The sequence below is a fragment of the Pungitius pungitius genome, chromosome 14, assembly GCF_949316345.1.
Source record: "Pungitius pungitius chromosome 14, fPunPun2.1, whole genome shotgun sequence".
Lineage (NCBI taxonomy): Eukaryota > Metazoa > Chordata > Actinopteri > Perciformes > Gasterosteidae > Pungitius > Pungitius pungitius.
This window is the reverse complement of record NC_084913.1, coordinates 9,667,717-9,889,150: the sequence shown is the minus strand read 5'-3', so window position 1 is coordinate 9,889,150 and position 221,434 is coordinate 9,667,717. Positions and strand designations below refer to the sequence as shown.

At 43.5% G+C, this 221,434-nt stretch overlaps 9 protein-coding genes and 1 non-coding gene across 27 annotated transcripts; 7 read left to right on the top strand and 3 right to left on the bottom strand.

The window, feature by feature from the left end:
• Nucleotides 1-6,678: 6,678 nt before the first annotated feature.
• Nucleotides 6,679-38,272, bottom strand: myo10l1 (myosin X, like 1). Its single transcript, XM_037486431.2, has 43 exons — nt 37,922-38,272; nt 32,044-32,142; nt 24,364-24,522; nt 22,962-23,149; nt 22,131-22,265; nt 21,632-21,756; nt 21,518-21,531; nt 21,315-21,399; nt 20,948-21,054; nt 20,181-20,310; nt 19,981-20,099; nt 19,758-19,904; nt 19,556-19,656; nt 19,181-19,247; nt 18,869-18,961; nt 18,704-18,772; nt 18,537-18,619; nt 18,202-18,304; nt 17,805-17,885; nt 17,584-17,708; nt 17,350-17,473; nt 17,141-17,247; nt 16,733-17,033; nt 15,742-16,602; nt 15,449-15,572; nt 15,195-15,336; nt 14,417-14,521; nt 14,245-14,340; nt 14,055-14,148; nt 13,672-13,727; nt 13,221-13,363; nt 12,649-12,843; nt 12,360-12,517; nt 12,147-12,267; nt 11,670-11,818; nt 11,269-11,417; nt 10,982-11,189; nt 10,719-10,855; nt 10,466-10,589; nt 9,686-10,036; nt 9,224-9,400; nt 8,922-9,113; nt 6,679-8,502 (listed from the first exon to the last, which is right to left on the bottom strand). Exons 1-43 carry the CDS (start codon nt 37,940-37,942, stop codon nt 8,398-8,400), a joined length of 6,270 nt encoding a protein of 2,089 aa, XP_037342328.2. The 5' UTR covers nt 37,943-38,272; the 3' UTR covers nt 6,679-8,397.
• Nucleotides 38,273-44,414: 6,142 nt separating this feature from the next.
• Nucleotides 44,415-54,250, top strand: atg9a (ATG9 autophagy related 9 homolog A (S. cerevisiae)). The gene is made up of 20 exons (XM_037486711.2): nt 44,415-44,603; nt 44,856-44,911; nt 45,771-45,922; nt 46,039-46,082; nt 46,237-46,301; nt 46,399-46,548; nt 46,736-46,877; nt 46,961-47,101; nt 47,230-47,350; nt 47,913-48,088; nt 48,181-48,303; nt 48,536-48,723; nt 49,675-49,828; nt 50,424-50,603; nt 50,741-50,953; nt 51,052-51,278; nt 51,492-51,609; nt 51,731-52,001; nt 52,440-52,573; nt 52,668-54,250. Exons 3-20 carry the CDS (start codon nt 45,820-45,822, stop codon nt 52,674-52,676), a joined length of 2,559 nt encoding a protein of 852 aa, XP_037342608.2. The 5' UTR covers nt 44,415-44,603; nt 44,856-44,911; nt 45,771-45,819; the 3' UTR covers nt 52,677-54,250.
• Nucleotides 54,251-54,489: 239 nt separating this feature from the next.
• On the top strand, nt 54,490-54,562 carry trnak-uuu (transfer RNA lysine (anticodon UUU)). The gene has a single exon. It is a non-coding gene; the product is annotated as a tRNA-Lys (tRNA).
• Nucleotides 54,563-57,121: 2,559 nt separating this feature from the next.
• Nucleotides 57,122-89,761, top strand: pcnt (pericentrin). Of its 12 annotated transcripts, none has more exons than XM_062557131.1 (61): nt 57,122-57,312; nt 58,089-58,118; nt 60,223-60,399; nt 60,790-60,906; nt 61,581-61,730; nt 61,810-62,702; nt 62,783-63,136; nt 63,404-63,803; nt 64,036-64,452; nt 64,545-64,763; nt 65,076-65,171; nt 65,323-65,466; nt 65,702-65,930; nt 66,073-66,152; nt 66,250-66,535; nt 66,803-66,903; nt 67,590-67,707; nt 67,962-68,088; nt 68,349-68,468; nt 68,793-68,883; nt 69,012-69,116; nt 69,366-69,477; nt 69,559-69,599; nt 69,685-69,819; nt 69,934-70,177; nt 70,257-70,407; nt 70,703-71,156; nt 71,329-71,526; nt 71,616-71,687; nt 72,080-72,172; nt 72,515-72,667; nt 73,230-73,376; nt 74,676-74,836; nt 75,152-75,324; nt 75,441-75,622; nt 75,712-75,874; nt 76,202-76,444; nt 76,938-77,170; nt 77,268-77,375; nt 77,589-77,609; nt 77,954-78,190; nt 78,267-78,440; nt 78,684-78,836; nt 78,997-79,176; nt 79,277-80,305; nt 81,202-81,372; nt 81,544-81,727; nt 81,971-82,305; nt 82,411-82,513; nt 82,707-82,879; nt 82,976-83,230; nt 83,318-83,475; nt 83,779-83,908; nt 84,258-85,049; nt 85,146-85,346; nt 85,507-85,725; nt 85,984-86,207; nt 86,276-86,355; nt 86,455-86,596; nt 86,699-86,851; nt 88,989-89,761. In XM_062557131.1, exons 1-60 carry the CDS (start codon nt 57,265-57,267, stop codon nt 86,838-86,840), a joined length of 12,468 nt encoding a protein of 4,155 aa, XP_062413115.1. In that variant the 5' UTR covers nt 57,122-57,264; the 3' UTR covers nt 86,841-86,851; nt 88,989-89,761. The 12 variants fall into 12 exon arrangements, with proteins under 12 accessions (XP_062413115.1, XP_062413117.1, XP_062413110.1 ...); XM_062557133.1 differs by having other exon boundaries at nt 61,584-61,667; nt 86,699-86,826; nt 88,989-89,760; XM_062557126.1 differs by having other exon boundaries at nt 61,584-61,730; nt 86,699-86,826; nt 88,989-89,760.
• A 466-nt stretch (nt 89,762-90,227) lies between these two features.
• On the top strand, nt 90,228-97,038 carry senp2 (SUMO specific peptidase 2). Its single transcript, XM_037486262.2, has 17 exons — nt 90,228-90,721; nt 91,722-91,771; nt 91,862-91,974; nt 92,393-92,459; nt 92,598-92,679; nt 92,815-92,965; nt 93,562-93,668; nt 93,743-93,825; nt 93,981-94,029; nt 94,112-94,184; nt 94,299-94,445; nt 94,535-94,666; nt 95,122-95,340; nt 95,537-95,616; nt 95,703-95,787; nt 95,882-95,977; nt 96,067-97,038. The coding sequence occupies exons 1-17, from the start codon at nt 90,570-90,572 to the stop codon at nt 96,127-96,129; spliced, it is 1,749 nt and encodes a 582-aa protein (XP_037342159.2). The 5' UTR covers nt 90,228-90,569; the 3' UTR covers nt 96,130-97,038.
• A 640-nt stretch (nt 97,039-97,678) lies between these two features.
• Nucleotides 97,679-102,038, top strand: LOC119227468 (transformer-2 protein homolog alpha-like). Of its 3 annotated transcripts, XM_062557197.1 has the most exons (9): nt 97,683-98,034; nt 98,586-98,627; nt 99,200-99,333; nt 99,449-99,608; nt 99,940-100,128; nt 100,414-100,529; nt 100,635-100,808; nt 101,085-101,155; nt 101,326-102,038. In XM_062557197.1, the coding sequence occupies exons 1-9, from the start codon at nt 98,002-98,004 to the stop codon at nt 101,334-101,336; spliced, it is 930 nt and encodes a 309-aa protein (XP_062413181.1). In that variant the 5' UTR covers nt 97,683-98,001; the 3' UTR covers nt 101,337-102,038. The 3 variants fall into 3 exon arrangements, with proteins under 3 accessions (XP_062413180.1, XP_062413181.1, XP_037342162.1); XM_062557196.1 differs by having other exon boundaries at nt 97,679-98,627; XM_037486265.2 differs by lacking the exon at nt 98,586-98,627 and having other exon boundaries at nt 97,690-98,034.
• Nucleotides 102,039-102,794: 756 nt separating this feature from the next.
• Nucleotides 102,795-108,129, top strand: ola1 (Obg-like ATPase 1). The gene is made up of 11 exons (XM_037487211.2): nt 102,795-102,938; nt 103,308-103,405; nt 103,510-103,653; nt 103,745-103,872; nt 104,526-104,701; nt 104,819-104,899; nt 105,318-105,415; nt 105,512-105,652; nt 105,894-105,990; nt 106,508-106,630; nt 106,734-108,129. Exons 2-11 carry the CDS (start codon nt 103,308-103,310, stop codon nt 106,836-106,838), a joined length of 1,191 nt encoding a protein of 396 aa, XP_037343108.2. The 5' UTR covers nt 102,795-102,938; the 3' UTR covers nt 106,839-108,129.
• A 696-nt stretch (nt 108,130-108,825) lies between these two features.
• sp3b (Sp3b transcription factor) lies at nt 108,826-115,430 on the top strand. 4 transcript variants are annotated; one of them, XM_037487206.2, is made up of 9 exons: nt 108,826-109,139; nt 109,465-109,562; nt 110,207-110,437; nt 110,527-111,108; nt 112,157-112,348; nt 112,468-112,672; nt 112,790-112,979; nt 113,455-113,651; nt 115,103-115,430. In XM_037487206.2, exons 1-9 carry the CDS (start codon nt 109,133-109,135, stop codon nt 115,351-115,353), a joined length of 1,953 nt encoding a protein of 650 aa, XP_037343103.2. In that variant the 5' UTR covers nt 108,826-109,132; the 3' UTR covers nt 115,354-115,430. The 4 variants fall into 4 exon arrangements, with proteins under 4 accessions (XP_037343103.2, XP_037343104.2, XP_037343106.2 ...); XM_037487207.2 differs by having other exon boundaries at nt 108,827-109,179; XM_037487209.2 differs by lacking the exon at nt 109,465-109,562 and having other exon boundaries at nt 108,828-109,139.
• A 1,929-nt stretch (nt 115,431-117,359) lies between these two features.
• On the bottom strand, nt 117,360-140,469 carry uggt1 (UDP-glucose glycoprotein glucosyltransferase 1). 2 transcript variants are annotated; one of them, XM_037487204.2, is made up of 41 exons: nt 140,398-140,469; nt 139,368-139,506; nt 139,126-139,205; nt 138,712-138,842; nt 138,519-138,631; nt 138,259-138,433; nt 136,649-136,745; nt 136,478-136,556; nt 136,138-136,238; nt 133,977-134,076; nt 133,819-133,879; nt 132,321-132,412; nt 131,680-131,830; nt 130,781-130,900; nt 130,603-130,688; nt 130,110-130,245; nt 129,804-129,935; nt 129,267-129,431; nt 128,463-128,583; nt 127,881-127,979; nt 127,712-127,735; nt 127,105-127,199; nt 125,615-125,821; nt 125,364-125,495; nt 125,083-125,213; nt 124,886-124,981; nt 124,607-124,709; nt 124,412-124,491; nt 123,415-123,604; nt 122,940-123,098; nt 122,707-122,792; nt 122,546-122,630; nt 121,890-121,978; nt 121,624-121,728; nt 121,415-121,499; nt 120,123-120,305; nt 119,598-119,758; nt 119,121-119,235; nt 118,507-118,623; nt 118,227-118,371; nt 117,360-118,129 (listed from the first exon to the last, which is right to left on the bottom strand). In XM_037487204.2, exons 1-41 carry the CDS (start codon nt 140,426-140,428, stop codon nt 118,110-118,112), a joined length of 4,617 nt encoding a protein of 1,538 aa, XP_037343101.2. In that variant the 5' UTR covers nt 140,429-140,469; the 3' UTR covers nt 117,360-118,109. The 2 variants fall into 2 exon arrangements, with proteins under 2 accessions (XP_037343101.2, XP_037343102.2); XM_037487205.2 differs by lacking the exon at nt 127,712-127,735.
• A 4,007-nt stretch (nt 140,470-144,476) lies between these two features.
• hs6st1a (heparan sulfate 6-O-sulfotransferase 1a) lies at nt 144,477-193,199 on the bottom strand. The gene is made up of 4 exons (XM_037485799.2): nt 192,273-193,199; nt 152,229-152,451; nt 150,324-150,572; nt 144,477-148,928 (listed from the first exon to the last, which is right to left on the bottom strand). The coding sequence occupies exons 1-4, from the start codon at nt 192,770-192,772 to the stop codon at nt 148,611-148,613; spliced, it is 1,290 nt and encodes a 429-aa protein (XP_037341696.1). The 5' UTR covers nt 192,773-193,199; the 3' UTR covers nt 144,477-148,610.
• Between the last annotated feature and the right edge of the window lie 28,235 nt (nt 193,200-221,434).

Below are 221,434 nucleotides of genomic sequence, written 5' to 3'. Positions count from 1 at the left end.
TGTACCACCGTGCGCTCACCCAAGCCTCGCCACAGCCACAGGATTTGTTTATACCATTGCCTTGTCTCGGAATGATTACCCCTTTTGTTTTTTCCTCTGAGTAAGAGTGACCTTTTGTTTGAGCTTCTTAGATTTAGTTTTAGCGCGCTTTCGAAGCCGTTCGTTTTCCTCGTTTAAGAGAGATTTTAGTTTGTTAACTTTCGTCGGAAACGCTGATAGCTCATAGCCGTTTGTTTGTTTTTTCACGACGCGAATAAAGACGCCAAACCCTCTGCATCTGAGTCCTCATTTTAATCTGGTCCTGACAGAACACTCAGGCCAGTATGGACTCAGCAGAGGCAGAACAGATGGCGGCAGCCCTGGGTGCCCAAGATGCCCGTCTTTCCCGTCAGGAGGAATTCCAGACGTCACTGGCTTCCCACATAAGCCTACTCTCATCCCAAATTCAGGGTCTGCGTGACCTTTTCGTCCAGGACACCACAGCCCCCAGGGCCTTGACAGTAGACGCTGCTCCTCCCCCAACAGCGGTTGTCCATGGGTCTGGAGGAAGGTTAGCCCCCCCTGAGAAATTTGCGGGGGAGCAGGGACTATGCAAAACCTTTCTCATTGACTGTTCCATTCATTTTGAACTGACTCCTCATGCTTTCCCCACCGAAAGATCCAAGGTAGCATTTATGATGACACACCTGACCGGCAGGGCCAAAGCATGGGCCTCGGCAGAGTGGGCTCGTGACTCCCCACTCTGCTTTTCCCTCACCGACTTTAAAGCAGCCTTACAGAGGGTTTTTGACCCAGTGTCGACCGACCGCGAAAAGGCTCAGGAGCTGAGCAGGTTGAGGCAAGGCGACAGCTCTGTTTGTGACTACGTCATAAACTTCCGCACCTTGGCTGCAGAGAGCGGGTGGAACTCCACCGCCTTGTACGATGTGTTCCTGAAGGGGCTGGCTGCCCCTGTTCAAGACCTCCTGGTGCCTTTGGATCTACCCCCAGATTTAGACTCTCTAATCGCACTTGCCATCCGGACGGATAACCGGCTCCGCCAACTCAGACGAGAGCGGAGCAACAGCTCTGCTACGGCTGAGGGATACCCACGCACCCGTGCACCAGGCGGGCCAGACCCCCAACGCGCTCCGCCCGACCAACCGGGGCCTTTCACCACAGAAGAAGGGGGGGAACCTATGCAGCTGGGGAGGGCCCGGCTGACCACGGGAGAGCGACTGCGACGACAGCAAGAAGGGCGGTGCTTTTATTGCGGGGATTTGGGCCATCTTGTTGCGGGCTGTCCAGCCAGGAGACCCACAGTGGTGAGACAACTCGCTGCTCCAGGCTCTGCTTCCCGAACCCTCACAGCAGTCAAGGTAATGCACCACACCACCACAGAACTTGAGGCGCTATTAGACTCGGGAGCTGACGCGAGCTTGTTGGACTGGGGACTAGCGGAGAGACTCGGTATCAAGTCCGAACTCTTGGTAAAGCCTATCCAAGCCAAGGCCCTCAACGGAGCAGAACTGTTCACCATCACCCACACCTCCGAACCTCTCGAAATGCACATAAAGAACCATAAAGAGATCATTCGTTTTTATTTATTTCAATCCCCTTCTCAGGCACTGGTCTTGGGACAGCCATGGCTGTTTCGCCACAACCCCCATGTGAACTGGAGAACGGGAGAAATTATAGGGTGGGGGGAGGACTGTGTTGGGAACTGCCTCGACGTTTTTAGTCCGGCAGAGGATATTCCAGTGCTTAACCTTGCTTCCGTTAAATCTACCACAGACTCAGAGTACCCGGACCTGAACACTGTGCCCTCCTGCTATCGCCACCTTCGTGAGGTTTTTAACAAGACTAAAGCCATGTCTCTTCCCCCACATCGGACATATGACTGCGCTATAGATCTGCTTCCGGGCTCTGTCGTTCCCAAGGGCCGCCTGTACTCTGTTTCGGGGCCGGAGAAGGAGGCCATGCGGGAGTACATCCAGACTTCACTCAAAGCGGGGTTGATCCGCCCCTCGTCATCCCCAGCAGGCGCCGGCTTCTTCTTTGTGGCAAAGAAGGACGGGTCCCTGAGGCCCTGTATAGACTACAGCCCTCTAAACGACATCACAATAAAGAACCGTTACCCTCTACCCCTCATGTCCTCTAGCCTGCTGAAGCTGATCGAACACAAAGTCTTTACTAAGCTAGACCTTCGCAGTGCCTACCATCTAATCAGAATAAGAGAGGGTGACGAGTGGAAGACAGGGTTTAATACCCCAAGGGGACATTACGAATACCTGGTCATGCCGTTTGGGCTAACAAACGCGCCCGCAGTGTTCCAAGCCATGATTAATGATGTCCTAAGGGACTTTATAGACCATTTCGTGTATGTGTACCTGGATGATATCCTCATTTACTCACCTGACCTTGACACCCATAGAGAGCACGTAACCAGAGTACTTCAAAGACTGTTGGAGAACAGACTCTACGTCAAAGCAGAAAAAAGTGTATTTCATGCCGACACCATCTCCTTCCTGGGCTTCATTGTAGCCCCTGGAAGGGTGCAGATGGATCCGGCAAAAATTAGCGCTGTGGCAGAATGGCCCACACCTGATAGCCGTAAAAGGGTTCAGCAATTCCTCGGCTTTGCTAACTTTTACAGACGGTTCATCAGAGGCTTTAGCGCAATAGCTGCCCCTCTCCATGCTCTTACCTCCTCAAAGGTGCAGTTCCAATGGTCTCCACAGGCGGAGACCGCCTTCCAGAACCTCAAGCGTCTTTTCACCTCGGCCCCCATTCTCACCATGCCAGACCCCCGGCGACAGTTTGTGGTCGAGGTAGACGCCTCCAATGAAGGGATCGGGGCAGTCCTCTCACAGCGGTCGGAGCAGGATGGTAAAATGCATCCCTGCGCCTTCCTGTCACAGCGGCTGTCCAAAGCAGAACGCAATTATGATGTTGGTAACCGGGAACTGCTGGCGGTCAAGGTGGCCCTGGAGGAGTGGCGACACTGGCTTGAGGGGGCTAACCACCCATTCATTGTCTGGACTGATCACAAGAACCTTGAATACATTAAAAAAGCCAAAAGACTGAATTCTCGCCAGGCCAGGTGGGCGCTTTTCTTTAACCGGTTTTCTTTTTCCCTTTCCTACAGGCCGGGGTCCCGCAACGTCAAGCCCGACGCCTTGTCTCGACTCTTCGACCCCGAGCCTGTTGCCAAAGAACCAGAAACCATCCTTCCACTAACCTGTGTGGTTGGAGCAGTGACTTGGCAGATAGAAAATGAGGTAAAGCAGGCTAATGGTGAGACCCCACCACCTAGTGGGTGCCCCGCAACTCGGTTGTTTGTTCCGGTTGAGTTACGCCCACAGGTGATCCACTGGGCCCACACCTCACTGCTTTCTTGCCATCCGGGAGTTCGGAGGACGATGTTCGTCATCTCCCGGAGATTCTGGTGGCCAGCCATGGAGCCGGAGGTCCGGGAGTACGTTGAGGCATGTTCGGTCTGCGCCCGAAACAAGACTTCTTCTACGTCACGCATGGGACTCTTACAGCCACTACCCATCCCCTCCAGACCGTGGTCAGACATCTCTATGGACTTTGTCACGGGGCTCCCGGTTTCACAAGGTAACACCACTGTCCTCACAGTTGTGGATAGATTTTCTAAGATGGCTAGATTCATTGCTCTGCCAAAACTACCCTCCGCCAAGAAAACGGCGGAGGTAATGATGAACAATGTTTTTAAGATCCACGGCTTCCCCAAGGACATAGTTTCGGACCGGGGGCCCCAATTTGTTTCCCGGTTCTGGAGGGCCTTTTGTCGGCTCATCGGAGCGAAGGCCAGCCTGACCTCGGGATATCACCCAGAGGCCAACGGCCAGACCGAACGCCTCAACCAGCAACTGGAAACCAGCCTCCGGTGTCTGGTGGCCCAGGATCCCTCAACATGGAGCAAGAACCTGGTCTGGGCCGAGTATGCCCACAATTCATTGCCTACCTCAGCCACTAATTTCCCACCATTTCAATGTGTGTTTGGTTACCTGCCCCCCGTGTTTGCAGACAATGAACCGGAGGTGTCTGTGCCCTCCGCCCTTGCAATGATTCGTCGCTGCCGTCGCATCTGGGCAGCCGCCCGGCAGGTGCTGATTCGCCAAAGGGACAGAGTAAAGAAGGCTGCAGACCGCAAGAGACGACCCGCCCCTGCCTACCAGCAAGGTCAGAAAGTGTGGTTGTCAGCTAAGAACCTCAACCTCAAGGTGCCTTCAAGGAAGCTGGCGCCACGGTTCGTGGGCCCGTTCCCCATCACTAAGACCATTGGACCTGTGGCGGTCCGTCTTCGCCTGCCTCAATCCCTTCGTGCTCACCCCACCTTCCACGTCAGCCAGGTCAAGCCTGCGAAAGAGAGCCCGATGGTCCCTGCTGCTGCACCCCCGCCACAACCAGAAGTTATAGACGGCGGTCCGGTGTATAAGGTCAAGCAGTTGTTGGCGGTACGCACTCGGGGCCGGGGTAGACAGTACCTAGTAGACTGGGAAGGATATGGACCGGAGGCGAGACAGTGGATCCCATCGCGTTTCATTATAGACCCTAACCTCATAAAGGATTTTCATAGGGACCACCCTGAACAGCCTGGGCCGTCAGGAGTCGGCCCTAGAAGGGGGGGTACTGTCACAGGGTGAGGTCAAGTTGGGTTTTTGTCGGCATGTTTTGGTCTTGTCATTTCCGTTTTATTTTGAAAGTAGTAACCTTCCTCTCGTTTCAGGTCACTTGCCCTTCCTCATGTCACCAGTCCAATCGTCTCCCCTGATTCCTGATTGTGTCCACCTGTTTCCCATTACCCTCATGTGTCTTATAGTCTGCGTCTCCCTTTGTCTTGTGCCTGAGTGTACCACCGTGCGTTCACCCAAGCCTCGCCACAGCCACAGGATTTGTTTATACCATTGCCTTGTCTCGGAATGATTACCCCTTTTGTTTTTTCCTCTGAGTAAGAGTGACCTTTTGTTTGAGCTTCTTAGATTTAGTTTTAGCGCGCTTTCGAAGCCGTTCGTTTTCCTCGTTTAAGAGAGATTTTAGTTTGTTAACTTTCGTCGGAAACGCTGATAGCTCATAGCCGTTTGTTTGTTTTTTCACGACGCGAATAAAGACGCCAAACCCTCTGCATCTGAGTCCTCATTTTAATCTGGTCCTGACATTAATCCTCTCTCTGCCAGAAAGCAAATGGGCCACTTGCACTTCCTGAAATGTCAAACTCTTCCTTTAATATGTAAAGTAGTAATTTTTGAAACATTCAATGCAATGCTGCCCCCATGGAAGGCAGTGAAAGTATGAAGTAGCATATAGCGAACGTACATGGCCTAAATGAATTGTTACTTCAACCACACAAAATAAATCCCCAAAGACAACATGAAGTAGAGGATCAAGGACAATAATTCCAATAATTTATTAAAGCATACTTTTGTAAAGCCAGTTACAAATAAAAAAGAACAACATACATATCTCTCTCTTTCTCATTATTTTTTTTCTTCTTAACGAGCACAATGTTAACTATGTTAATGACGATAATAAGCATATATAACATAAGATAAGAATGGGCCCCACTCTGGCCGCCTGCGGCTGATAACAGGACCCGTGTTGATGAAGTTGCCCTTGGAAACAGATTTGCAATCAGAAATCTCATTTCCATTGTTGATTGTTGTCTCTGCTCACGTTTCAGCAACGGGCAACTTCTTCCTACTCAGTGTAATATCAGTGACAGACATAACCGTAGATGTAGAATGATCAGAACAGACAGGTGCTCCTTAATTATGGCTTACGGGTTCTCTGGTTCGCTCATTTCAACCCAAACTAAAATATCCTAAACTTCAAACAGGAGCCTGCCAGTCTGTTCTGCTTATTCTAAGCCTCTAGGCTGGTTCCCAGTGGGCTGCATGTATGCAACTAGAACCAAAGCTACCGTTGAGGAAACTGAGGTCATGTCCTGGGTATTTTTTCTAGAAATTCTGGGAATTTGAGCAAAAGTGGTTTAAGTCCTAAAATATAAAATGTACATCAGGAGACTAATACCCAATCTGCTATTTCCTCAACAAATGGTATTTCATGGGCTCTGAAACAGCATGAGAACCACATTTATAACTAAACTTAGAACTTCAAAAACAAAATAACCCTTATCATAATATCATTTTGGTGTGTTATATATCCTTTTGTAAAGGGCAGGGGTGAGTTCGGGGGTTGAAAGTCTTGACCTCATGACCTCAGTATTTCTAAAATCCAGGCTTTGGCTCCAAAAGTGGCCCTCCAGATAGACAGCAGACAATTCCCCCATAAGAAGTTCAACCTCATTTAAGTATCTGCTGTTGAATAGTTTGATAGTTTATGAAACACAAAGATGTGCTATAGGGTTGCTGCAGTCTCTCTGCAGGGCCACAGATTTAGGTGAAAGAACAGTGACTCCACTTTCATCCATAAACATACACAGACACACACATACAGAATCAGTGATGACTGTCAGCATTCCCAGTGCACAATAAAACCATCTCTGAGCCCATATCCTCACAGTGTCTTTTCTGCTCCGCCTTAACTCAAACAGAAAATATCCAAAACATTTTGTTACACATTATCCTCCCAAACACACCTTGCAATACATACAGTTCAATAAGAATTAATTAACCCCTAGCCCTAATTACTCCATGCTTTTCCATTTCACAACACCATTCTTCGATAAAAGTTAGTCATGTAAATACGTCTTATTTCCAAGGAATACACTCATTATAAACACTTCTCATTTCCCTTTTCTTTTCCAAATGTTAAACCATAAATACACACACACACACACACACACACACACACACACACACAGCATCATTCCAGACACAGCACTTCAGGGTGGTTAAGATAGCACAGGGCAAACAGTACAGTAATACTAGTTGTATCATTATTAAAAGTTACATGTTAATAAATAGGTTGGAAACAGAGACAAACTGGGGCTCTTATGCATTTTAAGTTACTGAACTTAAAAAATAAAGTGAGAATAGCATGAGCAGATAAGAGTACACAATATTCTATGGCTCCAAATGATGCTGCAGTCTCGCAGGAAACGACAACGATAAAACCATGAAAACACTGTGGAAACACCACCACCACAGCAGCCTGTCTCATTGGAGTGTTTTTGCTATAAATTCATCTTCCACTCACATTAATGGCACAGCCAGTGAATGATGTACAGTGTTGGCATCATATCCAGAAATACAGTGGTCATTATTCACGCCATTCACTTGCATGTATTTAACACAAGGGTGTCACATTGCATTTGGTATGGCATTTACATACTGTACAGTGCAGCGTCCACTGAAATATTCAATATTAACTCTTATAATGTGTGATATACAGTACAAAACAATACATGTTGGTTTAGTTTAAGTGTACATGTATGTGAATATACAATAGATATTTGCATTGTGTGTTAAATGTAGACATAGATAGGAAAATCTTTTGACTCATACTATTCTTGATGATATTGCCACTTGTAGAGTGAGGGTGTTAACCATGCAGTGACTCTCCATGTCAAGTTAAACATGACCAGAGAGCCTCCAAAGGAAAACCTCTATTCTTTTTATTTGCAAGAAAATCTATTTGATATTATTCAGAAAGATGTTTTTCTTCTTGTGGCCACACGGTGGCACTGACGAGTGAGCGAGTGAACACTATGTCGGGCAAGGGAGCTCATTTTCCCATTTAGCAGCCGGAAGAAGAATCCTCATGGAGTCCTTTTTTCTCAGTCATAAACAGATGTGACACTGCTGATGTGTTGAGTAAACGACAGAGACAAAAGCAAGCAGGAAATTGGCGTAATAACTCAATACCGAGAGCAGACAAAGATGCAACAGGAACGAAGACACGTGAAGAGAGAGAGAGAGTCTTGAAGTTTTGAGGAGGGAGAAAGAAAACGATTCAGCTGAGAAAGAGTGGCTGTCTTCTGTCTGGCAGTGCACTGGGGATTGGGGAGGGAGGGACACGGACTGGGACTGGACGGCGGAGTTGTGCTTGTTGTTACTGAGTTAATTCGGAAGAGGGAAGTGGGGAACAGTTTGGAGTGTGCTCGAACATCTACATGCAGGACTGCACTGGATTATGTATTTTGTACACGCCGTCCCGAAAATCCATGTTGTTTTCTTGGTCATGAACATGTCTGAATAGATCCCTTATCTCCCTTTATCCTTTATAAGTGAGAGCCAGGACAGTAGAGTGTGCGTTTGGCTTCTGTGTCCACCTTTGTCTGGCTTTCCCCTCTCGTTCATCCACTGCTCTTCTTTGAGGAATAGCTATCTGGTGCGACTGCCTCCATTAATAAAACAACCAACCGATGCATGCGGCTCCAAGCATCTGTCGTCATTGGATGAAGCGAGGGCTCTGACTGCTTTGTGGCAATCACCTGACCCAGGAACTAGTGATGCTGGTCACTGACATGATGCTGCAACGTTTCTTCACCACCATGTTAATATAGGCCCTCATGATTTTGGTGATCTCCCCTACCTGGAGAGAGAGAAGAATGTGATGTGTCCTCGACAGGATTTTATCAAATGATAATCGTTTGGTGAAATGAAAGGTATACAGAAATTTGGCAAGCATTTCTGTAAAGATAAGGGATTCACAAGAATGAAAAAAAAAGCAGCAGAAGCAGAGACAAAATAAGAAGAAGTGGATCAATCAGGGAAACATTAAGTCCCGACCGACAACAACAACAATGGCTGCTCACAATTTCAATGAAAAAAGGAATGCCGGAAAAGAACCAGCAACTTAATGATTTCTCTTGCTTACCCAGTCGAATCATCAAGTCAAAAGTCACCATGTTACCCAAAATTTATGGACCAAACAATTGATCAGTGATAAACAATAACCCTGTGTTGTAAGAAGGAAGAAAAGGAAGAAATACAATATGGATAATGACTCACCAGTGGCGTCTCAAAGAACATCTCTCTCTCGTCCACGATGACCTTGTAGGTACACGGCTGCGAAGCCCCAAAGAAGGTGATGTGTTCGTACTGGAAGGTCTCCAGTGGCTTTGGCTCACCGCGTTTATACACTGACACGTTGTCCGCGCTCACACTCAGCCACAGATCATGAGGGAAACCTCCTTCTTTGCACTGGAAACGCAGCGGAAACACAGGAGAAGAAAAAAATAAGTTTCTTGTCAAGTTTTTTTTTTTTTTTTACAAATCTCTGTGATCCATAATTTCCTCTGTTGTTTCCTCACCTCCACATCAAACAGAGTAGACCCATATCCAGGCCACTCTTTGATAATGCCCATGTATTTTAGCATGGCCTGATGCTGAGGCATGCCCTGCAACCGGGTCCACTTCTCCAGAACACTCGTCCGCGTGGCCGACGTCTCCTCCTTCACCCACATCTCCAGCATCTGCTCCTCCTCCACCTGCAACAACACGGGTCAGCCAATCTATGAAGAACACGCTGTCAAACTCAGTTTCTTTAAAGGTCCTACATTTAGTAAACAAGGCATATTTGATGAGCAAATGAGAAATGCATTTATCCACCAGGACATGCCACACTCTGGAAATTAACTGAAAATTACTTGAAAAATGTGTGTTCTTAGCATTCAAACTCTTTTATTATAGGTTATTTGAGACTTTCATCGATTATGTATTCCTTGTGTAGTTTTCTGCACCAAATGGGCTGCAGCTTAACTTCCACCACTGACCTTCTGCTTCTTCAGTGACCCAGTCTTGAAGCTTCTCCTCAGGGTGCCGTCCAGGAAGCTTGGTGTCCTTCGTTTCTCTGCCCCTCCCCCGACACCTCCCTGTCCTCCTATTGTTCCTTTCCCATCTCCTGGTCCTCCTCCAGCTACTCCGGCCCCACCTGCCGCACCGACGCCCGGCTTGGTGGAGTGAATGATGCGATTGCGTAGACGTCCGATTGGATAAACGTTTCCCAAGCTCCACCCGGCCCGCCCTGCCCCGTCGCCATGGAGATACTGGAGACGTAAAGCGGCCAGGTGCTGCAAAGTCTCCTCCGAGGCCGGGAAGTGACCGCTTATCAAAGACTCGTGAGCCTAAGAGCCAAAAAACAAAATGATAATACAAGATGTTCATTTGTTGTAGTGTTGATAAGAATGAATAACATGCTGATTGAGCAATATCCCTTTCACTGATGTCGATTTGTGCTTTTTACAATATATAATACTAAATAATTCCCCTCTAAAGCAAACTTATATATATTTAAATATATTTAAATCATTTCAAATTTAAAGGAACAATAATAATATCATTCTGAAGTTATAAATCTGTCCACCCAGGTCAAAATGATTTTGTCTTGACAAAAGCCCCAATACATTCTTGGTAAAAAAAATATATATAAATGTATGAAATTAATTGAATTGATCACTTGTGCTATTAATGTTTGAGAAATACTCAAATATATTAGGAGAAAGTAATAGGAATAGGAAATGAATAACTCAAAATTGCACTAGTGAGAAGCTCACCTGCTCAAACATGAACGCAAACTCCACTCCTTCTTTTGGCATGCTCTCTACATCCAAGAAGCAGTAGAGCTTGAAGTAGAGTTTCCATTCTCCTTCCTCCTCCTCTTCTTCGCTGCCTGCCAACCTTGAAAAAATACAGACACGGGTCAAGTTCTTGTAGATTTTGTAGAGATTTATACAATGCAGTAGCTCGTTGGAAGTCCCTCCGAAGCAGCATTTGGACTACAGGACACCTGACGGCGATATAGCCTACCGCTCAAACTTGGCTAGAACATCGGCCACAATCACTCTGCTCTCCAAGGCTCGGTCTGTGCAGGTGTTGTGCTCAAACAGAGAAAACAGGTTTTTGCTCTCCTCCATGGCCAAACCTCTGATCAGCTTCTCCACGACCTGCGAGACAGGCAACACCAAGCAGTTTGTAACAGCAAACTACAATTCAAGCACCAGCTCTCGCACTGTGTCTCTAAACCAGCAGAAGGAGGATGTGTCCGTGCATGGGCGTGTTTGTATGTGTACCTCTCCAGCTGTGGTGTGTGAGTTGATGGAGATCTTGCAGGAGCCTCCTCCGTGGCAATAGACGGTGGTGCTCATCTCCTGTCTCACCAGCAGGGCAGCGATCTCCTCCTGAGAGGGAACAAACTCACGGGCCTTGGTCTTCTTCAGGGATTCCCCGACGAAGCTGGTGTAACGCTCGATCTCTGTGCCAGGGTAACGCTCTCGCACCCTGAGTGTGATCACATTTATTACACATGTAACCTATGCGTGACTGGTTAAAAAGAAAAAAGCCCAATGCAGACACACACCTCTTGAGGTGAAAGCGAAGGTATCTGAGGATGACTCGACTGGGCAGGAAGGTGCAGCTCATGCAGGTGAGAAGATGCCAGTGGGCCCGATTGGCTGGGCTGTTAGGCTGAGGCACGTGATTTGTCTGCTTGATCACCTGACAATATACCTGAAACACAGCAATGTGGAGGTGGTTTAGAGATAGAGAGAGAATTTCTGTTTCATCAACATTCAATAACAAACAGGTCAGACTTCTGTCAGACTTGTATATATTATATCAAGTTACTATAAAGATAACATAACAAACCCTTGTATTTGTATCTGTTCAACATTTGTTTGAACGTTTGTCACTTAACAATTAACAAAAGCACTTTGCTGTTGAAATGTATGGAGAAATGAGAGGGGACGGTAAATGAAGTACCTCGTCCCTAAGAGGGCGCAGGTCCTGGCAGGTCTGCAGGATGCCCTGGATGATGGGCACCGTGTCGGCCAGCGTTTCCATCTCCTGCAGTGAGTTGAAAACTCGCACAGCCTCATCCTGCAGACTGGCATAGCCCTGCTGCCTTTGAACTGCACGCAGCCAGAGACAAGAATCAAAAAGTGAAGAAGGACGGCGAAGAAGAAAGAATCGCCATGAAGCGTGGGACATATACGGGGACTGATATTCAGCAAATCATTCAGCAAATTGTTCTGTATCTTTGTGCAGGTATGAGCAAAATATATCTTTTCATTTGTGCATTTGGTTCAATTGAAATGTTTTGCTTTGACCTGCAGAGGGCAGTGCGACATTCGGGAGCTTTAATGCACACAAAATGTGAAAGGAAGAAGACAAGGACAAGGAATGAACAACAGAAGAACAGTTGCTCTGTAGAGTTTGAGGTTGCTGAGTTTTACTTACGGCTGGTGACCTCTCCGTAAGGGAGCGGCAGCAGAGGGGCGTGCAGAGGATGCTGAGTGTATCTGAGGATAGGATTCCTCCTGTACATCAGCTCCACGATGTCCGGGTTCACACTGTTCTCCTGAGAGGACAAGAAGAGGTCAAATCCCACTTTGGAGTAAGTGTGTGGAGATTAGTTTTAAAATGCTCGCTTAATAGGTATGCACGTTCTACCTTGATGTCTCTGATGAGCTGCAGAGTCGGGGTCTCTATGGGGGTCTTACTGTCTATGACTCCCTGTACGGCAGCAGTCCATCTCATGGCCTCATTCAGCACCTTGGTGTAGAGGCGGTAGGAGTGCTTCCTCCCATACACAATGACGTTCCAGTAACCTGTTAAATGAGGAGGCAGACAGCAATGTAAAAGCAGTATTATCTAACATGTAGACTCAAACCTCCTATGTCTAATCCCCGATTAAACCTGACCCTTTTTTTTAATTTTCCGTTCACTTGTCTTCCCCCACCTGTCTCCCTGTGCACTCGCTCATCGGGCTGAATGACAGAGCAGAGGGAGTTAAGGACCAGAGTTCCCATCTTGGAGGAGGTTCGCTCTGAGCTCTTGTAGTAATCCAGGGAGTTGTGGGTCAAAACAAACCAACGCTTCTTCAGCTTCAGGGAGGTGCTTTTAGAATTTGTCTTCATCTCCTTTTGAAGCCAGCCTGAGAGGAAACAAATCGTGGAGGAGAGCAGGGGAGGGAAAGTGGAGAAAAAATGTAATGTATCTGTACAGAAACAGCAGTCATGCAATTATTCAATGTCAGCATAAATCCCCAAAGCTATTTAAATTGTGACAATATCTCATTTGAGATACTGGAAGGAGAATATCTACCCAAGGTGCTTGAAAATGTTTGTTTATGCCTATGAAAAAGCTTCCGTAAACAGTGTCACCTTCGTAACATTGCTCCCATTGATCTTCGCATTGCTTTCTCTTCCACAGCCCCGATAAACACATTCAAACATCTATACCTGACACTGTATTACATGGTTTATAAAAAGTCAACATTTGATTATTAAAAGTGCTGGAATGAGTCTGGACCTCTGACGAGGAACTCCTGTCCGTCTATCCTGGCGTCTCCTTTGGGTTTCTGCAGCAGACTGATCCAGTGATGCATCTCCTCCGGCGTGTCGCTATTGCAGTGGATCACACGGTTGGCCGTAATGATGACGAAAGAGTTGGGCCTGCGAAGGTCAAATTAAACACCGTAATATTCTTCAGGACACTGAATTTATTTGAGTGGTAATGATGGCATATTGGTTTTTTAGTTCAGTAGGTGTAAAGCGGTCAAATTCATTTACCTAAAAGTTTAATTTTTAAATGCAAGCTTAAGTCCCATTGCATCATGGTCTACTGAACTACACCCAGAGGCTGAATACATCATTGAAATCAACCAACAATCAGAACCACTGTTATAGGGAACTTTTCACCTACTCTTCCTAAAAAAAGGAATATAAGGGTGAATCAGCGGTTCATTATCGATCCAACTTACCGATCAGGGTTGTCTGATGCACAAACAGAGTCTATCAGCCCTACATCAAGAGTTCCCTTCAGGACAAAAGGAGGACAAGAACAATTTAAATGTAAATTATTGGCGCACTATTCTTCTACAGTGACATGTAAGAAATGATTAAGTCATAAAACTCAGCACAAACGTCTCTTATCTTTTGAGACCTTTTTCTTTAACTTTTGTGTTTCATTTAAAAAAAACGTTGCTTTTCTGTCCCCTATGGAAAAAATGAATGAATTCATATATTAAAATTGTATACTGCTGTATGTACAGAAACCTCTGTTTCGTAACGCTTTGTACACTGTGACAGAATATTAAGTTTAAAACATAGAGTTGCTTGCAGGTAGTTTTTTGGGGGGACTGACCACAGCGTTCTTTGGGTTGGCCTGTTCATGGGACATCTCCATCAGCTGCTCTGGAGTGCACACGCGCACTTTACTGAGCACATTAAACCATCCGCTGCACAGAAAGACACAGAAGTCATTACGAGTTTGAATACATGAATCTACTAAGAAAGCAAAGCATCTCCAGAAAGGACTCAAGCCTCCAGCACACCTTGCATCCTCTGGTGACTCAGCAAACACCTGATAGGTCCTCTCATCTGTCACAAGGTTCAGAGCGTTCTCCTTTTCATGATTATTCACTATCTCCCTGTAAAAACGCAAAAGCGCATCTCAGACATGCAAATGTAGTATAGAAACACAGCGTGTGTTTGTGTTTATCTTACTTGGCAGCTCGGATGTCGATGGTTCCCTTCAGCTTCTCTTCGCTGTCGTTCTCGTAGTACATCAGTTTGCTGTCCCTCAGCACAAACCAGCGCATCTTCCAGTTTCTGAGGTAGAACACACAATTAAAACACAGTCCAAGACATCCGAAAACAGATGTGTCATAGGTCCATCTGGTTTTATAACAGATACATGCACATTTCACTTAATGTCCATCTAAAATACAAAGTAAATAGGCTGTTCACATGTATAGACGGCTAAAGGCAACTATCAACTGGATCTAAAGCTTTTTTTCTTTCACTTTAGGATTGTACAGTTATAGTAATTACAAGAAGTAGGAATTCTTAATGTTAAAAAAACATACATTGATACAGAATAACTAACTCAAATATTGTTTTATTTTTTGTTTCATATTTTATTCATATTTTTATGCATGTCCAGGCTCCCTCGTTATATGTTTTTGTTCATAATATTTGCAGTTTTATCAGAGTCGTTTTTATGACAGAATACAATTAAATCAAGCATGGATTATCCCCTTTTTTGAAAATATATCTATTTTTTTCTTTTTCTTTCTTTTTTGAGAGAGAGAGAGAGAGAGAAATCTCACTAAAGTCAAAGCACATCAGCTTGACAGGGGGATTGAAGTCATCCAGCACTGCAGAAGACTAAAAGGGTTAAACAAAAATGTGATCCCAAACACCTCAACACAAGACAGATGGTCATTCACGTCAATATTGTACTGAAAAAAGCATGCAGGCTGCACTCAGTAACAACTACAACAACCTCCGTGAGAGAGTGGAGAGGCCTCCTCCCTTCTTGTAGAGCCAGCCGGACTTCAGAGACTCTTGTTTGGACCGGAACCACATGAAGGTTTCATCCTTCAGCACACACCAACGCCTCCTCCATGGGATCATCAGACCAGCTGAAGGAGAAGAGAATTGAATTACTCACATGAAAACACATTTTAAAACTCAAACGTTGGAGGTGAATTAGATCTTTGAAGTGTTTAAAGTGTAGGGGAAAAAAAGGCCCACCCTTCATGTATAGGTAGCCGTGGAAATATGGTGGTCCATTTCCATTGAGCAGGGTCACTCTGCCATTAGTCACTTCTTCATCGGTGTCCATCATGCCGTCATGCTCATCGTCACTGTCTGCGTACTGCGACACCAACACGATGACACCGATTGTTAATCAAACCAAATTTCTTAGAAAAGAAGTGCATGGCATTGTGAGATTTTGTTTGAAATGTTTAAAATGTCTGCTGCAGAGCTGCTCATACATATCTGCGTGCACGCGTGTGAGGATGCGTGTGAGTGTGTGTCCTCACGGAGTCGGAGCTGCCTCTGTAGGACTCGACGCTGGCGTTGGTGCAGGTCGACTTCCTCGGGTGCTCCTCGTCTGTCACCGCGGTGCTCCCGCGGTTGCTCCCGGATACGGAGCTGTCGTCTCCGGCGGTGACGGACCCCTCCTCCTCCTCCTGGTCGTAGTCTGACTCGGTGTCGGCCGGCATGCTGTAGATGGGCTCCTCCCCGTCCCCCAGGCTTTCCACCATGCTCACCTTTCTCTCCGCGGCTGCCTCGGCTCCATCTGGGTTCTCTCCCCCTCCTTGGGGAGGTGGCGCCGGTGGTGGAGGATGAGGGACGGGAGAGCCGTCCCCGGGCGGGGCGAGAGGAGGAGGGGGAGGAATTCCAGCACCAGGCGTGCCGTCTGTGAGCAGGGGAGGCGGAGGAGCTGCGACGGTGGGCACTGTGCCCTCCGCGAAAGCAGGTGGAGGAGGAGGGAGGTGAGCGAATATGTCCTGATCGATAGGCGCGTCCGTCTCGGCGGGAGGTGGAAAGTCGGGGAGAGGGATGCACTCCTCCTCGGCGTGGAAGCCCTCGTCCACCTCCTCCTCTTTTGACGCCCCCCGGGTGGCGCTCGGAGTTTTCTGAACTTTTGCCTCGGCGGCGGGCTTGGCCGCGGCTGCTCCGAGCAGAGGGTCCACGCCTCCGAAGTTCAGGAGGTCGATGAGCTCCGTGGCCTTGCGCGACGCCTCCTTCTTCATCCGCTTGAGCTCGGCGTCTCGGCGCAGTTGAAGCTCCTGTTTGGAGGACTCGCACAGCTGGGACACCTCGTCCTCTCTCTTCTTCTGCAAGCGCTCGATCTCTCGCTCCAACTGCAGGATGTCTTCCATCTGCCGGGCCTCATCCTAGACAGGAGGAGGGAAGAGAGAGGCCAGGGTGAGCACCAACATTTGATTCATTGAATAGATCAATGGGAGAAGGATAAGATGCAAACTGAAGTGTATAAGTGTTTGATAGTTAAGGGAGAAAACACACTGAAGAACCAGCGCTGTCCTCTGACGACTTAGCCCTTTCCGCTCCTTCACTCGCTGCCTCCGGCTCCCCGTCGCCCGCCGCCCTCTTCTTCTCCTCCTCCTCTCTCTTCTTCTCTTTCTCCTCGCTCTTCTGCTTCTCCTCTCTGAGCTTTCGAACTCGCGTACGCGCCACCTGACCTCGCCTGTGCTTCTGCAGCACCAGCGCGGCCTTCCGCTGCTTCACGAAGCGTCTGCGTTGGATGTGCTTCCTGAAGTGCTTCTGAAGGGTGACGACGCTGGCGCGTACACGCTTGAAGTGCTTCCTGTGGAACGCAAACAGGGGGAAAACATACATCGTAGCGAGTAAGCACCGGCACACAACATGGTACAGGAATGCCAACAGGTTTAGCTCCTATTAGGAGCGTCTTACTTGGCAGAGAAAGTGAGGAGGTGGGCTCGGATAACCATGGCAGCTTTACGTCTGACTTCATCTCTGTCTTTCTCTAAACGCTGCTCAAGAGACTCTTTCAAAAACACCTACAGAACAAAAGTTACATATTAAGATGTATTGTTTCCTTCCAAACTCCTGTACTTAGCTTTATGTCTGAACAGGTGTTGCCAAAGATCCCTAAATCTTACCTTGGTCTTCCCCAACTGCCACTCTTTCTTGGTCTTGTCATATTTAAAGAGAAGGTCTGTGCTTCTCTTCTTATCATCTCCTGCTGATACTGCTGTTGATTTCTCTTTCTGAATGGTTTTATACCTGGCAGGCAGAAAGGAAAGAGGACATATTGTGATCTCAGCAAAGAAAATGGGACAAACACACACACATGAGATAAAAGATAAGATGAAGGCAGATTTAGAGACGCTTACCGAGAGAAGAAATCCTTAAAAGTTCTGCGGACGGGGAAACCAGCCCGACGGATCTTTACAGTCTCCAACATGCCAGAATACCTCAGCTGGTTCAGGACAACTGCCGGGTTAAACACACTTGGATTCTACAAGGAAAATAATCCAGATTATTTAACTTTGAACTTCATTGGGTGAGGTATCTGCATTAATGTGAATTGGAGAAGTGATAAAAAGAGACTGACCTTTTCCATGTTGGGCTTGATGCAACGAATGAAGAAAGGGTTGGATACGCTCAGAGTGGCCATGAGGGCATGAAGGGAATCCTGAGACAGAGGGGAGAAGACAATAAAACGTGCGTTTCTCTCCAATGGCCTTGAACAAAATGAGCATTGCAACTCCTTTAATGATCATTATGTGAGAGAGAAACACGCTTTTATGTCTCAAGAAGACAACAACTTGTTAATATATCAATTGAGTGACAATATAATGCGTTATATATCAAAGGGAAATGCATAAATTCAGAGTGCATTTTCAGAAACGTTGACACTTTTAAGTCAAAGCACTCATGTTATATGTAACCTTTTTTAGTTCCTTTGTTATGAGCTGATTGAATCATCTTTCAGTGCTTGCATCACTCACCCTGAACTGGGAGCTCACGGTGGGTTTGCGTCTGGCCGTTCCCATCTTTTCTTCATTGTTCCTGCTGCCAACCTTCTCAAACAAGTCGTAGATGAAGTCCAGTCTGAGATGCAACACAAACATGGTCAATTACATACACAAACAAACATCAGGTCAAATATTTATGATGAAAAAAAAGCTAATCAATTAAAAGTATTATTGGTTGCAGGTGAAAGCGTAACATTATAAACTATAGGTTTAACAAATCAAAACAAATTTGCATCAAAGATTCTTATTAGTGTATTTATTAAAACGGTTCCCATAAAGTATTCATTAAATGAACATCAATGTCCTGCCTGCTGTCCTTGAGCATGTTCAGGATGTCATCTCTGAAGGTATCTCTGTTCTTCTCCAGGATCCCTTTGACATCATACAGGACCTGCAAAACACACACAGGTTCATCATGGATCTCAGAGACTACAATTAAAAATACTACATGAAGGAAAAGTTTTACATCACTCACCTCTCCGGCATAATGTTTAATTCCAAACTGATGGTCAGCAAGTCTGGGCTTGACGTAGTAAGGGTTTGTCTGAATAAAAACAGGAAAACAGCACAAAAAATGAAATACAGTGTGACGTTTAGTATCAACGGCAGCTCAACATTTTCTTTTTAACTGAACACCCACTGAATGTCTGCTGTGCAACTTCTCCAGCAGAGTGAAGTCTGTTCCTTTGGGAAATCGACTCTCTTCATTCACCAGTGCCAACAAGCCCAGTTTCTAAAAGAGAGGGTAAAGTAAAACACATCAATGCATCAGCACCACTTTCTAAGACATTAGTCCCATATGATTGGTTAAGCTTCCGGGAAGCATGCGAGGCGTCCCGCTCAGCCTTCATTTTAACTGACTTCCACCAAACTCAGATTGAGAGGATGCTGCTTCAAGGATTTTGAAACATTCAATGCTCTAACTGTCATTATCACATCTGCCACCAACTACCTTCTCTATGAGGTCGAGACACTCTGCATTGTCCATCCAGTCTATGGCGTCCCACTGGACACCTTCCCTGTGGAGTAGGAAGTAAACCCAAACAGTGTACACGACGAATATTTGATATTTAATTAAATTAATAGAAATTTAGACATTTAAAAAAAGCTACTCTGTAGGATCTTTTCTAACCACTTCTTAAAACCTTCATCACTTTCATTTATAAGCCTACTTAACCTTCTCTTTTGGTTTTAATTTTCAATATAATTCTTCTATTATATTCTTTGCATCACACTTAAATTCGTCTGGTAATATAATTTGCAACTGAGTAAAGAAACTGATGAAGTTGCAAGTTTGCAGAGAGATACACTGTATGCAGCAGATCACCTGTTGTACTCCAGCTGCTCCAGGGAGAAGATATGCTTGTTGAAGTACTCCTGCAGTTTCTCGTTGGCATAATTGATGTTAAACTGCTCAAACCGATTCACCTGTAAGCCAAGACACATATCTCAAACAGATCTGCATGTGTGGAAGAGAATGAGTGTGACTTTGAAAACAGCTTCAATACGAAACAGTTCAAGGTTCTGACCTCAAAGTTCTCAAAGCCAAAGATGTCAAGGATGCCGATGGATTTAAAGTTTTCCTTCCCTTTGATCTTCTGATTAATCTTCAGGATGATCCAGGAGAAACACTGGGAATATAATGCCATGGCAACAGAATCCCGGGAATCCACGGCCTGTAGGGATCAGAGAGCATGAGTGTGTCGGGAAGTGCCAGGGGGAGAATAACTTCACATGTATGTGTATGCTGACCTGCTCTATAGTGAGCGGAGAGCAGATTTCCTCTCCTCTGAGGATTATGGAGCGCTGAGTCATGACTTCAGACAGCTGGAAGGCATCTAGGCCCAGCAGCTCACTGGCGTTAGTGACCACTGAAAGATGGACAATGATGCGTTTCACTAATGCAACATATTTTGCATAGTTTTCCTTTCCCTCACTTACTTTACACTGACCTTGCTTGGTGGTGATCTGGGCTCCTCCTGCAGTCATGAACTCAACATTTCCCAGCTGTAAGACTCCTGACAGGAGCTTAAACATGTCTCTGATCTCTTCGTCAGTGAATTGTAGCACCTTCAGCGCCTCCTACACATAGACATGAGGGGGCTTTTAACAGTGATTGCAAAGTTTATATTATGGACACTGTATAAATAGACTAACTTAGAGAGGTTTGATGAATGGAGTTCAAGACATAAATCATTATTACCTCAAGATACAACGCATGGACATCCTGTTTATGTTACAAGATACACTTCAACAGCTAAGAAGGGTTGCAGACTTTGGGACATTCTAATAACATCTTGTCCATCAGTTGTATATTGTAAATTTATATTGTGCTATTTGCAGGGTGGAAACATCCTCCTGGGGTTTGGAATTAAAGCACGTATCTATATGCCTTCAGATCACAATGAAACTAATTGTTATTTAATATGGTTTATTATTTCGTATTTACTGGGTTTCTTTTAATAACATGAAGACATTTTAATCAAAAGAAAAATAGCTTGGTTTGTGCAAAAATGTAATAATAGAAAGTAATTATCTAAGGGTTTAACTAAGGTACTTAGACAGCTATTGGCTAGTGGAAACCTAGAAAGTCAGTCTAGATTTCAAAGATTATTTATATGGATAGTTTTTAGTCTAATCATTTCTGACTCAAGAACAGCTTTTGTCCCAGTGGAAACGTTTGTAAAAAGTCTACTTGACGAAGAAAGGACCCACTGACCATAACACTATTATACAGTTCTTTGTCATTCAGGCTCTTGTCCTTCAGACATCCTGATTGGCTGAGGTAGTGGAAAGATTCGGGAGGGTCCTCCAGGAAGTAGAGGCCTTATGGAAAAAATATAATATAACGTCAGTAGGGTGACAGATACACATAGAGATATTTAACTGTACATACACTATATAGATGTTACCTGGAGAGATTGCAGAGAAGTTATAGAAACATGCTTAACTGATTATAAAAGTGTAAAAACAGATCTTTCGGTATCACCAGTCTTTTAGGATGTGAAACAGTATTTATACTGTATAAATACTGTTTCACATCAAAGGCGCTGGTGATATTTGAACGTTTGTATTTGTTTCATTACCTTTATGTTCTTTGTTAGCTCCTGCCAGCAGAGCGTAGAAGATGTGGTAGTTTCGTTCTCCGGGGTTCTGTCGCACAACTCGGTTCTACAGGAAAATCATTGCAGCAAAGCCACCATTAAGGTTTCCTTATGATTCACAAAGCAACACTGACCCATCACTCTATAATTTAAACTTGATATGAGCCAGCTGCAGACGTGCTTACCTTTTCCAGTAAATCTAAAGGGTAAAGAGTCAAGGAAACAACATATACTCCTTTATTATGAATTATGAATATTTGATTCAAATATACATATTGTGTACATAAATATGAGGATACAGTCAATGACGCAGCCTCCCTGGATGTTGCCGCCCTCAGAGAAGTGAAGTTGGATGAATTTCCCAAAGCGACTGGAGTTGTTGTTGTAAACAGTTTTAGCATTACCAAATGCTTCCATGATCGGACTGCACAGAGAGAAGAAAGCTGCAGTTAGTGCAATAAATGTTGTGCTGTATGCAGCTGTATAGAATACGTTCCTTCATTACATGTTCCTCCTAAAGCAAAAGTATTCTCTAACTTATCTATGAGAACTGCCGGAAGAAGCTTGGCTTCATATTAATATAATCGCACACTGATAGTAGCGCCAAATATAAATACTTATACAAATAAAAACTTCTCAGTCCTTGATACTTTTTTTTACAAAACATGACATTGTCCTGTATGTCTTGTGAATTACTTTAGACTCCACAGGGACTTGTTCCAAAATACTTTTAAACAGTTCTTTCAGCAACGGAAAAGGAACGATAAAGTGTTTATTGTTAATTTTGCTCCTCTGTACCTGCTCTGTACAATGGCCTGCTCCACTCGTGTGCTTTTCTCCGATGGAGGAGTCCCGGCTGAGTTCTGACTCATCACCGACAGGAACTGAAGCAACAGTTTGGTGCTCTCTGTTTTTCCTGCCCCTGATTCACCACTGGGGTATACACACAAACACACACATAATTAAATGAAATACACCGTGACCTTCCCTGACATTCCCATATCTCAACTGGTCTGGCTGTCTAAGTGATATAAAGGTCTGATAGCTTCAGGGATATTGCATTAACTCCTAGTCCATCAATCAGGATATCAAAATAAACAAAGTCTGAATGTAGTTAGAATCTTGATGAGATGTGTGCCCCTGTTATCAGATTAGCCAAGCAGGCCAGGAACCAGTGGAATTTCCAGTTCACTACCAAGGCACATTCAACCTCTGTTACATCCTCCAGATTATCTTCATAAGCATTCAACTTGTTATTTAAGAAACTGTCCCGAAACTTGGAAATGCTCCCCTTCTTCCTTAATTGTTAATGCTAAGCTATGGTAAGGAAATAAGGCAGGTGCAAAGTACCAGTCAAAAGTTTGGACACACCTTCTAAGTGTACTGTAGTGCACAAAGCCATTTAAAACATGCACACACAATAAGTAAGCAGGACGGTAGGAATTGTGAGATTTTCTAAATACTTTGGCTAAATGGATGTTTGAGCAGGCTCCAGTCCCCTGTGGAACAGAATGTAATAAATGGTTTGACTGATGGCTTGGGAGACGGTCACGGATGGACAGAGTATGAATTGGAGTTAGAGCTGAAGGTTTAATCATCAAAATGCACTCCTCCCTGCTTGAAACTCACCTGATGAGGACACATTGACTGTCGTGGCGTTTCCAGATGCAGCGGTAGCATTCGTTGGCCACAGCAAAGATGTGCGGTGGGAGCTCCCCTATGTGGTGCTTAGAGTACAGGTCCACCCTCTCTGGGTCGTACAGACCTGCGATCTGCTTGTAGGGGTTGACAGCTGCCAGGATACTGCCGATATTAGTCTGAAAAGAGTAAAGAAGCAACAATTTAGCTTCTGTATTTTCTGTTCAATGGTTTATTTTCTTGTCAGTTTTTTCTCACTTCACTCTGTTTCAAATGTACAAATATAACATGCACCCACAAAGTTACAGTTAAAGCACTAAGACATCCGCAAACAACAAGCTCTCGGGACAGCCGCAGTCAGAAATTGGTAAAACAATGTACTTCAAGCAGCCTTGTGTTGATATTAATCTGGATTAGAGGATAAGGGAACAGAGCAGGGGGAGATCAGATAATGGGGGAGACGAGTGACAAATTACCAGATTTTTATTAGAAAGCTGAGCTCAAATCAGTGAGATGAAATAAGGGTGGCTGTATTTCTATGTTGAATTATTTGTGCTTCAAACAGTCACTCGCTTTGTATCCCTCTGGACCAAAAATCAAAAAAACTTCAAGTCAGCAGGCTTTCATGTCATGTTACCCTGTCTGAGCATTGTGTGTACGTTCCTATAAAAGTGTGCCAAAGCACACATATACGCATTAATACACATGAGTACACAGCAACACAGAATGCTGACCCACCCACACGGGGTAAGTTCTTATGATCAGCTTAAGGGAAATCCATGCATGGACAATATTTCATCATCTAGATTAGGTCACACGAGGGCAGCCTGTTATTGGTCTGTTGTCTGGTAATCTTTTATGGTTTGAGGGCTTCCAGATGTCTGACTTTCAACATACTATGAACGATATCAAAATGAACATATTTAAATTTACTTCAATATCCATCTTGTGACCACAACCAGGTATTAATGTTTTTTCATGTCATCAAAATAAATTCCTCGTGGCAAGCTAAGGGAGTTTTCTAATGCTTATATTCATTACAGACATGAACACAAAAGCAAATAACCAAAGCAAATCATTTATATTGGGATTATTGAGTTGCTGGATCTGAGAAAGACAATGAAACATTTTATGCAACACTGTTTATGTACAAAATCAACTAGAATCATGCGTGTGTTGGTTACCGTTTGGTTTCTGTCTATTATGCAAAAATGTGTATTAAGAGTGTCATTATTTCTCATCTAGGGGTTAAAATAAGAATTACAACTTTAAAGAAGTAGAGTTTAGTTTTTTGTTTCTTTTAACAATGACTCAATACGCTTCCCTCTTCTTCTATTTCACTCAGAGTAAATGTGTCTGATCGATGATGAGTGTTTCCCTTCTGCAAGCTTACATAGATGTTGTCCTTCTGGTAGCGCTGGTACAGGTTGTGCATGATGGCGGCCTCGTGCAGCTCAGCGAGTGCTGACATATCCTCCACCCCGTCGATGCTGGACTGGTGCATGGCGCACACCCTCTCCCTGGTGACCTCCGCCTGCTGCAGGTACAGAACCTGGGACACAACAAGATGCACAGACTGTCGCTCATCTATACATTTGGTGAATAGATTTTTTTTCATGTGCGTACATGTCTTCACCCCAGCCTCACATCTGCCCCACTTTAGGTACACACATGGATCCGGCAACGTTAGCCTATTGCTGGTGTTCTGTTTGACCGCTTCCTGTCAATACTTATCTCAACTTTTTCGTAAAGATATGTGTGAATGGAGAAGGTAGATATAATGTAGTCAATAAGTAAGTGCTGGTTAGCAGTTTTTTTAGCTTTGGACAAAGCCAGGCTGACCCTTCTAACCAGACCCCTATCTCATCTGTGTCCCTCATCGCTATGGCAACAGGAGAGCAGGGGAAAAGGCAGGTTGCGAAAAAGAAGAAAAGAGAGGGTAACAGATCTGATCCGGCAGGACATGACAGGTAAATTGCAGCTTGGTGTGTGTATTTATGTCCACCACACACACACACACACACATAATCAAAGCCATTCTACCAGCAAAATCCACTGGAGTAAGAATAGAAACGACGGTCTTACAGAACTGGGATGTTAATGTCAGCTCAGTCTTGCAGCTAGCCTCCACTGTGTGTGTGTGTGTGTGTATACGGTTTGTGTGTGTGGGGTTCATGTGTGTTAAAGCAACAGATGTGTTGGGTTAGGGTAGAGGCACGCTGTAGGCGTTCGGACATCTTGTTCTTAAATACGTTTATTTAAATAGGTCATGTTCCACTGCACAGTCTGCATGTAAAGAAAAAAATGTTTGGGTCCGACGAAATAACGGTGTGTGCTCCTAATCTTCTCTCTCTTTTAGGAGTAAATGCATTTTTGGTAGCTATTGAAAAAGGTCTAACCCATACCGTCATCAACCTTTCCCCACTCACTCAGCTGTGATGAAATGACCCAATTACCCCTCGTCCTCCATTAGAGACAGCATAACTCATGCAGCTGACTATCTTCACCACAACCCCGTCCACTTGACTCAATGCGTCTTCACCTTTTTAAAAGCGTGGTACTTAACAAAGGCACTGACGTGTGGCTACCCCTGAAAAATTGCTTACTTACATGAGTGCTACAGCTGTGGGTCAATATAAGTGGGTAGAACTGGAAAAGTAGCCTGTAATTTATTCTTAATTTCGGTTTAGTTCAAGCCATTGTTTGTAATAATTCACTTTCACACATTTATCCTTCCTGCTACTCTTCCTGCTACAGTTACATTCAAGGCTTTTCTCTTCATTTCTTCTCTCTCTGCCACTCTCGCTCTCTGCAATTCTTTCATGTCTCAGACATCCCTTCTCTGTCTCTATCGTCTCACTTTCCCTTTGAATGTTGCTCCTCTTGTATCCCTTCCCCCGCTCTCTCATCTCTCTCTGTTCTCTCAATCTCTTCCATCCTCACACCACCCCGCCCTTCATTAATTTACCCCTCTCTCTTCTGTCCGCCCCGCGCTCATTCTCCCGCATTTCAACTCACACAACTCCTTTTTCTTCAGCCGATAAGGCTTCACACACACACAATATACATCAGCACATGTGTTCCAGGGAAAGAGGACACTTGGATAACTGAAATGGGAACTTTGGTCTTGGTTTTCAAAATGCACCTTCACATTTATTTCAATAATCTAAAACTTTTAATGCTTGGTCTCAGAGGATAATCTTCATCAAGGTTATTTTCTCATCACTCATGATGAGTCAAATTCATTTGAATTTTAAAAATCTCTTTTATGAACGATATTTCTTAAATGGTGATCTCGTTATGTAAAGAAACTGGACATTAAACTATAAGATCAAAGCAAATAAATGTCTTTGCTGCAGTTCAGGTTATTACAATCACTTATCATGCCAAAACTGCTTTCAAATACGAAGGCATTTTACAGCAAATGAGCAGGCGTTCTACTCACAAACCATTGGGGACAACCCCGATTTAGATCATTCACACAGAGGAGGGATGCTACGAAGTGATAAAGTATGTCAGTGGCTAAAAAGCTTTTGCTAACATCTTTTCCTCTTTCATTGCCCTCTGGTGGGTCTTAAAAGACATTCTATGCTTCTTGGTGCACATTAACACATACACAGATGTGAAGACACACACATAAGTTTTACCCAGAGAGTCCAAGATGGGATACCTCATAATAGTCAATAATTCATTATGGGAGATAGGAACAGCGTAAAGACAAGGAATTGGTGAGAGAATTATTGACAAGAGCCTGAAAGGAAGTGCGAGAGAATGAGAGAACACAGATGTAGAGCATGATTAACCAACTCTGATTCGTTTTCAGTAAAAACTGTCAGGGTCATTGGGGACAATTATCAGCTGTGGATTAATTCATGCTTCATACACTAACAAGTAGTTACAGCAGGAGAATATAGTATTCATTTAAAATAAACAATACTAATGTTCAAATATTGTTTGATTGTTTCATTCTATTCATTCTTTCTTTCTAAATGTTCCCGATAATATCATTATCAGAAAATCTTTGGCCACTATAATCGTGTTTTTTTCAAAATCTGATACTTTGATAGCCCTCAACTCGCTCTAAACATTTCTGGTCGTTTCTCTCTCATTGAGAAATGACTGCAGTCCGAACCAGGTTTGCTCGTGTGAATATACTTTCACACACAGTACATAGTCTTCCTGTAAAGCCCTCTGATGTCTGAAACTGCTTTGCATGATTCAGGAGGAGAGCCAGGGGAGACAAGCCTCTTCATCTGACTTCACATATTAGCAGCAGCCAAAGTGAGAGGCGAGAAGAGATAAAGATAGAGCATGGAGAGAGAAAGAGAGCTGTGGGCACAGTGACCTATATACTGTGCAGACCTTATATTCAGTGCAAGCAAGTGTCACACAGCAGCCCACTATAGGCACCTGCAGCTCTCCTCACTGACCTTGGAAAAGATCTGGTTGACCTGCGCTGCTCATTTTAGGATTGGGGAACATGGAGGAGGGATTTCTTATGATTGGACGCCTCAGATCAACGCAACAAAAGGAGCCGCTGCAGTGACAAATGCTGGGAAAGTCCCTTTATCTTATGTGTTATAGTGGGCTCTTTTGGACTTGCTACAGGAGCTGGAACTGATTACTGCATTGGACCTTTGTAAATGGCAAATATTGCATACTGTCAAACAAAGAATGAACACTGAATTTGTGATTAGGAGCATTAATATAGACACAAACAACTATTTGTTAAGTAAAAATAGAATTGAGTAACGTCCTGTACCTGAGCACAGAAGGAAGTCCCACCTTCTTAGTGAGTGTTGATTATGCAGATGAGCAGGGTAGAGGTGTAGCTAATTGATAACACTCGTCAGTACTCTCATACGGCAGTAACCGCTGACAACGCGCCCTGATAGCATCACCATAGAAGCATAACATCCATTCCCCGGTTCCCCATCTGCTAAACACGGTTCCCTGGTTCCCTGGTTCCCTATCTGCTGTTCGCACCGTTTGAGGAATTTCAGAATATCAAACTAAGCACGTCTAAGTCAAGTTCTCTCAAATCCTTTACTCATCAATTCATATTTCTCAACAGCACGAGCTTGGTTTCAACAAAAGCCTTTCAAAATATATTGTTTTCTCGCAATTCTCTCAATAATAAACATTAACTCCTAATTCAGCATTTACGCTGATTCTTTAGGAGATGCTGTTGTATTGAACTAACAGTCCCCTCTCCATGTCTTCACACACACCTCCAGTACACCCATAGCTGCTAGTGCTTCCAGGATACGGAATGCTTTACTTAACGGCAGGAAAGATATTTGTGATATCTGTGTATCCTGCGATTTTTGCACGATTGTGTGATAATATGAGAATCCAGCTGGCAAGTATTGTAACCTCATTTCCATTGTTGTCTCTTTTGTATCTTTTTCTGATCAGGTACATATGATTTGGAAGAAGAGGTTGAAAACAAGCTTAAAGCCCCGTTTAAGCCGTCTTTGCCCACAGCATAGATTCAGCACCTTCCATATATCATCCATATATCATCATCCATCCCTGCTTCCTTTTCCACAGATAAGGGACACTACAGAGAGGCTGGGATAGTGCAACTTGTTTATGTGCCAAATCAGACAAATCCAGTCATTTCTGCACTTTTGATTTGACAGCATGTCCGAGCCTGTTGTCATTTTGTGTGTGAACGAGGAGTAAGGCGTCCCTGCAGCATTTTCTGCGCTTGCATGAGCTTACGCTGCTGCTTTCACGCTAGCTACTGAAAACCAGGTCACATAACACACACGGTCCATGACTCATAAAGTAATGTGTGTGTACATGCATGTTCATGTGAGTGCGTGGACTGTTTGTGTGTGGATGCAGGTGTGTGTTACTTGTTGACTTCTGTCTGTACCAACATATTTCCCCATGTCCAGTTCATTCTTGTGTGGGTTAAAACAGACATAGATTGAGACATATAATACAATATATGCTACACCTCATATAAGGATGAGACTCATGCTAACGCTGTCCTGTATCCATGGCAACAACACCAGGAAGGTTCTGGCAGGCAAAGAATTTTCAAAAAACTACTGGTAATTAAGCGTGAAGATATCTTGGAGCCTAGGTATGTACTACAAGGTAACGCAGTAAAACAACCAAATTTGAGAAGGTGGGAGCATTTTATAGTTTAATGACATGATTAAAAAAACCTTTACCAATCAATTCCCTGTCAATCAATCAACCAATCATGTTTTTTCCGCTTTACTTTCATTTATAAACATAACATTTTATTTGCTGCCCTGTTTCATTATCATCTCTAGTTTTTCAATCATAAATATGTTCATACCTTATATCGTAATACCGTGTATGTGCTCTATATTTATCTATATCCACTTATTTGCTGACCCAGTTTTACAGGTCCATTCACATTTTTTCTAATCTGATGTAATCTAGTCATATTTTATATGCAGTAAACTGCACAAACTTAAAAGGGTGTCTGGATGACGTGTTTGTGTCTCAAGGTTTTTACATATTTTGATTTATCGGAAGAGAACAGAAAGAACGATGCAAATAAAGGCAAAGGAAATAAGCTTCGTACACAGCAGTATAAAGATTTAAAGCATTTCAAAGCTTGTCCACCTGAAAGAACTGTCAAGTTACATTTTCAACTATAATATGTTTAGCACACTACCAAATCTTGGTCATATTACTTTAATGACCAGTTTTAGTTTAGGAGATAGAAGACATGGCTGGGGGAGGATGTGGCTATTTGCTGCCCCAGGTAACAAAAAAGGATGAATTAATGTATGTAGTGATCTCATTTTTCAATAGAAAAGAAGTGTGGCTGTGTTTTGAGTCCCTGTGCTGTTGAAGCATTGCAAGTACTCACTCAAATTGGAAGTGAAGTATCAAAAGACGAGACTCGACATGACATACAGTATATCCCAGCAATTGAGCCACACACGTCTAACCTTAATGAAACGGAAGAGGCTGACATTTTGCAGCTTTTTTCTTTTTTTTTACAATGTAGAAACGATAATCACATCTTTTTATTTTGAAAAATAGAGGGGCTTAAAAGGAGGATGATTGTGAACCACGCAATCAATGAGATCACTATAAAAACATCTGTTAGTACAACTTAAGGAGGAAGACGACGGCTCCACAGCCGCTGAGAGTTGTGGGAGAGTTGTGTCCAGTGCACGGTTCTTCTCCATGTGGAGGGAACTGCACTGAAGCCAGTGAGACCAACGGACTTCACAAATTGGAATGAAACATTACGGTATGGTAAAGGCGGTGGAGAGGAGGACACTTGGGAAATGCTCAACCATATTGGATGTCGGACTATTGTTTAGTAATCTATGATCTATGGGTCTAACCACATATTGCATTAGAAGAAATCCTCAAAGAAATTACTCAGAGATCATTAAATCAATTTGGTTTGCAGGATATTATTTGATTAATGAAAACTGACTCATAGAAATAAATATGAATGATGTAATGGCTTGCACATCCACCCCTGGTAGTTGTGCTAATTTAATTTGAAGGCTTGCAGTTTTGCGGCCACAGCATTTGTGACCCACAATTGTTAACATGGTGAACTGGGTCAGGCTCTCCAGACTACAGAACCAGAGAGGCATGGCAGCTGGGAGCAAAACATAAAAGAAAGTAAATCTTAAACAATCTCCAAAAAATATTCAAATGCATTTACATTTACATTGCGTTTCTTTTCCTACCAGCCCCTTTTACAGCGTCTATTAAACTGCCTCAAGGGTTTAGGGGGCTTCTTAAATTTTGGAATCAAAACCTCTGTATATCATCATGGGAGCCAGGGGCAGAGCAACAGGGGGTGCTGAGGAGCCTGCCTCTGTTTGCAAGGGTCAGATCCTGTTGTAACAGTGTAAAGGACCCATCCTGCTGGTTCTCTATCAAATATTGACCACCTCCTGCAGAGCTAACAGTTAAACGCCAACTGCTTGGAAATAGGGAGGGTAGAGGGAGGCAGGGAGGGCTGGATGGGGCTGGGGAGGTTAAAGACATGCCTGCTCCTATAAACATATCCTATCACATTTTGCAAAAGTCCATTTCCCGCTGAATCCTCGATCATAAATGGCAAAATATCTAAATCATCGAGCCGTTTGTGTTTTAAAGGCCAATCCTGAATCCATTGTACATCTGTGAACGAGAGCCTTGATGTGGAATTTCTTTGGGGGTAAAAAGGGAGGATTGAGACTCTTGAATTTGGGCCAAAGAACCAAGTCTATTATTAGCTTCATCCAAACGCTGCCAACTGGAGCGCATGTTATTGTGTGTGTGCCAAACACGTCGGCCATCAAAAAAAACATTAAATCCAACGTGAGCTTGGATACAGATTAGTTGAGCACACGCACGCACACATACACACTCGTGAAGAGATTTAAACATTCAATTACATTATTTTGGACGGAGGTTGGCTGACGGAGGGCCGGGGCCCGGAGCAGTCGCCTGGCTCTTTCATTTAGAACTTGTGCAAGCTCTCTGGACATCTGACATCCTGCAATGTGCATTTTTGCTTCCATAATGCTCTCCGTTTGTTCTAGCTCTCCTCCTGAGGCTGAATGTGTGCCAGAGATGAATTTTGCATACATAGTATGAGGAGGCGGGTGAAGGAAGTGGGGCAGGAAAGTAGAGCACCATGAACGGGAGATTCCACACAGGAGAGGATGGACCTGCACAGCTGCTTCACCTTCCCTCTGACCAGTCAACATGACGTATTACGAGTAAATCCAGCGGTTTTCCCTCCGATTTAATCTCATGCTGACAGTGTTTACTTCTCGTCCACAGTTTAATGGTTTTTGCAATTTGCTTTTGCTTATACTGTTAACTAAAAAAAACAGTGCCCTATACATAAATAATTAAACATGTTTTATTTTTATAGGAACAACCTGTATAAGTGCAACCTGTTCCTGTTTGTTGATCCCTGCGCTGCAGAACCGGGGCGCAGTGTTGGTAAAACTATGATTAAAACGCATACTTTTTATTTCTGCTCTTTCGAAACGGGACATTTTCACAACACAGATAATGGTAAGACGGTCCTTAAAACGCCAAAGGTCTGGTTTCTTACCTCTCCATAGTCAGTTGTGACGACAAGCGTTCCATCTCCACAGGAGTTGACGGTGGCAGGAACCAGCTGCTCCTTCTCCTTGACCCAAACACGGGCCCCCTGGATCACACACACACACACATACTGAAGTTAAGCAACCAGCAAGAAAAAGTGTATTTGGTTATGCAATGTGGTGGAGTTGGAGTTACAGTTAAAGTAGATGTAGTGTGCAGAGCCACCTTGGTCCGTTGTCCATAGTTGACTGTCGCTAGACTAAAATATGTCCTCAGCAATAATCCCACATTAAAGCTGGGCTTGAACTTGTCTCTGTAGCTCTCTGTTTTATTTTTTTGTGCCACACTTTGTTACTTTAGATGGAGAGACTGTCTGGGAATGTGCACACGTCTCCTTGTTCTCTTTCAGGTACAGCCAGCTTTTTGGAACTACAAACCCTTTTGATTTCCAATATGTTGGTAAAACATATACAAACTTCTTCTCATTGAGCATAACCTGACCCTTGACCCTCACTTGTACGTATGAATGTATGAAGAGTGTTCATGGGTAAACAGACAGATGTCACAGATGTGTTTAATGGGGGACAAAGACTGTAACATCTGGACTTTCCACTTAGGTGAATCAACAATGCTTGGCATCTGTGTGTGTGTGTGTGTGTGTGTGTGTGTGTGTGTGTGTGTGTGTGTGTGTGTGTGTGTGTGTGTGTGTGTGTTGGGAGGATGGGGGGGGGGGACTCAGGGTTAGAGGAAGCGTGCTCCTCTTAGACCTTTACACACAGACAAAGCCCCCTTTCACAAAGTCACTGACCTCTGACCCTCCTACCTTAAAAAGGGGCACAGCATAATGGAGGATGGAAGGAGAACAGAAAAGGAAACAAGAAGAGGAGAAAGACCTACTGACCTACGGTAAAGACAGGAAATGGGCCGTGTGTCCTCGTATAAACTTGTTTAATTGACTGTAGAGCACCAATACAGCTTTCTAACTCTTTATACCTAGAGTTTATACACACTCCAGCTTGTCTGTCTGTGATGTTCCAGCACACACAGCCATACAGAGGTGGTGGTGCTGTGACTTGACCCAATGACCACCTCGCACTAAGGCTCATGCTCTCGGTTATAAAGCACTTGACTAAATCCTGTATTTATTGAAAAAAGACCCAACAAAACCCCTTGTTTAACTAGAAGCGCATATACACTTTCTCTCCCTTGTTGTTTCTGATGCTTTCCTTAATAATATTACAATGCACGTTTTTGCTTTCTGACTGACTCGCCATCTTTCTCCTCCTCCTGATCAATTTTCCTGAGCCCCTCCCCCTCCCCCCCCAGCTACACCTCTGGGGAATATGCAGCAAAGAAGACTCAGAGGGTTATAAACGACCTGCCAGCATTACAAACTACACCCAGCAACACCGTTGTCACTTTTTATTTACAGCCTATGGATAAAACCTGCAAAACCCATAACGTTCCTTATAGTGCTTCCTCCATTTACAAAATTAGGAAAGGGTTAATCATATGTTGAATACACCAAAAAGAGAAATGGAAGAGCTGAGAAAAATCCAGAGCATCTACTAATCTTTCATTACTAAGCATACAAAAGAGAGTTTCCCTAAATATTTCAGCCTGGACACATTGATCAGCTCGATGTTTGTGCGTGCGTGTGTGTGATGAAGGCCTTGTTTCTTCTCAGGCGATCACATTGACGCTTTTTTTTTCATCTGGTTGAGGCATTGCCCAGAAGACAGCCTTTAATTAAGAACCTCGTCCTTCTGAGAGACCCTCACGCCCCAACAATCCCTAAACACAGGATTAACGTAACTTCAAACTGTCTGTTCTACAGCCACTCACTGGGGAACCATTCATTGGAAAAACACCTCACTGGGGCAAACAGTTTGTAAAATGAAGAGGAACACATGATAACCCATTTAAACAAAGACGCATGTTGTGAAGGTCAAGAGTGTCAGTGGCCGTGAAGGTCTGTGACGAAGGGAATCTCTGAGATGAAGCTCCCTGAGCCATCTCCTCTAGTGCAGCCCTTCAGGGACCGAAACTGTGTCAGTAACATTCCATTAAAGGTGGTAATACAATCAGGCCAGCGAGGTTTTCAGCAGATTATGGCGGCTGGAAGGAGAGCAACAACATGTGTTTATGTGTGCGGGTGGGTGTCACCTGTCCGATGAGTCACATCTGTCAATGCGAGGGATTACAGATGAAACAGGGTAAAAAATAACATCTGGGGGAATGCAGATACAATTCTTTTTAATGATATTTGTGTCCATCTAATTCCCTTTAAATCATAGGTCATATGGGATCCAACAATGATTTGAAGATAAATTGATCAGAAAAAAAGAGAATAAGAAAAAGAGTGAGCCTCAAGTTCCCTGTTTGGGTGCTTTATTATTATTCTGGAATACATAAAAGCTTAAGATAATATTTTGACCTGTCCTCATTTCCAGAAAAAACACATGAATGATTTATCCAAAGTAAACCCGATCAGAGCATACTGCTAAATTGCGAAGAGGGATAAAGTGTTAATGTGTGTGTGTGTGTGTGTGTGTGTGTGTGTGTGTGTGTGTGTGTGTGTGTGTAAATCCTCTTTTAGAGGCCAGTTTTGAGCAATCTGCTAATTATCCTATTCTCTCTGATCTTGGATTAAACTACAGTCACACACCCCCACACTGGCAACAAGACTCCACGGCAACAGTGTGGAAACAGGGCACCATGGAAACAGCCTCTCTCCTCTGGGAAAGTGTTTAGTTGCAGGGGATTGTGGGATATGCTGTCATGTGTTATTTGGTTTCATATTTAGATGTTTTCTGTTTCATCTCATTTCGAAATGTATTAGGGATTTTTGGTCCCATGCATTTGTGGAAAGAGATGGGTTTTTTTTTAAATAAATTAAAAGACGGTGATGCATGTTTATGACATTATGTCTCTCAAACTAATCCAAGTAACGTTATATTGTAATAAAATTTTAAAAACACATTTTTAACAAAGTATTAATACATTTCAGAATATCTCAAATATAACAATTTTGTCAATAAATAGTAAAGGTCATTTCTTTCAAACTAAAGGGCAAAAAATGTAACGGTTATAACTTTTCAATCGTCACCATTCATAGGCCATTCAATCTGATCATTTTTGGTTTTTGTCTGTTGGTTTAACCAACAGGGGAAATTGATTGAACTGATTAATAGAGGAACTAATCAACAGATTAATCAATAAGGAAAGTAAATCACAGTAAGTTTAATCAATCAAACTAAACAGTCTAACATTTAAGTGGTTATGTTACTCCAGGTCTCCAAATTCTAAGAAATCCTTGACTAGAAAATAAATACCCATTCTAACATAGCTGTTTTGAAGGTTTTACAGCAATTTATTATGACAAAAATAATTTGTCCACAGCCCTTTTAAAAGAATGCTGTTTGACTGAAGCAGAGCTATAGTCTCCCCTACACAAGCCAAAGAACGAGACAGGAGGGGGAGCAGGAAGGAGGGAGACTGGCACAGCAGCTTCGAAAGAGGATGGTTGACTGAGAAGCACCAAGTGAGTGGCCACAGGGATAGAGAGAGAGAGAGAGAGAGAGAGAGAGAGAGAGAGAGAGCATCAGAGGGAAGGGAAAAGAGAAAGAGTGAGAAGTAAAGCTGATGCAGCTCCTGAGCAGAACAAATGTGTTTGGAGCTGCTGAATATAGGTCACACATCTCCAGTTTTACATTACACTTTGCATTGCACAAAGTAAAGGACAGAATTGATTTACTGCCATTAGATGACACCATCCGCAGTTCATACATGCTCTTTGCATGATGAAAGTCAACGCAGTGAGTTTTTATTGCTCTACCACGTTGGTACTTAGTGGACACTCAACAAATTGCCTTATTTTTTTTACAGCCCGTTCAGTTACACAGACCAGGACAAACCAGAGCAAAGAGGGGGAGGAGGAGAGGACTGTTTACTGGGTGAAGAAAGGATAGAAAATGAAGCTATAAAACGATCAGATGTAATAACAGCACGACAGCATGATGTACAGACCTATCACACACACATAAAAAACACTGACACAAAATGCCACTCGTGTTGCTCACACACCATGATAAAAGCTTCAGGACATAACAAAGAATTTATAAAGAATTTATCCCTTAATGCATAACTTTGAATGTCCCCAGTTGCATCCTCTTTTTTCACATTTATCAAAATGTGTCTTGTATTTAGGGCACATAATCTCACTGCAACTATATTCCAAATCACCAAACTATTTTGAATATGAGGGGAGTATACAGTAGACCACCGCCACCTGACATTTCATGCTTGGCTGGTCGGCCAGCCATCATGTTTTCTGCCTTAATTGAGAGAAATATGTCAGCTGTTCACTCTTTTTTTTTTTAAAAGGACAGATATAAGTGGAGTAACAAAGCGCTAAAAGACATAGATCTCGGAGGAATGGATGCTGGACACTTCATGAGAGAATTGCTTACTCAGCACCCCACTGAATGAAGTCAGGTTTCTGGATATCAGATATGCAGTTTATGCAGGACTGCAGGCCTCAACATAATAACTCAATAAGTCACTCCATTTTCAGGTCTAGCATGGGCTTTCAGAGTCCGTGCCTGTTTGGGGAGCAGGGTTGGGAATCAATGCTATAGGATCAATATATTACACACATACTAATGGTAAATGGAGCAGGAAACATGGTTGTTGCACTCAGTTGTTGCTGCATGATCATTCAAACAGTTTTCATAACCTCTTTTTAACCTCTAAAAATTGACATTATTAGGATTCAACAGCTCACACCTCTGCATTTTAGGCCAGCAACAGCCAAATCCAGGACCTCAGACACTAGTACCCACTCAGATACCCGCACAACCACTCACACACACACACACACACACTGATAAATAGCATGGCATCACTGCCAATGTGAGAGACATTTAAACCCATATCCGATTAACTTAAGAGGGGGGACGATAAGTAGCTTGGAGAGGAGGGATATTGGCATCAAAGTCACAGGACAAGACAGCGTTGCGTGAGATTGCGTGGATGCATTTGAATGTGTGTAGAGCAAAATACAAAAAAATGAAAGGATGAAGGGAGACACGAGGGACGAAGGAAAGTAAATACTGAACTATATCGAAATGTATTGAACACCGGTCGGGCTGGATGAATTCCCCCGTAGAGTGAGTGGAGGATTGCAATTAGCTTTATTAATAACCACTGATTTATATTCAGGACCGGTTGTTAACCATTTGTCTCAGCTACAGCTTCCCTCGATGTACACACACACACACACACACGAATACCCCTCCTCCTCCTCCTCCTTCATCCCCTCCTCAATCCTCGCAGGACCCGGTACCCACCCAAAGATCCCTGCTCCATCCCATTGACGGCGCACTAAAAACCTGCAGCATGGTTCCAGAGGGCTGTGGCTGTGGGTCAACGCGGTCTAGCCACCGTTAACAGATTGGGTTTAATCCTAGAGACAGCTTTATGAATGCAAAAGCCCGTGTCTGCTCGCCTTTGGCCAATTTATCTGCAGCTCTGCTCGGAATGAATTCCGCTGTAGCCGGCAGCCGGCGCTCTGGTGCTCTGCAGTGACAATAAAACGAATAGTGTTTATTTTGAATCGACACATAAGCATGCGGTTAAGACACGGGCCCATTCCTCGTGGGATGTGTAAGCAACTGCGAGGAATGGCGCCAGTCGACGGAAGCAAAGCAACACCTGCCGTCACCAAAAAATTGAAAAGAAAACGATGGAAATCAAAAGAAAAAAAAACCGGCAAACGCATCTTACTCGACGGGCCATGTGTGGGTGCAAGTGTCGTGGCTTCATCACGCCGTGAGACGCTTTATCTGTCATCACCGGTGAACTCCACATCCTCCATGGCTTACCTCTGTGAAAAAAGCCTCCATCCTCCTTCGTCCTACTCCTCCCAGACGACGCGCGCCCGGCCCCGCGGAGCGCAGACACCGGCTCCTCCGCTCTCGGCTGCGCAAACCTCGCCAACGGAGGGCTGCGCGTGCTCGTCGGAACGGGTGTGAGGTAGCGGTGCCTCCGCGTGTGCGTTTCCCATTCACCGAGCCTTGGTCTTCATCTCCGCAAGTGGCTCGGTTGCTCAAACACAACTCGGCAGCGTCCCGGGCTCTATGCGCAAAAAAAGCCACATGAGAAAGAAGAAAAAAAAGAAAACGAAAAATGTCCGCACCGGGGATCCGTCGGAGGAGCACTAATTGAAGAGCCGTGGGTTTTTCCAGGCCCGCCTTGCTTTAGTGCTCGTGTTTGGGTGCGCGTGTTCGTGTGTGCGTGTGCGAGGCTGTGGGTGGGCTGTGCGTACCGGTTGAGTGCGAGGGCACAGGGAGCCTCGAGGCTGCACAACTCAATTTCTCAAAGTATTAACTGTGGTTTAATAAAAAGAAAAATCTGCAGTATCCAGTGTAACCAGTAACCAGTCAGCCATTTGTTCAATCTAAAGTTCTGTTGGACCTCTGGTCTTCTGGAAAAGAGTTTTTGAGCACCTGAACCAAACTTCATATGTATGTGAATATGTAGCAACACAAATAAATAACCTCCACCACATACTGAAATAACACCTAAAACTGTGAGGTAAGAGCTGTCAGTAGTTATCAAAATGAGAGAAGGAGTGAGAGGAGAGTGAATCTTTCTGTGTGATCTTATGTAAAAAGCCAATGTTGGAGACGTGAACCCCCCTCTGTATAGGTTAAAACATGATATCATAACGCCAAAAAACACACAGGAGAACATAACTCACATTGTCCCCAAAGAAACCAGTTTGTATACATTAGGTAGAAATGGACTACAGCTGGTTCATGTCATGTGGATCATGGATGGTTTTATTCTCCTCTTCAGAAGGCCATGCATGCTAAAGGGGGCCAGGTGCAGCCATCAGTAGCCCAGTGGGGTGAGGCCTCTCTGGGGTAAAGCATTGTGAAGCACTCTGTATTCCCACAAACCCTGGGGGCAGTGAGGGGGCTTCTGTATGTCTGAAAGTGGTATTTAATGTGCCCCCCACCCTCATCAGAGAGACATTTCAAAAGCTTCAGCCTCACCAACGCTGTCTGTTGGCGTAAACGCACACACAATCACTCAGGAAATGAAACCCGATCTTTATAATCTTTAATATGAAGTGGCTCTAAAGTTTGAAAGACTGTCTTGAACGGGAGGAGTGGTACATAAACATAAACCAGAAACCCTGTGTCCTGTTGGTCACCAAACCCTCCATTTACCGACCACCAGATCTACAAAAAATCAGTCGACATTCTAAAAGTGGCAATGTAAATAAACTGGTTCAGTTCATACAACCCCTTATGGATGCAGACCTATACAGTGTGTTATGTTTAATGATCTGTTACAGTACTGTTTACTGAATGTATAATATATAGCACAAGCCTTGTAAGATATTCTGATGTTACATTGAAAGAGAATTGTTAGAGACCAAAGTTACTGTAAATGTTTAGTAAAATTCACAAAAAACAAATACCATTGCCGTTTGGTGCATTAAGGCACCACAACAAGGTTGTTAACTCACGACTAATAAAGATTATAGCATTAGCATTTCGATTCGGTGGCCTGCAGCAGCACACACAAATTCACACGTTTCTTTATATTTAGCTGCTATACTACTGCTCTGAATCTCTTACAGTTGCACTCTTAATAAAGATAAGTTCACTATAAACGTACCTTTTCATGTTGTCCGCACTAAACCCCACCCGGCTGGGACTCCAGGATGTACACGACAAATGCACTATATCAAAGTCAATAGCTGCCAAATTCAACAGACACATATTTGCAAGTGGAAGGCAGAAGAAGCTGTGATGACAAAAGGCCTAAAAGCCATTCGATCCCACTCATCTAACAATCATATACACAGTGTATCGGAAAAACACACACACGCATATGCATTGAAACAAACATTTAAATACACCGACATCTGAAAGTCAGAGCTGTTCAATTCTCGTTACTATGACAACAGCAGGACTGTGTGACCCACAGCAGTGAATTGTGGGGTAGATTTTGTTCCCCACGATTCAAAAGGCCAAAAGCGGAAACTCTGCTTACTCATCTGACCACACCTCTCTGTCCCTCTCTCTCACCCTCCTTTGACGCCTCCTTCTCCTCTGACTGTTACACCCAATATGCGCGAAGTGTGCGTCGTGGACAAATCATCAATACATATACAGCTGCTCTCGTTCTCCGAGTGAAACGCGAGAGGATTATTGAAGAGCTGGCTGCTGAGTACGTTCACATCTATGGAAATGATAAACAACGCTTACATACAAAAGCGTGACATTCAGCACGTGTATGTGGTAACTGGTGCAGGAGCAATATGCATCACTCACAGTCACAGCCAAGTTATAAATCCACAGCATCCATAAATCTTTCCTCACTTATTAACCTATGCCACTTTCAGTCCCCCCCTCCTCTGTCACTGGACGCCCTCCCTGCAGACACATCTGTTTATGGCGGTCTGAGAGGACACGCTGAATCAAAGGCATGCAGAGAAACTGTGAGAAACGCGTTGATCTTCAACCAAGGCCCGGAGGCTATATTTCAACAAGCTCTCTTTCGAACGGTCCCAGAGATACAAAGATGCCTTGTTTGGCTTTATATACTTATACTTGTTTTATGTAATAACGTGCCCTATATTTAATTAAATATACATCGAAGATTGTATCTTAAACATGATCAAATATTGCAATCTATTATACAACAAGAAATAGAACAACAAAAACTCCAGCAGCTTTATGAAACCTTTTTTTCATTTATCTACATGAAGGTTTGTGACGTGGTGCTCAGTGACACACAGAGACACATCAACTCTCACATTAAAACTCCTGAGGAAATGTTATATGAAGCAGATGAGGTTACTTAGTCTCTAATTGAATTGAATATGAGTTACTCAATCGTAAACTTATGCCAGCGGGGGCCAAACACTTCTGTTTGCAACAGTACGTTTATTCATTAGTCACTAATTTCCTCAACCCACTGAATTAAAAAATTAAAGCCCCAACACTTTTATATTACATTTAAAGAAAGCTTACCCAGTAGTCCAGTTATGGATGCAGTATCAAACCCTGCGTTGGTTGTCAGAGAACAGATTATGTTCCAAAAAGAAAAAAAGAGTTAGACGAGAAGAGCAATAACACACAATGTTTTTTGCAGTGAATATGAAGATGGTTAGCTTAGCACAGCATGAAAATGAGAGAGGGTCAATCTCCTCGTCTAACTCTCCACAAGAAAACCGACAGTGGTGGCTGGTCAGTAGAGGGCAATGAGGCGTCGGCCTACTCGGAGCGCTCCCAAAAAAAGATAACAAAAGAGAATATTAAATTACAATTTTTTTTTATCTGAACAAAATGGACTCAGCGAACTAAAAAGAAACCAATAGTTGACTTTTCACAAACTGTAGAGTTGGACTGTACACAAAAGGAGTGAGAAACGAGAATCCTTTCCCACACAGCATCTTCCGCTTACTAGCACTCACCAACGGGAGCATAGAGCAAACATTGCAAGGTCAATTTACAATCCTTAGTATTTGTGCTGTTTTTTTCCCTATCCGGAACCAAACCCATGACCTTGAACCTATGTCTCAAGTGCGCATGCGTAATGAGGCCACGGAGCAGGCAGCCGCCAAACACCTGAGAAGAAGGGTCGTACGATACATCACTGTATTTTACAGTCCAAATTCCTTATGACAGAAAGTCTCACAGAGAGAGACATATTGTGTTCAGGGTCTTCTGGAAATAAACACAAATAAATAAACAAATAAACAAACAATAAATGTGCTGTTTAATGATTTTACACCTGTATCTCCCACAATTATTTTTACTGACAGTAAGACGAGGCAAGAAGGTAACTTTACATCTACATCTGCAGCTGTACACTAGAGGGCGTCCTGGAGCACTGGTTTCTAATTGACAACAGAGAAACCACTTTAAAGACTTCACAACAGCTTTGATAAACACTTTTCGGGAATATTTTAAGATGCAGATACAGGTATAGAATACACGGGTTACAGCAAACTGGCTGAACTGTAAATGATTTATGATCTTTAGCTGGTTGGAAAAAAGAAATAAAAGAGAATTTTTACTCGCAGCTCTGCCCTGGTTGCTTTGAGGTAGAGATGCTCAACATCGGCCTCTCCAGCTCCTCATCTTCATCCCTCTCTGTGATGTAAACAGATGCCAATGAGAACATCATCAAATGAACACCTTCTGGAATGATAAAGTGCATCTCCTATGATAGTGTGTACCCTGTCAGACTTTCAGCAGGAGCAGAGGAGGTCTGTGTGGTCAGCCAGGCGCCAGAGGGAGGAGGAAGATACACCTGGAGTTTGTGCATCTTTGTACCTGGAGCACAGCTCTTCTTCAGGATGAAGGGGGCAGAGCCGCCGTGCCAGCTGTCCCAGATCTCTCGCCATGGAAGCAGGACAAGTGTATGGAAGTCTGAAGTGACTTCCCAGGAAAAGCCTCTTCATTTTATAAGTAGAAGTCTTGCATTCAAATGACTTATTTAAACAAAGTCTATTGAAAAGCATCAATATAAACTTTAAGGACCAAAAGTCACGACTAAAAGTAGTGTTCAAGCTATAATTCGTGGAGTATGTATTGTTGCTTCTTTCATAGACAGAGGGATACATATGGCAAAATACATATGGCTATCAATCCTTCCATGTGTATCAACATTTGCAGGTGGCATATTTCAGAGACCCATATTGCTAGTATGTTATATAAAATAAGGGGTTTTAGGAGACTCCACGTTTAGTAGTAGCACTTAAGACTAAAGGGCATTTTTTTAGGCTGTTTGATCAGTGTCCAGTATTTCAACCTGTGTAAATTGTTTGTTCATTTGTTTGTATAGATCCCATTCCTGCTGAGTTACGTTAGCATGGGTGCAAACCTAGGAAGGAGCTTGATCTGATTATATAGAGAGATGACCTCATGCTTATTCCCTTTTCCCTGCTCCCCTCCCCAGCACCCCCTTCTGCCACACCCCAGCCCTTGCTATCGCAGCACATCCCATGGCAGCATGACAGCATGTCCAAATTAGCTGTCAATGCAACCCTGTAATTCCCAAAAGACTATGCGGTAATTTAATCAGATGGCTATAGCCTATGGCAGAGCACTATCATGCTCACACACACATACAAACACAATGGAACAGAATCACATCATACAACACAAATTATTCATAGTTAGTGACACAACCAAGAATTAAACAGTAAATTTAGATTCAACATTAAAACAAAAGAAACAGAGAAATGAACTCTAACTCTATTTTTAGATCTTAAAATTCCCAACTATCCTATTTTGAAATGTTCTATAATATGTCAATGTACTCGATTGCGTTTATTTTTTGTCTAACAGAGGCGAGAAATTCATTATTATTTTTACATTTCAGTTACTGTTTGTGCTTTATCAGTTGTGACATACTTTTCAACTGGATTAAACTGAATGAAGCCTAATCCCACTCAGAACAGATTAAATTATCCAGATCTCTATAATTACTGGATTACACAGACTCCCCCCTGCCTTTAGATACCCCTGGCTCCTTTTTAAATAATCTTACCCCACACACACACACACACACACACAAGACAAACAGACAGAAACACTATCAGAACTAGTTACATGATGGAGAAAAAATAAAGGAGAGAGGAGGAATGAGAAAGAAACTGAAAAATGTATTGTAGCGGTGAAAAAAGAGACATCGCCGAAAGAGCTGACAACTTGTCTTATTGGCAACATGAATGACTTTGTGTGCAATGCTTATTTGTTTGTGTGTTTGTCTGTCGTCCTGTTTTTGTCTATTGTGGCATATGTGTGTGAAAACCACACTTCTGTCTGGGGAGACTGAAGAATTAAATTGTCATTAACCTAATTAAATGCAAAGGTCCACACACACACATACACAGTGATATGTAGAAGTGAGACTAACACATTTAACAAAATATTCATCGCAGCAGAGAAAATTTTCAAAACTGTTTAATCAAGCAGTGAAATTGAAACTAGCACACATATTATCCAGCTTTTTGGATGCATTTTTTAAATGTTGAAAAGTTAAAACTATGTAATAACCGGATATGTCCCACTTGTTTTTAATGTAAATAGAATGCTTATACAGCAGCATTTCCAAGAGTGCACTTGCAGTATGAGAGTACCTCTGACCCTACTGTAGTACCACCTAAAATGACCAGGCGGTGGTAGTAAACACCGATTTAATTAAACAGTAACTAGGGAGCTCGTCGTGGAGGCTCCTCTTTGTATAATAAGGCGTGTCGGTCCTACGGAACCCAACAGCCCGCCTCTTACCACCTCTGATTGGCTGTTTCTCTTCAATCCTTTTTCTGATTGGATAACGTCACTGTCCGTCATCGTTGACAGACGACACGGCTAGCTGTTTCAAAAATGAAACTGGCTCGTGTGTGACTCCTATATTTCAAAGGCAACCGAGAGGAAAACGAAAGCAAGACGGGTGTTAACTTGTTAAAACAATACAATTAATTCCCGCGTTTGACTGTTAGGTCTGACACAGCGGAGGTGGAGGAATCCAGCGGTACGTACTCGGTGACATATCTGTGTGAGAGGGTGGCAGGCCTTTGCTGTCAAACCACCACAACAACAACACCTGAATCGGTTCTCATTCTTCGTACTTTAACGTGTCTCGTATTTCCTGTTGTAAAAACAACCACACGACGGTCTTTTTGTTTATCTCGTTAGGATTTATCCTCGCGCTGGACTCTAGTGCTTCGTACGTTATGGTGCCAGAGAAGACTAAAGAACATGTCTCTGTGTTTTTTTTTCACAGCTAGTTATGTTGAGTAAATACCAGATGTGGACGGGACGTACTGTACTGCAATGGAGGTAGGCTAATTCCTGAAACTTTACATACGTTACATACACCACAGCTCTGTTTTGAAACCGTGTATGTAGGTTAGAAGTGATCTGTGTGTGTTTCCACCTACAGTAACGAATCAGTAAGTGTGTAATGATGGTCCCTGATTAGTGGAGTAGTCAATGGGTTTAAGGACAGTCATCACACCTAAAGATGTCTTGGGTCGATTCAATCTTGATCAGTGTCTTTGGGAGCTTTTGTGGTATTGATATCCACCTGGATGCTTTTAGATCTATTTTGGTTGGTTAAAACTTCCCTTAAATAGTTGAGTTTAAATGAGGAGGGTAGCTGCAACACAAAGCATCTATAACAAGTTTGAGAAACACACAAGATGCTCATTTTAATTATACCAAAGAGAATGTTCTTGGACCATTGCCATTGACTTTCTAAGAACATCAGTCACAAAGAACTTTCTATGCCTATAGGGCACATTTTTATATATCTACCCCCTCCAAATCTAGTCTTGTGTGAATATGGTTCAGTTGCATTTGTAAGAGGAGCCTACCCTTCATCAAGAAGCCCTTTGTCCACACGAATTGTGCTGAAGGGTTGCTGCTCTGTAACTGATCCTCACCTCTGATCTGCCCTCTGACGGATCAGGTGTATTTTTTTTCCTTAAAGGATTACCATTCAGTCGTGAATAAATCAATCGAAATAACAAGGCCTCAAAAGAGGCTGTGGTCTGTAATACAAGCTTTCCGTAATATAGAGAGTAAGTGTCAAATGAGTTAATTGTAAACATATTTTAAGATGATTAAACCTTAATAACGTCTATTTCACTCCTTTCTGCCCTTTCCTCATTCCTCCCTGCCATTTTCTACACTGTAGTCTGTAGCAGTGGGCTCAGCTACTTGGTGAGACTGAAGCAACTGTGACTATGGCGCACTTTGACACAGAGTACCAGCGCCTGGAAGCGTCCTACAGCGACTCTCCCCCTGGAGAAGAGAACCCGCTGATGCATGTACCAGAGGGAGCCAAATGTATGAGACAAATCCTGCAATTATCACACTGAGAACCCCCCCCCCCTCTTTTTTTTTACACTGACGATGATGATTAACAACAACACTGATCCTAACTTTTAATACATTTTTTGCAGCCCAATGGCACCATATAGAAAACCTGGACCTGTTTTTCCAGAGAATATCCTTCAACATGGATTTGGCATGTATTCCTTATGTTTGGTCTCCTGAACAAACATGACGCATGAATTGTGCTTCTTTGATTCTGCATGGGAACATTTTTAACACAAACAGGGCCGATTTGTACATTTATAATATTCCTTAACATCAGTTACGTTTATAATCTGCACCAGAAGAATGGATTCACCTGTATGCTGCTGGGGGAGATCTTTGAGCTTGTGTATGTACCCTTCCCATCAAGAACTGTGTTTGTAAGGAGTTTGTATATGACAGAGCTTGATGTTGTATGTTCTCTCCTTCTCCCTTTCTTCATGCAGTCAACTGCTGTTTGTGGTTGGCTTCACGGTGTTCCTAGCTAACTGTGTGGACTATGACATACTCTTTGCCAACAAGTTTGTAAACCACACTGATTCATCTAAAGTCACGTTGCCTGATGCCTTCCTCCCAGTGGATGTGTGCAGTGCCCGGTGAGTGTGACACCCTCATTTGTTCGGATGGTTTCTTCTGCAAAGCAGCAGTGGTAGTAGTTTTATAGTTAGTGTGTAGTTGAGGATAGGGGGGATGATTGTGTTGGTGAAATAAGAACAATCAGACATTCTTGGTATTTTGATGTATACGTTTTTGAATTATAAAAGTTAATATCTTCTTCCACAGTATCCGAGATAATGCGTTTGTGATCTTCGTGTTAATCATCTCTGGGGTGTTTTGGCTACATCGCCTAATCAAATTCCTTTACAACGTCTGCTGCTACTGGGAGATACGAGCCTTCTACATTAATGCACTCAAGATGACCATGGTGAGACAGACTCAAACATTTGTTTTAAAAGAGATATTGAGTATTTAAATCCAATGTACCAACTGGCGCTTCTTTCTTTTCAGTCAGAGCTTCCCTATGCAACATGGCAGGAGGTTCAGGCCAGGATAGTGGAGATCCAGAAGGAGCACCAGATCTGTATCCATAAAAAGGAGCTGACGGAGCTCGACATTTACCACCGCATCCTCCGCTTTAAAAACTACATGGTTCGTCCCCTTTTGATGACAAGTTAACACGATGTTTGGATTCTGAACTATTTGTCTGATTCAGCTACCTGCACACAACGCAAAAGAGTGTGACCTCAAACCAAAACGTTCTTGTTTTACTTCTCAAGGTTGCCATGGTGAATAAATCACTCCTTCCTGTGCGATTTCGACTTCCTGGACTTGAGGAGTCTGTGTTCTACACCCGCGGTCTCAAATACAACTTTGAGCTCATCTTCTTTTGGGGGCCAGGTGCGTTCATGTTGGTGATGTGATTCATTTTATTTCTACATAAGGTTTTTGTCTTTCTATTGTATTGATAGTTGATTATTGACTTCAGAAGAAAGCAGACTTGTCCAGTCAAATAAATGTCTTGAAGTCTATCTGGACAGTAAATCGAACCGAAACACTGATGTTTATTTAAAAAGTCTCCGTCCAGACTTCATGTTTTCCAACAGGAGATCTTTGCTCATGTCCCCTTCTACAGGTGGGGGGTCTACTGAACCACTCACGGGGTCCTTACAGGAGATCTTTTATTCCAGCTGCAGTTAGATTTATTTTAATGAACACTCTAGATGTAGTTTTTAGGTTTGATGTCGTTCAATCATGGTTCATTTGGCACTGTGGACTGTTGATTATTGTCTCTATGAGTGGTTTGTTTTTTTGGTCGCAAACGAATTTCCCCACCGGGGATTAATAACGTTTTTTCAATATCATCAGGTCAAAGGAACCATTTGCATGCCCACACTGAGATATTTGCCTATTTGTCAAGGTTTCCAATTACAAAGGAACATCCTTTTGATTTGCTCTGTAGGCTCTCTGTTTGAGAACGAGTGGAGCCTTAAACCTGAGTACAAGAGAGGAGGTAACAGGCTTGAGCTGGCAAACAGGCTGGCCTCCCGTATCCTCTGGATTGGGATCGCCAACCTGCTGCTGTGTCCCGTCATTCTGGTGTGGCAGATCCTTTACGCCTTCTTTAGTTATACAGAGGTAAGCGCTTCACATCGACACATAAACCACATCCCTTATCTTTTCTCATTTACTGCTCTCTAGACAATAGTTTCTTGTGCCTTTGGACCTAGGTTATCAAGCGAGAACCTGGTTCTCTGGGAGCGAGATGCTGGTCTCTGTATGGTCGATGTTACCTGCGGCACTTTAATGAGCTGGATCATGAGCTCATGTCACGCCTCAGCAAAGGATACAAGGTCAGATAAGATGGTTGCTCATCTCCTGTGAACATTCAATGCTCCTTAGCTGCTTGTCCTGCGATGGTTTATTTTTGTATTTGTTTTTATGAATTAAAATGCATGTCAACAATATTATAGTTTAGTGTGAATATCATACTCCTATTACTTATACTGGTGCTTCTCATCAACTGCTTGTAAAGTTATTATTCATTTCCTCCGTTTTCTGTTCCTCTTCCTTCGTTTCCATCAGCCGGCATCCAAGTATATGAACTGTTTCCTCTCACCACTGCTGACGGTGGTTGCCAAAAATGTAGCGTTTTTTGCCGGGTCCCTTCTGGCTGTCCTCATCGCCCTGACCATCTATGATGAGGATGTTCTCTCAGTGGAACATGTTCTCTCATCGATCACACTGCTTGGAGTGTGTATCACAGTCTGCAGGTAGTGGATCAATGTCACCCAGTCAGTCTGTTGGCTTTTTTGATTCAACCCCAAAAAAACTACTCCAGAATTGATTGAATTCTTTTATTTAACCAAAGCAATTTATTTAACAGCCAAATTAATAATTTGATGATTTGTTGATGTAATCGAACAACAATTGTGGTTCAATGTGGAGGGGAAGTAGGGGGAAGAGATGGCAACTACAATAGTTAAAACATATTATAACATTCCTTGCCTTTGGGTATTTCCAAAGTCACTCTACAACTGATATGATATGGGAAACATATGAATTGGAATAATAGACAGAAATCTTCAACCATGTGGGAGATCAGGGTTGTTATCCATGATCCATTTCTTTATTGCCCTTTTAAAGCTACCTAGACATGTAATCCCTGTAATGCTCACATGCAGCTTATTCTTCTTTATAACAGCTGAGTATAAGAGGGTTTCCTTCAGTAAGCAGCCTCAACTAGTAGAAGTCTTTAATAGCTCTTGATCAGATACTAGTAAATAGTGTGTGTATGTATGTATGTATGTATGTATGTATGTATGTATGTATGTATGTATGTATGTATGTATGTATGTATGTATGTATGTATGTATGTATGTATGTATGTATGTATGTATGTATGTATGTATGTATGTATGTATGTATGTATGTATGTATGTATGTATGTATGTATGTATGTATGTATGTATGTATGTATGTATGTATGTATATATATATATATTAGTATAGTGTGTGTGTGTATACACATATACTTTTATTTATCTATTAAACAATTCAAGATATTCAAGAACCCATCACGCATTTCAAAGGTAGATTCTGAACTTTAGGATTATATATCAAGCACTTTGGCAGAAAATATCACAATATTTTTATTGTTTTTTACCATCTTAAGTTGTGAAACTTACATTATTTTCCACCAACTCTGTGTTTTGTCTTTTCAGATCCTTTATCCCTGATAAGCACATGGTTTTTTGCCCTGAGCAGCTGCTGAGGGTGATCCTGGCTCATATCCACTACATGCCTGACCACTGGCAGGGCAATGCACATAGATATGAGACTCGTGACCAGTTCTCGCAGCTCTTCCAGTACAAAGCAGTGAGTATGGATACTGAACTGTGAATAAATATCAAGAGCAAAGGGGAAGAAACTTAGCAAAACTGTGTTATTTACATGGTAACATTTAATAACATGATATTAGGTGTCATTGATCCACATAATGGATAGATGTAGTCCGATTATATACCGGTTTACGTTCCCCTGCTAGTGTGTAAAGTGGCTGTCTGGGAGAGTTATAAGTGCATTCAAGCCATCATTAATGTTATTACTAACATATGTACTGCTTCTACTTTGACACTCAAAAGGCCAATGCTTATTCTGTTGATATTGTCGATATATTTTCATAACCACTATTTATCTGGCGCTTCCTTGGGAGCTTCTAGTGAGTAGAACTAAAGATTTCTGCTTCACAAGAAGATGCAGCACAGCTTCTGTGGATCATAGTACACTTCCTGATTGTCAATCTTAAATGATGGGGTCAGTTCCTCAAGATTTTAATCAACACAAACGTGTCATTTTACATAGCACACTCAACCTATGAATTAGATGGTCAGCACTACTTTGATGTGGTTGATAATCCAAAAACGACAACCACAGTGTACAGCGTCAATTTTTTTCCTCTTTTTTCCTCAAGGTGTTCATTCTAGAGGAGCTGATAAGTCCAGTGGTGACTCCCATCATCCTGATCTTCTGCCTGAGGAGGAAGTCCCTGGAGATCATTGATTTCTTCAGGAACTTCACTGTGGAGGTAGTCGGGGTAGGAGACACATGTTCGTTTGCCCAGATGGACATCAGGCAGCATGGACACCCTGCGGTAAGGGACGGACACGTTAAGGGAAGCCACACAGATATACTGAAAGATACTAATGAAGACAAACTTGAAAATACTAAAATGACTTGTCTTTCAACTGTGGTATACGTGTTGCCTTACCCCTTCTCCTCCCTCTGCAGTGGATGTCTGCGGGGAAGACAGAGGCGTCTATCTATCAACAGGCAGAGGACGGGAAGACAGAATTGTCTCTGATGCACTTTGCCATCACCAACCCCCAGTGGCAGCCTCCACAGGAGACCACACACTTCATCAGCCAATTGAAGGAGCGAGTGCACAGAGAGGCCACAGGGGCCTCTTCTGACACACATCCACTCTCCCTGTCCGAGTCTGAGGTAAAGTGAGAAACCAAGATCCGTGCTTCAGTATCACAGTTGTCTGATGCAAGAATTTGAGTTACTCTCTTGTCTCTTGCCCTTTCTCTCTCTTGCAGCCAAGGAGCCTCGTTGCAAATCTTTTGGTGGGTCCCTCCACACTGACGTCCATTCATTTTGGGCACGATAGCTCTCTGACCAATCAAGCAGGCCTGAGTGATGGGGCATCTGCCTTACGCTCCCTCTCCCCAAATAGCGGTAGTCTTCACCTGAGAGGCAGCTTAAATGCAGCTCACAGGGCTTCGGGGAACACGTCAACAATGAGCAAAGCAATGGCAGGCTCTGGGTAAGTACATTCTCCTTCTTAATCATGCCCCAAATCCATTACATCTTGGGGCTACATCTGTCTGTACAACAATCTTAAAAGGGATTCGTTGTTTTAACCTTGTTCCAAGCTTAATTTATGATCAATACTCACTGTATGTTCTATCATCTTGTCATCCCTATCCCTGCCCTTCATAGCCACATTTTCTCATTTTTTTGCATTCTCTTTCCATAGAACGGATGCCCGGACCGTGAGCTCAGGCAGCAGTGCATGGGAGGGTCAACTCACCAGTTTGGTCCTGTCCGAGTACGCCTCCACTGAGATGAGCATCCATGCTCTTTACATGCATGAGGTAATTGTTATTGAAAAGAGAGCGTGTGTGGGGACCCAGTAGAGGACATCTGAATCATGAACAAAACTAAATTACATTTCTATTGCCACATTCATCCTTGTATGTCTTATCTTCCCTGTAGCTACACAAGCAGCAGTCCCATGGCGAGCTATCCCGTCACACATGGCACAGACAGGACAGTGACGAAAGCAGTGACAGCATCCCTGACGAAGTGAGGAGCGTACCCAACCCTCAACACAGACAATTACCCCGCTCGCACACCTTTCCTACCACAGTACCAAGTCCCAGTGCCATTCCCACGTCAGCCTCGTGCATCAGCAGTACCGCACTGGGCCAAGAGGGGGCATCATCACACAGCATAGGCCAGCAGCGTTTTGCTGACTCCACCAAGGGTAACTATGTTTTTGATTATCTCTCACTTTTGTGCCACTCAAAAAGACCATCATCCAAACATTCTTCTTAAGAGATTAAATTAATCCCATAATAAGAATACTGACCTTACTTTTCTGATATGGCCACAACAGTTCTTATTTCACTAACAGTAGTTTTATGAATGAAAACAAGTGAATACAGCAAATATGTCTTAAAAATATAGTACATTTAAGACATAGACATGAGATGACCAGAGGACCAGATTTAGCAAAGTATTGCAGTATGTAAGAAACAGAGTTTATTTATCTGAATACTTGCTAACATCCATCCACTATCAGAGGAATTCATGATTTGTTTAAATCAACTGAGGACAGTTGACAGCACAGTAGCCAATGTGGTGTCATTCATCTCTGGTGATTTTCAACTCTACTGTCTGTGTCCTGCGGTTTTCGGTGCAGGGGGGAAAGTAGTGAGGTCGGCCCGCGGTGTGCCCATGGGAGGGTGGGCAGAGGAGGGTCAGGCTGCACGACGACACCATGAGACACTACCAGAGGAGAGCTCAGAGGACGACATGCCACCGCACATACACAAGGTGAATGCCGTTTGTGTGTGATTGGAAGGGCGATGTTATTTTCCGTGATGACAATACAAATGAATAGTATATTTTTTCCCTCCTCTCACTTTAGATTACATAACCAAGTTATGCGAATGAGCATCAGCGTCCCCCACCACAGATATCCAGGCACACGTCCTCCACAAAAACGTTCAGGCCTTACCATCTGATCGGACACGTGTGGAGCTGAACGTATGCAAGAGCAGTGTGCCATGAAACCTACAAACACGTAACCGGAGAAATCCCCAATGAGACCCCCTTCTAAGATACTATATAACAGACTGCATGCCTAAATAGGCAAACAGGGTAAATATCTAAATTGTGACCTGAAGAGGACCTACAAGATCCAGTTGTTATATTATAGCCGGGCTATGCTCTTTTATAATGTCAGAAGATTACATGATGAAAGTGCATGTATTACTGGGATGTAAATTAACATGTGAACACTTCATCCTTTGCACTATTTCACTGTCGAAAACCCACAATGTAATCATAACAATCCAAATTGTTCTGTCTGTAAATTTCACTCTTACAAGTCAGATGGCTTTAGTACACAAGTAAAATTTGAAGAATGTGTGGTATATCTCTGACAATAACAGCATTCACCAAGATGTGTTGATAATGATGCTGGTACCAAGTTGACTTTTATTTTTTTGAATCTGTTATTGTACCTGTTGCGGGACCTGTGCTCTGTCTTTCAGCTGGCATTCCGCCTCTTTGCAAAACATATGAAGGCATCTAATAGTAACAAAACATTGACATTTTTGTAATAAGATTTTAACTGTGAGCGACTTGTTTCTTTCTTTCGACATGAATTGCATAACACAATTCATGTGAAGTCTGGCTCAGTTTGCACAGATTCTTGTTCAAAACATAATTGTACGGCGCAGCCTGCTTGTCATACATACTGTGCACTGTAGATAAATATCATCAGGTGACTTCACACAACAATCATTCAGCATATTTAATTGATCAAATGTACACAATTAAAAGGCCAACATGTTGCAATGTGTATGTATCCATACGTGTTTTATGAAAAACAAACTAATTGGTTGCTACAACAGATCTTACCAGACAGACACGATGCTATTTTTTACCATTCATTATTTTTCAACAGACTTGCGAAAGGGCGCAGCAGAAAGACAAGGCTACTTTGAGCATGTATATTGACTTCTGTCCCATACAAAATGCCCTCTAGCACAAGTGCATGACCACCATAACCACATTCTTCTAAAAAGTTATTATTCATCCCCAAGAAGAATGACCATCCTCCACTTCCTGTTGATCAACAGCACGACTTTCTCCCATTCTCCTGTCATTAGGCCACAATTAGTCAAAAGAAGAATTATGCAGGTTAATCATCTATTAATGGAGAGGGTGTCGCTTAACTAGGATTATTTGTTTTTTGGATGTTTTCGTATGTATGTACAGTATATTTTAATTATTTTATTTATCAAAGGGATGTGCCATGATGATTGACCGTTGTCAATAAAGGTTTGGTTTTGTGGTTGGGTATAAAGATGTATGTTAATATGGTAAAGTATCCATTGCTTCAGTGCACTAATGTTTGATTGACGTGATATATATTTTTTTATACATATTTCCGAATACAATTTTGTAGATCTGTAAATTCCTCCATTAAAGACAAGGTAATGATGCAATGCTACATTATTTTGTGTGTAGGAGCAACTACCAAGACAAACTAACACGGATAGAAACTTTATTGAGGTGCCTGTGACATAGGACTTCCATGGTTCATGTCGGAAGTAAATAGCTGAGTTAAGGAAATGATCCCCTCCTCTTGACCACAAATGGTCCCGTGAAGATATGTGTGTATGAATGTCATGGTGTGAATCTTACATTTAAAATTGGGTATGGTCCTAACAGATCTCGAAGCCCGGATAGCTCAGTCGGTAGAGCATCAGACTTTTAATCTGAGGGTCCAGGGTTCAAGTCCCTGTTCGGGCGGAACTTTTCCTCTGGGTATTTTAGGATATTTCCGTACGTAGGTAATGCATCCATTGAATTATACATTTATTTCTTTGGTCAAGGCTTTGTATTGCTTTCTGCACCATTACTTTAATAACAACAATAATGCCCGAGTCAGGGTTAATTAAGATGTGTTCTCCAGGAAAGACACTTTTTGAATTGCAATGTGCAGCTGTTTGACTTTTTTTGGTCGTTTTAGTACTCATCGACCAGTCAAATCCTGGTCCGAAGGACTTCACTTCCAGGTGTCTTCCCAGTAATTTTGATATAGGGAAACACCTCAATCCTGTAAAGACCTACACATTAAAATATGTTTGTCTCTAAAAATCAAAATATATTATGTATATATATACTAGACGCAAAATACAATGCTCTCAGTGAACCCAACGCAACGAGTACTGGGAGTGTTTATTGGTGTACAGATGTCCTTGATCTATCTAATTCAATTCAATTCAATTCATTTTATTTTGTATAGCCCAAAATCGCAAATTACAAATTTGCCTCAGAGGGCTTTACAGTCTGTACACATGCAACATCCTCTGTCCCGAAACCCTCACATCGGCACAGGAAAAACTCCCCAAAATATGAAAAAAAACCTTCAATGGGGAAAAAAGGGAAGAAACCTTAGGGAGAACGTCAGAGGAGGGATCCCTCTCCCGGGATGGACAGACTGCAATGGATGTCATGTGTACAGAATCAACAATGTAAAAGATGTACAATACATTCAATTTCTCTAACTGAAATGATACAAGTAATTGCAAGTAGCAGAAGAGGTGTACGGCAGGACCACTGCAGGGACAACCTCCATCAGATCGAACCACCATCCACAGAGGCTTCTGTGGGGAGGGAGAGCAGAAAGATGTTGGTTTTTGATGACAGTAATATGAATCATATTTAAAGTAATGATGATGGCAGTAGCAGGTGTCAGCAGAGCCATGAGCCAGGAGTCAGAACCGGGGTCCGCACGAAACTATGATCCACGGAGACCTGCTAGGCGAGAAAGCACAAAAAACTCCCGGAAAGAAGCTTAATTAGTGATGTACATTAATAAAGCATGGATGATTGTGGGAGGAGAGAGTGAGAGTGAGATAGGGGCTCGGTGTGTCCTAAGAAGTCCCCCGGCAGTCTAAGCCTAGAGCAGCTTAACTAAGGGCTGGTCCAGGCTAACCTGAGCCAGCCCTAACTATAAGCAATATCAAAGAGGAACGTTTTAAGCTTTATCTTAAATGAACTGACCGAGTCTGCCCCCCGGACTGAAAGTGGAAGCTGGTTCCACAAAAGAGGAGCTTGATAACTGAAGGCTCTGGCCCCCATCCTACTTTTTAAAACTCTAGGAACCACAAGTAGCCCAGCATCTATGGAGCGTAGATGCCTTGTAGGACAATACGGTGTAACAAGCTCTTTAAGATAAGACGGTGCCTCACCAGCAAGTGCCTTGTAGGTGAGGAGAAGTACCTTAAATTCTATTCTTGATTTAACAGGAAGCCAGTGCAGAGAAGTTAATACAGGAGTTATATGATCCCATTTCTTAGTTCTTGTTAATACACGTGCTGCAGCATTCTGAATCAGCTGGAGAGGTTTAAGCGATTTACAAGAGCAGCCTGATAACAAAGAATTACAGTAATCCAGTCTAGAAGTAACAAATGCATGAACTAGTTTTTCTGCATCACTTTGAGACAGGAAGTTCCTGATTTTTGATATATTCCGTAGATGAAAAAAGGCAGTCCAAGTCCAAGTCCAAGTTGTATCTATTACAATAAAGTAAATTAAATATCACTATATCTTCTCATTTGATCAATAGAAGTGCAATTCTTAAAGATTAGACAAGTATTATTGCAATATTGTATAGATTGCACGAATTACAATTACAAGTAGAAGGTTTCAAAGTCTCAAGTACTTGAAATCTTAGCATAAAAGACTATGCATAGAAAGAAAGACAACTGTGATTTTCAAGATCAAATATCTGCAGTATTAGTTCAAATCCCATTTTTTGTTTTAAGACTAGCGTATGGAAATAAAGTAAAGCCGAACACTGTATATTATGATATATTCTTAGTTGTGCCTTGTTTCGATTTGGATAATCCAGAGGTATTTATCAAAAGTGACCGATACATGAAACATTACTATTGTCATGGTTTGATTAAGTCAAACGTGAATGGTGGTAACTTTCCAACACAGTTTTCAGACGTATTTATTCGCAACCATATCTAGTCATCTAGCCATTATTTGCGCCAAACGTCATGTAAACTCATCGGCCCATAGAAAACGTCGGGAAAATCCATTTCAAAACAAGGAAATGGATGGACGTATAGTTTGCAAATACATGTTTTTATTGGCCAAAAGATCCGTCAATCTTGACACAATGATTTTATTGGTCAACTTGATTCTACTTTTTGAATGATGTTCAAGACGTTTGAATACATTTCAGCAAAGCCCCTACCATTGGCTGAATATGTAAAATGTAGTAATTTGATTGGCCCGTCTGTTCAGAGCACCTCGATAAGGGCGGAGTTACGACAACTTGGCGGCCATGTTGAATATTATCTGTTGACAGTTGAGTCTAAAGAAAGCTCTAAGATTTTGTTTTAGCCAACTTATGCCACAGGTAACGGTTTGTTGTGCTTTTAAATTTAATCAGGCTTTATGTCCTGAACTTTTAATGGTTTGATTCAAGTCAAGAGATGGATGACGATGAACGGCAGAGGAAACTAGAAGCTGGAAGAGCGAAGGTTTGTTGCTACCGTTTAACGCACGCTAAGGCTGATGCTAGCAGTTGACGATAGCCAACTCTTTTGTCATACCTTAACGTTTGTCCACTCTGTTAACTAACGGCACACTCCCCTGCAAAGGAATTATAATTTGCTTTGGCCGTCGCTTAGATTCCATCTAATTAACGTTGAATGCCACTACTCTTAACGGTATTCGTTTGCCGCGCATATTCCGTCAGTTGATCATTAGCTGAGGTTTCGCACGGCAAACGATAACAATAATATGTATGCAGTAGTGAGGGTAACCGACTAATAAGTTGAATCGCCTTTTAGTTCAAATAAGTTACACTCGGAGTCCAGCGGACACGGCAAGTGTCTGCAAGGACGAAGGGAATGTGTTTCATACGTGTTAAAGTTTCCATTTCAGCTTTGGAAACAATCAAATTACAATTCACAATCCCAAAGTTGCTAACGTTGCATGTTAACCTTTAACGTTATTTTCTTCTAAACTTCCCACTGCTTTTAAAAAGATAACATTGCCTTATAATGTCACATTTGCAGCGTTGCTACTTTGCTGTTATTAAAGAAAGTAAACATTTAGCAGCGGGTTTTCCTTCGGTTTCAAACCATATTAGCAATAGGTCAATAATTAAGAATGGCCTCCAAGCCACGTCCTCTAAGAACTAGGTTCCCTTTCAGCTTATTGTAGAAGTCCTTCATAATGCATATGTAACATCAATACGATGCATAATACTTTGGAAGTAACTGAACTGAACCACTGATATTCCTTATGACAGAAATCCTCCAATATTTCCAGAACGCAGTCGGTAAGTATAGAATCGGGTGACTGACAGAGCTATTTGACTTTGTCATGGGGTTATGGGTTAATGGAGATTATTTCTTTGATTTAGGACTTCTTTCATTTATTTTTTGGGGGGGCAATCAGTGCTTTTCTTCTTCCTCTACACGCCATGACCCAAATGCTGTCCGCTTTTAAGATTTTGATCTACAAATCAAGATTGCGACCCTGAAAGGAAATCATGTTAAGCATTTACAATTAAACTGATTTAGTCTTTGTTGTTCACGTTGCATTAACTGTTATGCTAGCTGCAGGCCATCAGGTGGTGCAGTGAGCCCATGAGATTTGGCAAGATTCAACATGTGCTTGCATCTCACATGAATGGTGTTGCTATGGTAATGCAGGGCTGTCAATTGCCTTTACTGCATTGGGTGCACCACATAGCTCAGATTTATATTTCACTCTGCAAGCAAGTCATATATGTATACTTAATTCTACAGACATACAAAAAATACATACATAAAATACTGTGAGAAAAAGCATTCACCAGTGCAGTAACATCTGATGTGGCCACAATAAGATCCATCCAGCTGGTTAGTCAGACTCTGGGTAGTGCAGAAGCGGCCTTGGGCTAAACAATGCTCATCTGGATAATGTGTCTTCCTGACATGTGACGTGTGTTGTTGCTGGCAGAGGCGGTGAGCAGGGTGATGGTAGGACTTGAAGGCTGGGGTTTGAAGTGATAGTGGACACAAAAGCAGAGGCGGGAAGAGATTTAAGTGTGGGAAGGATTGTTTTAAGCAAAGCTTTTGTTTTTTTTCCCCAAGTCAAAAGAAGATGGTATAGTGGTGGACGCATTGTGTAGCGCTAAATCCCAATTTATTTTTTTATAACCATGCATATAATATGTCAACGGTATAAACATTGGCCCCCGTCCACGCAGCGGTGTCATGCACATGCATGTGACTCATCACATAAAGAAACGAATAGCAAATGTGTCACATATCATCTCTATTTGATTTGAGCATACACACACCGATCCTGCTCGCCACACACAACGCCCTGTCTCCTCCTCTACATGTGAATGCATCTCGCAGTCTCCACCCACTTCCATGAGCCTAGACACATGCCAGCCCCTGTCCAGAGTTGGTGGATCCCTCTGCACTGGACGTGGCTGTGGCAGGGAGTTTTACAATGAGAAGATCGTACACTGGGTGGTGTTACCTACATATGGCAAGATCTGCATCTGGACAGTAGAACAACTGCCCCAATGAGGAGGAATTGACAGGTCTGACCACCGGCAAGAAGATTGATTATCCGTTATTGATGCAGGGATTCAGGAGGGTCTGTCACAATGTGGACTGCTGTAATCTGATTTAAGCTGCTTAAAGAAGAGAGGTCTGCTGAGAGGGCGAGAGAGCGAGAGAGCGACACAGAGACACACACATGGATAAAAAGAGGAATTTGTTGCAAAGAGATACTGTCTTGGATGGATTTGTGTCGCGACATCTTTGGAAATGTTTTTCACAGTGAATTAACTGTCAATTAAGATTTTTTTTTTTCTCCTGGCATGTTTTCCGAAAGGACCTTCAAAAAAAAACTCTGGTGAACTTGTTTCCACGTCTCTTCCTTTTGAGTTTTCTACTTTGCCAGAAAATGAAAAGACCGTAATGGATGCGTACTTAAAAAAAATATATATATATCTTTTAAACCTAAATCTTTTTTTCTGTTTCTGCTGTGCTGAGAGGCTGCCCAATGCTTTAGCTCTCTGGAGATTTCAGAATATTTAGCACCGTCCCTTCATTTTAAACCGATTCTTTTTCACGCAGTGGTGTAGCCTATTTTGGGAAGGTGTATGGGATTTCTTCCTGCTTCATTGGGAACGGTCTTTTTTTGGGGCGCCTTAAATACTGACTCATCAGTAACTCATCAGCGGGGACTATCCACAACTTGGGCGCTTATGTATTTTTACTTTACATGATGATTTTATATCTTTTACTACTGAAGAGATCAATCTGGATTCCAGTTCTCTCTCACCCGTGACCCCTGAGCTTCACCATGCTGATGGTGTGGTGGTGCTCAGTGGTCCTGACCTATGTGTCCGTCTACCTCTCACTGTCCTTCCTGCGCAGCTTGCTAGCTTCCGACAGAAGCGGGCGAAAGGCGACGGTACGGGGGCGCCGAAAAAGACGCAGAAGAGGAAGGGCCCGAATGTCCCGCAGAATGACGGCGCAACGCAAGGCCGCCACGTAGAATCAACCCTTCCCTCCACCAATGACACCGGGCCGAACAAGAAGACCAACCGTGAGGTACATTCAGAGAATTGGTCAAGCGTCATTAATAGTTGCAGACGAGACAATGTTTTTTAATTAACAGCTGGTCATTTTCATTGCACCAATTGATTTACTAAGTCAGGACTCGGCGGGTCACATGGCCTGACCTCCAGTATTTGTCTAATTTTGCTCACTGTATGCTTTGACAAGTGGTCTGTGGGGCTTGCTCTGTTAACATACATTATAAAAATGGGTCACTAACCATTACTTTGCCTGTGGGGCATGTTGTCATAGCAACGTGGTCCGGATTAACTGTGGCACTATTGACTGCTTTTTTTAAAGGGAAAGTTCACCCACAACATTAGATTACACATGCACCGCAATGACAAGAAGGAAGTTACATTCTAAAACTGTTTAACCCTTTAGGGACCCCAAAAGCAACAACCAAAGGATCCGCCCCCCCCCCTGGAGCAAAGACCTTCCCCTCTGAATGATTTTAGAGAGGGCGAACTAGCTGCACTCACCGGCAAAGAGCAGCTCAAGGTATACACAGTGTATTTAAACATTCACACATTTTTTATATTGTATGTTGAAACATGTCCTTTGAATACTTTAGTATGTTCTATGTAGTTCCTTTTATCTGGCAGTTGTTAACAACTCAACTGGTCTTCGGTATGATTCTATGACTATCAAAAGTGAAGCATAAAAATGGGTTTGATGGCTCGTAATTCTCAAAACGAAACTGGTGTCTGAACTTCAATTAATCAGTGTGATGAAGGGCATTGAGATGTGTTTGGACTAAATTGTCAGTCTATCAAAATACCTTTTTTTATATTAAATATTTTCATGTTGCAGAGATTACCTTGCCTATTCATCATCTAAAGACTAAAGCAATTAGTGCAGATCCCCATAAAACTAGCGCATAATCCGTTTGATAGGATTTTCAATGAAAGAGAATAATAAAATTCCCATTTCCTCTGGCAAATTATATTGAATCTCATAATAGTCACAATTAAGCGGGCAGCTGAATTTGGCTGTGAGTTTGAAACATGTGTATTAAGCACTCGCTCCCTTGAGTTTGACACATGTGTTCTAGATCATTGGGATTAAGTCGTAAAAAGAAAATCTTTTTTTCTACACTAAAGTATTTTTGATTTATGTGGTGTCTATGCTTTTAAGAAAATCCCCCCCCCCTCATAAATGTTTTCTTCTGCCAGCAGCTACAAGAGGCTGTGGAGAAGCGTAATGAGATCATTGCCAGGCTCAGCTCCAACCTGCAGGAGGCCCTAGCCAGCAGAGACCAGGTACAACTGGAGGCCCAGTCACTCACTGGGCAGATTCAGGCTCTACAGAGACAGCTCCAGCAGGTACAAGCCACTCAAAGCTGAACCTGTGACCAAGTCACTATTCATGTGTTCTGAACTTGCTAAATTGTCTCTCACACAGACCAGCGTAGAGTTTCTGCGCATCAAAAATCAGTCGGCGGGGGAAGTCCTCCACGCCCCACAACAGCATCAGCATGGCCATTGTGCCAAAGATGCTGACTTCCATCATCAGGAGGCTCCAGTGGAGGAAACTGGGTGTGCAGGACCTGGCTTCCAGTCAAGTGCTGAAGGCCATAGCAAGGAGGGTGAGACCAGCCCTGTTCTCCAAAAATTGAGGGCCGAGCTGGAGGAAGAAAGGCAGACCAGCCAACGCTTATGCGCTGAACTGGTGGAGGAGATGGAGAAACACAAACTTGTGCTTTCTTTACTGGAAAAGGAGAAGAAGGACAGGGAAGACGAGCAGAAAGAAAGGTTGACACAGCTACAAGACCTTCAGGCCCAGTTGAGCTCAGTCCAAAGTCAGTGCCTTGAGATGCAGCAGTACAAAGAGGAGAAGGAGAAGCTGAACAGAGAAGTGCTTGAGCTGAGGAAAAGACTTCAGGAGGAAGACCACGCAGAGAGGAGATTTACTGAGGAGGTGGCCAGCTCTGCTCTTTGTCTCACCCGGCAGGAGGGCGAGGTGCAGAAGCTCAAGGAGGAGTTGAAGGGAGTCAGGCAGCTGTTGGAGGAAAGGGAGAACGAACTGAAAGTTCGGGAGGAAGAGGTCATGGGACTCAAAGCGTCTAAGAATCGTCAGAACCAGGCAAAGGCTTGCTTGAGCTGTGAGGATAAGGTCACTGAAGACGAGACCAACCTAGAGAGTGCACCTGTGGGGGACAGCATGGATGTTATGTTACCTGGGGACATCCTGATGGAGCGCTACCTGTCTTCAGCTCCTCTTGTACTCTCCCAATCTTCGATGGTCAATGAAAGCTTTGAACACTGCAGTCAGCTGGACCTCTCTGCAGAATACAGGTAAGTGAAATGATGATGCCTAGTGGGTGTTTTTTGGGGGCTTTTCCAATCACCTTATTGATTTCTGACTCATTTCACAGTTTTGAGCTGAACAGTGAGGTGTTGGGAGATGAGCCTCTGTTGTCAATTTCAAACCGTTTCCCCGAAGAAAACGTCAACGACAACTCTACCCAACCGTGCTCGCCTGGCATTCCTGCTGCTGGCGATTTCACCTCCCAATCTCCATCTCAGTGGCTTCACCATGACTCCTCCGGCGAGCTGGAGACGAGTAAACTCACTGAGCAGCAGTTTGAGGAAACTGACCTGGAAAAAGAGCTGCTAAATCAGCAGTGTGGGGAGCTCCGTGAGGAGCTGCTTCTCAAGGAGAGGGACTTGGATGTGTTAAAGGAGGAAGTCCTCAACAGTGCTGAAGAGCTGGAGGAGGCCAGGAGCAGGTAAAGAAGGTCTTATTCGAATGTCGGTAATGTTTGATTCCTCCTGTTTTTTATTATATTATAAATGATTTATTTTTCTGTTTATTGTTTACTGTTGCTGATTTTATTTATTTTTCTCCACCAAATAACGCGCTCAATAGCTTAAGTAAAAGTTATCTTAAAATTAAAACTTTTTATTTCGAATCCTCTACAAGTTAGAAAAATGCCTGCAAAACAACCCTGAATGATTCCATAATCAACTTGAGAAATTTAAATCTTTGCGGTCAGGTGGGCCCAGGTGACGGAAGAGCTAAAGCAGGCTCTGTGGGAACTTGAAGAAGAGAAGAGAAGACACGCAGAGGAGGAGATGAACTTGACAGCCCATCAAAACAACCTGAAAAACAAATGTGGTGCCTTAACGGAAGAAGGAGAAAAAGAGAATGCAGTAGTGTTGATGGGAAAGGAGGCAGCTAATACCTCCCTGCTGGTTCCTTCTACCTCTCCATCAGACGGGGAAGATAACCTGGTGGGTGGGCCAAAAACTGAACTGGAGAACGAGGCTACACTCCTGTCTCACCAAAAACAGCAGGAGCTCAACTTGTCCTCTCTGCAGGAGACAAAGCCGCCTGCAATCTCTGCCCAACAGAGCTCAGAGCTCAGCCATGACAACCAGCTGCAAACACTGCAGGTACACTAGTATGATAAGGGGGGTTGTGTTGGCAGTTTTTTAAGAATGTAAACATGCTATACTCTGTATGCGACCCCCCCCCTCATCCCCAAACTCAATTAAGAAATAATCTACAGCAGCAGTAATTAGTTTGTTTGTGCTTTAAAGGGTTTGAATGAAGGAGGCAATGAACAGATTGAAACTATAATATGGAAAACACTAAACCTATTTCTGTTTCTCCCTTTCCCTCAAGGCTCAATTTCAAATGATCATGTCAGAGCTGGAAAAGACCAAAACTGACCAAGAAACCATATCGGTCTTATTGGATGAAAGGACTGTTAAGCTGGACGAAACATTAAAGGAGCTCGAGACAACGCGGGCGAAGTTTGTAAACATGGGAACAGAAGTGGATAGATTGCGGGGGGAGCTGGAGAAGATCCGGGGCATCCTGGACAGTGCGCTGAAAGAGAAGGAGGAACTGGAGGCTCAGATCTTCTGTTTGAGACAAAACCTGGCCAGCCTGGAGGAGGCCCAAGCTCAGGCAGCGCAGGAAGGAGAGGAGCACAGAAGGAATAAGGAAGAGATGGATGACCGCATTAAGAAAATGGAGCAAGTATTGGAGGAGGAACTGGAACAGTTTGAGAACATGCTTAAAGCGAAGGATGTTGAGGTGCGATGTATGATGTGACAGTTAATTCATTTAGCTATTGTTTGATCAACTGTCAGGATTTTAAAATATTGTGCAAAATGTTTTTTCTACAGTTTGGTGAAGAGAAAGAGAAATGGGAGGAGGAGAGACAGGAGAAGGAGAAAGCGCTCCTCGACGTGAGGCAACACCTGGAGGAGCAGAGGAGGGAGATGGAGCAGGAGGTCAAGGCTCTTATGGAGAAGCAGCTAGTGGCTGTTGAGGAGGCCACAGAAAGGCTTAAGACATCGCACCAGCTGGAGATAAAAGATTTGATGGAGAAACATCTACAAGAGGTGGAATTTACCAACTTCCTAACCATCACAGCTATTCTAGTGTGCACCATATAGTCATAGACCGTATGTTAAATGCTGCGTGACATTATACATTGTATTTTGGGGTACTGAAACCCACATCTCTTTTCAGCATTATATAAAAGGTAATTTGCAGTATTTTCTCATGAGCTAGCATACCAACATGGAGGGAAAATCTCAGTTTTGAAAGTAACTGGATACTGATTCTTCTTCATTAATTACCAAATAGAAATAGTGGTGCTAAATTCTTCTTGCTTTCCGTTGTATTGTTATTTATTTCTATAAATTCTTCAGATTTCCGAGGCCAACAGTCATCTGCAGTCAGAACTACAGAAGCAGCAGGCTACTATGGAGGAAGAACAGAAGAGACAGATCAGCCTAATCAAACAGGTATACCAACTGATAAGTCTGAGGCAAACACTTGGATCTTAGCCAGACATACTGCAGTGGAATAGTACTTAGTTATTCACCTTTTTATATTGAGTTGCAATTTTGTATATCATTTTAAGCTCGTCACGTCTACCATTCTGTCTCTCAACAGGTGACCGAACGTGAGCACGAGAGGATGGTCTCGGAGCTGACAGCTGAACACAATGAGGAGCTTGGTCACTTAAGGATGGAGGTGTCCTTGGAGCTGAGAGAGAGCATGGAGGCGGCCCACCAGACTGAACTGCAGCAGGCACTGGTATATTAATGTGAACTGTGTGCATGTCACAGCACAAAACATCACAGCCATAGCTTATATTGCTCTCCTTAGCTTTTTTCCTCAGAATGACTTTAGGGGCATAGGGATTTAATTATACTTTTACTAAATTGGAAAGGTGGTTAACTTTTACCCCAAACATGCTATCACTACTAGGCTAAAAAAAAGCTCTTGTACCATATAGTTCTCCGTATTCACCTAAATCTTTACCTTTTAGGTCCAAAAGGAAAGAGAACTTCATGCCTTGCGACTGAGCGTAACTAACGCCGGCACGTCCCGGCTGGAGCAGGAGTCCCTTCTCACGGAGGTTCAGGCCTCCCTGAAGGAGACATTTGCCCAGGAAAGTGACCTTCTCAATGCTCGGCATCAGTTAGAACTGGACCAGATCACACGGCAGAACCAGGAGCAACAGGATAGACTGCATGTGCTGCACCAACAAGACATAAGTGAGTACTGCTTCAGTGTTCCTTTTTTTTTATTGTGTTGGTGAGCTCCCCTCATTCTTTAGAAAGTGGTGCGCAATTACGGATCTAACCTTCAGATTCTTTGACGTGGGTGAATCTTTTCATTTGCTTTGTATGTTTTCAGATGAGTTGAAGCAGCAGTGGGAGACTCGTATTGCTCAGGAGAGAGCGGTCATGCAGGAGCAGCAGACCAAAGAAATACAGGTCAATTCATTACTGTAATATGAATGCTATTTAAACATCCGTACGGCTAATGAATCATTTTGTAGTGTTACCATCTTTAACTTATCTCTGTCTTCAGGCTCTACAGTCACAGTGGGATAAGGAAGCTGAGAACACCCAGTCAACCCTGAAGACATCCCTCTCAGACACCCAAAGAGGCCTTGCGGTCGCCCAAGCAGAGATCACCAGCACCCATGAATCCCTCACCCAGACTAACAAAGCTCTAACGGAAGCCCTGACCGCTCTGTCCCAAACTCAGTCGGAGCAGCAGGAGTCAGTGGCCAGGCTGCAGGAACTCCAGGAGTCAAACCATAAACTGGAGGAGGAGCTGGAACAAGCCTGGGGTGACCGAGATGCTGCTGCCCGTGAGTTGCCTCCCCTCCCTTCTCTAGTGCTTCCCTAAATTTAGATTTATTATTTTAATAATGAATTAATATAATTTGACTACATCTTCTGCATTGAAAACACACATGGCATTGTAGACGGTCATGTTGATGTCATCATTTTTAAGCCTACCTATTTTTTGTTTTGTGGTAGAATAAATTATGCCAATTTCAAACAAGATCATGCTATTCCATTTATTTTCTAATGTAAATTACATTTAGAATTATTATTTTTTTAATCCTGTTTAGGTGCTGTGGAGGAGTTGGTTTCTAGTCATAAGACAGTGCTGAAGGAGAGGGAGCAGCAACTACTCCACCTAGAGGAGAAAAAACAGCAACTGCACCTGGAGGTGAGTTCAGTCATACATAATAACATGCAGTTGGGTTGCTATTTATTTCTGTTAAGTTCACTTGCCCAAACAGTAATTATTGGAACTTCATACATTTTTTATTTTATAGACTTTTTATTACGCCAGCAATAGTCTATAGAACAGTGAACTCGTAAAAAAAGTTAAAGCAGCAGTTGCTGCTGTTGTTCCATTCACATTTTTAGTATGTTTAAATATAGTTTAAGACTGATGTTTGGAAATCCATTTTGATAAAACTTCTTAAATTGCAAATAAAGATTTATATTGTTATATTACCTGTGGTGGCTTTCACCTTCATCTTAAAGAGATGATGCATTGAATGAAATAATAGTGATCTTTTAAACGACATGACCAATCAGCTGTTTTTGCTATTGGCGTCTTACCGGATGTATTCATCTTTCGACGCTATGAAACCTGACTAGCGAGCTCACGTGAATTCATGTGAATTTTCCCAATTGTAACACATTTCTGTCCTCTCCATTTTTCTCTCATGGATCGCCCAAGACTACTTGTTTTATTTTCTGTTCTGCCTCTTCTACTCTGCGTATGGCTTAGCCTTTACCACCAATTTCTGACAAAACTACGCAGTCAATGCGCCCCAAACTGTTGATGAAATTGGCTCGATAATTCTAAGGCAACGCAGCTTGTAACAAGGATTCCTCTCTGAGAACCAGGTTCTGTGCCTTCAAGAGGAGCGGACCTCGCTAAAAGAGAGGTCAGAGCAAGAAGTCGGTCAGCTGTGGTCCCAGCTGGAGAGCATGAGGACCAGTCGCCAAGAGTTGGGAGGTGAGATTGATGCAGCCCGACATCTGCTCTACAATGCTGTATTTTAATTTGCTGCATGCAATTAAATACTCCCAGTGAAGATATTCCAAATGTTCCACGTACAAGATGTAGATAACATGTTGCTCTATTAATAATGGCTTTTGTCTGTGATGTGGTACGACACACGGAGGAAAATAGAACTTGACTACACGTCTGGGATTCCAGTTGCTGTTTCATCACCTTTTTGTCTGGTTGTCTACCCCATTTTCTCACAGAGCTGAAGGAGCAGCTGCTCGCTCGCTCATCTCGAGTCGAGGACTTTGAGCGCCTGAAGACAGAGTTTAATGAACAGAAGCGAGAAATCAAAGAGCAGAATGAGGCTGAGCTGGAGAGCCTGAGGAGGTATGAGAGCGCAAACGGGCACGTAGGCACACTCCGTCTGGATGAAATTGTCACAGAAGTCCTCAACCACCTGCCTGTCAAGGTTGGAAATCTGATGCTTAACAATAGAAACTGATGTTAAAGCTGTGGCGGTTTATCACTTCTTGGGTTTGGGTTTTGGCCACAGTCGATAACGCCTGTCAATGATTTGTAAATTGTTCTTTCTCTCTTTTTACTGACTCAATTTAAACTATCCACGCTTTACCTTCATCCTCCTCCAGGTATTTTGAGCAGAGATTGCGGGCATCAGAGGATAGCTACAGAGAAGAAATTGCATTGCTTCAGCTGAGGCTGGTGGAAAGTGCCTTGGAGGAATCGGTGCTTAAAACTGCAGATAACAGGTAGGCAAGTAGATCAGTGGGTTGATCGTTCCGTACACAACACATCTATTGTATTTCTGGCCATCCTGGGAGAGGGATCCTGCCTCTCTTTGAGGTTTCTCTCTGTTCAATACCTTTTAATTATTTTTTTTGTTTTGGGTGGAGTTTTTTCTTGTTGGGGTTGCGGGACAGAGGATGTCACATGTGTACAGATTATAAAGCCCTCTGAGGCTAATTTGTGATTTTGGGCAATGCAAAATAAATTGAATGGATTTGTACAAGACCATATATTGCATGCTTGGATTAAATTAACATCCATTAATAACATTTTTGGTCTATTTTCAGTTCCATATCTCAAGGCCAAGTCGAAGAGGAAAAAGATGAGCACGATGATACTGGCCTCGAGTTGGAGAAACATGATGTATGTGCATACCATGTGAGAATTTTTTGTAGACATTTTGAAGAACTTCTGTAGCTTTATAAATGTGTTATTTACCCTGATTTTTACATAAAAAGATATTGGAACATCACAAGATAACTGGAGAGTTGTGTTATTTCCAACAGGAACTGCTGGATCGTTTGCGCCGTCAGCTGGTAGAGGAGCACGCTATGGAGCTTGCCAATCTGCAGTCTTCTATGGCGCTTTCCTTTAAGGAAGAGCTGCGACAGGTCTGACGCCGACTCAGTCCTCCAAAACTTAAATGTATCTCTTAACAAAAAAAGTAAATACAAAGCTAAAATGAGAAGCTTGGCACGCAAATGCTAACAGTGGCGTTTTTAATATTTGAATATGTGATTACGTTGCACATTTTCAGACAGTGTCCCTTGAAAGACATCCCTAGTGTGCATTTCTGTTGGTATATATTTTCCCTTTTACGCTTTCTTTACTTTGTTTTTATACCATTACGCATGCATTAGATGCGCTCAAACCTCACTGACCAGTACTATGAGGAGCTGCAGGAGAAGAGGACTCATCATGCCCTAGAGCTGGAGCAAATCAGAGCCAAACTTTCTGACCATCATTTACAAGGTAACACACATGCGCATAGAATACCAACATGGTATTGAAGTTTTGCCAGGGGTAACGTCTTCTCAAATGTCGTTGTTGCAGAGCTTACCAGAGTTTGTTTGGAGGCCGAACGTCAGGTTGAGGTGAGATTTGAGAAAAGCTGACCAGATAATCAATTCATAAATAACATTTAACGGTCCATATAATAAAAGATTGTGTTGTATTTAGGCGGAGGTAGAACAGAGGATATGGTATTACACAGAGGACCTGCAGACAAGGACGACCATGATCCACAGTCTGGAAGACAGATTGTCTACCTTAAGTAAACAGCATGATGCAGACATGGAAAGGAACACACAAAAGGTAAAAACTCGTATCCAAGCTTTCATACTGGTGATGCACATGTCAGTTGTATAGAAGAAGCACATGTATGGGAATTTCAAAACTGTTTATGTATGTTACTTTCAACTCCTACAGCTGAAACAGGAGTTTGCTGGTGAGCTTGTTGAGCTTGAAAAAGCTCTGGAAGAAGAGAGGGTGCACGTGCAGGACGAGATGAAGAAGCTTAGAGAAGAGCTCCAAGAGAAGCATGAAGCTGAGCTTGTTGCTCTGAAGTCAGCCCTTTGCAGGGAGACTGAGGAGAAGTCACGTCTTACAAAAGCACTTCATGAGGAGAAGGAGAAGTTAATCTCCCTACAGTCTGCACTTGACAATGATGAGAGTAAGAATTTATTATATCTTCCTGTAGGAGCCCATGGAGCGGTTCTCCATCTGCCTCTGAAACGGTGTTTGTCTTTTAGGCCCACAGGTGCTGATGGTGCGTCAAAGACTGAAGGCTGAGTATGACGGTGAGCTACAAAGGGAAAAAAGCTGCATGGCGACAGAAATCGAGGCGCACACTGCTCTCCTCCGGGAGCAAGGTGACGAGCGGCTACGCCAAGCCCAAGAGAGGTGAGCTCTATGGAGGCCCAAGATCCCAAAGCCTTGATTGTAGATGGAGGTCAATGGTTCGACCCCTATACATGTTTGTATTGATTTGGGGGAAATGTATTTTAATTTTTGCAGGTAATGTTTAACTATAGGAAAGGTTGTCGTGACATTTGTTGTATATGCCCACATTTCAGCTGCTGTGCTACTATTATGGTCTTAAAATTGAATGTTCTGCACTAAGTCCCTGTGGACTCACATTAGTTTCTATCTTTGCGATCCTTGATATGCTTCATATGGATCTTTGTTTTGTGTTCAGGTTCCAGGAGGAAAAAGCAGCGCTGGAACAGAATTTGGCCCAAAAATCTGAAATCTCTCTGGCACAGCTACAGAATAGACATCAAACTGTGCTGGAAAACCAGAGCGCAGCACTTCTGAGCAAACACTCCGAAGAGAAGGACACACTCAATGCCAAACACATAGCACAACAAGATTCACTCAGTGCCAGTCACAGAGAGCAACTCGCCGCTGCCACGGCTGAACTAGAATCCAAACACAAAGCTGAGCTTGTCGCCTTGGAAGCAGCCCTCTGTTCCAAGCGAAAGGACGACCTTAAAAGTCTGGAAGCTGTTCTTCAGGAGACTCATCAGGCCCAGCTGGAGGCTCTAGAGGCTGAGCTGACTCGCAAACACCAGGAAGAGAGAGATGAACTGGAAAAGAGGATGCTGGGTAATATGGACACTTTGGAGGCCACATACCTGAAGGAAGTGCAAGTAAGGACACATTATTTGTAAAATGTTATGTTAGCAATGTTTTACATTCTTATTCGTTTTTGATATTTGTGGTGGATGCCCATCACATACTAAACATGAATGCACCATTCTATTAGATCTGCCTTTATAGACATTAAATGAATGACTGTCTTTAAAACAAAATGTATTACAGACACTGCGTGATGAAATCATGCAACTTGAAGATAAACATTGTCAAGACCTGAATCTCCAGAAGTCACAACACCAGCAGATAATGGCGCGCCACAACGCCGAGCAGCTGTCAATCAGGGAGGAACTGAGGAAAGAGCTGGCTCAGGTGCACATAGAGAAGTTTAGGGCCATGGCAGCAGAGCTCAGCCACGTTCACAAGGTGAGAAGTAAAGATTGGTTCTCAATCAGATTAGCATTCAATCAATAACCAGAACTAAAGAAATAAGACTTCCCAATTCTTTCTAATAGACTGAGCTGGCTGCTCAACAAGAGGCCTTGGACATGGAACACTGCCAAGCCCTGGAGACTCTAAAAAAGCAGGTACTTACTCGATCATCCCTACCATGCTTTAGTTTTCTAATCTGTTAAAAAGCTAGTGAACATGCTCTACGGTAATATTCCATCTTTTATATTGAGTATTTGATGCCCTGGATGTATTCACTCCATCTCCACCGTAGATATCAACACATTACAGCTTGTATGGTATATTGCAAACCCCTATGCTGATGTTAATTAATCTAATAATTGAATCTTCTTGAATGCTTTTGAATGGATATTTTGGCGATAATTTATTAGTATTTCATTGCAATTTGATTAATTCATCTTTTTATCCCTTCGCCTTTGTTTTCATGGTGTTTTTCTGATCCTTCTCCCTCAAGTGTTTTGATATTCTGTGAGATTTGATGTCTTTGCATCCTTTGCGCTTTTCTCAGGTTTTGGAACTCGAGCAACAACACAGCACTGCTCTTTGCGAGCTCTCACATACCTACACTGCTGACAAAGAGCAACTCGTCGCACAGCAACAGGTGTGTATGTATTTGAGAAGCATTAGGGCCTATCATGCTGCCTCTTCGTGTAGGTTTGAATTTTTGGAACAGGAGTGGACTTACATTACATGTCATTTAGCTGACGCTTTTATCCAAAGCGACGTACAATAACTTCCAGGGCTCTGCCTGGCGATTAGTTCTTTCTCTGCTCCTCTCACAGCCCATTAGAGACAGGATAACACTGAATTATTGTTCATCTTTCATAATGGTGTATTTGTGGGAGGCAAAGAGTACTACTATTCTTTTTTTTCTTTTGAAAAGCACTGTGAATCTGAGCATTTTGTATTTTTAAACCAACCAACCACATGTGGCTGCTTTTAGGAGTTGAGGGCGGTCTCTGCGCGGGAATTGGAGGCATGTCGCAGGGAGCTTGAAGAGGAGTCATTAAGGCAACGTCAGCACTTCCTAGAAGAGGCGGAGCTCCTCAAAGTCCAATCAGAGGAGAGAGTACAGGACAGGATTAATCAACTGACGGTAAGAGGAGATTTCTCAGTGATGAGAAAAAACATGAACCCGTTTGTAGCTTCCTTTTTTTCATGCCTAAAATATGATCTTTGTTGTGTAATTATTTGATTCTGAGTGCCTGCTTAAAACATTATATAATAACTGGTTTATTGCAGTGTGCGTGCGTGTGCACATGTGCATAGCCCTCTCTAATCTCCAGATGCACCAGTTCATTCAAAGGCATAACTCTTGGTTGGACACCGTCCCACTGGAGATTTACTCAAACTCAGTTTCCACATAATCCCTCCATCATCATATATGTAGACGTGTTGTCCGTCTGTCTCTGTTCTCTGAATCTGTGTGCCGTGTGTGTTAGCTTTTTATCCTCTGATGCAGAAGGTTTTAGGGCCGAAGTTTATTTTTTATTTATAGACGTTTGGCATTTGACCATCTGAAATGTGCAAGCCAGTAGTCAACTATAAGCCAGTCAGACATGTCCAGAGGTCTCTTTAGCTGAGGAATGAATAAGCCTATGTTAAGATGGAAATCTGCATTTTTTGAATTCATGTACCAGTTTCATTGCTTTGTTTAGACTGAATTTGAAGAGCAGAAGGAGTTGGAGCTTGAGGACCTGAAGCAAAGCTTCACATCTGAACAGGAGGCGAAGGAGCAGAGCTACACAGACAAAATGAGCCAGCTTACTATCCAGCTGCAGCTACTGGACGCCGTGGTGGCCCAGGTACTAGACAACTGCATACATGTGTTAAATTAACAGCCTATTCTAGTGCTTTTATATATATATATATATAAATTCGCACCATCCGTTTTATTTTTCTTGGGACCAGGTAAGAGGCCTGATGTAAATGTGTCTTCATTGGTGTTGAGACTTGGGAACCACTTGGAAAGTGTAAATAGAAATGGAGTGAATTAATAGTGAAGAATAATTCCGAATAATGCTGCTAAGGGTTAGGCTGATCCACAGGGTAGATTTTCCTTTGCATTGAATAACTGTGTTAAAAGGATTATCGTATCAATGAAACGCTCTAATCTGGTGTGTTTTGTAGTCTGTTCTCTTGGTTGAAACACGTATTGAAACTGAGATGACTAGTTGGGTAATCAATTAGAATTTGCAACTTTGGCAGGTAGTAATATTTAACTTCAGCTGGAAGAATAATTACCTTAGTTACCATAGCCCAATGCAAAATTAATTTGTATTCATTAGTTGTTAGTTGTCCTGTCAAAGGAGCAACATTTTTTTTCCTTGTTGTTGTTTTTCCTTGTTGTTGTGAAATATACTGAAACCCTCTAATTGTATAGTAGTCTCAATAATAGTTTCTATACCCCGTGGAGCCTACTTTTCCCGATAAAGCCAAAAACATTGGCTTCATCGGGACCGACATCGTAAATCAATGCATGCTTTGTGGATACGTCTGCACGGCCATTAGTTTCCATGGCACCTTCCCAGGCTTTGCTTTTGGTTGTGAGATATTAACAAACACACACCCCAAGAGGTTAGCAAAGAGACGGTTAAGAGGTTGGGAGGGTGCTGTTGTCAGGGCAACAACATTGTTTGGTTGAGGCAGGTGGCCGCACAAGAAGTGTTTGATGGGAGAAGGCAGGAGGTAGAGGTAAAAAGAGAGGGAATGAGGGTTGAGGAACAAGAGGTAAGACGCTAACAGGAGAGACCTAGAAGAAGAAAAATTCAGCAGTGAATCCAGAAGTTGTGGTAATTTCAGTTTCATAGCGGATGTATTGAATGTAGTATTGGTGATGGTTGTTGACTCTGATTACGGGGGATTTCTCTAACGATCAACATCTTGTTTGGATTTCCCGTCAAACACGGAGCATGCCTTCTGCTTTTGTCATGCTCTTGGCCATGATTGTTTGATGGCCATGTGATTTTTGGAACTGATACTTACTGAGACAATAATTTGGGGGGCAATTTGTTTTGCTCATACGAATGTTTTCTAGTTGTATGAGAGGTGCAGTTAATAAGCGTGTTGGGAGGATTAACATCTCTTTCCGTCTTTTTTTTCAGCTGCGGGCCGAAGTTGGCTGTCTGCAGGGGGAGTTGGAAGGAAAACGTTCAGAGATGGAGACTTTGGACACCCTCCTTCAACGAAGGGAGCGAGAGAACCAGGAGGGAGGAAACCTTCTAAACATGCTCACGGAGGACTTGCAGACTGCTAAAGAGGAAAGGTAAGCGTTGTTGTGGCTGTTGCAGAGGGATTTTGTTGTTACTGGTGAAAGCACCAGCGTTGGGCTAATATTACCATGGCAACATTAACCTTAGTATGCCCTTCACCGAAAGTATGTTTTGTTAATGCTCACTTTCTGCAATGACAAGTTTAATTGTTACTACTTTATGACATACAATATGCATTTTTAGTTGCTTTTACCATTTATTTATTTTTTCACTTAAAATGGTATGATTATGAGACTGTTTTGACTTGGAATGTGACCTGGTTAAATGTAGAAAATAGTATAGCGCATTTGTCACATTTGTTTTCCCAGACGTAAACTGCACCAGGCCAATGAAAAACTGAGAAAGGTGCTGATTGAGATGATTCGCTGCACCATTACAACCGAAGACATGATTGGACAAAAGATCAGTGGCAAAGCCCAAACATCTGGCCAGGCGACCCTTCATAGGAGCTCAGCAGGGAACAAAGAGGCACAAGAATCGGGTCTGTTGGCCTTTTATTTGTTCTGAAGTTGCAAGGCATCTTATGCCTTATGAACATAAATGACTTCATAATTGCAATTCATTTTTGCAATGATTACTTTTCACTTAATTTTGTAGGTATTTCAGTCGCAGACATGTCTTCAGAAGACATGGAGCTGACCCAGCTGCTCTGTGAGAGCCTGCTGGTTTCAGATGGTCAGATCAATCCTGGCGGAGAGGAAGCGGCTCTGAACGCCTGCAGCCGACTGCGTCACACTGTTGAAACACTCCTGGAGCTGCTCAACCACGCCAACACACAGGTAGAGGATGCAAAGGGCTTAGCATATCTTAACAATTCACCCCAAACCCCTCTTTCTTGAGTTTATTGATGAGTTTCTTACTTCTCCAGCTGGTGCAGACTCATGATGTCCACCTTTCTCTGGAGGAAAAGTTCTCTCAGGGCAGAGACGACTCTGCCCAGCTCATTGAGCAGCACAAGCACCTGTTGGAGCAGCTTGATCGAGAGGCGGAGCTGAAGAGTAAACTCCAGCTAGAACTTCACAAGGCAGAGGGTGAGCACTATATAAGGGTTGATTGTTCCTCACAAATTTCACCAGTTTTACTGAAAGTCAAACATAACTGTTTTAGCTTCTTCAAATGGAAACACAGTTGTTAAAAACCACTAAGGTTACGAAAGTAAGCTGATCAAAAGGTTTTTGAATAATGGGTATGCTAGCACTAGCTCAGTCAGTGTTATCTGTGCCACATTTGGAAATTACTCAAATGGTTTGTTCAGATTTTGTTCTAGGAATTAAAAATACTGTTAATATTTGCACTGTTGCCCTTCATATCAGACAACATTCCCTTTTAAACAAAACTTTTTAACTTCATGTGTTCAGGGCTTCTCGATGGCTATGTGGCAGAGAAAGCTGTCCTAGAGGAGTCTCTCCAACAAAAGGAGGTACAGGAGGAAAGACTTGTGGAGGAGCTTGAGGACCTGAAGGTGAAGCTGCACCAGATGCAGGCCCTCCCCACAGAGCTGGATAACCTCAGACTGAAGCATCAGGAGCTCAGCGAGGAGCACGCACTCCTCCTCCGTCAGAGGGAGCATCTCTCCTCTGGTCTGGGGGAGAGGGAGAAAGGTGAGCGCAGCAACCGTGAAATCATGTGTTCCTCACTGCGTAAAGTATTACATTAACCTCTTTAGTGAGCTTGAACACAAACTTATGATAATGTCTGTGCTCAGATGTGTTGTCTCTCCATAGGCCATTTGCTCAATTCAGATCCTGATGCAGGTTTGTAGGTCAGAGTATGAGATGAGGGGGTGGTGAATTAATATGCAGTGTATTTGCAGTGCTGCGAGGTTGCCATTTGTACCACTGCCAGCAGTTTATAGCAAAAGCTCTTGTGTGCTGTGTCATTTTTTTTCTTCCTTTTACACAATGTTCTCACTCAGAGCTGTCAAAGAGAATGCATTCAGTGCCTTTTCAGGGGAAAAAGACACAGGATGTGTACTAGTTGCATGTACTTAACTCCCAATGTCTTCGAGGCTTTTAAAATGCATCTGTATGTTTGCATTGAAACAATAGTCTTGAATGTACCTTTTTATTTATTTTTCTATTTATTTTCTTCAAGCTCTACTGGCGGAGACACAGCGTTTGACCCAGGATAGGCTGGACTTGCAGCGGCAGGCCGAGAAGGACCGCAGCTCTCTGTCTCTGCGCCTCAGGGCTCTGGAGAGAGAGCTGGAGGAGCAGGAAACGCAGGGCCTGGAGGCAGAGCAGCACCACAGAGTCAACGAGGAAGACCTCAACCAACGTGTCCAAGCACTTGAGAAACAGCTGAAACATGACAGGCAGTTTATAGAAGTGAGTTTAATATCTCTCACTGATGACTGACTGTTGGTCCCTTTAAGTTATTGTCCTTTTTAACCCTTATTATGTCCAATTGTTCCTCTGCATATAGGAGCAGGCTGTGGAGCGTGAACACGAGCGAGACGAGTTCCAGCAGGAAATCCGAAGCCTGGAGGCCCAACTCAGGCACACAGGCAGCGGAGATAATAAAGGACACAGGGTGAGGCCTGTTTAACATCCAATGGATGATGTTGATTAAATAGTGTATTGCAGTGTGTTTGTGTTTTTGAGATGAGTCTCAATGGCATTGCTGAGCTGATTATAAAGCATAACTACTCATACTTGGAGATTGAGGTGATGAATGCATTGTTTTTCATGTCACAAACCTGACTTTTGCAATGTGTTTATCCCTGTGCTGAATGGATTTCTGTAGTTTGAGGACTTGGTTCTGCAGGTATGAAATCTAACTAGCGTACTTCTCCTAGCTCCTCTTACTCTTTGCATTGTGTGTATTTGTTGAAACATAATTTTCCATGCAATCAACTGAAAAAACATTTCACTGCTTGTATGTGCTTGTCATATGTTCTGCATTCATTCCCATTTAATCTTTTGTTTGTTGGTAGTCATTCATTCGCTTCGGTTTCTCACTTTCACCTACGTCGCTGCTCTGGAATGGCTTAACTTCTATGTTTGGTACCAGTGGCTGTAGATCCGAACCGGCTTTATGTATCTACAAAACGTGTTGTTTTCACTCAACGAAACTTTTCATCCAAAATATGGCCCGCTCTGTTTCTGCAGGTGGAAAGTCTACAAGCTATCATCAAAGACAAGACGGATGACCATTCCTCCTTGCTTGCAGCCAATCAGCAAGCCCAGCGTGACCTTAAGGAGCGTAATGAGGAGATAGACAAGCTAGCCGGGCGAATCAGGGAACTAGAGCAAGCACTGCTGAACACCGCCGAGAGTCATCGCTCTATCGGCCACCTGGAGCAAGAGCTCCAAAGAGCAAGGTCAAGGGAACAGGAGCTCACACAAGTAAGAAAATTGTACACTTGAACTGGCAATCACTCTCAATACTGCCTTTGTTTCTCACGCATGTGTCTTTTGTCAGGATAAGCAGGCTCTAGAGCAGCAGCAGCTGTCGAACAGGCTTCAGATCTCCGCTCTGCAATCCAAAGTGGATGAGACGAGACACTGTTACCATGACAACACGCGTGACCCCACTCAGGAGCTTAGCGACGCCCTGGACACCGCTCAACAGAGCCTACAAAGCAAAGAGCAGGAGGTCTGTTAGATTTTACCCAGCCAGTGTTTGGCAGTGCAACAATTTGAGCTGATTGGTGGTGTTTGTTTGATACATTTGGCAGTGGTAACCTTTTTGGTATCAATGTTTAAGCAAAATTGTCTCATGAAGAAAATATTTCCATGGTAAACAACTTTCTTTGATTGCACCGCATTGTTAACGCACGATGGGAAACTGCCTTCAGTTTTTGGTCTAAACTGAATCAGTGATGTTATGTCTTTGAAGGTCGAGGCACTGCTTCGCCAACTGGAAACTGCGCAGAGGGACTTGAGCCTCAAAGAGGTTGAACTAAAACACCTCTCACTACAGCTGGAGCTGCTGACCAATCAGAATGCAGCTCAGGTTAACGAGCTCCAAGGACAGATTGCCACACTACAAGTAAGTGGTATTTCATTATTTTGTCAATTTATAGGAAGCTGCTTTGTTAGAACTTGGACTAAGGAAGTAGTTCTTTAGTATTTTATAAAATCAGAAGGAACCTCCCCCCCCCCAGCACTATAACTTAGAATTGAACTGCTATATACAACTCTGCTTGCAGGAAAATGTGTCCGCTCTCTCCATACTCAAAGAGGAGCAAGAAGAACGAAGCGAGGTGGAGGACACAGAGGAGGAAAGCCTCTCCTCAGCATTATTTGAGGAGAAAAATCATGAGATTGACCAACTCACCACTCAGATCCAAAAACTGGAACACAAATTGGAGAACACCAGGGACAACAAGGTCAGAAAAACACACACACACATGCAAGTAGTGTGAACGTGCCCACAGTTTGAGGGGAAAAAGTAGACCAATTGAAATGTTTTGTCTTTCTGACCAAAAGGCTTTAGATGCTGAGCTTGAGGATCTGCGCTCACAGGTGGAACACCTTCGGTCTGAAATCGTGAGAGTGCGTCAGGACAAACGGGAAGAAGAGGAGCGCCTTCATGAGGTCATCAGCACTCTGCAGGCAGAACTGGCCACATTAGGCCCCAACCTGCATGAAGTCAGTGACTCTCAGGATGGAGACAGTATTAATCCCTCGCCGGCTCCCAGCCCTGAGCCTGACCACGATGCACTCCAGGAGAAAGCAAAGAGGGGAGGACCAAACAGCCTGAAGCAAGAACTCGGTCTGGGTCACTCTGCCTCATCTCGCTCCCATCGGTCTCTTGTCAAGGCCCTCCAGAGTCAGCTCGAGACTGTGCTGGCTGAGAAAGACGGACTGGAGCGACTCTTGCTCACCCAGGAGGAAGATTACAGAGGACATGGGGAGGAGTTTGGAAAGCGGCTGACTGCTGAACGGGAGAGGGCAGATGAACTCCAACGTGCTCTCGCTGTCAAAGTAGCGGAGCTGAAGGAAGTCATGACCCGGAAAGAAGAGCCGGAGAAGAGGGGAAACGGACCCTCTGAAGATGAGCAGGACTGTGGCGAAAGTCAAGTCCAAGAGATGAGCGCACTGCATGAGACGAACGTCCACCTCGGCTCACTGGTTGTGGAACTCCAAAAGAAAGAAGAAGAGAGCGGGACAGAGATTGAGATACTTAAATCAAAACGGCAGGAAATGCAAACAGAAAATGAAGTCCTTCGAGAAACCAGTCTCAACCTTGAGAGACAAGTCCAGGAGCTTAGAGCCGAGGTGGTGGACATGGAGGAGCTGGTTGCTGAGGAAAGGACAAATATGAACACACTCAAGACCTTGAGGGAAGAGCTTTCTGCTGAATGTGAAGCACGGAGGACGAGGGAGGAGCAACTCCAGGAGGAAAGTGAAAACCTCAGACAGGAAGTGACTTCAATGAGAGCCTGTATCCAGGACCTGACCTGTCGACTCAATGAGAAGGAAACCAGTCAAGAAGAGGTGCAAAAGGAAGTGCTGGTGAGCGACAATCCAATACGTAAATGTGCAATACAATTTTAAACACATAGGTTCAACCTCCTTTTTACCTCCAAATTGAATTCTGTCTTTAATAAAGCCAGTGATTAACATCATTTCTAAGTTTATAAACACAGCAGTGAAAGACTTATTTTCAGTTATTGTGATTATGGTTATTATTATGATTATTTTTATTAAATGTGGTAAATGCCACTGACGTTGCCTTTTATAATCGGTGATAAGAATCAGAACCATTCATTGTCTTAAAGGGTCCGTGAAGTCATTTGCATAACACGGTGAACCAGCATCAAAAAGTCCAGACAGCAAATATCCAGCTGCTGCGTTTTAAGCTAATGTACAGCTATGCTGGCAACCGCAGGCGAAAACACATCTGGTTCTAGTTAACTCCGTAACACGTCACATCGCCGCGTCACTCCTGAGACGGCAGACTCTTACTAACACAGAGGAAGTGACATGAAAATGAGGAAGCTGGAGGGAATCCTTTGTTAGTGGTGGTTTTTAAAGCTCCGATGCACTTTATTTTTCTTTTTAGGTTCTAACTAGACGGGATGTGGTAAGGAGACTCTATTATATTTAATGGACGCTGCAAATCATTTGTTGGGCTTCTGCAAGTCTTTTCACTCGGATCTGATTTTGATGAGTTAATAGTTGTTTGTAGCAAATGTAGCCACTGTTGTTACGGCGTACAGAAGAGGTTTCTAGCAATATATAACCGTATAAATCAGAGTTCAATCCCGGCATGCAGTTGTTAAATAGGAATTCACATTGCAATTTGGTTGTTGGTCTTATGTAAAGCTCTGAAAAAAATAGGGTCTGTGGATGCAGGGTTTCATGAATACTAGGCAAGGCTGCTAATGAGCGTTTCCCTTTTTTCTAAGACTCATGCTGAGGAGACTGTGGCTAAGGTAGACACTGCCTTGAGACAGAGGGAGACTGAACTCGTCAGACTGAAGGCAGAGCATCTGGCTCTGAGGGCTGAGCTGACTGCTCTGAAGAAGGGTCTGAGTACCAGTTCAGAGAGGGCTGAGAAACTACATGAGAAAGGACAGGTGGGACTGGGATCTGAATACACAACAGCATATTGGATGTGAATTGAAGAGCAGTGGGATTTAACCTGTCTTTCTGTACGGATCTACTGTTTGCTGTGAGACGTGAAGTCATGATAGTACTCGACTTAGTGTAATAAATACATTTTAATGTTATTTATTCTTGTCTGTCAGACCAAAGGCTGCGCCGTATTCCACCTTGAGACTGATAACCAGCAGCTGAAGGCAGAGCTGCGAGGTTTACAGGAAGACCTGGCTGTACAGGAAGAGGAACTATCCCATCAGCAAAGGGAACTACAGCAACTCAGACAACATTGGGAAGACACACTTGATCACCAGGAAGCATACTTGGAGAAGGGTGAGTCCTTAGCAGTACTGCAAACATTCTATAATGTTGTATTTTTAGGTTCACACCGATGGCATAAATAATTGACTTAAAGGATTAGGATCTCCTATTTTGCATCATCTTAGAGAACGACGCACTCCTAGATAAACTGTGCCATTTCCTGTGGTCTAAAACTCCAGAGAACCCCTGGCCTCGGTGGCATCACAACTAAAACATGTTCTCATAATGACAACTTCTATTCTCTTCATCCGTCAGATACCTCCCACAGAACCTTTGAGGATGTCGTGAGCGTGTCTCATGACGAAGCCTCTCTGAGCTCACCGGAGGTTTTGAGGAGACTTGAATGCTCCGCACATAGAATCCCAGAACGCTTCCACGCCTCTGCTCTCGACTCTCAGCTGTCAGAGTTCAGTGGTCTGAACATCACAGGCCTGGATCTCCACTATGTCAAGACCTCCCCCAGGGTTGTGATGGAGCCTCCGCACTCCAGGACCATTACACCAGAGCCAGCTACACAGAGTACCCACTCCCCCGGGTCCCTGTCAGTGTGCGACCACTTGTCCACGCTCGACTCACTGGGCACAGATAAAGTATGTGCTCTCAAACGTCCACACATGCCTCCCTTTGTGGCATTTGGTCATATTGTTGGTTCAAATGTGGTTAAATATTTGATTAATCTTCTGTATTTCTTTTAGGCACGCGAGTTGGAAGAACTGGCTCTAACAGCACCTCCATCCCCCCTGGGCTCCACCTCCTCCTTGTCGGCACCAGAATGGGCCAGTGATGGATATGGCAGCAGTAATTATTGCCTCTTTTATTTTGAAGTTTTTGGATAAAAGAAATAAGATATATCAGGCTTTTGCTTCATAGACAATACTTCTTAGTGGCATCCATTGTTGCATGTTTTTTTTTAATCTTTGTTTTAATTGACTTCATTAGAAATAAGAATTGATTATCTCCACACTGATCCACTGAACTTATGTGCTCTAAGATGTGAGTTCAGAACTAGGTGCGAGGCTGAAAGTAGAGCTGGAACAGACTGAAAGGCTGGATGCTCAGTTTCTTGAGTATCTCCACTGCAGAGGAATGAACCCCACAGTGAACACAGACAGTGCTGCAGGCAGTATGAGCTACAGCGATGACCTGTTGTCGCCTGAGCTTCAGGTAGGCTTTATTTAAACTCTGCATATTTTGAAATCAAGAGAATTTCTGCAGAGATTTTATACTTTCCTTCTCCTTATACTTTACTTCTTTCCGCAGGGTCTGTTGAAGAAAGTGTATCAAGAAAGCTGCCAAATTCTGACACTGTCCCAACGTCGCGCCACGTCCTCAATGCAGCCTCATGTCTCGGATCTAAGAGGACATCATTCTGAAGGTGCCGCCGTCAAAACCGACCAGCAAGATCATCCTTCCTCCAACCCCCCCATGAGCTGGCAGCAGGAGAAGAGGGCACTTCAGGAGACTGTGATTGCTCTCAGAGAGCTGCTCTGTCGAATGGCTCAAAGCCAAACACGAGTGAGTTACTATGGTTTAAAAGATTATGAAATAATCTAGTGACAAGAAACTGATGTCTTGCTGATCACCTTCTTCGGTCTTCCTCAGACTGACTACAGAGAGGAAGATGACAAGCCCAGAGATCAGCTCCAGACTGACAAACCGGATGAAAATCCACTGAGGACTGAGCTGGAGGAGAGGCAGAAACACTCAACATGTGTTTGTGACACTCAGCAAGATCAAAAGAACAAAATGCAGTCACTCAGGTGCGTTGGACACAAACACAGCCAAAAACATTATTCCTAGTTGATATAGAGAACAAAAACAAAATAGGTAGTGTGAATTAATTGTATTGTGAAAATCAGAACTTCAATTAGTATTTTCAAAAATTAAATTAAATCCACATGTTGGCCATTAGGTACATGCTAAAATGCTCAATATTTCGTTTTTACAACATACTACTTTATAGGAATTTTGGTTCCTCAATTTGTTTCCATTAAACTCAGACATCTAATACAAAAAAGTGTTGAGAAAAATGTGTGGGTTGTGCTTTTTTTTTTTTTCTTCAGGATGGCTGTGGAAAAGGCGGAGGAAGATTTGAGACATGAGCAGCTAAGAGTCAGAGAGCTTCAACAACAACTGGAGCAGGAAAGAACTCTCAGTGTCCGTAAGGACCGAGAGGAGGAGGAAAGTAGAGCGGTAATACAAGCACGCCTGCGTGCTTGCTGAATGCACTTTGAATTCTCACATAAAAGCTGGTGTGAAATAACTGACTTCAGTCAGCACTGATAATTGAAGGCCTGAACCAATAGAGTGGTAGTCATTTAAAACGGCATGTGGAAATTTTAGTAGAATTTAAATACCTGGCCGTATTAAATCCATCAGTAAGTCATGTTCCACTTATACGCAGCAAATATATTTTCATGCTGAAAGTATTTTTCCATACTAGTGATATTAAACTGCTGATATTATGTTAAGAGAAACATACAAAAACACTTCCTGTACAGGGTGCATTCGTTCACTTTGTAAACTCTGATAAAATTTCCAGGCTGCGCAAGTTTCCTTCGAGCAGAAGAGGTTAGAGGTCACGGCTCTGAAGGGTCAGGTGGAACAGGAGAGGGTCGCCTGCAGCAACCTCCAACGGGAGCTTAAGATTGAACAGTCCCGCAGCGTGCTGCTGGAGAAACGCCTCAACGACACCCAGAAGGAGCTAGAAGATCAACGCCAACTTTCCGCTCACCAGCAAGAGCTCAGCTTGCAAGACCAGACTCGCTTTGAGCGCCTCGTGACTGAAGCAGAATCTTGTCAAGCAGAAATTCGCTCAAAGCTCGCAAATACACGCAAGAAGTTGGATGAAGAGAGAGACCGTTGCTCCAGGCAGGTTGATGAAGTCAGCCGCAGACACGAGGCGGATGCCGCCAGAGACAGGAAGTTCCTCTCCGACATGCGTGCCCAGCTGGAGCAGGAGCGAAGGCAGGGGGAGGAGCTGGTTGTCGAGTTGGACAAACTGAGAGCCGAGCTTCTGCAGAGCCGGAGGAATTGGGAAGAGGAGGACCGAACGAGGAGGGCGGAGCTGCAGAGGGAGCAGGAGGCCGCCGCTCGTTGTCGTGTAGCTCTGGAGGCCTTGAAGGAGCAGAAACGGGAAACCAGCTGTGCATTAGAGATGGAGCGAGAGCGATCCCGACACCAAGGTGGGGAACTAGCCGAGCTGAAGGCGAGAATGCGACTGCTGAAGGACAAAGAGAGGGAACGCGAGGAGCAGTGGGAGAGAGAGAAGAGGAAGGAGAGGCAAGAGCAGATGGAGAGGGAGAGACGACAGGATAGGACCAACAATAAACTGGTAAAATAACATCTTTGATGCATTCCCAATTGTAATGCTCTTCTTTTAGACCGTTCTGGATACACACAAAAACCTTACAAACATTTCTGACTTTAGTGTGAGTTGGAGCTGTTGAGGCAACAGGACCAGCAGCGCATGCAGAAGCTGCAGTGCACTCTGGCAGAGCTGGAAAAGGAGGAGAGACAGATGGCTGCTCAGAGGCTTTCTGCACAAACCACAGGGCAGCAACACAGGGCAGTGTCTTCACAGAACCTCCAGAGTGACTTCCAGGCAGACGTTGTACATCTAAACCAGCAGGTACATGCATGGTTATTACACAAGTACTACAGTGAGACCAATAGTGAGTGCTCTGCCACAGAACCCTTTGACTTTATTACTCTCGGATGCAGGTAATGGTGGTATTATAGGATTTGAAATTCACTGGACTGTTTCTGAAGAATACATTTTCTTGCCGTAGACGTTCGCCACGCAGTCATCCCCCAGTCTGCTGGAACGGTTGCTGAAGGAGAACTCAGAACTTACAGAGCGCGTGACGTCCCTGAGTCGGGATAGAGCTGCCCTCAAACACACAATCGCCTGCTCGGAGCGACAGCTGCGGTGCACAGAGAACGAGCTCGCTAAGGTCACCACAGAGACTGAGAACAGACCCATCAATGATGTGACCAGCAACAGCAAGGTCAGTGAGAAATTTAATATGATAAAGAAATATTTTTTAAGCCATCCAAGAACAGATTTTACAAGAATAATCAGTGCAGTGTTTTTATACTGTTCTTCAACCCTAATAGACTTCGTCATAAATGGTCTTTTTTTAAATTTCCAATAAATTTTCATTTTTTTTTTTTTTTTTTCACCTTCAAGTGGTACACTTCAGAGCTTACACCACTATTTAAAAAAATATATTAAATTTGTACAATGTGTGCGCATTGTTTTTCAGGTGCAGCGTTTGTATGAGCGCTACCTGCGCGCTGAGAGCTTCAGGAAAGCTCTGGTGTACCAGAAACGTTACCTGCTGCTGCTCCTGGGATGTTTCCAGGAGAGTGAGCAGGCCACTCTGTGTCTCATCGCTCATATGGGGGCACGCCCGTCCCCCCCATCCTCCCGCAACAGACCGCTGGGACGATTTAGGGCCGCTGTGCGAGTTGTCATTGCCATCTCAAGGTAGGGAGCATAGAGTTACGAGGCTTACCTCAGCCTAAAAACTAAAACTAACCTCACTTTATTTTTAGAATGAGGTTCCTGACGAGGAAATGGCAGAAAGCGATCAGAAGATTATCTGTATCCGCGACGGTCAATGGGCATGTTCAAGGTCAGCTCGGTGAACACATTTACTGATGCTAAACATCACCTCTCTGTGGCTCAGGATTATTAAATTGATATGGATTTTTAATCTTAATGACTGTTACAGGACCTAAAGCTGAAGTTTTAACGCAACTACATCCTCGGTTAAAGTTTGACTCCCCGCCGATCAGAGACGGCAGTGCCGTCCACAGAGACAAAGTGTCACACCTTGTTCCACCCACAAAATCACCCTTCAGGTTGCACAACAGGTTTGGGCTCTTCTTAAACTACATTTTTAAGTGGAACTCTTCACAAATATTTGTAATGGACTGAAACTCCTTTTTCATCAATAAGCTTTCTTGTCTCCTCAGGGTTAACTCCTGCACCACGGTGGGCTCGGAGCATTCAGGAGAAACTGCTCAGGATCCAGAGCGATCTTTGACAGAATATATCCACCATCTAGAGAAAGTCCAGCAGCGGCTGGTGGGAACCAGACGAGGTGAACAGCATTAAGTATAAGGAAGGTGAATTTCAGCAAAAAAGATAGGAGTTTAATGCATCAAAGTGGATGACAATTTAAAGAATCTGTCACAAATTTGTCACACTGGAAACACAGGGTGTCAGCTAAACACTGAGTATATTAATGGATTTAGGATTGGGGAACCTGCTGACTTTAATTTATTGCACTTTTAGTCCATGTTTGTGTTTACATTTGATTAGTGATTTGGGCTTGGCAGCGAACAGTCGAGTAAGAAATCCTACTGGTGATGGTATCCCACCAATTTGAAGGAAATTCAAAAACAGCCAAATTATTAAGCAACACTCCTTGGGTTCTGAGGCCCTCATTAGAATTGTAGCAAAGGATAACAAACTGGGAGATGTTACAGGGCACTGGGTTTGTTTTATAGCTCTTAATGCTGAGATCAGACCACACATCGAATCATCCTGGTGATGATGGCTCAAAAGAATACACAAGGAGCCTTTTCCCTTTTTCCCCCTAACCGAATGCATCAGCGCCACCAAAAACGTATACAACGTACCCTGACGTTCCAACCTTTATTCACAATCTATTGTATACATGCCGAATCATATCGTCTTTCACTCTTGAGTACTAGTATTCTACCAAGTTGACACCAGATATGAGTGAAACATCATCCTCTGCACACTCACTAGCTTTCCATTGAAAGAAAAAGACCCCACATAAAGCGTTCACGTCATTCGCGTACAGGTTTCCTGGCACTTTAACAATCACCTATATGTCATGCACACAATGATGGCCTAATCTGAAGCTATATCAAAACACTGATATTGTGCAGTCTGATCCCAGCATTAGTTGAATGTCTGCTAATTTGGTCATTTATTTTCCGGTGTTTTTCTTCACAAAAATGTACAAAGAAAATGCGCTAATGATTACAAAGTTCATAACACGTAATTCTATGAAAGACTCCAAACACTTGCTGCAAAAAAGCATTCATTAAATCCTACAAAACTTGTGTGCTCTGTCATCTCCCAACTTGGTAGGCAAGACTTGTTTAGCCCCACCCCCTAAAGAGGAAAGGAGGATACAGTCAGCCTGTTCCCCTCATATGATTGGTTATCGGCAGCGCTGGCTGCAGGAGAATAGGACGTGGCTGTACCTGAGCTGCTTGTCGCCAATTTACCTGAATGGTCCAGGTGAGTGTGAGTGTAAAATACTCACTCCACCAAATGTCAAAGGGCGTAGGTGGCACTTTGGTCTGACACATACGTGCCCCCTATATTTATGTCAGTTTATATTAAAAGTTCATTTTTATTGTGGATGTCTTAACTATTTTTTAAATATTTTCTGCAAACTTCAGCCAGCTATTTGTTTCAATGGGTGTCAGAATGATTCAATAGATTACTATGGCTTCAGTTTTCCAATAGAATAGAAAACTTAAACTTTTTTCCCCCATAATATTTATATACTTTGGGTGTTATGATCATGCAACAGATATAATTAGGTAGTCAAAAGATATTAGAAATATTAAATATTATTTAACTTGTTGAACCCTGCAGAAATAGCCCGAACCTTAACACACCTGTGCACATGTTTCACAGTTGTGTGCAATGGCTGCGTCACTCTAAAGTAGTTCTTCTTTTGGGGATCTCCTGTGATGACCTGTTAGTCCTGTTTCATAAATACAGACTGAAAAAAGTTTTCCTGGTAGCAGGATAAAAAGGCATTCAAAAAACGCAATCCAAACGCGTTGTTTAAAAAAACGTCACAATTTAAGAAAATCCTGCAAGACATTTACCCTCAAAGACTGGCGAACGGCCGCTGACAATGGACTGCCATGTGATTCTTTTTTGTGCTTTTCTCCTAAGTTTTACAAAACTGAATATTTCATCTGGTGATGGCAGCTCCTACCATGCATTAGCACTATTTATGTAGATCTATATTTACATCCTAAAGAAATCTATAGGCTTAGTCTTCTTTCATCAATGCTGTTTTCTAATGGGTGTTTTTGCACTGCATATCTGCGATTGCTTAAACATGTGAATATTTAACAAATTATAGTTTTAAAGAAATGCATGGCTGTCTATGGTCAACAAAATATATAAAAATAGACCATTACTGGTAGTTTTATCTTTGACTGTATGCTTTAATCTCATATTTTGCTTATTTCTGTTTTTTATTAGGTTCGTCTGGTTTTCAGCCTGACCCGACGTCGTCCAACCACTGAATGAATGTTGGCTGTTTGCATAACATTCCAAAACTGAAATATGTAGAAAGGAATATTGTGTTGATTTTTTTTGGAAGAAGTGATTTTATAATTACATAAATTATTTTTCAATACTTTTTATTGGTATTTTTCTATTCTCTGTACGATTGTATTTTTGAAGGGGACCTTGAGATGTTGCCAGAACCAATTTGTTTTTCTTTATTTTAAATAGTGTTTGTTATTTTTCTATTGATGTCTTTATTACTTTGTGCTTGTAAATAGGGCTGTTGCTGATTTGACTTATCCAAATTTGCACTGATTGTTTTTCTGAAAATCCATGATTAAGATGGCATGTTGGTGAACCATTTGTTTTTTGTGTAATGTTTCTACCATAAAGTTGATAAATATTTTAAATGTGTCTACAAACCAAAGAGACTGAGTTTATTGTATGCACATCATCGTTGAATTATAGCTTAAGGTATCTGAAGAATTCTCATTGTGTAACAGTGACAAACGATTAATTATAGAAGTTTATCTGTTCTATTTATTAAGGTAAGCTTAATACGATAAACAGTTTAAACATGCATACTGCTTTAATAAAGTACTGTGATGGCTATATTACATAAAGGGAACTGAGCATGGCAGAATGGTGTTCTCTGTTAACAGATAATAGAAACCGTATAGGCTCATATTTAAAGTGATCAGCGCTAGTTTCTGACAATATAAGACTAAAAAATGCACCACAATTAGAATACAACTACAAATGCTCATGGTGGGTTGATTTATTTGTGAATCAGAGTGAAGCTATACATTTTCATGTAAACAAAAAAAACATGATTTTAAAGAACTGACCTCTGCCACTTGCAAATGACAGATACGGTAAAATTGTACTTTACAGAATTCCTTTTACTTCATTTTTGTTTATTCAAGATGAACCCAAACAAAAATTTTAATAGCATAAATTACATTTAGATCTTGCATAGTCATATAAATCAGGTTTGGATTTAAATTAAATGCATTTGGTAAGCTGATTAACCGGATATTAATGAAGTAGTCAAAACGTGTTTTACTCATTTAGATTTACAATGAATGTTTAATGACTTTTTTCCCCTAAAATGGGTTAATTTTTTAATTATTACACTCAAGTCAACAACCATAAAATCCCTGAGATTTTATGAAACACATCAACATTTGAGAAAGTCAGGAGCAGTCGATGGTTTGATGTGCTACTGGCACGCTGTAAACTCCAGATCAGGAGGTTGGTTTGTTTATAGGGTCCGCAGAAACCGCTTTGTGGTGTTTCCCAATTTACCGTATTCATTCGATTTATATTTTAAAACTCCGCCTACTAATCTTCCCGAGGCGTGTAAAACGTTCGCTCTACGTGAGACATCAACACAGAATGACGCACATCCAGAATATCGGCACCGTGCTGCTAAGCTAAGCTAACCGCTGGCATTGATGTAACATTAGGTCGGTTTTTGGCCTCTTATCTGTGCGTAAAATAGTCCTGGATCGCGTAGAAGACCGCGCTACACTTTTGTCGTATTTGTCTGGGATGTATGGATGGATAGTTGACGGACTATCGTCGCTGTTTGAGCCCGTTACGAGGCAAAACCCCACCGACTGGCCCGGGAAAGGTGACGGCGTGGAGGCGGGAGCACGGCGTCAGGAGACCCTCAGCAGACCGGCTAAACGCAACTACCAGAGGTCGGTTGTTGAAGATTATATTCTGTTCCTGTACTCAGACTGACGTTACGTGTTCACTGGTGATAGTTGAATGTTTGACACAACCTTATATCCCTTTACTAATTCGATTAACGTGACGTAAAATGCTTAATCGACCCATAAATAGGAGGTTACTGGCTGTTAGTCAAGCTAACGTTAGCTTGTTTACCGTTGTGAATAACCAACACTATAAGATCACCTTCCGTTAACGTTAGTTGCTAAACTCCTCTGAGCATACCACGAAACGTCCATGTGAAACATCGAAGGAATCTATTTAACGCCGATACTATTTTGCTTCAACTTTTTTGATGGCACAGGCGGTCACCTGGCTAACCGTAAATGTAATTTTTTTTTAATGTCAATTGGCCATTTTTTAAATTGTTGCTTGTTCATGAAGATCCTCCACAAAAACTCCAACCATTCTATGTTTTGAACCCCTTAAAAGTGAGCATTCTTTGGCTATTCTCGGTTTTGTGGTACTGAAACTGCTTACCTCTGGGTATTGCACTGTTGTTTGAAGGCATCACCTTGGACTCCATCATAGTTTGCAGACTGTATCAGACATCGGCAGGTTACTCAATAAAGACCCTCGTTAGTTGTAGGCAGGTGTACCTAAAGCACTAGACACTTAATAATCCAAATATATGATGAACACAAATGGATGTTGACCCTAAAAGGTCATCAGATGATGTTATTGAGTGAGAACTATTGAGATTATTACTAATGTTTTGACCTTGACTAAAACACTAGCAAACCGTAGCACTAACAAATCGTAGCACTTAAATTGTACTTATAATGGCACTTTTCTATGACATGTTTTGAAACCGCTTATTTGATGAAAATTGTACTTTCTTGTTACTTGTTCTTCTGAGTTTGTATCTCTGTGGAAATGCACTTATTGTAAGTCGCTTTGGATAAAAGCGTCGGCTAAATGACATGTAATGTACTTTGGTCTTCTCCAACTTGTTTCTTCTTCTTACAGCGTTGATGTTGCAGACGGTGACCAGCTAGAGGTGAAAAGAAGGAGGCGAGGTTTGTTTAACCAACCGATTTATCCCTGTGTTTATTCCAATAGTGTCCAACAAATGAAGGCTGTTTATTTTTGCCTCTCTTTTGTGTCAGATGTAGTCGTTGGCTTCGTGAAGAAGACGGTGGCCGGGGTAGCGAGGCTGCTCAGGCTGCAGAATCCGCTGACGACCAGTCGTGAGAATTCGAGACATTATGAAGACGCGCAGGTTGGTCCTCCGACTCCCTCCTCACACTTGTGCATTTGAAGTTTGATACTTCACGAATTGCATTCTGAGCCACACAGACACGCCAGGCTTTAAGGCCTATTTCATATGCAGCCAAACCCAAAGACTCAAAATCTTTCTATATGTTGTACATAGTACATCATGAACATAACTGTCTTAATGTTTTTTAACATCTGATTAACTCTCATTTGTAACATACTTATATTAAAATACAGAGAGAATTTAAAACATGAACAGGGAAGAATAATCTGTTTGATAAACCTGCATTTGAATTACAAGTTACTTAAAACTGTTTTTGTCCTGAGTTTTTTAAGGAATGCAGTGTAAGTGCAACTTTAGTTAGTTCATCTGATTTGTATTGTCTGTCTTTAATGACTTTGCGTCTCCTGTTTTGATGCAGCCTGTTACTCTGATGGGGATAGACGAGCTCCACACCTCGTGGTTGAACAGCACTGAGTGGAGAATGAGTGAGTGAAGAGACCTGTTGTTGCAGGAGAAGACTGATCTTATGACTATCTTATATTTCATCCATACTTTTAACGGAGTGGTCTTCACATCCTAACGCCATTGTCCTTTTGAGTGATTTTTGTTTTGTTTTGTGTCAGGCAAACCAGTTATTAGAGTGAATGAGAAGAGTAGGAAGAATCCCTTTCAGAGCTCTTCACCCCCTTCAATAAGGAAATGCAGGCAAGTCCAGTCCCCTTCCTCATTCAAAATGCTGTAAATATGCCTACAGGGCTGTATTAACCATCAAATTTACCTTTTTTTTAAATGCTTTTTTGCTACTGTACTTTCTTTTCCTTCTTTTTTTTTTAAATCCAGTGGTACTGGGCTCCCCGACAGGGAGAGGAGAGGCTCCCTGCAACTGCTTCCCTCCAGACCTGCTTTGGGGGTGGGAACCACTAACCCTGATCTAACCTTTAATGGCTTCGGACACCACCGCTGCTACAAGCCCAGTCTTACTGTAGAAGAGGTAAAATGGTCTTTGAGTTTTATTTGTCAGGTTTATATAAGGATACTTGTATAAGCTTGCATCGTCTGTACAACTCTTATTATGCTAGAAATCTTTAAAATCATGACTGATGCTAAAAAATTGGGCTTGTCCTGATCTCAATATTTAGTGATAAAAATGTACTAGGTGCTTGTGGTAGTTTTATATATTAATAATCCTAGATATGGGTCCCTAATATTTATTTTTATGTAAACCAATTAACTCTTCACTGCTCTCTGGTGGACAAACACTTGTTTTTACCTCGAACCAAAATTGGCAATTCCTTTGCTGCAATTCCTGGGAAAACATCGGCAAAGTTAGTCACCAATGCAATAAATCTGCAACAATCAAATTATATAGTCCAATTTGTCTTTATGCAAAGTATAAAGTGTTGCTCCTTGGAGAAGTCCTGTCGCCAATAGAGCTCCCTTTTTTAAATTCAGATCGAACAAATTCAATCTCAATTTCTGTCTAATCACGTTTCTAACCTCACCCAGCTGACCACATTTACAGTGTTCAGTATTCTTATTTAGTCAAGTTGTATTTACCGCTAATCCCGCTTTCTGTTCCCTCTTAAGGCCATAAAGCAGAACGATAAGGAGCACTACAGGCGCTTGCTGGAGATGGTAGCCGAGAAGTACAGCAAAAGCCAACCACTACCTTTCAACCAAACAAAACCGCAAGAGTAAGTGTAACCCTGTATTTATTCAACCGTAGGATATGAGCAACTGACGTATCCCGTTCTACTTTTCCTCCTAGTGAGTCGCTTTCACAGGTCGACCACAAAACTGCTGCTTCAGGAAAAGCCTTGGACCCCGGGTCCAGGAAAGCGCTATACACAGGTAACCATTGTTACAAACAACAGTTTTGTTTGTGATTGGTAGTTTTGTGTGCTTATTTCTAAGTTGAATTTCACATAACACTCAGTCTAACTTTGTCCCTTTGAGTAAACGTCATGAATCCACCCGACTCAACCATCACTTGTCTTTTTGAACAGCTTCCCCGAGTATGTTTACATGGAGAAATGCATCTACTACCAAGGAAAGGTAAGTGTGTATCTACACAATGTGTGTCATGTATATTGATTCATTCTGCAATGTCCATACCTTTTGTATCCCTTATTTCCAGGTGGGGAAGCTTCCCATTTAGTAAGACGTTCAGTGGAGCCCTTGAGGAAACGCAGCTGGTTGGATGTGCGAAGGTAGTCCTTCATCTTTCCTCATTAGTGACGTGTGTCAAAGCCCCCTTTAAGTTATGATTATTGGTGCAAACAGAAATGTATCACTGCTGTCTGGTATGTCAACCTGTGTTACAGCAGAAACAGTCTGCAGATGTGGACCTTTCTACAGAAGTAGCTACTCGCCTCAATCTAGTGGACAGAGAGCCTCCCGCAGTCGTCTTCTCAGACACACATTCTGCACATGCATGGCACAGTGACGAGGACATACCAAGGCTCACCAAGGTGGGCTGGTCAGGAGTATGGTGTGGTTGCAGAGTTCAATTAATCATGCCTCAAATTGTATGTTATGTATCTGTTGTCCTTGTGTGTAGGATATGGCAGCAGAGGTGAGTTGTGCACTGGCTCAGAGTGATCCCAACCTTGTTCTCAGCGCAGCTTTCAAACTACGCATCACACAGAGAGACCTGGCCACGCTGCAGGAAGGCGGCTGGCTCAACGATGAGGTAGGTGCTAAGTCGGTGCGACAATTCCCACATCAGCGGAACAATAATCACATGTTTGGTGCCCGTGTCAACCAATTGGGCTGCTAACACGGCAGATAACATCCTCTGCTGGATGAGCTACATCATCAGACTTTTCATGTTTTTGAATTGACATGCGTCTTCCACATATTTGTCTAAACAAACAGGCCGACGAGGCAACCACTTAACTATTAATACAGCTTACCGCTTTGTAGCCGCTTGGCATCCTGTGAGATCCTGGCGTTTATCTTATTTTGGGCTCACCCGTAGAAACCGATAATGGCAACTAGCAACGTACTGAATCATCTGTGTTCTTGAATTATTAAAGAAGCAGCCCCCTTCAGCTCGGGAAAAGCAACAGATGCAAATTCTTAATCATATCTGAGAAGTATTCTTAAGATTAATTGTATTGTGCCTCGTCTGTTTTCATTTACAAGGTGATTAACTTCTACCTGTCCCTGGTGATGGAGCGGTGCTCTGGTGAAGCAGCAGGATTAAAAATCTACTCGTTCAGCACCTTCTTCTTCCCGAAGCTGCGAGGAGGTGGGCAGGCCGGGGGACACACGGCGGTGAAGCGCTGGACCAAGGCTGTCGACATTTTCCTCTACGACCTCGTCCTCGTCCCTCTGCACCTGGGCGTCCACTGGGCGATGGCTGTGAGTCGTAACAACCACACCTTTGTTGCCATGTTCCCCCTGTTTAGTTGGCGGTTCATGACGGAGCATTGAGTGCTTTTAGCATTTTATTTTTTCAACAAATTTGGGGTAGTTGTTTTGGTATTTCAGGAACATTGAAGAACCAAGTCCAGGAGGGTGATTTTGTGGCCTTTTAGAAATGTTTCTCTACTTCCAGGTAATTGATTTTAAGTCAAAGACGGTGAAGTCTTATGACTCGATGGGACAGAGGCACGATGACGTCTGTAGTCTTTTATTGTGAGTCCTCATTGTTTTCTTAAGCTTTTATTATTGGGTCGCCCTATATTCTTGCACCGTACATAATCAATATTCTCCTTTTCCAGACTCTACCTTAAAGAGGAGCACAAAGTAAAGCGAGGGAGAGAGCTTGATAGCCCAAAATGGACTGTTGGAAGCTTGAGGGCCACTGTAAGTAAAAATCCGATCAATGGCTAGCACTAAATTTTCTATTTTTTTAAAATATTTGAGATGAATGTTTTGTCCATTGCTTGTGCCTCTATAGGAGATTCCCCAGCAGAGAAATGGCAGTGACTGTGGTGTTTTTGTCTGTAAATATGCTGACTATATTGCAAAAGGAAGGCCTCTCTCCTTTAAACAGGTAAACTCTATAGTCTCCTAATTCAGTAGCATTTTTTTGTTATTTTTATTAACACAAATGAACATTTCCTTTTTTTTTTCTTTCTACAGTGCCACATGCCTGTCTTCAGGAAGGTGATGATTTGGGAAATCCTCAATCAGAAACTATGTTAGAGGATTGCAACAATCTTAATTAACTGCCTGACGATAGTGACTTTCTAAATTGGAGCAACATTTATATACAGTAGCTACATGTTGAAGAATATTTAAGGAATGGGCCAAAGAAGTGGACTCGATGGCGGAAAATGGAACCCAGGATAGCTGTTCGTGTCCGGAGAAAATATAACACTAGTCTTAAAGGTGATTCTGTTCCTTTATCCTGTTGGGACGTATTGACACTTTGTCATCTCTGAGTTGTAATTGGAGACTGTATTGGGATGGAAGAAGTGTATAAATTGCACGAAACTTTGGCACTACTGACTGAATAGTTTTTTTTTCTTCTTGGCTTTAGATTGTTTTTCTGTTTGTATTTCTGCCCAAAGTGCCTTCAGCCCTTTAATGAGCTCACGTTAGAGCATGCTTTTGCATATGATTGAAAGTTACTTGGATACATGCAACTCAAAAGACGGTCATTATTTGTTTATTGGATGGTTGCTTTGATATTTTCCAAATACAATCCGCAGAGTGGACAGCAACTAACTACAATGCTGCTTAAACACGAAACTCAATCTTTCTGTAATAGACGATGAAAATCTGAATACCTCCTTTCCAATCCCCTCTTGAGACAACTTATGCATGGTTGAATGCTTGTAGTGTTTTGATATTATTTATGACTTAACTGGAAAAAGTGTTCTGGAATGAGGTTATAGTTTGTTTTCCCCCCAATGAGTGGACTATTAAAAGTTATTTCCTCATATGTAATTGAGGGCGCTCTTACTTTTGTGAATCTTTTCCATGAGCATATTGCAAGAGGCTACTTAGGGCTTTTTCATTGACCTACAGTATATTGCATAGCAAACTATTGTACACACATGCATGTTTGGTTTCATGCTTTAAACGGTTTAATAAAGTATTTCATTTTGATATTAAATGACTCTTGCAGGCTTAAGTATTTAAAGAAGGTGCAATTTAACGAGTGAGCATGCAACTATTACCATTTCGGACCAGCAGCACCGGTTCCCCCCAAGGCTGCGTTCTTTCCCCTCTGCTCTTCTCCCTGTACACCAACAACTGCACCTCCAGTCCGTCAAGCTCCTGAAGTTTGCGGATGACACCACCCTCATTGGACTGATCTCTGGTGCTAAGCGCGCTAAAGACAGTGGAGATGGTTGTGGACTTCAGGAAGTACGCAGCCCCACCTTCCCCTCTCACCCTGTGTGACTCCCCCTTCACCCACTGAACCAAGAAGGCCCAACATGTTCTTCCTGAGGCCGCTGAAGAAATTCAACCTGCCAAAGATGACGATCGAGTCCATAGCATATATTTTTCTTATTCCTGCACTACGTGCTCTGTTGTCCATTATTTTACTGTCTGCCGTCATGCACCAACCGCCAAGTCAAATTCTGACATGTGGCAATAAACGATTCCTGATTCTGAGAACGGTTCAATACTTGTGCAGTATGACCTTATTTCTCTTACTGTGTATTACTGTTGCGTAACTAGTATGTGCTGTTGTCGATCCTGCCCGCGAAGATCTGCCTACACCCCGCGGGAGCGCTTTAATCAAGCCGATGTATTATTTTGATGAAAATGTCCTGGTTTCCCAACAAATAGTATATTATGAATGTATTCAAATTTTTTTACAATTATTTATTTTGCCTTTAAATTCCATTTTCCGATCAAAATGTCCATTCGTTTTTTGCAGCTTTTGTTGTGACAGCCGGAAGCGCAGCGCTCGGCTCGCATTGCAGCGCTAGCGGAGTTGTGGCTAGCTGGTGCAGAGCAGACATTTGCTGTGCCCTCAATTTGGAGAGCGATAAAGTTGAATAAGCCGTCTAATCTTTTCCCCTCGTACTTTTTGCCCATCTGCCGTCTAGTAACAAAAGCATGAGCGACCTCGAGAAAGATTTCAGGGAGCAGGTGAGTGGGGAGAAGAAGTTGAGCTAACGGTTAACGTTGATCATTTTGAAACGTTTAGCTAGCTTGAATATTAGCTGCGTTTGTAGGTCGGTTCATGTCCGTGCATTGTTACAGCAGGCCCCAACACTCACTGTAATGTGTTTTATACAACCTTTATTTGAGTAACGTTAACTACAAGAGTATTATTGAGTGTTAACAAATGTCAAAAAATTAAATCCATGACGTAGAAGCCTAAGGCCTGAAATGCACAGCAATCGCAGAGATGTAACGCTAGCGACCTCCGCGATTCCTTTTCTCCTTCATCGCAGACTTGTGACTTAACCTGAAATATTAGATAATGACTACCGATAAACATTAAGTAATGACAACAGTTTGTCGGCTGTAATGTTCAGATCTGTGTCCGTAATGCGTTATTTAGGACTAACAAAGATAACATAAGACATGTTATTAATCCAATGTATGTTGTTTTCCTGTTTTTTATTTTATTTGTGTTCATTTTGGCTCTTACAGAAACCAACTTGCCTTATCACCCTTGTTTGTTCTTTGTTAAGGTTGAGGTTGGAAGAAAGAAAAAGGCGGAAGACGTGTCAGATGTGAAGTTGTTATTATTTGGCGCTGATGGTGTTGATGCATGCTAATGTGTTGGCTGCTGAAAAGAAGCGATCAAGATCTGTCCCCACTACTAGTGTTGTAATGGCAGATGGTAAATGGGGGAAGAGGAGGAAAAAGAAGTCTTTATGTCAAACGGAAGAAAGAAGAAATGAAGGGTTGTTTTGAAGTTAAAGAAGTTATGAAGTTAAGATCAGAAGTTGACCAGGGTATGATTAATTTCCTCACAGCCTGCTATGCTACTCTTTTTCCATCTTGTTTCTTTCTCTTAAGCATGAGTAATTTTTTTCTCTCTATCAGAAAACATCACTGGTCAAACCTTCTAGGTTTACTGTTTTTACAATCTGTCTTTCAGCTAAATTACATAATATATATGTCAATGATGTACTGCTATGTTTGACCTCTTATAAACACATAACTCAAAAGTATAATATCAAACCTGTTATGAAATGTCATAAATACACGCTGATGATGGTATGTAGAGGTCAACGCTGTCACCTCCTGGCCCCACAATTGGGTTAAGAGGGTTTCTTATTTCAGTGTCTGGTCTGTCCAGGACTCGCCGCCTGGCTCTAGGAGCGCGTCCCCTCGGGGCTCAGTTAAATCCACCAGCCGCTCGCCAGCACGGTCAAAAGATGGCTCCCATCACACCAGGTCGAGATCCCGATCTCAATCCAGATCCAAATCCAGGTGAATTTTTTTTTTTTTTCATGTGCAAGTCAAAGTGATGTTTAGAAAGTTAGGCTGGGATTTGTGGACTCCTTAAACTACATTAAGAAGATTTAAGTTCATGTCCATCCCCCAGGTCCCGTTCCCATCGGAGTTCGCGCAGGCATTATTCGCGCTCTCGTTCCCGCTCCCACCGACACCGATCCAGGAGCCGATCTCGTAGCTGGGAGTACCGCCGGCATAGGAGCCATAGCCGATCCCCCATGTCAAACCGGCGCAGACACATTGGAAACAGGGTATCTGTTAAACACCTCCAACAGGCTCAATTTTAGCGTCTCTTGAAACACGAGGTTTATGATATGCAATTTGAGTGAGGGACTTCTTTTTACAGTACTTAATATAAATCAACTTCACACCCTCTTCATTGGTTTTCACTGTCTAAATTTAGCTCTTTTAAAGATTTTATCAGATCATGTAATAAAAAGCCCTTCATGGTGTTGATTCTTCCAATTATAAACAAAACATTCCAAGGTGCTGATTTGCTACAGAAAAGCAGGATTTATTGCAGTAATGTGACTAGTTAATTTGTCCACAATATTTTTACACTCCCTTCTTTACTCTTAACAGGCAAACCCAGACCCACACAACTGTCTGGGTGTCTTCGGACTGAGTCTGTACACCACGGAGAGAGACCTGAGGGAGGTTTTCTCCAAGTACGGCCCTTTGAGTGGCGTCAACATTGTGTATGACCAGCAGTCACGTCGCTCAAGGGGCTTTGCCTTTGTCTACTTTGAGAACTGTGAGGACTCCAAGGAGGTAGAGGATGAGACACAGATTTAACATTTCTATATTACACAGTAAATTGTTTTATATCACAGGCATTTGAATAGTTTTGTGTTGTCACCATTACGATAGCAGTTGGGATTCGTCAGTCTCTGGTCATTTATGATGATCTCATTCGTTTTTTGAAAGCCTACCGTGTAACAGCGACAGTCATCATAGAAAATGGCTGTGTGCGGGTTGAATTTACACGTGAAAACTTTGTAATCATCTTATTAGATAAAAACAGTCTACTTCTAACTGGGTCGTTGTGGGTTTTAGGCCAAGGAGCGTGCTAATGGGATGGAGCTCGATGGGCGCAGGATCCGAGTAGATTTCTCCATCACAAAGCGGGCCCATACACCCACTCCTGGAATCTACATGGGACGGCCCACATAGTGAGTGTTTCTTAAACCCACAGCTTTTGTTTTTAGGGTTATTTTCTGCCTGTTTGTTTTGTTGTACAAGGTGTCACCAACGGTTATTTCTTTGCCTTTCTGAAGTGGTGGTGGTGGCAGTGGCGGTGGAGGTGGAGGTAGCGGCAGCGGCGGTAGCAGTAGTGGTGGTTCGTCGCGACGCGCTTCAAGGGACTATGAGAGAAGCTACGACAGAGGTTATGACAGAAGTTATGATCGTGACTATGATCGCTATGACGACAGAGAATACAGATCATACAGGTGAGTTGTTTTCCCCTTTGTCATATTAGTCTACAATTAATGATTTTAGGGCTTTTTGAAGATCAAAGAAGCATCCATTACAGTTTCATTCTACATTTTTACTCGTTTTTAAAGATCAAGAACGAATATGAGTAAAATGGTTCTGGCCGAGTGTCTTTGAAATAAAATGTCAAATTCAAGTTTTATGAGATCTATTTCATTAAGTGATCCTAACGATTTGTGACGTCAAAAGGTCTAAAATTAAGTGTTGCGTTGTTGTTTTTCTTCCGCCTACAGACGCAGATCTCCATCTCCGTACTACAGCAGAGGGTATCGCTCACGATCCCGGTCTCGGTCCTACTCACCACGTATGCTTGAACCAGTTTTCTATCATTAGAGCCCTGGGTTATATTTAAAGTTGATATTATATTCTGATATTGATGTAACCTACACAAATACTTCTCCCTAAAACTGACATAAATTAGTCTTTTTAAATCTAAAGTCTGTCACTTAATCTCATTCCCTGTCCTTTTCTCAGGTCACTACTGAGCAGTTAAAGAAGAAGGCAACAGTTCAGTGTTCAGATGGTTTCTTTTACTTTACTGTTTATGTTTGTATGTTTTTGCTTTGTTTATAAGTGTATCTGATTTGAATTCTGGATTTGTTTATGTATTGAAGGTCTAAATATCTTATAGATGCAGTTGGTTTTCCTGTTTGAGCACCAAAGTCATGAAAGCAAAAAACGAATATTTCAGAAAATAGATTCAAGTCAAAATGAGCAGTACTTTGGATCTGCACCAAAATAAACATTTGTAATGTAATCTTTGGAGATCTTAACAGCTAAAACACGAAAAACACAACTTGTTTTTGTAATTAAAAGAAGGGCTGTTTGTTTATGCTCAGAGCGCTATGTACAAGCAAGATTTATTCTGGTAGTTATATTATGATTTATAACTTGGCTGTTGGCTGCAAAGATCCCAGTTTGCTCATATTTTATGTTTTAAATATCAAGTTTCTATTTATTCTTGTTTTTCTGATGAAAAGTTCTTGTTTGGGGTGTTGTATATAAACAAATGATACTTAAGTCTGTGTGCTGCAGGAATTGTACCCTGGAGTCGTCTCAAATAGTTTGAATTATTTGACGTGTTTGTTTTTCTCTGCAGAAATTAAAAAATATATACTGCTTAGTTTTTTTCATGCATGCGACTTCAATTGAGTGACCTTCCATAATAAAGCCCTGTTTTGTCACAATTGTTGAGTTTTTCACATAATTTGGTATTTTAATATTTTCTGATATATTAGATATATCCTTGATAAATAAAACAATACTGATATATTACAAATACATTGAAAACTCTTAATATAAATAGGGTAGGGTAAGGGGGTGCACATGTAGGGGTTGATGCTGTCAACATCCGATAGGATTACTTTAATTAAAATTATCACAACTATACAAAATGTCATTTAAAGTTTTATAGTTATAGAGTATATAGTTTACATTTTAAACTGCTTTCAATCAGAAAATGGCGTAGCACAATAAATTCTTATGGAACTTGCAATATTTATTTGCCTATATATTTACATTATTTATGCATTGGTCATTTATGCAAGTCGTTGAACATCTTGACTATTTGTAAATATGTGTATGAAGAATAGAATTGATATTGACAATTTAGGACAGTTTTGACAGCAGGTAACTTTTTTTTGTAATTTTATCTGAAGACTTGAGGCTCACACTAACGGAATTATGCAGAAGATGTCTGTTCGTTGATTACAATTTGGCATTTAAAATTTTTAAATGAGTCCAACGCTCAATAACCCTATATGGATTTGCTTATCAAAATATATAAATAAGATATCTTTACGTTTAAAAATATAATTAAAAAAGTGGCTTCGAACTGGCAAATTTACAGGTCATTCGAAAATCGGTCTATTTCGCGATCTAAACAAAATAATTAACGTGACTTTATTCAGTCTCAAATTGACCCTACTCTGACGTCATGATCCAGCTCTTCTGGCCAATCACAGAACTCTCACCGTTAAACACTTCCGGTTTGCTAGGCCACTTGCCTTTCCACCGGAGCGGCTGGTGTGTGCAGTTAGCAGCGGAGTGAATACCACGTAGACTACTGGCTAAAAATAGACATTAAGGTACTAAAAGAGTAGTTTTTCAGCTAATGAGCGTCCGGGTTATTTTTGAATACTGAAAAATGCAGACAGTATTATTTGTCTGGTCAAATATTCTGGCTAACAAGTAGCTAGGAGTGGTCTCAGTTAACAACTTGTTAGCTTCCGTTAGCATGTTGTGTTTGAATGAGCATATGACTCAAGCCAGTCTATGACTGGAGCTGCCTAAACACGTTTTAAGTAAAGCTAGTTAAACATAAATGACCTGCTCGGTGATAAGTATCCACATGAACGTATGTCAGTACCGAGATGTCGTTACGTTATAAATAAACCTGGCTTTGTTGAAATATGTTGACATGGTCTAATGGTGTATGCAATTTGAAACTCTCCCAGATGCCCCCAAAAAAGGCAGAAGCCCCCAAAGAGCCTAAATTGATTGGACGGTTTGGAACCTCTCTGAAGATTGGAATAGTGGGATTACCAAATGTTGGGTATGTGCATGAAATAAGAGATCCACGTAAATGATGCATTTAATATTCACTATTTAGGTTTAAGTATTGCTAAGCTGTTAACACTATTCTGACTATCTTTGCAGGAAATCCACATTTTTCAATGTGCTGACCAAAAGCCAAGCGGCTGCAGAGAACTTCCCGTTCTGCACAATTGATCCAAATGAGAGCAGGGTACCTGTGCCCGATGAGCGCTTTGATTTCCTCTGCCAATACCACAAACCAGCCAGGTTTGGGCTAAGTCCTTCCAGCTTGTTGTTGTTAATCAATTGAATTGTGTCCTCAACAATCCCTCCCTCTCCGGCTGTTGTATCTCTTTAGTAAGGTTCCAGCTTTTCTGAACGTCGTGGACATTGCTGGTCTGGTGAAGGGAGCTCACTCAGGACAGGGACTTGGAAACGCCTTTCTCTCCAACATCAGTGCTTGTGACGGCATCTTTCACATGACGCGTGAGTTGTCAATACTGCTGCCTGCAGCTGGTGTCTAGTATCAACTGAGCAGAGGAGACAGGTGTTTGAGGGGCAAATAAAGATATATGATTATGGCCGTGGACCAGACAAGATGATCGTTTCTAAGTATAGCTTTTTTTTATTTGGCATTTTTATTGTTAAACCTGATAGTTTCTGATATTATACTAGTTTATTCAATGCGCTTTTATAGGGGCCTTTTTATTTAGACGGCTTTTAACATTTGAGTACTTGAATAAATGGTTTGGTAGAGAAACATGTTTACATCTTGTCAAGTAATGTATAAAATAAATATAGTTCTGATTTTAATTATGAAACAAAGTATTACAACATTTCTATTCTATGTAACATCTATCATCTTCCGAACCCCGATTTAGAATTAAAAGTTTTTACATCGGTGGTATGCCTGTCATTTATAATAAGATGCAGAGCGGGTACAAAATAAGATATTTTCTGGGTGCACATTCTTGTCTTGAAGTCTTAGGGATCAATTAAATGTGTGTTTAATTGTCTTCTGAAGTGTGCATTAATTTGCACCTAAGTAATATCAGTTTGCAAGGAGTTTTCATTTGATAAAAGGACCTCTTATTATTTGCAACAGGCTGACTTCCCCTGTCGACGCTTGTGTTTTTTAGGGGCGTTTGATGACGAGGATATCATCCATGTGGAGGGTAACGTTGACCCAGTGAGGGACATTGAGATCATCCACGAAGAGCTGCGACTAAAGGACGAGGAAATGATTCCTTCAATCCTTGACAAGCTGGAGAAAACTGCCATCAGAGGAGGTGACAAAAAACTTAAACCTGAATATGTAAGTATGTATATATGTTACCTGTTTTACTAATGCATCCACATTTTAGAAAAATAAAGAGATGTTAAGTTACAATCAGTCTGCTGGCCTTATTTAATCTGCTGCCTCTTGCTGCAGGATATCATGTTGAAGGTAAAGAACTGGATAGTAGAGGAGAAGAAACATGTCAGATTTTACCCTGACTGGAACGACAAAGAGGTATTTATGTTTGTATGTGATTGAATTAGTTTGCGTCTTTAGCTCGTGTGTCTATATGTGTTTGGTGTAATTCAATGTCATTTTTTTTTAATTCAAAGCCTCTACTGAGATTTTCTAATAAAGCTTTGAAAATTAATGTTTATGAATGCTTTGAAAGTTATATATTGTTTAATATACCTATTTTTTACATCTTATTCAAGTGTACAATTAGATTTTTTTCCAGTGCACAAATGAAGACAGGTGATAGCTGTAACTTTGTGATGGGCTTGTGATCTTGATGGACAGAGTAGTCTGATTGGTTATTACTACATCCGTAGGTCTTGAGATAAGATGACATGATCTCATTAGTAGGGTGCCTCCCGAGCTTAGAGAAGTTGACTCTTTCATGAGCTATACCCTTTTAAAATTCTCTCCACAGATTGACGTGTTGAACAAATACCTGTTCCTGACATCCAAGCCCATGATCTACCTGGTTAATCTCTCGGAAAAGGATTACATCAGGAAAAAGAACAAGTGGTAGGTTTTCCTTCCCCCAGGGTGCATAAGTACCTCTCCCATACATTGTTCAAGTATCCAGCTATTTTTTGATCAATCACAACCCGTTCTTCACAGGTTGGCGAAAATCAAGGAGTGGGTAGACGCTCATGACCCCGGTGCCGTGGTCATTCCTGTGAGTGGATGTGTTGAGTCTAAACTGCAGGACATGGAGGAGGAGGAGAGGAATAAGTACTGCGAGGAAATGAAGACGCAGAGGTGAGCCATGAACTCCCGGTGTGTCGTGAATTAGGTTGCTGCCCTCCATCGTCGTCATCATTAGTTGTTTGCAGCAACTGTCATTCAATTGTTAATTAAGTCTGCAATGCTGTACGGTTCTAATCGAATATATAATAACAGCATAAGTGAATCAGAGATGTGAGGCACTTATTATTGCATTTCTTTTTAAGAACCATGTCTGCTTGAACTGCTCCATCATGATTCCTCTCTGTGTTTCTAGTGTTCTGACTAAAATAATCAAAACCGGCTACGCCACACTACAGCTGGAGTACTTCTTCACGGCTGGACCAGATGAGGTGCGAGCGTGGACCATCAGGGTAAGGATAGTTAGGGAAAATTCAGTGTTTATTTCTAAATCCTCTTCATTGTAAAGTTCCTAATTAGCTAATTTTGTTAAAATAAAGATATTAACAAAGAAAATACACCAATTTACTTATTTCAGATGGTGCCCTTGGTGTCAAATAATAATATTGTATATATGTAGGAAAAATAATTCCATCATCTTTTTTCTCTCTTAAGATTTACAATGATTTGATTATGTTTCTACACATTAATGGCCTGATGTGTAACATTGTGTGATACAAACATCTTGGAGGTTTGGGCCAAGTTTTTGATATTCTTGAATTAGAAGCACATTTTACCAAACTTGCGAATCAATGACTATTTAGTGACATTGTCACTTTTGACACCGTTGCGATCTTATATTGAGTATATTGAGTTAGAGTGGGAAAGCTTTTTTTTATCTGATCAAATTCTTCAAGGTTGCAGCGTATATTGACGTGTTTTTAGTTATCCTCTGGTCACGTTTTCATTTTCTGTGATTTGCATCAACAGAAAGGAACCAGGGCTCCTCAAGCTGCAGGAAAAATCCACACTGACTTTGAGAAAGGCTTCATCATGGCGGAGGTGATGAAGTACATTGACTTCAAAGAGGAGGGAAGTGAAAATGCAGCCAAGGTGTGTTTTTATAGATCCTACTTACAAGCTGGAACTGTCACGGAATTATTGTAAAAGCGTCGGCTTTTCAAAATCACACTTCTGAGTTTGTCCTCTCTTACAGGCCGCTGGGAAATACAGGCAACTCGGCCGGAACTACGTGGTGGACGATGGCGACATTATCTTTTTCAAATTCAACACACCCAATGCACCTAAAAAGAAGCCCTGAGACCACACAATCCCCCAGAGGGAGAACTTAGAATACGGTTACGTTGGGCCCCAATGAGCTACACTCTGTGTTGGTTTTCATATTCTTCTTCAGCTCAGCAGTTATTTACTTAACTGGCCTCACAGATCTGAATCGGTTGGACTTATTCAATAACATTTTCTATAAAAGCATAGCATACATCCATGCCTATAATATGTGGCACCTTTTTAACTGATATTTTTGAAAACATATTTGAGCGTTTGTGGTTCAAACAAAAGAACAATTATAACAACTGAGAAATGCATAATTTGTTAATTTTACTGGCAACAACCAACCAATTAATTAACTTTAACAACATAAATTCACATTGCTTTAAAACTGAGGCTGGCACTGACCATTTGTTTTGAATATGCATCAGATGATTATAGTGTCTTCTTTTTCAGACAATGTTTGATCTCTTCAACAACAGATTGCCTTTCCATCATTATTTGACAATTGCCTTTATGATTACTACTAATTAATTGGCACGCTCTCACATATTATCCCTTTTTTAACGCTGCGTTAGAGCCTGAACTGATCAATCTGCAAATTCACATGAACAGTGCCACCATAAGTGATGATAATATACAGCATGTGTTGTTTGATACAGGTGTCAAGTAAAGGCAATCTTAAATAAGTATGGTGTTTTCCCTAGAATTAAAAATTCAGTATTTTTGCAATTGATTTAGGCCTTTTCCCAATTCAACTTGGTTATGTTTCTGCTATTGACGATAGTCACAATCCTATATCCAATTATGCGATACATCTCTTAATGTTTGACTAGTGCTGTGTTAACTATGAAGACAAAATAAAAGCCATTGCTCAGTGTAGCGCTGTAGGACAAAACTTCACTGTATTCTGAGGGGACGGGTATTATTAATTTAGAAAGCGCAAAGCAGGCATCCCAGACAATGCAGGAGGAAACACCGAATGGATCATTTTGCTATACACACTGCTTTTATTTAGTTTTGGTTTGGGAAATTTTCGTATTAAACGGTAGTGTTCACATGGTGAGCTCCACCTGGTGTCATGAGATGAGATGAGGCTTCTCGTAGAGGAGCTGTGTGAGTTTCCTGTGGATCACCTGGTCTACAACTTCATGATGCTTCTTGTGTCACCTCACTGACGCCAGTGTGAATTGTCTTTATTTTCAAAAGCCCACTAATCGCTTCACTAAACATAAAGAATAAGAATTCTAATGGACCTTGGGAGCCACAATATAATGTCATCCTCATCAATATGCTTGTGTCAATAAAAGGAGATAAACCTGTCATTGCTTTTTGTCTTTCGACTTTTTCTTCATGTTAGAGTGGGAATCACGAGGGAATGAATGGGGTAAATAGATATCCAAACAACCTGTTAACTGAATTTTCTGAAACTTTACTTTAATAATGCATTAATAAGCTTCAAGTAAGAAAAATAACCCAGTAGTAATCACATATTTATTTCCTTTTTGGAATGTTGAATGAATGACATAATAATCACATCTACTTGAAAAATTCTCTCCGCAAAATCCACTTGGTTTTCTCGTTGAGTCTGATCATGTTCGCAGGAGTTACTATCGAAAAGTAGCGGTTCAAATTGTTCCAGTCTTATGGTTAGTTTATTAATTCTATTTAAGTGAAAACAATACATGTGTCCTTCAGGTTTAGGTTAAGATCCCCATTCATAGTTGATTTACACAAATGTTTAACTATCCAATGGGAAGGTCGAGAACAGAGGATGGTGAACGTTGTGGCGATTTTAAAGCCCTCTGAAGCAAATTTGTAATTAGGATGTGACTTAACAGACTTATTCAAATTAAAATCTTCAGAGATTGCCACCTTAAGGACTTCTCATACAAGTTGATTTAAAGGTTGACATTCACATTTTATGTATATTGTTTTGACTCGATACTATTTATATTTTTACTAAATGACTTGTTTGGTTTTAAAAATGGAATTCAACAACTGCATTCCATGTCTTCGCACGCTCTACAACAAACAGGAAACACACGTTCTATAAAAAGTGATTGACGTTACAGTTAGCCAATGGCGTCTCGCTTACCACTGAATAAGCCAATTGCCTTAGAGAAGAAGGGCGGGACGTCCTGTAATGTGATGCAAATTCGACGGACAGGCCTGTTAGTCCCACCTTTTTGTGTTTCCCGCACCGTCAATCAAAATAGAAAAAAATCGTCCCGAATTCACCGATCAACACTAGCCCGCCTTTGATAAAATAATCATGTTTAGAGTTTAGTTTATCCGATAATCCTCCCGGTTACTACCACTCACGCTATGACTGGTACGTAAACATTTACCGCATCGAAGCGTGCAACTAATCGGTGAGTTTGTGCAACCTACAGCGAAGCAAGCTGCGTCTTTTTATCTTTTGCTCTGCTGCTAACTAGCTAGATATGGTTAGCTAACCGAGCTAGCTGGCTAGCGACGAAGTTGACAAAGTAAACAGTCAATCTGGGCCGAAATTGCCACAGAATCCGGGCCGCAAAGTTGAATTTCACAGTCGTCTCCCTTTGGACTGGAGAGTGGGGATGCTTTGCGAGCTTTTCTGGCACGCAGGAGTTGAAGATTACAGAGTTTTGCTGAGTTCCCCCCTGTCTCTCTGCTAGCGCCAGAGCAGCCTCTGAAACAAGGAGAAATGGCGTCCGCGGACGTGGACAGCAGTCAAAGCGAGTTTCTGCAACCCGGCGGCGCAGCGGAAACACAGGTATCCGACATTTTCTAGCTCGTCTTTTTCGCTCGCTTTCGATTGCTGGTTGTGTTTTTGAGAGCATGAAGTTCACACGTTTTAAATTTTTGATGGCATGGGGTGAAAGCCGTACACTTCCTGTGTTCCCCTCAATAACGGCCACCCACTTTACCCCTGTAAAACCCGCCCATAGTGGGTAGGACACTGGAGTCAGTCACTTGGGTCGGCTCGCTGGAAGGCTGCTGCTTTTACCATCGGGCCCGGAGGGTGCCGGGCTGCGATCCAAAACCGCACGAATAGCGTCCGGACGCCGAACAGTAGCGTTCAATTGTGTTGTAATAGTCACCCATCCCCCACTGCCCGCACTCTGTCATTTCTGAGCCTGTTAGCGACACGCGGCGTGCGGGTGGTAGCTTCGAGGTCGTGGCTTTCTTCTTTCTTTCTTTCTTTTTTTGCATCGGCGCGAATCGCAGCGAGACCACCGCGCACTGCCCGCGATTTAACGCTCTGTGTCGATGTGGCAGCACGATCCACGGAGGCTTTCCCACGAAAGCAGCCGGCCTGGTGCTGCTTTCGTGGGATCTAATACCCACAGCTGGGATGGTGCGTCGGGTTGAATTTTGGTCTGTCCATGTCAATCTCTGTGTACATTTTACTCCCAGACCACAGACATGTCTGCCATTCAGCTGACGGGTTCGGATCGATGGGAGGTGTTGACGCCTGTCTCGGCCGGGAAGGAAGATCAGGGAATTGTCCACATTCCAAACTCCGGGATCGTCACGTCCAACGGGCAGTACATGCTTCCCATCGGGAGTCTTCCCAACCAGCCCATTTATGTTACAGCATCTGGGAATGAGGCTGCATCCAACGGAGTGTCAGGCATTCAGTATCAGGTAAACACTAATAAAGACAAGGTGTGGGATACTGCATGTGTTGTGTTCAGGTGAAGATCTCTATTTAAACCATGGTTACGTTCTTCCAGGTCATCCCCCAAATCCAAAATGCAGACGGGACACTCACAGGATTCACGCAGGGACTAGACGACGGCACGGGGCAGATCCACCTCCTGCAAGATGGCCAGGGCGGCATTGGGATCAGCTGTGCCACCACGGCGACCACAGACCTCCTGACGCAGGCGGGGCATGTACATTCAATCCAAGGCGTCTCGCTGGCCGGGGGGTCGGCGTACAGCGGAACCGTAGGGCTGCCTGGCAACATAACGTTCGTTCCGATAAACAGTGTGGATCTGGAGTCTCTAGGGCTGACCGGAGCGCACTCGGTCCCCATCGCTACGGGGGTAACGGCGGAAGGTCAGCTGATCATGGGCGGCCAGACCATGGACAGTCAGGGCCAGGATGGCGGTGCCAAGCAGTCGCTGGTGACCGTCAGCGGCGCAAACCAAGAACTCTACGTGCCAACCACCTCGTCCTCCTCGAGCTCCTCCCATCTCCCGGAGACCATCGACGGCACCGGGGTCCTCACCCAAGCCACCGCCGTGTCCGCGGGCGTGTCCGACCCTTCCTCCGAGAACTTCAACTCCCACAACCACCTGCAGCAAATCCAGGTCAGTGGGTGTGTCTGCAGCATGTCATGTGTCCGTGGGTTTGTGTCGTGCTTCAGGGTAGGTGTCCTCGGTCTGGGCTCAAAATAGTCCCAACAGGAATATAATGGATCACAATAAATGTGATTTCATAAAGGAAAAAAAGATTTTACTGACGCAAAGTTGTTTCTTTTCTACACGCTCATTACCTCTGGACTCTTTTATCAACACCAAGGTCATAACTAGTTTTGAATGGGTAAAGCTGAGGCTGGTTTAATTGGCACCGATGTTAATGGTTATTTGCAACACTGTGCTCAAATAGTGGCTGCGTGATCAGCACTTTGTTCTTGATTCCAGATGGGCAGGCGGCGAGGTACCCGGATTATCGACTTATTGATTGATCAACCAAAGCCCTCTCTCTGTCATCACCATATTGGTCGCACCATTGCATAATTCAGTTTAAACGTGAAAACAGAGTAATTGGAGGCTTTTATAATCAAATGCATTTTATCTTTTCAAAGATTCTTCCTGAAATGGCTGGTCATGGATTGTTTTGTATCCTCATTATAATGTTAAAGATATACTATATAACGTGTCTGTGGCACAGTGTCTTGGAAACTAATGTTGGATCAAACTTGTGGTCTTGTGTCATTTGATCGAATTATATTTAATGTTTAGGAACATGGTTTTATTTAATCTTAAGTTTAATGAACCATATAGTTTTAGGGGAAAAGCCTGATAACGTTTTGGTGTCACGGCTTGCATTGACTCTGATATGTAGAAATCCCCTGCCCTGATGATGAGGGGTATGAAGTAGACATGGATTTGGTTGAAGGTGCTAAACAAGCCAAAAGGTTAACAAACGTTGACACCAATAAAGCCTTCTGCGTTACCGCAAGGTTCACTTCATTCCACACAGATCCTCAGATGTCCGCTTGTATTTCTGTCGTGAAACCACCTGCCCCCCCCCCCCGAGGGTCAACAACAGCTAATCAGTTCTTTGCCCGAGGGAAATGAAACGCTGCCCTCTTTAACATGTTGTGTGCAATTTCTTGTTTTCATTGCTCTGCAGGTGTCTTCCTCCAACGCCACCACTATGTCGCAGCCCATCCTGCATCTGTCTGGGGACGGTCAGGGCCAGGGTCAGGACCTGAATGCAGGGGGTCAGACTCTCCAGAGTGTGCAGCTGGTCAACCCGGGGACCTTCCTCATCCAGGCCCAAACGGTCAGCGCTACCGGACAGATCCAGTGGCAGACCTTCCAGGTAACCTCTCCGGACCGCTGGAGTTTGAAATCATCAAAGTGGCCCACGGAAGTCTCTTATAGGGAGAGTGTTTTGGTTCTGTGAAAGATTACGTGAGCTCATCCCATCTCTCGCTGCAGGTTCAAGGTGTCCAGTCACTCCAGGGGCTTCAGTTGCCCCAGGGGCAGGGACAGGCCCAGCAGCTGACCTTAGCCCCGGTCCATACCCTTCCTCTGGGCCAGACAGGCCAGGTCAACCTGCCCAACCTCCAGACGGTCACGGTGAACTCTGTAGCCCAATCTGGAGTCCAGTACAGCCAGGGGGAGGACGCAAATAGTCCAATCGGTACGGGTCCCCTGCACATGCTCTACACCGGCACATAGTGATTCACTGGAAGGAGCAAATCTTGCGTTACGTCACTTAAAGAGACCCTAATTCTTCACATGCTTCCCTGCGTTTCAGGCATCCAGATAAAGGAGGAGCCGGACTCTGAGGAGTGGCAACTGAGTGGAAACTCCACGCTGAACCCCAGCGATCTGAACAACCTGCGTGTTCAGATCGGAGACGAGGACATGGACATGCAGGGCGGCGAGGGCAAGAGGCTCCGCAGAGTAGCCTGCACCTGCCCCAACTGCAAAGAGTCCGGAGGAAGGTGGGCATGTCGCAACACACACACACACAAGGACGCCCTTAAACTGTTTTAACCATCATCATTATAGAAGTAAAGGTTTCCCAACCGTATTATATAGTGTAGTTCAGTGAAATGCCATTTTAATACAACCACAAAATCCACCACCTTTCTGTCCTACACCCAGATGTTGTTGGTTGCAGCAGCTGTACTCAACACTTGAAAGAAGGGATCTGTTGTAACCAGCTAGTCATTTCTGTTTTAAAGCAGTTAAGCTGGTTTTCAATCCTGTTCACGAGGCAGATTCAGAATTCCAAAAACATGAATTCAAATACAAAATGCAAATGTTTCGGCTAATCCGTTTTTTAGCCCAGGGACTACGATTACTATTTATCTATTCAGATAGCCGGTCGTTTTAAATTGCGTATTTTTTATGCATTCATTTCTATCCCTGTATATATTTAACGAACGCCCCCTTTTGTGTTTTTTCTTTCCACAGAGGCTCGGGCATGGGGAAGAAGAAGCAGCACATCTGCCACATCGCCGGCTGCGGGAAGGTTTACGGGAAGACGTCTCATCTCCGAGCTCACCTGCGCTGGCACAGCGGGGAGAGACCCTTCGTCTGCAACTGGATGTTCTGCGGGAAGAGGTTCACCCGGAGCGACGAGCTGCAGAGACACAGGAGGACACACACGGGTGAGACGATGCTCAAACAGCTTCTACCAATCACCGCTGGGCGCCGTTTTTTATTAATTCAACTCGTATTGTCTTGAAATGGGTCTACAAGCCTTTTGAATATTTTCAGTAGGGCTGCACTGGTTCAAACGGTATACCAGTATAAGATCTTGCGGTCATACCAGCATTACGCCATAACAACTGAAGCTGCTATTCGGCAAGCAGCAGATTTTATTTTTACCCGTCCTCACAGAGCGCCCGGCGCTACTTGTTGTCTTACGTGTGTTGAGATTGAGTCATGATTATAACTTTATAACAGCAATGCATAACCCACAACAAACACTCTTTACAGGCTAAAACACCAAAACACAACAGCTTGTGACACATATTTTGTGATACTAATACATTTATTTAAAAAAATCCCCGCCGAACTGCATGCTGGGTACAGCTCACAAAAAGAAGTAACTGTTGCTACATGAAAACACAGAAAAGAGCGACACAGGAGGAACAACGAGAGACCAGAGATGCACCAACACAACTTGTGCCCAAGAGAGGAGCTGTGTTTGTTTGGAGGGTTGTAAATCCGACATAAGTTACGTTAGATCAGAAAATGATTTATTGTCTGTCGAGCCTCTGGTGGCAACACTAGCAGCCAAAATGAGCTAACGAGCTAACGAGCTAACTCGCCTGCCAGTTGTGAGCAAGTTGGCCAGCAGCAGCGAGCAGCTGTTCGGGTAGCCGTCTTTTCGGAGAATGAATTAATGTGTTTACTTGAAAAAGCAATGTCGTGATACCTCAAAATGTTTCTTAATACCGTGACATGGATTTCTGGCCTAACCGAGCGGCCCTAATTTTCAGCATCACAGTTTGGATCCACTTCTACTGTATTGGCTTTGAAGGAGACACCTCTGAGACAGTTGTCTCCTGTTCTTCTTGTTGTTTGATACGACAACATTTAAATCAGAAATCTTTATTTATTGTATTTGGGGTGAACCAAACTTTTTATGTTTAGTGTATTGCCGAACACAGAAAGTGTTTCTGAAGATGATACATTTACTAAACTTTTTTAATAAGCTTATAACACATTTGCTTCTTTCATACAAAACAAGGCAAATGTTTATTTTTTCACAAGGATCTGTTAAATATATTTGTTTTTAGATCTGTGGAGACACTTTACAGTTAAAAAAAATCAAATGTCTATTCCCATCCTTGTTTTCATGGAGGTGATTGATCATTTTTACCTCATGACTTAGGACTCAAACACCGAACAACGGTCAGCAGAACCTTTCGTTAGTAAAGACGATTAACTTTTTTTTTTTCTTTAACGATCCCTCAGCAGATTCTTGGTTTTTCTGTAACTCTTATTTATTGCCACATATCGGTCAACATATAAACTAATTAAATCGACCACACCATTTCTCAGGAGGTATTGTGTCTCTGTGTCTGAGGTTTGTTTCCTTGTGGCCTCACAGGAGAGAAGAAGTTTGTGTGCACCGAGTGCTCCAAGAGGTTCATGCGGAGCGACCACCTGGCCAAGCACATAAAGACTCACCAGAACAAGAAAGGCATGGTTCCTTCCTCCACGTCTCCGCCCACTCCCGATACTCTCATCACCGCCGACGGAACCACACTCATCCTCCAGACCACCACCCACGACCTCCTAGCCAATCAGGAGATCCCGTTGCAGCTGGTCACCGTGGCGTCCGGTGAGGTCATGGAATGAGGGAATGAGGGGGTGAATAGTTGTTTTTTTTTGTTTTTGAGAACTGGCCTATCACAGGGACCTCTTGGGCTTTTCTCTTCCCCCTCTAACCTTTTTTTTTATTTTTTATTTTTACATATGAATATATACGTAAATATATATGACAAATATATATATTTTAAGAGTTATCATGACTTTATGTTTGTTTTTTGCAGTCTTTTTGTAGGCGGACAAAAGAAATAACATTTAAATGTGGTTGCTATTACACACACACACACACACACACACACAACACTGATATGAATACTCAACACAATGAAATGCCTTATTTTGTATCATAATCTTGTATAAAATGCTGGAGGTGCATGTGTTTTTTAAGCTTTGCAGATGACGTAACTGTAACAGAGATAAATGTGTTTGAAATGGAGATGAGGGGGAGTTCCTGAAAGCGAGAAAAGGAAGTAGTGAACCTCTGGCCTCATTTTAAATTCTTGTCACTGGAGAGTTCTGACATCCAGCGCTACGGCCGTGACCTCAAGTGGTGGTTTGTAAAAGGAATAGTTCAAGATTTTTGGGATGAATGTTTTTTCTGTACAGCGAGATGAGATTGCCACCACTCCCCCTGTTTGGTAAACATGTAGCTGCTGGGCTTCCAATGGTGACTACATTTGATCATATGCAATGATTTCCTTTTAAATGGTATTTGTCATTCTGAAATAAAACACACACACACACACACACAGACCGAGCAAGCAGGAAGAAGGTTCATTGGTCTTTGACGCCATCTACATCGAGCAAACAGACGTGGGGGTGCGATCGATCTCATCTCGCTCGCCTCAAGAAAGCAAGAAACCGTACAACTTTTACAACGGAGACGCCGTGCAGGACGTTCGGTGCCGCTGTTCACTGCTCCGAAGTTGGTGGTTTCGACCTCGACGGCCAATAGATGCGAGCCGCTCTGGAGAAGAGAGGAGGAAAAAAAAGAGCGGGGGGCATTTTCTTCCAGCATGTGGACAGAACGTCTCATCGGTCCTCGCGAGCACACCGTCCGCCGTGCTCGTCCATGTCAAAGTCTTTTCTTTTTTTTTTGTTCTTTTTCATATTTTTGTTGTAAATTCACATTGTATATCACTTTTCTGTGTCTCTTCACCGATCTGCATGTGGTGGTGATGAAAGGTGTCGAGTGGTCATCGCTTGCATTCCTGCCGGGCTCGTTGCCCTTTTCAGCTGCAGGGGAAGCACGCGTCGCCGCGTGTGAAGAGAGGAAAAACGCAACCAATCATAAGACCCCGTGCGGTGCGCTTGGCATCGAACATTCTAGTCGGACACCAGATGAAGTGAGAGGAGTTTTGCAATGACGGCTCTGTTGGACACTGTGGACGAATCTCACTAATGTCTAAAGGAAAACAATCAATTTTGCCATTGTTTGTTTTTATTTTAATTCATGTAATCCTTTCCTCGGTTTGTCCTTGTTTGTAGCATTCATTTAAATGTATATTATCTTATTTTCACATTGTTTATAGAAGCCATTACTTAGTTAACTGAATTTGTTGTATCAAAACCTTATTTTAAGTGATTTTTTAAAGAATTGGTGTAAAAATTGAATGTTACCTTTTGTAAAACCTTTTTTCAAATGGATCACAATAAAAGTCTGAAACCTTGTCTGTCATTTTGTGTGAGTCAAGAATCTCAAGGTACTTCACATATTTCAAGCCAAAATATGGAATAAATCTTATATTGTAGATTTGAGTTAGTACTCAAAGGAGTTTTTGTATCTTAATAATTTTTGTCGGAGAAACACACTGGATCACTTCTTAATTGGGGATCTTTATTTAACGAAATATTCTACAGGATGATCCTGACAAATCCATTGACGGGTAACCAAGAAACAAAAGGTTATGTTTAGCTGCTCCTCTCTGTCCTCCGACACAACCGTGTCTTGTCCTTTATTTTAAGCTGCAAGCCACACAAGCTTCAAACATCTTTCCCTGAGAGTCACAGTGGTTTTTGTTATCCACAAACTGGAGATTCAATCACGCGTCCTGGTTTGGTAGATCAAATACCAGATGAGTGTAAACACAAGTGATTTCCCTTTAAGTGTTGTGGGCACGAGCCGTCCTTACACTTGAGAGGGATTTTCAGCATTTTGATTGACCGAAATGTTATAATTGACAAAATTCTTTCTAGTACATCATTTTGGGTAAGCTATTAAACAAATGAAACAAACTGATTAACAGGGAATCATTGGACATCTGTTTGATAAGAGATTGAGCATTTATTCCTTTCTATCTGGATTAAAAAAAATAATAAAAACTACTTGTCCCGGTATTAAGGTGTGAAAATGTATTCAAAGTTAACTATCAATGATTCTTTTACTTCAATATCAACTCGGTTTAAACGATCTAATTGTCCCCTAAACCCAATAATCATTTAGAGGAAGGCTTCAGTTTATTCAGTGAACACGAATCCCTCCAAACAAGAAGGTTTCCTTAAGGTCCTCCTCCCTTTGTGCTGTCACCAGAACCCAGATCAGTGCAAACTCATAGACCGACAAAAAGAGAGCTATATTCATGATTTGCTTCACAAAATACATTCTGCCCACAAACAAAGCTGAAACCAGATCACCTGACACCTCTTCACACATTATAAAAAGGACATAAAACAAAACCGTCTCAACTATTGCGCTGTGGTTTGTAGCGAGTCGGAGCGTCAGGCAGGAGAGGAACCTCTTTAAACAGAGTCCAGTTCACCACCACATCGCAGCTGCTGCAGGATCCTCACAACTCGGTGTGAACATCTGGCAGAGAAACAGACAGATGTTTTTGGGGTTAGAGCAGATGTCTGTTGTTGCTTTTTAGGACTGTGTGTGTGTGTGTGCCAGGAGCATTCAGTACCTGTGCCTTGCGGTTGTTTTGTGGGGTTTATTTTCTCCTTGACGTTGGTCTGCAGGCGTTTAATCTCCTGGTCGTAGTCGCTCCACTCGGCCACGATCCTCACCGCGGCATTCAGCTTGGGCTCTTTGGTCATCGGGTTGTTGCACTGAAATCAGGAAAATAAGGTAACCATCCACAACCTGTCAATAGCTTCCTCTCACTTGGCCTGCGTGCCCTCTAGTGGCCGCGGTGAGCCCCCCCCCCCCGTTACCCATCATCCGAGCATTAGAGCAACGGTTACCAGGTCTATCGTCTTGGCGCTCTTCTTGGTGCTGTCGTCACACCAGGTCTCACACCACAGCCACTCCTGGGGCAGAGACTTTATGGGCACCTGGTGGATCATGTTGTTGGGCAGATCCTGAAGAAAAAAAAAAGAAATAATAAGATGAACGGTGAGAGAATGATGGAGGCAGGCACAGAAACGCTTACACACGAGGAAACAGGGGCTTGTTTGAATCAAACCAGGGGCGAGCACGTCAGGTGGCCTTTTCAAACCTTTAACATCACGATATCGAGGTGGAATGTGCAGACCGGCATTAAAAAAAGGATCTGCTAAGCAGAGCTCACATTCTGCTGCATTTGGAAATTGGAGTTTCAGGTGCGAGAGTCAGCGGGCATGCGATGCATTAACGTTACGTGCTCATGTGGATAGGTGTCGTCTTTTTTAACAATAACAAAAGCTCTTCTTCAAAAACCAGATCTCAGATCTCAGATTAACACAAAGTGAAGGTTTTCACTACAGTGCCTTCTCTCACCAACAAAATCGTCCCTTGAAAACTGGCTGATTCTTTAGAACCAGATCCCAAATGCACATTAAAAAGAAGATGCGGAGAGCGAAGGAAAAGACGGACGGACCTGGTCGAGGTTTGAGAGGCTGTTGGGGTCCTGGCTGAGACCCTGGTACTGTCCTCTGAGACGATCTCCGGCAGCTATTTTCCTGAACTTCTTCAGGTCGATCACATACAGGGCGCTGCAGAGGGTTAACGTCGGGGGCACATGTAATAAGCACCAAGGGAAGAACAATTTATCAAAGAGGAGAGTAAAGGCCGTGATTCATTTGTGGTTCTCCTGAATACTGCGACACACAACACAAATATCAAAAGCTCAATCCTTCAGAGCTTGTGCTACGTGAATGAAGGCGACACGGGTAACAAAGGCTTCACTGACTCCATGATCCACTCCTGTTGTTGCCTTTCAGAATAAAAGCCCTAGACAATATTTAAAAAGGCAGGTATTCTGCACCTCTGCGTCGTTTATTTTGAAGCACACTCGTTGTGTAACGGCCTCAAGAGCGCGTCTGTGTGTGCAAGTGAGCCGTCGGGAGGTGTGTACCTGATGTGGTACCGGCGCCCAGCCAGGTGACTCGCCCAGTAGCCCGACTTCCAGAAGCGGTAGCCGTCCATCTCCCTGCGGCTCTCACAGAATGGAGTGTAGCCGTACGGAGCTCCCTCCAGGTCGAAGTCACGCAGCTCCTTCAGGTCTGTTCGCACAATCTGAACGAGACACAACAGGCAGATGACGTTAAAACGGTGACACTCTTCATTATCAAATACTATGTTGGTCTTTCTGTGCCAAATTGCTATATACATGATTTACCAAATTGAGGAGTCAATAACAGAAGTCAGTTGCATTTTGGCTCATGAAATGAATCATATTTGTTGCAATATTTGTTCACGTTGTAGAGACAGTATGACGTCCCGCTGGATTTAATCCAAACAAATACACTTCTAGTCCCAAGAAATTCCACATTTTCCCTTTCCAGCTATCAGTCAGCTCTTAGTTTATTCATCTCCTTTTTTCTATTCCCTCAGTATATAATCTGAAAAGTAAAAAGATATTGTGACAGAGGAGCCAAACCTGGTCAGCGTCCACAAACAGGATCTTGTCCACGGCGAGAGGAAACAGCACGTCCAGGAACAGGATCTTGTAGCCCCAGATGATCCTCTGCTTCTCCGTCTGCTGGTGTAACCAGCGGGGCCACTTGTACTGGACCAGCTCATACTGGAAACCATATTGCTTTGCCATGTGGGGGATGAACTCCTGCAAAATGGTTACACACAAGAGGCTTTTCAAGGAATAACTCAAAACAATATAAAGACATACACAATTGGCCAAATTAGACATGTAACTGCTCAATCCGATGTGAACTAGGGTTAAAGGTCACAGCCGGGATACCAACGTCTGACACAAAAAGTAAGGTTTCTTAGATCTGAAAACACCACAAACTACCGCAGGAATAATCTGGAACCAATCTTAAAGAACGAAGAATCATCTGAGAATAATATTCTGTAAATATCAAAATAAAGAGAGCAATCTGTGATGCTTCAATACTGAAGTAAGGTTAAAATAGACAAACATTTTTTCAAGGTGTGTTTGCTCATTTCTTTGGTTTCAATTGACTAATTTAGATTTACAATCCTTTATTTCATTTTATTACGACCAGCTGTATTTTACCAGAAGTCTTTTGCTACAATTACATACAAAATAGAGGGTTGGCCAAATTGTTAATTCTTCTGATTATCTATTCAACTCGAGTACTCCTTAATCAACACACTTTGAAGAAAGGTTGTCCCCTGTAATTTCATCCCGACACAAACATTAGACCTGAGCTGAATGGGTTTTAATGGCTGTAATTTAGTACAATATGAATGAAATTATATTATTATCATTATCTCTGCCAGGACGATCACGTGATGGTGTATTTTAGTGCATTTCTAATCTCTCATTTGGCTGCAGCAAACTGTCATATATTGGGTGGTCGGACATGGCTTCCTGCTGCATGGCTGCTGATAACACAGCAGAGTGCAGCTTAGCGCACACAGCCACTGTGAAACAAGCGCCTGAATTCATTCAACTGGAGCTATTAAGTAGTAAAGTATGGAAATTACTTGAGTGGGAATCTGAGGTAACTAACAAAAAAAGACAGAAAGCTATTTATTCTGCAGGAAGAGGAGGCTGACACCTAAAAACAGAGTTAAAAAAGATGAATGAGCCCAGAAACACGGTGCAGTCTTCTCATTCATCAGGAGGAAAAATCCGATCCCTGCGTTGGGTTTCACGCTGATTTCCATCTGACGACCGTCAGACAATGTGCTCATCTGTGATAATTGGCCAGCTAGTCTTTTTTCATTTTCAATTAAAGATCCTACCTTAAACGTCGGTGACAGGTAGTTCTTGAGGAACCAGAACTTGACGGGAGTTTTGGTGTTTTTCAGAACTGACAGCATCATAATCCTGGGAGGAAAGAAAGGAGGAAAACACTGATGGCAACACGACGAGAACAAAGGTTTTCAAACAAAGCTCCCATAAGAAGTGTTACTTTCCATCTACTTTGGCTTTTTGTTTGCCTGGCGCTCACCTGAGGAAGCGCTCATACAGATGCCCCGAGGCCACCGAGAAGATGTTGATCACGTCGTCCTTCTCCTGCTTTAACTCCTCCGTCTTTGCTGCCCCTGTGAACCCTCTGAAAGACAAATAAACAAAGTGTTTACAAAAAAGAAAATAGCTCATTCAAAAGAGCTCTGACAAGAGCCAGTCATTGTTTTATTATTGAGTAATACACGGCACTGTTTCGAAGAGTCGCTGAGTGATCAGCTCACAGTAACTTTTGAATCAAAGCTGTACCTGGTGAGAGATTTCCAGAAGCCAGCGTCATTTTCCTCGGTCACGTCACTCAGCAGCTCCTCATTGAACTTGTCCGGTTTCTTCTGGACCTGATCAATCATTTAGAACCAAGTAAGTTGAATAAACCATGTTAAAGTGGAATCTATCCTGTCGATATTATCTGGCTCCGATTCTAAATTTTATACAAGATACATTTTCAAAATGTTAAATCAGAAAATAATTCATTGAAGACATTGTGGTAAATATGTAATTAAGCAACTAAGTTTTGGGCTTTTAAGAAAAGAATGCTTTGCAAATGCTCCGAGAGGAAGGAAATTCATTAAGAATGTCTTTTAGACTTTTAGAATAAACACAAACAAATAGATATGTGGAATTAAGTTTCACATCTTTATGTTTTTTTGTTTTTTTTGTTAATCTCTCCGTGAATTAATCTCTAGTTTTAAGCATTTCATTTTTTAATATTTGTGTCCTTGTTTACTTCTCATTTAGCCCTGCAACAGACTTGGAAATATACCTTTGCTCAAAAAGTGTGAAATAACAATAACAAGTAAATGTCTCTGTATTTGTTCTGCATGCTTACGGCTTCTCACAGACTGAAAGCACACATTCCTATCACCGTTTCCGTGTTATTGTAGCAGGCGGTCGGGTGAACCGACCTTGACTTTAATGATTCTGCTCTTGAAGGTGTTCAGAACGACAACAATGTCGTCAGACTCGGCAGGCGAGTCCGTGCCCTCGTGGCTGCAACAGGAGAAAAGCGAATGAGCCAACGAGAACATCCGAGAGACACAATGCGGCCGGTCCTTCATGTTCCCACCTGTACATCTTGTAAATCTCCTCAGAGCGTCCTTTCCTCATCTTCAGGATCCAGGCGCCCGGGTTTGCCTTCAGCTGAAAGTAACCCTACAGCACAGAACATGAGAGACTACCGGTGTTTGTGGCCATTATAATATATCTACTAAATAAGAGAGAGCTTTAAAACATTATCGAACCGCCACAATAAGCCACTGTCCCCTCTAAAGTGTTTCCGAGTTCTCATCTGTAACTAACCAGGTTCGCCATGACGATTGTATCCATGATGACGGGGTCGGAGGCCGTTCCCAGGGTGAACTGGAGGCCTCGTGGCGGCTGGCCGGAGCTGACGTCAAAACAATGGCCTTCCAATAAAAGGTGCTCCAACTCGTACTCTGCAGCTACAATATTCTCCACCTGCAGGCACACCCGGACGAGTCGACTTTACTTCTTGCAGCTTGTAACACAAACACATTAGTAGTGGCTGCCAAACACAAGGTCTTCCCAAAGAGGAGACCTTGGAAGAAATCTGAGGAGCAATAATTCAACCCGTTTGGACAATTGAATGTGCAAGCATTAAAATAAATTAAGCTCAAAGAGGATTACAATGAGAGTACAAAAACACATTAATGGGATGCTCACGCCTTCTGAAATGCCCTCACCAACATATTATGAATACAGTTCATTCCCAAATACAGATCCTGATCGCACCCAGAGGGACTCGTGGCTTTACCTCCTCCAGGTAGATGTTGTCCAGGTCGTAGCGGGTGCGCACGGACTCCACCATCCAGCTCTCCGGAGTGTTGATGTTCAGGGTGAAGAGAGGAGACTGAGGCATGTCCAGGAACCTGGCCAAGGGGCCGGGAGAGAAACTCCCGTCAGCCTGGATCACCACCTCCGGCTCCAACACGTGGCGGTAGAAACTGGAACGAAACACAAGGAGCAGTCGTGACATTTTAATAATACTATAAAACAGACTGCGTTAAAAAGGTTAAAGGACATCCGGCTGTACGATGTTTGGCGTTTATAGTGTGCGAGACCAGTTGAAAGGTCCCTCGTGTCATTGTGTCGGAAACAAAGAAATTCTTATTAAAAACAGAGCAAATTTAATCAAACTCCCAAATAACAGTATTATGTTTCGGAAAACTATGGAAATGGTTTTCATACGTGTCCGAGCTGCACTGATTAGTCATTAGTCATCAACTACTGAACCGCCACAAAAGTCATCTTTTTTGTCTATAAACCAGTTAAGTATAAAACTGAATATCTGAAAAAATAAAACATTTACGCTTTAAGAAACTTGGATTGACAATTTTAATTATTTAATTGTGGTATTTATTTACAGCCCTAGTCCCCAAACAAACAAGAAAAGATGTTTCCTGCTGCTAGAGGACCGAAACTAATTAATTCGATTAATTACACTAATTACATGATTTGTCACAATTTCAAGCAAACATGTTCATCGTGTGAAACTGACATCTTTTTAAATGCTTCTGGTTGGAGGGACAGAAAAGAAAATGTGTGTACTGAAAAACAAGAGTTTATAATTATGAGTCCCCAAAATGACACTGAACTGAAGCTCTGAGCATACAGTGACGATGACGTGATGATGGTTGACTGGCACACAGACATCCAGTATGATGATGTTTTAAGGACTTCTAGCCAGAGAAAGCAGAAAGCTCCGTTCACTGGAGCATTCCTGTTGAAACCAAGAAAGGTTCAGTTCTCACCTCTTGAGCGGCATATCTGACAGTTTGGATTGGCAGTTCATAAAGACCCGTAGGTTGATGTTTACCAGCTGGGTCAGAACCTGCAGGGGGAGAAATGTCCAAGAGGCGGTGAGGTCAGGTAAAAAAAACAAAAAACGCCTTTGCACAGTGTCAAATAAATCAAGTGGAGCCATCAGGCTCAAGGTTGAAACCCACCAACAGTAGAGGAGCGAGTTTCTGTGCGTCCCTGGTTACCGGATCTACCACGGCAACAACGTCAAAGTACACCTCGCCCTCCTTAGGGCGGATCTTCACAGCACTGTCAATCATGAGCAAAGCAACGGTCAAGTAAAGACAATTCAATTAATTTTTTTTGTTTCTAGCTGAAGAGGACAACTAGTTATTCTGTATTTACAATAAATGACCTATTTTATAATTTTTTTGCCTTGTACTTGACCCTCAGGCAAGAAGGCTTCCTTGTATAAATCACTTTACCTGTGGCGGTCATCGGCAAAGTCATATTCAACGCGGGCCTCTCCTTTAGGCTGAGAGGAGAGCAGAGAGTCCACCTTCATCACGAGGTCGCTGGCCCTGAGAGAAAGCCTGCATTAATATTCATTGCCACTACAGCAGACTCCAATACCGTTACCTGTGATTTAAAAAGCCACAGGTGCAATAATTAAATAAAATACCTGTCTTCCTCAATCCCGAATTGTTGTACTTTGCTTTTGATTCGTTCTCCGGATGTTTTCAAGATGATGCTCTCTAAAAGCAGGAAGTCATCCTGGTTAAACAACTCGTCTTCTTCGAGTGGACCGATGATCTGTAAATAAGAGAAAAAAAGTGTTGACCGGATTTCTACGGTAACTGTGCGAAAAAGGCAGATATGATTCATGGATATAAATTGTATTTCTTTAAGAATCACTTATATCTTCAGATACAGTGAGGAATAAGAAACGAGACTTTAACTCACTCTTCCGTTGCTGATGACGGCTTTTTGTCCTTTCCTCAGTTTGAGCACGTCTCGGCAGTAGGCCGCGTGTGAGAGCAGGAAGTCAAATTTGGCCCCCTCGTATGCGTCCTTGAACAACGACACATCCATACCCTGAAGAGAACAAACACACTTGTAGGCAGCGACTAAAGCATTTTGAGCGGTTAGTTCAAAAACCCGGTGAAAAATCCCGATCCGCAGGGATGAAGGCGTCTCCCCGCCGGCCGCCTCACCCCGACAGCCAGCTCCCCGACGTCGGCTCCCTGCTGCAGGGTCGCGGCGGTCTCCTCTTTGGCCAGCTTGGTGATGAAGTTCTTGGCGTTGTTGGCGGACTGCGTCTGCATGGCGGCCCAGATCGCTCGGGCCACGCGGCTCGTCTCGGCCGCCGGCGCCGCCGCCGGGTTGTTGATGGTCCCCAGGCGCACGTTGTTGCTGGTTTTCTGCGGCGGAGCGAGGGAGTGTTAGTCAGCGATTTGTCGCTGCTTTGAGAGCAGAGTGAGGAAGCGGAGGATGGTGATGAGTTCCAAACACAAGAGAGAAATGAAAATCAACAGGAACGCATCATTAATTGAATTCAAACACACAATCTTTTTCAGATTCTGGTCAAGGTTGATTCTGCTTCTCAGTTTTAGGGCCCTTGGTGTTTTTCTGATTTTATTCATTGGTGCACACCTTCACTTACTCACCACACCATCTGCTCGCTTGACTAGCACGGAGACATGAGCCGTCAGCTCTTCTGCCCTCGTCTTCGAGGCTCTCTCCCACGGGACACTCTCAATATCCTCGCTCTTCAAACTGCTTCATCACCCTTTTCAAACTAGGGAATTTGGTCTGAATATATTTCTTGAGTTTTGCATTTGTGATGGTTTGTACTGTATTAAGTTATGTTAATGTATGTTACTGTTGTGTGTGATTTTAGGACATCTTGATATATTTCTGCTTGTTTTATCCGTCTATTAACGTACAATTATTACCGTACCACCATCAAGATGTCCCGTATTTAATTGTACTATTTACCTACACTGGCTTAACGTGTATTCTACATTTTTGCAGGATAGTAGGGCCAAGACAATTGATTCAAATGAATAGCAAAAACATTTACATTACCATCATCATTAAGGCAAATGTATGTACGTTCATGAATCAATCCTTATTGATTAGATTATTTTAGATTCTTCCATTGCTTTGTGTTACAAATGAAAAGATTCTTAATTTGTTCTGTGCACAAATATTGAATTGTGAGAACGCAGTTATTTTAGTTAGAGTACAGAACAAAGCTTCCTGGGATCTCGTTGTGGAGTTGTGATTTTCCTGGCCGAGTCCTTCCCGAATCACGTCATGAGGACGAGCCCTCTGTGCCTGCATTATGCACGGCCAAAGAGGCGTGGCCTAACGCGCAAAACGCCTTCTCTTTCGGGGTAGAGGGGTCACTGACGGGACTTAGAGGAGAGGAGACGCTTAGCGTTGAATGTAAATATAGAACAGCATTACTGGACTCAGCATGACACCATTTTGTTCGATGAAAATGAGTGTTTGACGGAGGGATGGTGCTGCTTTAATGAGTAAGTGCTCGCCTAATAACTCAGAGGTTAAAGCTTCACTGCGGACCCGGCTTTCCCACACTTTACTTTGTTTCTTAGTAATCAATCATTTTTGACAAAAATAGGTTATGTTAAACTAAGGTCTAGCCTAAGGAGGATGTGTATAAAAATGGATTCCGTACCATGTGTCTGATGGCGTCATAAAGGAGCTGACGTCCGGAGGGATGGTCAAAGTCTCCGACCACCCAGAAGGTCACAGGGCGGATGTAGCCATCGTCTGACAACCACAGAGGAGGGAACAGATTAAGGTGATGAGGTGGTGTGACACCTGAAGGCTAAGGAGGAGAGCCACAATGTTTTGTTGAAGATAAAGTCTCTATACGAGTCGCATACTGGGCTGCAAGAAAAAAAAAAAAAAAAAAGGACAGAAGCGTCTACATTCCTGTAGACAATAATCCTCTCCAAAGATGTTCAAGCGTTTTTTTTTTTAAATCTCATTCTCCATGCAGGTGGAACAAATAGATCATGCTCCTCTAAAAATGGGGAAAAGACTATGTTAGAACTAAGCGAGCATCATGTAAACACAGTTGGAGGTGCTTATATTTCAGGCCCTTAAAAAACAACCATCACATGCTGGATTAGTGATTTGTTTCCTTGGAGAAATAGATCACAGATTGACGACTGATGGCAAATCCATCTAAACACGACCGGCAGTGTGGTTCACAAAAAAGAGGAAAAAAAGAGCGAGTGAGAAGGAGATGAAATAATGTGGAGGAAAAGGGTGATTACCATGCCTGTTGGTGGTGGTCATCCCTGATGGAGGGACATTTATAAATCACATGAGGAGGAGGACAGAGGGAGAATACACGAAGGAAGATTTTAGACTTGAAGGGGACTAAATTCTTAAGTGTTTGAGTTTGATTCTCAAACCAGAAGTGTGTGAGGCCTTCAGTGGTACCTTTCTTAGTCATGTAGTTCATGCTGTTGGCCACAGCAGTGTTCTTCTCTTTGGTGTCGAGAGTCGAGAAGCGAGCGTAATCGTCGATAAAGTAATTGTCTGTAAGGAGTTAAAAAAACAACTGTAAATCAGGTAGTAAATATGTACGCATGTGAACAGGTGTAACACAAAGCTAAAAGTGATCAAACTGCGACGTGATGATGGAAGAGGACCCACTCTGACAAAGAAATTGTGAAGAAACCTCTAAATGTTTTCACTTTGTGGATTAAATGTTGTCCTGCGCGCACTTATATTATAATATTAGAAAACCATATAAGTGAAAATATTAATTAATATAGGAAAAGATCAATATTGAGAGCCTGATATTTTTCATTTACTTCCCACTTGACCTCATTTAATGTTGAAGTTTCTGGTACTAATGGTGTGTTTCAAGTTTCCTTCAATACAACATGATGTTCATTTAGTAAATGATGACGTAACTTCAAAACAATGGGTTACGTCACAATGACCTGATCAACTTCTCATATGATCATTAGGGGCCGATAATGGCTGAACAAAATGAGTGTATGCAGGTGTACTCACTGGTATCAGACAGGTCCAGGTAAGTCCTGCTGGTGGACAGCACCCTGGGGTTGATGCGAGGAACCACGTTGGGCTGATTCATGATGAAGTCCACAACGTCATGATCTGTGGCCAGCTCCCCCTGCGAGACACAGGAGCACAGATTCAAGATGTTAGAGGGATGCAGAGCCAGACGGCATGCAGAGACTAGTGCGTCAACCTTTTCAGACCCATATCACTGGTGCTTGGGTATCCGTTTAAAAGTCTTCTACTATTAAATCGTGAAAACGGACAAAACCAGACTGATGACTAAGAACATGTTCGCCACTTGAACTAACGCAGTAAATAACTAACTGTGCTTTACAACCTCACAAAACAGAAGGCTTTTGAAAATGAAATAAACACATTCAAACATTAGACCTTTCACAGTGCTGGACTGGCATTACAACAGGAACGCATGGCCGATGGCATGCTCACACAGATCCAACCTATCAATCACTTGAACTGAAAGAGCGGGTCCTTGCAAAAATGAACTCTCATCCCAAACAATTTATCATGAGTTATCCACTTACCTAAATTTTCTTTCAAATAAACTACTTAGTTGCAAATTTAAAAAACAACTTTACCCCAACCCCACAAATAACTACAGCCACTGGTGGTGTTCTCTGTCTCAGGAAACACAGAACCTGTTCCTTGTTCTACAGCCATTTGTTGATGAGAGTTTACCATTTCTTAAAGTGTGTGTGTGTGTGTGTGTGTGTGTGTGTGTGTGTGTGTGTGTGTGTGTGTGTGTGCGTGCGTGTTTGTGTGCGCGCCCCAACTGACCAGGTACACGGCCCTCTGGTAGAAGGAGGTGGTCTCCAGGATCTTCTGCATGGTGACCGTCTCCAGCTCGTCCGGGTCCAGCTGCTCACGCTGGTACGGTATGCCGTTGTACATGACCACAGGCAGCGGGCCCACCCCCGTCTGCTTATAGTACGCACCTCCTTCCTGGAAGAGGAGAAGCGACGAGGTGTTACTTTAATTGCGTCAGATTTACCACCTAAAAAAAATGTGTTTTTGTGGTGTTAAAGTCTGTACATTGGCTCCAAGTAAGACTACTTACTACTATTGGTTGACTATAAATAGCTTACAGAGCCACTTATTTGGAATAACCTCATCCAACGAACCTTAAAATGAGTTCTAATTTTAAAAACAACCACTTTGTCATTTTGGGTTTCCTTTCTGGCATGAACTTAGATGGGAAGACTGATACCACCCTCGTGTCCATGCAGTAACATGAAGCCAATGAAAGGGTAACAAGCATGGCCTGTAACTGATAATACCCACAAAATGATCCACATCCCATTCAGACCATCTCACCTTCCTGTTGCTGTCGTAGCTGGAGTCGGCTCCCAGGACGCTGCTGACTTCCACGTAGGGGAACCTCTTCTCCAGCACTTTCACCACATCCCCGACGCTCAACTTTCCACCGACGGGCACCCGGTTGAAGATCTGGAAGGCCGAAAGACAACAGGAACGGACGAGTAGAAGAGAGGTGCAAAAAAGAAAAAGAGTAGGAGGAAAAGTTATGAATTAAACAACAATTTCTTTAGGGCTGCTGGTGTAAAACCTGGTCTCATTATATCACAGCAGGTGTTTTAACCAGTTTGTGGAAGGTTGACTCACCGAGATGACGGCTTCAAAAGCACTCTGACTGTCCACCTCGTCGCTGATGTAGTTGTAGGCTCGGGCCAGCGCCACACCTGCATCCTGCATACCGTCTATGTCATCTTCATCTGACACCACAAACACCAGCCCTATCCTAAAAGCACACGACGCGTCGTTCCTCAAAACAGACTCGAGTGTGTTCGTTGGACAGTTAAAATGCAGAGTGTGCGCCGTCTGCTTCATCAGTATTCAAACAAGCGGACCATCCCAAGACGCCACATGCAGGGCGGCATCAAAGGTCTCCTCACACGAGCCTGACAAAACTCTTAAATCAAAACGGACTTAACAACGCGCATGACTGCACAAGCTCTTTTTAGATTTTGCCGTTTTTGTTTTTTAAAAGCAATTAAATAGCTTGAATAGCGATGTAACTCACATTTACAATTAAATATTCTCGTCTCTCGATGGGTTCTGGCGGGTTTACGGCACATCCCACATGACACTGACAAACCTGAGCGGGATGTTGTTTGCGTAGAACATCTCTGCAACACTCAGCAGCTCAACAGCGTTCTCCTGACGGGGGTCCAGAATGATCACCTGCAAATCAAACACACACATTGATATTCTTTTCACAATGAGTCGGATCCATTTGGATTCCAAGGAGGGTGATTATTCAGGTATTGACGAACCAGATTGTGGAAGTTCTTGCGGATCTGCCGGATGACTCCGGGGAATGTGGGTCGGAGCAGCTCCTGCACGTTGTAAGGCCACGAGCTATACCTGTGGTCGGTTTCCAAGTTGTTAATCCACTAAAGAAAGGGAAATGGAAGAGGAAGAGGAAATGTTTGAGAGGAACTCCCTGAACCCAACAGCAGGTCATTGTCAATAGGAAATCATATTTTACTGAAGGTAGCTGAAAACAAGAGAGACAATTAGTGATGGTTCTTACTTTTTATTAATCATTTTGATCTATGTAATGTCTTGAAATCCCAAATCCTGTCCAAACAGCCTAAACACAATAGTATGTGGTTTGCAGAAAGGCACCAGAGAATATTTGCTATTTTGGTTTCATGAATGACTTCGACAATGAGCCGATCACCCAGTGGTGGAAAGTAATGAACCTGTAACATTCAAATGATGCGCACATTAATTTTAACCCAATTGCATAATACTGTGTGTATTAGTCTGAGATCAGTCATTCTGCACATCGAGTACTTTTATTCTACTAATCTGGTGCTGAGAATTTTTGTAAGTGTTTACTTTTGAGTGAATATTCCACCAAAGCGAAAATAAAAACTGTTGAATGGTTTTGTCAATTCTAATCTTTTTTAATTTTTTCAACACTAGTAAACACGCATCAATAAAGCTATTCAGACTCAATCACTATCCAGACTCTTATTTGAGCGGAATTCAATATAAATTGGAGTACTTAGAAGGTTACAAATTTTATTTTTGTTTGGCTGCACAATACAAATCTGTCCAGTAGCAACAGATTTCTTTTCCACACGTAAAAAGCCAGATTACAGATTCCCTGCAGTAGGAATGCAGGAAGCAGAGCGGACAGTGAAACACAAGCACGTTTTCTTACGTTGATGGCAGGGTTACGGATGTCGACAGCGTAGTCCGAGTCGGCGGGCTGCACGTTGAGCTTCAGAATGTCGTGGATGAAGGGCGTGTCGATGTGCAGAGAGCGCAGACCCTCCATCACCCTCGCCTCACTGCGCAGAACCTCAAACACACTGCAGGGGACACGGGAATGGTCATATTCAGAAAATGTACACATTTTAACACTTTTGCAGCTGAAACAATTCAATTAGCTCACAGAATAAAAAGTAATTACTATTTTCTGAAATATTTATTGTAATTTTCCGGTTCATAATTAGCAGTTTATTCTTTCGACTGCAAGGAAACTTTATTTAAGGTAAATAATTTCATCATCCTCCTGCAGCAAGGAAACACAAACATCGCGCAATATAATCGATCAAATCTCAACGGAGGTTTCAAAAACAATTTAGCTTCATCTTTTGGTAGAAATAGGTGAAAACTTTGAATGTTTAAAACCATATGTAGATCTTAGGTATTTAACCAAAACAGGATTATTAAGTTACATATTGTGATGAAAATGAGTGGAATTGAACCAAAATAAACGGCATGGCAACTAACAGTTTGATAATATACTGTCTAATAAAAGTGGATAAATATTGTGTGTTTGAGTGTGCGTATGTGTACCTGAAGATGTCTTGTGTGTCCAGATCTACGTGCAGCCCGTTGATGAACAGGGCTGAATCCCCAGGCTGCAGGCCCAGAGTCCCTTTGAAAAACTACAGAGACAGGAACGTTAACACAAGTAAACTGTTCACATCAAGACCCGAGACTCCCGCGGAGTAGACTGACGCACAGCGTAGCAGGTAGCACCAAAGCCCGGCGTCACCAGGTCAATTACATCGTACAACGAGAAGCAACAGGCAACATGAAGCCGTAATAAGGGAAGCGTACAGCTCCCCTTATTAGCACTGACAGATCTGTTTAAAGACGGTCTGTTTGGAGCCATCAAACCCCCCCACTAAACAAATCTAATTATTGGTGCGCAATCCAGAGAAGCTGTGTGCGTATGTGTGTGTCTGCACATGACAAAAGAAAACCTCAAAGTTGTTCAGATCTCATTACAGGAAGACAAAGACATCAGATTATTCATACCACTGACACAGGACCGTGGTGACACAAGACATAACACAAATGGTGTGCATCCCTTTGTGTGTGTGTGTGTGTTTGTGTGAGAGAGAGGGAGAGAGAAATGCCGTATGCAAGTGCATGTGTCCAAACTACTTCAATCAATAATCATTTCGCACTGCAGGACTCAGTGCGCCTGCTGAATGAATCGCCGATTCAGTAATTAGGACGTTTGGTGCTCTGCTCTTCCCCCCCCCCTCCCCCTCCCCCCGCCTCATCCATCCGCCTAAACTCCTGTCTGCACACCGAGATAATGTGAGCACAGTTTAAGGAGGGAGGGGGAAAAAATATTCAACAAGAAAAGGAGTGATTAGTTATTCCATGAACAGGGCGAAGCCAGACGAGTTGTCAGGGACTGAATGCTTTTCAAGTCAGATGTTGTTTACAATTCCTCACATAATAAAAGGTGAGAGGAACCAAAGGAAAACAGCAAGGCCCGTTCTCATCTTTGGATATTTCCCTACAGGCGGCTCTGAGGTGGAAAGTGTGTGGTTGAGCGCGTATGCTTCTTTATTTTTCCCCACAATTAGATTAGATTGGGAAACAGCTAAACTTAAATTATCGGTGACCACCGGACAACACAATAAGCTGGATAGCTATGTTGGATAGAGGCAAGACTGGAATTAATCAAGTCACTATCCAGGTTCCTATTGCAACGCAGCAACAATTACAAAAACATCTACAGAAAAATGCAGCAAAGGTCAATGGACATTTCCATCCACTTCATTCTCAATAAATTCCTGTAAAGTCAAAAGTAACAAGGCATTGACACAATTGACAAGTGATCTCTAGGTAGCAAACATATATTGTATTCCTATAACTTATTAATTATTAAAACCACATAAATGAGCCCTTCTGAAAATAGTCCAACTAATTGCATTATTTGTTCCTGTTCAAGTCATCTCTGGTTACAAAGTCTCTTCATGGGAAGAAAGGCTAATTTCCATTTGACAAACCGGTGTGTTCATAAAGACGGCGTTAGAGAGATCAAACAAACCTTTTGGTTATCACCAATCTCTTTGCGGATCTCAGAATTGACCACAGTTTTAGTGATGGACCTGTGAGGGGAAAAGAGTGAACTGTAAGACTGCAGACGTGTCAATATCTGTGCGAACTAAAACGTCTTACTGTGATATACTGCGGGATCTTCTTTACCTGGCTTTGGTGGGGAAGTTCTGACTGAGGTCTTTCATGACGGTGAGGGCTTCAACAGCGGGAGCAGCGAGAATGCGAGCTGCTGTCTGGAAACTCAGATCTATGAAAGAAAACGGGAGAAGAATACAAATGAGAATGAAATCGGTGGACAAAAGCAGAGAGGAAGGAAAGACACACACACATACACAGGGGCAGAGAAACTAAGAAAAAGAGCGAGTTTTGACTAAATAAAGGATGAGCAGTCTGTACTTTGAATAAACTCAAAGAGCAGACACTCAAGTTTCAAAAGAATTAAGGTTATTACACTTCATCCTGGAGAAGGACGTGAATGTCCGAGCATCACCTTAAGGGGACACCGTCTGCTCCTCAAAAATATATCTTGTCAAGCCATCTAATTGTTGTTATTTCATTCGGGACCAAACCGGTGCTTCTACCCACCGATGCCGGACCAAGTGTTCATGTCAGGATTAAGAATATCAACACATGTAAGCACTTAGAAGTGCTGGAGACGAGCAGCGCAGTGGGGACTCTTTCAAATGCAGCGAGCATCGCCGTAATGGTGCTGCAGCCCGTGTGATTACTGGCCCCTGGAGGTCTCCCTCCCTTTGTAAACAGGCTGAGATAATGAGCCCCCGGTGGGGTAGAAGATAAAGACGGATGCCCACATGACGCGCTTGACAGCGGAGTTCAACCCGGGTCTCTCCTCCGCTCACGTCCTTTAATCGCCACAGTGAGAGCGGCCTCGTTCCTCCACCCGCAGACAGACATTTGCACGCGGAAACCCATAAACCAGCCATTTGTTTTTGTTGAGTTACCTGTGAAAGTGTGTTTGAGTACTGGATTTTATGCTGCATCAGACATTGCACTCGTGTCTTTGAGATATTACGGCTCAAAAGGTATCCGGATCGCTTGCAGCCTTTTATAACAGACACATCTTACCGCAGCGAGTTTTATTTGCGGATGGTGGGGTCTCACTGTTTAAGGGAACAGAAGCTGACATTAAGTTTTATCTGTTCATTAATGATCGGTGCATTAAGTGGAATAAATCAAACTAATGAAACAAGCTGCGGCACATCAAGGAGCAGAATGCTAATTCTCTCTGTGTAATTAGTTAGAACCTCGAATGCTTCTTGCACCTCATGGAATGATCACAAAAAAATCATACAAAAATAAATCAAAGCTGAACCATAACAGTTAAGTCCAACAATTTAAAGTTTCATTGGTGCACAGAAAACTAGAAACATCATTCATTATTACATCAAGGGGATCGCCATTGCTCCATTTAGGTCATTCCACCATGACTGAAACAATCAAATAGGTCGTTCCATGTTTATGCGGTGTGTCTTGTGCATCATATTTTATCACATTAAAGATATTAAAGTATTAAGATCTTTTACTGAAGGTGAGGCAATCAAAAGTTTGACATTCTCCATCTTAAATTGAAAATTGATTTCATAATCAATAAAACATACACTGCACATTTCAGTATCCTCAGGGGATCCCGCCTTCTAAGTCGTACTCAAGTAAAAACACAGAGGTATTATCTGCTAAATATTAAACTGGTTATGCCAAAGCACGGGTATTGTATTAAATATCGAATTGCAATAATGTAAGAATAGTTTGTCAGGGTGGACATGTTTGCTAAAAAAATAAATAATAAAATGTTCTTTCGACCCAGTCTGACTTAATCCTACATGTTTGGTAGAATTGGGGAGGTGAAGCAGGGAATCTGTGAAATTGTTCCAAAAGATTTATTTTGAATAGACCGTAGAGTAGAAAAGAAGAAAAAAAAGTATTTTGAATGGGGGATTTTTTCTATTAGAAATAATTATTTGTTGTCAACTCTGGCAATGGATACAGAGGCATGTCCGAGTCCTCCAGGGCACATTTACAGGATCATAAACATCGATATGGTTAAAACATCAGTGACAGGAAAATTGCCTTCAGGTGTAAGCTGAGGAAATGCTGAACTCGGGTGGTTAAAGGGCCGACGAGACACTGGCTGTGTCATTTCTACTTATTTGTTTCAATTCATAAAATGGATGTAACGCTGTCATTCTAACATGGACCGTTTGTATCTACATATCCAGAAATGTTAAAGCAGGAAGCGGAATAAAAACAGAAACATTGCAGGAGAATATGATTTGGAGAAGAGACCCACCTTGCATCTGCCAGACTTTCAGGGGTGCCATGTCATTGGTGCTTTCCACCAAATGTTTCCTCAACTCCTTTAACTGCTCTTTCAGCTCTGGATAAACTGTCCTGGTGAAAGAAACAAAAAGCATGAGCAGAAAAAGTGAGAGTAACAGCCACGTGTCCTAATTGCTCATTTAGAGCGAGTTTTCAGATTTACATATTGATCTGTTCACGTTAAGGTTTGTCTATGCGACACAAAGGCTTTACGGTCAGCACTTAGAGGGGAAAGAGAGGAGGAGAGAGGCTTGGCCGGTGTGAGCGTGATGCTCTTCCTGGAGCTAATCCGAGCTTTGAGGGTCACTCACTTCAGTTTACCAAACAGGAACCCCTGGACCTCGTCCACGGGATCGTTCTCTCCCATCACTGTAGCGTTGCCCTCCGCCCCTGAAACCACAATCGATGAACTTCACACGAGGACTCCTCTGGGATTGCACCACGGTGGGCACGCGTGTATCGACGGTGTGCGTTGTGCGTACCCTGGACTTGTGTGTCGTCCTTCGCTTTGTATTCCTGGCTTTTGATGGCCAGCTCCACTCCGTAGCCCGACAAATAGACTTTCCTCTTGCTCGGATTCTGGAGGAAGCATCGTAAGAAGATGAGAGGGAGAAGTTGTACTTCACAGGTGCTTTAGATTCTTCAAGTGCCTCGATGCACCACTTGTTTTATTAATGTGATAGTGACATTTAAAAAAAGGCCCAGACGGTAGTATTTGATGTCAGCGACACTTCGTGAACTCAACAATGTTTTCACTCTTTTTTTTTTTTTTTTGGCCCGAGTGGCTTCTAAAAGGGTCTGTAAATTTCTCTGTGTACATCTTCGTCTGTGTTGTAAAACAAAATATGCATCACAAACAAATGTGCCTGCACAGCTACTCAAAAAAACAGCTTTTGCTTGCCAAGTGCTGAAGACATTAACTGTAACCCTGATTGGCCTCCCAGCTTTCAAGTAAAACTAAAAAGGGTTACGACCTCTCTGGCGCATAAGACTTCATGGCTAACAGAGATGGCAAGAATAATTTAGCATGATTACAGTAGGAAGGCAAACAAATGGGCTCGGGGAGAAGCAATTCAACTTCAACCCCACATGACAAATTTGAGAAATATGTTTTATCTCAGGTGGAAATGAGGCGGCCGAATAAACTACAGAGCTGCTCTCAAATACAACAGACGTGCAGCAGCCTGCTTCATGTTGCCCAACAGGTACAACCAGTGAAGGTGGTTGTGGGGCGTTGTGCCTGTTGTTTGTGATGCATCTTTTGTCTACTCGCCATGCCAGCAGTGGATGATGATAATAATATTAGATATATATATATTAGTGCTGTCAGTTAAACGTGTTATTAATGACGTTAATGCAAACCCATTTTAACCGCGAGATTAACATTTTCTTAAAACAGGGGAGTGGATGACTGTTGTCTGAAAATGTCAACGGCTGGTCGGTTTGAGTGGCTGCTGAAAGCAAAGAAGTAGAAGGCTTACCTTTTATTGGTAACCTGTTACGGTTCATTGTTTCTGAAATAAGAGGCCTGACTGCTTTGTTCACAGCAAACTTGAAAATATTAAGCAATGGTTTTAACTGCACTATAGGCTGAGTCCTTTTTCACCTGAAATATGTATTTTGTACCATCCTGTTTGGCAATGTTGTTTTTCAGTAAAATAAAAAATTTGCATAAAGGAAGCCAATAGACTTTTCCATTTTGATAAGAGCATTAAAATGAAAATTATGGAAAAAAAAGAAATGAAGGAACATTGCGATTAATTTTGAGTTAACTATGACATAAATGTAATTAATCGTGATATTTTAATTGTTTGACAGCACTAATATATATACTGTATATATAATATTATTACGTAACTTGCTGGTTAGAGAAACTGGGATTTTTAAGGACAATAATCAATTTGTACCTTTTAGCAATATTTGTATTACTTTTATGTAAATATTTTATATTTATTCATTTAAAAAATATTTTATATTTATATTTTATATTTGTATATATTCTTTCTTTTACAGCAGCCGCGCCATTGTGTACTGCATTCACCATTCAAAGTTAATCTCTAACACAGAAGTGACACACAGAAGTGACACATACCGCTACGTAATGGCGGAGCACATAAGTCGCCAGGCCTTCGTAGACTTTGGATGATATGACTTGGTGAAGCGTCTGGAAATCCGCCTTGCCAAACTCGGCGTACAGAATGACAACAGGAGCTTCTGGATTTGATCCTGGGTATTGGTGATCGCCTTTGAAAAGGAACGGCTTTGGCCTGAAAGAGACGGCGAGGACATTTAAATGTACTCATTTGACTGGTTTACCGACCTGGTGTCTGAATTGAACGGGTCTGTAATTACCTCGAAAGTGCGGTTTTTAACAATGCCGCTAAACCTTCTTCATCACAGGTCTTCTCTCCGTGGACGCTGAAAAAGGCGGAGCAGCCAGCTGGAGGAGGCTCATTGGACGCAATCTAAAAATAAGAAAATCACATTCAGTCCTCACCAGCATGTGCAGGCCCACAAACCCAAAATCAAAGCATCCTCCTGGTACCTGCTGGAAGGAGTGCACTGTCGAAGAGTAGGCTCTCAGGGAGAGGGCGAACTTGAGCATGTTCACCTGGACGGAGCTGAGCAAGGCACGAGCTTTCTTTACAATCAGGTCATAGTAGGCCTGATCCGTGTCTGTGTGAACCAAAAACAAAAGTAATGTGTCAACATCGTTGGTTCTATTTCACTCTGTTGAACGGTTTTATATTTTTAAATCTGTATGGAAGTTGTGCTTTAACTGTCTTTACATGGACAGGGATGCAAAAAAACTACAGCTTTGTTTTATCGTGTTACAACTCGCAAAAGTGTTTGGCAAAAACACTGACACTGCAAGATGCATTTCATACACATTATTAATTCAGCTGCAGAGACTAAAAGTGAGAATTAGTCAAGTGTGTCTGAAGCTGCTTTTGTTCACCATCATGCTCTCCTTGAATGTTCTGATTGGCCTCCACAAAGTCCCAGAACTTCTCTTGGCTCTCCTCTGCCAGAAACTCACTGAAGAAGAAAAAGACGGCTCAAGGATGCATCAGTGAGACAGGCATTTTATGGACATCCTTTGTGATGATCCCACATGCAGGGCTTTGATCTGCTTATTCACTGCTTCTGAAATGTAATGCAGCCATATGGGTGCTACTGCTTAGCAGCACGGTATCGTACCTGGCCTCCAGCAGCAGAGGGGTATCGGGCCATTTGGTTGTGAGGGTGGTGGTTACAGCCTTGGAGTCTGCACCCCCAGATACTGCAGACAGCAGTGACAGCAGCAGGACGCAGAGAAGCCACATCCTCAAGCCCACACCTGGGGAAGAGTGGAGGGGTTGGTGGCAAATGAGTTGGAGTCATGGGGGAAAGCTCAGTTATGTTTAAATATGGCAAAAAAAGCCTTTGGGGTGACACATGGGCATATACTAATATGTGAAACTGCACACAAAGCCCACCACTATTACTACTAATTTATGTCACCCAAATGAAATATTTTAGTCAATTATTGAAGTTTTTGTTTTCTACATATGTTTGATTTGTTTGAACAGCGGAGCCCACGGCGAACACCTTACATTTATTTGCTTAATTAGTCAGAGAAACAAAAGTGAATCAGGTTTAGAGCTACACATTCTCACGCGTGTTAGTAAATGACTCATCTTTGCATATAGTCTGCCGGAAAAGATGTAACGTGAGAGTGAAGGCAACTCGAGTCAGCATAATGGCACTGTCACGCGTTTTTTGTTTTGTTTTCTGAAACCGAACGCAATGTTAAGGCGATCTCACATCAAGTGTAAACAAAAAGCAAAACCATCTCTGACCAATCGGGAGCTTTAGCGTGGCTCCTGCGTCCAATGAGCGCTTCGTTCGTATATCCGGATCGTTTCAATGACAATCCTCAGAGCTGTTCAATCTAAAGTAGTGTGACTGTGATATGTTCAAGCGGCCTTTACACCCAAGAACGTTTACATCCAGAAACCTTTAAGCGCTGGTGAATCACGGCAAGCTAACGCTTCCTTAAAATTGACGTTAGCCTAAAGACGTAGTAAGCTAGCTAACTCTTGCCACAGAACAAGGGAAACCAATCAATATTCACTTGTTTCTGGTTAGTCACTGTCAGCTTGTGTCACACTATAAAAACATTACAAATGCGCTTCAGATAGAGTCGTTTACAGTTGCATCACATAAATAATGAATTATATATTCTCACCGAAGCCGGCTCCGTAGCTTCTTGCAGTCATGGTGCAGTGAGGAGTGGGTGGGTCCTTTTAGACAGAATAGGTAACCACAGAGCTGCCTGTTCAAAATGACTCAATCCTCCCAGACAGTAAGTTAGTCAATGATGCTATTTGGGATGGAATCATTACTGATTAGTGATGAATTCTCCAAACATTAAACTAAGAACCAACACGGCAACGTGACTTGAAAACAAAATAGTCCATTTCAGCCAGAAATAATTAAAGTATGTGGAACCTGAACCTAACCTAACCTGACCTAACAACCATGCCTTCTTCCAAAAAACATAATGTTATTTAAATATGATATAGCCAATATTTGTAGGCAACAAATGTTTTGAATGGTTGAACTGACATTATTATTTATAATTTAGATCATTATAAATGTTATTACGTTACAAATATAATATGTATGTCAAGCTGTTGTGAGTTTAAGGAAAACCCAGACCGTGAAAATACTTTATACTGTGCTATTTCAGTCATTCTTAACATTAAAATCATACACCAGTGTCTGTCCAGCTATAAATCAGGGCAGGTGTCATCTTTATGGAGTTGGTCCATTGACACTTCATTAGCAGCAGGCCTCTATATGGCTTCCTGGAAAATTGTTTGAGGTATGACAGCCCTTATGGATGTGAAACAAATAATATCTCCGTGATGGAGTTTTTACGGTTTATGGTGCAGCTTTACAAGATCATTACATTCTTATGTAAATCATTTTTAAAGAGAGGAGTCCATATAAAGCAACACAGTAATGGTTTGTGAATGAAAGTGTGGATTAGCATACAGATCGTAGCATTTATTACACATTCTTTAGTATATGTCTTAAGATGAAGTCAATCAAATAAACACTCATATATAAAACTGAGCTGCATAATATAATATATGTCATGGTATGAATTACATTTTAGGAGGGATTCAACATTTAAATGGAGAAAAATGAGAGAAGATATGTTTTATTTAACTGTGGGCATGTAGATATGTTTATTGCTGCCACACTAATTTTTCCACCCCACGCTGTCAAGGTGATCCGTATATATTCCAGACCTAATTTGAGGAAACAGCACATGAATGCAAATGAACGTAGCTGTATGCATGGTGCGATAGCCATGGGAAATAAATCCTGTATTTAGAATAAGCCAAAGCTGTCCCTTTGGTGAACAGTATTTATTATGCTGTAATGAAAAAGTAGAAACTGAAATCACTCTCATTTAGCAAAAGGCACCTGGGATTCTTGGGGTTCATTTCATGTAAAGCTTTACCTGAGTTTGCGTGATAGGCTGTATCTTTTTTTCCCTTGGGGCAGATTAGAAAAAGTGTCTACCTGTTGTTTGGTGTTGATAAAAGAAGATGAAAGGCACAGGCAACTTTGTCCCAGGGTGTGGTGGCATGCATCTTTCTTTTTTTCCCTTTACTCGCTCTGCGGCCTAAATTAAATTGGACAGCTGATCCTCCAGAGGGAGTAGTTCCAGGGTTTGATTTAACATTATATAAAAAGCAGCGACATTAATTATCCAGCTGGAGTTGACCTTCAGTTTGATGTTCCCACGTAAACGTCCCTTCGCACATACACACAGGCACGGACGACGCAACACAAAAATCGACTGCATCCCTACGAGGATAGGCAAAAACGTCCTCGTGGTACAGCCCTCGCAAACCGTCAGACCTGCCCTCGCACGCACACACTGTGCCCACAGGGCGTGCTCATCTGTCAAGGAGGTGACATCTTCCGATGAATTATGGGAGATGGTTGTCATCTTCTCCGGGGTCACATGCGAAATGGCGAACCCGGTCTGTTGGCTCCCTCGCCTCACGCTATCACACGTCAGCCATTTTAGAGGTTGAAAGCCTCAACGGGGGACCGAAACGACCTCAATTAAACCTCCATTAATATTAATACATTTTGTCGTTTCACGTGAGTTGCCGCTAATTAAATGTGTCCCTGACTGTATAATGGGGGTCGGACGGGGTCTTCTACATGAAGCTAATTCACCACCTTACAGCCACCCAACACTGGGCTGGTCTGGGCTCAAAGCGTTAATACAGACGCCGGTCTCGAGTACCTTGGTGTTGGTAACAGTTAACACCTATTCAGCAGAAGGGGAGCTTTTTAATTGGGACACTTTTTTACGCGACGCTTTATGATTTTCATTCCTACGCTGTGCGCATGTGTCGTGTATAAAGGGACTGTACAGCGTGTTTGGCGCTGACGCAGGCTTTGTCTCCCGCTGCATTTCTCCAACATCAACACATATGTGGAGTGAAGTCTTGTAACGCCGAGACTTTAATGTGGAGGTTAATATGTTTGCAGCGGAGAAGCTCTTTATGAGCTCTTGGCCCACAGCTCTGCTTGCACACACACACACACACACACACACACACACACACACACAAAAACATAATAAACAAACCATAATGGGATTGTGGGATTCCTCAGATTCTACTCCCACTGGTGTCAGTCTGTACCGGCTCCAGAGCCGAGTGCTGCCTGGGAGGTTGGATTTGTCTGATCTATCCTTTAATATCATGAGAGATGATTTGGTGTTGACCCGGGGGTTAGGCAAACCTGGAGTGGGAGGTCAGATAACGGCCCCAGTTGTCCAATTTAATCAGATTTATTTTTATTGCTGAAAGAAAAATGTGCACTCCCACAATGGACGGAGCTCACTCGTTGCCCGGTGTATTTTTTAGACAAAACAGGGTATTGAAATCCTGCAAATTGTTTTGTGTAGAGAGATTCATCCACATTGTTGTATGTTTTGACAACTGAGGTCTAATCCATGCCACCTCTGGAAATGACTCAACCAGCTCCAGAGTGACCAGTGCCAATCCTCCAGATCTACAATAGCCTGGCTCTGGTGCATGTGAGGGAAGCACTCACTATGAACTTATCTGCAGAATCCCAAGCTGAACATAAGCGATAATAATGTCGGTGTCTTTGTCTGCACGAAAGCAGCAAAGGACCGAGCAACGAGGAGCTGCGTCCAGTTTGACCTCCTAAAAAATGGACGGCAGCCAGAGCTCATACAATCACTCAGAGCCGGACTGCTGCGCTTGCACGAGAGCGAGCAGGCACTTTCTCTCCAACACGCACATGTTCCCCCCAAAACAAAAGCCGTCCAGCCCTCTGCAGTAGCTGAGCCATTATTGTTTGTTTAGTCCAGCTGCACTTGAAATGACAGCGACCCAGAGCCATGGGGAGGATTAAAGACTGCGTTCAGTCCAGAACACCATGTACCAGCTGCCAGAGAGGCTGCACAGCCTTCCCACTTCTCTCCCTCTCCCCCTCATTCTCTCGTCATACGTCAGCCACAAACACTTCCTCTCTTCCCTGCTGTCTGACACGAGGACCCTCTCTGACTCCTCGTCTCTCGTACTCTCGCCCTCCTCGCTGCCCTCTGATCTCCCTCCAGCCGATGGCCTCTGCCTGTCACCGCCCAGGATAATTCTTTTTTTTTTCTTCTTTTTTTTTATGTCCAGCCTTGAAGGGGTCAAAGTTGAAAGCCGCCAGACTGCTCCATCTTTTTTACGCGTGCTCAGCTAACGGCAGAGAACGATATTTGTAAAGTCCCTGCAGCCTGCGTCCCCGGCTAAACTACCTGCCGTTGCAAAGGAAGAGGCATATTTGTGTACTCATACATGTGTTAGGCAGGCCCGAGCGGCTGCAGATGGAATTAGGCTGTAGATCACCGCTGCCAGAGCTCAGGCTGTCATTGGGGCGGGGGGGGGGGGGGGGGGGGCAGGCGTGTTTATGGGTTCATGGCGGTTAGCAGAAGCGGTAGAAACGTCCTCTCTGGCTCGACCTGTAGATGGAGGTGTAGAAAGCTAGAGGGAAAATTGTCCCCAAATAACCTGACTTAGGAAACTGAGGGTTTATTAAATATATTCTCTGGAATATATGGTAAATTTCTACTTACTGAATTTCTAAGTACTGTGGATGTATTTTTTTCATCTAAAAAGTAGTCAAAAGGGAGAAGTGTTTTTCATACTTAAGAGAGTGAGAGTGTGGTAAATTTGACAAATGATATGCAGTGACAACCAAAACACATTCAGGTCTGTAAAAATGAAATATTTTAATTGGTTGCTTGATGATTCATTTTTGCAATCATAAGAAACAAACGCAGAATGATGCATACATAAGGAGCCAGAGACAGACTGCACACCAACCCGAAAAAAACAAGTCTCTATCATACTTTTTAACATCTCTTTTAAAAAAATAAAATAGCAAGATGGATAAAAAAGGATGGTGTTAGCGACACATGGGTTGCTTTATTGTCACAAAGGAAATGCTGTTAAGACATCCGATATACATAGTGACAAGACATAAAATATTTGAGTATAGCTTTACAGCATTAATTCCTGGAAGAATTTTGAGTGAAAGGATTAATTTTTCCTTCACACACTGTTCCGGTGTGTGGGTTAGAAGGTGGGTGGGTGGTGGTGGTGGTGGGAGGGGGGGGGGGCTGAGGGCATTTTTGAGGACTGCTTCAAGACTGATGGTCGCTTGAAACGGCAACGCTGAAAATAAATCACTCTGAAGGTGGAGAATCGGTTTTGTAGTCTCGTTTCAACCACTAATGCAGGAGCAGATATTGGTTTGGAGCCCAAACCCAAGTGTGACTTTGAAAAAGAGGTTGCGGGCAGCAAGCCTGGAGCTGCACTCGTTTCAAGGAAACAATGAAATGGAAGTTACTACAAAACAAAAAAAGGGCGATTATTTGCGTTACTTTGAAGGCAACATAAGAAAAAACAGCATATTGACACTGGATGCATCCCAATTCCTTACACCCCTCCTTCCTCCATTCCTCCCCTTCCCCTCATGAATCATGACTGATTCGAAAGGAGCTGAACTAAAGGAGAGACACCGAGGATGTAGGGTGATTAGTTGAGTCTTGTAGGCGGCTAAATTGTTAGTTTCTTCTTTCCTTAGACCAAAAAATAACACAAACGTCTTGTTAACTGCAGGATGCAACTATTTATCCTTTTTTCCAAGGCAGCTTGCATCCTCCCTTCGCCTCCCTGGATGACACCGGACTTGGACTACATTCATTTGAATTCAAAGCGTGACACGTGTAACTTTTGCATTCTCTTCTCCAGCGTCTTCTTCTTGGCATTCCCTTTTATTGCTCTATTTTTGGGGGTTTGATAACAATTCATTGAATATGAATTCAGTATGAAATCAACAAATAAAAACTGAATCCTTTTTGAATCCCTTATTAAACCTTTTTTCAGTTGAGTTATAATGAACTAAAACTCAAAGAACTATCACCATTTGTTAGCTGAGATGGAAGAAAACACTTCACACATAAAATGGTAGTAATATGACAAGTTATGAAATGTTGATTAAATGAATCCGGCACATTGAAATAACAATTGAAGCTTAATTACTTTACGACCCGCTTACCAAGCAACCCGCTCAAATGCTTGAAGTCCTGATGCAGAACTATTAAAAGAATCATTTTGAAATATTCTCATGGAAAGGTTGATATGAACCGTGTGCAATCATATTAGATTCCCTACAGACGGACCATTTTGTTTTGTTGAACTACAACCCACACAGTCTATTTGCAGTTATGGAGTTGCATTTCTTTTCTCCAACAAACCATCTTTGCCTGAGTACAGACCAAGTTTAATTGTTGCCATTCCCGAATTAATACATCTTATACAACCTATAATCAGAGCACTTTACTTAATAAATCATCCTGATCCTGCTTCCTACATCAATCAATTGGGAGACGTCAGAGCGTAATATTTTACATGATTTTTTGGGATGTTTAGATCTCATATTAATGCCATAACAATAACAATAAATGTAAATTTAATATTAGATGTGTTTTTTGCCCTCAGTGGACACCCCAAAGGTTTGAATGGGGAATTACAGAATAATGTACAGAGTGTCGATGTCCCAAGTTAGTCTACTTTCTGTTTGTCGTTTCAACGGGAAAAAACGACAGAGCAGGAGGTGGGAAAATACATTCAAAAAGCGATTAGGTTGGGATCAGCGCTAAGAGAATGGGGAAACTTTTGTATTTTTGTTTGAACAAAAAAGCCCCTGAGAAATAAAAAAAAGTTCAAAATAACTGATTGTGTAAAAACATGGTGCAATCGGTAACCCAACCCTGCTTGTGGAATTTGCCGTTACTTGTAAAGACGTGTCACACGCGCAGATTTTTCAAAGTAGAAATTAGGATTTGCATCATTCCTGGTGACACAAACGTCATGCGCAACTACGTCACAGGAAGGAGGGGGAGGAAAATGTCGAAGGAAAGAGCCGAGGGGAGAATTACTGGCTTGCATCATTGCAACGGTCACACTGCTGTGACGTGCAGTTGGAGGGACATTATTGTCCCCCCCCCCACCCCCCCACCACATCTCCATAACCACGCAAAAAAAAATGGCAACATAATTGGTCGTGGAACCTGTCATTCACAAAACTCAGAAAAAAATAATCAGGCATCCTCTCTCATTCAGGCAAACTTTTTACAAAGGCATACTGTACATACTATTTACACACACACACACACACACACACACACACACACACACACACACACACACACACACACACACACACACACACACACACACACACACACACACACACACACACACACACACACACACACACACACAAAGTAGTCAGAGAAATAACTGTAGAATAATGCAGACGTAATATCTGTCAATAATTGTTTTAACTATGATCCCAGTACGTAGAGGCACTGCTACTCTTCAGGGTGACACCGGTCAGACTAATGAGCCGCAGGTCACCGGCGCCGCGTGAGCCCTTTTTGCGGGGAGGGAGGGCTTGTTTGAGACCGCCGCTTTTACAATGCAGCTCTTGGTCCGAAATAACAAGACCTGTGAAAATGCCACCCACTGCATTAAGAGCTCACTATTGCCATGGTGACCGGCAGTTCCACGACTACTAAGCATCTGTCTGAGTTCAGGTTTCCAAAGTGCTCGTCGCTCACACAGCACGGTCCCTGGCAACGACCTGCAGCAGACTCACTCCTCCTCTCCCCTCCCCTCCTCCTTTGCTCTCCTCTCCTCCCCTCTTCCCTCCTCTCCTCTCTCCTCACCTTTGGTTTCTTCGCACCTATGCGAGATTCGACTCGGTAATTGGCTGTCATTCCCAGCAAGGCTGAGACACACAAAACAACAGAGGAGGGAGAGGAGGAAACGTAGTCGTTACGCGACGGCATCTTTGAGAACCTTTAACAGACAAACGGGCTACTTTTACCCCCCCCCTCCTCCCCCGCCCGGCCCCCCTCCAAGATGCAAGGCTTCAGTAATGGCTATGGTCCGTTGTACATCAATACGATCCATAAGCTTTGACTTATAAAACCAATAAAAATAAAGAAATAAAGGAATCACTTTTCATTAGGCAGCAATATTGGTCTCAGTGTTATCACAATTCTGCTTTAAAAAAAAGCATAAACAAAAAGGAAAAACAAATAAAATCATCCTGAAATGAGAATGAGTCATTATTTCATGGCCAAAGCGTGTTCATGGGTAAAATGGCATTTTTTTTTTTTTTTTTACGCAGAAAGCTTTATTACACATCTCAGTCCAACTTTCCTTTGCTTCCTTCTTTCAATTTCGGTCTCTCATGTACTCCATCTGCCAGCTTTCTTCAGCTCAGTCATTAGCATACTTTCATAGCAGTCCCAGTTCCTGTGAAATTGGAGTATCCAGGAAGTCGACGTTAGCAAGAGTTTGTGGGAATTCACAGACTTAATTTTCTCATGCTCCATATTAGGCCACAGAGAACAAGAGGAATACAGGAGGTGGAGGAGAGGGGGGGGGGTGCAGGTGGATGAGATGTTTGGCGCTCCGTAACTCTCCCAAAACATCTCTCACTACACCAGTCAGTAATGATGACGAGAGAGACCGAGAAACTCTGAGGGGCAGCGAGGCAGAAAGGGCAAGCGGGTGCTAATAACAACTGGGCAAACCTCAATAAGGTGAGCTGATGCAATTGACCAAGCCCAGGTCTCCATAGCAACCGCTGCAGCTCGCATTCCCGTGGCCCAACTCTCCGTGTTTTTGTCAGTTATTTGGCTATTTCGATGCAGGAGCCACTGTGAGTGTGTGTGTGTGTGTGTGTGTGTGTGTGTGTGTGTGCGTGTGTGCGCGCGTGTATTTCACATTACATATGCATGTCTGTGTGTGTGTCCTCATTCTGCTGCTACCAGCGGTTGATGATCTGGTTCATGTAGTCCTCAGTGGGGAGCCTGCTGCCCGCCTCCTCGGTTCGGCCTCCCTCCGCCCGCTCCTCCCTCTCCAACTCTCCGTCCTCCAGAGTGGACACCGAGCTCTGGCGGGCGTGTGAGGGCCACAGGCTGACGCCCAGGCCCAGGCCCTGGTGGCTCTGCTGCATGTGGCTCTTGATGCGCTGCAGCCGCCTCTCCTGTTGCCTTGTGTACTGGTAGCGCTGCTGGAACAGGTCCCTGGCGTAGTCGTAGAGCTCCATGTCCAGCTCATTCAGCTCCTCTATACGCTGGATCTAACGACGGGGGGAACAGATGAAAACTTTGGGTAAAGAGGTGGAAGTCTCCTTTGGGACAGAATTCTCCTCGGTCTGTGTTTCAATTATTAAAAAAAAGAAATGAAAAGGAGACGCGCAGAGCTGATAGTCGCCACAGTAGACAATCTAATTACTAATTATCTCAGAGTGGGAAACATTTCCAATCTGGCCAGTGCTGCATTTATGGTGCTTCTTTCAGGACATAGGAGTAAAGCGCTTTTTTTGTTGTTGTTGTTGCCAGAGCGATCGCTCGACTGGCCCCATTCAAACGAACAATGGGGCTAAAGTCAGTCTTAACACGGGCTGAGAGAGCGCTCCATTTCATCTGTAGTACTAAAGCTTTATAGGACTTCCAGCATGAGAAGGGAACAGAGAAAAAAGAAAGTGTGTTGGAGTGTGATAGCAGAGACATGTGTGTGATGTTCAATGCGATGCAATGCAGCCGAGTTTATTGCTGTGAATCATCTGCTGTGTGTGGACTCAACATGCAGGGGGACATGATTAGGAAACCCGTTTGAATCCAAAATTACTAAAATAAATTAGCTTTCAACAGCTCTGCCGGAGAGGGTAAATATTATTTTCTTCACCTGCTGATGTAATTACTTGACATTTTAGAAATAATGAAATACTGTCACAATTTCACGCAGTGCCGGGTTTTTTTAAGCATTTCATTTGAGAGCGAAAACATTTTCAAACTCAAAATGCCACACACAGCCTCCCCAACCTGTCAGACTTGTACCAAGTGATATGTTCTCTTTTTTTGTGAAAATAACCACATAACCTACCCACAGCCTCTGTCAGCAGGGCATCATTTATTTCCTGGTTTTGGTGTTTAAATCAACAGTCTAGGTGCTGGGGGATATATATTTTTTGGGCTTGGATTTAAGCCGAAGAACTCCCACACTGGACCAATCAAAGTGTGAAGAATGGGTTTGAAGCTGCGTTTTTTTTTCTTAACGGTGACAGCCATCCCAACTCATTTCACAGCAATGTGAGACAACTGCGTTCCTCTCTAAATTCTCATTTTTCAGAAGATTACCCTTTTTCGAATATTCTTAATATTTTCTAGTCTGCTGCAGCCGCCATGTTTATTTTTGAGAGATATTGGTCATAACAGTCTCAGTACATGTTCTGTTTAGTGGTTCCAGTGTTTCCTAGGATTTAACGTTCTATGGGCATTTTTAATGTAGGATTTGACTACATATATTTTAACTAGAAAATACATTTTAAACCAGTAGAAATATAAAGGAAAAAAGGAAATTCTCAAATAAAATGAGCACTTTGTTACTTTGCTCCGTTGACTTTCTAAATAGTCTTTCCTGACGGACTTTTGCTTCCCTCCCAGAGAACTACAATCGACGTAAGATGACGAACCGTGCCGTTGTCCAAGTCCACGCCGGCTGCTCTGGTGCTGTTGTACTGCATGAAAGGCCTGATGAAGCGCAGCCTGAAGGTTCGTTCGAACAGGAACTGGGTTTTCCTCTGGTACTCCGTCAGACCAAAGAAGGCCATGTCTCGTAGGTTCTTCTTGGCCGACTCCAGGAGAAGCTGGGCCCTCTTCTTCTCTGGAACGGTGGACATGTTGTAGCAGCCGACCAGGTTCAGGTCCGCTAGCATTCGCACCTGTCAATGGGAACAGGGAGCAAATAAGGTTATGGGAATCGGGGGACGGTTGTGTGAACGACAGTAGTGAAGAATTTCCATCTTTAAATATAGGATTTATGTTTCAACCTCAGTGCCAGTAAGGGTAAAAAAAGGGATAATTAAACAAGCAGGTGTTTCATTGATACTAAATTGGGCAGTAATGTTGAAAAACCTAACAAATGAATAACTGATAACATAATAACTAATGCATTAGCAAACAAGGCCTGCAAATAATTATTCATTCATTCATCGTTATTACATTATTGTTAGTGCTTGTTTTATTTCTCCAATTTCTCTCCAATTCAAAATAGAGTCATATTCTCTACTCCCATTCATGACAAACAAAATCAGACAGATTTGAGAAGCTGTTACCCAACAAATGTTTTTTTCCTTTTGTGCTTTATGACAAACAATTTATCAAATCATTAATTTAAAGTAAATTATGAAATGAGAAATATTGTGTGAAAATATAGGTTCTCCCTCCTATAATATGTTTTCATTAACTGATTTGTTCCATTATTAGCGTTGGCCAAAATAATTTAAATTGCCTTTTTAATTACAACAAACTTTAATCAAGGGTTCATCCACCAAATGCATCTCAAAAGGCGTTACATCAACACTTAGAACCCAAAACAAAATAAAGAGCAGAACATTTGAAATGTTATAAGTAAATGTCTCTAACATCACTTTTACTTTTTATGGATGTTTCTCTCTTGGGCAAAAGCTGCTTCAATTCTGCCAAATTTGTTCCAAAATGAGACATCACTTCATCACTGAGTGTATTCTGGAGCTGTTGTGTTGCAGAATAAGAGCAGCCAGTGCATACTGATTTGGACTCAGGAGGACTTGTGCGTGCATGTGTGTTTGCAACATCCATAAGTCATGGGGCCCTGAGTAATAACAGCCCCGGGCTCCGGTAAGATACACTGGCCAACATATTTAGGTGGGAGACTGAGAAAGTCCAGAGAAAAAAAAGGTGTGAATTTGAGGCGTTTATTGCCACCAGGTGAACTCCTGACTGAGTGCATGTGTGTGTATGTGTGTGTTAGAGAGAGAACGAGGCAGTAACCGCTTACATATGTGCATCTCAGCTTATGCCTTTCACATATTTTAGATTGAGGTAAAATCTGAATTAAAGAGATCAAATAAAAAATAAATAAAATATTTTTACATTTGGTTAATCTTTAAGCATTGAAATGAATGGTTATAACTGTGTGCCTCTCATTTGACTCTAATTCTTTATGCATCATTATTCATATTTTCGTATTTTTCAATGGGCTTTGGAGGCATGATGCTGGCCGGTAACGTGGGCGCTACGACCCGTCTGGGCAACAGAACCGGCCGAGCGGTGAGAGCAGTCTGCCTGCACCAAGGTGGCAGTGACGAATCGCAGCATCACGGCTGGAACCAGCCGCTCTTTTCAGGGCTGGCGGTTAACAGAGAGTCTTTGGCGAGAGACGCCCAAAAGCAAATATGAAAGGCAGAGGATTTGCAGGCCAAATCTGTGGCATCCTTTTACCCGACTGCGCTGGCTTCGCTTCAGAGGGCCGCCAACGTGACGACCCGGCCACGCGCCCAAGCCCTTTGAAGCTCACGCTGTGCGGCTCTTGCTGGTGTGCGCTTTCCTCTCCGTACCTGTCTGTTGTTGGCCAGGTTGTAGGGGCAGTCCATGAACTGCTGCAGGGTGCACCCTGACCAGTCGGAGCCCTCGTAGCAGGAGGGCAGCTCCTCGGGCGTCGGGGTCCGTCCATCGCACATGTGCAGGGAGGTTTTCCACGTGGCTCCCCGCTGCACATGGCGCCACTCGCTGAGGTATCGAGACACCGGGTCTCTCAAGAGAGTGATGTAGTAGAACTTCCTGTTGGTAAGGAGAAATCTGTCAATCCTCTGGCGTCCATGTGGTGGCACTGTTTACAACGCTTTACTGCCGGTCAGCCAGAGGCAGGCTAAAGGCCGACGTTGCCGTACTCGATACCATATTATCTGTGGTGCACAAAGAAAATCTGGACAGCCAATAGGAACTAATAGCTACTCATGAGGAAGCAGAGGAGTTGCGGGAGAGAGGGGATTTGTCATAGGATCAGGCGTCTCGGCCACACACGCACACGCGTCTTCTTACAAGTATTAGCTTTGCCTGTGAGAGATGTCTCATCCCGCATCTAAGATATGGATGGGAGTGTTTCTGTGGTGTGTGTTGGTGTAACGTAAGGGTGCATAGCACAGTTCAATGTCTCTCCAGAGGGGACACTCCTACCGGACCAAAGACATTTCCAGGTCTTCACACTCCAGCTAATTACTGCAGTCTAATCAATCAACACATCCTCGTTAGCCACACACATATCACACACAAAAACTCAACAAACGCAAGTTTTTATGTGCAGTTATGTGGGTCCGCAGTGTGACTGGCAGCGAAGTTATGTATTTGTCTGAGCAACAAACACACAAGTCGCACACGCCGTCTCCTCTCCTGGGCTTGCATCACTTCAGAGGAATGCTTTTGGAGAGAATTTTGTGTGCTGACAGGGCTTCACGAAATGACCCGGTCCACACAAGCCGCCTCACATATACGCAGACTTCCATCACCAAATCTTTGGCTCCACACTACAAAGCTCACCCAGGGAGAGAGGAGGGGTTGCTGTGAGCCTACAAAGCCCCAACTGTCACACAAACAGCAGCAGTGTCTGGATTTTTTTGTGTGTAGCTAAACCGTTGGTGGCCACAGGGAGATTCTGGACAACTAAAGAACTAAACCCTAAATCTAGCAACAGCTGAGAGATGCACAACGAAACAACTCAAAATCCAAATCCAGCAGCGGCACGCAGATCCTGACCCGGGCAATGAAACAAACCAACCCCCGAAACAAATCCGGGACATCCAGCAACAAAACAACCACACCCTGAATTTAGCTGCAGCGCGGCGAGATGCCTTCAAATGAAACAAATCTAGTAGAAGCAGCGGGATCACGGACAATAAAACGACTAAACCCTAAATCCAGTGGCAGCTGGGAGATCCCAGGCAACGAACCAAACAGACCCTCAATCCTGGGACAGCAGGGGATCACAGCTATAGAAAGAAGTATCTAATCCATCAACCTCAACCTAAAATCTCATGCACGATCTTATCAAAACCAGGGGACCGGGAGAGGCACGGTCAGCCTGCAGAGACCGGAGAACATTATGGAGATTCCTATGATGACATTATCAGGATTCCTAACACTCCCCAGAGTGCTGTGTGTGTGTGTGTGTGTGTTTCTGGGACTACGCCTATTAAATCAGTGATGACATTTCCCCCCTCTTGGCTTCTTTTCTTCTGAAAAAACACAGAACTGTTTGGCCCTCGCAACAGAGACGGGTGGAGAGAACGAGGACATAGGGGGAAAAACAGAGAGAGAGAAAAAAGAAACGGGGAGAGAGAGAGAGAGAGAGAGAGTGAGAGAGGCAGAGAGGGCTCGAAAGAGAATTTCAATTAGTTTTCTAATACTGTGAAAGCAGTGAGGGCCCCGAGCCCAAGTGATTTATCAAAGTTATGGCTCCAGCTATAATGAAGGCTCAGGCATATTACCAGGGAAAATAAATAAATAACATGCACACAAACACACGCACGCACACACACACACACGCATACATGCAAACCCAAATAAATGGTCTTAAACGGCATGCCTGCCTGTCGTGTCTGCTGGGTCGGGCAGACTGCCGGACCGGTGCCTTGGAGACTTTCTCGCCTTAAAGCCTAATGATGTCTGGCCGTGTACTCGGATCTCTTGGTAATGATGATTCTCACACACACACACACACACACACACACACACACACACACACACACACACACACACACACACACACACACACACACACACACACACACACACACACACACACACACACACACACACACACACACACACACCCTTTAACCCTATCGCACAGAGACACACTCCCTGCCGTTCTTCTCCTTCGTTTTTTTTTTTTCTCCCCCAAATTCAATACTGCTTACAGTTGGAGCGTCCGTGCACTTGTCAAATTAACTTCAAAGCTAATACACAGCGCTCAATCTCTCACCGTTGAGGTTTTTAGCACATCATCCTCGGGCTGAAGGCAGGAATTTGCAGTCAGGGAGCAGGAGCTTGACGGCGGCCCCTCTTGCAGACTACGTGTGATATGTTTTTGATTAAAATGTCCCCTGTATGCCTTTTGGTGTCATCAAAACGGAAGAATACCTTTCAAACACCCTCGGAAAAAAAAGAGAGAAGCTTAAAACTGCATTATTCCGGTGTCACAGATGTCAACTAATCGGCGAGATTTATCCCACCGGATCGGCGGCGTTTAGAGCGAGCTGATAAAAAATAGCTTGTGTTTGGCAGCGAGAGGTGTGACAAGCTTTCTTCTGGACCAGTGGGATTGGGACTGATCAAAGACGGTTTGGTCTTTTATCTCTCACCTTGTCGCTCTTATTTTTATATATTTATTTATTTTTAGTATCATGATTACTACAACAGAAGAAAAAAGCCTAGGCTGGAAGGACGGGATATACATTTAGAGGGTTTTCTCACGCTATTATAACCTCTCACACATCCGTGTGTTTACACGCTCCATAAATAAGTGAAAATGGGAAGCTCTTTTCTGTCTTGCCAAGAGTACAATTATCCCAGAAGACAATGAATAGTTTTTTTTTTATGCCCCAGGGTCAAAATTAGCTTTGGCCCAATAATAACTAGTTTTGTAAATAGAAAAAAAAAAAAAAAAAACTACGAGTGAGCAAACGAGCTTGCTAAGTGTTATCAAGAGGAAACACATGTTCCTCAGAGCTCCGGCTAAAAAAAACAAACTTTGCCCGCTTCCTGTGGCTCACAAATCACCACTTTTGTAACCTCCACCTTCTCTCTTTAACCTCTCTTCCCTTTTCAATCTTTCTCTTTCTGCCGCTTCTGTTCTGTCAGCCCATCTGTTATTGCAGCACCTATCTGTGTCTCGGCCTGATTACAATGTGCGCTGCCTTCTAAAAGGGGGTTGTGTAAAAACGTCAAACTAGAAACTAGGAGTGATGTTCTTGAGTGGGGCGAGTTAAAAACATTACCTTCCCATTACCATTTTTAATTAAGGTTTCATGTAAATGAAGAGTGTTTTTGGAAGCTTTCTTCAAATGACAGGGAAGCAATAAGAGCACCAGAAATAACGGAGGAGTTTTGTGGTGATACAAAGTCTTTCTTTGTTGAGGGAGGGTGAAAATGTTGAGATGGCTGGTTGAATACAAGGTTGCGCTCGCAGTCCGATTTACTGACCCAGAGCCCACATGGTGACGCCAACAGCATCTCTCTGTGCGCAGCGCCAAGGATTAATAATAGTTCACTGATGTTTGTTAGAACCAACACCCCTCTTTCCCACCTCTAAAAACAGCCCTGAAGCTCGCGTGTAAAAAGAAGTAGAAAAAGTTGCTTAAATACACACCAAAATCTGTATGCAGAATATTTTCCAAAAGTACATCATCAGTGTGTGTGTGTGTGTGTGTGTGTGTGTGTGTGTGTGTGTAGTTTAACCTGCAGGAAGTCCCACACATTGTGCCTTCCCCGCTTTTGCTTTCTGAGAAATGGTCCCTGTGGAATCTACTAGCTGTAAATGCATCTGTGTGTGTGTGCGTGTGTGTGTGTGTGTGTGTTTAGAGAAGGGAGAGTGAGGAGAGACATGTAAGGACTTGAATTTCAATAGACTTCCAGGGAGTCTTGTGGAAGTCTATTGACTTCCTGTTCCATTTTCACAGTAACACACGTCATTATTTGGACACACTTGATTGCGCACGTACGCACACTCAACCCCCACCCCCCAAAAAAAACAGAGTTTGGCACCGGCACTCTCGCATTAGAAAATAAACAATCAGGCGTGGCAGCGAGCAGCACCAAATCACCGGTGACCTCTGGAGACTAAAACTTCCCTCCTCCGCCCCCCATGTGTCTCATCCTGCCTCCCTGTTAATGACGCATCGAGACGGACGGAAATAGACCCTCTGGTTCAGTCTCTCTCTCGATCAATAACAGCCTCGGGATTCAGACGGCCCGCCTTGGTAGTTTGGACTTTAAACAAAGAGAGACAAGTGAAAAAGCAGAGAGCAACCGAGAAGCCACAGGCGGCCGTAAAAGGGGGGCCGCAGAGGGGCCGCAGAGGGGCCACGCCGGATCGGAGCAGACCTCCAGGAGATTTGGGGAAATTCTTTGTTCTCCCTCAGCTAAGAAAAACAATAATGTGGTGCCAAGAAGTTATGCCTTATGGATTTTTTTCCACTGCAAGTGTTCATATTTCCAATACATCATAACATCCAGACAGAGATGTGCAGATTTCTGGATGCAACTTGATATTCTGTGTGCTGATGTGGCCGAGCGGTGGGACTGGGACAAGTCTCGTTTTTATAATGAAATCAAATTTCATGCAATAACTACAACTGTAAATTACTTCTTGTGTGAAAATATGCTCGTCAGTTTCCCAAAACATAAAGTGACGTCCTCGAATTGCTTGTTTGGTCCAACTTAAAGATAAAAACCCAGAGACATTAAAAAGCAGCAAATCCCAAGATCAAAATGATTTATTATTATTATTATTATTAATAATGAGTGGTTGTTGAATATTTTTCTGTGAAATTATTTTTTAAACTTGTTTATGATAAGCAACATTTAGGGAAAAAAGATGTTTGCTATTTTGGCTTTTACATTTACACAAAATGGTCAATTGATTAGCCGAAAACATAATGCAGCCATCCGTTCCAACAGTCACACATCAGATACGGATCATAAAAAGCACAGATGAAGGCCTTTCGAGTCTATTTCACTGTTGGAATCCTGCTTAATGGAGTCAAACAGCGGTGTGGCATGATTTATGATTAACATGCGGCGGCAAACATCATTTCCAATCATTAATGAATACGAAGAAAATAGTCCTGACTGATTAAACGCCAGAAATGTGTGAGTTCATCTTTACGACCGTAAAAAGTGTCATGTGTTTAAATGTATCGTTTCATTATCCAGCTCTACCGCCATATAACACTTCTCACATCAGAGACTGTGATATCGGACGGGCAAGCTCCTCTCTGCATGCAAAAAAAAAAAAGAAAAAAATCACAGTTGGCAAATGCAGATGAGAGTTGCCGTGCCACCGTGATGAGAGCGCGTGAGAACTGAACTTATGCCACGACTGCAAAGTCACGCATGGCATTTCAGCACAAGCAGAGCCTTCATCCTTTTCTGTGATTACCAGACCAAGCTAAGCGATTGGGAGGGAAGTGACCCAGCTTGAGTTGGACATCGCGGTACAGGAATGGACGAAAAAAACAAAGAGGGCCGAGGGAGGGAGACAGCGGAGGGAATCCCCCGAGTGCAAAGCTATGTTCAGCAGGAATGTACTGCCACCTGTTCTCTCGTGTAACTCGGCTGGCAACAGCCCGGAGAGCTGTCCGACACACACAGGGAGGCAGTGGGAGGCGTGGAGGAAATAAGATGGGTTTGGGGAGAGGCAGACGGGAGGAGGACAGTAGGGATTGTCCAAGTAATCATATGAAAGTGTATTTTTAATGAAGATAAAAAGATACACAGCCAGGAAATGTACACATTTCTATTGGCAGAGACCTTGAAGGGTATTTTCATTGTTCTCGTTATCTTCTCAGAATGGATGAGACCATTGGTGACCGAGCTGCAACTAATATATATATATTTTTAAAATAAATATATTCTTAATTATTGATGTAACCGAATCAGAGAGAAGTTACTGAACAGTCGGACAGAAAATAGTGATTTATTTGTAATTTTCTCCAATTTCTGGTTTATATTTTACATTATTAAATCAATATGATAGACATTGACGCGACTGGTATTGGTTTGCTGAATTAGGCGAAAACCGACAATCCTGTGGGATATTTTTTCAAAACAAAGACATTTTCAATATAATATTTATCCATTTCCCTACATTGAATTACGTTACCCACTCCTAACCTCTGAAATATGAAAAACGTTATACGTTTATGCTCATCGTGTTATATGAAAAGAAGAGTGGATTGGCTCAGCAATAGAAAAGAAAATGCGTCGCCCGAAAAGCTCATTTTCTCTTTGGCTTTTAAGCCAGATCACAACAAATAGCTATAGATTCTTTGCCTTTGGATTGTAAGAGGCATCAAAAAGAAATAAAGAAGACATTAACAGAATTTGTATGTAAGCACCACATTAAAGGTGTTAAGAATGTGTAAAAAAAAGAACTGAGCGACTTAAAGAAACACTGCACTGAGACAAATACAGCGAAAATGTGTCCAGAAAAAAAAAAATCCAATAAAACAATCTGCTACAGTTTCCTGAAGCCGAGACAAACAATCACGCCTAAAATGTGTGAACGTGATACTACGAGAAACTTACATTGACCAGAGTCCATTTTCATAATCATGCAGCTATAAAAACAAGAGGAGATGAGCTATAAGCCAGAAAATGTGAAGAATGAAAGGTGGAGCTTGAGGTTGTTCAATGTAACACAAATCAACCTGGTCGCCCTGCGTGTGTGTGCACAAATTCCCCTCCACTCTGCATCATATTCATATGCCTCCTGATACTGAGGTCAAAGCAATCACTTTGTTAATATGCTGACATATGGACGCGCTGCACTCCCATTACTCCGCCCCCCCTCCACACACACACACACGGCTATATGACATCATCCTTACTGTGTGAGGATGATGTCAGATTATTGATCCGTCCCAATAGGTCATTTAAGAGGATTGAAGAGAAATCACCGAGAGTGAGGAAGGGGGAGAAAGAAGAGAAGAAAGAGGAGACATGATATAGAGTCCGGGGGAGGGGCAATTAAAAGGGTATGTAACGAGGCTAATGAGTACACAGGTGGCCCCATTACAGAAGGAGTCGCACACATTCATTAACACACTCACACAGAAAACCTCCCCTCTGGCCGCGATATGTGTGCGTGTGAGACCCCCCCCCCCCCTCCTCCGCTCACCCGTTAATCAGTCGTCACATACGAGACCGGAGGCAACAGGGTGCTTTGTGCGCATGCGTTGTGTTGTGTTTGTGTGCGTGGGACTGGAGGCGAGAGTGTGAAATTGGAGTGATAAGGCAGTTAACATTCAAACCTCCCCACCTGCCCTGTGCAACACACACACACACACACACACCTCGACGCTAGTTTCTGTCACTCTGCTCTTCAGCGCTACATCTGTATATTGTGTATTTGTTCCAAAAAGAAGGCCTTTGTTTGTATGAATAAACAGGAAAATAAGACATCGCTGAGGATGAGGGATAAAAGAAGTAGAAGCAACACTAGGATTCTTTATTATTTTCTCGTTTCTCGCCCGGGAAAAGAAAAAAAAAATCAGCTGATGTAGCGGTAATTACACGGACATAGATGGGTTTGCTGATGAGTCGCGTTTACCCTGAGAGCTCAGCAGATGCATGAACAAACAAAACAGCTGAGTCACAAGCGGATAACGCTCAGGCCCCGGGTAGCCTTGAAAAGGTGAGGGGGGTGGGAGGCAGTCCTAAATGTAACCCAGACACAAAGAAGCAGAAAGTGTTTGATTGGGAGAAAGCCAGAGAGAAAACCAGAAGAAAGAGAGAAAGATGGCAGAGGGGTAAAGGCGGAAAAAAAGCCAGCGAGAGGCAGCAAAAACTGACATTTGGGGGATGCGTCTGCATATCAATGGAGCTCGCATGGGTAGTGGTGCTTATTATCTATTGCCGGAGAAGGGAAAGAGGCGAGACGGAGGCACAGCCAGTCAGTCAGCCAGTCCGGCCCGGAGACAGGCCTGGGGCTGGACTTACACTCTCTGGTCCGGGGAACTGCAACCTCACCCCGGGGAATAGCTAGGGGGACAATTGGCCCGCTAAGAATGGAGAGACGGGTGTGAAGGGAAAAAACGGGGAGGGGTGCATACGAGTGCTGCATGTATGTGTGTGTCCAGATAAAGGCTCCTCCAAGCCCAATTAGGCCTGACTGCATGTCGGAGGGCTGTGCCAAACATGCCCCACCTGTTTAGAGGGGGCCAAGGGGCTAATGAGCACTGCCTTGAGGGAGGAATGCCATGCCAGTGAAAAGGGGAAGAAAATGGGTAAAGAATCCCAGGAAATTATGGAATAACGATGACATTCCGCAGCTTTTGTCCCGGTGCCTTCTCTCTTGTTATGCAACCGCAACTCAAGAGACACAATGTCAGACAGATTTCACAAGTGAAATTAACCTTTGTACCATATTCTATCATACAGTTGATATGTGTGAAAGGGTGGTGCACAAACAAACACACACACACACCTGAACCTGTCATTCACAAAACTCATCAGGCATCCTCTCTCATTCAGGCAAACTTTTTACAAAGGCATACTGTACATACTATTTACACACACACACACACACACACACACACACACACACACACACACACACACACACACACACACACACACACACACACACACACACACACACACACACACACACACACACACACACACACACACACACACACACACACACACACAGAGGCTCTAATCAGTCAGACAAAAACAAGCAGCCAGGCAGATTAAAACCAGAAATTTGTGTAGAGACAGGAGAGCTGGAAGAAAAGGCCATAATGAAATAATATTGTGCAACGAGAGCAACAACAGTTTTTTGAGACAGAACGCGCCTGTGTTGTGTGTGTGTGTGTGTGTGTGAGTTGAGTGAAAGAAGCCATTGTCCAGCGATGTAATTCAAGCTCACAGCCCCAGCTTAGCCCCAAATGAGCTGCGAGGCTGTGGCATCCTTCCTTCCATCCTTCCTTAAGTCCTTACTCCTTCCTTTACTCCGATCAAACCAGATCCGATTTCTCCGGAAAGGAATATTCAAACGCAGCTGAAAAAGTTAACCTTTTATCTGTGAGCTAAGTATACAAAACCAAGCCACTTAGCTTAGCATAAACACAGGAAACAAGGGAGGAAGCTTGCCTGGCTTTTCAAGTCCGCTCTTCTAAACCCCACTAATTACCACATTGTATCTCATTTGTTTAATCCATAAGATGAATGAAACAACATGCTGCAGATTGGTTTTTTTCTCTGCACGAAATAAACAAACCAGATAGACAATAATGTTTAAATGGTTGAGCTTTAGAAGGTTCTGAGGAAGATTTGTGTTAAGCTAGCATTCTCGCCCTGTTTTCATGCTAAGCTAAGCTCTCCCAGTGTGCACACAGTCTTATAAACTACCGAACAGAAATGACACCTGTGAGAATCAATTCATCCATGAAAGAAAATAAATGTGATTCACAGAATTGTGAACAGTTCTCCTAATCATCAATTGACCAATGGCTTCAAAACAAACAAAAATGAACACATTCAGGAGACCAGACCACGAGAGCCACTTAATTGCTTATTTGATTCTTTCACACTACATAACACAAACACATATACACACAAGCAATCCACACACACACGCACACACATAACCAGCAGCTGCTAACCCTGAGATTAAGGCCAGTGTGACAGACGCGATTTGAGGCTACATCTGTGACAGAAAAAGAAAGAGAGCAGAACAAACTCTTCAACAAACCTAGAGCCACACGCAGCTAACGTGCACTGAGCAGCAAATTGTTACTGGCTAGTGGAGGGGAAAAAAAAACAAGTGGGAAAAAAAGGGGGGGGGGTGGGGAAGAGGCAAAGCGGCGGAGCGACGCACCATCTGTTGGGTGCATATCAACTGCATTCAGAGATTCAAAAGGCCATTAATTCCACCCGAAATCCAACATAGACAACAGAGGACAAGGCCTAGAAATGCTCTCTATCAATCAACCGTTTAATACAAATGTGAAAATTGGAGTTGGTTGACTGGGGATATATGCAAAGTCTCTGCTCTTTTCCGATGAATCTCTATTTGGCAGAAAAGAAGAAAGGGATTTAAAAAAAACAGATGTTGTATTTGCATTTGGTGCGAGCAGGCTTTTAGTAAAAAGGACCCTGGCCTTTGGTCATAGCTAAAATTGAATTAGATCTTGATTTAGCCTGCCACAAACCGCTCTGCTACCATGTTCTCATCTACTCTCAGCTCTTCCCTTTCTCTCATCCATCTCTTCTTCTTCTCTCCTTCTTAAACCATCACGAATGACACTGGAAATAATTGAACTGCCTGCTCAGTCCTGCACAAAAACTTCAAACCTGCTTTTCGAGAAGAAGCTTGGGAAAAGGGAGGGAGAGAGATGGAAGAAGAGGAAGAAAAAAAAGTAAAGAAGATGGGGAGGGGGGGGGGGGGCTTCTCATTGATATGACAATTTGATTTTCTGGGCTGTGATGTGAAGCAGCTTAAGGGGGCATCCCTCTATTATAAGGCCTGTGACATCTAGCCTCTCCGGCTCCTCACCGCATACCCTGCGTGGCTGTGTGTGTGTGTGTGTGGATGAGTGATTGTATGCTGGTGCATGTGTGACTCTAAGTAGATGTGTTTTTCACTGTGTGTATGTGTGTGTGTGTGTTTGTGAATGCGTGTCCATCACAGGCAGAATCCTCCCTGAGTTTCCACTCCCAGGATCACATGCTGGGGAATGTGAGGTTGGCGCAGCTGTCGGCCTGGCAACGCTCCTCGCCAACCAAGCGGGATAGAAACTTACCAAGCATCAACACCCCGACATTAAACACAGCAGAGGACAGTGTCTGTGCACGTTGTGTGTATGTGTGTGTGTGTGTTGACTTCAAAAACCATTAATGTTGTCAGCAACTATTAGGCATTTAGCTTAAGAACCTGCTCAGAAGGATCGAGTCAAATTCAAAAGGTAGGGTACATGTAAATTTTGTTTTTAAAGCATTTAAACATCAGAGCTAAATTAATTTGGAGCCTGGCAGCCTCCATCGGCATCTACAGTGAATGCCTTTCACAATTTGTGCCACCTGGTTGGATTTGGCATGAAATCTGCTTGTTTGCCTTATGGAACGAAACTGGCATCCGGCTGCTGTTCCTCCAGCACAAACTGAGCTCAAGGTTTAGGATGTTCTGGCAAATGAAGACAAATGACATAGAAAAACAAGAAGTGAAAGGCTGATGGAAAAAAAATACATCACAGCTGACATGTTTATCTTATGCACTAAAAAGAAAGTAAACACAGGCCGCGGGTCAAAGCCAGAGTGCTCCTTTGATAGAGTCAAGACATTTTAAAATAAATGCAATAAATATTCCCTTTAGAAAGGTGTGTCGTGTGTCGTGCATGGTGCTGGAAAAGGGTGCATGTGTTGGTAATGGGTGTCTTTAGAAGTCGTCCCGGCTCCAAAAAATGAGTAGGAACATTTGGCCTCAGATACCGGGGCTATAGAACTCCTATTTTGATAGCGTTTGTTTATAGTTAAAAAAAAAAACTAGGTCAGACAGGGTGAAAAGGACAAGCAGTAAGGTTCTTAAACAAATCACAAGGTTTTCCAAATAAGAAACGAATAGTTCAACTTTTCTCTAGTTTCCACTACTGCTCTTGGATGGGTGCGTTTCTTCTTTCAATTTGGCAAAACCTCACATGCTGCTTGTGACAACTTGACGGAAAAGTCCGCTGAACAAAGTAAATGTTTCATGCACAAGCCAACAGAACCGTCAACCACAGACCCGGATTAACGCACATATCAAATGGATCCGGATCCAAATGCCTGTTTTGTTTACCTCGGGTTGACAGAAAAAGCTGACAGGTGAAACAAAGGTCGGTGTCCCGGTGAGCCGTGACATTGTGTTATGCAGTTGTTTTCAATGTTAATAATTACATCTGTGATTTTGTGCTGCGACAAGACAGAGAGTCGGCCGTTAAAAGGTCGGGTAGGGATCGGCGTCATGTCATGTCATGTCGCGCCTCCTGGGCTTCCAGAAGTCCATTAAAGCGTGTCCCGACATGTAGCCGACAGTTGGTTAACGACCACAGTGTGATCAGAGCAGTAGAGGTGATTTGAAAATGATCCCACGGTCGTATTGTACTGCACAATGCATTGGGAATGCAGGAGTGGAAGCACACCAACAATACAAGATTTGGTCTCCTCGGCACATACAAAAGACTGCTTGAGCCGAGGCTGATATGTAATTAAATTAATGTGCCCAGCAAGAAGAAACACGAACTGATGAGTACATGTGTGCGTGAGAGAGCACAAACACACACACTGATAAAAAAAAAGGAAAAAAAGGGGAGAATTAGGGTGAATCCGAGGGAATCCCAAACAAATCCTTGGATCAGATACCGTGGCGGGGGGCGCCGGAGGGAAATAATAAAAAAAAAAAAGAAGATACTAGAGTGTGCTTGAGGATTGTGTCTAAGGGTCAGAGTTGGAGTGTGTATTTTCCCGTGTTGTGCACTGGAAAGAGACTGAAAATATGATGGCCAAGACTCTAAAGAGACTATGTGCCGAGGGAACAATATACTATGCAAATGAAGCTCCTCCATATGGTGCGAGTCAACGGAGCGCTGCGCGCACACACACACACACACACACACACACACACACACGCACGCACGCATCTACGTTAAAGTGCCAAGTGCTCTCCCTCATGGTCCCGGTACATCGGCGAAGCCTTGTTACAGCTATCTATGCAGAAAAGAAAAAGCGGATGCAGCGAGAGGAAAAGCGGATGAGAGGACCTGGAGATGGATGGGGTGGGAAGAGGCAGACGCTCAATAGAGGAAATCAGAGAAACCGGCCAATACGGTCTTCTGCTCCTCCTGATTAGCATTCAGTAGGAACAGGAGGAGACCGTTAGCGGTCGGGCCCTTATCAGAGGCCGCCCGCAAACCTCCCACACCGGGTCACTGCGCCGAAAGCTCACCGTGTCTTTTTTTCCATGTCTTCACACTGCCTATTCTCTGTTAATCCACCCACACTGGTTCATCCCAGTCTAACAGAAAACATAATTTTCTGTTTGGAAAAAAACATTTAAAAAAAAAAAAAAAAAAAAAAAAAACGATTGACCTCGAGGCTCCCAGGGAAAGCTAATCGGCCAAAAGCCTGCAGGACAAGTCTGTTCGTCTAGCCCGCGTCTCCCGCGATAGTCAGGCCGCTCTACCTACACAGCGCTTAGCCGGCGACCTCAGGGGAGGGATGGCAGGATGGCAGAATGGAGGGATAAAGAGGAAAGAAGATCGATTGGAGGTGTAAAATATAGACTTCTGCAGGGGTCAGACATGGTTTGGCGCTGAACATGAACCAAAGAGATGCTGCAGTAACAGAGGGAACCAAGGACCCTGCACTTTGTTTTGTAGTATTTAACCTCGGGTCTAGCGCCTGCAGCTGGCGGGAGTGTCAAACTTGCAAACATAAATCCTTGTAAAAAGTAAATAAAACCATCTGTTAAAGTTGGAGGGTAGCCGCCATTCCGCAGCTGGAGGATAAATCCCCCCCCCCCCCCCCCACCCCTCCCTTAATGGTCATAGAGGGTGTTCCACTGGAATGGTGGCTCTGTGTATGGTTTGTGTGTTGGAAAGAGGAAAGGTAAGCAGCGGTGGAATGATGATCCTCTGATTTCCCCCGAGGCCACATCTGCCCTCGCCGAGCAGGCCGCCTCTAAAAAGCCCCGTCTGACATTCCTGGAGCATTCCGCCAGCATTCATCACACGCTCCGAGACCCCTCCTCAATACCCCCGCACGCCCCTGCTGTGTACACCCCCCCCCCCTCCCCTCCTTTTTGCTAAGAGACTTGCCAGAGCCGGAGCACGATGCCTGCCTCCCTCCCTCCATCCATCCTCCCTTCCTCCCTCCCTCCCTGCAAGAGCCGGGGTCATTGTTCAACTTTCTCTATTCATTCCTCCTCCATTGCTAACTCCAGCTCTTTTCCTTTTTCCCCCCCTCCACCTCGGCGGGGATTTGTGGCTACTTAATAGAGGCATCTAGCATATCCCACAAACTGCTGGAACAGCTGGAGCTGGGATGTGTGCGGCCGGGTGTGTGATCGGGCGTGAACAGGCGAACATCTGCGCCAAAAGAAGCGATGGGAGACGATGGTTCAAGCGGCGAGCCAGGAAGATCTGTCACACTCTGACATATCAACGCGCCCGACGGCGTGCGCCAGCCGCGGTGCCTCCCACCGTACGCGGCGGCGGCAGCAGCTCCGGTTTTTAATCACACGGCATAAATCACCCATCTTAACTAATTGTCCCCGTCTTCTCTGACAATCTGGCCCTCGACAGCCGGCCCGTATAAACTGACGAACGGTGCCCCACGACAATCGCTGTCGCGGGTAAGTCCCCGTTCATCAGAGGCCTCCATCCATCCGCCGTGGCTTCTGCCGGCGATCCCCTGAAAGTTTGATAAGGCGGCGGTGAGCACGAAGCTCCGTATTTAGCCACTGGTGTGTCAAACTCTGGATTTAGCACCGCAGGTAATTGCGCCGAGTCACAACAGCGCAGGCGGGGAGTGAGTTGGAGGGGTGGGACGGGAAGACAAGGGAAGGCTAAATAACACTGAATAGCACCGTGGTGATGTATCCCCCCCCCCCCCCCCCTCTGCCCAACGTCAGCATCAAAGCCAGAATAATGGATCCTCGCAGAAAGCCCAGCTCGATAGCTGGAGAAACAAAGCTGTCATTGTAATCTCAGAGCTCTCCCCCTCCTCTTGTGCATTCATCCCAGTGTTAATCCCTCTTACTTTACTCAACTGTCGGCCATTAGAGGCAGCGATTGGGAATCTACTGTACATTTCTAATCTGTTTTGTGTTCGTGCTCCCGTGTTCCAGCAGCGCCTGGCAGCAGAATAAAGAGAAGTTATAAAACAGATGTTCATTGGGAACAAACGCTTGCTGACTTGTAGCAAATATCAGAACGCACCATATTGTGTTATTTTGAAGCCTGACGCAGTGACAACCACGAGAATTAGACGTCTAGTTAGTTTCCCGGGCAGTTCCGTTCAAATGAATTATTGCTCCTGGAAGCAGCAGTTCCATCGCACAAATGTTCCATCGAGGTGTCGTTTTGGAGCTTTTACTCGTACAACATGATCTCCAAACATCGAAAACAAAAGGCTGAGGGGAAGAGAAAAACCCTCCAATGGCGGAGTGGATTCCTCCCCCAGACGGCGTGTAGAATAGTTGGAGGTCTATACGGTCGATGGTTTGACCGCAGGGTTAAAGAGAAGTGACCGCAGGGGGGGAGGGGGGCAGCTTCATTGAGGATGATGATGAGGATCGATAGTAATAGATTTTATTTGTTCACGCACAAGTCAAGACCAAAGAGCACGTGTGTTTGAAGACAATATTTAGAAAGCATTATGATCTCTTGGGCCTCTACCATAATAAGCTGATTGCAACTGATTGACTGAGGACTAAACATTTCCAACTTCTAGACAAAATACGGCTGCCTTTAAGGACACAGGAAGCATAAAAAAATCCTCTCAATTTGAATAACATAAAAAAAATAAAAAAAATTGAATCCTTATCTTGTCTTAAGAAAAAGTAATGAACAGCATTAAGGAGAAACAGACTGTCTGGCGAAGGGAAATGAAGAAATGGTAGATCAAAGATGAATTCTGTCTGAATATGTTTTAACTTATTAAGAGTGCAGCTGAGGGGGTCAGCGAGGATTCAGTAGGGCAATAGAGGGGAGCGACATGATTCATATTGGAATTCAACACCGAGCTACAAGGACACCTCAGCCTTGGCAGCAGTCATTTAGTCGGAGAATTCCGGCTCCCTTGTACCAGGTGACCACATTACTGATCGCCCCTGCAGGAGAGATTTAAAATTCTCTAAACTGTCATGAAGCCTGAAGCTTTTGAGCCGCTGGCATTCATTATGTGATTATGTGGGTATTCACAATTCTCCGTGGATAATGGAAGGTCTCTCTCGCCGAGGCCGCCAGGTATGGATTTGTAATGTGTGATGGCTATCTGAGGGCAGCACTGAGCCTTAAAGAAGGACACCTCAGCCCCAGGAGTACTTGCTTTCCTGGGGGGAATATGACCACAGGCCTTCTAGTAAAAGCAAGGTCTTCACAGCCATTGGAAGTGTGGGCATTTATTCTTTACCAAGTACCTTTCGAATGTGACATTTGCAAAGATTTTAACTATTTTATGTGCAATAATTTAGTTTAGGCTACGCATACGGATCATATATTTTTTTTTTTTACACACTTCATCAGTACTAAAATCCTGACTAAAAGACTAACGTCACCTCAAGCCACTTGCCTCACGCATGGATAAGAAGTGTCTGCAGAGCTTACTTCCCCACAAACACAATGAAAATATATATACAACACTTCTTTTTCTCCCTGCTTATATCACTGTACCATTGTAACCTTGCAAAATGACCATGTCTTATGGCCACATACACACAACAGACAAATTGATCCATCTGTTCTGATCAGCGGGGCACTCAGTTGTGAGGATAACGTCGGACTTCTTTAAGCTCAAGAGCCCAAACTGTTCCCCGCTCCCCTCTGCACAACTAACGTCTAAGCACAGTCAGGAGGAATCTAAATATCTGGGCTCACTTCTCTTCCTTAAGGGGAAACCATTACCTGCCATTCATGGTCGTATAGTTTGAAAAACAGCCTCCACAGACGGATTTGAAGGAGCAAACATGAAGTCTTAACATGCCGCATTACGTTACTCTGCTTACTGTCAATCCGCTGACGTTTGCAGGGAGACACAAGCCTCTGCCTGGGAAGAGTCCTGGAGTTTATTCTCCAACTTTCCCGCAGTTAAATGCACTAAACTCACTACAAACCTACTGGCTTTGGAGATCAAATAAGTGCATCAGTGCACTTGCTGTCTGCAAAATGAAACTCACTTTGATACCTGTAGCTCTTCTTGGCTGCCAGACACACGCAAACACAGAGCGAGCGGGGTTTTGATCCGGTCTGATCCAGTCCCACGCGGGCCCACTGTGCAGCGGAGGTCAAGGACACCCCAGCGCAACCTCCACCTGTCAGCGGAGGCTGGCAGGGGAGGGATTATGCTGCGACGCAGGGGAACAGATTAAAGGGTGACACAAACCGAGATCTGGAGTTTCAGTCTGCCATGCAGCAGGGAGGAGGGGGGGGGGGGAGAAGAGAACCCCCTCCCTGCTTTTAGAGCTGATCGAAGGCCGAAGCCCACACATTAAAACGCTCTCACAAACACGCATGCACCAACGGGCAGATGCTCAAACGAACGGCTTCATTCTTGCGCGTGCACTTGTGATTTCAATTGAAACGTTTCTCCCTGTGACGTCCGAGCCGGTTACTTCAGCCCGAGTCCCCCCCGAGTCGCGGCGGATATCATCACCTAGTAATGCTGATGCAAACTCTGCTACCTCAGCTTTAATGCGCTGCCGTTTTAAAAGGCACCGCAGCGAGAAATAAGGCCCGGGCTGCGCCGCCGGGGCTGGGAGGCCTTTGAGCATTCTGCCTGAGGAGCGTAGGCTGGAGATATTAGTGCCACCTTTGGATTCGCTCCCTAAACAGTCTACCCTGCCAGCTTTGAATATCTACAAGGATATAACGCTTTGAAATTGTGTTCTTTGATCAAGGCTGTGTTCTTACATATTGTTCTCCTTCGTGCTTTTAGTTCACTGGTTTCATCTTATTATACTATTAATCTTAATTTACTTTCCCTACTCACTGTTTTGTAAGGCTCTTAAATGTGTTTTGAAAACTGCTATTAAAGTGGTATTTACTGTAATTCAAGTCTTGCTGCTCAAGTCATTATCTAAATTGGAATGCATGAATGTACGGGGGAACATTTCTATTCTGCCTCCTCTTGCTATTTGACAGCTAAGCAAAGGGCACAATCAGTGCTGGATGACAGAGCATCAATGCCGCTTGTTACAGAATTTCAGTGCAGAAACTTTTCCTATAAGGTAATTCGGTGGCCGAATGCTGACATCAGTGGAAAATGTGCAGTATATACACACACACACACACACACACACACACACACACACTTACAATTCGCCACTTGGGGAAATGGACGTTGTTGCTGGTGGAAAATGTTGAGGTCAAACTCTCTCTCACACATACACACACACACACGCAGAAGCATGCATGCATATGCGCATAAGTGCAAGCGAGGGAACGAAATCCAGATGAGGTAAAAACGTTCATGGAGAACATGCACATTGGAATGAGTGAGTGAGTACACACACACACACACACACACACACACACACACACACACACACACACACACACACACACACACACACACACACACACACACACACACACACACACACACACACACACACACACACACACACACACACACACACAAGCTCATGAACTCCATTCAACAAACACACATGGCGAGACACTGGCCCGGTCCCAGAAAGGCGTCCTGTGCCCTTATCGTTAGAGATGGCCAGCTGTCAACAGGCACTAATACTCTCTCTGTCTCTTTCCCTCTGTCCCCCTCTCTCTCCCCTCTCTCTCTCTTTCTCCCCCCCCCCCCCCCAGTTTCTTGTGCTTTCTCTCCATTTCCCTTCCGACTGTTTGCCACCATTCAGAAAAGCAAAATGTGAAAAACATGCTCGCTTCCAAACACTGATTTAGTTTGCTGATTTAATTAACTGATTACCAAACTTCTATCTCAATGCAACAAAAGGCAGCCGGCATTATTAATCTTTGTGGCAACACACTGCTGCACTCGCTGAAGCTGTTGCACTGAGGAGAAACAGGGCAGCTGCCCTACTTACACACCACATGTATATCATTTCCATCAAACCACTGTAACATGTAAATGCACCTACGATGATATGTACTTAAGTGAACACCGAGCGCGCCCACGCACACAGCCCACCGCGCTGCTGTGAGTCTGCTGGGACAAACGCTGCAGGAAAGCGCCTTCAAGCAGCCCAATTCAGATGTTGTCCCAGTGGTTGCCATAAGCTGTCACTTTCTGTTCTCCTACTGCGATTACTTCAGAGACAGTGTTGGTGTGTCCGTAAGTGAGTGTCTGTATCTATGCGAGTGTGTGTGAGCACGTGCGGCCGAGTCTCCATTGTCTGTTAGCGTTCTCTAACAAAGGAAAGAGAGGGTCCCGGTTAAATTAGCAAGTTTCATTCCATCAATGTTCATTATTATTTCATGAACTCCTGAATATTTTATAGACTCTGAGAGTGCGTGTGTGTACGCATGTCTTCTCGGCTGTGTGTGTGCGTGTCTGCGTAACATTGTGTTTATGATCGCGCAAGTCTGCATACGGCAACTGCTGCACTCTGTGTGTGTGTGTGTGTGCGCGCGCTGGGACATTAAGTATTAACTGAGCTGGGGGGCTTGGAGATGAGCGTCCGGGTCCTCTACTATCCCAGTATGCTCGGCAGCTCTCCTGTCTCGCCTTTCCAGGATAGGAGCCTGGGGAGCTGTCAAGACGCACTGCACTGCTTTCTGTGTGTAAGTGTGTTAAAGTGCGTATGTCTGCCTGTGTGTGTGTGTGTGTGTGTGTGCGCGCGCGCATATTGTCGGAGAATGGGAGGCGACTCATGCAAAACCCAGATGAGTTAATAATGCTGTTTGAGAATCCTTCTTCAAACACGCACACATTCTCAGACAGACAAGTTCGTGCGCACACACACACACACACACACACACACGCACACACACACGCACACACACACACACGCACACGATGCCGCCTTGGTCCCTCACTGCATGACATGTTCTCGTCTGTCCCCTTATATTCCTTCATTATGAGGTTTCACAGGCAGCAGTGGAAAAAAGGAAATGATGAAAACACAGAAGAAAAGAAACACTGAGGAGAGCGACGAGGGAGAGGAAAGAATATGTCAGTTTGATAGAGTGCAGATATGAAGCAGGTGTCTCCTGAATTTTTTTTGAATGCCCTTCCTCCCTTTCTCTTAATTCCACTCTTTCAGTGCATTTCCTTTTTTTGTTGCCTCATCACCCGCCTCTGTTCCTTCTTGTTCCTTCTTTCTATCTGGGTCATCCTTTCTTCTGTTCTCCGGTGTGCAGCAGGTACAGAACAAGGAAAGAAAAACCTATTTCTAAGCTTCTGACAAAACATCAAAAGGTGTCTATGGAAGTCCGGCTCCCCCTAGTCTCCGCGGCTCCCGTCGTCAACAGTTCTTTCATCAACTCCACATGCCCAGACAATTATATATCTGCGTCTGTGTTGTGGCTGCCAGCCGAGGGAGCAGCGTAGAGGGCTGTGGCCGTGATGCAAGCTAGATTGTTTCGGCCGTCGTTGTCTCGGCCTTCTATTCAGTCGAAGCGAGAAAAAAAAACAAAAAAAACATAGAAATAGAAAAGACAGATGACGGCAAAGGCGTTGATGCTTTCATTAAGGCACCCGCGGACTGAACAAGAACAAACAAGCCCGATGCACCGGAGACCAGGGAGAGAGATTCACATTAAGAGCGCACGCCCACACTGTGTTCACACAGATGAATATAAAAAGACACATAGATGTGCGGCAGAAAGCAGGCCGCTGGGCTGGAAACACAGATTGTACGACTGAAGAAGACCACTCAGGAGAGGGGTGGTGCTGGGGGGGGGGGGGGGGGGGGGGGGGGCGGGCAGAGAGAGATAGAGAGAAGACAAAATGAATCAGGGAAAACAGACGGCTGGGCGCTGGAATGTGGAGAAACACCTTTACTAACTACAGCAGGCACACACGCGCACACAGACACACACACTTCATGCGCTTGGCTTCGCTGTCAGGAGGCGATAAGAGACTGGAGGGAGAGGATGGCAAAAAAAAAGTAATGGGGAGAATACCGAATAATGGGAAATTAGAAAAGAGGAGCTTCGGAGGCAAGAGAGATCACAAGAGACAGCTTAGGGAGAAAAAAACACCCTGCAGGTGATCGCAGACAGGGACTACACAATGTTCACACTTATAAAGAAATCACACAAATACAAAGTAGTCCCACAGGCTGCAGGCATGGAAGGAAGGAAGAGGCCAATCCCATCTGGAAACTGAATTGTCCCAACAGGGGGAATAACACACACACACACACACACACACACACGCCAAGAAAACCACAGTGAGGACAACAAACAAAGACACAAAGACCTTCAGACCTTCAAAGTCGAGTTAACATTTAACTAGTTAAGTAAGTCAACACCAGAATAGCAAATTAGCGCTCGTGGAGCTTGTGTGTGCACGTGACCTGAGATTATAAGTGCAAGTGAGACTAGACTAACAAAGTGTGTGTCTGTGTGTGTGTGTGTGTGCCTCGGGGATTGTGCTTGCGTGTGGAAAGCCAAGAGAGCGTTGCAAATTGTTTGATGAGCAGACCTGCGTGACACAACTCCTTTGAGTCGTTTGGCAACGGAACCGGTTTGAACAAACACACAAAGCAGGTCAGATGAAATAAATAAATAAAAATCCTCTCACCTGTTGCAGAAGAGAGCCACGGGTCAGGAGACGGACGGGACAGTCATGAAAAAACACAAGAGAGAGAAGAGCAGGGTAAACAACAAGTGTCATTGGCAGGGCGGCGGAGCGACGGCTCTGAACAACACAGCGACGCTGTACACACTTGACAAGCAAATTAAATCCCTGAGCAATCCCAGCGTCGCGGATCGATCGCTCACTAAAACCGTCTGAGAGGCAGGAGGACGGACTGGGAGGAAGGCCAGCCCGGAAGGACAAATTGACGGGCGTAAGACCCATTCACCTGACAAAAAGGGAGCGCGAGGCCGATTCAGCAAAAAGGACACGACGGCAGAAAGGAGAACAAAGAGCGAACGAGATGGACAAGCAGAGGGAACGGTCGGGTAGGCCCGGACGGAGCCGGCATGTCACTAACCGGGGGGGGGGGTAATTATAAATGAATGAGGGATGTGTTCTGAGCGACGGCCACCCGGGGGAGAAACGCACACTCCCTGGAGTAGGGCGATCGCATGGGCAGATAGGAAGACAATGCAGCAGAGGAAAGGTTCCCCTGGTGTTCTTCCTCAACACCGGTCGGCCTGCAGAAAGGCGCTCCGGCGTCGTGAAGCGATCCAAGTCGGATTCACAGTCACTCAAGAGCAGGTACATGCAGGCGGAGTCAAAAGGAAGGATGGAGACATCCGGAGATAAAAGGTGACAAAACCGAGAGAAAGCGTGAAAAGAAAGTGGAGCAGTGTGTGTGTGTGTGTGTGTGTGTGTCAGTGCCTGAAATAAGCCTGATGGCAGCTGTCAGCTTCTATCTGATGGAGGGGAGAAGAAGAGCAGGAGAGAGAGCGAGAGATACGGAGCGGAATGCAGGGAGATGACAAGATGACAAGCGAGAGCACAGGTAACAGTTGGAGAGATGGCGAGTAACACTGAGGGAGGGACGCAGTGAGATAGCATCCCCTATTCCACAGGGGGCCGTTTCCCATTCCAGGTATCCGCCGCAGTCACCTCAGTCAGGACCAGGTGGGGGGGGGGGGGGGGATTGTGGTCACGCAATGGAGTCGTATTACTTCACCTTCAGTTAATCAAAAAGGCGGAGACGTGGCACAGCTGACAGCTGACGCGTGTCAGGTCATACATGTATTACATATTAAAACGCCACTTTGCCGTCCCGCTTACGCACAGATCGCTGGATACGTGAGGGAGGGAACGACCTCGTGTTCAGGGGGTTGTGGAGGCGGACGGAAAAGAAGAGTGCGAGAGTTATTTATTACGACCTGGCTCTTAATTTAGTCCATTTATTCCACAACCTGAGAAGAAACAGATCGGTCAACTGATTGAGTTGTAACAAAGACAACAGTTAAAAGGTGCATCCTCTGAAGCACTTTACTCTGATGCAAAACAGGAAGTGAGCGCCAACCAGACAAAACCGAGCGCTGTCAGTGCGATTAAATCGAATTCTTGTCCACGCCGTGTAATCTCTGCAATGTGCGGAATAGGATTGCACATTATTCGTCAAAAAAGAAAAGCTATTTATGTTGTAATCTCTTATCCAAGCTGCAGAAGGTACCTTGTATAATATTTTATTATTTTAGTTGAAGACAGAAAGGAACAGATTTTACTTTAGATCCTCATTCTTTAGTCAGAATGTGGACTTCCTTTACAGATAATCAAACCGGAAGAATCAGCATCTGCTGCAGATGTGGATCACTGCCCTGATTACCAGACTCCCCTTAGAAAAATGGCTCCTGTTGTCTTCTCAATGTACAAGTTCATGAAATGAGATTCGGGATAATTACGATAAATTCTCCTTTTTTGGGGGGGTGTTTAACATCATGTTCACTCAGAATGCAGATTGATATGCTGCAATCAGACCTCATCGTCCCTGCGAACGACTGTGACATCCGGTGGGGCAGTGACCCTCAAAAAGGTCCTGATCCGATTGTTTTTGAGCCAAGCGGAATTACACGCAATTTCTCATATGGCCCAATAAACTGAAATAAGGGAAAAAGCTGCTGCGAGTGGAAAAAAAAACAAACCCAAACAAGCACAGCTAAAGGGAACGGTACAAACTGGCGGTCTTCACATCAGAGCGACTAGTGACCCGAGAAAAACAGCAATCAGTGTGCAATGTTTGAAAATAAGTTGGTGCCAAAAGGCTGTCCGAGTAAATTCAGCCGGCAAAATCTTTTTTTATTTAGCATGTCCGCGGTTTCACTGCAGCAATAATGATATTCACTGTGCACCACATTATTAGAGAGCGTTGCACACAATTACTTGTGCATGTAAAGAGGGGGTAATATTCAGTACACAAACCGTGTGTTTTGATTCAATACATTCATTCAACTTGTGAGCAGGTGCATGCAGCTGTGACCCCCCCCCCCCCGTGCCTCCCGCGCCCCCCGACGTTGGAGGCCTCTCTAGTGTAGCTTCCGTGGCATACAAGTGTCACTGAAGCCTGCAGTGACGTAGCTTTTGACCATTGTAAACAAGCCGTGAACCCCACACCAACATATTGAAACCTTTCCAGCGGACCGTGGCTACTGTTACACATCCGCAGCCACAATAGCAGGATTATAGAGTAGAGTTTTTGCAACGGTAAGCGCGGAGGTCGGATATTCAATCTGCTTTTAGCTACGCTTTGTTCTTCACAAAGTATCGAGGGAAATATCGGCCTCGTTAAGCAGATAATTCCTCTACAATGTTCAACGGTTAGACACTTTGTCGGTGGGCCGTCTGTTGATGAGCCACAATGTGTTTGATTTAGTGCTATTATAGTACATTTGGGTGTGAGGAAACCGTAACAATGAGCTGAAAGACGCTAGAAGGCGCAGTCGAACTAAAAAGGAACCACAGAGAGGCTGCTTCTAGTTTCATGAGGTCTTCATCTGTTGATTCATCAATTAATTGGATGAATAGCCTTTTTCTGTTGAGCGTTTTATAAATTGATACAATTTTCTTGTTGGTGTAAAGTACACATTAAGGATGCAGCAATGGAGAACAAAAGGGAGATGCAAGTACTAATTATTTGATATTTATTATTCTTCATGGCTTGGCGTTTATAAATGTTTAATAATTATTCATGATTCTTCAGCATTTTAGCACTGTGTTGAACACCAGACTGGACGGACAACTTCAAGGTTAACTTTCTACGAGTGTACATCTTATTACTGCAGCCGTGGAGTCTCTAACCGGCCTCTGTATTGGGAATGCACGATGATTCATACAAAGCAAAAAAGCCAATTCAATGCCGACTGCTGCAATTTCCAAATCGCCTGAGGCTGCGTTTTTTTTTTTTTATATCTTTTATTGAAAGCACAAAAATGTTTCAGACAGCTTCCTACACAACTTAATTTGGTGATGTGAGGAATCATCTGGCTGACAGACAAAGATGCTTGCAGGAGAAAATTCTCTCGGTTCACTAAAATATTGCATTTATACATGATGATAACTCATGCCAATGGGCAAAATACAAAAGACAGAAAAAATGACCCGTTGAGGTTTTTGTCAATAGTGCTCAATGGTTTTCTCTCCCCCCTCTGGCCCCCTCAATAACCTGATATAACCTCGCAGACCACTTCAATAAAAAATACCCTGAAAACGTACAATAGATTTTTTGCCATGCATGACACATTCAGATCCTGGGGGCTGTTTTGCGATCTACAACCCACGGCGTATGGCTGCCATAAGGTAAGCCACCGGCAACAGTTCCCTCTGTCAAATATAAAAGAAGACACGTATGGATGTTTAAAGTTTGAATTTAAAGGCCCGGAATCCGTGCTTTTAAAAAGCCGACGGGTGCTCTCACAAAATCCTGACACAAGATGACAAAAAGCAAGACACCCCGTGTGGACAAAAGGAGGTAACTTAATAGTAGCTAAGAGACGGGAAACATGAACAACGCACCTTTTTCTTTTTAATCTAAAACTGGATATTTAACGTGTTGAAATGAAACCCTTCACGCAGCGTTTCCTTATCATAATGCTGTCCGAGCTGATGAATCAAAGAGCTGCTCATGGCTGGTAGTGGGTTGTGAAGAAACTTGTAAAGGGCATTGTAATGGACCCCTGCGTGCAGTTGTTCACTTGAAGCACTTCAGACAAGGCACCAAAAGGCCAGAACACCACATCTGACCTTTTCACCCACACACACACACACACACACACACACACACACACACACACTCGCTCTCTCTCTCTCTCTCTGAAACGCCTAAGGGGCTGACCTCTTTACACTGATTAACATTCCATTGGGGGGAGGAGGGGGAGACAAAGAGATACTTTCCCTCACCTTTTTGCCCTCTTGTTTTCAACAGTTTCTTTTTTTCTTTACTACATAGGAGCTTTCGTTTTTACCGTCTCACATTCCTCCCCTGGTTTTATTTCCACTTGGTATACTGGAACACAATTATCCCTCTATTTCAATTTTATGGAAATAAAGGGATAATTTTATTATTAAGCTTTCTACCTCATCTCCAAGTTTCTCCTGCAGTTAATGTGTCTTTATTCATCTGTGTGTGTGCCTGAGTGTGTTTATGTATGTGTAAATGAGGCTTGTAGTCGGGCAGAAAAGGACTGACCACATTGGACTGTAATTTCCACCGATACACAACTTTTTTTTCTATGTATTTGCAGCTACTTACTTGTATACACAAACAAGACATATACACACTTTCTCATTCTGGGAAACTGGAAAAAAATGGCTAGGAGTTTTATTCCAGACCTCTTTATTGTGACTTGTGACTTGGCTGCATACCTGTGATCTCACAGCCTTTGCTGTGCACTGGTACATGTTCAAATGCCATGTGAATAAGTGTTCTTACATAATATCTTTATTTCCCCCACCATAAATATCATAAACTGCCCGTTAAGCAGGAGGTAATCCTGGTAGGACGGACACACACACACACACACACACACACACACACACACGCCGCGCATAGCGTGACAGACTTTCAGTCAAGACTTATTACTTGACGGAGAAAAACAAATATACGACGAAATAATGAAGAGTCGAAAGACCGCCGAAACACAACTGCCGCACCCACAAGGAATGCATCTCTGAGTCAGACATTCGTGTATACAAGACCACACAACCTGTATAAGCCACTCGCACAAAGAGGGATGAAAAAAAACGTGTGCATGTCTGTGTGTGTGTTTGTGTGCAGTTGAGTGAGAGCCAGACTCCGTCTGAGAGGGGAAGCAATAGCGATTCCCACTGACCTGAAAGCAAGCTGGCCAGTCACCTCAAAATATAGAGGGGGGGGGAGAATGTCAGTGAGCAACGAAGGCGATGAAAGTACAGACGGAGAGATTTTGAAGAACTGGAGAGTGGTCGCCGCGCCGAAAAAGATTGGAAAGCGCGCGCGTGTACACACACACACACACACACACAACCAGGTGCGGTGAGGAATTATGTGAAGGAACAGGCCTCGACAACCCTCCGTGTTGCCAGCTCAGGTGAAAGGAATGAGGGAAAGAGGATAAAGGAGGATGAGAAATCATGTAAGCGGCATCGGTACACACCCAGCAAGACAAAAACTAAAAAAATAAAGAAAAAGTGTGTGTGTGTGTGTGTGTGTGCGTGTGGGGGTGTGTAAGTGTTGAGAGCGGCTCTGTATGGGTGTGTAGATGTGTGGGAGTGTGTCCCCCCCTTTCGCTTTTGTGACTCCCGAGGTCCCCTGCGGTCAAGAGCGGATCCTCTTTCTCCCTCGTGCCCTCCTTTCATACGCTCGTACACCCGCTTTTCTTTCCTCTCTTTTTATACACTCACTCCTCGTCCCCTCCCTCTCTTTTAGCGCAGCGCTGAATGGCTCCCTCTCTGTCTGATGAGTGACTGATGAATGAAGTCGCTCTTTGAAGTCAAGAGTCACGGCAAGGCTGGCCAAGCGTGAAGGAACGCCGGACAAAAGGCGGCAGGGGGGAGAGAAGGGAGTAAGGAAGGAAGGAAGGAAGGAAGGGAGCAAAGACAGAATGAAGCAGGGCAGAGGAGGGAGGCAACAAGGGAAAACGTCAGACAGCGAACATCCATGAAGTCAGTGAGGGATGGAGGCTGAATGTGTGTGGCGAAGAGAGAGAGAGAGAGGGGGGGGGGGGGGGGTCTATACTTTTGCATGAGTGCCTCTGAGTATTTGCATTGTGGAGCTGGACACGCAAAGGGACAGAGTGACATCTCTCTGGAACACCAAAGTTGGACTGCAGTGACAGCCTGGGGGTCTTTGTGCTTTTATCTGCCTCGCATGCTGCACCTCTCCTAGGTTTATTGCTATGGGCATTCATAAACCAACAGATTGCTTAAGGGAGGGTGAAACATGACGGAAACGCGGCCACACTGCAGTCGTTTCCTGTTTTTTTTCTGCTTTTAAAAAAATCTTCTGGCTTTTTTGCCTGTATGCGTTAGCCATTTTGTCAAAATCGATTTATTTTACATAGATCCCATGGCTTTGAAAGAGCGACTTATCATCAGCATACATGAGCATTTTTTTCCATTTTTTTTCCCTTCAGATTTAAGCGTTAATGAGCTACGGACTGAAGGCCTTGAACCAGTGAAACCTTTAAAATCTCCTTTAAAATCCTCCATCTGCTTTGTTAAATATCAAACTAAAAGTGAGTTTACTGCCCATCCTTCCCATGCCCCTTAAACTTAGTTATTTCATGTCTTATAATCATAGAAAAAAAAAACAATGAGGGGTAATAGATTATGACAGAACTTTCATGACAATCAAAGTTACCCCTGCTCGGCACACCTTGCTTCACCTCTGAAGGCTGCTCAGCGCTTGGGACTGAGCTCCCACCGAGAATGTCTCTGCTATATTGGAAATGGTACAAACCGTTGCGCCGTGTTTAAGGCAAAGAATAGAACAAGTGAATCTCTGTGACAGAGGGGTGTTCAGTAGTCATGGTTTGGTTTGGCCATTGATCTAAAAAGGGAGATGGATCCACAAACACAAAGCATAATAATTCAAATATCTGTTTTATGGCTGTTAATTGCCAGTGTGCTAGCAGATGATTACGGATTTATCCACCAAAGACGCATTATCAGAATTTGAGCGCTTTAGAAGCCGGGATCTTTGGAGAGCGCAGCGCACTGCCTTCCATCACAGTGGAAAGACATCACAGGCAGAATTTAGCTGCGAAAATGAAAGGTCGAACCGACAGTTTCACGGGGCTTGACTTTTTTTTCTTCCTGGATCACAATGACATTTGGCGAGACAGTGTGGCAGCTAATCAAATACATGCAAGGTACATTCTGGGCACACTTTATGTTACGCCACATTTCTATGGTCCACCTCGCAATCATTGAAAGCAAAGAGAAAGCGACGCCTGTCTGAAGAACCACACAGCGCATCGGCCCGTGATAAGCCTCCAAACACATTGATCCATTACTCAAAATGGACTTACTGGATCCTATTTCATGTCTCACCTGCACATGAAACGACGCCCATCCACCAACCACAAGCTCAGACACCACTCTTTCACTTTCACTTCACCAGCCGTCTCTCTTGCCTGTCGTGACTCTGAAGCTTATTTATTTTTTGCGTATTTAACGCGGTGCACAAAGTTTGCATACTCTGCCGGGTCGTCTACCGTCTCCCATCGCAATGCTTCCTCCCCTACACATTACTGGTGTATGACAAGCTAGTGAATCACCCTCTCTGAGCAGTCGATAGCAATGGTTTTAAATATTGAAGACATGTCGGAGTTGTTGAAGTCGTACCATATGGACCTGGAGAGCGCCTCAGTGATCAGATGCGTGAGGCAGAAAACAAGTTCCCACGGGGAGAGTCTGTCTGTGCGAATGGACGTCAGGCTGCTCGGGGTTGTTAAGAGCTCAAGGGTAACGCCGACCGGCCTGAAATCCAGTAAGTTCGGCTGTGATAAAAAGAAAGTCGGTCTGAGGCCGCGTCGACCATATACAAAAAAAAAAAAAAAAAGAGTTGGGAAAATAATACGTTTAAACAAGGTTGACAGATTAGCTAAAAATACCTGGGTTAGTTTGAGATCTCTGGAGAAGTTGATTTAGATTTTTTTCATTGTGGGGTTATTTGCAGAGAGTGCACCATTAAAATTAATTGCACCCGTGTTAGCTGGTGTTTGCATTTGTTCCAGCAGTAGGTACACGAAAACCTCCAGCTAAACCGCACATACATTACATAGAACAGCACATGACACCATGTGATGAATGTGTATTGGCTTTCTTTTTCCCATGTTCTTTTTCCACACTGAGGCTAATGAGACCCGGACTACTGAAAATAGTCTATTCTCAGTGGGTTTTATTTCAGTCTAAACAGCCAATCTAGGTATAATCTGAAACATGGATATACGTTGTGTCATTGTCATGTACTAGCCTTCTGAACGTCACAACGGTGTACTGGGTAGGCACTCCTCAAAGTGATCTGGTGGATTCCTCTGATGGTGTAACATAAATTTGAAAAAGGGGAGCAGGTGGAGTTCAAAAAGACATTCCTCCTTAGAGACGATTTGACAGACAGTGACTGATCAGTGTCGTAATTCCACCGATAGAAGACTACTTCCAAGACTTCTCTTTTCGCGCCAGACGCTCGATTATTCCCTTTTAAATCTGCCGATCAACCACAAGACCACTGGATTTCTGTCCCAGTTTGCGCGAGGCAAAAAGCAGTCGCAGGCAAGAAAAAGGACAAAAAACGAGGGCATCGTTCTGTTCTCTGGGGTGAGAGAAGGGAACACTACACTCATCTTTATCTCAATCTCACATCAGATCAGATCACTGGCAGATAAAAGCACTTCCTGACACATCACTTCCTCTCTCCGGAGGAAGCTGACACGCAATGGGAACCCAACACGACGGTAGCGGGGAGGATGAAGAATTGAACATTTTTTTTTGGCAGAGCTAAAAGGTACAAGAGGGGGGAAGATAAGGGTAAAGCAGCGGTGGGGTAAAAATCATTTTGAAAAAAAAAAAAAAAAAAAAAAAGATAGGGGAAAAAACGACATGATCACGGCTCAGATCCACAGTGCTGTGCGAGGTGAAGGAGGAGGAGCCATGACAGAAAAGAGACACCAAGAATAGTATCACTGGAGACGCTCCCTCTATAGCTCTTTAATGTCGTTACAAGGGAAGCCTACTTTTTTTTTTTACCCTTAAGTTCATTAAGACAACTGTCCTAAATAAACTGCAAGCTCTAAATGCAAGGCAGCTGTCTGGTCTACATTTGTCCTCTGCATGTTCAGGTCCGTAGTATTTAAAGCAGAAGAATGAAAGAAAAATAACATGTAATGTAAAAGAATAGTCTCCCCCTGAAAAAACCCCATCCAAGCCTGGAACGGAGCCTGTTCGCTCCATATGTTCAGAGAAGAAAGGCAACCAATGTCCTGCGTATCTTCACGTCTGCGCTGGTAAATTTGTCTTTGATTATGAAATGTGAACCTCGCCAACGCGCTACGGTCGATAGAAATGCTGTGTGAGCGACTGAATGGAGTGTAGAATCCGGGCCTTTCTGCTAATCAAATGTTTTTTTTCAGCAATTCAATAAAATGGTGAAGTAACGTCAGTCTAAATTAAAAACAAATTTGAAGAAAGCTTCCCAAAATACTGAGGATGCCCATATATATATATATATATATATATATATATATATATATATGTTTGATTCTGCTTGATGAAAAAAATAAGGCCTACAAAAGAATGACAATATTTAAATCTCACACACAAACTACTGAACATAGGCCCCACATTACACCACAAAAACCCATAAATGAAGGCTACACAAACACACAATCAGCAGCTCTGCCCTGGGGAAAAGCAGACAAACCAAGTGCAGCGGAACGAAGAATCAGGTTTTTTTTCCCCTCTTTCCACGAATGGCATCAGCACTTTAGCGCTTCTGGGACGCACACACACATGCACACAGACAAAAGACACTGACTTGCTGGGATGGCGTGAGTGGCAGGAAAAATTGAAGGGAGTGACGGGAAAAGGGTGAGAGCTGGAAGGATGCAGAAACAACGCTACCATTTATTCTCTTTCTGGGGAGTTTGTAAAAGTTAGCTGTTGCTGTGTGTCTGTGTGTGTGTGTGTGTGTGTCCCAAATACAAAACAATACCAATCAGTTAAAACTCCTCCCCCTAATTCAAACAGGCAGTACGGGATTTGCATTTTTCCCACAATTCAATTAACACGCCTGTCAGCGTCTGCTCTCCGTTCACATGCCTCTGTCGGCCATCCCTCGCTCACACCGACACAAACATGCTCGCACGGACACACATCAGCTCGGTAAATAGATGCATTTATTCATCAACACACGCATGCGGAAAATGTATGCATCTATTTTGTTGGTTTGTTTGTCTACAAACAAACGAGAGGCCCCCCCGATTGAGAGAGGACGCATGGTGTCCAGGGAGGTGAAAACACAGTGCTGTTAATGGATGCAGAGAGCCGTCCTAGGAGACGTCTCCCTCGCTTTTTGTCTGCGTCTTTCTTCCTCTTAGCAGGGAGGGGACAGGCAGGGCCATCAAAGAAAAGGGCACCGTGGGGGCGGGGATGGCTGTTAGAGGAAAGACGGACACGGACAATCAGGGGTGGGGGTATCGGTCGGCAGGTAGCGAGGGACCACGAGATACACTCACCGGCCACTTTATTAGGTACACCTGTCCAATTGCTCGTTAACACTTAATTTCTAAGCAGCCAATCACATGGCGGCAACTCAGTGCATTTAGGCATGTAGACATTGTCAAGACAATCTCCTGCAGTTCAAACCGAGCATCAGTATGGGGAAGAAAGGTGATTTGAGTGACTTTGAACGTGGCATGATTGTTGGTGCCAGAAGGGCTGGTCTGAGTATTTCAGAAACTGCTAATCTACTGGGATTTTCACGCACAACCATCTCTAGGGTTTACAGAGAATGGTCCGAAAAAGAAAAAACATCCAGTGAGCGGCAGTTCTGTGGGCGGAAATGCCTTGTTGATGCCAGAGGTCAGAGGAGAATGGCCAGACTGGTTCGAGCTGATAGAAGGGCAACAGTGACTCAAATAACCACCCGTTACAACCAAGGTGGGCATAAGAGCATCTCTGAACGCACAGTACGTCCAACTTTGAGGCAGATGGGCTACAGCAGCAGAAGACCACACCGGGTGCCACTCCTTTCAGCTAAGAACAGGAAACTGAGGCTACAATTTGCACAAGCTCATAGAAATTGGACAATAGAAGATTGGAAAAACGTTGCCTGGTCTGATGAGTCTCGATTTCTGCTGCGACATTCGGATGGTAGGGTCAGAATTTGGCGTCTACAACATGAAAGCATGGATCCATCCTGCCTTGTATCAACGGTTCAGGCTGGTGGTGGTGGTGTCATGGTGTGGGGAATATTTTCTTGGCACTCTTTGGGCCCCTTGGTACCAATTGAGCATCGTTGCAACGCCACAGCCTACCTGAGTATTGTTGCTGACCATGTCCATACCTTTATGACCACAATGTACCCAACTTCTGATGGCTACTTTCAGCAGGATAAAGCGCCATGTCATAAAGCTGGAATCATCTCAGACTGGTTTCTTGAACATGACAATGAGTTCGCTGTACTCAAATGGCCTCCACAATCACCAGATCTCAATCCAATAGAGCATCTTTGGGATGTGGTGGAACGGGAGATTCGCATCATGGATGTGCTGCCGACAAATCTGCGGCAACTGTGTGATGCCATCATGTCAATATGGACCAAACTCCCTGAGGAATGCTTCCAGCACCTTGTTGAATCTATGCCACGAAGAATTGAGGCAGTTCTGAAGGCAAAAGGGGGTCCAACCCGTTACTAGCATGGGGTACCTAATAAAGTGGCCGGTGAGTGTACATCAAGGCCGGACGGACCGGGTTTAGGAACCGGGGACCGGGATCAGCCGCGAGGTCGTCTAATGACTTCAGTAAGACTTCTTGTCTGATTAATAGCCTGTAATCCCATTCTCAGGGACGGCACACCATAGCATTCCTCTGCGCCACTCATTAACCACCATAGAAATGGCCACTAATCAGCTAGCAGGGCTAATGCTAGGCCAGGCTAATCAATAGATAGAGAGTAATCCTGTTGGCGGAGGCGCTGTAGCGCGGCGCCCTCTCATTACCAGCCACAGGAATGTGCGCTAATCATTCGCCGCACGGTGATTTGTCCGCGAAGGGGCCGCGGGATCACTTCGTGCAGGGGGTGGGGGCGGGGGGGTTGGGGGTTGACATTTGACAGTCGGCGGCAGAGGGTGGAAGAGACAGGGTGACGCACAGGATCACAGAGGCTGTGTAGTGATTAAGAAACACATCACTCTTGCTTCTCTTTATTCCGCGTCGAGGACACAGCCAGATCGGATCTGTGAGGCCTCCAGTCGACGCCGTTCAGCTTTTATCAAAATCAATACAAAATAAAAAATGACAACCCTTCATGGCTGATCAGAAACGAAGGCTTGCAGGCAGGGCGAAGATGGACCATGGACGGACTGCTAATGGAGAAAGTCGTCAGCGATCAGGCCGATCTCCCTGCCCTGTCCTTACTGTGCACTGAGGCTCGCTTAGACCGGACGGATCTGCATTCTTTGGGTGTTTCATTTTGATTCTCGGATCGCCTCCTAAACAACCGCGCTCTGAAAAGCCGTATTGTGCACCAAGCGTTTTACCATTTTGCATCCTTCATACTTAGTTGTCTGCTGTGAGATTGCTGTGGCATGGAGCCGGACTAAAAGCTCCGTGTGAGTGTGTGTGTGGCCAGAGGCCCGAAAGGGGTCCTCCTACCCTGTTGAGCTAAAGTCTTTCAACTCTGGATTGTGATGCTGTGTTATACGTTACGGTGACCCGAGGCTGAACCTGGGTTGAACCGTTGTATTGGCGCTGTAGCTGAGAGAAGGGCTGTCAACACTCACCTCAAGCTACAGGAGAGAACATAGGGGCCATTTCTCACTTCCTTTATGTGTGAGATTGTGAGTCTGCCCTTTCACTTTATTGTGTAGGGCACAGCACAAATCTTCAAGCGCCAGCTGCGTAGCTAAATACTTAGATCTTCAAAAGCTGGCAGATGATTCAAAATGTTAAGTATAAATGTTTTTCGGACATTTCTTTTTTTTTTAATCAAAAAGTACCTGAGACGAGGGCTTGAAAAGTAGAGAATGCTTTGTTTAGGGGGTCACAAGCCACAAAAAGGTTTAACTGTTGCTTTGAGGTTTCAAATGTCAAATACAAATGTTTATTGCCAATTAGTCAGAATCCAAATACCGTCTACAAATCATGGTTTCAGCTGAACATCAGACTCACCAGTTCAAAAACTAAAAAATGATTTACACACTCTGGAACTTGCATATATTGCTATTTTTATATTAAGAAGAGAAAGATGTTTAATCTATTGAAAGATCCATTCATCTGCTAATGACTCAAGCATTTACTTTGAAGACTTAGCTCACAGAAGCCTGAATCGGATGTTCTTTATCGGCTCCGTCTGCACGCAAACACAGCGGCTTCAGCATCAGTCGTGTACACCAAGGCGTCCCGTCACCAGTGGTAAACCCAATTAGCACCGGGTCCCCGCTAAGACGGGCAGCTTGTCCCGTAAAGGGAGGTGGTGAGCCGAGTAAACAAATGGGGCCAACCGGCGGGGCGGCCCGGGGGAATGTTTGGTCGGAGCGGGGAATGCAGGAGACGCGGGATGAGCGGACGTAACCCGCTTTGGAGGGGCCCGGTCGCCAAGCGCTTAAACCCGGCTAATCTGATTGGATTAACACCAACCTGCCTGGCTCCACGTGGACGTGCGCATGCATTCAGACAAACACGGGCACCGAAAGACACACACACTCTCACACACACACACACACTACCCTGCATGCCAATCAGCCTGCCTCTGCAGCTTCCTGGAGTTCATCTGGATTGTGCTGGCTGGCTGATGGCCCCCATGCTGAGCTCACAAATGCACGCGCATCCGCTCTCAAGCCACGCACATTCACGTGCGTGTGCGCACACACACACACACACACACACACACACACACACACACACACACACACACACACACACACACACACACACACACACACACACACACACACACACACACACACACACACACACACACACACACACACACACACACACAGCCATCTTAGTGAGTGCAGAGATTTGTGCTGTGAATCTGAAACAGACCTATTGAAAGAAGAGTAATGCCCAGTGCCTGACAACCGTGCTAATTGACTACTCCCCCCCCCCATTAATGAAACTAAACGTTTACCCCCCGTCCATCCTTTATCTTTTCAATCATTCCCCATAGCTTCCTTCTCCCTTTCTCTCTCATGCCACCCTCTTCCTCGTATCACTCACTTCATCACCTCCATGCCCTTCTGTCGCTCTCTCCTTGGCCATGCTCTCACCCCCCTCCTCGCCCCTCATATATGTAATCATTCATTAGAACCAAGGCAGTTGTCCATTAGGCAAAGCAGCCATTTTGGAAATTGCAGCAAATCTTCCATGAAAAGACATTTCCTCTAATGCGGTAGTCACGCTCGGAGGGAGAGGAAGATGGCAAAGAGGGACGAGTGGGCAGAGATGGAGAAAAAGAGGAGTTGGAGGAAAGTGAAGGAGAAAGATAGAGAGTGAGCCCCCGTCCTCTCCCCCCACCGGCCATAAAGCCACCAAGCGGAAAGCAAGCCTGCTGTTTGATTATAGAGTGACACCATCATGGAGAGAAGGAGGGAGGGTTGGATGGAAGGAGAGGGAGGGGAAGTGTTTTCCGAGGCAAGCAGAAGGGGTGAGGAGGAGAGAGAGATGGAGAGAAAAAAAACAGGGAGCGATTTGAGAGGGGCCAAGATAGAGGCAATAGAATTAGCCCCATTACTTCACTTACTAAGACGCTCTATGACACTCAAGCATTAAAAACATACACACGGTCATGAGATGTGTGCACAGACGCACTTGCGCGGGACAGATGGTGTCCCCCATCTGAAAGTGTGGCTCTAATTCGAGCAAAGTGGTAGACACCTCCTTAACCAATAAAAAGCCCCACAGCCAAGGCCTTTAGTCAGGGAGTGTGACTGTTGGTCTCACACACTCATTAGTATGTCCGTGTGTGTGTGTGTGTGTGTGTGTGTGTGTGTGTGTTTGTGCCCCGAGGAATTGCCGAAGAACCCTAAAACTGATTAAAAAAAAGAAGTGAAAAAGACTTCTTTTCTCCCACAATGCCACTGTTCATCTCCATCCCATCGCATCAGCGATCAGAGACAGACCTGTCGCTATTACAAACCATTCATCTCACTGCCGCTCGCTGCTGCTGCCGCCGCTTAATGCGCCTCTTTCTGCAGCAGACACATTTGTCACCAGACCGAACTGAGCGTAATCCATTTTAGCATTTATTTTTCCCCCTCTCAGACAATACTTGATATAGTGAAAACCACACTCCATCCAATTTCCTCAATGTCTCGAAAATGGCTTTATGCTCTCTTGAAGGGGAAGCGTTTTTGCACTAGTGATACGGAGCCATCTGTTGAATCAATAGAGAACACAGCCAGGACAACAAGGACCTGGAAAATACAAAGCAGCTCAGGAGTGGAAAATCCACAGATTTTCTTAAAAGGATATCTCATAAATGTAATTTAAACGTGGTTTAAACTTGTGAGCTGACGTGGCCATTACACTTTGCTAAAAAATATAAGCAGGGCTGAAACTATAAAACAATTCGGGATTAGTTAATCTTCAAACTTTAAGTTGCAGAAATGTTGTTAATTGGTTAATTTATTTTGGCATTCTTGGCCTTTAGGTACTCAAATGGGAATATTATTCCTGCTTTTTAAATGTCACAGGCACATTTTTGACGTGCACTTTTTACACTATTTTCTGGCATTGTTGAAAATAATTGTTTGTCGCAGGCCAAAATATTGGCACGTATATCTGTTTCCATAATCAAACAAAAGCATGAACCAATATGACATCAACCTGTCAATTGGAACTTGTATTTATGGGCTGGAATCCAGTTTCATAAAAAGGGAAACAGTCCCCATCCGTGTTTTTTTCCGGCAGCATTTTGAAGCGTTTGTGCTAAACTCACTTGACAGCTGGCAGAGAGCGCCGCTGGATCTCAACACTGAAACGGCTCCTGCTGCTGCACAGTCGAGGATTTCTAAATCAAGGTTGTCTCATTTTCTTCTTTTTTTGTTTCTCTTCCTCGCGTCCATCAACACAGCCACAAACCACCTCCTCCACAAAGCCTGCGAGGTGTGTCACACACACGCGTCAAAGCCACCGCCTGTTTATCTCCACCACGCCGCCAAAACGCACAGCTGATCTCTGAGCCGTGCATGCGACACGGCGCCGAGAAATCCCTCGCCGCCCCCCTGTCAACGCACAATCTTTTTCCAACCTTTCATTGGTTTACCACACTGTCGCGTCCCACCTGACCCTTCCACAGCCCCCCCCCCCCCCAGGACAAATGTCCCCTAAACAAGCATTACCACGGTGATGGAATAGAGACAAACAATAGGGGACACAAGGACTTAAACATACACCGACCAGAGAATGTGTAAAAAAAACTGAAAACAGGAAGGAAAGTGTGATTTATACAAAGCTCCCCATTGCAGCGATATTCTTCTCTTTACTGTGGAAGTGGCACTGTGTGTAATGTGGAGCAGCAATGTTTCTCTTCAGGGTGCTATTAAGCGTGAAGTCCCTTGTTTCTCCTGTCAGGAGTGATACGATAGTCGATTATATCAGAGGCGAGGGTGGAGGTGGGGTGGGATCTTCTCCACGATGCATGCACACCAAGTCCTCTCCTCTGCAGGGCCTTCCTGTCACTTTCAGTTCCCCGGGCCTCTTCAGGTGCGCGTGAGCAAACACCCGGAACCCACACGTAAAAACACACGCACGCACGCACACACACACCTAAACAATTTCAGGCTCGGAAAAAAGCAGCGCTCACGGAGTGATGAAAGCCTGTTTATCCTGCTTCCAGTGTGATATCTCAGCTCGCCATGCAGAAGGGCCGGACACGTTATCACCTCTGACCAGGGGGAAACCCCGAGAATCAGGACAGACGCCAGCAGCAAATACCAGCGCTGTGTGTGTGTGTGTGTCCCAGCAGTAATAATCACCCGGATTAGAGCGGAGCCAAACCCCCGCAGGGTCCCCCCCCCCCTCTCTCTCCCCCCCCTACTGACACAGCCCTGTCTGCAGATCTGATCCCCGGTTGGAGCAGCTATGGGAAGCAGAGCAGCCGGTCTGACACCCCCATGCGCCCGGCTGCCAGACAGAGGCAGAGAGGCGGAAAAAAACAAAAAAAAAACACTGCTTTCTACTGCTTTTAAGACATATAACTTGAGTTTTTCCACCCCCCCCCCCCCACCCCACCCCTTTGTACTATTGATCACACAGTCAAATTAAAACACATAGCAAGCCCAAGCAATACAAATAAACATAACGCATTCAACAAGCGTAGCCTCTAAACACAAGGGTGCAGTGAAATGGAAGGTGATACAGCCGTCGATATGTCTGCGTGAGGGATGCAATACGTCGGCAATAACAATGGGGAGGCACGCCGAAGGAATGGGTTAGCCTATAACTTAATAACAATGCATCTCGGGATACCTTCGCAGTCAATGTAAGGGATTGTTGCTGCGGATGGGCTGCCTGGATGTGTCACACTCGCCATGCTTGGAGAAAAAAATAAAATAGAAATTCAGCCAACCCCCGAGAGTGTTATTCAGCGGAGAAGCAGGGCACCCTGGTGTTATTAGCACCCATCAGCATTTGACAGAGCCACTGCTGAGCCTCCCAACGGCCTGTGAGACGGCGAAGAGGCGAAACGTTTCGCCTCTCAGCATCTACGGTCAACACCACGGTCTTCATCCTTGAAATGATTAAAACCATTCCAACGTGAGGAGAAAGCCCGTTGGTTTAAGATAGCAGAACCACCAGGTGAGATCCTGTGGGAACTTTCACGTGTCGGTGGCATTCAGGTAGAATATTGTAATAACACCATTGTATTCCCTTCTGATGCACTGTGTCTGCTCTGGTACCATTAATGCATTCCCATGTCACGAATTGCACCAAATTTTGTAGAGCAGTCTTAAGTTTGGATATATTGAGAGAAGAAATGGTGTGAAATGTACCATTAAATTATGGCCTCAAAAACTGCATTTAAAGCGGGTCTCTACAACCTGAAAACCGTTTAGAGCAAATTAGATTTGATTGAATTAACATGGATTAGATCTTTTTTTTTATCGGATCCTAGAGACACGTTCTCTGTGAGGCTGAGAGAGATCACAGTGACCTCGTTGCACCTTTCAGGTGCATTTTTCTCGTTCTAAACGAGGTTCAAAAGTTTTAGACCTTAAATACATTTGGGTTCCGATTTACCAACTCATCAAACGTGACACGCACTTGGAAATTCTTCACGATCATGTAAAAATATACAAATACATATTTACCTCAGATTCTTCTGTTTGTTCTCCTTCTTGTTGAGGACCCCCGGCACACAGTTGGTGAGCTCGGTCCAGTCGGCGTGCAAGCCGCAGCTCCAGCCGGTGGAGAACCGGGAGAAGAGCCAGGTCTCCTTGCGGTTCGGCCGGTAGCAGGTACACTTCTTCTGGCCCGGTCTGCAGTCACAGGGGACCTCCAGACGGACATTCTGGACCAGGTGTCTTCCAAAGGTGGTCCCGCCGGTCTTCTGGATGTGCAAAAACACGATCACGTCCTCCCCTTTGATTTGGAAATCGATCGTCCTCTCCAGGTCCCTGACGGGGAAGTAGTATTTCTTAACGTAGTGGGGGTCCGGAGTGGGGAAGATGTCCCCCTCGTCTTCCTCCGTGAAATAACCGTGCGGGGAGCCGAAATTGATCACCCCGGGAGCCACGTACTGATAGAGGATCAGCATGAAACACACGGATCCGACGACGATCAACAAGAATTTGCTGCTCCTCTCGACCATGTTCCTTCCAAGTGCGGCTCATGCAGTACGCTACCATTTCCCAGTCGAGCCGACCACGGGGAGCGGGGCGCTCGGCTTCTGCATGCTCTGCTCCCTGCCTCCCTCCCGCCGAGAGGAACTCGTTTTTCGGGGCTCAAGAGTGACTCATTCCGCTCGGAGACGACCGCTGAAGTTGGCTCATGGTGCACACCGGGACCGTTCAACACCGTGAAAGACGCATTGTGACTCGCTGAAAGCACAAACACCGCCCCCCTCCACCCCGCGCGTCGCTATCCCTCCTCACAGGCGTCCCTCCCCCGTTTACTTTACTTTAGGTTTCCAGTCTACACAACAGGCTCACCGCATCACCATGGAGCTGTTTACCCAGGATGCAGCGCGAATTCTACCTTTTCAACGTCTCTCCCTCTCTCTCTCTCCCTCCCTCTCTCTCTCTTTTGCTCGTCCCGCAAACCGAGTGAAAAGGAGTCACTTTAATTTATTGGTTGACACGTAACGACCGCGTCATCCCGCAGTAGCCAATGGCTATTGGTGTTGCAGCGATGATTCAAGATTCAATGTATTTATTGTCACGTGTGCAGCATAAAAAGTTACTCTCTTAGATAAACACATTTCTCTTTACACAAACAAATAGTTGGATTCATTAGTTAAATGCGTTTCAAATGCAATTCAACCCTTCTTGTTTTAGTGAAGTAACGGACACATAAAATGTGACATGGTCTACTAGTGTGTGGTGGCTATTTTTAAGCATGCTTGTAACATATATGTTGCTATAAAATAGGGAAGTTCTCTGGATACATGGTTACTTCTGCTATTATTTTTTGAGTGACAAATCAAGATGTCAGTGGTTTGTGTTTTGGTGTTGGGTATGATAGAAAACATCAGTGTTTACTTAGCAAGACTCAAGCAATTAGAAAATACATTTGAAGTTAGATAATGATACAATTGTTTAATATTTGAACTCTATTCAATATTTTAATCCTAAACTAAATTTTGGAAGAAATTTCCATCAATTACCAAAAGACTTTGGAGCAACCATAGTGTATCCTATCAGTTTTGGAGACTAAATTCAAGACATCTACTGCTTTGGCCAAAAGATAGGGCCACATTGAGATAGGGCCACATTGAGATTGCTGCGATGAACCTTTGTTTTTATTTTTTTAGAAATGAACAGAAAAAACCTTATGAACTTCCCAAGAAACCTTTTCCTTAACCAGTAGGGCACTCACAATCCGCTCTTTGTAAAGAAACAAAGACAAAACGCAATTTAAAATAAGTAATCCAAATTGCCAATGACTGAATTGAGAACTAACATCAGTAAAAACAAAAGCATTGTGCTGAGATAAAAAATAAAAATACATTTATTTAAATGCACACACAATAGTAGGAATTTCTAATCAAAGCTTACTTTATATGAAACATTTTGAATGGGTAGAAAAATGAAGTCAAATTAGTCACTCATTTTGAGCTATTGCGAAATCACTGAATTATTCCCTTTGAATGCAACTTTCATATTCTGATTACAAGAAAATCAAAATATCAAAATAAGCTCCAAGCCAATAGGTTTGCCAGAGAGCTCCACTGCCTGACAACCATGAGATCAACCAGTACTGCCTGCGGGTTCACGTTGCTTCTCGCGTTACTGCCGCTGGTGGTCAGCACTGAGACCTGCTGCTTCTTCTCTAATGCATCCGAGCAACTTGTCAGGCATATTTATGTTATTCCCAGGGGCGATTACTGTCGAACATGTTCTCCCTAATCACATCTAGTGGAAGAGCGAGACATGTTTTCATTGCTGGATGTTGCTCTGATAAGACTAGCTCTGCCAAAGCTGACAGTGTGCTTTTTTTTCACCAGTACCCCTGTGGTTTTGCTGCAATTTCTCAGGCATTTGTTATTGCAGATGTTTATTGTGGTAATAGGGCAGAGCAAAAAGGCTGGCTTTGCGTAATGTTAGTAAGCTACTAGCCCTGATTCACACATGTTTCCTAAATAAAGCTCAATCAGTAAGATCAGCCCAATCAGCGGGGGTGTGAAAGCAGCAGTTGGTTGTGGCTGATCGCAAATGAGGTTGGTAAGGGATGAGGGTGCATTTTCACTTTGAGTGGTTTGGGTTGATGATGTGTGATATGTGTTTAGTCAGGCTGTAATTGGCAGTGTGCTTATTCCCCGTCTCAACTTGCATGATTTCCCAGTTGGATGCTGCCAACCTCCTGCCGAAACCTTCCAGGACTTACCAGGTCATTTTTTGGAGGACCAGATGTTCACAAATTACCAAATACATTGATTCTTCATTAACACAGAACCCTTTCAGTGTTTTGGTATGACTACCTTCTGATCCTACTAAAGGAAAAAACACTCTTTACCTTTTGTAAATGGCTTTCATTATGCTTTCTGTTATGTAAAAGTTAGTTATAAACCCCTTAATTAATTCACACTTTATAATAATTCATTAATTCTGCTGTTTTACTGCAGTTGTACGTGCTGCACATGGATTTGGGTCTAGATTTTTATTAAGGAAATAAATAGCTACATTTTTATGGGAGAAAAACAAAGGAACTTTTTACAACAAGCAAAGTTATTGTAATAAATTACTTGTTTCAGGTCTATAACTAATCAGTGAATGATTTGTATTCCAGTAAAAAGAGAAAGATTTCAACTTACAAACTCTTTTTAATGGGTGACTTTTGAGAAAGTGGTTTCAAATTTTAATTTGGGTGTTAATCATTCATCCAGCCAAAGAACCAGACTTTTAGCTGGTGCCAGATTTCTCAAAAAGAGGAATACATCCAGATTCAAGATCTAGTTTTTAGCATTACGCCTTTATTTATTTACTCAGCCTAAAACCAAGGCCACAGAAGCAAGATCCATGGCTCATACGCACCACGGAAAAGCAGTTCTAACTGATTTAATTTGTTGAAGAAACATTTTCTTTGACTTGTGCACAACAGGTTGATAAATATGTGTAGAGTTTGGCAATTATACCACATTGTAATAAAACACTAATGGATGAATAAACCCTAAATAGAAGAGGATTCCAACTCTGGAGTGTCGACACTGATAGTGGAAAACAAAGAGAATGCCAAACATCAGAATGGTGTGAGGAGTGGAGACGTGATGAGTTCAACCAGGGCCCTGGATATTGTGACTGCAGGTGAACAGGGTGGAGGAAGGCACGATGATTTTGCCTAAAGTGAAAGCTGACCGAGCGACCAAGAGGAGAAACGGATTTTAAAAGTTGACAGCAGCGATTTGATTGGCGGATGGTGATCGTGAACGTTCATCATCAGCTGTAGGTTAGACTCTGAGATCATGATTTGCTCCATGAAGTGTCTGGAAATGGTCATCGGTTCTACTCACGCAATTTTCCAGGGCCCGAGGGGGACTCGTCAGTGTTGGTTTTTTTCAAACTGCATTTCAAACCCAAAGATGTATCGTGAATTGTAATTAATCAACCTATTCATTCTCACCTTTCTCTCCCACTTTGGACACATCTCCTCTGAGCTCACAGCCTTGTGGCCTCCACGTGTGCATCACCATGACCTCGTCACACCCGCAATTCTCATTTGTGTCACTCTGGCTAACTACATTTGCTGGATAATGAACCTCCTGCTCTGGCTAAGTCTTGTGCATGCACTGTTTTGCCCCTTGTCCCAAACCCCTCTGAGATTATCCCGGCCCGGCCGGAGCTGAGCGGCAGAGGTTCTACCGGCGCGTGTGAGGCGGCCTCCGTTTTGAATAATCCCGCTCCTTATTTACATGTCCTTCGCTTACACTGAAGCAGCATCCGCCTGTCACACTGCTGTTAAACAAACGCGTGATTATGACTGGTTCCTCGCCCCTGGCATAACCCAGTTGTATTAAATACTGAAGGATTTGTGAGAGTGGGAATGTGTGTGCGAGCGCAGTCTCGCTGTGTTTTCCAGACAGAGAGAAATCGACGGAGGATTTTGGAACCGCGTGGTTGTGAGTGTCAAACTTGTGCGTGTTTACGGCGAGACGTTGCCGTGTGCGTGTGGGTGCGTTTTTGTGTGTCTGTTTTTCTCTCACCATGCGCAGCGTCATTACAAGCGGCGTTACTTAAAGAAGATGGATGTCACAGAGTGTGTTGCCCTCTGGCTCGGGTGTATTGATATGACAGCCTGTTTATCATCAGAACCAGTTTATTGTTGCTTTTGCATAATGATCCTGTTTGGACGGATATTTTCACACTGTTTCCAGAGGCTTTGAGCGGTGAACAATGTCCCGCCTCAGTGTCTCACGTATTGTCTTTCTTTGTTTCATTTATGCTTATTATGTATTTCTGGCTCATTTTTTACCAATGAAGTTTGGGTTGTGATGATGAAAAAAGAGTCACACATATTCCGTCAGAGGATGAAACACACTGAAAACACACAATGATGCATGCAAATTTTGCCATTTGTATGAGGCCCATGAAATGCCCCCAATTAAAATGTTAAATGTATTAATAAATAAACAGGTGGTCAGTGGATTATGGCTGGTTATCATGTTGACACCAGCTAAACAGAATTCATTGATGCCGCTAACATCTTTGTCTTGATTTTTAGGAAATTGCTCTCAGCTTGCTTATGTTGACCCTGCGCATGCACGCACACATGCACACAAGCAAACACGTACACACACACACGCACACACACACACACACACACACACACACACACACACACACACACACACACACACACACACACACACACACAGAGACATCCCCCGTCTGTTTGTGCTTTATTTTTCATTCAGCCAGCAGCCAGGGCCGGATTCCGCTGAGGCGAAAGGCAAAAACAAAAGCCAATAGGGTATTTAAACAAACACACAGACACACAAAAAACACACTAATTTTCCCAACTCCTAAACTTCTATAAAATGTGATCCGGCAGCATATTTTGTTGGTACTTTCTGCTTAAACAGGCAAAAATCGATGCCAAATAATTACTGTTTTCATCATTGAACCCTGAAATGAATTATTGCCTGAACTTCCGAAGTTTTTCAGACACAAATATTTTCTTTGGATGTGCACACTGTAGAAAGAAAACAAAACTGGGCGCCATCTAATTCCTACATTCCAATGTCTGGTAGTGTTGGAGTGTGTGTGTGTGTGTGTTTGAGGAACAGCATACAACACTGAGGAAGTTAGAGTGTGTGTGTGTGTGTGAGTGTTTGTAAATTCTTTCAGATGGAATTTCCAGGAGCATCCACATGAGCTCCTTTTGGATGTTAACGTGGTCATGCAGGTGTGCATTTGCATGTTGTGTGATTTACATGTCAGCGTGTGGTCTGTGCGTACAAGTAAGTCTGCATTTGTGTAAATAAATAAAGAATACACGGTGACAGGTGTAGGTTTAAGCTACAGACGGTCAGGAGACGATTGTTGTTAAGGTGATTTATGTTCAAAATTCATCCAAGCTCTCACTCTTTTCCTAGAGCTGTAAACACACAATAAAAGCGGTTCTCGTCTGAGCATTGCATTGCAAGTGAATACTGTAATAGAATGACTGCAGATACATTCCCAGTAATAGTAAAAGGATTTGTTGTTAGGTGAAGTGAATTGAATCGCTGAGGCTCATGTCGGTACCGTCCAGCCTGATGTCTCTCAAATACGCAAACTCTTACCAGCCCAACACCTGGTGCTGGTTCGGTGTTCACTTAGTTCACGTACTTATGTTAAATTATTTCTGCGGTGCTGGCACACACACACACACACACACACACACACACAGCGGTCGCCTTCTCCTTCGAGAGCGACCATTCAGAAAAGGTACAAACACTTTGTTTCAAGCATAATTCAGGCTCCCACTTCCTAATGTCGTCGACCTCGTGCTTCCTTAACATTCCTCAGTGTGTGTGTGTGTGTGTGTGTGTGTGTGCAAGCACATTTATGAGTGCATGCACGGGCTGTACTTTCCCCTGCAGGGTTGTTATTTTCCGGTGACAAGTTGACCCTTGAACATTTGGCCAGAGGACATCTGTTTTCAATGGGTGTGTCAGGTTTAACACTTAATTCTCTCTCACAGACATAAGGGATTAAAGTCTGTGTGTGTCTATAGGGAATTGGATTATCTCATGTTTCAAGGCAGTAGTTAATGATTAAGGCTGTATTTGAAATGGTGCGCATAAACACTGTCCACTAGCCACGGAGCATGTATTGATTGGGAGGGATTACTTGGGCTTAAAAGCTGTTATCTCACAAACAAAACTGAATTACAGAATTTCGTTTAAGAAAGAAAAAAAAAGGATTGGCTAAAACCAAAGCTGCACTTTCTTGAATTATTTGCTGCAGTGCAGGTCATATATTTATAAAGTAAAGTAAGTTTTAGTGTCCAGGCAAGCTTAGTTCAGTAACAAAGACAATCTTAATACCCTTTAACTAGTCCGAGGCTCATTTCAATGTAAATACAGATGATCGTAGCACGGGAATCATAATCAAGGAAATGCTTTGTGATAGTTGAGAAATAATAATGCACTCGATATCAATTTTCTTTGTCAACATTTGTGATGGGAAACACAATGGCAGTGGACTCAAATAACCAAAGCTCTTTGTTTGAGTGGAGTGCAATCTGATCCAGCGGCCGCTCCAGTTCTTGGAAGACTACGTAGAGTTAATGGAAGCAGCGTAACCTCACACTGTCTCCCTCTCTTCGCTTCACCTCAGAGTCCGCTCCATCTGAGCGGCAACCGCCCTCTGCCCTCCAGCGACCACTTCCGCCCCAAGTCAATTACGCGTTATTGGCATGACTGATTGGCAAATACGATATTCTTCTAAAGATAGCTGCAACGTCTGGCCTCTCTGCTGTGAGCACACTGAAACCAAAAGCTCTGTTTCAATCGCTCAGTGGACGGGCAGAGACGTCCTCTCAGGACACGAGAGCAAACCTCTGCCTCTCAAAGTTGACTAAGGTCAGATGTGATCGGCAACAAGATGCCGTGCCTGCAATTTGTGGTGTTTCCAGGTTTTAATTCATGCAAGTGTTAAACCTTCTGCTTAAAGAGATGACATTTTGGGGAATGCTCTAGCCCTCCTGTCTGCTGGCCCAATTTGCATTTTGTCATTTTGTTTGTTTTGGATGCATCACACATAAGTGATCGTGGTTCTTGGATGGTGGATGGAAGGGTCAAACAAACACGTAAAGGAATAATGGTCACCGATCACTGATTACAAATTACCTAACAACCTAACAAACGTTCATTTGAAGTGTTATTCCATTTTGAAAGTAGTTGTGGCCCCGTAACATAACCAAGTGATCTCATTGCATTTGTTTTTGTGCGGTTTCCTATGACAATGTTAATTGTGATCCAAACTGCGACCGCAATCCGAAAGAAATGAGGTTTTCCTTTAGATTGCCGTTTAGTTTTATGACGGTTATTTGGTGGGAGACGTTGTTGTGCTGAATGTAAAAAGCTTACAAACCCTAAATAAAAATCTTTCCAAGACATTTGTAGAGAATGATGGGCTATCAGATGATGCTTCAGGGGCTGCAGTGAAGCGCTGACATTTGAGAGTAACCCATTGAAAATCTCAAACTACATTAAAGGAGGAAGAAACTAAAAAGATCAGCAAACATGGACTTTCTGAAAATAATGAGGACAGTGACAATGTGTCTTCTTTCTTCTTTTTATCTTGCATTCAACTATAAGGAATATTATATTTTTTTGCGCTTGCCAATTTATACCACTCATATCGTTTTATTAAATATTAAGTTACAGCCACGAGGTGATTAGCAGGAAAACGGCAAGGCTGCCTCTGACCAAAAGTTCCAAAATCTGCCTATACAAGCATCTCAAAAGCCCCCCAATTAACCCATTATGTGGGATTTAACAAATCCATTTTTTTTGTAAAAAAAAGGATTTGGAAGGCAGAAGTAGTTTATATGAGCTCATTACCCAATGGCTGGTGGCTTCATATTCAGAGGACTGGGGGGGCAAGAGTGGTTATTGGTCCATTCAAAACATCAAACTGTTACTGTAAGTCTGGAGCTTTGAGCTTCATATCTTATATATATATATATAGCACACCAAGGCTGATTTAAAATAAAATATATCTTTTCAAATGAATTATCACAATTTTGATCTAATGATTAAAAGTGCTCTGCAAAGTTTACCTTATATTTTATTGTACTGCATTTGCATGTTCATTTTCATGCATATGTAAATTTACCTCTCAAGTTTGTCTTTTGTTTCTTTAAATGCATTCTTTTAAATGGACGTGCAAGATATAGTCCACAATGTGATATTGAAAGATGGGAGCCAGCCTGCTAAGCTCCTCCCCTTCTCCTCCCCCTCCCTCGCCGGCTCTTCTGCCTCGTACGTTTAAGCAGATTAAAGTTAATGATCTAAAGTGAATTAGATATTTAATCATCTTATCATCTTAGTGTAGTCAGGTCATAACTCTGCGCTGATCTGAAATCCCGTCTGTTTGACAGAGCACAGTGGAAGCACGATAAGCCAGATTCGCAGGGCGGTTTGCAGCAGGTTTCCACTAAATCAATTTAGAAATTGAGAAATCAAATTTCCCCCTTGGCTTTTTTGCTTTTGCATGATACAAAACATTTGTGATTGAGGACAAACAGTGATGGAACAGAACTGATCTCAAAACAAGATAAAATAACCTCAGAGACGTCTGCACTGACTCATCTAATTTCCTTGTTACTTTTTAAACTGCTCTCTCCATCCTCCTCTTTGCTACAATCTCTGTACCCTTCCATCTGAACTCTCGCTGATTGAGGAGCAAGCACTTTGATTTTACACTCTTGGATACCCGCTTGGATGCATAGACATGCGTACAGACACACACACACACACACACACACACACACACACACACACACACACACACACACACACCCACCCACCCACACACACACAGACAGACAGTCCTTTCCTCCCAATTTTAAAACATCAAAAGGGCTCCAGCGTGTGTGTCTGTGTGTTTGCACCTGAAGCACAGTGTGCTCCTCTCTCAGTCAGGCAGATAGTCAACCCTGTTTTCAAACACACATACGCATTTTTTCTTTTAAGCGCACATTCTCACAGAGGCGTATTTGAACACATTCGTGTACAGTGGAGGCAGCATCCCGGCAGCACGCCTCGTGAATTTGTCTAAATGTCATATTACTGAGGCAGCCACATTTGCCCTCCCTCAACAGGCACTCAGATAAAAGCCCTGTGAATAACAAAAAAATAATGAAAAAAAGTTATTATGGAGAAAGGGAGGATAGAAACACTAGATATTCCCACGGAAAAGGTGTTTCGCTGGTGTTTGGTTGTGTTGAGAGTCTGCAGTGTGGATCTCTAGTTCATCTGCAGTCTCCACCCTATCTTCACAGGAGATAAATCTTTCAGTGGAAATTAATGATTTTTACTGTTCATGCTTTTTTTGTTTATTTAGAATAAGGTAAGGTATAATTTTCTCCTTTTCTTACGTTTTCTGTTTAAATTAACTATAAACATAATAATATATTGATATAATAGCATATCCAAGTCCATAAAATAGCATGTAGTTCGACTTTTACATTGTGAAAGCATCACAGAAATAATTAGAACTGTGGTTCCCATGCAGATACGGAAAAATAAACCTCTTAATTGCTATGGTGGGGGGGGGGGGGGGGGGGAACTTAATTTAGACTCTAACAAAATGAAATACATGGTCAAACGCCAGGAGCTCATTCATGTAAAGGTTGTTTGTTTCCCCACACACCTTTAATGGGATTCAGACATACCTTTCAACGTTTACCGTAACTTTCTAAAGACATGGAGCTGTGCAGCTGTAAGAACGAATTAGAACAGTTCAAATTGGGGCAAACTGTAGGTGATGTTCGGGAGGTAGTTTGAAGGTGTATTTCGTCCACTGCACCTCACAGCAAATCAACAAAACTCTTTGGTTGAGTAAAACAGACCAGACCCCGAATCACTCTGCCAATTCAGCTGTTTTGGAACCGCATGTTCCCCTACGCTGGGCAGAATGCCACACCTGGCCGCCTACAGATGTTTTTTTGGTCTCTGGTTTAAAATCAAACCATGTCCTTTATCTTCTTCACACATGTGCAGTTTTAGTTACAACAATTGCAGCGGTGACATCCTGGGTCCATCAGTTCTCCGCTCGCACACATTTCTTGAATCAGATATCGGGAGTTCTGTTTTTTATGGACACATTTAAAAAGAAATTGGATCAAATATAGCACAGCAGCATTAGTGCATCAGGCCCCTTGTACTTTGAGGTTCAGTCAGAGATTCTATTAGTGCTGATGAAATGTCCTTTAGTCAGTATAAAGCATGGTAGCAATAAAATGACATTTAAACACTGATCGACCAGACAAAAAACAAGGAGGCCAGTCAGTCATTGAGCCTGAGAAATAAAATGTACCCTTTTTGTTGCAGTATTGGCATATTGCAAGTGTTTGAGGGATATCCAGGGCTGCGGCTTTGAGAGATTTATTTGGACTGATGGTGCAGGCGACAGGCCCTGCATGGGAAGAGGTTTTCATTACTGTGGACACGTGTTTGAGTTTTATAAAGCTTCGCCGTTCAGCTGGAAATCCACTCGCTTAGTGGGTGAAATTGATCTCTCCTGGTCTCTAACACTAAATTCAACACTGGTTTTGTTTGGTCGCATTTGGTGTTTAAACAGAATTATTTTGGATACACAGCTACATGTTCTCATTCCCCCTTTTACCCCAACAAGTTGTTGCTGTCACACACTCAAAATGTCTTTAGAAAAATGTACGCATTGCCCATTAATCATGCTTTTCCAGGAGGAGTTTACATTACATTGTTTTGCCTAATCCATCAGCCTAATCAAAGGATAATTAACCACACGAGTACCTTGGTTATTGTGAGTTCTCTGTAGTAACCCGATTTCTTCACTGTCAAAATATGAAGATCTGCACCTTGAATTGGGTAACCAAGGAAATCCCATTTTACAGAAATGTATATGCCGTGGTTATACCGCGTAAAGTATATCTGTTGCAGTAGTGCAGAGGGATAAAAGCAGCCTGTCCTGTCATTGTGCCATCACTCTAAATGCAACAAATGCTTTGTTTGTGATGGGATGCCATGTAATCAAAGGCTTTACTGTAACCAGCTCATCGCAGTGCACACAAACATATTGGATGCAGTTTGTCAAGATTGTTGGGTTGAGTTACGGTTTCCTGTTAACTGCCGGTTGCTCCACGTGAAAGGAAAACGAAAACAGCTGAATCATGTTCAATACGAATGTTAGAATGCTAACAAGCTAATCCAAGATGCTGATCATGCTGAACAAAATGAATGGACTTTATCATTGCTGTTCATCAGTACAGCCTCTGGGAGCAACAAGCTTGGCTGTAGACTCACCATTTTGTTACTGTTTTGTAACAAAACCGTTTTGTTTTGTTGCTGGTTTGTATCTATTCAACCGAGAGTTGGGAATAATTTATCAGTTTAGGGGCGGAGCTGCATCCTTATGTGCAGATCTTTTATACAATTTTGCGCGAGAAATGGAAAAAAAATGAGAGTCATGACCCCAATCAATGATTGCTACGGGTTTCCCCTATTAATGATCAGTTCATTGATAATTTGCTGCAGTTTCAATTCCTCTGAAAGGGACGCATATGAGAAGACATTACAGTGAAATAATAGACATGAATGACAAAATTGCATTTATCTTCACAAATTCCATCAGCGACGTAACTGGCACTGGTGTTTGATAGCCATGTTTCCATGGTGATCTATAGGCCAAGACTGTCTGCAATCTTTTGATAAGTGCTCAATTTGTGTCTCTAGGAAAGAAACATGCTTCCCTTTCCTTCCTTTTTTTCGCCTCCTTGCTCTGGAACTCCTTCCCTCTTGCTCTCTATGTCTGGGTCCTATGGATGTGTAGTTACATCATTAGTATGCCATTAGTCTGATCATCGATTCCTCCTGCGGATCTCCCCCTCCTTTCCCTTCGCTGACACGAAATTCTGAGGAGATCCGTGATCTGTATCACCTTCGGCGTTCCGGTTTCTTCCTCAGAATTCCCACTGGATCAGCACTTTCCCGCCCTCCAGACCTTTTCTAATTATCCTGTTCCCGCCTTTCAATAAATAATTACAATAAAGGTCATCAATCAAAAGCGAAACATTGATAACTGAAGAGAAAGTCCAATATCCCCTTGGCACAGCAGTCCTGCTGTCATAAATACAATGACGGACTGTGTGCGTTAGTGTGCGCGCATCCTGGCGGGAGTGTGTTTGTGGCGGCAAATCATTTCCACATAAATCATGTGTTATGAGATAGATGAGAAGGAGCAGGAAATGCCGTGCACACACGCAGAGGTGTGATTAAGCTTTGTCTGTGTGTGTGTGTGTGTGTGCTCGGAGGCACTTTGTGTGTAGTTTCCCGACGATAAAGGTGACAAGAGTTTACAAAATATGATCCAACCCTTTTCGGGTTGACCGTGAATGGAGCTGAGGACTAAGCCCACACGCGTCGCACACTAAGCAGCCACTTTGATTAGCACGCGCGCACACCTGGATATGCTAATGTTAGTCTGCAGCGAGGGCCCTGGGGTAGTCTCTTTGGTACCCGTGATTGGTTGCTATCTGTCTTGCCGAGGCAGCCGGTCCTCCCGCCGGGCTCAGCCCGCAGAGGAGCTCTGATAACGAGGTAAAAAAGTGAGCAATGCGGGCCGTCAGCCTGAAGGAACCGCTGCCCCGGGTCTCTTCTGAACTGAAGCTGCAGCGCAGATAAGTTTCTGTGGCTGACTGGCTCAGTACAGCCTCAACAACGTAACGCTCTCGTGGCCTGCACACACACACACACCCTAATGCACTAATCTGCACCTGCTCTAACCCACACACCTGGTCGGCCTCTTGCTGAGGCAAATTAGAAAATCAGAGAGGGTCTTGGGAAAAAGAGTAAACAGCCCTGCTAGTTGTGTTTGAACGTGGGAGCCCAAACGCATTCATTATCCTGCTGTTTATGGTGGCATTGTGCTCTGCGTGTCAACACTCCGCCACCCCCGCATACCCATCATAATGCAAAGCCAATCACACACACACACGCACAGCTTTCAATGACTCCAAAATGAAGAAATTACTTCCATTAGACTAAAGTATTCTCATCCTTTCCTTTTTGCTTCCCCCTCACATCACGTCCCTCTCTCCATGCGACTTCTTCGCTGGCGTCTAATTGGTCCAAATACATGTTGGTGGTGCCACAAACAGAGCTCACAATTCCACGTGAATTCAATCTGCTAATGTGCTGAATACATAGAGATAAAGTGGTTAGTCCGCCAGGAGAAGTGATGGTTGGGACCAGGAGTTTAGTAGAAAAACAGTTTTTCCTTATTAGGGAAAGGTGCAGCGTAGAGCTGGGCAGGTCCACGGGAGAGTGAGAGGGTTCCTCAGGCGTTGCTGAGGAGACGGAGCGTGAAACAGTTTACTGGGCACGTCTGAGGATGGCGAGAAAGGGGGGAGGTTGTCGGCGGATGGTTAACCAGCCGATAGCGCTGCATTCTAAACGGGTGACAAATGCGACACAGAGCAGATGACGACTTCTCATCGCGAGCCGCTGATGTAGATATTATTCACTGTAAAGCTTCGCGCTTTACCTGGGGACCTTCATAATGATGGCTTGATACTGTGGTAATGCTGAAATGATTGTTATTCACATTCATGTAAATGAGAGCAGGGCTGCAGCAAATTATAAAGTAAAAAAAAGAGGATGGATGCAGACAAATTGAGTTAAAATCATTTATCTTTCATTTTCCACCCCACGATTTACTGTTGTAAATCTACTGTGGAAGTTTCTCCTTTCAGTGAAAGAAGTGAGAGTTAATTACCTCAATTTTAAGACACCCTGTGGTGTCTTTCCTTGAAAATGGCTTCGTTTAACGTCTCTCACCAAAAGAGTGAAAAACGTTACGTCTTACAAAGAAACTGTCGCGACAAAAGACAACTGGCACACAGGGCTTAAATACACAAGGGAGGTGCAGGTGATTGGACACAGGTGGAGACAATCACTCAATCACAAGACAAGGCAGGAAGTGAAGTTAACCCAGGACCACAAGGAACATGAAACTTCAAACTAAAACAGGAAGAGAGACCAAACCGTGACAGAAACTGAAACACATTCCCCACTTTATAAAACATTTGCAAGGCCTTTGTTAAATGTTTTCGATCCTGCATTTTTCGCATCAGCTTGTCTTCTTTTTCTATGTTATTGGCCCATCACTTGCTCTAATGGCGTATTACCAACATCATTATACTCACATGTGTGCTTGTGGCGTCCATTTTTCTTCAGTAAGGAACACAAGACAAAACCAAAGTAGGAACACGTAGCACTCACAGGGGAGCGTTAAACATTACATTGGGACATCAATGCAACCTACCAGACAACATTTTGACATATTCTTTTAATTACTGCTATTTTACAAATTTGTTAAATGTACAACTGCTTTATATGCGAGTAAATGCTGTTGAATCAAGACAAAAAGCAAAATGTATCTGTTTTCTTGCAATTTTATGATTCAATTACTAAAATGAACTCATTCTTAATCATTTCAACAACAAACACAAAAAAACAAACCAATCCTTCCCACGTCACAATGTCTACTCTAAATATTTAGGACTGTTAGTACGATCATCCACTTTACACACAACTAATACACAAACAAATAATGGATCCCCTCTAAATACATTTGGCAGATTGCTCTGCAATGAAATCCATCTTCACTTGATACCAATATTTGTTTGTGTATACTGATACATAACAGAGCTGAACCACTCAGCCCACACCTGGAATGCAAAAAGATTTAATTCAGGGGAAAGATTCTGCAGCAAGAAGCACATGTATATATATATATTTATATATATTTAAAACCGGTCACTTCACCAACAAAGCTCCAGGTGTGTTTACATCTCACCAGCTCTACTTTCGGGAGCACTTAACTCCAATGTGTGCTGACTTCCCTTTTGCTCTCATACCTTCGCAAAGAGGTGGCGTGGCAGGAAGAGAGGGAGGTAATGCCGCTAACTGCCAGGAGACAATTTTAATGGCTTGTGGACGTGTGTGTGTGCGTTCGTGTTTGTGTCATTGTGGCAGTTTCATTAAACAAGGTATGGGTGCACTTAGTGTTTACAGAATACTCACACATCAACACTGATGATGGGATAGAGAGGTGCTTGTGAAGACAAGATGAAGGCAACGACACATAAAACTTTTTGTTACGTGATATTGTTGAGACTCCTCGTGTTCATTTCTGTCGCTCATACATTTGTGCAATCCTCCAATCAAGCCACTTTCCTGTTGTCCTCCCACTCTGCTTGTCCCAAGTAAATGAATACCACCTGTCACAATCTATACAAACTGTGGAAGATAACTAATAACACATGGAGGCAAATGTAGCTACAATACAATGTGTGCGCACACATCGTCACGTGCACAAACACACACACAGGACAGGTGTTCTGGTGCTCCGTGGAAAAAACTCGATAGCCGCGATTTAAAATAAAAATGACTGAGTCATTCTCAGCCCACAGACCGCACTGAGTGTGTAAATGCATTGTAAACTCGTGAATTACTTTCCCATAATGTACTCTGTCAGCCTGACCTTGGCAAAGAGACTTTGTCCACCATCCTATAAAAAAGGGCCTTAATGTTGGCCCTGTCACAACTACAACACACACACACACACACAAACACACACACGCTCACCAACCTGCAGACAAAAGCGTAAAAAGTGTAGGTAGTATGTAGCAAAGGAGGAGTGGATGGAATAGTGCACTAAAGGCAAAGAAAAATATATGATTTTGGGAGTGACGTAAAGATTTGTAGCGCTGGTTGTTAAAGGAATTCTTTTCCCTTATAATGACCAATTGTCCACCAGTTATGTCGCATGCCTCAAAGCTGAGCGAGGAATCCAGAAATGCCGGGAAGAGAAGCACGAGACCGTCTCCCTGGGGTCATGAAAATTGTCTCTATTGATTTGTGTGAATTGACATACATTTAAATTCATTCAGCACAACTTTCAAGTCAACGTATTTCAACTGTAATGCTGTGCGCGTGGTAGGAGCATGTTTGGTTATTAGCATGAATAATAAATGATTGACAGCAGTGGAATCCAGCTATTGCAGACATACAAACGCTCACAAAGTAGTCACAAAAAGTAAAACCAATGTTTTACCAACCAAAGAACAAGTCGTTTCACTATTATCTAAAGAAAGAGAGACAGAGAGAGAGAGAATGTGTTTGTGTGTCTGAATGTGTGAGGGGGCAAGGAAATAGAAAGTCTACAAAAATGGCGGACAAAATGGTGTGAGATTGCGATCGCCAATTACCGATCCCTGTACGGAAAGTTTAATCTGACTGTGTTGATTAAGAGGCAAAAAAAAATAGATAGATCTCAAACAAGCGACCGAGAAACTGCTCCTCTAGCACACAGAAACACGACTGGCGCTCTCAAAACGTATGGAACAACACGTTATGATTGAGTTTAACAATACGGGGCATAACTGGAAAGTTTACACTGAAATAAACGGTGCTGAACCCGTTATAACATTACAGAAAATCAAAAAAATGAAGCAAAAGTTTGTTGAGAGGAATTCCCTCAAAAGTCATTAATGTCAAGACACCTTGGTGTTGATTAATGGTGCAAGTTTGTGTGTCAAAGTTCACCGAAGTAGGACAATGTAACCTGAATTGCACTCAATGGCATTCTTGGCTTTATCGTACTTTATGCAGTCGCCTATTTGTCCGATGTCCATTTTTCTCCAGCCTCCACATCTTTCCAACTTTCTCTCTTTCCTTTTCTTTTCCTCCCTCCCTTTGCATTTTTTATGCATTTGGTCGTGGTTTTGATTAATATTGATTTAGCTATAAGGGTGGGCTACAGGTCCCACATTTCAACAACTTCTAATTACACACACGCACACATTCACGGAAAAAAAAGAGGAAAAAAAACACGGGCTTCAATGAATCTAATTGCGAGTTCCCGTGACAACGCCCCTGTGCCCCGGGTCCACAAATTACAACAGAAAACTGACATTGTCAATAAATACGAGTGCCATTCTGCCCGGCTGAGTTCTTGTGAAACGAGAGATGGAAATAAATATGATAAATTGTTCTTTGATGCCCTTCTTCCCCCATCTGGTTTACTTCCCTTTGTACTGTCCGTAATTCTTCCCTTCATTCCCCCCTCACGTCATCCCGTCCTTTCTCTCAGCCCATCCTTCTATCTTGAATCTGTTTCGGCCGTTGATACGGCATCAATCACTGCAAAATCTAATTTGTCAAACCTCAATCCGGCCCGGGCCCTCCACCCAGTGCTGTGGTCTGTTTGTCTGGAGCCCCACAAATGAGATGTATGATAAGGCAACCGAGGGGGGTTCTGCCGGGAATAAGAACAGACGTTTGCACTTTGAAGTCGGAGCAAATCAAAAACAACAGAGAGCTCCTTGTGGAACAAAGGAAGCGTTTCTCCCCTTCATCTATTCTCCCTCGTTCCTGCTGCACCTTCTCTTCACAACCAGTGAACTGTCACGTAGAGGGGGCCCTCCCACCCCCCCCCGCTCCCCTCGACCTGCGTCACCCACCTGCACCACCTGTCGCACCTACCGCAGGGGGAAGCGATCCGACTGGCGTGGCTGAATGTGTGTGTCTGCGTGCGTGCATGTCTATATCTATACGCCAACCTTCGGGCCTTTTGTGGCAAGCGGTGCAACCCGCGCGCTCCAAGCAGAATATTCTGTTTGTCTATTTGTCGCCTCATTTCATCATTCCCAATTCTTATTTCCTGCCACTTCGATTTTAGTTATGTTAGGGACGTGCTGTACATCTTGTGTCCCATCAGCCCACAGCTGCCCTTCGCCACACCCCCCCCCCTCCACCAGTTCCATGTTCCCAACGCGGGAGTCATTTGTCTTCTCTGTGTCCGCTGCGATGATGTGGGATAACGTCGGGGGCCAGTGGAGCAGACAGAGCAGTATTGGAATATCGATCCTCCTTTGCTCGCCCAGTCTTGCTCCCGGAGTTTAAAAAAAAAAATTTCCCTGCCTGTGAGATAAAGCGACTGGTGCTGATGGAGTTTGACTCCATGCATTGTTTCTTCTACCTTTTGTTCATGTGACTGTGTGTGTGCGTGTGTGTGTGTACGTGGGTGTGAGGGAGCAATTTATTTGAGGCAGGCAGTTGTTTGTGTGTTAACTCTGCTCCCTCACCACTCGTGTTTACACTCCACACTAATTTCAAGTCAGTCTGATTGTGACAAGATCGAATCCGCTGATGCAGCCGTAGTTTGACCTCAAGGACAAATGGACCAAAAAGCCATTTGTTTACAAAATAGTGTAAATGCAATTCACAGGATGAGTCTAGATATTATTTTCAAATAAGAGATGATTTCTATACAAAACAAATTGCTAGATCTGAGAGCATGGCGTCATCGCTATAAGAAGGAAGAGAAGTAATGAAACAACGATACACAAGACATCTTTGCTGCATTCTTTGTTCAAAATATCTATTTTCAAGATCTCAACAATTACTTTGATGAGTACAACTTTTGTCACGTAAGCTAAATTACAAACCCCAGCAGCACGGAACAAGAAGTAACCCAACACAGAGAGTAAGTGCAACATTTACATTTCACTGTGAAACAAACATTGTAGTGAAACCTGCACCACGTCAAACCAAAAGAAAGGACCAAAAAAACACAAAATCAAGCTCCTGTACAAATAAATGTGTTGACCATGGAAACGCTTGAATCATTTCTCTTACCAGGCCAACGCCTAACTCTGGCAACGGAATCATTTCCCAACACATCATGCATCACGCTGGTCAAAAACAAATGTCGATCATAAATAATTGTTCTTCCTCTTTATCTGGTTGGATCTATTGGTGTAAAATGTCTTATCTGACTGCCAATGCAAAAAGCATAACTGACTTGGGTGATACAAGCCAGTTGTTGTGTAACACAGCCCCTATTATCATTTTGGCCCGGCTCCTATTCTGCTCCTATCTGGTCAGAACTGCTTACTTTGGCAGTGAGGGGAGCCAGTTCTTGCTGAGCGACTCCTGGTTGATAAGGAGCTCAGCACACCCGCATGGAAAGACACATCTGCAAAACAAAAACACCCCCCGTTGTCAGGAAAAGATCAACACGCAATGGGTGAGAGGAGGAGATAAACATCTGCGTGAACAAACAAACCAAAGGGCTGAAACCGTGCGCATGAGCACATGCATATATTTAACAAAGTCATGTTTACACAATTGGTCGTCCATTTGAAAACCACGAATGTCCAAAATGTAAATGTTTTACAAACTGTTATTAGATTTGTGATGACACTTTTTTTTATAGATAATTCAATGGATCTAATGGTTTATTTGGCTTAAAAGGGTCAGTCCACTGACTTTACAGAGCAAAACAATTCTATAAACACAGTAATGCCAAAGCCATTTGTTATTCAGGCTCGCAGGAAGAGCAGAAACACATAAGATACAGATCACACAGCATTCAGACACTGAAACCCAAATGGACAAACTCACAACCCCCCCCCCCCCCCCCCCCACACACACACACACATTTGCACAGTGTAAGGGCTGATTGTGATCTGTGGCCGCATGTGGTCGGAGTGGTTCTTAACACACCAGCACATTAAGAACAAAGCCATAATTCGAGTCTCCTCTCACCTTCCATCTCGCTGAGCCGAGATGCCGCATATCATTTTACAGGCCCTGCGCCACAAACACACACACACACACAACCACACAAGGGCAACCAATCCACTCCTTAACACCACCAAAAGTGATTTGTCATGTTCATGATAAATTATACCCTCTCCGGATCATAGCCTACAGAGTTTAGAATGAGAGTGAGAGGGAGAGCAAGTTGTTTACAGCTGTCATGTGTAGTTGCTGCTATGAGCAAACAAATGGAAGGTGACAAAATATGGCAAAATGACTCGGTGATGTTGCGTTGTGCGGTTACTCCCATGCGGAGTTTGAGGCCGCGGGGGGTAAACCACGGGTCATTTACAGAGTGGGTGGACTTGACAAGCTAATAAGTCCTTGCGGCTTTCAAGTGATTCAAACCTTTAATAAAAAATCAAAAAGGTTCGGCAATCACAAGCCAGTAAAAAAGGTTGGTTCACCCAAATTGCATTAAAAAGAACCCTCTCGTTTGCCTACTTATAGTGGGGTTTTTTTCTCAGGTTTGGAGAAATGCTCCCATTCAAATGTGATGAATGTTGCGCTTGCAGTAGATAAATTACTCACAAAAATAAAAAATAAAACAGTAAGCTGTGGACCCTTTTCAACCTGTAAACTGCTGACCACGCCTTTTTCAGAGATTCAAGCTGATCTGATGATCTGATCCAAAAGGATGGATGAGATTGATGCAACTATAATAATAACTAGCCTGTGTATATCTCCTGCTTATCTGGAATAGGAGGCTTGTATTTAGGTAAAAATGTACTCTGCCAAAGTAAGAATATGGACATCCTAAAAAGAGGCCCACCCACTTTCCTGAGAGCCACTCAAATACTTTGTGATGCTTTTGCCTCTTTCTGTAGTGTTATCTCTCTTTGTAGGTGATTTTCTCTCTTAGTGGTTGATTTGTCTCTGATGTAGTGTTTCTATATTTTATTCTGCAGGTCAGGGCCAGGCAAAACCCTGATTCTTTGAGCCTCAGAGCATGTTCAGGTGTATGCTAATATTTCCAATAATAATGCAAAAGTAAAATAAACTCTCTGAGAGACCTGAGTATCAAACCATCTCGGAACGATATCTCTCAAAATGAACACAATCTATCTGCATGGTTTCTTGGTATGTGAGAATTATTTTCATTTGAAAATGCACTATTTGCCTGGTGACCTTCATAATAATCAATTTAACTGTCACACGGTCCAACCTCTAGTTAAAAAAACCCATGTGAGCCGAAGCCAGAGAATTTATAAAACAGTATTCGCCTCGGAGGTGCAGGCTTGACGAATAGGGCAAATCTTAGAATTGCCTTAAACTGCGAGCCTATGTGTGTTTATGTAAGATAAATGCCCACCGGAGCAGTGTGAAGCATGGATAGAGACACAGCCAGGGGAGAACTCATCGGCTCCTTGGCTCTTAGCTGTTCCAACACTCATAATGCCTCTGTCTCCTGGGTGGTATTGCAACTATAATAGCCTGAAACTTTACTGTGCTGAAAAACAGTCTTACTAATTCTCACATACACACTGAGGGAGACAGTGGGGGAGAGAGTGTGAGAGACGGAAAAAAAGGGGGGAAAGAGGTAATTCAGATGCTTGTATTCCCAAATCAAAGAGACCTCTTTTGTATTCAGGAAAATTGGCTCAACTGGGTAATGCTGATTCCTGCTTGACACAAGGCCACACATTATGTGCCATCAAATAGCAAATGCATGTAATCCACACACAAACTCAAGCACACACACACACACACACACATTGACAGGTCAACAGAATTACAGAATGTAAACCCCTTTGTTTCATCTTTATATTCACTTGAAGACTTGGAGCAATGGGGGTCACTGACATGATTATCCTATTATGTCAGATAGAATGAAGGAGAGGCAGAGAGAAACGGGCAGGAGAGAGAATATTGAAAAGACCCAGGCATGCAGGAGCGTCTCCACCTACACTGAGAGGAATGTGCAGGAAACACAATGGGTTCCTCTGTGGCCTCTCAGAAATTCTGCTTTGGGAACAGGTTTGTTTGTGTTTCATCTGTCTCAGGGAGACCACCCATCTACTTCACTGTCGGCCAAGACCGACTCCACGGATGTTTCCACCGCTGCGTGTGCGTCTGCATGTACAGCTTCACAGGTGATGCAGAGATGTTGAGTCAGCAATCTAGTAGACTTCAAAAAAAGGTTGAAATACAACTAATTTGCATTTTGCATCAGTTATGCTATTTACTTTTACATTATTAAAGAAATGAGATATGAGTTAAAATTAAAAGGGGGTGGTTATTATAATAGTTATAATGTGTTAAACGTTTGAACAGAGCGTGTTTCCACCTGTTCCCCAGTTAACCATCCACTGTTTCCATTTGTTCATATTTAAAACATTCTTATCTCATTCAGCTGGAGAACTAATTTATCACAATGCACAGCTTTTCTTTTGTTTAAAAGAATGTGCAGATTTAATTTAGGAGGAAGTTGCCCAAAACAAAATGCATTTTCTGAAACTGTATCCCAACCACCATCATGTGTCTCTGGAGCAAACTTTCTGCTCTGAAACAATGCTGCTAGTATTTATAATCTGGGTCGTTTTTTTCATCCAAATCTATTTGGCAAAGCAAATTATTAGTTCATAAACGCATTTCTGTTTAGACCGGTCTGCTCTACAGAGTGTAAATTCCCAAAATAATGCATAAGAAGTCTCTTACGGTTGTGCACAGTGTATGAAATGAGCTCAAGTCTCCCGGGGAGCAATTGGAAGCGAACTAAACCGACAATAGTGAATGAGGAGAGGTTAGGAACAGGTCTGATGAAGGTCTCATTACAAGGATTTTAAATGTTCAGCAATAACTCCGATTCATGGAGGGAGTATTGTGCTAAGCTTTTAAAGCTGACCCTAAAACATTTTGTGTTTTCCCCTCTGCTCATGTTCAATGAAGCGATGTTTTTTTTCTAGGTGTATGTGCATCTCTAATGAAGCAAAGTAGGCAATGTGAACAAGGTGTAAGAATTGACCAACAGTATATGCATTTAACTGCATGAAGAATGGAGCTTTTAAAGACATACCAAATCTGCAGATATTGTACACCTGATTTCACGTTGTTGGTGGAGACTGAAACACTAGAATAAATCAGCACTTGTACAGAATAAATTCAGCTGGGATGCAGAGGAAACGAGTTCCAATTCAAAACTAACCCTGAAAGCTTGACATTTATTTTGGAAACCTCCTGAGAAAACAAAAACAACACAGTTGTTGTTTTTTGCCACCAAAACACATTTGGAGTCATAATTAGACAGCTCAGAAAATGAGAAACAAAAGAAAAGGCAACCTTGGGTTTATCACCTGCCTTGCTGTGCTCTGTAATGGAAAGTCTAATCTCCCAGTTCCCCTGAATGCTGCATGGCCGTGATCCAAAACAAAAAACCTCATTCCCTGTACCCTTGACGCTACAACCTTAATGGCCCTTTTTGATGATGAGGCGCGGAACAGAAAACACCCTGACAGGCAATTCTCCTGACTGTCTCTCTGACGATCAGCTATGACGTGGGTGTTTGCTCAAGGGCAGCAGGTAGTGGACAAGCGGCGTACAATATCCCCGTTTTTCTTTTTTTGAATGCAGCCCAATGTGTGGCTGACATGTTTGACACATGCTGCGGTGCATTATAATCAGCCTTGCCGTCACTCAGCCGGGGCCCCGTTCCACGGGCCCGCAGCATCAATTCAATCAAACAAGCTTTTGAGATGGCCGTGCCTCTGGAGGCAAAGCCCCGAGCATAGGAAACACGTCAACCTAATGTCACACACGCCGTCTGACTGAACAAGCAGCGACAGAGCCGCGGCCTCGTCGTGCGTTTCGGTGTGAGTGAGCGGATCAGCATTGCAGAATACTTGGCCTGAGCCAGAGTTGCTGTATAAGAACTTCAGTCATTGATTGATGATAATGAGTCGCGCTCAGCATCGCATGATGGGGATGAGAGAGGAAGTAAAAAAAACAACAACAAAAAAGCAGAGAGGGGAGAAACTGAAAAACCTACCGAAGCAGGGGAGGGAAGGTGTTTGTAGAAGCCAGGGATGTAAAATACGAGGGAAATTGAAGCGGAGTAAAAGATAGGATGCGAATGTAAGGGATGGAGCGGAATAGAGGAATAGTACAAGAGGTGCAGAAGGAGGAGGAATGAGGGAGAGGTTGAGCGGAGATGGGGGAAGAGTTAAAAAAAAAAAAGGTGTTTCTGCAAAATAGGCCATCTGGTGAGATGGAATTACATTAGGGATGCACATACAGCTCTCATGCTCCTGTCTCATCAACACACAGCACAGGCTGAGGTGCTTTATGTTGGTGATTACTGTCAGCACTTAAAGTCAGCTTCTGACCTTGACATTTTTACCAAAATTCCTCAAAAGAAAACCTTGCCCACAGCGAGGTCGGATTTGCACCAAAACTCATCTTGTCGAGCATTTGCCCCATGATGCAGGATGGGCGGTGTCCATGCCAATGAACCCCCGTTCAAACTGTCCCAAAGAGGGAACAAATAGACATTAAGAGGACTTGGGGTGCTTAATGTTTGCCACTATTACCTTACATAATAGCGCTCCCACGTTCCCATTTACTCAATGTTTCATGCATGAAAAATCCAATACAAGCAAAAGTGCAATATTTCCACCAGGGCCATGCTATATTAGGCGAGGGGCTTTGGTACTGTCCCCCCGGAGGACTCCCAGGCGTCTCTCCCAGGAACACAGAGCAAAAGTAATCAGACACAAGACACATCTTTCTTATCTCCAGCTCACTCCTAACAAGCACATAATTGCTAATATCTTTGCTGAGCTGGAGAACGAATACCCCGGAGACTGGCTATGTATATACAGCCTGATGGAGAGATGAGGACGGGTTGCTATAGGAACAAGGAAGCCCTAATGTGGTAATGCATGGGGCAGGATGGGGGGGGTAGACGAGAGGGAGAGTGAAAAGGTTGAGTGTCCCAACCAAAGAACTATTAACTACTGGAATGTGTCCCGCTCTGAGTTCTTTAACAGTAAATCACAGTGGACTCAAAGCTCTGTAGTTTACACAACATGAAGTACAACGGGGAAACAATTTTTGAATAAGTATTTACTCATTACTGTGGCCAACCTTAATCGCTACATGGTTCATACGTTAAGAGTAGATCCGCTGTGTGTAAAAGGATCCAACACCTTGTGAGTTCATTTTCCTGCCAACAATAAGATCAAAAGGTCAAAGGAAAAATATCAAAAAGATCAACGAACTGTGAGTTAGAAGTACCAGTCAGGGGAAGGGTAGAAGAACATTTCCAAGGCTCTGGAAGTTCAAAGGCCAAGGAACTTTAGCTATTGCCAGACCATTACACCCACTGCTACTCCAGTCAAAGACACTCGTGTTGACCACCTCAACATTTATTGTTTCTTTACACACAAACAATTTGCAGCTTTACACTTAAGGCGAAAATGAGCAGATTTTCGACATCTTCTCCAACTTCCAGAGCCGGTAAATAGTGTGAAAAAACCCTGCAGTTCTTGCCAATGTTGTTTGCGTCTCTGGGGCGCTGCTGCAACAACAGCGCTACGCCTCCCAAAAACGTCTTTGTTGTCTTCTCTAATGGTGCGTTTCCTACAGTGAATATGGTATCCCAAAATATGGCAACAGGGGACGTTATGGAAGATGATTATTTTTTAACGTGCACATGTTACATTTGTTGGGACTGATATTCAGCCTGAGAGGGGTCACGGCCGCCGCTATGGTGGAACAGTAATCATTTTTCCTAAATCCTAGATCCTAAATGACACCCTAAATTGAGACTAAAAGAATCCAAGGCCTGCTGAAGGATTTGAAAATCCCTCACAGCGTCAATGAAACAACTAAATATCGACACAAATGTAGAAAAATATTTATGTGACTAGTTATGCTGTGTTGTAAATTTGCACCTTATTTAAATAAAATAGTAGACTTATTTTTAGAAAGCCTGTGTGACTGTGACTCTTTGTTGTGAAACAATAAAACATGAAAAGGTCCACAGGGGAGTTCAACATAACAGAGTGAGGAAAGGGTGATAGACTGCCTGTAATTAGGGGGGCAGAAATAGAAACAAAGTGAGCAGTGGAAGAAAAGCAGCGAGAAACAGTGACAAAGACAGACTTTGTCACTTTATCTACTCCGCAAAATAAAGAGCTCTGGAAATACGTATTCCTGTTATTGTTGATGTTAAATTCACATTTTTCTCCCTGCAACAGAATGTGCTGAACATGTTTAAGCCCTTTCTCATAAAAGTCATCAAAATACATCTGCGAGGCTTTTATTGAATGGAAAGAGTCATTCTCAACAGTGCATTACTGGAATTACCAGGCAGCTATCTGTAACCTCAGCTTCTGTACTGCGACATGAGAAAAAAGCCGAGGCCATAACTTGTGTGTGTGAGAGATCACATTATGTTGGCCGAGCTCTAATCCTTCTTAGATGCCAAAGGCGCTTCATTCAGCCTCCCCCTCCGTCTCTTTATCTGTTTCTCTCTCTTCGCCGCTGCATGTTTGTCTCTATCTTCTGCTCTTTATCTCTCGTCTTCCTCCTCTCCATCTCTCTGTAATGGTATTTCAATGGGACGGATAACCACAGGAATCCAATATTCGGGCAGCCTAATTGAGTCTTTAAAAGGTTTTGTCTGATGTCTGCTTGCTGCTAGTTCACACTGAGAGAGACGGAGTCACACTTCAAACAACACGTCGCAACCAGCTGGACTCGTCTTGAAAGGTCGCTCGACGTGGCTGGATCAACAGCATTAACATGTCGTTAGTTTCATTTAACAGACCAAACAGGATTTAGTTTCAGTGCCTTATAGGTAAATTATTGTGGTCACCTTGCAGCTTTGCAATGGAAGACCTACCTTCATTTGCTTGGATGCTCTAAAAGCCAAATGAGAATAACTGAAACCTTATGCTAAGTTTTTTTGAATTTATTTACATTATGGTCCCAAGCGGCAGTCTTGACAAACACAAAGTCAGAAACAAGTCATGAATACTGTACTTTCATTACAACTGTTTAGTCGCAAAAATACACTTTCTTTTAAATAATAAAAGCTTCTGTGAGAAAACTGTAGCGCAGACACCAGAGAATGTCTCTGAAGTAAATATTTATAAGTCAACACAAAGAAAATAGGTCATTGTCTTAAATCACTGTTTCACTACTGTGAACAATAGTTTTACAAAGTTTTACAAATTTCCCATCTGTAAAATGTGGCACATTGCATCGTAGAATTTTGTAATGGAGGAGAATCAAATTGACGTTGAATTCAAAACATTTCGTTGTTGCAGTCGAGGGAAACATCATTGTGGTCTGTTACAGCCCTGCAGGTTAGTGGAAACATATACCAACAGGGACGCATAGAAACGTAGTTCCATGGTGTTACTAGAGGTGAAAAAACCCCTCCAATTTTGATCATTTAGTTTCCTGAGCCATCCGGAAATCATAAGTAATTTGACAGTTCGTCCATACTTGAGTCCAGTCCAGTTAGTTCTAAACACCACTTGTGGTACAACTCTTGTACATGGTATCTCCGCATTCGTATTTGTTATCTATAATATTGAATTTGTTGTCCAATGCTGTTTTCGCTGTTTCACAGTTAAGGGCTTATTGGGAAGGAGCTCAGCTCACTGCACATCAAAGGCAGAATAAAGCAACATATTGTCACCAGCAACTCAAACAGCGATGTTTGTTCAGTGTCCCTTAGCTTGGCGCTATGATGCTCCACGTACCCCTCCACCATGAGGTTTGGTCAGTCACTGGCCGCTCTTTACTTGTATAGTGTCTTTTCAAAATAAACCGTTGTATAATGAGGATGACTGTGAGCGGATGATCAAGGTTTTCAGTCTCAGTTACAAAAGAAGCCAGCTAGTTTGCTTGGTGTGTGACGCATGTCTCTTTGGATCGCTCAGTATTGCACACTCTAGTGTGTGTCTGGATCATAACTTCTGTTATTTCCGCCGGGGCAGAATCGCTTCCATTCACCCAATGATATAAGATTGCTCGTGGTCATGATTTAAAGCCTTTTTTTTGTTTTCTTTTTGTATATTTTTTGTATATTTGTAGTGTAGATGTTACATTTGTGTACTGCATCTCACATACATGCTAACCATCCCTGCAGGGCCATGACTTTATTCTATCTGCATAGCAGTGGGATAATTAACATCTTCACCTGCCTCCTGGTTTGTTCTTTTTAAAAAGCCTAATTAATCACTGGGACAACGTTGGGAAAGAGTCAGAGCCACCGAGCGTGAAATTACCTTTCTCAGAGACTGCGCTCAAACGTCCATAAACAGCAATCCTGCCAGCCTTCCCCTCTGTACCTGACTCTTTATCTCATACTATACATGGCCTTGGAAGGAGAACAACAGCACGAAAGGCCAGCAGCGATGGAAAACAATGCAGGTGAATAGAAATGAAGCAGCGGATCCGAGGGAGAAGAGTTTCTTTTGTGATATCCCAGCGAGCGGGCGGAGGGATGGTGCCCCTTTTGCTGCGTAAAAATAAAATGAGCTAGTGGGCCAGGTATTTGGAACAACTACTCTGAGTGAGCTCTCTGGCCGAATCGATAACTTTGAACTCTCCAACATGGGAGCAGAGAGAAACTCTTTACATCAATAGACGCTACCGTATCCCACTGCCGGAGAGAGTTGAGCACAGAGGCAGCGGCTCTGGGAGTATAGCGTGTATGAATCATTCAGGACACCCACTCGTGTAACCTCTCCCTCTCTACCTACCTGCAACCTCCCTCCCCACGCCCACCGCCAGCCGCCGACAGCATCAACTGTCTTTGTACTTAACCTCACACATCACAGCTAACTCGTATATCAATGTTGTTTTGAGACAGCGCAGAACGGATACGTGTCTATTTCTGCCTCTGTGGGAGTGGATGATGGTCTCTCTCTGTGTGTGTGTGTGTGTGTGCGTGCGTGTGCGTGTGTGAGAGGACTTCCTGCACTTGGCGGAGGTGTTTGT

Bases quoted from the DNA above. Each gene is read 5' to 3' on its own strand.
- myo10l1 (XM_037486431.2), bottom strand. From the start codon at position 37,942: ATGGAGGCTTTTTTCACAGAG. The intron at 32,143-37,921 runs GTAAGCCATGGA...TGTGTGATCCAG, and splicing joins TGGAGGCTTTTTTCACAGAG to GGGGCCCGTGTTTGGGTCAA. The intron at 9,401-9,685 runs GTCAGTGGTGGA...GTGTTGTTGCAG, and splicing joins GGTCACTGAAGAAGCAGAAG to GTGGAGGAGGAGCAGATGCT.
- atg9a (XM_037486711.2), top strand. From the start codon at position 45,820: ATGGCGCACTTTGACACAGAGTACCAGCGCCTGGAAGCGTCCTACAGC. The intron at 47,102-47,229 runs GTTCGTCCCCTT...TTACTTCTCAAG, and splicing joins TCCGCTTTAAAAACTACATG to GTTGCCATGGTGAATAAATC. The intron at 48,724-49,674 runs GTAGTGGATCAA...TTGTCTTTTCAG, and splicing joins GTGTGTATCACAGTCTGCAG to ATCCTTTATCCCTGATAAGC.
- pcnt (XM_062557125.1), top strand. From the start codon at position 57,265: ATGGATGACGATGAACGGCAGAGGAAACTAGAAGCTGGAAGAGCGAAG. The intron at 65,172-65,322 runs GTATACCAACTG...GTCTCTCAACAG, and splicing joins AGATCAGCCTAATCAAACAG to GTGACCGAACGTGAGCACGA. The intron at 74,837-75,151 runs GTAAGCGTTGTT...TTGTTTTCCCAG, and splicing joins CAGACTGCTAAAGAGGAAAG to ACGTAAACTGCACCAGGCCA.
- senp2 (XM_037486262.2), top strand. From the start codon at position 90,570: ATGTATGGATGGATAGTTGACGGACTATCGTCGCTGTTTGAGCCCGTT. The intron at 92,680-92,814 runs GCAAGTCCAGTC...TTTTAAATCCAG, and splicing joins CCTTCAATAAGGAAATGCAG to TGGTACTGGGCTCCCCGACA. The intron at 93,669-93,742 runs GTAAGTGTAACC...TTTTCCTCCTAG, and splicing joins AACCAAACAAAACCGCAAGA to TGAGTCGCTTTCACAGGTCG.
- LOC119227468 (XM_062557196.1), top strand. From the start codon at position 98,490: ATGTATGTTGTTTTCCTGTTTTTTATTTTATTTGTGTTCATTTTGGCT. The intron at 98,628-99,199 runs GTGAAGTTGTTA...TGGTCTGTCCAG, and splicing joins AGGCGGAAGACGTGTCAGAT to GACTCGCCGCCTGGCTCTAG. The intron at 100,809-101,084 runs GTGAGTTGTTTT...TTCCGCCTACAG, and splicing joins AGAGAATACAGATCATACAG to ACGCAGATCTCCATCTCCGT.
- ola1 (XM_037487211.2), top strand. From the start codon at position 103,308: ATGCCCCCAAAAAAGGCAGAAGCCCCCAAAGAGCCTAAATTGATTGGA. The intron at 103,873-104,525 runs GTGAGTTGTCAA...TGTGTTTTTTAG, and splicing joins CGGCATCTTTCACATGACGC to GGGCGTTTGATGACGAGGAT. The intron at 104,900-105,317 runs GTATTTATGTTT...TTCTCTCCACAG, and splicing joins CTGACTGGAACGACAAAGAG to ATTGACGTGTTGAACAAATA.
- sp3b (XM_037487206.2), top strand. The intron at 111,109-112,156 runs GTCAGTGGGTGT...ATTGCTCTGCAG, and splicing joins ACCACCTGCAGCAAATCCAG to GTGTCTTCCTCCAACGCCAC. The intron at 113,652-115,102 runs GTGAGACGATGC...GTGGCCTCACAG, and splicing joins ACACAGGAGGACACACACGG to GAGAGAAGAAGTTTGTGTGC.
- uggt1 (XM_037487204.2), bottom strand. From the start codon at position 140,428: ATGACTGCAAGAAGCTACGGAGCCGGCTTCG. The intron at 131,831-132,320 runs GTACACATACGC...TGTCCCCTGCAG, and splicing joins GACACACAAGACATCTTCAG to TGTGTTTGAGGTTCTGCGCA. The intron at 129,432-129,803 runs GTGAGATGGTCT...CTCCTCTTCCAG, and splicing joins GCTACGACAGCAACAGGAAG to GAAGGAGGTGCGTACTATAA.
- hs6st1a (XM_037485799.2), bottom strand. From the start codon at position 192,772: ATGGTCGAGAGGAGCAGCAAATTCTTGTTGATCGTCGTCGGATCCGTG. The intron at 152,452-192,272 runs GTAAATATGTAT...CCTTACCAACAG, and splicing joins AACAAACAGAAGAATCTGAG to GAAGTTCTACTACATCACTC. The intron at 148,929-150,323 runs GTTCGTCATCTT...CCCCGTCGTTAG, and splicing joins TGGACTTGGACAACGGCACG to ATCCAGCGTATAGAGGAGCT.